The 288,358-nt window shown below is 43.8% G+C and overlaps 6 protein-coding genes, 3 long non-coding RNA genes and 1 pseudogene across 13 annotated transcripts; 4 read left to right on the top strand and 6 right to left on the bottom strand.

Annotated features, from left to right (window-relative positions):
- Positions 1 to 20,696: 20,696 nt before the first annotated feature.
- On the bottom strand, positions 20,697 to 21,717 carry LOC144333643 (cyclin-dependent kinase 8 pseudogene; annotated as a pseudogene).
- Positions 21,718 to 34,173: 12,456 nt separating this feature from the next.
- On the bottom strand, positions 34,174 to 42,000 carry IL37 (interleukin 37). Its single transcript, XM_077959015.1, has 6 exons — positions 41,875 to 42,000; positions 39,906 to 40,036; positions 39,146 to 39,208; positions 35,810 to 35,929; positions 35,273 to 35,415; positions 34,174 to 34,493 (listed from the first exon to the last, which is right to left on the bottom strand). The coding sequence occupies exons 2-6, from the start codon at positions 40,009 to 40,011 to the stop codon at positions 34,245 to 34,247; spliced, it is 681 nt and encodes a 226-aa protein (XP_077815141.1). The 5' UTR covers positions 40,012 to 40,036; positions 41,875 to 42,000; the 3' UTR covers positions 34,174 to 34,244.
- A 23,005-nt stretch (positions 42,001 to 65,005) lies between these two features.
- On the bottom strand, positions 65,006 to 77,472 carry LOC144333708 (uncharacterized). Its single transcript, XR_013402652.1, has 3 exons — positions 77,359 to 77,472; positions 68,470 to 68,561; positions 65,006 to 66,638 (listed from the first exon to the last, which is right to left on the bottom strand). It is a non-coding gene; the product is annotated as an uncharacterized LOC144333708 (long non-coding RNA).
- Positions 77,473 to 92,716: 15,244 nt separating this feature from the next.
- On the bottom strand, positions 92,717 to 104,155 carry LOC700460 (baculoviral IAP repeat-containing protein 8). The gene is given in 3 exon segments (XM_077960220.1): positions 92,717 to 92,802; positions 92,931 to 102,874; positions 103,958 to 104,155. Coding segments are annotated over 2 exon segments (1,026 nt in total). The 3' UTR covers positions 92,717 to 92,802; positions 92,931 to 102,046.
- On the bottom strand, positions 92,717 to 197,162 carry LOC106993134 (uncharacterized). Of its 2 annotated transcripts, XR_013402651.1 has the most exons (6): positions 196,636 to 197,162; positions 191,179 to 191,274; positions 119,415 to 119,572; positions 112,696 to 112,735; positions 93,422 to 94,054; positions 92,717 to 93,025 (listed from the first exon to the last, which is right to left on the bottom strand). It is a non-coding gene; the product is annotated as an uncharacterized LOC106993134 (long non-coding RNA). The 2 variants fall into 2 exon arrangements; XR_013402650.1 differs by having other exon boundaries at positions 92,717 to 94,054.
- On the top strand, positions 125,908 to 131,771 carry IL1B (interleukin 1 beta; the record flags this gene model as incomplete). The annotated part of the gene is given in 6 exon segments (NM_001042756.1): positions 125,908 to 125,954; positions 126,521 to 126,572; positions 128,556 to 128,757; positions 129,313 to 129,477; positions 130,717 to 130,847; positions 131,564 to 131,771. Coding segments are annotated over 6 exon segments (805 nt in total), but the record flags the coding sequence as incomplete, so codon positions are not given.
- On the top strand, positions 178,040 to 188,153 carry IL1A (interleukin 1 alpha). 3 transcript variants are annotated; one of them, XM_077958354.1, is made up of 8 exons: positions 178,040 to 178,137; positions 178,804 to 178,858; positions 179,818 to 179,866; positions 180,746 to 180,968; positions 182,613 to 182,783; positions 184,162 to 184,286; positions 186,805 to 186,835; positions 187,265 to 188,153. In XM_077958354.1, exons 2-8 carry the CDS (start codon positions 178,812 to 178,814, stop codon positions 187,360 to 187,362), a joined length of 744 nt encoding a protein of 247 aa, XP_077814480.1. In that variant the 5' UTR covers positions 178,040 to 178,137; positions 178,804 to 178,811; the 3' UTR covers positions 187,363 to 188,153.
- On the top strand, positions 197,159 to 223,829 carry CKAP2L (cytoskeleton associated protein 2 like). The gene is made up of 9 exons (XM_001092735.5): positions 197,159 to 197,460; positions 199,459 to 199,525; positions 201,286 to 201,337; positions 204,661 to 205,889; positions 209,442 to 209,649; positions 215,260 to 215,415; positions 218,978 to 219,041; positions 220,736 to 220,925; positions 222,647 to 223,829. The coding sequence occupies exons 1-9, from the start codon at positions 197,424 to 197,426 to the stop codon at positions 222,870 to 222,872; spliced, it is 2,229 nt and encodes a 742-aa protein (XP_001092735.5). The 5' UTR covers positions 197,159 to 197,423; the 3' UTR covers positions 222,873 to 223,829.
- On the bottom strand, positions 222,759 to 240,463 carry NT5DC4 (5'-nucleotidase domain containing 4). The gene is given in 18 exon segments (XM_077959014.1): positions 222,759 to 222,782; positions 231,785 to 231,862; positions 234,714 to 234,774; positions 235,163 to 235,214; positions 235,854 to 236,024; positions 236,165 to 236,231; positions 236,498 to 236,623; positions 237,352 to 237,384; positions 237,672 to 237,758; positions 238,009 to 238,062; positions 238,332 to 238,425; positions 238,775 to 238,832; positions 238,956 to 239,055; positions 239,057 to 239,063; positions 239,265 to 239,360; positions 239,438 to 239,560; positions 239,657 to 239,725; positions 240,390 to 240,463. Coding segments are annotated over 18 exon segments (1,374 nt in total).
- A 27,934-nt stretch (positions 240,464 to 268,397) lies between these two features.
- Positions 268,398 to 280,454, top strand: LOC144333707 (uncharacterized). 2 transcript variants are annotated; one of them, XR_013402649.1, is made up of 5 exons: positions 268,398 to 268,833; positions 269,237 to 269,974; positions 272,692 to 272,809; positions 272,918 to 272,994; positions 273,200 to 280,454. It is a non-coding gene; the product is annotated as an uncharacterized LOC144333707 (long non-coding RNA). The 2 variants fall into 2 exon arrangements; XR_013402648.1 differs by having other exon boundaries at positions 268,675 to 268,833; positions 269,702 to 269,974; positions 273,200 to 280,453.
- Positions 280,455 to 288,358: the final 7,904 nt, after the last annotated feature.

Here is a 288,358-nt window from a genome sequence, read left to right as displayed (position 1 = left end):
ACAGCCCTCTGCGGTGTTAGCACCTTAAGCTGAGTTCCTTGCACTAGGATGCTGTCACTGCCAAGTCAGTGTGGGAAGGTCCTTGACTGAAGGACTGAAGAGCTTGGTTAAGTGATTTCACCTAAGCCTCTATCTCTTGCTCCCATAAGTCAGAGCTCTTCATGGCTCCTTGCAGGCTTGACTTCAGGGTTAACCAGAAAATGAAGGTACAAGTGCCTTGTGAACTCTAAAACTCCAGACCAGTCATTCTCAAAGTGCCGTCCACCAGTCCAGCACACCAGCATCACTGGAAGCTTGTTTGAAATGCAAATCGTAAGGTCCTGCAGAGCTATGGATGAATTAGACACTCTGGGAATGGGGCCCTGCAATCTATTTCAACAGGTCCTCCAGGTGATTGTGAAGCAAGTTAAAGCCTGAGAAATTCTGTCCTATACAAAGGGATGTCAACTCAAGCTGCTCTTCAGAATCACCTATAGCACTTGTACACCTGAATCCCTGAGAATGGAGCCTCAGGACTGCTATTTCTCAAAGTCTGCCCGGTGATCCTGCGATGGGGTTTGGGGGACAGAGATCCAAGGTGCTACCAGGTGTGAGGAATTGTTAGAAGGCAAACCTGGCTGTCATCTAGGATGCTTAAAGGGTACAGATCCTAGGATTCTGCCTCCTACAGCTCAATCAGACTTTCCTAGAATGGGACTGCTGTCCAATGGCATGCCCCCTGGGTGACTCTGATGTACAGCCTGGGCTGAGAACCACCAGAGGATTACCTTCCAATGACCAAGCTGACAAACTCGCTTCAGGCTCTGAGTTTCACATTTGATTTTCTAGCCCCTGTCCTTCCATGAATCACCAGCCCCCTTCCCTCCTAACCAGGGGCACAGTCAGTGGAAGCACTAATGTGGCCTCTGCTTGGCTCAAGACAACAGGTGGAAACGTGACCATAGGTGTACAGGGCTGCCTGCCATGTATTAATAGCTACAGATTTGAAAGATCCAAGGACAAGAGACTAGAAAAAAATTTAAAACAGCCAAGCATTGGCCCAATAATGGCATTTTAGAAATCCGCCAAATATTAAGACGCTTTTTGAAAAATATCCAGAGCAATCATGTAAAAGTGCTTAATCATTAATAAAAGCTAACATTTGTTGGGTACTTCCTGTGGGTACTTCCTGGCACTAGGCTAATTATGTTTTTAGGAGTTAGCTCAAATGCTCCCTGTCATAATTATGTGAAGAGATATAAATATTAGCTCCATGGTACAGATTAAGAAGAGGTTACATAAATAAAAAGGAATGATACTCAAATTAGTAACCCGAGCCCGTGCTCTTAAACACTACGCTATTATTTGTGGACTCTTACATAGGTGGCAAAAGTCAAACACTAGATTGACTTCTGTCCACTTCCAGCCAAGATGAAGTCCAAGATTCAGATACGCCCTTTCACATTAAACAACTTAGGAATCAGACAAAATATACAAAGCATTGTTTGTTACACATTGGATAACAGACAGCACTAGATAGTGGGGTCTGAGGAAAGCAATGAAATGAGGCGAGTCTTAGAATTGCCCCGGTTTACCATGAGGCATAGTAAGGGCATAGCTGCAGCACAAGGAAAGCAGAACCCAACAGAGACTGGCGTTCACCTGAATTGAGGAAACCAAGTTGAAGATTTAGGAACACTAACACAGTTAGATATGTAGGCAAGAGTATCAGAGAGGAGACAGTTCCAGGGAAAAAGAGTTTACAGAGAGAGAGGGAAAGAGAGAGAGAGCGAGCTCCAGAGACCTGCAGAAGATTCCCCTAAAGTCACTAGCTGAGTACTGATCAGCGCATACATGTAAGGATATTACTCAATATGTGGAAAAGAACAGAAGGAATGATGTCCAAAGCTCACCCAAGGACAGAAATCATTTATGTTTCCACCAGCCAGAGTGGAACAACCTTGTAATGCATACGGAATATTCAAATGAATATTTCCTCAATAATAAGTTCAAGTTAACTGAGACTAAAGCCTGCCCGCTTTGTCTGGACCTGCCTAACAAAGCTTTGAGGGAAGCCTCAAAAGAATGAAACTGTGCCCAAGTAACCGTGTCCCAGAACAAAAGTCAAGAATATTTAAAGAGATATTAAAATATTAACAAACCCAACAAGGTTAAATTCACAATGTCTGGCATCCTATAACAAATTACTAGGCTTGAAAATTGGCAGGAAAATATTACTCATAATGAAGAGAAAAAGCAATCAATAGACACAGGCTCAGAAATTATACATGTGATAAAATTAGCAGACATTAAAGGGTTATGATTATTTTACATGTTAAAGAAGGTAGAGAAGAGCATAAGCATATTAAAGAGAGACAGGAAAGTCCCAGGGCTCACACAGGGCCAGGAGCAGTACCTGTTTTCACCAGTCAGGTGGGAAAACTTCATATTTCATGAAGCATTGGTAGAGTACACAGTGTCTTGCCTTAGTAGAGGGATCAATGCTGTTCTGTTCTCACCCAACCCATCTTAAAAGAAAACCTGAAAGGATCAAACTGTATTCAAGTAACCTAATCACATCCTAGCACACAGCTCAGCTAGTTACAGAAACACAAAATATTAATATCTAGAAACACAAAAATAATACCTAGCACCCAACAAGGTAAAATTCACAATGTCTAGCATTCAACTGAAATTTTCTAGGCCATCAAAGAAGCAGTAAAATATGACTCCTAAGGCCAGGCACAGTGGCTCATGCCTGTAATCCCAGCACTTTGGGAGGCCGAGGTGGGTGGATCACCCGGAGGTCAAGAGTTCAAGACCAGCCTGGTCAACATGATGAAACCTCATCTCTACTAAAAATATAAAAATTAGCCCAGCATGGTGGCGGGTGCCTGTATCCCAGCTACTCAAGAGGTTGAGGCAGGAGAATCACTTGAACCTGGGAGAAGGAGGTTACAGGGAGCCGAGATCGCACCATTGCACTTCAGCCTGGGCAACAAGAGCAAAACTCCATCTCAAAAAAATACATATATATGTGACCCATAAAGAGGAGATAAATCAACACTTCAAAACTGACCTAAACTTGCAAAGATACTATAATTAACAGAAAATGACAGTTTACTAACTACTCCATATGTTCAAAAAGTGAAAGGTTGAACATACTAAGTAGAGATGTATAAGATATAAGAAGACCTGAAATGAACTTTTAGAGTTGAAAACTACAACATTTAAGATAAAAATACACTGGATGGGATTAATAGTAGATTATACATTGCATAAGATAAAAAAAAATGAGCCTGAATACAGCACAGTATAAACTAGCTTAAACAAAAACACAGAGAGAAAAAATAACTTTAGAGACTTGGCTCTTATCCTCTATTTGTTTTTAAACAGAGGATAAGGGGCAGAAGAAGTGTTTGAAGAAATCATAATTTTTAAATTTTCAACTGAGATAGGAATAGCACTGGGTAGTCGCAGGAGGCTGGAAAGACCCAAACAGCAGTTAAAACAGGAAGTAGGCAAAGAAACTGCAGGATAACAGTAAACCTAAAATAAGGGAGAGAAAACAGCCAAAATGCTGATCCAGGAGACGTGTCCATGACTCTTGGGCAAATCCAAACAAAGGTGGGGGGGAGTAACTGGGAGGTCCCTATAATCCTGTCCTTTTCCAGAATACCTTATGACTATTTCACTTCCTAACTAAAGAAACGCTTATAAAACCAGAAACCAAAACTCTCTTGTGTGTGACTCATTCTTACAAGCATGCCCTTCTCTCTTAAGAGAGAGCACTTCTATTGCAAATAATGCTGCAATGAACATACGGATGCATGTATTTTTGTAATAGAATGATTTATATTTTGGGAGGTATATACCCAGTAATAGGATTGCTGGGTCAAATGGTATTTCTGGTTCTAGATCTTTGAGGAATCCCCACACGGTCTTCCACAATGGTTGAACTAATTTACATTTCTACCAACAGTGTGAAAGCATTCCTATTTCTCTGCAACCTCGCCAGCATCTGTTGTTTCTTGACTTTTTAATAATCGTCATTCTGACTAGCATGAGAGATGGTATCTCATTGAGGCTTTGATGTGCATTTCTCTAATGATCAGTGATGTTGAGCTTTTTTTTGTCATATGTTTGTTGGCTACATGAATGTCTTTTTTTGAGAAGTATCTGTTCATGTCCTTTCCCCACTTTTTAATGGGTTTTTTTTCTTGTAAATTTGTTTAAGCTCCTTGTAGACTCACAATATCAAAGACATGGGATCAACCTCAATGTCCATCAATGATAGACTGGATAAAGAAAATGCAGTACATATATACCATGGAATACTATGCAGCCATAAAAAGGAATGAGACCATGTCCTTTGAAGGGACATGGATGGAGCTGGAAGCCATGATCCTCAGCAGACTAACGCAGGAACAGAAAACCGAACACTGCATGCTCTCACTTATAAGTGGGAGCTTTACACTGAGAACACATGGACACAGAGAGGGGAACAACATACATTTGGGGCCTCTCAGGGGTGAGGTGGGGGAGAGAGAGCATTAGGAAAAACAGCTAACACATGCTGGGCTTAATACCTAGGTGATGGGTTGATAGGTGCAGCAAACCACCGTGGCACACATTTACCTGTGTAACAAACCTGCACATCCTGCACATGCACCCCAGAACTTCAAACGAAAAAGAGAGAACACTTCTCTCCTAAGTGTCTTTTGCTTTGCAATAAAAACTTTTTGCCTTTCACTTCATTCTGACTTGTCCCTGAATTCTTTCTCATGATGGTGTCAAGAACCTGGATACTGGCTGAGGCTGGGGATTCACCAGCATCCAGAGACCCTCCTGAGCCATCCAGCAATACAACTTTGACACAAACTGTGAAGTCACAGATCCAAGAAGCTCAAAGAACCCAAGCACAAGAAACACGATGAAACTACATGAAGGAACACCAGAATCAGATTGTTCAAAATCAGTGATAAAGAGTAAATCTTAAAAGCAACCAGAACAAAAGATACATTATATAAGCAGGAGTAAAGATAAGTATGACAGCAGATTTACAAATAGAAAAAAACACAAGTGCAGCAACAGAAACAAAGTATCAATGCAGAATTCTATATCTAGTGAAAATTTCCTTCAAAACAAAGGTGAAATAAAAACTTATTTTCAGGAATACAAAAGTTGAAAAAATCACTAGCATTCTTCACGGCAAGAAATGTTAAAGGAAGTCCTTTAGACAGAAAGAAAATGATATTGGGTGAATATCTGGATTCCCACAAAGAAATAAAAAGATCCAGAACAGATAACTTAATGGGCAAACATGTAATTTTCATCAACAAGTGAATGAATAAACAAATCATGGTATATCCATATGATAGACTACTACTTAGAATACAAAAGAAGAACTACTTATGCACGTGATAACATGAATGACACTCAAAATTATTCTTGAGTGAAAGACACCAGATCAAAACAAAGTACATATTGTATGATTCTGTTTATTTAAAACTCTATAAATTGCATGCTATTCTATAGTGACAGAAAGAAAATCACTGGCTGCCTGGAGACAGGAAGAGATTACAGAAATGAGAATTCCTTAGGAGGTAATGGACAAGTTCATTGCCCATCATATGTATACAGCCATAATGGTTTTACAGACACATATATATGCACACACACATAAATATAAGTTATCAAATTACAGTAAGTCCTGATTTAATGTCATTAGGTTCTTGGAAAGAACTTAAAGAAACTTGAAGCAAAACGATGTGCAATGAAACCAATTTTACCATAGGCTAATTAATATAAAGAAGAGTTAGGTTTTACAGCGTATTTCTGGTCACAAGAACATCATCAAACTTGTAAATAAAGACACAAAACACTTCTAATATTAAATATCAAAATAAATATGAGTTATACTGAATTTAAGAAAGATTAATAAAAATAAGTAAGTTCATTATTTACTGGATTTTCGGTAAGCAGTGAGTCGTGGTGGTAATAGTGGAAGTGGGTTAAGTCAAGAAATAAGTGTTTGCAAAACAAAAATTTTAAACAGCCTCTCCTACCACCACACATCAAACAAGAAAACATGGTGGGCTCGCTAAGCACTTTTGTACCACATCATATCCTATGCATTTGTATGATTATCGTAAATGTTTTATGATATTTTTTAGAGACAGGGTCTCACTCTGTTTCTCAGGCTGGAGTGCAGTGGTACAATCATAGCTCACTGCCAGTCTCAACCTCCTGGACTCAAGAGATCCTCCCACCTCAGCCTCCAGTGTAACTGGGACTACAGTTGTGTGCCACCATGCCCTTTTTTTTTTTTTTTTTTTTTTTTTTGTAGAGACAGGGGTTGTGCTTTGTTGCCCAGACTAGTCTTCAACTCCTGGGCTCACGCAATCCTCCTGCCTCAGCCTCCCAAAGTGCTGGGATTTCAGACATGAGCCAGCAGCACCTTGACTAAAAATTTTATTTCACAATAATTATAATTCATTCCTTCATTCATTTTACAACCTACTTGTTCCAGTTCAGGATCTCGGGTGACCAGAGCCTATCCTGGCAGTTCATGCACAAGTCAGGAAACAGCCCTGGACAGGACACCATCCTACTGCAGGAGGAAGTTATACACCCACACTCACTCAGACTGGGAGCATGCAATGAACCTAACGTGCACTTTGGAATGTGTGTTATATGCCCACTAGAACAGCTAAAATTTAAAAGATCGACCACACTGAGCGTGATCAGGATATGACACAACTAAATCTTTTAAGCGCTTCTGTGTAAATGGCACAGCCACTTTGGAAAATAATTTGGCAGTTTTTCAAGTCAAATATACCCAAACTGTATGATCCACTTCTCAACAATCAAACAAGAGAAACAAAAGCCATGTCTACACAAAGATGTGTACACAAATGTTCATAGCAGCGTTCATTATACTAGCCCCAAGTTGAAACAAGCCAAATGTCCATTACCAGATGACTGGAACATACAAATTGTGGTATATTGATACAATGAAACACTACTTAGTAATAAAAAAGAAAGAGCTATCAATATATGAAACAACATGGATGAATCTGAAAACAATGATGTTAAGTGAAAGCAGCCACACAAAAGTTACATACTGTATGATCACAACTACATAAAATTACAGAAAAGGCAAACTAATCTATAGACAGAAAAGCAGATTAGCGGTTATCTAGGGATGGGGCAGAAGGGAGGAGAGGACGGATTGCAAAATAGCACAAAAATATTGGAAGGATGACAAATATATTTATCATCTTGATTGTGGTGATAGTTTAATGGGTGTATATATAGATAAAACCTCATCTAATTGAATACTTTAAATATATGCATTTCATTGTGCACCAGTTATTTATCAACAAAACTATAGAATAATATATGCCTACATACATTTTAAAATATTCAAAATCTCACATAGTTATATACATAAATGCAACTGAATATGTATTTAGATGTTTTAACAAGCAGAAAGGACTGGTTAAACTCATAATAGTGGCTGTTTCTGGGAAGGGTGAAGGAGACAAGAGATGGAAAAGAGGATGAGAGCCAGAAGAGACCCTTGTAATGTTTCCTTTCTTTTATTAAAAATACACTGACAGTTAAAGCTGAGAGGTGAGAATAATATTCTCATGGTTTTTGTGACCTTAAAATTTCACAAACTAAGTGAAATGGCAGAAAGCAAAAAAATAAACGTAAATAAATGTTATATTGCCCAAAAAGAGATTTAAAATGGAGGTTAGACACATGAGGCTTACTTTCTCAAAAAAGTAGAATCTGCAGGGAAGTTTAACAACTGTAAAGAATGAAAGCTGGTAGCTTCTACCAGCCCAAAGCCTAAAATGTTCTGCTTATTATAATTCATAGGTAATACATTTTATGTTTGCAAATGAATGCAGTGATTTTAGACCTCACTTTTAGAGGTGCTAAAAATGCAAAGTACATATTCCAATTCTTCCCGATTTTCCTTCTGTTTCCATGAATGAAAAATATACATATTTGATGATTTCCAAGTTCATACAACTGATCTTTCTCTTAGCTTTCTCTTACCAAACTCCCTCCCTCATTCAGCCACCAGCCAGTCCGACTGTGCCACCTGCACAGCAGCCCTCGTACCGTCTCACGTCAGGATCCTGCCCGACCTGCGAGGAGCAGCAGCAAGAAGGAGACAGAACCTCCATGCTGAGCACCTCGGGGCTTTCTCAGAGACTCCAGAGGACCCTGATAGGGACAGAGCCTGGCCAGCAATCCATGTTGCCAGCTGTATGATTGTGGGCAGGTAAATTCTCAATTTAAAATGGGTGTAATAATAACATGTTCTTCCCAGAATGAGCTTTATGAAGATCATATGGCTGTTTGGAACTCAGAAAAGCACTGATGAGGATTCAAACAGGGGAGCCAACAGCCTATAAATAATCATTTAAGAAAGAGCATGAATATAATTACCTAGGAACAAAGGACAGAGTGGAGAGATGCCCAGGACTGAGCTGGACAAGCTGCACCCTTTAGTGGCTCAGCCCATGGACTGACAAGGAAAATGAAGGAGTTACCAAAGAAGGTGGAAGGAAGCCAGGAGAGTGGCCCTCAGCCTGCCCAGGGCAGGGCTCAGTGGGAGAGAAGATCTGTTATAAATGCTGCCAGGAGGTCGAGTCATGTTAGAATGTCCATGTGAAAACATCCACTGTGTGTATCTAAAAAGAGTGGCTGTGAAACAGGTCAGAGTCAATGGTCTCATTGTCTCAGATGTTATCTGCACACATTGTCTCACAACCAAGAAAATTAAGCAGCATGGACACAAAGGGTGAGGTTGAAGCAAAAGTTTAATAAGTGAAAGAAGAAGGCTCTCTGCAGCGAAGAGGGGAGCCTGAGTGGGTTACCACTTTGACAGCTGAATCCAAAAGCTTTTATAAGAAACTCCTCTCATCTCTGTAGCTGTTTGAGTAACTTCTCTTATCTGTAAAACTGTCTGTATAACTCTCCCTTATCTATGCAGCTGTAGGATGTCTCCAGGTAAGCATAAAGTTAGCTTCTCTTGTTTGTATAACTGGGTTTGTTTTAGGCAAGCCCCCATCCCCTCCCCGTGTAAGCTCCCATGGAGCCCACTATGTACATGTCTGAGAAGTGGAGGAAACTTTTTTCTGGGAACTCACTAATCATACAAAGAACAAGAGGCTTCTGTGCTGCTTATCTATTCAGGTGCGGCCTGAGTTTTCCCCAGGCCGCTCTATCTTTGCCTGTAGCTACGATTTTTCAGGCAGGCTGCTTCTCCAAAAACGAGCCTAAACTGTCTACCTATCAGATTTTTCCTTTTCTTCTCCCTCAGCTGGTTCCCCTCACCAAGGCTGAGCAAGTGAAAAGGAGGGCACAGGGCAAGCCAGTAGTGAGCAGCAACAAAGAACTGAGACAGCAGAAACCACTCTTCACACCTGGGTTGAAAAGGGGTAGGGAGCCAGGACCACAGCTCAGGTAAGAACAAAGGTAAAGAAATATTGTTGTTGTGTTGTTTTTAACTATGAGAAAGCATTGAGCTTTAAGTTTCTACATGAAAGATCTAGTTCAGACAGGAGCACCCAATATTCAGAAGAGAAGGACATGGTGTAAAGGTCCTGGGAAGGCTGAGAGGATTGGGACTCAGAATCCAGAGCGGAAACTGTCTGTGAACAGAAGAGGTACCTCCCCAAGTGTAACAAGAGGGAAGGAGAAGGGACAGATGCCAAGATGATTCAGCCAGAAGGTTTGGTGGTAAATGTGAGGCTGTGCCCACCTGCTGGCTTCAATTTTCTCTTTAAAATATCAGATGGAATCATTTGATGAAGGCCATGCCATGCAATGAAATAGCAATCTGAGGCATGGAACAGCTCCAGTTTAGCCTGTGTTTAGGGTAATTATGGCTCCAATCCAGGAGACAAATATGACTAGGGAAAATGAAGTCTAAGAAAAAATGGTCTCAAGTTGACTGCGAGTCTTCTGGGAAGCTGAGACCGCAGGTGGGGCTGACAGGGGAAGAGGAACCCACCTGCTGAAAAACATCAGGCTGTTGGCTGGGGGAGGGATGAGGTCTGTGTTGTAGAGATGGATAGATGCCTAAATTTGGGTAAAGGTTTCAACTCTCCCCTCTGCAGGGTGTGGAAATAAACAAAGACCACCCAAACGAGAATAAGCAGACTATTTATCCAGAGCTTGCTCTGACAAGGGAGTTGGCCACCATCACTTGCTTGGCAGAGACTCAGAAGTAGGCAGGGGAGAAAGCCTCATAGCAGACCGAAGGGAAGGCTTCATGTGTGGAGGCTGTAGATGTGGGTGAGCTGTAGATGGCTAACTAGAAATGGAGCCTCCTGTGTGATTGATTAGGGGCATGTTCGGCTTTCTCTGGTTGGTCCTACATTGGAAGAGGGAACAAAAAAATTAGGGCAGCTGTACAGTTATTAATCAAGTGTTGGCCATTTTTGACTGACTGTTACAGGAGTGACTGACTCCTTGGATTGTTTGCTAGAAATAATGGTCTTCACTTCCCGCAAGTCTGACCTTCTGGTAGTAGGCTTCCTGTGTTGGCTATTGTGGATAATGAGTAGATTTCCTGAGCTGATTCCTGCAGATTGTGGATCAAAGTTATTTTATATAAACAGTCTGGCCATTTTCCACTTACATATTCCATCTTCCAAGAGCTGGCCAAGCTGATCTCTTACCTGTCTCCCCCAGCCCCTCCACTCTGGCTGTGAAAACACAAGCCACTAGGTGAGGAATGGGGACAATTGAAGACTGAAAGCTTTTCTTTGCTAGGCTTTGCAGAGCTGAGGAAAGAGATGACAACATCCAAGTGTCTACCCTGGGCCAGTCTTAGGGCTGCAATGGTAATGCTAGAACTGTGTGAGTTTATATTTTCATTTGTCTCTCTAACTAAGGTGGAAAAAAAACCCAGAAAATTGTCTGTCTGCAGTTTCTGCAGAAGTCTAACACTGTGCTTCCCAACATTGCAGCCATTAGCCACAGGTGAGTATCAAGCACTTTAAATGAGACTGGTCCAAATTGAGATGTGCTCTGAGAATAAAACACACAGCAGATTTCAAAGACCTAGTACATGCCCTGATTTCAAGCTATATTACAAAGCTGTAGTAATCAAAACAGTATGGCACTGGAAAAAAAATAGACACATAGGTCAATGTGACAGAATAGACAGCCCAGAAATAAACCCATGCATGTATAGTCAACTAATCTTTGACAAGAGCACCAAGAATACACAATGGGCAGCACTTTGGGAGGCCAAGATGGGCAGATCACAAGGTCAGGAGATCGAGACCATCCTGGCTAACCCAGTGAAACCCCGTCTCTACTAAAAAATACAAAAAACTAGCCGGGCGAGGTGGCAGGCGCCTGTAGTCCCAGCTATTCAGGAGGCTGAGGCAGGAGAATGGCATAAACCTGGGAGGTGGAGCTTGCAGTGAGCTGAGATCCGGCCACTGCACTCCAGCCTGGGTGACAGAGCAAGACTCCGTCTCAAAAAAAAAAAAAAAAAAAAAAAGAATACACAATGGGGAAAGTCTCTTCAATAAATGGTGTTGGGAAAACTAGATATCCATATGCAAAAGAAAGAAATTAGACTCTTATGTTTCACAAAATCTAAAATTAATTCAAAGTAGAAAACGACTTACATGTAAGATCTAAAACCATAAAACTCCTAGAAGAAAACACAGGGAAAGAGCTCCTTGACACTGCCATTAGCAATAATTTTTCAGATATGACATCAAAAGTACAGGCAATGAAAGCAAAAACAAGTGAGAGTATATCAAACTAAAAGTTTCTGCACAGCATAAGCAATCAACAGAATGAAGAGACGACATATGGCATGAGAGAAAATATTTACATCTGACAAAGGGTTAATATCCAAAATATGTAAGTAATTCACACAACTCAGTAACAAAAACCAAATAACCTGACTTTTTTAAAAATGGGCAAAGGACCTGAATAGGTATTCCTCAAAAAGAAGACATACAAATGGCCAAGAGATTTTGAAAAGCTGCTTAACATAACTAATTATCAGAGAAATACACAAATCAGAACAAGATATCATCTCACACCTGTTAGAATGGCTATTATTTAAAAATGAGATAAGTGTCAACCAGATGTGGAGGAAAGGAAACCCTTGTACAGTATTCATGGGAACATAAATTAGTACAGCCATTATGGAGAACAGTATGGAGATTCCCTAACAAAATTAAAAATAGAATTACCATATGACCTAGCAATTCCACTTCAAGGAATACATTCAAATAATGTCAGTATCTCAATAAGATACTTGCACTCCTATGTTCATTGCAGCATTGTTCACGATAGCCAAGATACAGAAACAAGTTAAATGTCCATCAACAGATAAATGGATAAAGAAAATGAGGTACATATATATACAATGGAATATTATTCAGCAAAATCCTGACATTTGTGATAACCTGGATAAACCTGGAGGACATTATGCTAAGTAAAATCAAAGCCTGAAACAGAAAGACAAATACCACATAATCTCACTTACATATGAAATCTGAAAATGTTAAATTTATGGAAACAGAGTAGAATGGTAGTGGCCAGAACCTGGGAGTAGAGAAAATGAGATGCTTGTTAAATCAAATCACCACATTGAATATATATAATCTATTTGTCAATTAAATATTTTAAGAATAAAAATATCTAGTACCAAAAAAAGAATGCAAAATGTCTCAACAATGTTATATGAATTGCATTTTGAAGTGATAATATTTTGAATATTAGGTTAAATAAAATATATTTGAAAAATTAGCTTCATCTATTTCTTTCCATTTTTGTTAACGTAGCTACAAAACAAATTAAAATTACGTATGTGGCTCACATTATACTTTGATTACACTATACAGGTTAGTGACTATACAGACTAGTCTAAGAGATGTAGCAGGGTTCCAGAATGACCCAGGTTTGGCCGGGTACAGTGGCTCACACCTGTAATCCCAGCACTTCGGGAGGCTGAGGTGGGAAGAACATGAGGTCAGGAGATCGAGATCATCCTGGCTAACACGGTGAAACCCCATCTCTACTAAAAAAAAAAGATACAAAAAATAAGCTGGGCGTGGTGGCGGGTGCCTGTAGTCCCAGCTACTCAGGAGGCTGAGGCAGGAGAACGGAGTGAACCTGCGAGGCAGAGCTTGCAGTGAGCCGAGATCGTGCCACTGCACTCCAGCCTGGGCGACAGAGCGAGACACCATCTCAAAAAAAAAAAAAAAAAAAAAGACCTAGGTTTAATACAAATGAAGGGGCCAGCTGGCTTAGCCCAGCTTGTGTGGGAAATGTTGGGGAGTGGTTTAAGACAGGGCAAAGCACAACATTTTGATGCTATTGACATTTTTGGCACACAATCATTTTGTGGCCTGAAAAAAAACCCAAAACATTACATTTACAGCTTTTTAAAATTAGCTACTGGCCAGGCTCAGTGGCTCACATCTGTAATCCCAACACTCTGGAAGGCCGAGGTGGGTGGATCACCTGACGTCAGGAGTTTGAGACCAGCCTGGCCAACACAGTGAAACCCCATCTCTACTAAAAATACAAAAATTAGTTGGGTGTAATGGTGCGCACATATAGTCCCAGCTACTTGGAAGGCTGAGGCAGGAGAATTGTTTGAACCTGGGAGGCGGAGGTTGCAGTGAGCTGAGATCCTGCCATTACACTCCAGCCTGGGTGACAGAGCGAGACTCTGTCTCAAAACATAAAAATAAAAATAAAATTAGTTACCAAGTAATATGTGCAACCGACATGCTCATGGAATTGTTTGATTTCCCTCTCCCATTCTCTGATCCAACCCTGTGGGCCTCAGCTTCCTTGTTGATGACCTGGATTTCTGTTGCTGTCTGCTGATGGTTTGCTTGCCTCAAATTCTCGCTCTTTTGGACCATCCTGGTCACTTCAGACAGATGATTCCACAATACACATCTGTTATCAGTGCTGCCACAGTACACATCTGTTCTCAATGTCTAAAACCCTCCAATGGCCTCCCGTTGCCTGGAGAAAAAAATTCAAACTCTTTGACATGAGTCAGGTGCTGACAGGGGGCAGAGTACACACACAAAAGGTGCATGCTGGAGGTAATGGAAGGAAGGAGTTATTTATAAAAGTACAGGCAGGTCTAGAGGAAGCAGCAGGAGATGGTGGAGCTCCAGGTGCTGCTGACAGCGGAAATCCACAACCCTCTCTGGAGGAGGAGGAGGAGCAAGGGATGGGGAGGTGGGTGACCCGCTGAGAAAGCCGGGGGTGTGAGAGGGCCACTGACAGGAGCTGTGGCCTTCTGTGTAGGGGAATGTGGCCACTGCCAACCTGAAGGGGTGCGGGTGCACTCTAACCAAGCCCTCTTCCCTCCCTCTGACCTCCCATTGCCTGAGCCCAACCAGGAGATAGAGGATAAGAGACCACTAAGGCAGCCCATAAGGCCCGTCTTGAAGGTACAGAGTAGATGGAGACACCTGGCACCCCCACCTGAAGCTCAGAGACCCCATTTATCACCTGGATTCCTGGCCCATAACTGCACACCCACCTCTAGCCACTCCCTGCTCTGGGTTGCCCGCCTCATTCTGGCCAAGAAATCTTCCTAAAACGCAAACCCAATCACACCATTCCCCCAAGTAGAACTCTTCAGTGGTTCTGCACCATCTACACAGCAAGTCCAGCTCTGTAGTGAGACCCTAAGACTTTTTATAACTCAACTCTACTCACCTGCTTGCTCACAGAAGTTTCACGAATGCACACGTTTGGTTCATCACAAATGTCTAAGAGAGCCATCCTCAGCCCCTGCCTTCTCCTGGGTCCTGCCACAGAGAGGACCTAGCTGCTAAGGAGTCCAGAGATTGCCCTTTGGTCGCCTGTAGAACATCACGACTTAACAGCTTTGCCCTGCTGGAGTTACTGGCAGAGCTGCGCTTCCCAGGACCAGTAGAGGGCGCCATGACATAGAATGGCCACATGTTGGAGACCACATCTTGGACTTGTGGCTGCCAGAGCCCTGAGCTCAGAATAGCACCTGCAACTTTGGGAGGCTAAGGCGGGTGGATCACCTGAGGTCAGGAAGTCGAGACCAGCCTGGCCAACATGGTTGAAACCCTGTCTCTACTAAAAATACAAAAATTAATCAGGTGGGATGGCTAATTTGAAAAACTTAGCTGGGTGTGGTGGTGCACACCTGTAATCCTAGCTACTAGGAAGGCTGAAGCAGGAGAATCTCTTGAACCCGGAGGCAGAGGTTGCAGTGAACCAAGATCATGCCACTGCACTCCAGCCTAGATGACAGAGCAAGACTCGGTCTCAAAAAAAAAAAAAAAAAAAAAAAAGTCTGCATAAAAACTTATCACAGGGAACAAAAGCAAGAAACAAAGAATGGGAACTTCCTTAAGTGTCTACAAGTGCAAAATAAGAAATAATGTACATTTTGAGCTTGGTTACAACAATGTCAAGAAGCCAGTCACAAAATGGTGCAATTAACGATGAAAGGCAAAACGTTCACACAAGGGCAGAATCATTCTCTTTATGAGCTGGTGTGGAAACTCTCTGCACTAGGTATGAGAGCAAGAAAGCAAAAAGAAAAGATTTCATTTTCAAATAATAACACTAAGATTATTCAGTTAAAGTTTTCATTGCAAACTGATTTAAAAAAAAAAATGTAGCTGCGCACATATTTTTAATAGCAATAATTAGGGTCCCTGAAGGAAACTACTACAAGACACGCTAGGAGTGAAATATTCAATGAGTAAATCCAGGCTTTAAAACAAACAAATCAGAGATGATGTTTGTTTTAACCTTGTTGACATTTGTTTAATCAGAGATATGCCAGAAGCACTGCAGAAATTTGTACCCTCAGGATAGGGCTACTATAATAGAAAGAGGTGGTGGCTTTTATACCAAGTCTGTCTGAAAGCACTGAGGTTCAGGTACTTTGAGTGATTATTAAAGTTGCAGATTTGTAGTGTACAATGTTGCTTGGACATCTGAATTCCACACCAAATGACATTAAAACATAAAATTCAGCTGCTTCCATCCAATTTGTTTTCAGCTCCTTGTGAAGATGTGGATGCAGAATACCCCGCTGAATAGGGACAGGAGAATTTCACCAAGAGTTTGCAAGCTAAAGGCAGAATTGACATTTCATAACATAATACTCACCCTTACTGTTAGGAAAGCAAGAGCCTAGGAGAGCCAGATGAACACCATTTTCAAATCAAGCCCATCTTAAAACTAGCAAGACACATTCCTTGCCAGTCACGACCCATGGCCCTAAGATGTTTACAGCTAAGGAAGTGGCTTGGTAATGCCTACAAGGACAAACTTCTACAACAACAGAAAGCCCAGATGTCCCAATACCCATAACAATATATGCTTTCAAGATAATTATAGTTAAGCTTCGACGTACTTAAACACACTAAAATGTCAAGGATAGTTTTCTTTAAATCAATAGGAGAATAAATTTTTTCGTGCTGTCAGCCCACCTACACATAGGCAAAGCCTAGTTTAGTCTTTATATAGACAATATTCCTATATAGGAAAAATTTAATGATGGCATATTCCTCCACTTGCTTTCTGTGGATGCTCTACTCTGTAATGGAATAACTTTCAATAAACTATCCCAATTCACCGCACCCTGCAACTCACCTTGAATTCTTTCCTGTGTGAAATCCAAGGACCCTCTCTGCGGGTCTGGTTTGAGATCCCCTTTTCCAGAAACATCACTATGTTTAATAGATTCCCATCTTTTATTTTCTGTTCTGTTCCTTTCTGTTTTTCAATTGATTTTTATAACTTATGATGGATCTCACCCTTCAGTTAGTAAAGCACTGTCCTAGAATTGGGCTAAAAGAAAATGTAGATGATTGGCAGTGGGCTCTGGAAGACAGAGGCCTTCTCACCTGCTCCAGGGCCCGTGGAGAGAGCTGAGCTTGAGGACTACAAGAGAAGAATCCTTTTGGTTCATCCTGTCGCAAACTAAGCTTGGACTCCACCTGCGCTTCGTGGGTTAAACAGAGGACTGACTCTTGTCTTTGTTACCTCTGTTGTTATAATGAGTTAAATCACAAAGACTGGAAGGAAAGGTGCTGCTCTATGTAAGTGTTTCTTCATGATCACTCAGCAAGGACAGCCTGCTCCATGCATACCTCTGTGCCTTATGGCCCTGTGGGTCCAGGCCCAGAACCACAGCTGCTCACTGAGTACAGTCAAAAGGCACAGGCAGTCCCAGAACTAGGAACAGACTACGTCCTGCAGGTCTAAGTTCATTGTTCAGAGCTGTGAACTCTGAAAAAAGGTTAATCCTGAGTGACTAACTGGGCCTAAATTCAAATTACAGCCAAGTGGCCATTTTCTGACTAGAGGTCATACATGTATTTGGAGTTCCCAGAAAACCCTGCACGGACCAATCCGAATTCAGCAAGTGTAAACAAATCAGAACTAAGCAAGTTTGCATCCTTCATTTGCATGAGTGGAACCTGGGTGGAAACTTTCTCTCTAAAAGACAAACTCTCCTTTTGTCATTTGGAGCACACACATCTTCATTTTACACTGAAGGTTGTCTCTCCCTGGTCTGCAAACTGTTTGCTGGAATAAAGTCCCCTTTCCCTAAATTCCTTTTCAGATAACTTTAGTTCACAAAGCCCACAAATGCTCGTGTGACTCATGCTGTGGATTAGCAGGCAGAGTCTGCCATTGTTCCTAGCATGGTACCGGTAGTGGCCATGCCACAAAATACCCACAGATCGCATCAGATCATGGAACAGTGCCATTCTAACAAAATGCCTCAACACCTCAACCAAAGGAGAGGTCATCTCCTCCCAGACTTACCTATGAACATAGGTGTGCAGATGCACCTGTCATCACCTTTTCCCCCAGAGGAAGCATCACCCAGGCCACTCTCATCCTGTGCCTTTCTATAGGTTGTGACAGCTCTGCTGAGTAGCTGCAGGGACATTTTGATCTGGGAAAAGTGGAGCAGAGCCCTTTCAGATATAAAGAGACTGAGAATCAAAATGGCTGGAATTCTCTTAGGTCAGCATTGTGTTGAGAGTTACCCCTGTGTGTTCAATAAAACAACCACTGACTTGTCCTTAGCTTCCACTGCCAACATCTGTGTTCATAAGAGGCACTTAAGAAGCCGATTGGCCAAATCTACAGTAATGGGGGATAAGACCAAAGGTTAGAGACACAGCCCTTGGAAATTATTCTGTAACAGCAATCCGCTGTGCCCAGCTGGGGCAGTGCAGACAGGAAGGAAGGGACGCACCGGTCCACACACCTGCAGGCGCTCACAATCTCTCACAAAGGCCAGAATTGCTGCTTTCAAAAGGATGTCACACAAGACAAGCTAGAAAAATGAAATATTAAGACAAGCTAGAAAATGAAATAAGCTAGAAAAATGAAATATTAAGACAACAACTCGCCCCCCAAAAAAGTTTCCATTTCCAATATACTAAAAGCCTTGTCCTGTGCCTATTCTTTAACCTGGAATCCTCTTTAGAAGCTATACTCTAAAGAAATATTCGCCTCACTGCTGAGCTTATAGGGTACGCCTAATGTCCAACAATATGAAAGCCCTTCAACGAACTGCAGCACGTCCACATATAACCCACATAGAAGCTGACCTCTTTCCTCACCTTCGAGCTTCCCATGCCAAAGAGGGACCTCTTGGACCCAAATATGTCTTAGCAATATAGAAGATGCTGGAGACTTGTAGGAGAAGTGAAGAGGGTTTACAGCGTAGCCCCACAGAAAACAACTTATGATCCTGTCACTCACTTGTCCCTTTTTTCCATGCCTCAGTCTAGTCAGAAAACCACTAGATCCTAGATGGCTTCTTCTCCCTTCCCCCTCCTTTCTCTTCTCCTCTCCCTCCCTTGCTCCTCCTTCCTCCGTCCCCCACTCCTTACTTCCAACCAAAACTTGACTAGCTCCAGTCTCATCCCTCCTTATTGAAAACTATTTTACTCATCCCTCTTCCCCCAATCTTTATTCCTTACCCATATCGGACTTCACCAAAACAAAGGCCAGGATAATAAACAGGACAAACTCTCTTTCAAAAAACATTTTAATGACCATAATTTGTGATTTTGTTACAATTTGAGGAGTCCGGATCCCCAGGGAAGACTAACAAGATGTTCTCCTAACAAAGATGGGTCTCCCCTTACTAAAAACTCCTGTAATGGCTGAAAAGAGCATGAGGTTTTTCGCGCATCTTTACACATTCAATAGAACAAAATGCAGCAGTTAAAAACTATCTGTAGAAGGCTATCTTGTGACAGAAAGGCATTGGAGATATACTGTTAGTGACAAAAATAGGTTATAAATTAATTTTTCCATGCATGCCTCTATATTTATAAATACACACCCGCGCGCGCGCGCGCAAATACAGGAAGGACAGACATTAAATGTTCATAGTGCTTAAGATATTGCATAGTATAATAGTTAGGACCATGGCCCTGGAGACAGAAAACTACAGCCTCTCTTCCACTTATCAGCCATGGGACCTTGGGCAATTTAGCCGCAAAGCCCCCGTTCCTTTATCTATGTGCTAGGGTTGTTATAAGAGTTAAGTGCAATACAGAGAGCGAGAGAGAGAGTACCTAACATGTATTATGTGCTCAGTAAACGTGCATCATAGTACTCATTGTTACATATATTCCTAACTGCTTTATACATTTTTCCCTGTCCTCTAAGTTCCCTCCCCTCACCCCCACGCCTCAACAGGCCCTGGTGTGTGTTGTTCCCCTCTCTGTGTCCATGTTGAACAAAATTTTAATAGCGCTACACCAACCAGCTTTAAAATCAGGACAAAAATATTTGAATTGGATGCTGCACCTTTTTAAGGAAGTCAACATTCGTGCTTTTTTCATCTTAAAGCATGCTCATGAATCAGCAACACCAACAGGAAAAATAAAGCACTGTCTATGACAATCATTTTAGCTTGTTTGCGGAACCAAACAGGTTTACATCAATGAGAATATATTTAATTACTATCAAATAGCAGCTTTAATACCAGTCAAGTCATAGATTGAACATAAAAACAAACTTATAACTTGGAAATTAATCTTTAGGAGTTTTGAAACCTTTCTGAAAAAGCTATGTGGCTTTTTGTACCTCAGAAAAATCCAAGCAATATTCTTGGTCAAAAAACACTGATTAATGTAGAAAATGAATCAACTCACTGATAAGACACTAAAAAGAAAAGTGTACCAAAATAATCTCATTTTGAGTCTTGGTTATTTCACTGAGCTAACACATACTGTGTGTTTTCAGTACCAGTTGAACCTTGTTTCTGTGTGTGTACTATTGGTCAGATAATGTTGTTACTCTGGAAGAATTCATGACAGGAAGACAAATGCTTGCCCCTAGCACAGTCTCAGCTTCAACTGCTACAGACTGTCACTGAAAAAAAATGTATTGGTCAGTCTGAGCCATGTCAAGTTAACTATGGAAGTAGCAAATCCACAACACAAACTGTGCTAGCACTTTCTTTTCAGGTCTAACTCCAAAATAGGTACAGCCTGGAAGCCACTACCCCAATCTGTGAAAAGTGGTGGAACTTGGCTACGGAGAAGGTGTGGTTGTACAGTACGTTCTCATGGCCCATACCAGGTTCCCACGGAGAGCTGCACAGTTAGCCCTGCAGCATTCACAACAGTGCATTGACAAGATTCCGATGCAGATCAGCACCCATGTGTCTGATGTGAGTACTGTGGAGCCTGCTGAGAGGTAACTGAGTATCCCATGCTGCTCTTCGGCTGGGATGTGCTTGGTCCAGGGTTGGGATATAGGCAGTATGTGTGTTGGAACGCTGATAGTCTGAGGCCATGAAAAGTCCACCTGAGGTAGTGGTAGGAGAAACAAGCCTCACTTTCTTCTGTGTGTGACTGTTGTCTTGATTCCTGGGTGGCCAGTTCCATTCGTGTGGTTATTGCCCTGCTGCTGGTGGTGGTTCCTTTTGTCTCCTTTGTCATCAGGTTCTTCTTCCATTAAAAATTCTGATTTGGGGTAAGGGATTTGATAACCGGCAAAAATGTCTGATGTAGGAAGTGGGTCTTCTAAGAAATGGGGAATCTGTTCTGAGGTAATTCACTTTATTGGGTCCATGGTAAGAAACTTCTAAAGCAAGTGGAATGCTTTACTATCTGGTTTAACTTTGTGTTTTTCCATATACTTGATAAGGCTGCAGTTTAGTATACTTATTTCTTCTGAAATATTTCATTAATGTTGAATGTTCAGGCATCTTTTTTACATCTTCCCAATCTTTATTTGCAGGAAATCCCATTACACTGAGTATTCTGTCCAGTCAGTCATGGTGACAAGGATTACTAGTTATGATGTCCTCTTGTCGACCATGAAATACTGGTTTTGACATTAGTAATTCTTCAAACATACACCCCATAGCCCAAATATCAATAGCTTTGGTATAATGCCTTACTTAAAGCAGTAATTCAGGGGCTCGGTACCAGAATGTAACAATCACTGGATCCAAATCTGCTAATGTAAGCTAGTACAATTCTTTAAAATGTTTTGCATTATCCATTTATAATCAATTTTATTAGACCAAAAACATACTTATGTTTCTTTTCAAGGCAGCCTTTCTCTACTATGTGTGAGGCTTCCATGGGACCAGCCCTAGAAGTTTCTTAAAGGATCTATAAAACATGCCCTTAAATCGTTCTGAGTTCTTACAATTTCCCACATTACTTCGGGTGAGTTTTGCTAAACTTCCCACCACTACACACCAAGCATCATTTTTTCCTCTAGCTTCCCATACTATTTTCCTCACCATCCTTCAACCCTCCTTAACAGTTTCCTTGATGCCTGCCAAGCTCCCCCTGCCACTCAGACCCAAAGCCAAAGTCACATGTCTTAAGCCTTCATTGCTGTAGCACCTCACTCTGGTACCAAATTCTGTTCCAGTAATCTGGAACAAATCAGCCCAAAGCCTAATGGATTATTTTGCTCATAATTCTGCAATTTGAGCAGGGCTAAGCTGAGATGGTTTACTCTGTTCCACATTGCTCATCTGGGGCTGGAGGATGCAGTCCTAAATTGTTCACTCACCTGGTGACAAGTTGCTACTAGTTGTCACCTAGGAGTGCAGCCAGGGCTGTATGCAAGACCCCAGTTTATCACCGTGTGCGCCTCTTAATGGGGCAGCTTAGAATTTCTCACTGTATGATGGCTGGGTGGCAAGAACAAGTATTCCAAGGGACAGAAAGTATTAATAAAAACTGCAGTTCCTTAAGACTGGAAGAGGCTGGAAATGGTTACAACATCATTTCCACTACATTCTATTGGTCAAGCGATCACAGAGCCACCCCAGAGTCAAGTGGACCAAAGAACCACACGAATGGAACTGGCCACCCACGGAATCAAGACAGCAGTCACACACAGGGACCCCCATTGAAGAAAGTGAGGCTTGTTCCTCCTACCACTACTGCAGGTGGACTTTTCATGGCCTCAGACTATCAGCGTTCCAATACACATGCTGCCTATATCCCAACCCTGGAACAAAGAATTTGCAGTCATATTTAATCTGTCCCATCAATGAAGCTATTAGCTGATTGCTTATTGCTATCATAATTTCATATCTATCCACTCCCATTTTATTATTCCCAATGATGCAAGAGTCTCAGGTATCATTGTGCTAGAAGACACACCAGAACTCCAGGCATCCACTCACAGCTGTCAACACTGAACATCCCTGAAGCAGGTTTGTGGTCCTCACCCTCAGATTACTGAAATACCTCTCTGGGCTGTGGCATCAGTAACTTTGGCCTTTCCCATCCTCTAGCCCAAGCCTAAATTGTCTTCCTTAGCTGTGAACCTGCATGGCTGGGGAGATGAAATAGCATCATTGACTTGGCCAGGCTGTGTTTTCAACTAGAAGGATCTCCTCCTAATAGCTTTTCTAACTTTCCAAATTTTATCCTCAATACCTACTCTGAGCAACTTGCTCCAAGGTACAAGAGTAGACTTTTTCTCCCAGGAGGGCCTGCACCAGAAGTCAATGAGTTAATAGTGACGTAGACAGAGGGAGAAAATGGAGCATGAGAGTATAATACCTTGGCGCATTGTGGTAAGGTACCACTGGTACCATTTGCTCCTCTATTCCGAGGGCTGGGATGACTGATATTAAAGGCAAATAGAGAATTTGTCTTAGGAAAGTGTTTTTGGAACCCGCTGCTTTGGACTAACTTTGCTTGATGGAGATTGATGCTAAATGTCTGAATATAGCATTTCTTTAGGCGGACTTGTGGACATCACTTGAGTGCATACCATCTGAAGGTCTGTTGTGAATTTCATCAGCCTTGTGACCAATTATGTTTGTGACTGAGTGTCAGTCACCTAGATGTCTCCAAGTCCTGCAGGCTTGGGATCATCCTGCTTGTATTTTTTTTTTTGTTTTCTTTTTTGAGACAGTGTCTCACTCTGTCACTAGGCTGGAGTGCAGTGGCACGATGTTGGCTCACTGCAACCTCTGCCTCCCAGGTTCAAGCGATTCTCCTGCCTCAGCCTCCTGAGTAGCCAGGACTACAGGCACGCACCACCACGCCCAGCTAATTTTTGTATTTTTAGTAGAGACAGGGTTTCACCATGTTGGCCAGAACAGTCTTGATCTCTTGACCTTGTGATCCGCCCACCTCAATCTCTCAAAGTGCTGGGATTACAGGCATGAGCCACCGTGCCCAGACCCTGTTTGTAATTTTTAAGTAGAATTTACTTGAACCCCTATCCAACATATGGTGGAAAACCCAGTTTGCTCTACCCTATTTCCTAACACCTGAGGAGTACCTCTCGTGTCACTAATTTCTTTTCTCTCCTGACCTCTCTCATGGCTCACATATTTCAATTGTTTCCTGTGTTGGTGCCAAACTGACCCAGAACTCGCCCCAACACACACACACACACACACACACACACACACACACACACACAAAACACTATCACAAAACATTTGTATCAGCCCAGTAATTCCTCAAACCTGGCTTTAGAAACACCTGGAGGACTTTTAAACATTCTGATGCCAAGCCTGCTCCCTGGATATTTCAATATCAGCTATGCCTGAGAACCTGTCAACTAGCCCAGTGCTTCTCAAATGCCAGCGTGTGTGAGAATCACCTGGGGAGCTTGTTAAAATGCAGGTTCTGTTTCTGGTCCCTGGGTAAGGCTCTAGATTCTGCATCTCTAACAAGTTCTCAAGTGATGCTGATGCCGCTGATCCCCAGACCACACTTTGACTAGCAAGGAGCTAGCGGATATGAGGGATGACATGAGCCCAGCAAACAGTTACAACCAGACATCAGACACATCAGTGACACCGCATCAGGAACTTCTCAGAGGCCATCCTGCTCCCCCAGTTCCAGCTCCAGGGCTCCCTCTCACTTCTCATTTCCCTCGACTTCTACCCATTCCCAGGCCCTTGTCTTTCTAGGGACGCCATGGCCACTGTATATTTGTTTATTTATTTAATTTATCTTTCAGAGAGGATCTCTTTCTGTCACCCGGGCTGGAGTGCAGTGGCACAGTCATGGCTCACTGTAGCATTACCCTCCTGGGCTCCAGTGATCCTCCTACCTCAGCCTGCCAGGTAACTGGGACTACAGGTACATGCCACCACATGAGGTTAATGTTTTTGTTTTTGTTTTTGTTTTTGTTTGTAGAGGTCTTATTGTTTCCCAGGCTGATCTCAAACACCTGGCCTCAAGCAATCCTGCCACTTCAGCCTCCCAAAGCACTAGGATTACAGACATGAGTCACTACACCCTGCTGGGCTGCCATGTCTTTATTGGGCAGCTCAATCTAGTTCCCTCTGTCTCCAAACATAACCTGGTCCCACTCTAAGAGCTGTCTTGCCACACCTAAATGCACCATCGAAAGGATTTGCAGACCCCAAGGCAGTACTGTGCCCAAGGAATGCTACCTCTAGCTTCTAAAGCAGAGGTTCCCAAACTCTCTCAGTTCATGGCATCTTTAGTGTACCAGGAATTTCTTCACAGAGTACTTTAAGCCAAAATAAACACCTGACAGTTCTGTTTCTCTCTCTTTTTTTTTTTTTTTTTCCGAGATGGAGTCTCACTCTGTCACCCAGGCTGGAGTGCAGTGGCACAATTTCGGCTTACTGCAACCTCCGCCTCCCAGGTTCAAGCAATTCTCCTGCCTCAGTCTCCTGAGTAGCTGGGATTACAGGGGCATGCCACCATGCCCGGCTAATTTTTGTGTTTTTCGTAGAGACAGGTTTTCACTATGTTGGTCAGGCTGGTCTCGAACTCCTGACCTCGTGATCCGCCCACCTCGGCCTCCCAAAGTGCTGGGATTATAGGCGTGAGTCTCCACGCCTGGCCAGTTCTGCTTGTTAAGTAATTGCGTTGAAACAATTTAATGGCAATGGTTTTCATGGGCCTGACAGATGTCACTGTGTTTTCCTCAAAATATTTAAATATCCCATGACACCTCGTGAGTGTGCTGAGGTGCCCCTACAGTCCACACTTTGGGAACCACGGTTCAAAACTAATAGTTGGTATATATGTCACCTCCAAATGCCCTAGCAAGGTAATAGAAACCCATAGTGATGATTGTATGTAATGTAAATGGGGCACTGAATCTGACGGGAGAGGAGGGGATTTCAGAGAGGTGCTGTCCCACCCTTAACACCAGCTGGATCTGGCACAAACAGGCCAACATTACTCTCTGTTGTAGCCGAGAGAGTTACTTTCTAGATTCATCACCCAGTGGAAGTTCCAAAGGGTGCTGGGATTAGAATAGTATACCAGAGAAAGTAAGGGCAGAAAGATAGTTTGTCTCTTGGTAAAAACTTGTAAACATGACTCATCTAATATCAGAAAATCTAGGAGGAAAGCTTAACTATTATCAGATTGCTGTGACACCTGATGGTGCAAACTGTTTCCAGTTAGGAGTCCAATCCTATGATACAGTGATTCTCAACCTTGGCTGCACAATAAAATCACTTGGAGAGTTTTCAAAAAATACAAATGGCTGGGCTCCCACCCAGACCAGTTAGTTGAGTCAGTCTCCGAAGGCAAGATCCAGAGATCTTTATTTATTTATTTATTTATTTATTTATTTATTTATTTATTTATCTGAGACAGGGTCTTGCTCTGTCACCCAGGCTGGAGTGCAGTGGCACAATCTCGGCTCACTGTAGCCTCAGCTTCATGGGGTCAAACAATCCTCCCATCTCAGCCTCCCAAGTAGCGGGGACTACAAGCGTGCACCACACCCAGGTAATTTTTTTTCTTTGTAGAGACAGGGTCTCACCATGTTGCCCAGGCTGGTCTCAAACTCTCAAACTCCTGGGCTCAAGAGATCCTCCTGCCTCAGCCTCCAAAGTGCTGGGATTACAGGTGTAAGCCACTGCACCCAGTCTAAAAGTTTTAAATTTTGACGAGGTCCAATGTACCTATTTTTTTTGTTGTTCTTGCTTGTGCTTTTAGTATCATCTAAGAATCAACCACCAAATCCAAGGTCATAAAGATGTATGCCTGTTTTCTTCTAAGAACATTATAGTTTTAGCTCTTACATTTAAGTGCTTGAGTCATTTTGAGTTAATTTCTGTATATGGTGTGAGATAAGGGCCCAGTTGCATTCCTTCACATGTGATTATCTAGCACCATTTGTTGAAAATATGATTCTTTCCCTCATTGAATGGTCTTGGCACCTTTGCTGAAAATCAATTGATCATAGACGTATGAGATTATTTCTGGACTCTCAATTCTATTCCATGTATTTCCATCTCTCCTTATGAGGTAGGGGGTGGGACTTGACTCTGGAGGCAAGACTGGGACAATGGACCAAATTGAGGACTAACTGAAACAGGGCTTGGGTGGAAGGAGCTTTTCATAAGACATACCCACCAGTTCACCATGTCAGTTTACTGTTTCCATGGCAACACCAGGACATTAACCCCCCTTCCATGGCAATGACTCGATGACTGAAAAGTTATTATCAATTCCCTAGAAATTTCTGCATAAATTGCCCCTTAATCTGCATGTGTTAAAAATGGATATAAATGACTGCAAAACTGCCCTGACTTCAGGAGTTTGAGACCAGCCCGGCCAATACAGTGAAATCTCGTCTCCACCAAAAATACAAAAAATTAGCTAGGCATGGTGGTGTAGTTACTGTTAAAGCCCCACACTAGGCCCTTTGAAAAATATGGAGTGTGTCAGAAATGAATCCTATACAATGATGTGAGAACTGCAATACAAGATACTGCAATATAGCTGACCTCGCCAAAGCACAGGCAGGGGCAGCTCAAAGAGGAAAATGTCACTTCCAGCAAGGGATTGAGGGAGGCCTTTAGGGAAGAAGTGGCATATAAGCCAGATTTACAGGATGGGGGGGATGTAGGGAGTAGATGACAGAGAAGAGAGTGAAAGCTGGGAATCCCAGCTAAAGGCATCAGGTTTATGGAATGAGTAGGAGACAATACTGCGTGTGTTTATGTTTATGTATGTATATAATTATATAGTATAAATTGCTAATTGACAAAGTAATCTATCACATTTTACATTACCAGATTTTACATCTGTTGTTCTAAATAGACTCAGTCATCAGCCCTGTGTGTGGGCTCTTACCCACCCCCATGCACACCTGAGCTCAGACACTGATGGATGGATCAGCTGCCGATCAGGGGTGGCAATAGGGACAAGTTCTCCATTTAGAGTTCCTCCTTCTAGGCACAGCTAACGCAGCTGAATGCCTAATTCCACCCATATTCAGGTGAATCCATGGCCACCGCTGCAGCAGGTGCTGCCCACTCAGAAAGCCTCCACAAGAGAAGGCACACCCCTCTGACTGTTCCTAAGCTCCTGCCATCTTCACCCCATGAACCTTCTGCTTCTGGATGCTTCCTGCCTTGCCCTGTCATCCCCACCCTTGCACTGTCCTCACCATTGGTACAGCTGATGCCCGATGCAACAGAGATCCATGACACCCTGGGCATTGCTGATGGCCTGGGCCCCCCAGTGAGAAGGCACAGAAAAGAGGGTTATCGGTACTGTTACTAATAATCATAATGAACTTTCTGTTGATATTATCAACACTACTACTACAAATGATAATAATGGACTTTCACTGAATCCCTCTTAACTCCTCCTGTCAACCCTATGTAAAATAGGTTTTATTATTTTCCCATTTTCCTGGTGGGTGAAATGAGGTTGGAAATTTACTAACTTGTTCAGCTTTCAAAGACACCTACATGTTCCTGGCCATGTCTATGCCTCGTGATCACACCAGGGGAAGCAGGAAATCAAGGCTTTGTTGTCCAACTCTGTAGGAGAAGATTTAATCATCATGGGTGAAGAGCGGGAGAAAGAACTCGCAAGCTATAGGAGCTGGAAGGTGCTCCAAGCACCATTGTTCAAGGGTTAGGTGTGGCCAGGATGCAGTGCAGAGTTTCCCTGGTTAAAGACTGCCTCCTCTCAAAGGATCTCAACCTCACTGGCTCCTGCTCACTGTACCCACCTGAAAGGGGCAATCTTGCTGGGTGCTTCCTTCCAAAGCTTCACTTCCTTCTGCTTTTGTAGAGGGGGTTGTTGTGTTATACTGTTGCTACAATGTCAATGTGGATAAGTATGAAAAACAAAATACCTAATGGAAAGATACATAGAGTATGTACTAAACATTTTTAAGGCATACTTATAAATTTCTTAAAACACACAAAGCAAAATTATACGCTCTTCATAAATATCTACATATAAATATAAGAGCAACATCTGTTCATTTTCTCCTCTTATGTTTATATGTAGATTTCCTGGTTGGATACATCCCCGGTCATGCCTGGGCACTGCTTCTCCATCTACAGTTGGGGTTGGCCTGACTGATATCTGTCTCCCTAGAGGGTACGGTCTACACCTGAGTCTGCTCAGCCTTTCACCCTCATTGCCTGACACAGAGTAAACTGCAGAGGGCTCAGCAGTCTAGCCCACACTGTCCCACTGCATGTAAATAAGCCTCTCCCAGCTGCTGTCTTCGCTGGGTGCCTCACTGCTGGGGACAGTGCACAGCCACCAGATGTGCCACACGACGAAATTTTTCCATGGTTGAGACTCATATCATCTGGAGTAGGACATCACCTATCATGTGTGTTTAAGCCTAGACTGAAAGCTAGTACAGCGGACTGCCAATGTCCAGTCACCCAGTGTGGGCTAGTCACCCAGAAATGGCTCTGAGGCTGAAAAACATGTTACCATTTTCTAATGAAATGTATGGGGAGGAGGCAGTGTTTCTCCAAAGGGTGAACAAGAAAGAACCACTTGCATCAGAATTACTTGGGAAGTTTTTTTTTTTTTTTTTAAGGCAGCTAAATCCCTGAGCTATATCCCAAAACAGTTAAACAAGAATCTCAGGTTGTGCAATCTCTCTTTTTAGGAAGCTCCCTCAAGTGAGTCTTATAGCACAGTAGTTTTAGCACCTCAGGGGCAGTGCAAAGAACTCTGGACTAGGAGTCACAACACCTGAAAGTCTGCCACTTAAAAGCCACATGACTGTAGTAAAGTTACTTGACGTCTCTACATCTGTTTCCTCACCTATAAAATGGGCACACAAATTCTCCCTCAATTGGTGATTGTCAATCACCCAATGCATGTGAAAATTCCCTCGTGGACCAGAAATCACCAGGACCATGACAAGGTACTGAACAGTCCCCTCTGCTGTCCCTGCCCCCTTGGGGCAACTGACCTCTGATCCTGTCCTGAGCCCCTGCATGGAGCCTCTCTGATAAAGCACCTTCTGCCAGGGACTGCGGGCAAGGAACAAGGGGGTGTCCAGAGGCTCCAAGTCTCCTGATTAGTTGAACTTTAGAATGCATTTCCCTATGGAAAATTGCCAAGGAAAGGTGGGCTAAGTAAAAAATAACGATGATAACATGTTTTTGCAGTAAAAAATTGAGTAGGCTTTTGGGTGAGAGGTGGAAACCCCAACTATCATGCATTTCAGCCCTCTGGTGGAAACTGTGCTTCAGGCTCTAAATTTCAGGCTCTAGACTGACTCAGGGATGAATGTTTGGAAGCTGAAGCCAATCTGTGGTCTCTTCTCCTGTGGAGCAGGAGTCAGTACGTTTCATAGAGTGCCAGATTCTATATATCCTGCCACATGCTCTGTTGTTACAGTACAAAGAAGGCCATAGACAGCATGGCTGTGTTGGCAAATACACAAAACAGGCAACAAGCTGTATTTGGCCTTCAGGCTGCAGTTTACCAACCCCTGTACTAACACAAGGAGCTCAAAGGTGGCGGTGGTGGTGTGCTGGAGCTAGCTTATATCAGCTTGCAATAGCCAATTCTTAACATCTCTTCCAAACTCTGTGTCTGTGCCTTCATGTTGGTAGTTTGAAATTGGCCGTATGTGGAGTAGTTATGCCATGGAAATTGGCAAAAGCTGTATACCCATCTTCACCAGCCCCCTGAGAACCAGCTGATCACATCACTAGGCATGTGTCCACCAGGATGAGATTGAGGGCTGGGGTTGGTTGAGCCAGACAGTGCATGGGAATGTGGGAAGAAAATATTAGATGTCAGTTCCTATTTTATTTAGTCCTTCTAAGTTTTTAAATTCTGTGTAAGTTTCATAATGTACCAATGCCCGCATTTCAAGACATGTTCTAGACTTTGTTTAATTGATTAGGATAATTGGGATCAAAAAAATGTTGGGAGTCTACCATTCCTAAAGCTATTTATTATATCCTGTGCTGGATAGCTCATTCACGAACAGAGGGCCGAGTGAATAAGGTCTTCTCTTTCTACTCCCAAGACAGCCTTCCTCTTGTCCCCACTGCCTCACTCAGCCCCAGGACCTCGGATGGGGTAGGAGGAGTGACCAGCTGTGAAAGGAGCCTCTGGTTGGAATGTTTCCTATGGGAGTTTCTGCCACAGATTAAATGCCCTGAGATCACCTTTTGAGAGACATTAAATTTCATGAGATGAACAGTTATCACGTTGGGTATTATGAGTTGAATTATGTCCCCCAAAAAGATATGTTGAGGTCCTACCCCCCAGTAGCTGTGAATGTGACCTTACTTGGAAATAAGGTCTTTACAGATACAGATCAACTTAAGATGAAGTCATTCGAGCGAGCCCTAATTCAGTATGACTCTGTCCTTATAGGACAATCTGGACACAGAAACACAGAGGGAAGACAGCCATGTGAAAATGCGGGCAGAGACTGGAGTTTTGCTGCCACTAGCCGAGGAACTCTGGAGCTACCACAAACTGAAGGGAGGCTTGGAACAGATTCTCTGTCAGAGCTCTCAGAATGAATCAACACCTGGAGTTCAGACTTTGGCCTCCTGAGCCAGGAGACGATAAATTTCTGTTGTTTTAAACCACCCAGTTTATGGTTCTTTATGGGAGCCCTAACAAACCAATACTTTGGGATTCTCAGATGTAAGGCATAAGGGCCAAAACTTTTTCACTAAACATAAAGATCCATGATTACAATTACAGTTAGGAAAATGAAATTCAAAACCACCTGAGTTTATTTATACACTTTTTCCAAAATGCATCTACTTTGCAGGGGAACTCATATTACTATAGAAATAAGGAGAAGGCCATCATTTAAATAGAAGCCTTCCTTTCCTTTCTCCCTCCCTCTCTTTTTTTTTTTTTTTTTTTTCCTTTCTTCATTTATAAAAATCTTATGGAGTTCCTACAAGTGCCAAGCGCTGCAGTGGTTTCTTGGCACACATCACAGAGCAAAGCACTTGTGGGTCTTACATGCTAGTGGGAGACACAAACAATAAATGTAAGAAGCAAACTATATAGCGTGTTACAGTGAGAACAATAAGACTGGGTAAAGGGGAGTCGGTAATGCTGGGGTGAGAAAAGTTTCCAGCATTCAATGGCATAGCACACACGTATGTGATCACCACAACCATGCCTTTTTGTGAAGTCAGCAGTACACAGGGCCTTGTGCTTCAGTAAGGTGTTGATGCATTCGCTACCTTGGTGGAACCTCACAGGAAGCATGAGTGACCCATGCCAGAGTGACTCGCTATATGTCACCAGGTTGGAAGGGGATGGAGCAGGACCAAGCCCAGGCTGTCTGTGTCTCCATTTGGCCTGCATGTTCAGCCTCCTCAAGGCCATGGTCAGTAAGCCCCATCTTCTTTCTGCTAGTCTGTAAGGGAACCAGAGTCCTCACTGCCATGAGACAGCCCTGGCTCAGAGACTAATTTGAATAGCTGTGTCTCTGTCATGAAAATAGTTTTGGGATATTATGAAGAAGACATGCCCTTCCTCTCCAAAGTATCGGTGTCACCTAGCCACATTTTTTTCTTTTATATACATACATAATATTTCACATATTTATGGCATACATGCAAGTATTCATTACATGCACTGAATGTGTAATGATCAAGGTAGAATGTTTGGAGTATTCATCGCCTTGAATATTTACCATTTCTCTGTGTTGGGAACATCTACTAAATATACTATGTACTTTTTTGTCACTGGGCTGGTGTTGATCACCATCATCAGGATCAGAAACAGAAGCCGCTGACCTTGTCAGAGCTTCCCATGGGCGTCATCTCACTTGAGCCTCCATGCCTGGGGTGCTGTCCCTACTCCTCCTTTATGGCTAAACTTTGTCTGCCTGCCCACCACCAACACGCCTCTCTCCTGGGATTAGCTCTCCAGCTCTGCTTTGAGGAACATCACTGGCCTCATTGGATACAGTCTTGTAGGGAGTATTGATCAAGGTGTGCTGCCCTTCACTGACCAAGGAGTTCATACATGACTCAAACTAGGGCAGTCACATCATTTGTTTGGAGTCTCAATCTTTTGCTAATTGACAAAAAACATGATTGGCTCTTACCCACCTGAGTGACGGGACCAACGTTTTCTGGCTTCTGTCATTTTTGGCCTGCCAGAAATCCCTGACTTGTTCTTCAGTATGTCTTTCCATTTTGAAAGTTACTTCACATGATAGGCAGAATAATGGCACCCCAAAAACGTGCACATTCTAATCCCCACATCCTGTGAATATGTTACCTTACACAGCAAAAGGGACTTTGCATCTGTGATTAAAGTTAAGCTTCTTTGAGATGTGAGAGTATCCTGCATATTGAGGTGGGCCTGGTGTAAATTGCAAGCGTTATTATATTTGAAAGAAGAAGTCAGGAAGGTCAGAGTAAAGCAGTGTGAGAAAAACCCAAGCAGCGAAGATGGGAGTGGGCCACTAGCCAAGGAACGCAGGTGGCCTCTGGAAGCTGGAAGAGACAAGGAAATTGACTCTCCCCTAGAGCCCCCCGAAGCATTGCAATCCTGCTGATTCTTTTATTTTGGCCCAGTGAGACACATTCCAGACTGACCTCCATAATTGTAAGATAATACATTGCATTGTTTAAACCACAAAGTTGGTGGTAATTTGTTACAGCAGCACTAAGAAATGAATATACCCAATATCCTTCTAGAAAGCTCCTTTCATAGTATACTTTTTGCTTAAATAAGCTAGAAGTGATTATTATTGCTTGTAACTGAAGAGCTAAAAGTAATAAACTAATTTCCAGGCCTCCGTCCCCTATATCCACCCCCTCATTCTGTTTCCAGGCCCTGATTTCTGTTTGACCAGCCTTCCTCTCCCCCATTATGAGGATCTGAGCCCTGCTTAGTGATAGGACCATGCCCTGTTGACAGGCCTCCAAGACACTAACTGGCTGCTCACCTGGTCTCCTGGCTATCATCTGAGCCAGATTCCTTGTCTCTGTGTCTTTTCCACAGGTCAGGTCACCCTGCTCCTTATCTGGGACCCAACTACCCCTTTTCCATTATCACTTGGCTGGATCGTGACTTGCTGTTACATTTCTTTCTTGCACACTGTACCCTAGACACAGACTCAGCCACTTCTGCCCCAGGATCAATGCCCTCAGAACTTACCAAACCCCAGTGGAAGGACTAATTCTAGAGCACAGCATGCACCCAGCTGCTCCTTCCTGCTGCAAGTATCGCACTCAGACTGGCCACATCATAGCATATGACACACACGTGGATGTCTGATGGTTCAGGATAGCAGTACACAAGCAGAAGCTGGTCTCTTTCCAACCCAGAACTTTGTAATTAAACAAGCTTCTTGCTGTATTCTAAAAACACAAATCCTTAAAGTATGAATGAGAAATGAAACCCACTGACATAAAGGTTAGTGAGCAGATTTTGTGTTTTATGTAACTAGTTTGAGTTAGCAAGGAAGGCATTTGATGGGGCAGTTTCCTAATCGCTGACCTCACTGGGGCTCATTTCAGCTTTGCAAACTGGTTGAAATGAAAATTCAATGTGTTTCCTGTTCTCAAATTTATCTGTCACTCCAACAGGTTCATTACAATTGCAGGAGGTGCAGATGAACCATCCGGGGTGAGCTGCCGACTCCAGCATGTTCCGGGAGCCCACCTGAGCCCTATAAAAGATGAAGGGCCAGCGTGCTGATTCCTTTAGGGCAGCCAGCTTCATCAGTTTCTTCTTCTGTGAGGTAAAAGAGATTAATTAGACAGCGCAGGCTTTGAGAGGCAGAAAAACCCAGCACATGTGCTCATCCTCCGGGCCTTTACGCAGGAGAGGAAGAGAAGAGGGAAGGCAGATGGTCCTTGGGGAAGATGATGTGTCAGCCTTGGTACTGGTATTTAAGGGATGAGAAGCAATCATGCCTTCTTTTCCATACCCTCTTGTCCCCCAAATTAAAAATACATTGAGACAAAGAGAGAGATGTAAGAGTAGATGGACACCAAAATCTCAGCTCTATAGTTGTTAAAGTTCGTTTAGGGAATATGGCCTAGATCTATATCCAGTTGAGCTTCCTAAGATTTCTCCCCTCAAGTGAAAGGATGCTCCATGCAGGACGAAATTTGCAGAGCAGGCACACTGCCCTCCGAGTGCTCCCTCACACCCTCCTGCCCCGCAGCAGCACGCCAGGGTCCTGACCCAATTGTGCTGCTTGCCACATGGAGGGCCCCAGCAGGAGGGGAGCACCGCCCGCCCAGGGCCAGGGCCGGTGAGCCCAGGAGAGGAGAATGGGTGCTCAGTTCCTCCTTGTCTCCCTGCTGTGTGGAGTCCCTCCTTCCCTAGAAGGGGCAAGGAACCAGAGAAGAAGGTATGGGACTCTTCTGCCTGGTGCTTCCAGAAAGGTGGATGTCCCTGTAATATTGGCCAAGATAAGAATTTGCAGAAAAGCGAGAGGCATTGAGGATCTTGGCCTTTTACTTTGGAGTAGCCAAAGGCACAGGAATTTGAGCTAGAATTCTCACCTTCAACTGAAGGGATGGATGACTTTGTCCTTTATCCTTGTCACAGGAGAGACAAAACTCCCCTTTAGAGACCCCCAAGAGAATCGGACTTCCTTTCTCCGCAGAGGCTGAGCTCAAGGATGAGGCTAACGCAAAGAAGATCTCTGGAGAAAGACAGTCAGAACATGTGTGGATTCTGAGAGCAGGGAAAGGTCCCTCCTGTCTGCTGGGGTTTCAGGCCTGGTGCGCAGCCCCTCTCCCCTTGACTCTGTGGCCCACATCTCCCTCCATCACACCGGTTTAAGCTTCCTCTTCTTCCAACAACCTAAGTGTCTGCCTCCTTTTTTCCCACCCTTCCAGAAAGACTCTGGTCATCGCTACAGATCTGGTCATCGCTAGAGACCCTTCCTCTGATGCCCTAGTCCCTGGGGCCTCTCCTCCCCGCTTCCACCACCTGCTGGAGATGGGGTATGGTATAGCACGGAGCTGAGCCCACCTGGAGGGAGGCCTTACCCCTGCTGGGTGGGGACAGAAAACACAGCCAAAACCGAGAGTCACCTGGGCGTATGTAGTTTTTATCTGGAACTGCTATGAGATTCCCAGAGTCCACGACCAGTACTTTGTGATCCTGGTCATGAATGCTGAATTTCTTCGGGTTTAAGTTCTTCACCTTTGGACCTAGATCAATATCACCAGATATCAATACTTCACATCGAAAATGAAAGACTCAGTCTTCTCTTCCCCACATCCAAGGGCCCCAGCCTCAGCTCTCCACCCTGCCTGTGGGCTCAGACATCACAGCCACTGAATATTTCTTCCACTCCTGGGCTTTCTATCTCGCTGGGACAAGCAATTTAGCATTCTGTGCAAGCACATGGGTTCCAGATTTGGACAGATGGATTCAAATCCAAGCTCTGCTGTAGGACAGAGGACAAGTTACTAAATCCCTCCAAACCTCAATGTCCTCATCTGTGAAATGAGAGTAATAACAGCACCTACTTGAGAGAGGAGTTATGAGAACTAAAATGCTTACTCAAATTAAGTAGCACTTAGCCTGAGCGAAGAAAATGTCTGACATATAAAAAGGACTCTTTATAATCATTGTTTTTCTTAACTCTCTTTTTTGCACCCTCTGATTGGAGGCATCATTCCATCAGCAGTGCCTGGAGTGGGACAGATCCCTGCACTGGCCAGCCTAAGGGAGCGGTGATGGGAGAGTTGGGAGGGGTGGAGGCAGGAAGCCTCCAGGAGTCCAGCACGGTGCAAGGTTGGGCTTTAGCGGCTCCTTTGAAAAGCCACAAATCTTGCACCTTGCCCTGGAGGAAGAACTTCTAGCGGCAGGACCAGCCACAACAGTCCTCAGAGGGTTCTTAGGGCGTGGGCTCCTAGCAACTCATTTGGGCCAGGTCTGCCTAGAGTAAGGTCTTAAAAGGGAACCTCCCCTCCTGACCTCTGATTGGACAGGTGACCCTCACCTCCACAAAGAGCTCAGGCACTTGTTTGATAAAGGGCAGGGGCCCCCAGGCTGGGCCAGTGACTGTCAAGAATGGGTGGGTGGCTGGAAAATGGCAAATGTGACAATATGACAACACAGTAACCACCACACCATGGGAAGCTATAATATGGGTATCTGTGGTAGGCAATTATAATGTAGAGAATAATTCTAAGGTGCCATTCTCCCCCCATGCCATAAGCACACGGCCTCTGCCTGGGTTTCTCATTGTAGAATGTCCTCCTGGTCTCCTCATGCCTAGAGAGACGGGAGGATTCCTCCTGTAACACCGGCTCTCCTGCCACCTCCTCCCTGCAGCCCTCCTCAGCCCCCTCTGCACAGGCTGGCTTCCTCTCTGGTGCTGCAGCGCTCTGCACTCGTCAGTGGTACCTGCCTACAGGTATTGGTGTCCTTGTCTTGCTGCCCTATAGCACTGTAAGCTCCCCAGGAGCAGGCTCCCTGTCTGACTCACCTGTGATCCTTCACCTCCCACCCTGTAGTGCCCCAAGCATCGTGGACACTCTCAGCGTCTATCGAAGAGACGGCTGGCCCCAGGCAAGATCCTAAGTAACTCCCCAGTGATACGGGGTCAGATGAGATCCATGGTTCTCACCCTTGCCTTCCATCAGAATCTCCTCGGGAGCTTTTCTGGGCCCACCCCAGACAGTCTGAGTTCATGGGGCAGGTGCAGGCTGACTGAGAGTCACTGAGCTAGCTGAACTCTAAGCCTTTCCATTTCCCACACTTTAATGTGCAAGAAATCACCTGCAAACTATGGTTCAGTAGGTGGGGTGGTGCCAAGACTGCCTTTCTGATGTGCTCTCAGAGCTGTGGGTGCTGCTGGTCTGAGGACACCCTTTGAGTGGCATCGCCTAAGCCTGTGGCTCTCAACCCTGGTGCACACTGGGAATCACCTGGTGAGTGGTATTTTAAGACCATGGCTACCTGGGCCTCACACTCCTGAGATTCTCATTCACTTAGTCCAGGGTGAGACTGGAAAATGCTATTTTTAAGAAGCTACTTTTCTAGCACTATCATCTTACTTTGTACCTCTTAAGTGCTTCTTAAAGCTGTTCTTTCCTTTTGTTTCTATCACAGCCTGACATAGGATCTCAGCGTCTCACATGCAGACCAGTTCACTGTCCTCCTAATTGGTGTTCTTGCTCATGATCCTTGACCCCAAATCTTTCTCAAAGCCACTCTGAAGGTGTGAGTGGTTTTAAGGTGCTGGCAGTTGTTTTCTGTAGGGAAGTTGTACTCCAACAGCAGCAGTAACATCAGTGCCAGCGCCAGCTTTAAGGCACTAGTAATTTTCTGCAGGGCAGTAGCTCTCAGACTTTCAAGATGCATCACGACAACCTGGAAGGCTTGTTAAAGCAGCCCCCAGAGCCTCAGCCCCCTGAGTTTCTGATGCAGGAGGTCTCTGGTGGGGCCTGGGAATCTGTATTCCTAACACTTCTAGGAGCTGATGTTGCTGACGTTTGAGGACCAGACTTGGAGAACCACTTCTCCCAGATTTGAAGGACATCCCAGCCCTGACAAGGAGAAGTCATGACAAGCCCGACAGAGAGGCTTGTGCACTTGGTTCCACCTGAAGTGGACACAGTGCAGATCCAAAGCCAGCAATGGTGTAACTACAACAAAACCAAAACATCAAAGGTAACTGCAGCAGCAGCAGTGGAGCAGTGACAGCAGCCTCCCCCTACTGTGCCAGGCGCCCTTACACACCTGGTCCCATTTGTCCTCTCTGCCACTTTACCAGTGAGGCTCAGTATTCATGCATCCACCTGCACTAGAGCTGGGGCTCAGACTGAGGTCTCCTGACTCTTTCCTGAGAAGAGGAGGTGACGGGAGCCTTAAGCCTGAGTCAAGCAGACAGATGTTATAGTACCTTTAAATCTCCACATCTGTCACTGACAACCTGTGTCACCTGAACAGTGGTAATGTTAACAGTTTCCTACTGGGGTGTTGTGGTGTTCAAATGGCAGCATGAGAGGAAGGTTCAGTCTCCGAAAGCACCGCCCTGAGCCCTTAGTGGTGTGGGTGTCCCTGCACCCCCGCTGGCCACGTGGCTGTTTGTCATCAGTGTTGGGAGGGGGTCTGTGTCTCCAGTCTCTTAACTATGATCAGAAGAGGCACCTGGAAGGTTCCCAGGCACAAACTCTTCCTTGCCCTGTGCCTCTTAGCAGGTGAGCATCACCTGCCCCTCCCCGGGCTCATCTTTCCCAGAGTTCTCTCCTGATGGGATTTGCTTCCGAAAAGGAAAGACTTCAGCCCCATCCAGCACCCTTAGGTGTCCCCAGTCTACAATTCTCCCACCCTCTAAGAGGGCCCAATGGCGCCATCCCCCATCCCCACCCTCGCACCTCAGCCACCGCCATCACCTCACCCTGGGGCCTTACTTGTGTGAACAAAATTCATGGAGGGGAGGCTTGGGCCTGGTTCCAGGGGGCTTCCAGCCGGGTCTGCAGTCAGACACAGTGAGGTTAGCATATGCAATTGGGATTTTCCAAGGATTTAGGGGTATCAAGGACCATGTAATTCCCTCTTCTGTGTATGTGCTGAGAAATACTACAGCAGCATGATAGTAATGACATTAAACCATAGCTTCCCTCTTCAAAAACATAGAATAGAGATGAACTGGCTCAGGGGTTTGGCCTCTGGCATGCTACAGGCCTCTCCCTTCACACCTCAGTAGACAGTCATTGGGTCAAAAGCCTCCTCCTATTGTCCCCCAAGGGCAGCACCCAACTGCATTCCTCATGGAGTACTCAGATGCCCTGTGCCTGGGTCATTTTTTCAACCCAGCTTCAGAGAGTCGCTTCTCATCAGAGGTTTCTCTTCCACTTGGGAAGGTTGGGAGGGAAGAGATGCATTTTGAAGGATATGCAACCATCCAGTTGGCAAACAGGATGCTAAAGCCCCAAATCTGTAGGTGAGGATGATCCTTTTATCTACCACCTTATGTGCCTGGACACTGAAGCAAAGCTTCCTTTTCCCTTCCAGAATTTCTCTTGTCTAGTTATTTGTCCAGGGAAGTTTGAAAGCTCACTGACTGTGCATGGTCCGCAGGAAACAGCTGGGTCTGTGCACAGCACCTAGCAAAGTCCTGCTCTAGGAATTACACTTTGGCCCTGAGGTGGATTTCTACAAGAACCTTACCTTCTGAGTAGCACTGGGGTTCATCTTTTTCCCAGTCTTCAGAGCCCGTTTTCACTCCTGAGTTCTCCCCCACAAAGGACATTTTCAACGTTGAGTTATTACTCATCAGAAAATGGAATGAAGTCCAAGGCCTAAGGAGATAGAAAGGGGACCAGTTATGGCATCTTCTGACCCCAGGACACCTTGCTGGATGTCCCTGGTGCTGAACATACCACTGGCCTTGCTCTCTAGTTAGAAATGCTTGCTGCAACCAGAAAGGCCCCAAGGGGCCAGACCATGCTCTCCTGCCTGTCACTCCTTCAAAGCAGAATTTTCCGAACTGTGAGTCACAGTGCTAACACACAGGGTGCAGTAGCATTTTTGTGGATCTTGGCATTTTATAAAAATAAAATAAAAAAAGTTAAAAGTGCATTGCTCTAGTCTTGGGGCTGGCACACTATGGCCCTTGGCCAAATCTAGTCCCTGACTGTTTTTTTAAATAAAGTTTTATTGAAGCACAGCCATGCTCTTGTTTACATATTGTCTGTGGCTGCTCTGAGGCTACAATAGCATGGTTTAGTAGTTGAGAGATCATCTGGCCAGCAAAGCCTAAAGTACTTACCGTCTGACACCTTCTATAAAAGTTTGCTGAGTCTCTGCAGTAGCCTAATCTTTGCCTAACAAAAAGCAGTTGCTCTGCAACCTCTTTTCATGAAAACCTAAGCCACTAAAGGTCCCAGGAGGCCCAATCCCTAATATCTTAGGATAGGATTGACTCACATGACTTGCTTCATTGGGAGGGGTTGGAGGAGATATATTTATATATACAAATTCTGCACACCCTATCTCAGTTGACAAAGAGCTTTCCACAACATCAGCCCAGGCCAACATAGGACAGAAGTAGAGCAAAAATTGGTATTCCCATCTTACAGATAAAAAATCTGAAGTTAAGTGACTTGTTCAGGATCATATGACTTCTAAGATTGCAGAGATAGGCAGTTTGTGTACAAACCCAATCCTTTGAGAATGGTTTAGGAGCAAGACAAAGGGAACAAAATTGTTCATGCAAAAAAAAAAAATGACAAGGAAGGGCTTCAGGACTCAACAATAAGGACGGTGAGCAGGAGCAAGTGGGTAGAGCTGATGCGTCTTCAGGACTCAACAATAAGGACGGTGAGCAGGAGCAAGTGGGTAGAGCTGATGCGTCTTCAGGACTCAACAATAAGGACGGTGAGCAGGAGCAGGTGGGCAGAGCTGATGCGTCTTTAAGGACAGGGATATCTGCTGTTTGATTTTAACCTGTTTGTGGTTTGACAGTATCCCTGAATACATGAAGCACAACTGCCTTTGTCATGTTGGGGTAAATCAAAGGACACAAAACATTGGAGGCACTTGACTGAGAATGTGGCAGCCGGAACATCAGAGCAAGAGATGTCTGACAGAAATGCAGGTGTCCAAAGACATAAAGACACTGTGGTGCTGCTCAAGGACAGAAGGATGCTTACAGGCTGGAGGACCTGGGGTCATTCCTGGGAGGTACTCATGAAATTAAGATATTATCTGTATTAAGATAAATGCAGGGAGCTTTCACGGAACTCCCTAAAGAAGCAGTGCATCTGGCCATCTGAAATCCATCTCTTTGCACTCAAAATCTGTTCCCAAGGACCAATATTTTCTAGACTCTGAAGTCAGTCTCCTGAGCCTTCAGAGAAGGGACTAGCAGCATTTCCAGGGTTTGCGGGTTTCCTAAGCTAGTGTCTGCCTGGCCCTCCAGCAATGCCCTACTTGTTGGCGGAAGCCCTCCTGGGAGAGAGCAGGCTGCTACTGGGGCTGAGAGCAAGGTGTTCTGGGCAGGTCTCCAAGATCATATTTAGAAATTCAGATGTGCTTCCGGTGGAGATAAAAAGCAAGGGTCGAGATGGCCAGATGCTACTCTACTTCCCCATCCATGCCTGTTGGTCTTGAAAGCGAGCACAGGAGGACCACCTACCTGGGCCAGGGATCCTCGTGGTCTGTGGCTCTGTCTTGGACTCCTGGAGCTCTGTTTGCCTTCAGTTCTCAGGATCCTTTACCTGAAGGAGCTAGGTCTGGAACTCATGTGAGTGGCTATGCAAATACAACACAGTATTCCTTTAGCCAATAATAAATAGCATCCTCGGTTATCAGTCATCACTCATTTCCTGCTATTTTCCATGCCAAGGGTATAAACAAATTCCTGTGGGGGTAGTGCCACTCTGCTAAGGACTGTGCCACACCCATTCAACACATTTCAAGGCACTTGTGATAGATCAGGTGGCTTCCAGTCCAGTCCAATAACAGAGGTATAGAAAACAGAGGAGAGTGAAGAAAAGAGGGTACACAGGGTTTAGATCAGCCAACGAGCCTGGGAGGTTCAAGGAAGCCCTTGTTCTCATGATGGTTCTTTGCCCCAATCCCAGAGTTCATGCAAGTGGAGTCCCCATGTCCCAGAGAAAAATGTTCTCCTTTCATGTCCCCTTCCAGGTACACTCCGGGATGCACTGACAGTGCCCTATATCTCTTCTGTGTCCCCTCTTCTTCAAAGGTGACATGCAAAGGAACCTTCCTTGATCAAGCCCTCCAAGGACTAGCTTCCTTCTACAGCCCCTTAGCTATTTACCTGCATTTCCTTGCATTTTTCCATTGTATTTGCCCTTGTCAGTTACTATGTATGGCTATGTTTTACAACGCCACACACAGCTGGTCAGTATGAAGGGAAATCCACGTAACCAATTAAGGTAATAGCTTCTGGACCACCAGCAGCAGCATGTCAATAACACAGGAACAACAGGCCAGCACAATAGTCAACCACCATGCTCTCACTGTGCCAGGTCTGGGCTCAGCCCATTTATTTCTTTTTCTCCAGCCAAATCCTTTGATGACCCTGGGGGTAAATACCATCCTTCCTGTTTTACAGACAAAAGGCAGCGCAGTTTAAAGAGGATGTACAATTTACCCAAGATCACATCCTTAGTTACGGGAAAAACTATAACACAGGGCTTTCTGAGCATGCTGCAGCCTGATCTCTTAAACTTCACCGAAGACTGTGGTCTCATCTTGTAGCCTTTCTTCACACATGCATTTATGTAACATACAAATACAAGAATGTGTCTGACAAATTATTTTGCAAGGTACATTTCCCACCTAATGTATCTTGACTTTTCTACTCAATATGATATCTCAAACATCATTCCATTTCATCAATACTTCTCTACAATAGGATATCTAATTACTGCAAGGTATTCCACTATTTGTCTAAAGACCTGGAAAAATGTTATTCCCTTGATGGCTAGAATAAAAATCCCTGATTTGTCGGTTAAATTCCCAGTAAGGAGACACATAGCTTTAGAGAACTTCTTGATAAACCTCTTGGGATGGGATGAGATTGTGAAGGAAAAGAGGAAGTAAACATTTTAAAAAGTCAAAACAAACACTAACTTATCTTCTAAGAAGGTGGTTGGGGTAACTATGGGCACTTCTGTGGCACTGACTTCTGGAATGAATGAGGATGTGAGTGTAGGGGCAGCAGGTCCTTGCTCTCAGGACAGGGGAAGATGGAGATGCGGGGAGGGTGCCATGTTGTGGTAGTTGCAATAGAGACTTGTAGAGATTCAGCCGAGTGGTTCCGGAAAGGAAGGGAAATGAAAGAGAAGAGTTTGTCTGTAATAGGTGTTGCTACATAGTGTAGTATGGAGTATTCATAAACCTTTGCCTTTATTATCCCATATAAAACCTCAGTAAGTTCGATTATCTGTACCAATACTGATATACAAGGGACACTGTTTGTTTGTAGGAGGTTGAAGCTCGAGAGAATAAGGGGCAGCTAACTTGTATGTCACATATGGACAGATCATAGTTTAACTAATCCTCAATTTTGAACATTTGAGTTATTTTCACTTTTACGCTATTATATGTATGAGATATATATCTATATACACATATATGCATACATAATTCTGCGCTTAATATGCTTGTCCAAATCTTTGCATATATCGTTGATTACTCCACTAGGATAAATTCCTACATGTGTAAATGCTAGGCCAAAGGACATACATATTTTATTTTATATACTTTTAAAAATTTTCTATCTTACAGTGATTTTTAAGGACTCCAATTTATTGGAAAAAAAAATTCACTTTTCTAACTACTCACTGCAGAGGCAATCACCATTCAGACTTTTGACAGGTAGCTGAGTTCCCGTGTGTATGTTTCTGTGGTATGTGTGTGTTTGGGGAGATGCATGATGCATGTATGCTTTGTGTGTGTATGTTTTGTGCATATGTATTTTCATGTCATGTATAGGGTTGAGAGGTGAGGCCAGATGGACTTCCTGGGTCTAGTGGGGACTTGGGGAACTTTTCTGTCTTACAAGAGGATTGTAAAACACACCAATCATGAACTTTTCTGTCTTACAAGAGGATTGTAAAATGCACCAATCAGCAGGATTCTAAAAGTAGCCAATCACAGGGAGGATTGAAAAAAGGGCACTCTGATAGGATGGAAACAGAACATGGACGGGGCCAATAAGTGAGTAAAAGCTGGCCTCCCCAGCCAGCAGCAGCAACCCGCTGGGGTCCCCTTCCAGGTTGTGGAAGCTTCCTCCTTTTGCTCTTCACAGTAAACCTTGCTACTGCTCACTCTTTGGGTCCGTGCCATCTTCAAGAGCTGTAACACTCATTGCAAAGGTCTGCGGCTTCTTTCTTGAAGTCAGAGAGACCACAAACCCACTGGCAGGATCTATCTCTGAACACAGGTTTGTGGGCATGTTTGGTGTGTGTTGTGTGTATATATTTTGTGTGTGTGTTATGTGTTGTATGTGTTGTGGGTATGAATGATTTTATGATTTTGTGTGTGTGTTATGTGTGTGTTGGGCGGGGAGAAAGGCCTTTGGTTCCTTTGTATCCACAGCACGAGACAGGGCTCAGCATGACTAGACATTTGCAATTGATTTATTTACATGAAAGGTATCCCCTTTTGCACTTTAGGCCGAAAAAGAAAACAGTGCAGTAGAGCGATGCTCCTCCATTTGAACCAGCCTCCTGCATTCAAGGTGGCGGATGTGCTGAGACACATCCAGGAGTTGTTTTAAGAGGATTACCAGATGGCTCTGGAATCCCATCCATTCCCAAGGATACTCTTTTGATATTTCTGAACAGATTAGACCCCACTGAGAGATTCCACCTTTAAAGAAATTCAAGCGGCCACTTGCCAGCAAAGCCAGGTAAGCTGACACGAGGAGACGGACAGCACATGCTGCGAGGCATTCCCTTCATCAGACACAGCGCCTGCCCAGCGTGGGAAGCCAGCGTCCTCGTCACTTTGTGGGGCCAACGCTGCTGCTCCTTGGGTGACACTGCAAACAGCATGTGTCCCCAGGTCACTGGCCATCCTCTCTGATACCAGACATTTTGGCATTTGGGACCCTCACCTGAAGCTTCTGTCAGCTCTGGGGGAGGGGGGCCTGTTCCCCCATGCACAAGTTATTTCAATAATTTACACCCATTTTTTTGTTGTTATTTGGGCCATAGGTGTGAGTTTTAACAGAGACGAGGGAAAACTCTCAAGAGAATGTTCCAGATTCCTGGGAATCCTATGAGCCCTCCTCCACGTGACTAGGACTGCATTTTTAAAGCCTTCATTTGTGCAAAGGTCTTTGTGCTGACATAGTAATAACCCATTCCAGGGGCTTGGGCCATGGCCTCCTGTCTCGGCAGCATTTCTGGGTTAAGGGGCAGCCAGTGATTGTCCTCGATGCTTGGGGCACTACAGGGTGGGAGGTGGAGGATCACAGGTGAGTCAGACAGGGAGCCTGCTCCTGGGGAGCTCACAGTGATGTAGGGTGGTGAGACAAGGACACCAATACCTGTAGGCAGGTACCACTGACGAGTGCAGAGCGCTGCAGCACCAGAGAGGAAGCCAGCCTGTGCAGAGGAGGCTGAGGAGGGCTGCAGGGAGGAGGTGGCAGGAGAGCTGGTGTTACAGGAGGAGTCCTTCCCTCTGTCTGGGCATGAGAAGACCAGGAAGAGATTCCGCAATGAGAAACCCAGACAGAGGCCGTGTGCTTATGGCATGGGGGGAGAATGGCACCTTAGAATTATTCTCTACATTAGAATTGCCTACCACAGATACCCATATTATAGCTTCACATAGTATGTGGTTACTGTGTTACCATATTGTTTTATTTGCTATTTTCCAGCCACCCACCCACCCCTGACAGTCACTGGCCCAGCACAGGGCCTTCCACCTTCCATCAAACAAATGCCTGAGCTTCTGACTGAGGGCTAAATCACCTGCTAGTTGGGAAGGGTCCCTGTTATAATCCCTGTCTAGGCAGGCCTGGTCCAGATGAACTCCTAGGAGTTCCCAGTGGCCCTGGGAAATCCCCTGGCCACTGTTACAGCTGGTCCCGCCAGCTGGAAGAGGTTCTTCTAGGGCCAGATGCAAGCTCTGTGGCTGCTCCAAGGAGGCTCTGCAGCACTAGCTCAGCCTGTACCATGCTGGGCTCCTGGGGACTTTCTGCCTTCATCTCCTCCTTCTTCACTCCTCCATTATTGCACCCTTGGCCCAGCCCGTGGGGAATTTGTCCCATCCTAGGTATTTCTGATGACATGATGTCCCCAGTCAGAAGGTGCAGAAAAGATGTTTAATAATAACAACAATAATAAACGCTTTGTTATTTTCAATGGTCAGGCATCTTACTAAATGCTGTTCATTTAATAATATTTTTAATTCTCAAAAACCCCTATTAGGTGGGCTGTATTACAATCCTCACATCACGCATGAGAAGTCTGAGGTTTGGAAGGATTTTAAAGGTTGCTCTACGTCCCACACTAATAAGTGAGAGAGCTCAGATTTCTACCCATGTCTGTCTAACTCCAAAGCCCGACTTCTGAATCTCTCAGCAGTTTCTACTGTGACAAAGACGAAGGACAAATCCAACACTTTCCAGGGCTAAAGGCGAGTGGCTCAGGAAATAGTTTTTCTAGTGTTCTAGCTGAATGTCTGTCACTCACATTCAACCCAGAGTGGAAGGGAACCTGGGAGTCTGGTAAAACTGCTCGGTCTTCACACAAAGGGAGGAGAAAATTGTCCTTTTTTGCTTCCCACATTGTTTCCTTGGCCCAAAGGCTAGGAAGCCATGTCATTGGCACGTACTGGGGAGAGGATCTGTATGCATGTGGCTCTGTCTCTTCCCCTCTGACTGTGGGGCTGGGCATCCTGAGGATGAGTGTGTCACCTCCTGCCACTCCTTTCCTCCTGGAGGTACTCAGCACCAACTCAGATTCTATTCTCTGGAGGTCTCCACACAAGTATGGGCTAGGAATTCTCAGAATGACCCTATGCTGTGAGACTGAAACTCCCTCTCGGACAACTAATCCCACAACCTGGCTTCAGTGGAGTGAGTAATAGGGAACTCACCTGGGTATAGATCCGTGACATATTGTACAGTCCAATGTTCAAAGAATTGAAGCATTATTTGATAAGCACCAATTTGATTCCTGCCTCCTGCTTCCTGCAGCCTGCATTGTCATCAGATGCTGTCATTTCTTATGATTTGTCCCGGCATGTATAGCAGCAGGGATAGAAAGGCTAATTCTCCCCTTTAGGACTAACCATGCTCAAGGGGTTGGGTAATGCTGGGGAAACTGATCCAGCTGCAGATGCTCAATGGACACATTCAATCTGATGCCCAGAGCAGAGTCCAAGGGAGTACGGCAATGCATTGTCTTGGTAAGTATTCAGTTGGGGGAAGTGGGAGGGGTCCCACACGGGTATGAGCAAATCCCATTAGGTGGGAGGAGCGCAACGAGGAATCTGGGTAGGCGCTGGATGCTCCAGATAAGCATAGTCAGTATCTACAAGGCCCATGAACAACGACCAGGGGCCCGGTCACAGGAATGAGGATTGGAAGATTAGCAACTTTTAAGGGGCCAAGATATTAGACAGTAAGCAGGACACAGCCCAGAACAAGAAACAGTAGGGAAGTGGAAGAAATTATGTGATTTCATGTTTACTGTCAGAAGCTATGGAAGTCCGTAAAGACATGGTTGCAATCCCCATCATTAGCGCTCTGATTAACATCTTCTGAATGTCAGTCCACTCGTTTTAAGATTGCGTTTTCCCACAATGTCTGTACCTAAATGTTTGGCGTGTTTTCTACAGTTGTTAGATTTGGTGTTCTGTATCTATTCATGAGGATCCTATTGATTAAAATGTATTGGTCCTATTGATTAAATGTTTGCTCTCCTTACTGCTCTCTTTTTATTTTTTCGGTCATCTTAGTCTATCAATAATATAAGAGGTACATTAAGATCCCCCATGTAATGTAGATTTATTATTTTGATCTCAATTTTGGTATTATATATTTTTGAAGCCATGTTATTCGTGAGCCCTATGATAATCCTCACTTCATGGATGAGAACTCTGAGGTTTGGAAGATTTAGAAATTATCTATATGTCTTACACTAATAAGTGAGAAAGCTCAAATTTGCACCCAAGGCCGGGCGTAGTGGCTCACGCCTGTAATCCCAGCACTTTGGGAGGCCGAGGCGGGTGGATCACGAGGTCAGGAGAGCGAGACCACCCTAGCTAACATAGTGAAACCCTGTCTCTACGAAAAATACAAAAAAAAATTAAGCAGGTGTGGTTGCGGGTGCCTGTAGTCCCAGCTACTCAGTAGGCTGAGGCAGGAGAATGGCATGAACCCGGGAGGCGGAGCTTGCAGTGAGCTGAGATCACACCACTGCACTCCAGCCTGGGGAACAAAGCGCGAGACTCCGTCTCAAAAAAAAAAAAAAAAAAAAAAATTTGCACCCAAGTCTGACTAATTCCAGAGCCAATTCCAATTTAGAATTGTTATATCTCCCTGATGAACTGAAGCTTTTATCTTTAAGGAGACACCCTCTTTATCTCTACCAATGCTTATTGCACATTTTCAGATACAGCTGCTTTTTTTAAATTAGTTTTTGTGTGGTATATCTCTTCCCATCCTTTTTCTTTCGACCCTCTCCATTCTTACATTTTAGATGTGCCTTTTTTTTTTTTTTTTTTTTTTTTTTTTTGGAGAGAGAGCGTCTCTCTCTTGCCCAGGCTGGAGTGCAATGGCACGATCTCAGTTCACTGCAACCTCCGCCTCCCAGGTTCAAGCAATTCCCCTGCCTCAGCCTCTCAAGTAGCTGGGATTACAGGCGCCCACCACCAAGCCTAGCTAATTTGTTGTATTTTTAGTAGAGATGGGGTTTTGCCATGTTGGCCAAGCTGGTCTCGAACTCTTGACCTCAGATGATCCACCCGCCTCAGCCTCCCAAAGTGTTGGTATTACAGGCGTGAGCCACCACGCCCAGCCAATTTTGGCTGTATCTCAAAAACAGCATAGGTTCTATTTGCTTTCCTTATTCAGCTTTATAATATAAATCATTTACATCAAACATCTAAAACACCATGGATTGTAACACACAGCCATATTTTATGTATGAATTAAAAAGAGAAACACCACCAATTAGGTCCTGAGACACTCACCTTAACAATATCTCTGTGATGTGCATAAATCAATCACATCAGTTTCTCTGAACCTCAAAATTTCTTTCATCAATTCTCGAGATATGGCAGTTTCTCTGGTTTTACATTCCCAGAAGCAAAGAAAAAGTACACAGCTTCTTCAAGTCATGAGTAGCTTCTTTTTTATAGCTCTTGATGTTTGCAAAAAGGAATGGAATTCCTTCACTAATATTAAATTTTCATCCTGCTGTTCTATTTCTATGACAAGGCAGAGGGCATCTTTTTGAAGACATTTTAAACAGCAGTTAAACTCAAAACATGTGATGACAATGACACACAAAACTCAACTTATAACCAAATGAAGAGTTCCAACCAAGCTGACACAAGCTGACTGACAGAGCTTGTAATACACACAGCTTGGCATATGCCTCCCCATTTCGGAGATGTAAAAATATGAATAAATGTTTGCCCTTAAATCAATGAAACGGAGCATTTGGACTGAAAATCTATGACTGTTATAGTGTTTTCTATTCATTATTCTCATTCTGTTTCTTCTCCCCCTTCTTGCTTTCTTTTGGTTTGAATATTTTCTGTCGTTTCATTTTTCTTCCTACTAGTCTGAAACTTATGCATTTATTTTCTCTTTTTTACACTTACCTAAAATTACTCTGTAATCCATGGATCCTTAATTTATTTAAAAAACTAATGTTAATGAGTAGCTTTATTTTCCTCCCATCTAATTTAACGCCCACAGAACACCTTCACTTACCTCAATCCTCTCCCAACTTATATGCTCTTAATGTCATATATGTTAATTCCACACATTTTAAAATTTTCTAAAATAACACTATTTTATAGCATGAGCGTTCATTTACATTTTTGCATATATTTAGAACTTTCTTTGCTCTTCATTTCTTCTTCTATTTATGACCTCACCTCTGGGATCATTTTCCCTCTACTTGAAGTACATATTTCAGAACCACACTACTCAGTACGGCAGCCACTAGCCATATGTAGCTATTGAAGTTTAAACTAAGTAAAATCGAGTAATATTCAAAACTCAGTTCCTCCATCTCACTAGTCACATTTCAAGTGCTCAGCAGCCACATGTGACTAATGACTACTGTACAGCAAATATATAGGACATTTCCATCATGGCAGAGAGCTCTACAGATAGTGTTCATCCAGAGTTTCTGTTCCAGGACCAAACAGGGCTGGGCTGCTGTTTCTCGTGGCCCAATAACGAGATGCAGATGCGCTGGGGAGGAAGAGAGTTTTTATTTCTGCAACCAGTTACAGGGAGAAGGCCTGGAAATTATCACCAGACCAACTCAAAATTATGACATTTCCCAGAGCTTATGTATCTTCTAAGCTATATGTCTGTGTAAGTGTGCATTCATCTAAAGACATAAGTGATTAACCTCTTTTAGTCTATAACTAAGGTCTGAGTCCTGAAGACCTGCCTCTGGATCCTCAATAAATTTACTTAATCTAAATGGGTCCAGGTGCCGGGGTGATTACCCTTATCTTGTCCTCTGCTAAATCATGGAGGTTTAGGGAGTTCCTTCAGACACCAGTAAACATGTTTGTGGAGGTCTGGGGAGTTTCTTCATCCCCACAATAAAACTTGTTTAATACTAAATGGGTCTTGTTAAGAATTCCTTCGTGATGTTGTCATATTTTAAGTCCCAGAAAAGGCCTAGGCAAAACTCTTGATGGGCTTTTATTACCTTCCAACCTTTGTGTAAGGGCACTGGCTTTTAATATTTAACTTAACCACTTAGTACTGAAACAGTTGTTGTGGAGGTCTGCATTAGTGAGGCCTGGCCTGCCACATTTCCTTTTCTGAAGATATTATGGTAGTGATCACCTTTGTGAAAGGAAAATAAATCTTGGGGCCCCAAAATCACTAAGCCAAAGAAAAAAGTCAAGCTGGGAAGTGCGTTAAGCAAATCTGCCTCCCATTTCATTCCTAAATAACAGCTACAAGGATAAAAAAGCTGCATACCTCCCTCACAATATTGCTCACTAGGAAATTCCTTGTGGACCCCCAGATCTTTACCCTAAAAGAGTTCTGTTGAATTTCACTCTGACAATGTAAATTGATAACTTGTCCTCACAGGTACAGGACAAAGGACAGAACTCAAAGTCATCCCTCTTTGCAACTGAGACAAATGCATATCTGATTGCTTCCTCCACTCTATGTTTGTTTTATCTTAGATAAAAATGCAGATTCACTGAGCTAGAGGAATGCACAAGTGACTATTCGTCTACCCGCCTCTCATATGTAAACTGCTGACCAAAGATTCAAAAGAAGGCAACATTCGCCTCTTATCTACCCACACCTTTTATTTTATTACTTTTTTAATTTTAATTTTATTTCTTTTTGAGATGGAGTCTCGCTCTGTCATCCAGGTTGGAGTGCAGTGGCTCGATCTCGGCTCACTGCACGCTCCGCCTCCCAGGTTCATGCCATTCTCCTGCCTCAGCCTCCTGAGTAGCTGGGACTACAGGCGCCTGCCACCACGCCCAGCTAATTTTTTATATTTTTAGTAGAGACGGGGTTTCACCGTGTTAGCCAGGATGGTCTCGATCTCCTGACCTTGTGATCCACCCACCTCGGCCTCCCAAAGGGCTGGGATTACAGGCATGAGCCACTGCGCCCAGCCCCCACACCTTTTAAAAATTTATTCATCTTTCTCCAGTATCTGCCCTTTCCCGCTTAAGTATTGAAGCCCTCAAAATCACTTTTGGAGAAAGGCACAGACCTGTCTCCTGAGCATGCACGCCTAACCTTGGCAAAATAAATTTCTAAATTGATTGAGATCTATCTCAGATACTTTTTGGTTTACACCTTCTATTTGTGTTTGGCCAAAAATATTCTTCTTTCATTTTCATTCTTGAATTTCCAAGTTCATTGTTACTTGAAAGAAGCTTCAGTTTGTTCTCTGCCCAAGTTACTCCTACAAGTCACACTGTCCTGCCATTCACTTCAAGGAATTATCTAGTCTCTGTCAAAAAGCAATCTGAGAAGCTCAAGTGGAATTTTTATTTTTTTCCTAGAGAAACGGTGTTGTCAAATGGAGTATAGATAAGTAAAATGCTAATATTACACCTAGAAATATAAAAGGAAATAAGTGGGCTTTTGTGAGTGAGACCGGGAAGCCAATCATCATAAATTACATTATTTCTGTTGGAAAATGCATCTTAAGTTCCAAACTCACTCACAAATAAGCTTTTGGAAACTGAAGGGAGCCCCTGGCCTTAGTCCTCTAAGAGGGACCTACAAATATAGCAGGTAGAAAGAAGAAACTAGTATTAGGTTAGTGCAAAAGTAATTGTGGTTTTTGGCAATTACTTGTGGGCAATCTGCCCGCCTCAGCCTCCCAAAGTGCTAGTATTACAGGTGTGAGCCAGCCTGCACAGCCTGTTGCATTTTTTAAATCCTAGGATGAAATGTATACACACTGTAACAAAATAATCTAACTGTGTTAAAAATGTATAAAATAACCTCATAAAGGGAATGAGTGAGAAAGGTATGGACCTAAAGTGACTTTGGACATGAGCAAAGTCTGTAAAACTAAAGGCAAAAAGTACTGTACACAAGCTCTGTACTCTAGTTGATAAAGTTGCTTCCCATCAATTCGAGTTTACAGTTTTGAAACCATTGTACCTGTATACTGGAATCAAACAACTGAGGAAATAGATGGTGGGTGGTAGGAGCCAGGTTTCTCACTGTTAGAGTAAGAGTTTACAGACAAGCGTGGGGGGTAAAGCTAGAAGGATTTGTGTGATAATGGATTAGAACTGGAGACATCAGTATGAACTCATGTTTAGTTTAACATAGAGACAGATGGCTACAGATAGAAATATTTATAGCTCTATCTCTATACTACTTGGTATATACACATATATTTCCCTGATCAATCAACTGGGACAGCCTAGAAGCAATGACACCCCAGTAACAGTGAGCATACCTAGGGCCCAGATCTCAATTTCCAGTATTATTCTCCAGTAAAAGTGACCAGGGACCTTAGAAAAATGGCTGATTTTAGGGATGGGGAAGAAAAGATACAAGATGAGCCTAGAGCATCCTGTAGTGCCAGAAAATAAGATAGTACTTTAAAAAATGCAATGATAGGATATGTCAAAGGAACACAGGAGCCAACAGAAAGAGCTACCAATGGCCAAAGCTGAAACAATTTGCTGGAAAAAAAAAAAACATAAATGTAGCATTGTATTATAACCTACATTATAAAATAAATACCCACAAATCCATACTGATGCAAATAAATGTTTGAATAAATAAATGGGGAGACAAGATCTCCCTGCAGAAGAATTAAGCAAATTTTAAGGTTTTGTTTTTGTTTTCTTGAGGCAGCGTCCTGCTTTGTCACCCAGGCTGGAATGAAGTGGTGCAATCAAGGTTCACTGCAGCCTTGACCTCCCATGCTCAAGTGATCTTTCCACCTCAGCTTCTTGAGTAAGTAGGACTACAGGCATGCACTACCATGCCCAGCATTTTTTTTTTTTTCAGAGACGGGGTCTCACTATGTTGCCCAGGCCAGTTTTGAAATCCTGAGCTTAAGTGATCTTCCCACCTTGGCCTCCCAAAGTGATAAGATTACAGGTGTGAGCCACTGTAGCCAGCCAAAACAAAGTGGTGGGGGGGGGGGCGGGAAAGCAAGGTTCCTTATTCCTCTTCTCTCATTTACCCATGAGTTGTGGTCAGCCTAAAATCCACCGAGGTAGAATTGGGAGATGGGAGAGTCATGAGCTCTTCTCAGTATTTCAAAAAGTCAGGAAAAATTACATAGTTAGCCACAGTAAGGCCTTCTCTTCATATTGGCTTGCGTATAGGGGATAAATAAATAAAGCCTTCTCAGTTAATGTAGGATCAGGTCTCTTTGCTTTTAGGTGGACTTACCTCAAGTCTGTGCTGTGATCTGATGATCTTGTACTGAGCAGATATCACAACTGACCACTGCATGTTTGCAACACATGGTTTAAAAAATAATTCTTGCACAGTAAATACAGTTTGCTTATAAAATCTGTAAAAATTTACAGTGGTGCCAGTTAGAATGGCAATCATAAAAAAGTCAGGAAACAATAGGTGCTGGAGAGGATGTGGAGAAATAGGAACACTTTTACGCTGTTGGTGGGACTGTAAACTAGTTCAACCATTGTGGAAGACAGTGTGGCCATTCCTCAAGGATCTAGAACTAGAAATGCCATTCGACCTGGCTATCCCATTACTGGGTATATACCCAAAGGATTATAAATCATGCTGCTATAAAGACACATGCACACGTATGTTTATTGCGGCACTATTCACAATAGCAAAGACTTGGAACCAACCCAAATGTCCATCAATGATAGACTGGATTAAGAAAATGTGGCACATATACACCATGGAATACTATGCAGCCATAAAAAAGGGTGAGTTCATGTCCTTTGTAGGGACATGGATGAAGCTGGAAACCATCATTCTGAGCAACCTATCGCAAGGACAGAAAACCAAACCCCACATGTTCTCATTCATAGGTGGGAGTTGAACAATGAGAATACTTGGACACAGGGTGGGAAACATTACGCACAAGGGCCTGTCATGGGTGGAGGGAGGGGGGAGGGATAGCATTAGGAGATATACCTAATGTAAATGACGAGTTAATGGGTGCAGCACACCAACATGGCACATGTATACGTATGTAACAAGCCTGCATGTTATGCACATGTATCCTAGAACTTAAAGTATAATTTTAAAAAAAAAGAAAAAATGTACTGTGGTGTTGGAGGGATGAAAGCATAACTAAAGAGGTTCTCAATAGTGCAAAGACTGGGAACACCGATGTAGCAGAGAACTGGTTTTGAATTCTGGCTCCATCACTTCTTGCTCTGTGAATTAGCTTACCTTAACTTTTCTGATCCAGATTCCTCCTGTTATAAAGTGAGATAATATCAGCCTCCCTGGGCAGTTGTGAGAATCAGGGGTATAGCAAATAGCATAGCACCTGATGCATAGTGGATTGTCCTCCATGCAGGTGAAGTTCTGATGAGGATGACGGTGGGGATGATGATGATGATGGTGATCATTATAATGGTGATGCTGATGATGGTGATGGTGATACTAACAATGATAATGAAGATGATATGATGACGATGATGATGATGATGATAATGGTGATAGTGACAGTGACAATGATGATGGTTATGGTGATGATGACAATGAAGACTTCTCATCCACAGAGATTCTGGCTTAACTGGTTTGCGGTAAGGTCGGGCATCAGTACTATTTTAAAGCTTCCCAGATGACTCTAATGTACAATCTGGGTTGACAACCACTGTCCCAGTCCAGCAGAACTCAAACTCTTTGATCTCAGGACCCCTTTAAACTCTTAAAAATTATTGAGGACCCCAAAGAACTTTGTTTTAAACACAAAAACATATACATACCCCTTTCATTAGCCATTAGATTAATGACATTATCACATTATGTAGCCCCTAAAAAATTCCACTGGACACTAGTAAAAAAAAAAAAAATGACAGAGCAGCCTGGCCAACATGACAAAACCCCATCTCTACTTAAAAATACATAAACTAGCCAGGCATGATAGTGCACAGCTGTAATCAGCTACTCAGGAGGCTGAGGCATGAGAATTGCTTGGACCCTGGAGGCAGAGGTTGCAGTGAGCCGAGATTGCACCACTGCACATGAGCATGGATGACAGAGCAAGACTCTGTCTCAAAAAAAAAAAAAAAAAAAAAATGAGAGTGGGGGAAAAAAACCAAATAATGTCTTGTGCTGTTCTGAAAATCATTTTGGTTTCATGGACATCCTGATGCTACCTTAGACTAGTTTTCTACACCACAGTATTGCCCCCTGTGCCCCTCTTCCCCCAACACTGCATACACACCCACAGACTGTCAGTCTCCCTCACTCACATCTCTGCCACACCTAGAGGAGGAGTGATACCATTGGCTTTCAGGCAATAGAAAACAGTCAAATCCCACATAGCCTGATACTAAATGATCATTAGAAAGGGGCCAGACCAAAGGTTGCCACGGTTCTTGGTGCTTGAAATAAAACATTATAGATTTGCAAGATAAATGAATAGAATAAACAGGACTGTAAGATCTGCATGGGCAAATGAACCCTCAGGTCCTTCGTAAACAGATGAGATGCTGAGCAAAACTAATCACTTGACCAATCACACATCACCTTGATGACTGACAATGACAAGGCACACTTGGCTGACCTAATTGAGTATCAAGGGTCCAAACTGGCGGCCATTGGGAGAGATTAGTTCCACATACAAGTTCACTTGTCCCACACAATGTTATTTCAAAATATAAACTAGTTCCCAACATTAAAATCAGGACATTTCATGTAAAAACCTGGATTTCTGGCTTTTCTTGAAACAGAAGAAAATCTGGCAATACTCATGCTTTGTTTCCTCACTGGGATGAAGCAGAGTGGTAAGTGCTGCCTTCAGATGGCACTTGGGTCTCCTTTCTTACCACAGCCTACTTCTCTCAGTTGCATTATATTTAGTATTACATATGCACGGAGATAACGTTATCACTTTTGTTTAAGAAGTTAATGGATCTTAAAGGCCACTCCTTTTCTTTAAGCCATATCAGTAAGGTTAGATTCACTTCATTTATTTATAAGTCAGTCTTACTGTAACCTCTCCTATCCTATCCAGAACTTACTCTGGGATCTGAAAAGCCATGAAGCCAGGAAACCAAGAGAGTAGGCACAATGTCCATGAAATTTCTTCTGAATAAAGGCATTGCACTTGGCTAATTCTATTTTATACGCAATCCTAAAATGTTTTATCAGATTTTTCAAGTCAAAGAGGAAAATAATTAGACACAGGAAAAAACAAACTCCCAGCTTGTAAACATAAGGGGGAATCCCCCACCTCAGCCCACCTCTCCCTCCCCCAAAACACCATAACTCAGTGCAAGGAATTTTTTAAATCAAGATTAAAGACCAAATATTCCTCTATGACAAGGAACAAGGATGTCTGCTTTCACCAATGCTATTTGACATAGTGCTAGAAGTTCTAGCCACTGCAATAAGGCAAAAATTAAAATATATATATATATATATATATATATATATATATATATATATATAGATTGAAAAGGAAGAAATAAAACTGCCTGTTTGCAGACAACATGACTGTTTATATAGAAAACTCAAGGAATCTACAAGAAAAATGTAAAAACCTCCTAGAACTAATAAGTGAGTTCAATAATGTTACAAGATACACACACAAAAATTCCTTGCTTTTCTACACACTGAAAATGAACTAGTGGAATAAAAAACACAAAATCATTTACAATTGTTACCAAGAAAGTGAAATGCTTAAGCATAAATTCAACAAAACATATACAGAATCTTTAGGATGAAAATTTTTAAAAATTAATGACAGAAATTAAAGAAGGCCTAGTGCTTTGAGAGAGATGCTTATGCTCATAGATTAGAAGAATCAACTGAATAAAGACATCAGTTCTTTTTAAATTAATGTATAGGCATAATGCAATTCTTGCCAAAATCTTCATAAGGCTTTCTGTAGACATAGACAAAGTTATTTTAAAATTTACATGTAAAGGCCCTAGAATATCCAAAAAATTTTTTGAAAAAGAATAAAGTAGGAAAAATACTTTTCCTGATGCGAAGCCTTACTATATAACTGCAATAATCAAGACAAAGTGGCATTGGTGGAGGAACTGATGCATTTTTTAAAAGTAACATGATAAAGAGCCCAGAAATAGACCCCCACAAATATGTCCAATTAATTTCTGACAAAGGCAGTTCAATGGAGGAAGGATACCCTTTTCAATAAAAGGGAACTGGAGTAATTAAACATGTATAGTTTAAAAAAAAACCTAAACCTAAACATCAACCTATATAATAACAATTAATTAACAATGGATCATGGACTCCAATGTAAAACATGAAACTCTGAACTTCTAGAAAAAAATTTGGAGAAGATCTTTGGTACCTATGACATGACACAGTTCTTAGTCTTAACACTAAAAGTGTGAACTATAAGAGAAAAAATTAATAATTTGAACTTTATGAAAATCAAAATATTTGCTCTCCAAAAGACCCTGTTAAGAGGATGAAAACTAAATTACAGACTGAGAGAAAATATCTGTAAATCACATATCTGACAATGGACTTGTATATAGAATATCTAAAGAATGCTCAAAACTCAACATTAAAAAAAACTAATTAGAAAATGAGTGAACATTTTACCAAAGGGGACTTATAGATTAGCAAATAAAACACTTGAAAAGATGCTCAGCAACACTAGCCATTAGAAAAATGCAAATTAAAACCACAATAATGTATCACTACACACATGTAAGAATGGCTAAAATAAAAAAATAGTGATAACACCAATTGTTAGCAAAGATGTAGAAAAACACTCATACATTGCTGGTGGAAATGTAAAATGGCATAGCCACTGTGGAAAATTATTGGGCAGTTCCTTTTAAAACTAAAAATCAATCTACCACACAACCCAACAATTTCATTACTGGGCATATATCCCAGAGAAATGAAGATTTATGATCACACAAACATCTGTACACAAATGTTTTACGGTCACTTTATTCATAATAGCCAAAACCTGGAAACCATCCAAATGTCCTTCAATGGGCAAAGCATTAAACAAACTGTGGTATATCCATACCATGGAATACTGCTCAGCAATAATAAGGAAAGAATTACTGCTCCACACAAGTTGGATTAAACTCAAGGAAATTGTGCTGAGTGAAAAACTAAAAAGCCAGTCTCAAAAGACACAGACTTCATGATTCCATTTATATAACATTACTTAGCATAATTAATTATAGAGATGGAGAACAGAATAGTGGTTGCCAGGGATTAGAGATGGTGGAGGCGGTGAGGTGGGCTTAGGGTTTGGGGATGAAGAGGATACAGCTGTATAGCAAGAGAGAGCCTTGTGATGAGGGCACAGTTAAGTATTGTGATTGTGGTGGTTACATGAAGCTACACACGTAATAAAATTGCATAGAGCTACATACACAAATGAGTGGAAATGTAACTGGCAAAATCTGAGTAAGCTATCTGGACATTACCTGTGTTAATTTCCCAGTTTTGATAGTGTACTATAATAATGCAAGATGTTAACGTTGGAAGAAGCTGGCTGAAGGGGGCTCAGGAACTCTCTGGACATTTCTTTGTACCTTCCTGTGAATCCAAAATTATTACAAAATAAGACATTTTCTAAAGGTTAAATCATTTTAATTTTAAAATGTCCCTGTTGCTGCTGAAACTCACATCTCCATATACTGATCAAGAACAGCACTAATGGTCCCTGGCCTCCAGGAATTCATGATTCCTACTGACATTTCTTTGAAACCTTGGCCAAGTCACTTCTCTTCTCTGGTCCTCAATTTTTCATCTTCAAAATGAAGATTGAATGACAATTAAAATCTCTTGCAATTCTTGAGATGAAGGGTCCTGAAGGAACTGAAGAGGATGCCATGTAATATAAATAGGGGTTTTACTCCATCAACCAGGCAAGACAGAGGACAGACACCAAGACATGGCAACCGAGGACGCTATGTGCAAACAAAGACCATTTAGACATATGCTCTGGGCTTTGCGGCCCAACTGGTGAGACCAGTTGGTGGGGTATGAAGGAAACGGGGGCTTCCAGGAACCATGTTGAGTGGAGATAAACAGGGAGGAATGCGGAAGACATGGGGGCAGTGCCAGTCTCAGCCCAAGCCAGCTACACCCACACATGGTTATGAAAGACTGATAGGCTGCAAGGTGAACGCCGCCCTGCCCTCTCCAGTCCCCACCAGCCGGTAGGATTGGGAGTGGTCTCAACTGGCCTCAGCTGAGACCCAGGCACCGGCATACACAGGGCATCTCGTCCAGTCCCATGGCTTCAAACTGCCTATTAACTAATGCCTTCTACATTTGCCTCTTTAGTCCTTACCTTTCCCATGGAATTGAGACTTGTCTAACTGCCAACTTGACACTGTCACTTAGCATCTCTTCTTCAAATGGCCAAAGCCAACTTTCACCTCTCTGCTCCCTGCTTCCTTTCTAGTTTTCCTTCTCAGGAGCCATCCATCTTTCCACAGTCCATTAACCAGTCCTGTTGCCCCCACCTCCAAGACATATTTCAAATCTGCTCACTTCCCTCCTTGCCCTCTGCTACCACCCAGCTCCAAGCCACCATCTCTTCTCCTGTGGACCTAACAGAGTCCCCTGCCTCAACCCTGCCCAGAATAAAATGGCCCTTCTACAGTGTCAATTAGATCTTGTCATTCCCCAGCCTAAACCTCTCATTGGTCCCCATCTTAGTTAAAATTCCTTGCCCTGGTTGACAAGGCCCCATCTACTCCTCTGACCTCACGCTGTCCACTCTCAGTCTTGAACTCACCCTGCTGCATGCACAGGGCTTCCCCAGGTTCCTTCTTAGATTCCTCCGATAGCTCAGGAACTTTGCACGTGCTATGGCCTCTGCCCGGCTCCTCCCCAGATCTTCTCATGCCTAGCTGCTTCTCATCAGCACCCCTCAGAGACTTTCCCTGCCCCACCTCTACAGGTTCCACACCTGCCTCCCTCCGCCAATCACGTAACAGTGTCTTCACAGAGCGAGTCACCATCCCAGCATTTCCCCCAATTTATTTTTTGTGACTGGTCTGTTGCCTGTCTCCACCAGGAGAACATAAGCTGCATGTGAACAGGAGCCTTGTCTATCTTGTCACCCCAGTGGCTGTGACATAACCTGATATACATTAGATGATCAGTAATATGTGTTTGATGAATGAAATGCTGGTAGTCCCACTGTGTTTACTTGTCCATGTAAATATGTCTGTCGTGGTTTCCTAAGAACCTACAGCTCTTCTACCGTGACTCCTGTTCTACGGTCCTGATTTGCTGGACTGGAATCCTAAATTCCATGCTTACTCTTAGAGTCCTACCCCTGGAGGCTGAATCCTAGTCCCTAAACCCCCACCGAATGGCTAAGATCCAGTTTCCAACCAGACAGGCCTACACTGAGACCTCAGCACTGCCCTTCTGTGGTTTCATCCTTAACTCATCCTGCGGGGTCCAGCTTAAATGTCTCTTCTCCAAGGAAGGCTATCCTCCTTCTGCCCCTCAGCACCCTCCATGCCTCCTCTATGCCTCCATGCCTGCTTTCCAACCCTGCAGAGGTGGAGAAGTTGCTAATCTGCTGTGTTGACATGTGCTGGGGCGCCTTGGGCCAGGAAGCAGGCTGGTGGTGTGCTGATAGCCCGTGGCTATGCCCACATCCACGCTCACTTCCTGAGCCCTGGCGGAGTAGGCTCCCTTTCCCTTATTGCAGCACTCAGAGGAAGGACGTGCTTCTTAGGACAGATCTGACCAATCTCTCCTCGTGAGAGAAGGCCCAGCCATCCTCCTGCCCTCTTTCTTTCTCCTGCCCCTGGGTAATAAAGGCACTTGGTCAGAGCCTTCCGGAAGGAGACCCAAACATCCACCACACATTCCCAGTTCCAACCGTCATCCACATGGCTGGCTGCGCAGGTAAACGCAGAGTCTATTTCACACACCCAACCATCTAGTATTGGATGGGAGGACACTAGAGTGACACTATTCTTCTGACTTGAGCCCAACCATGGGCCCCACCCAACCCAGATACCAGAAGAGCCCGTACTGGGATGTTATTGGATGCTTGTCCAGTCATGTACAAAGTTAGCCCTTTGTTATATAGAGTTAGTAACATACAGCTTCCTCTATAGGGAACCCAAGAGGGGAGAAGAGATACGTAGTAGGATTTAACCTGCAAATCCTCTGCTGAGCACCCTGCACTGCATACAGTGGGTAGCATGTGGTTGGTGCTCAATAACTATTGACTGATGGATTGAATACAGGTAGGAGTATGACGTAATCTAAGATCCCAGGGGTGGGGAGACCATACGCTTGGTTAGGGAGACCCAAAGTAGACCATGTGGCCGGGAGAGTCCCACACAACACTCTAGTGACAGTGCAGAAAGTCACTGTGGGAAATCCAGAAGTTTTTGGAGGTTGCTATTTCATCACAGCACTGTGCAGTCCAGCCCTTCCTGCTCCACCGACTGTCGGGAAAAGCTTTCTCTTTTCTTTCTAGTCAGGCAGCTCTCGAAGTGCTCCACTCTCTCAGCTGCACCAGGTGTCCTCCATCCAGGTGTGGAGGATGCTTGCCGGCTGCTTGTCTGCTGACTCATCCTTTGGTTTCACTTGGAAAACCTACCACCAACTGACCTCTTTCCAAGCATCAGCCTCCTCATTTTCTTAATCCCTTAGGTGTGATCTCACCTCCACACAGTAGATTGCCTCAAGGCCCAATTCCAATATGAATAAAAATGATTCTTTTGTCATTTTCCAATCTTCCTTTTAAAATATTATTTTATAATTCTCTTTAAGAGGATCACCTAAGTGAAGACTATTTTTACCTAAGAAATGTTAAAATGTAAAGACATGGTTGTAATCGGGGGATTCCTGTTAAAATGGCTAGCAGACAGAAGTCAGACGACAGGCTAGAAATACGTGAAGAGTGGTTGCCTTTGAAAGGCAGAGATGGTAATGATTTTCTTCCATTTTTCCACGCTTTCCAATTCTCTATAAAGGCCTTAATATTACTTTGATAACCAGGACCTCTGATAACCTGCCCCCACTGAGTAAGTACTTAGCTGAGAAAGTCAGCTTCATGGGAACTAAAAGGAACCAGGCAATACACAGTTCCCAGTGCCAATTGTCAGGTGCGCAGGTCTGAGCTTCCCTGGGTGTGGGAGGAAAGAGAAAGAAGAGAGAAACTCCAAGATCCAAGAGATCCAGCAAGAAGACTGGAGTCTGAGGACCCAAAAGCTGAATGGCACAGTTAGCAACTAATGTGCTGAAGTTCCGTGGCCTCTGGGTCTCTTGACAACTCGGCAAAGACCCACAGAAAACTATCTCTGTACCCTACCTGTGGAAGGGGAAAGTGCTTAAGATCATTTACAGGACAGCCACCTGGACCTCGAGTGGCTTACAGTTCCTTCATCCAGAGGGTCTTCATTTAGTACATAACAGGTGCTAAGCTGGGTACTGGAGACATGACAGGGAACCCATCCGCCATGGCTCTGTTCCTGTGACATTCACATATAGGGAAAGCCGGCAAAGGGGAGGGATCGAGGAGAACTTGTTAGGCAGAGAAAATACCCAAGGGTAAGGGAGAAGCCAGCCTGTTCTGAGCACACACAGTGGTTCCATCTGGCTGGGCCTCAGTGCCAGGTTGGACTAGAGGTGGGGCTGAGGAGCTGTCACAGAGCATTCTGGACACAGATGTCACATAGTCCCTCGAGGTCAGGGTCCTTAGGCATGGCAGCATTCCTTTGAGTTTTCCCTTTTGTAATGTTCCCATTCATGACAATGTGGAAGAGGGGTCCTTGCAGAGAAGGGCTGGGTTGGGAGACCAGTTAGGAGACTAAGCTGTGAGCCAAGGAAAATGAGGAACACCTGAACACTGGGGCAGGTGCAGGGCCCAGCGAGAAGCAGATGGCTCCCTAAGGTTTTAAGTAGGTAGAATCAAGGCAGCTGGTACAGATCTTCTATTACATATAAACTGGGATAAGCCATCTGCTCCAAGACAAAAGAGTAGGCAGAAAACAAGACAAGACAGAAATGGAATTAGAACAAACCTGGGAGGAATGTGGAGTTAGGAGTAGAGAGTCCGACACTGGCTGCAATCATAAAAATGTAAAACAAACAAAAATTTGCTAGGTGTGCTTACTTAGAAATAATTAGCTGTCATATTAAGTTCACTTGTGTTATGGCTTAAATGTGTCCCCCAAAGTTCATGTGGTGTGTTGGAAGCTTGATCCCCAATGCAACAGTGTTGAGAGATAGGACCTTTAAAATGTGATTAGGTCATGAGGGTTCTGCCCTCATAAATGCATTAATACTGTTATCACGACAGTAGGTTCCTGATAAAAGGATGACCTCTGCTCCCTCCCCTAAGCCCTCTTGTGCGTGCTTTCTTGCCCTTCCACCTTCTGCTATGGGATGATGCAGCAAGAAGGCCCTCACCAGATGCAGCTCCTTGATCTTGGACTTTCCAGCCTCCAGAACTCTAAGCCAAACAAATTTCTGTTGATTATAAATTACCCAGTCTTAGGTATTCTATTATAGAAGCACAAAATGGACTAAGATAATTAGATTCTCGTTTTTTATCAGACTGTGGAAGTGAAAAATAAAAATCAAATAAATAAATTAAGAGGGCTGGGTGCAGTGGCTCACGCCTATAATCCTAGCACTTTGGGAGGCTAAGGCGGGTGGATTGCCTGAGCTCAGGAGTTTGAGACCAGCCTGGGCAACATGGTGAAACCCTGTTTCTACTAAAATACAAAAAATTAGCCAGGCATGGTGGCGTGTGCCTATAGTCCCAGCTACTTGGGAGGCTGAGGCAGGAGAATTGCTTGAACCCGGGAGGCGGAGGTTATAGTGAGCTGAGATAGTACCACTGCACTCCAATCCAGCCTAGGTGACAAAGCAAGACTCCATCTCAAAAAAAAAAAAAAAAAGAAAAGAAAAAGAAAAAGAAATTAAGAGAAGGGCAGGTATTAACCCCAAATATCCCACCATGGGGACACATTAAAGTTTGATTGGCCACTCCCCTAGTATAGTGTATGGAATGTCTTCAAGGACCCTCTGTTGTAAATACAAGGACCAGCCCTGCTGGACTTAATACATCCTGCAGGCTTTGAAATCCCTACTCTGTTGCCATCTTTCATAGGATTTGCAGACCAAATCCAAATACTTAAAATAACAACACTCACAAACATGCAAATCAGAGCAAAAAAGAAACTTCTAAAAGGCCCTGAAATTATGCTTTATGAGAGAAGACAATGGGGACCTGAGGATGGTGGAATTTTCTCTCTATGCATCTATGTTTCCAGGGCTCACTTTCTCGATAAACCTTAAATTGCTTTTAAAGTAAGGGAACAAGCAAACATTACATTGAAGAGAAATCAATTTTATAAAGAAGGGGAGATTTCCAGGGTACTTTTGCTTCCATGTTTTTCTTCCATGAATTTGTGTTTAACAGAAGATGCAGCAAAACACACAATTATTGCAAAATCAAGGAAATCCACTTCACAACATCCCTTGGTTTCCCAGGCCGGTGTCACAACTGAAAATACATATTGTGGCTAATTGTGTGTCACAAATTAGAATGACAAGGCAAGAAAAAAAAACCTCTCTGATTAACTAATAGCAGCCAACACAGACAGCCTGTGTGGCTCGACACTCCTGGTTTATAAAAGGTAGAAGAAGGAAACGGCTTCTGGACCACAACAGGAAGGGCCTCTGCTCTTAATGAATAAACAACATTTAAATTATTCTCCCCCATTTGCAAAGCATTTTCCCACTCATTATCTCATCTGACCACGTATTATTGTATCTGACCAAGAGCTTTTATACAAAATAAAGAATAAAAAATCAATATGGACCAGGCACAGTGGCTCACACCTGTAATCCCAGCACTTTGGGAGGCTGAGGCAGGTGGATTGATTGAGGTCAGGAATTTGTGACCAGTCGAGCCAACATGATGAAACCCCATCTCTACTAAAAATACAAAAAATTAGCCGGGTGCGGTGGCACACGCCTATAATACCAGCTACTCAGGAGGCTTTGCAGGAGAATTGCTTGAACCCAGGAGGTGGAGGTTGCAGTGAGCCAAGATCACGCTACTGCACTCCAGCCTGGGCAACAGAGTGAGACTCCATCTCGATAAATAAATAAATAATATGGAACTCTCTCAACACAATAATAAGACAAACCCCCAAATGTTTTAAATGGGCAAGAATATTTGAACAGACACTTCACAAGAGAAGATATGTAAATGGTCAAAAAGCATATGAAAAGATGTTCAACACCGTTAGTCATCAGGGCAAAGAAAACTAGAACCACAATGAGATGCCTCTGTACACCACTTAAATGTCCAAATTAAAGAAAACAAGTTTTAGCAAAGCTGTGGAGCAACTGAAATTCTCGTGCATTGCTGCTAGAAAAACAAAACGGCGTAACCATCACAGATAATTTTTTGGCAGTTTCTCACAAAGTTAAACATACACTTATTGATATGACAATTCCATTCCAAGAGAAATGAAAACATAAGTCCACACAAAGACTTGTACCTGGGTGTTCATGGTAGCTGTATTCATAGTTGCCAAAATCTGGAAACAAATCAAACGTCCATCAGCAATGGAATGGATACACAAATTGTGGTACACATATACAATAGAAAACTGCTCTGCGATGGAGAGAAAATAACCACTGACAAACACAAAAACATGGACAAAGCTCAAAGACGTTATGCTGAGCAAAAGACGCCGGACACAAAAGACTGTACAGTGCATGATTCCATTCATATGAAATCGCAGAAAGGGTCAACTGAAGGTGCAGAGGCAAAAAGTAGATCTGTGGTTGCCTGGGCATGGGGTGGGAGGTTGACTGCAAAGAGGCATAAGGAAATTTGGGGGTAGATGAGGGGTGATGGAAATATTCTATGACTTGATTTGTGTATTAGTTTCATAAGTTATATATGTGAACCCAACAGTGTCTGAGACAGCCCTCAGTCAATCTAGAGAGTTTATTTTGCCAAGGTTAAGGATGCACCCGTGACCCAGCCTCAGGAGGTCCTGACAACCTGTGCCCAAGGTGGTCGACGTACAGCTTGCTTTTATACATTTTAGGGAGACATAATACATCAATCAATACATGTAAGGTTTACATTGGTTCAATCTGGAAAGGTGGGGGAACTTGAAGCAGGGAGCTTCCAGGTTACAGGTAGATTATTATCAATAGAAAGGAACGTCTGGGTTGTGATAAGTGGTTATGGAGACCAAGGTTTTATCTCATAGATGAAGCCTCCAGGTAGCAAGCTTCAGACAGAATAGATTGTCAAAGTTTCCCATCAGACATAAGGTTTCTGTTAATGTTAATGCCGGTCAGCTTTTCCTGAATTCCAAAAGGGAGAAGGATATACTGGGGCATGTCCAACCTTCCCTTCCATCATGGCCTAAACTAGTCTTTTCAGGTTAACTTTGGAATGCCATTGGCCAAGAGGAGGGGTCCATTCAGATGGTTAGGGGGGCTTAGAATTTTATTTTTGGTTTACAGTGAAGACTTATCAAGCCGTGCACTTAAATAAGTATGTTGTTAAATGTAAACTATACCTAAATAAAGATTATATTAAAAGAAATTAATGCAGCTAACAGTGACCCCTGGCAAAATAAAATAGTGTATATGTACGTACATATACATGCAAAGAAATGAGTTGAAACTAGAAGGATGCCAATCAAATGATAACATGGTCACCTTGGGGTCAGAGTACATTTGGGGATGAGGGGAGCTGTAAAAGCAGACTTGGACCTTTTCTTCTCCAAGTACTGTGTCGTTTGAATTTTGGAAAGAAAAAAAAACTCAGAAGGAGGAGAAGGAGCAGGAGGAGAAGAAGATGGATCTTAAGTGATTTGCCCGGGAGCACCTTACGAAGGTGAGATTCAAGTCTAGGTCTAAGCTTTCTAATTCCGTGAGTGGGGGGTGACCCACATCCAAGAGGAAGCTCAAAAGGAAGATGTTCTCCATCACCTCTTGCTCATCCTGACAGCATGCAAAACCACATCCAATGCAGCTCAGAAAACTCCAAAATTGCCCAATTTCATTGGAAACACTTAATGCTGTGGTTTCCAATTTCAATTGTAAAGTAGATATGTATGCCATTTTTACCATTAACTTCTCAGAAATGGAGAGAGCTCTCCTTCCGCCTCCTCCCTCTCTGCTGCGGCTTTGGTGAAACGTGCACTCAGGCTCACCTGTCTCAATGATCTCCAGTAAGTACACATGAGCAGAGAGGCCTCAGCTCCGCTCTTCCTGGTCCCACCAGGGTTGATTCTTTGAGAATTCTAGAATGCCACATCCTAGGCCCCCCAAAGAAATCCTGCATCTTACCCCCGGAAATGTGAATCATAGCAAATTTCAAATCAGCTGTTGTTTAATACTCACAGACTGGGCACATCCAAAAACATGTTTTCAGTTTTACAACAGTGCCTGGTGCATATCAGCACTATTTGTGGAAGCCATAAATCGACACGGAGCTGAAACACAAACAAATGCCAAATTGCTTTTATAACACTTGATTTTCTTTCTATTTCTTTATTCAGTTTAGTTTTGTTTTGCTTAACTCTAAACTCACCAGCCAGAAGCTCCCTTGAAATGTGGGTATACAGCCACTAGGTGGCAAGAGAGAGTCTCCTGCCTGGAGGGAGGACCGCCACTCTGTCCCCGGGTCAGGCCAGGGCCACCCCGCTACCTGCAATTAGCATGGGGCTTTATGAACCACGGCTTTCTAATAAACACAGGATCTGTTTGATAGAGACTCCAAAACAGGCCTACCTAGTGATGAAAGGCTGAACTTCAGAAGAAAACCTTCATGGCAAACATCTTCAGAGATGTTCCCAACTTAAGGTTCTGAACACAGACACTTCCCCCAGAAAGCCATTGTTTCTCAGCCCCGGGAGCCTTGCTTTGCTTTGCTTACAGACTTGCTGTTCTTAACTCACACTACAGCCAAGATAACATCTGTCTCTTCTCTTACCCTCTATTTCAATATAAAGGACTCCTCACTCTTGTTGCTTCCTATATAGGCTACCCCTCCACAGGGAGAAATAGCTGATTTAACAGCAGTCAATATCCCAAATCTGGAACAGGGAGAATGGAAGCATTGAAAAATTGGCGAATTTAGGCCGGGCACGGTGGCTCACGCCTGTAATCCCAGCACTTTGGGAGGCCGACGTGGATGGATCACTTAGGAGTTCGAGTCCAAGCCTGGGCAAAAGGGTGAAACCTCATCTCTACCAAAAAAAAAAAAAAAAAATCCCAGAAATCAGCCGGGCATGGTAGTGCACACCTGTAAGTCCCAGCTACTCAGGAGGCTGCGAAGGCAAGATTGCTTGAGCCCTGACGTCGAGGCTGCAGTGAGCCGAGATCACACCACTGCACTTCAGCCTGGGCAACAGAGTGAGACCTTGTCCCAAATAAATAAATAAATTTAATTTAATTAGAGGATTTAAGGATTTTCCTACACACACCTTCTTATTTTCTCTGGCCCTTTCTGACTACTCTCCCTAACTCCCTGCTCATCTGGTCTCCCAAAACTACTCCAGAAAAAAAAAGGTTGGGGACTAAAGGAAAGCCGGTGACAGTGCCAGCATGACAGATGACAAAGCCTCTGCCTGACCAAACCTTAGGTCCCTGAACTTTCTCCGAACCCTATCTGTGGACTTACCTACAAAAACCAGTTTTAGCAAAAACCCTCCTAAGCCAGTTTATCAAGATCCCCTTACCCTCAATATCCATCTGATTTGATTCTTCATCCCCCACCAGTCCCCAGTGATGTCTGATCACCAGGCCTTTATTCAGCAAGAGTCGTTAGAGAGTTCAGCCAGGACGCCCCCTCACCCCGATATGCCCTTTTAGTAATTCTTCATCCACAGGTTCCCATCCTGTCCTAGGCTCTACATTCCCATTTACCCATGCTGCATTCGGAATTGAGCCCAGTTCTATGCTGAGGTCTCACTTCACCTCTCACCACAGTCCTGAATAAAATTGGTTTTCACGTTTAAAAACTGTCCAGCTCTGGTTGTTCCTTGACGCGGGGTAATTTTTATTCTATGTGACAGTTTGCCTTACCTCAGCCTACACCCCTCAAAGCTGCAACTCTATGTTCAAGAACCAGACAGCCTTTTCCAACAGATAGGAAGAGGCTGCCCTGGTGAAAAGGAAAAGGCTCTGGGAGGAGAGGAAGGAGAGAGCCCGAAGGCTGCCCCCTTCTCTAGACTGAGCTCTGGGATGGGTGGATGGTAAAACCCAGAAATATTTAGACATCTGAGGATGAAGAGGACTTTGTTTTGCTTCCACAGGGACCCCAAGGAAACTGCAAGCCCTCCAGAGACTAAAAACAGCAGAACAGCAAGAAGTGGCAGCAAAGGTCTGGGCAGAATCATCCTATGGGGGCACAGACACGCACAGAGTCCCCTGTGACCCCAGGAGAGTTTATAAGAAGATCCAGAGGCTGTCCTATTCCGTATCTCAGCAGAGAGAGGCCCGTGAGCCTAAAAGCTGATCATCAGGACAAGAAGGACACGAAAGGTCCTGCAGTGTGAACTACGGGGAGCAAGGCCAATCACCAGACACCAGACCGGCCAGACACAGCTCTGCAGTTCCCCAAGACCACCACAGACCCATCGCCCCTCACCAACAGCTCCAGGCTACATAGACCCCTCCACTTCCTGGATGTCCTCAAAGAAGAAAGGGGAGGCAGGAGTGGAACCCTGACTCGGTTCAGTTGAAACAAAATGACTGCACTATTGTTGAATTGCTGAAGTTTACCTGAAAGAAATGAGATTAAGTTTTCGGCCACAACGCAAAACAAGAAACGAGGCTTCAACCGAGATTAAGGTGAGTTATAGGAAAATGTGCTCCCTTGAAGGACCTGTGAAATGTGTTCGCTATGAGAAAATGACCAGAATTCACGTTCTTAGCTGTGGGACTCAGGCTGACTCCTGTTTCTGGAGCTTGCACAAAGGGCAGGGAAACCCCTGTTTCAGGCACAGTGATTTCAATGTTTAAAAGAAAACAGGTGGGCCCTGGCGATCACAGTATCATTTCATAAGTTTACATCTCTGTGAGGCAGGTAGTGTAATCCACATTTGGCAAAGGAGGAAACTGAGGCTGAGAGCAGTTAAATGGCCTCTCCAGTGGGGCCCAAATGTTGGAGAACAGAGCTTTAACTGAATCCAGCAATTCTATACTTAGAACTGACTCTCTCTTTATTATATCTCACTACTACCTTGATAGTTAAAACATTTAACTTTTTTCAATCAAAAAATAACAATAATTTAGGCATAATGACTACTATGTCATTTAATTTCTTGCTGATATTTTCAGTATTCCATGCCAGGATTAATTTCAGCTCCTAAAGAGCTAACCATGGCATCAACTCCCAACAACCATCCTCCCAGAAATGTTTTCCCCTTTCTTTTGTTCTAGAGTGGCACTGCCCTGTATGGTGACCACTTGCCACATGTGGCTATTGAGCACTTGAAACTGGCTTGTCAGAATTGAAGTGTAAAGTGTAAAACACATACCAAATTTCAAAGAAGTGGCACGTAATAAAAAATGTAAAATATCTCATTAACAACTTTTATATTGACTGTGCGTTCAAATGATAACATTTTGAATATATTGGATTAAATACATGGATGATGCTCCAACACCCACAGTCCCTTATCAAGTCTCCGCTTCACATTCTTGCACCTCTGACTTGGAAATAGCACTGGCGTCTAAGAGCCTATTAATGTCATCGATAGGTTCTTGGAAACCACAATTTTTTAAAAAATGACATATAAGAAAACGAGTAACATTGAACAAAATGACATTATTCCAGGATCTGCTGCACATTGTTTCACTTTTGGAAGTCAGTCTCCAAAAACCTATTGGTGACATTCAGTGAGAACTTGCTGTCCTTCCTGTTTGCAGGTACCTGGGCAAGTTACTTAACTTCTCTAAGCCTGGTTTATGCCCCTGCAAAGAAGGAAGGATAATAATCACCAGTACTTAGTGATGCCGTAAGGAGAAAATAAAATAATAAATATGAAATGGCTGACAGTGTCCTTGTCACACAGAAGACGTGTGATCCACAGTAGCTGCTATTGTCTGCCTCACTTCACTAGTAACGGTCCAGGGAGGCCTGTAATGTGCATGATGCAGCACATTCACATGTTGGACATGGGTGAAGGGAAAGGCCAGGCTCATCTGAATACAACAGGATGCTTGTGATGTTTTGAGGCGGAATCAAGGACTAGTTATCCACAGTACGGATCAAATGAGATAAGGCATGCGAAAGACTTTGTCAGTAGTAAAGCATTACGCAATGCAGAGACCAGTTGTGGGTGATGATGAGTCAGACCCAGCTTCCCTCCGTGCCTGGCTGAAGTCACGCCATCCGTCTTGATGCCCTTACTCATCTGTATAGAGGGAGCAACTGAGGCCCCTTCCAATACTGAAATCCTTTATTTCTGCTACTTTAGAAATATCCACATTTTTGGTAAATTCAAATGATCAAAGGATTCCATTTCCTAATGTTCAAAACCAGCCCCAGAAACATCTAAATGAATCAAACCAATAAAATATTTATTGTGTATGTTTTGATTGCTGAAACTTCTATTTTGGCAACACACACACACACACACACACACACAGAGAGAGACAGAGAGAGAGAGAGAACCCATAAGCCTTCATCTTTCCTTGGATAAAAGAACCTTCCTGTCTGGCCGTTTAAGTCATGATTAAGTAAATGATTTCCAGCTCGCCGTTTGTAGCAGTTCAGGTGGGTCCTTCCTGCGTGGCAGTGGCCCTCCTGACTTACGATTTCCTGTGTGTCAGTCTGTTACCATTGCAGCTTAAATGAGGAAACAAGAACAAAACGACCTCCGACCCCAAGAGACTATTGGAGGCAAAGGCTTCAGTCCCCAGAATCTCACACGTGGGGAGCCCGAGAGTCCAGCCCTGACCTTTTCTCCAGTAATAACACAAGAAACAACCGGCGCTGGCTTTATTTTGGATACAAAGAGCGTGCTTTTCCCTAAATCTTCCTTTAGTCAGGGCTACCCCTTCATGGACACCCCGACATCCGTGGCTCCTGCTTGAGTCCCTGCTTCCATATTCCTGCACTTCTCACTTGAAATATCCCTGGAGTCTGTTAAGCAGTCATGTTTGGAAGTTCTTGGTGTGAAGGCGGATGTGTGCATGTCCTCTCTCTCAACAGGACACAAGCTCCCCGAGATCGGACGGTACGCCTCCACGCCCCTTCCCAAGCCTCCCCAGCAGCACTGAGCATGTGAGGGGAGCTGGGGCCCAGGCCATGATGGGAAGCACTCTCTGCCTAAAGACTAGGGTGCTATACCCTCAACTGTGGGAACGAGCCCCAGCTCTGGTGTCTGCCTCGGTTCTTCCTCCTGGACAGTCAACATGAACTCCTCACCCCCTTATCCACTTTGCATAAACTGAAAATAACAAACCCAGGGCTCCTTCTGTCATAGGAAAGGGGTTTTTCGGGTTTTTTTTTTTTTTATAAGATTAAACAGAGATGATTCAACACACCCAGGATATAACACATGGGCTATGAGTCAAGGCTGGGCATTGCTCTGGTCAGCCTGGTTGTTTGGGCCCCCTTAGCAGGGCTCTCTCCTGAATCTGCCCCCTCAGCCTCCCGATCACCACGGCATGTCCAGCTATGGGTACAAGGCCAGTAAATGGGGAAGGGGGTCAAATGACATAAAGATCCCTTCCCCGTCCCAATGAAATATATTTGGATAACAGACAGCATTTTCCCCCTGTGTGTCTTGCCCAGGGCCCAGAGCCTCCACTTGTTAGAGGCAGAGAGAGAATGGAGAGCCCCTTCATTAGATGGAGGACATCACAGATGGGCAAGAAACCGCAAGCTTGCACTGAGGCCTAGCCTTGAAACAGCAGCACCTGCCGGCACCTGTGGTCTGGGGACAGGGTCACAGGATAGAGGGGCCTCCTAAGCCTTTTATCTCTATGTACTAAGTACAACCCATTTTCTCACCTCACAGAGCCAGGTCAGCGTCTGTGAGGTCCTGGTGGCAAAAGGAGAAGTGCCTGCCCGCCTGCCTGCGGTGGGGTGCTTGTGCTTGCATTCCTGGGAAGGTGTTGGTTAGCTCTGCAATAGGCCCCTCTGACCAGCTCACCCTCTACCTGCACACCTCAGACCCAGCTGCAAAGAAGATCCAAGCACTGATGGGACCCTCTGGTAGCCTGACACATGGGCAGCCCCAGATTCCTCTCTCATCTGATCTGTCATAGAGGGCTCCCCAGTTGAGAGTCCTCAAAAACACAAATCTGATTGACAAGCTGCCTCCCTGTCTGCCTTCAGCTAGTCTACCTGCTGCTGCCTTCAGGTTTCCTCCCAGCGTAGCTTGGACTCGCCTTGGATTGCCTGATATGGCAGGTGCACTGCTCTCACACCAGCCAATCATCTGCTGCTATAGAGCCTTGGATTGCCTGATATGGCAGGTGCACTGCTCTCACACCAGCCAATCATCTGCTGCTATAGAGCCTAAAATGAACCCGGAGAGCGTAGGAGCCTGGTCAGGTCACCAGCAGTCCATAGGATTTGTAGTCCTCTGATTTTCTGCCACCTCGGCCTCCACCGTCACTACCATGACCACTTTTGACCCCCACGCCCTCTGCTGGGATTTCCTATAACCACACAGCTTCCTGACCTCTTATTCCCGCTTTTGCTCTCTTCTCCAAGAGCCAGCTCAATGGCTTGTGGGTACACCCCATCCCACTCTGTAAAGGGGCACACGGTCCAAAGCCAAACCATTCCTTCCCAAAACTCTGGGACTAGAAAACCTAAAAACTGGCAAAAGTCCTTCCTTCCTCAGGGCCTCTGGGGTCTGGTCTCCTTGAAGGACCCTTCCAGGTGGCTTAGGACATGTTAAGTGGGCTCCTGCTAACCCCATGCCAGCATTCTCCCAACAGCTGATGACAGGCTACTCTGAGCCCAACTTGGGCACAAAGCAGAAAGGACAAGCAGCCTATGAGCCCCAGTGAACACCTCCAGTCGCTGTGTCTGTGTCTGTATCTTTGTGAGACGGTCATACCTAATATCTGCCACAATGATTTTCTGAGATCAACCCTGGTGTCAAGCTTCCTGAGCTGTAAGTCCCATAAACCACCAAAATGGTATGCTTGAAGAAAACTATTGATGGTAGTAGTATCTGGGCTGCAATATCTCTCTCAGCAGAGACAGAGCATTTTACTTTTCACAGTGAACTTTTTTGCACTGTTTAATTTCTTACTCTAAGCTTGCATAATTTTTTAAAACTAATAAAATGTCCTAGGAATTTCCATATTATACTATCCAATTTGCATACTCTGGGATTCCAGTTGTACCACAAAAATCCTTATTCAACTATGCTGTAATTCATATACATGTGAAATACAGCCATGATGCTTAGAACCAAGATTAATCCAAGGGGATTTCCTCACTCAGCCAGTGTGCACTCAGCGCTGTGCTGTAGGGACACTGAAGTGGCATGGGCGGCACAAGCCCCTGTCCTTGTTGAAGTAGGAAGCCTATTCAGAGAAAGTGGCTGTGTCCTAATTCTTCGGGAGGCCCCAAAAGAAAGAGTGGGGAAAGTGGAGCCACCTCAGAAGGGCAGATTTATTACTAGCACAAAAGGTCCCTGATCTAGGACACCCCCAGACATACTACTTAGATAGAGCCATCCTACTCTTCAACAGCACCTCTCTTTTGTACCTGAATTTAATTCCTTTGAAACACTATGAATGGGTATGTTATTTAGCTTGACATAATCATTTCACAATGTACACATAGATTGAAACATCACATTGTATACCGTAGACATATACGATTTTTATGTGTCAATTATGTATGCTTTAATAATGCTGAGTGGAGAAGAGTTTGAAACAACAAATTAAATTCTTAGGTTTCAAACCAACCTCCTCCTCTCCATCATTAGGTCAAACTTGGCCACCATATCCATTGCTTGGAGGGTTACTGGCCCGTGTTCCTTAATATCACATAGGATCATTTCCTTGGGGATGACTAGCCTAATATTCCAAGATTTCCTGGGGGGCTCAAGGCTCAAGACTTGGGCATTTCCTCTAAGACATGCCCACACATCTCCAAGGAAAATGCTATATGTTCTCTTTCTCTACCTTTCCACCCCACCTCCACCTGGACGATCCTTTGACTGCTGCAGTTACCGTGACTAGCTAGCTCCTCCAGTTCTCCCAGCAGAGCTGTTCAAGGAAAGTAACACTCTAGGAAGCCATTTGGCCTCCACATGCCCTCAGCTGAACTACAGGTCTGGGTAGGGAAGGCAAGATGCCCCAGAGACGTCACCCGGGGGAATGGCAGGGCAGGCATCGGAATGGGTGCCACGGCATCTCCTGGCACTCTCTCTATCCTGTAGTCCCCAAGCTTGTCCTCAGAATGTCAACCAATAATCTGGAGCTGTTTTTCCACGTAAGTGAGGCCCCGGAGGCCCCCTACCAGCCCACTAGTGCTTCTGCTCTGCCTGGATTAGGCAGAATCAGAAACCCAGCCTCAGTGCGAGTCACCCCCAACTCACTGCTAGTCATCCTTTACATAGCAGTCTTGATGATGAAAATGCCATTGTACCCCCAGAATTACATCACGCTGGGAGTGTTTTCCTAAGCACGCTATCCCTAGGGCCTCATTTCCACTCTCAAGCTCCATGCCCCATTGTCATTTAGAAAAGTTGGAAACTATCAGGAGAATAACTCAATAAGTCATTCTGCATCTCATCACTGTCAAAGGACAGGAACCCCTGGAAAAAACAAATATAGGAGAGCATGGATCTGGGAATTGAAGAAGCTGCTATAATCTTGGGCAGCCGCTACCTATGAGCATGCACCCCTTCAGATCAGGCTTGGCATAGGATGACAATACTTGCCAAGCACCATGACTGTTAATGTAATTTCTTAAGACTCTGTCTTCCTTACACTGCTCCAGGCCCTCAGGGGCCCATGACTATGCAGAAATGACCTTGGCCCTGGAGGCCTGGAGTAGGGTCATTTGCTGAGTAGGAAATGACAAGGGAAGGCAGGTGAGCCATGCCGACGCAGCCGTTCATAAGCCAGGCTCTCTCAGATGCCTTCCCTCCGCTCTCCCACTCTGCACTCCTTCATTAACCCTGCTCTCATTGAAATTCCTAGAACCACCTTAATCCTCATGCAAAAAAAAAAAAAAAAATTAGTCTGAGTCTTCATGGGTTCTTAAGACCGCATGGCTTAAACCCTGTTCAATTCCATTACCTCCTCTTCTTTGATGTTGCCTGGTGCTGTCCAGGGCCAGGCTGGTCTCCATTGGGTCCTCAGCCATCTCTGCTGGCTCCATTCGGATCTGCCCTCCAGAGTTCAATCATCCCTAGAAAGGATTAGTGTTTGCTGGTTTGCATTTATTTATTTATTTATTTATTTATTTGAGATAGGGTCTCACTCTGTCATCCAGGATGGAGTGTGGTGGCACAATTATGACTTACTGCAGCCTCAACCTCATAAGCTCAAGCAATCCTCCCACCTCAGCCTCTCAAGCAGCAGGGACTATAGGTGCACACCACCACATCTGGTTAATTTTTTTGTTTGTTTGTTTGTTTGTTTGTTTGAGACGGAGTCTGGCTCTGTCGCCCAGGCTGGAGTGCAGTGGCCCGATCTCAGCTCACTGCAAGCTCCGCCTCCCAGGTTTGTGCCATTCTCCTGCCTCAGCCTCCCGAGTAGCTGGGACTACAGGCGCCCGCCACCTCGCCCGGCTAGTTTTTTGTATTTTTTAGTAGAGACGGGGTTTCACTGTGTTAGCCAGGATGGTCTCGATCTCCTGACCTAGTGATCCACCTGTCTCGGCCTCCCAAAGGGCTGGGATTACAGGCTTGAGCCACCACGCCCGGCCTGGTTAATTTTTTTTTAATTTTTCATAGAGACAAGGTCTCCCTATATCACCCAGACTGGTCTTGAATTCCTGGGCTCAAGAGATCCTCCTGCCTTGGCCTTCCAAAGTGTTGGGATTACAGGTGTGAGCCACTGCATCCAGCCCTATTTATTTTTAATTTGGATTCCAAAGATTCCTCCAGTGGCATCTTACTTTGGAAATAAATTACAACAATAATATTTATCAAGCATTTATCAAGTCCTTACTACATGTGAAGCCCTGTAGGAAGCATCCTATGTTGTTTATCACTTATATTCCTAACAACATATTCCATAAGGTTGAGGTTCTCATTATCGTCATTTCACTGACAGAGACTTGCTCCAGTCGTAGGGTAGCATGTTCCAGGTATATCGTCCAATCAAGTTTGCTATTGTTTCCCTACTGATGTGAGTCTGTGATGTCTATCAGTTACTAAGAAATCCACATGTTCAGCCACTGCCTGGAGGGTCATCCCAAGAGTATATCAAATTAAAGTTCAGGCATATCCAAACTTTAATTCATTAACTCCTCTTACATCACTGCCCTTCCATTCCAAAGCAAACCAATATAGCTTCTCATTCCCCTGGTTTCCTTGTGGTGTTGAATAATGTAACTTCAGTGGATCAACCTAAAAGTCTCAGAATTATCCTCAACTTTGCTTCCTCAGCCCCCACGTGCATCCAGTTGGTCACTATGTCCATTCTGATTCTACTTTGAACGTATCTCAACTACCTCCCTTCCACTCTGTTCCCACCACTGCTACCTTATCTCAGGGCCTCGTCATTTCCCCCCAGCCTCCCTGTCTCCCTGCCTTGAGCCTAGACAACTCCAGTCCTTTCTCTACCACAATGCAAAACATGAACTTGCTAAAATGCAGATCTGATTTTGTCACTCAAATTTCCCTACTAGTAGGCAACTACTACCCAAGGTCCTTCCTAATCTGGTCCTTTCCTGCTTTCCCAGCCTGATCTCTCATCACCTTCCTGCAGAGACCCTGCCTGAAGGGCTTCTGCCTGACATTCCCCATCTCCCCTTGTCTACCACTCTTCCTTCAAGATTCAATGCAAGTAGTAGCTTCCCAGAAATGTGCTCCCCTTGGCCAGGCACAGCGGCTAATGCCTGTACGCTTTGGAAGGCCGAGGTTGGAGGATAGCTTAAGGCCAGGAGTTTGAGATCAGCCCAGTCAACATAGTGAAACCTCATCTCTAAAAAAGAAAAACAAAGTGTTTCCCAGCGCTCCCAGACTCAATGACTTGGCCCTCTTCTTGGTGCCATGCACATACCTCCATCAGGCATTGGTAACATTATCATCATTATCAAGTATTTTCTTCTGTCTTCCCTAAAAGTACTGTGCACTTCTTGAGATCAGAGACCATGTCTTACTCAACTTTATATTTCCAAAGCTTATCATAGTAGGATAAGCACTGCATAGTAGAATCAAATGCACAGCCCTCTTCCTTGAGGTTCACTGGCCCAGTCTCTCCTATGTTGTAAGTCAACCAGATTGTGTCCGGCTTGGCAATGACTCTGAAAGTCCTAACTCCTCTCCTCCCCTCCTCTCTATACCTGAGCTAATAGTTAAGCCTGGAGTAGATGTCAGTAGTATGCATCTCTAAGTAAGTTCAAATTATTTCTTGGGCATATCCCTTTCAGTAAATGGCTCAGTACTTCTCCACACTATACAACTCAATATTTTTGTAGAATTCAGACCATTTTGCAACAAAATTAGATATGGCCTTGAAATAGGTCAAACTACTATAGACAACAGCCTACTCTCCACAAATTGTACACCAACCAGCTTTTCCAAACAATAGTCTAAAACATGGGAAAGTTTCTTTAAAACTGTAAATTGATATTATTAACTTTTTTTTTTTTTTTTTTTGAGACAGAGTCTCACTCTGTCACCCAGGCTGGAGTGCAGTGGTGCGATTTTGGCTCACTGCAACCTCCACCTCCTGGGTTCACGCCATTCTTCTGCCTCAGCCTCCAGAGTAGCTGGGACCTGCCACCATGCTCGGCTAATTTTTTGTATTTTTAGTAGAGACGGAGTTTCACATGTTAGCCAGGTTGGTTTCGGTCTCCTGACCTTGTGATTCGCCCACCTCGGCCTCCCAGAGTGCTGGGATTACAGGCATGAGCCACCGCACCCAGTCTGATATTATTAACTCTTATTTTAATTCATTCCTGTGAGTCAGGATCAGTTGGGACAGTTTCATGAGGGATGAGTGATTTCCAACATTATGAAACAGAGAGTGCTTTGCTCCATTTATCTTCTTAGAAAACTACATTTTAATCACTCGATTTTATTTTGAAGACAAACTAGATTCATATTTATAGAGGACAGAAGAATAAGCATTTTTCCACACATCATAGATTTTACCGTCATATTCTCAGAAAGGTCTTACAAAACAAATGGCCATGCTGTTTGATTATTGCCAGAAATAGTAGCTTCAGAATAACTCTTCTAAAACCAAAGCCATCGTTTATGAAGGTATCTCCAAATATCCGATAAGCCTATAACTAAAGCTAAACCACCAACTAAAGTATTAATGAAGGAATGTAAAACGAGATTCTTCTATGCGTGAGAAAAATTCTCCAAGTGTTAGCCTCATTATCAAGAGTCTACATCAACAAAAGTCCTGTCCTCAGTTCCCTACACTGAAGGTAAATCTGTATTTGGGTAAATGATGCAGCTATAAGTCCCCAGATATAACGTCATGATAAAGTCCCACCTGAGCATGAGGGGGACCACATTCTTACATTGTTTAAAAATGGAAGATTTTGTCTTTGCACCTTTCCCTGCTGTTTTTCAGCCCCCAGGGGAAGGTTCCATGGTCCTTCACATTGCACAACCCTACTTTTGTTACGGTTCATGATCTCCTGGTTCCACTAGAAAGAAAGAATGAATGGCCCAGAGGTGGAATATGTCCATTTAAATACAGTTTACTTTCAGTCAATAGTCATTTATTAAGCGCTCACTGTGCCATGAGGAACGAGCAAATAAAAAAGAAATGACCCAACCCTTCAGGAGCTCTCAGGGTCTAGAAAAGAGGAAAGGCAGAGACAAAGCCAAAAACTGTGGCACAGATGTGATCAATAATATAATGGAAGTAGGAAAAACAAAAAGCGTAATCAAAGAAAATGGGAGTAACTCCAACTGGACATTGTCTTGGAGTAGATGGAGTGCTGAGACAGGAATTCAATAGCAGAAGATGTATGAAGTAGTTATTCCAGACAGAGAGAATGATTTGAGCTGACAGAACATGGAATTTGAATCAAGAACGGTGAGTAGTAGCCCAGAGTATGCACTGCAGTGTGGTGGAGGATAAAGATGCAAAGGTAGAGGAGAGTGTGGAGGGCTTTGAATTCCGGACTCAGCAGTTTGTGTGTCATTCTGCATGATAGCAACTTTTTATAATTTAGGCCTCCGCTAAATTTTTGTAAATGTTCTGCATAAACTTAAAACTAGTATATATTCTCTAATTCTTGGGCACATATCCAATATATGTTCATTAAATCAAACTTCTTCATTGCATTAAGTTTTTTCATTGTGTTTTGTCTGTTTGACCTTTACATAATCGAAAGAAGTAAGTTGAAATCCCTCTGCAATTATGGATTTATACATTTTTCATTAGTACCATACTAGTTCTGTTTCATTTAAATAGTTATTTGAGGCCAGGCACCGTGGCTCACGCCTATAATCCCAACAATTTGGGAAGCTAGGTGGGAGGATCACTTGAGCCCAGGATTTTGAGACCAGCCTGGTAACATGGTGAAACCCTATCTCTACAAAAAGTACAAAAATTAGCAGGGCTTGGTGGTGTGTGCCTGTGGTCCCAGCTACTCAGGAGGCTGAGGCAGGAAGATAGCTTGAGCCTCAAGAGGTAGAGGCTGCAGTGAGCCGAGATCAAGCCACTGCACTCCAGCCTGAGCAACAGAACAAGATCCCATCTCAAAATAAATAAATAAATAAATAAATAAATAAATAAATAAATGTGAATAAAATAAAACTATTTGATTAGGTATATACAAGTTTATAGTTGTGTCTTTCTGGTAAATTAAACCTTTCATCATCACAAGTTGATTCACAATAATGCTTCTTGTCTTAGAGCCTATTCTGATCAGTACTACTACAGTCACTAGAATTTTTTGATGTTGTTCATTAGTTTTCATCTTTTAATGGTGATTTAGTGTATCAATGATATTTCTGGACCTGTTTCTTCTACCTTTTTCTTTTCCACTTCTATTTGTCCTGCATTTTCTATGCTTTGATTTTCTCCTTCCAAACCTTTTCTTTTCTTTCTCTTTTTTTTTTTTTTTTTTTTGTTTTTTGTTTTGTTTTGTTTTATTTTTTGATTGAGATGTTTTTTGGTCGTTTTCTTATTCCATATTTTTCCCTTGACTGTTTCAGAAGTTATATTCTCTATTTCTATTTTTTATGGTTATCCTTAAAGTTTTTCACTGGGTAAGTAACAGTCAAAAATTAATATATTGACTGCCCCTAGAAGGATAGAAGGACCCTAGAACATTAACCTTCAAGTAATTCCTGAATCCTTTCCACATTTTAGTTTCCTAGTATTTTAATTCTGTCCTTTTCTTTATCCTCATCAACTCATTATTAATAGCATCATTGTCATTATTATCATTTATGCAGGCAGTTGTTTTTTTAAATTCACCTATAGTTTTAACAATTTCTTTGTTCACAATTCCTTTTTGCATCTCAGACCTTCCTTAGGGATTGTTTTCCTTCTTCCTAAAAATTGCATTTAAAAGTCCATTTAATGAATGCTTGTTGGTGGTAAACTCTCTCAGTTTTGTTTATTTGAAAACATTTTTATATTACCTTTGTTCCTTTTTGTTAATGTTGATATTTTGTATAAGGCAGAAATTTTCACCCTTTTCACCCTTATTCTTCAAAGATAGATTAAATACGCATTTTGAAAATACCATTTCACTGAATTGGGTTTCCACTGTTGTTGTTGAGTAGTCTGTCATTGTCATTTATTTCTAAGAAGTCTTTTTTTTTTTTTTTTTTTTTGCTGATTTTAAGATCTTCTCTTTGTCTTTGTTTAGTATTATTATTACAATTTGTTTGTAGTATATTTATTTATCCTCCCCAATGTACACTGTTTTCTCTATTGGTAAAGTCATAGTTAGCGCTGGTTCTGAAAAATTCTCAGCCATCTCTTTAAATATTGCCTTGTTCATTCTCTCTATTCTCTTCTTTCAAAATTCCAGTTAGACCAATGTTAATTCTCATTCTACCCTCCCTATCGTTTAACCTCTCTTTTATAATTCCTGTGTACTTTTGTAAATTCCCATTTACTTTTTCTCTCTATGCTGAATTCTGATTAATTTCTTCAGAACTACCTTCTGGTTCATTAATCATTTCTCAGCTATTTAACCCATTCACTAACATATGTATTTCAACAATTATATTTTTTATTTATAGATTACTTCATTTTCTTAAACCTGCCTAGTTTTATTTTTAAATTACGCCTTTCATTTCCTTAGATGTTTTCTACATGATTATATGTTATATCAACCCCTCCCTTGACTAAATGTGCAACCTTAGGCAATTGACTTTATTTCTCTGCTCCTCTGTTTCCTCATCTGTAAAATAGGAATAATTATTGTACCTCCTTCGTAGAGATATAAGATTAAATGAGTTCCTGTGTTCTTACCAGACAATGTCTTACTCTTACCAAACCAGTCTGGCTCTTTCTATCAGAGAGTGAAACATACACAGGGAAGTCAGTTACAAAATTAGAAGTGGAGGAGCAAAAAAGGGGAAGATCGTGTGACCCAGAGATCAAGAACTACAGAAAGCTGCTACTGCACCTGCAGGAGCCAAGGCTCCTCTGAGCTTCCACAGAGCCATGCAGCCACTCCAGTAGCCCCTGGTCATCTACTGGCCACTGTCCCTTTAGGAACCCTGCTCGTCTCAGTCCCATGCCTTTAACTCCACACTGTGAGAAGGCCACTTAACTGTGACTGCCACTGCTACTGCCCATTTTGCATGTGCTGCCAGAGGCACTGCCAAGAACAGAATAGCTGCCTCTTCCTTTCCACCTTTTAATCTGGTGCAAATAAAGAGGGCACAGTAGGAGGGTGAGTGTGGAGCTGAGTCGGTATCTGGCACAATGTGCAAAATTCTTAGAACCTAGCACACAGTAAGTACTAGAGGCATGTTTGCTATTGTGGCAGTTTCATTCCATATTCAGTAATTCTAACAGCTGAAGCTTTAGAGCGCCCCAACTGGTGGTTATTGTTTCTGTTTACTCTCATTCATGTCACTCATGAATTTGATTGTTGCTCTGTGTGTTTGGTGACCTTTGACTGTGAGCTTGCACATGGTTGATCTTAGTCTGTGGGAGTTGTACTCTATGGCTAAATGGAAGAACTTGCCTCCAGAGAGGATTTGTGTCTGCTTCGGGTGGAAAGGCAAGGAAATGCCAACAACCTGAAACCACTTTAATATGCTTCAAAGGCCCCAGATGGAGGCAGGCCCCTGGGTTCAGCACCCCCTCTTATCACTGGCACATCATTAAAGAGGCCCATTGATTGTAATGCTGATATAAGTGTTTTCCCTCAGAGAGGAAGACTGGCTTTGATGTGTGTTTACCTGCTGCTCACCACCTCTCCTGCTGAAGCCCACTTGGAGTGGGTAGGGAGAGGGGGACAGAAAAAGGAATTTAGGAGATCTCCTTTTCTTGCTATTCATCCAGAAACGTATTTCAAAATGAGTTTTACCGAAGCCTTATTCATTTTGAGTCAGGAAGACCCTACAGTGTCTACACTCAACCATGCTGCCAAAAGCAGTCATCTGTATTTTATGCAATAGACAAGGGAGGAACCATTAACCAATGGGGGCCAGGGGATGATGGGACCCAATCTCAGTTTTAGGTAGAAAACCAGCAATAAAGCAATCTGATTTTTTTTTTTTTTAAGATAGAGTTTCACTCTATCGCCCAGGCTGGAGTAGAGTGTTGCAACCCCAGCTCACTGAAACCTCCACCACCTGGGCACAAGCAATTAATCCACCTCATCCTCCCAAGTAGCTGGGACTACAAGCACGCACCACCACACCTAGCTAATTTATTCCTTTTTTTTTTTTTTTTTTTTGTATTTTTGGTAGAGACGAGATTTCACCATGTTGCCCAGGCTGATCTCAAACTTCTGAGATCAAGCAATCTGCTCATCTTGGCCTCCCAAAGTGCTGGCATTACAGGCATGAGCCACTGCGCCCAGCCAAGCAATCTGATTCTTAAGTTAGTTTTCTATGTCTTTTAAAAATAAGAGTACAAGAATCACCATCCCCAGAAAGGTATGTGAATGGCAATCACATTCAGATTTTCCAGAAAAGTCCAAATTTCAAGTATTTAACCTCATAGTTCTCACATATGTATCTGTCAGAACTCTAATCCTAATTTGAGCTTGAGCAGATACAATTACTGTAAATATGGTCTTCATCAAAAATGTAATACACTGGCATTCTGGCTTATTAATCAATTCCTTGTGAATCTGAGTATTGTTACTTAGACCACAAAGAATTGGATCCCTGACAGTTCAGTAGAAACAAGCACTACCTACGCAGGTAATGCCGCAGGCAAGCATTTGAACAGTGGTGTTCCCACCAAGGGCAGACACACCCCTGGCAGCCAGCCAGGCTCATTAACAACAACCCAGAGACTTGCTGAGGTCCTTCTAAGAATCTGATTTCATGAGTCACGCTCCATGGGCACACCCCAAATTTCTGTTTGTTTTGGAAAACTCAGTTACCCTTTACAAAGAATAACTCCAAAAATGATAATGAGAATAATTAAAGCTAGGTGTGCAAAAACAATTAACTTAGTACTGATGCTATCAGCGGATGTTGCCAACTAATAAATCTGTCAGTAGGCAAGTGAAGAAACGTGGCATGCTTTCAAACATAAATATAAAATGTTTAAGGAAGAAAACCTGATAGGCATAACTGCGCCCAATTGTTTTGGTTGCATTTCAAATGTCCTGGTCGCACTAATGCATATGTTTGACATGACAGGCAGCACCAGGAAGGAAAGGGAGAGGGCTTGGAAGGAGGAGGGTACAGCCCCAGGATGGGCAGCTGGAGTGAACTGGGAGACAAAGGCAGGATTTATTTCAGAGGCAGGGCCCACAGAACACTCATGGATAGGTGGGAAGGTGAGGGAACAGGCAGAAATCCAAGAAAAGGACTTAGATTTTTTTTATTTAAGCATTTGGGTAACTGGAAGAACATTTGGTAAGAACTGAGGGACTGGGGGAGGAATGGGAATATCAAGAGTTCTGTGTAGGACATGTTAAGTTGAAGGTGCTTACAGGACAGCCAGATTAAGTGTCAGGTGTGCAGTCAAAGATATGAGTCTGGAGCGGTACATCCTAAGCCGCTGCCCACACCAACACGGAACTTCCGGGCCACTCACTTGAGCTCTCCTAAATACTTTCAAAGTGTCATTATGTTAATAACCTATGAGCTTGAACACGAGACTCAAACCCCACTCCTTGACTTTTAAAGACCATTTCAAGGACTTGGCACTCCAGGGAGTCAACTAAAGATGCCTGGTCCTACCATCAACCTCCACCCCACTTTTTTTTTGTTTGTTTTGAGACAGAGTCTCGCTCTATCACCCAGGCTGGAGTGCAGTGGTGCCATCTCGGCTCACTGCAAGCTCCGCCTCCCAGATTCACGCCACTCTCCTGCCTCAGCCTCCCTAGTAACTGGACTACAGGCGCCCGCCACCACGCTTGGCTAAATTTTTTTTTTTTTTTTTTTTTTTTGTATTTTTAGTAGAGACAGGGTTTCACCATGTTAGCCAGGACGTTCCCGATCTCCTGACCTCGTGATCCACGCGTCTCAGCCCCCCAAAGTGCTAGGATTACAGGTGTGAGCCACCATGCCCAGCCCCTCCACCCCATTTTTTAAAGAAAATATTTCTACCTGTCCTAAGGCAGGGTCCTGCCCCACTCCCAGGCCCCTTTAGATCCCCAGTATTCCTCCTCCCTGAACCAAAACCCTCATCATCTTCCAGCATGGGTGGGGCCTCCATTCTTGCTTCTGGTCCCCTGATCTTCACTCCCAACTTGACCTGAGCCTCCTCTTAAGTACCAGTCACTGCTTTGTTTCTGGAATGAGAGAAAAAGACAGAGTGAGAGAGACAGTCCAGAACTCTTGCTCACTCACAGCTGGGCTGGGCATCTGGGAGGATGGCTGTGTCCATGGGAACCCGGGAAAAGCCACACCCTTGGCACCCTGGTCGCCCACCTGTTTCCCTGGCAGATTCCCCACTGCTCTCTTGCACCCTCTACCAGGGCTAACCGGCCTGCTCACTCTCCCCAGCATGTCTTCCCACGCCCACTCTCTTTAATTATTACATTCCCTTCACATAAACTGCCCTTCTCTCCCAGTCACCACATGTTCACTTCCCAACCAGCTGTCAAAGTCTGGCTCAAACTCATTCTTGAAAACGAAAAAACAAACAAACAAACAAACAAACAAACAAACAAACAAAAAGCCTATGATGGATTAAGAATACACTTCATTCCAGGAACGTGCTTATCTCCTCTAACTCTCACAACAACCACAGCAGGTAGGTGTTATCACACCCTACTCTCGGGTGAGAAAACAGGCTCAACAAGTGCAGGAGGACACAGCAAGTCAGTGACAAAGCTGAAATTCAAGCCCAAGCCTGTTGGCACCAATGTCTGTACCCTTGATCGCTACCTCATTTACCACCAAATCCAGTGGCCTCAGCCCTGGCTGCACGCTGGGATCGCCTGGTGCCCAGACCACGTCTTAGACCAGTCATGCGGAATCTCTTGGATTGGGATCCTCCACAGTACATTTTAAGAGCCCCCAGGTGAGTCCACTGTGGACCCAGACTTGAGAACCACTACCCTATACCATCTCCTTCTTCGTCTCTTCTTAGGCATCTCTCGCTCCCTCTGAACTCCAATACCACTTTGTTCAATCATCCAATCACTCATTCACTGAGTCAGTCAGTCAGGAGCTACTCACTGGTCCCCTGCCAGGTCCCAGTCACGACATGGGGCTCTGGGGACCCATGCCTCCTACTCTCATGGAGCTTGCTCTGCAGCAGAGGAAGCAGTCAGTGAGATGTAGCAAATGTGAAATGTGCACAGATAGGAAAAGCAAAACTTTAAAACTTTTAGGACAAAATACACAAGAAATCTTTGCAGCTTTGGGACAGGAAGGAACAACATTCCTTACACATGACACCAAAGGAATAAACCATAAATAAAAACCTGATCAATTTGACCTCATTTAAACGTTAAGATTTTTCATTGAGAGACACCATTAAAAATTAAAAATACATGCCACAAACTGGGGTACAATATTTACAACACTTATGTCTCACAAAGGATTAGTTTTCAGAATATATAAAGAACTCCCAGCCAGGTGCAGCAGCTCACGCTGGAATCCCAGCACTTTGGGAGGCGAGCAGATCACATGAGGTCAGGAGTTCGAGACCAGCCTGGCCAACATGGCAAAACCCCATCTCTTCTAAAAATACAAAAATTAGCCAAGCATGGTGGCAGGTGCCTGTAATCCCAGCTACTCAGAAAGCTGAGGCAGGAGAATCACTTGAGCCCAGAAAACAGAAGTTGCAGTGAGCTGAGATCATGTCACTGTAAGCCTCAGTGACAGAGTAAGACTGTCAAAAAAACAAAAACGAAAACAAAAACTCATACAAATAAATAAGAAAAAAACCCAGCAGGAAAAAATATGTACATTTCATAAAAGAATAAATACTTTCTCTCAGTTTTCTAACCTCGATTTTTTCAGAGTAAATACAAATGGCTAGGAAACATGTTTTAAATGCTCAACCTCATTAAAAATTATAGAAGTGAAAATTAAGCCACAATAAGATACCATTTTATACCAAATAGAGTGTCAACACTTTACAAGTCTGACCTCACCAAGTGTTACCAGAAGTGTGCACTGATGTGGCAACTGAGATACTGATGGTGGGTGTGTAAATCCGTACTACAAACAATTGCAATAAAATGTAATCAATATACAATAGGTGGAGCAGGAGGTGACCTATAACCATATAGCAGGTGGGGCAGGAAAAAGCCTATGAAAGCTGACACCTAAGAGATAAGTTCCACTTCCCCAGCTGAAGGGAGGGAGGGTGTTCCAGGTAGAGGAAGGATAAGCATGACATATTCAAGGCCAGTGAAAGCAACATGCAACAGCCAAGTCAGGAGAACCTGAAATTGTGTCAAAGAGCTTGGATGCAAAGAGCCATGGGAGACTATTGGGGGTTTTAAGCAGGGACATAGCATTCATTCATGCATGCAGTAAAAGGTCACTGGCACCTGCCATGGGCCAGGGCTTGGGCTCTATCTACATGATTGCATCTGTTTTGGAAATATCACCCTGGCTGTGAGATGAAGAACACGTGGGAGGGTCACACAACTTGAAGCAGAGAGACTGTTGAGGAGCTAAGCTGTTTTTGTGTGGACTGTGACAATCACAGAGGCAGAGGATATAAATGCACAGAGACACAAGGCATGTGGGAGGCAGAAGGAATCAAATATGATGAGTGATCAGATGTGGGGTTAGAGTGGTGAGTGAGAAGACAGACTCAAGGTGACACGCCCAGGTATCTGGGTGGATGGTAAGACATTCATGGACTAGGAATCGAGGAGGAGGGTGGAGAATGGACAATACATGCAGTTTGGAAGGGGCAGACAAAAGAAGATTGTACAGGAGACTGAGAGAGGAATAGACAAAGGAATCCCAGTGCAGTATTACAGAAACTGGGGTGGAAGGGGGTTGTAGTTCAAGAAGGAAAGAAAATTGTCAAATAGTATGAAATGCTGCAGAGAAAGTCATGGATTTTTTTTAAGCTGAGAATTATTCATTGACTATGGGAATAAGAATAACTTTTATGAAAGTTTTGGTTAAGTAGTAGGAAGAAGCTGATGAGTGGGAGGAGAAGGAAGTGAAGGCACTCTTTCAAGAGAAATAAAGCAGAAGGTGAGGAGAACACTAGGGAAGGAGGTACTGCCTTCACCATTTTGTTTTGCTGTAGATAAGCAAGACTTGAGTGGGTCTGGTGAGGAGAAACAAGTAGAGTACAAAGTTAAAGGAGAGACAGACAGAGATAGAGACAGGGACAGAGAGAGAGACAGAGACAGAGCACAAAAAAGCAAGGTCCCTGAGAACACGGGCTTTCTGTTTAAACCCCAGCCAGATGTATTGCAATTCAATTCCAGTACTAACCACCCAGAGTTAGTGTAGACTCTACAAGTTAAAGAGCATGGTCCCCAATAAGACTGCTCCTACTTCAGATGCCAGGCACACTTCAGGGGTCCCCAAGCCACTCACATTTTTTGAATGACTGCCATAAGCTCAAAAATTCCCACAGTTCTCTCAGATTCAATAACTGGGTATAACAACTCAGAACTCAGGAAAATGCTATCATTATTATTACAATTTTATTATATAGGATATAGATCAGAAGGACCAGGCCAAATGAGGAGGCACATAGAGAGAGGACTAGTAAAAAACACAGAGCTTCTGTGTCCTCCCTTCAAGGAATCAGGATGCACCACCTCCCAGCACATCAAGGGCTCACCAACCAAGAAGTTCCTCTGAGCTTCAATGTCCAGAGATTTTGGGTGGGATTCATTACATGGGTATGATTAATTAAATCATTGGCCATGTACTTGAACTCAATCTCCAGGGTCCCTCTCCTCCCTAGAGGTCTGGAGGGTTGGCTAATATCATGTAGCTCAAAGCCCCAACTCTAATTACCTGCTTGGTCTTTTCAGGGACCAGACACCATGCTGAAGCTATCTGCAGGCCCTGCCGTGAGTTAGCTCATTAACATAAAAAAGGCACTTCTATTACTCAGAAAATTCCAACAGTTTTAGAAGCTCCATATCAGGAACCTGGAACATAGACCAGACAAATTATTTTCTTTTTTTTTTTTTTTTTTGAGACAGGGTCTTGCTGTGTTGCCCAGGCTGGAGTGCAGCAACAAATCACAGCTCAATGCAGCTTTCAACTTCCCAGGCTCATGTGACCCTTCCACCTCAACCTTCCAAGTATCTGGGACCACAGATAATGGAATTATCCTGATTTTTACACTTTTTTTTTTTTTTTTTTTTTTTTGGTAGGGATGGGATCGCCCTGTGTTGCCAAGGTTGGTCTCAAACTTCTGGGTTCAAGCAATCATTCTACCTTGGCCTCTGTGATGGTTAATATTGAGTGTCAACTTGAGTGGATTGAAGGATACAAAGTATTGTTTTTGGGTGTGTCTGTGAGGGTGTCGCCAAAGGAGATTAATATTTGAGTCAGTGGACTGGGAAAGACCCACCCTCAATCCAGGTGAGCACAATCTAATCAGCTGCCAGTGAGGCCAGAATAAAAGGAGGCAGAAGAATATGGAAACACTAGACTGGCTTAGTCTTCCAGCCTACATCTTTCTCTCATGCTGGATGCTTCCTGCCCTCAAACATCAGACTCCAAGTTCTTCAGCTTTTGGACTCTTGGACCTTCAACCACAGATTGAAGACTGCACTGTTGGCTTCCCTACTTTTGAGGTTTTGGGACTCAGACTGGCTTCCTTGCTCCTCAGCTTGCAGACGGCCTATTGTGGGACTTTACCTTGTGATCATGTGAGTCAATATTTCTTAATAAACTCATATATATATGTGTGTGTGTGTGTATATATATGTATAGATATGTATTAGTATATATATGTGTATATCTATGTGTGTATATATATGTATATGTATTAGTCAGGATTCTCAAGAGGGATAGAACCAATAGGATATATATATATTGGATAGAACCAATAGGACATATGTATATACAACCAATATATCCTATTGGTTCTATCCCTCTTGAGAATCCTGACTACTACAGCCTCCCAAAATGCTGAGATTACAGGAGTGAGCCACAGCCACCATGCCCAGCCCCAAATTCATAATTATACAACAATGGGTCCAGAGATCAGGGCCTGGGTAGGATGCAGCAATAAGACAACAGATGGTGGATGGGGACACATGTTGGAAGTGTGGCAGGACATGGCCGAGGGAGCTCATAGGATGGTGTCTATTTTCATGGCTGAGTGTGAGGAACAGTGTGCGGTCCAGATTGTAGGTCAGTGGTGAGTTTTTGAAATTGTTGCTGTAAACCCCAAAATTCTGACCCAGGTCTCAGTTAATTTAGAAAGTTTATTTTGCCAAGGTTGAGGACACCCACCCATGACAGAGCTTCAGGAGGTCCTGACCATATGTACCCAATGTGGTCAGAGCACAGCTTGGTTTTATATATTTTAGGGAGACATGAGTCATCAATCAATATATGTCAGATGTAGACTGGTTCTGCCTAGAAAGGCAAGACAACTTGAAGCAGGGAGGGGGCTTCCAGGTCACAGGTAGGTGAGAGACAAAACAGTTGCATTCTTTTGAGTTTCTGATTAGCCTTTCCAAAGGAGGCAATCAGATGTGCATTTATCTCAGTGAGCAGAGGGATGACTTTGAATAGAAAGGCAGATTTGCCCTAAGAAGTTCCAAGCTTGACTTTCCCAGCTTAGTGATTTGGAGGCCCCAAGATTTTTTATTTCCCTTTCACATTTCCCCTCTTTTCTTTTTTAAAATATTTTAGAGAAAGCATTTTAGAAGAAAATAAGTCTCTGGTCATCTGATTGCTCAAGGCTAGGATGGTTTATTCCTAGACGGGTAGGTTCTGAGTTATTAGGAAAGTTCATTTTTAGCAGGTTGTGAAGTTTCATGTCCTATGAAGAGAAAATAGGGGAAGGAAGGGAGAACAACAACAACAAACAAAAGAACAATCTGTAAAATTGATATAGGCCACATTCCTCTGAAGTCTATGTATCAGTAGGCAGATATGAAAGTGGCTTACGTATGTAAATAGGTTGCCATTATTTTCTTCTGAAGATTAAGTTGTCTAGCTTCAGTCTGCAGGGCTTTACAAAAGCACAGCTTAGTTTTCAGTGACTCCAAATTAGGAAAAGTGGAGGTGGAAAAGAAGAAAAAAAATTGAAAACATTATTTTGAAGACTTACAGCCAAGAAAAATTAGAATTCAGTCCAAACTGTAAAAAATAATAAAAATTGAAAAACATTAGGCAAGACTAGAATCTACCAACAAGTGTACTACAGTTTTTTGAAATACATTTTTTCTCTCCCCAGTTTCCCATTTTTACTAGACAAATCATGATAAGACTGATTTGCTGTATTATACTTGATCTGTTTATTTGTATACAGTGCAGCAAGAATAAACATTTTTCATGGACTTTTAATTTGGCTTTGATGTAACTTTTTCTATAGAAGGAATCTCAGGTAAGACTTTTGTAAATCTGAGCCCAACCATGGATTTGTACTATCAAAATACCTATGAGTTGGGTGAATTCCTGTCCTCTTGAGGTTCCAGGATAAACTTTGGACTCCTGGGCCTGTCAGAGTGACATTCTTTAATTACCACAGATCAGGAACCCTGTACAGGGACTGGGTAGACAAGGTATGAAGCTAGTTTTCCCAAGGGGCTTTTATTGGCTCCGTAAGTCAAGTTTGATTCCTTAAAGTAAAGACAGCATTCCAGTCAAAGCCTTGGTAAAATAACCAGTTTGCCCAACTGTGTTCTGTTACAAATGAAAACAGATTCTTATTGTACTTATGTAAATAATTATATTGCCATAAGTTAAGAATACCCACAAATTGTTTCCAAATTCTAGAGAAATCAGATAGAGAGAAACAAACATGCTCCAAATTGTGTTCACAGGAGTATACTTAATTGTTGAAAGCTGTCAATAGCTCAAAAGAAAAATTTCCTTGACTCTGAAAAACAAAACAAAAGATCATCAACATTTTAAGAAAAAAGGTCAAAAAGATTACTTCAGCATTCTGTTAGTTCCATCCATGAAGTTACTTCCTGTTCTGCTTGATATTCATGAATATTTCAGCACTCCATGAATCCTGAAAGTTTTTCCTCTATTCTGATGTCACAGTTTCCAAAGTTATCAGAAGCCTGCATTCAAGAGCACCCGTTAGAGTTTTATAGCTGATTATAAAACCACCTTTTCTAAAGAGGACCAAAGCAAAACAACAATTGTCCAAGGATGACAAAAAGTTTTAGGGCAACTATCGTCAAAGACACACTTGACAAGGAAATTTGTTACCTCCATGGCACACAATAATTTACCATAACAATTATAATTATTACTGATAATGTACACCAAGTCATATCAGAATTATAGGAGTTTCCCATAATGTTAGAACACATACCAATAACATATTTATACAAATACAGCCCAAACAAAACCAAATACTATTTCATATTTGACAATGGTTCCTGTAAAATCTTTATAGCAAATAAGCCACATTATGTTATTTTTTTTCTTTTTTGGACTTTAGGGAACCTCGTATCTTAAAGGATTCATTAGGTCAGAAAAACACATAATTTATAGTTTGATTTTGGAAAGTTTGTCAAATATCAAGGGTTTAAAACACTTGTTGAAAGATCATTGTAAAATAAGTCATTCATTTGATCAAAGTGATAACTAAAGAATTTTCAAAAAAAAAAAAAAAGTGAAAGCCTTCATTCTTTCAGAGAGACTTAATTTTCCAAATAATAAGCCCTTAAAAAAACAGCATGAAGCCAATTAAATTTGTTTTTCAAAACTATATTAACAATCTATGAAATTTTTATCTTGACCATAGCTATAACTTTCAGAAGCCTTTTATAACCTCTATAACCTTTATTAAGGAGTAGGTTAATGCTTCAAGAAAACCTTGTTAATCTGGCCGGGCACGGTGGCTCAAGCCTGTAATCCCAGCACTTTGGGAGGCCGAGACAGGCGGATCACGAGGTCAGGAGATCGAGACCAGCCTGGCTAACATGGTGAAACCCCGTCTCTACTAAAAATACAAAAAACTAGCCGGGCGAGGTGGCGGGCGCCTGTAGTCCCAGCTATTTGGGAGGCTGAGGCAGGAGAATGGCGTAAACCTGGGAGGCAGAGCTTGTAGTGAGCTGAGATCCGGCCACTGCACTCCAGCCTGGGTGACAGAGAGAGACTCTGTCTCAAAAAAAGAAAAAAAAAAAAGAAGAAAACCTTGTTAATCTGATACAGGGGTCCATATGCTGATCTTGCATCAGTGTGCCTTTGACATTAATGATTATGATTAATTTATAGAGAAATCGAACTTATTTTATCTCTCAAAATTGGCCCTTACAATCTCACACACCCACCTCTTCCAATATAGTCCCTGGGCTTGAGTTGAATAGCTTTAATTTCTGGCTCTGTGTTTCAAGAATGCAGTTTATTTTGATTGGCATCTTCTACCAGTCCTGAAGATGAGCCTTTAATTGCTGTCAGTGTTTAAGATTTAGCAGGACTGGTCCTTTTAAGACCCAGGAGTCAAGCCTTATAACTCAATGTCACAAGAACTTTAAAAGCACATACATAAAGATACATGAATGTAATAATCATAATTTTTTTAAAAAAATTAGTAATTTCAGTGTTTTCTAAGCAAACCAAAACTTAATAATAATGGCATAGAAATTATTTCAATAAAACATAAAATCTGTTAAGCCAGTTACCAAAAGGCAAAAGAAAAGACCTTCTGCAATGCACAGAATACTATGTTGGAAGAAAATACTTCCTTTAGACCTTTAAGAAAACATTGTTAGCATCAGGACACAACAAACAGAATCTGAGGGGAAAAAAACGTATATGAGCTGAAGGAAGTTGAAGGAGGGCATTACTATTTCCCACCCTTTTAGAGGGGAGAGAAAACCAAAAGCAGCAAGATGCAATAAAAACTGAGCTTTAGGTTAAAAAAACTTCTTAAGTCTCTTATAATTTACTAAGAGTGAATCTACCCCTTAAGAAAATTTCATCATTCTAACCAATTTTTTAGTGTATAAGTAGTTTTTTAACATCAAACTCAATCTCTAGAAAGACCATTATAATTTCCCTTTAATTATAGACAACTTGATCATGTAAAAGTTTTTTAAAATAAATCCTCTTATTGTGACTTACACAGACTATTTGTAACATGCGTGGACTTTCTGGTTTGTCCTGAACATCTCTTTCTTTCGTTCTTTTCTTTTTCTTTTTTTTCTTTTCTTTTTTTTTTTTTTAATTATACTTTACATTCTGGGATACATGTGAAGATTGTGCAGGGTTATTACACAGGTGTACATGTGCCATGGTGGTTTGCTGCACCCATTAACCTGTCATCTATATTAGGTATTTTTCCTAATGCTATCCCTCCCCTTGCCCTTCACCCCTTGACAGGCCCTGGTGTGTGACATTTCCCTCCCCAAGTCCATGTGTTCTCATTGTTCAACTCCCATTTACGAGTGAGAACATGTGGTGTTTGGTTTTCTGTTCCTGTGTTAGTTTGCTGAGAATGATGGCTTCCAGCTTCATCCATGTCCCTGCAAAGGACATGAACTCATTCTTCTTTATGGCTGCATAGTATTCCATGGTGTATATGTGCCACATTTTCTTTACCCAGTCTATCATTGGTAGGCATTTGGGTTGGTTCCAAGTCTTTCCTATTGTGAATAGTGCTGCAATAAACATATGTGTGCATGTGTCTTTATAGTAGAATGATTTATAATCCTTTGGGTATATACCCAGTAATGGGATTGCTGGGGCAAATGGTATTTCTGGTTCCAAATCCTTGAGGAATTGCCACACTCTCTTCAACAATGGTTGAACTAATTTACACTCCCACCAACAGTGTAAAAGCATTCCTATTTCTCCACATCCTCTCCAGCATCTGTTGTTTCCTGACTGTTTAATGATTGCCATTCTAACTGGCATGAGATGGTATCTCATTGTGGTTTGATTTGCATTTCTCTAATGACCAGGGATGATGAGCATTTTTTCATATGTTTGTTGGCCACATAAATGTCTTCTTTTGAGAAGTGTCTGTTCATATCTTTTGCCCACTTTTTGACGGGGTTGTTTGTTTTTTTCTTGTAAATTTGTTTAAATTCCTTGTAGATTCTGGATATTAGCCCTTTATCAGATGGATAGATTGCAAAAATTTTCTCCTATTCTGTAGGTTGCCTGTTCACTCTGACGATAGTTTCTTTTGCTGTGCAGAAGCTCTTTAGTTTAATTAGATCCCATTTGTCAACTGGCTTTTGTTGCAGTTGCTTTTGGTGTTTTAATCATGAAGTCTTTGCTCATGCCTATGTCCTCAATGGTATTGCCTAGGATTTCTTCTAGGGTTTTTATGGTTTTAGGTCTTATGTTTAAATCCTTTTTTTTTTTTTTTTGAGACGGAGTCTTTGTTTGTTGCCCAGGCTGGAGTGCAGTGGCATGATCTCCGCTCACTGCAAGCTCCATCTCCCAAGTTCATGCCATTCTCCTGCCTCAGCCTCCCGAGTAGCTGGGACTACAGGTGCCCACCACCGCACATGGCTAATTTTTTATATTTTTTAGTAGAGACGGTGTTTCACCATGTTAGCCAGGATGGTCTTGATCTCCTGACCTCGTGATCCACCTGCCTCAGCCTCCCAAAGTGCTGGGATTACAGGCATGAGCCACTGCGCCTGGCCATGTTTAAATCTTTAATCCATCTTGAGTTAATTCTTGTATAAGTTGTAAGGAAGGAGTCCAGTTTCAGTTTTCTGCATATGGCTAGCCAGTTTTCCCAACATCATTTATTAAATAGGGAATTATTTCCCCATTGCTTATTTTTGTTAGGTTTGTCAAAGATCAGATGGTTGTAGATGTGTGGTGTAATATCTGAGGCCTCTGTTCTGTTCCTTTGGTCTATATATCTGTTTTGGTACCAGTAGCATGCTGTTTTGTTTACTGCAGCTTTGTAGTATAGTTTGAAGTCAGGTAGCATGATGCCTCCAGCTTTGTTCTTTTTGCTTAGGATTGTCTTGGCTATATGGGCTCTTTTTTGGTTCCATATGAAATTTAAAGTAGTTTTTTCTAATTCTGTGAAGAAAGTCAATGGTAGCTTGATGGGGATAGCATTGAATCTATAAATTACTTTGGGCAGTATGGCCATTTTCACAATATTGATTCTTCCTATCCATGAGCATGGAATGTTTTTCCGTTTGTTTCCTCTCTTATTTCTTTGAGCAGTGGTTTGCAGTTCTCCTTGAAGAGGTCTTTCACATCTGTTGTAAGTTGCATTCCTAGGTATTTTATTCTCTTTGTAGCAATTGTGAATGGGAGTTCACTCGTGATTTGGCTCTCTGTTTGTCTATTATTGGTGTATAGGAATGCCTCTAATTTTTGCACATTGATTTTGTATCCTGAGACTTTGCTGAAGTTGCTTATCAGCTTAAGGAGTTTTGGCGCTGAGATGATGGGGTTTTCTAAATACACAATCATGCATCTGCAGAGACAATTTGACTTCCTCTCTTCCTATTTGAATACCCTTTATTTCTTTCTCTTGCCTGATGGCCCTGGCCAGAACTTCCAATACTATGTTGAATAGGAGTAGTGAGAGAGGACATCCTTGTCTTGTGCCAGTTCTCAAGGGGAGTGCTTTCAGCTTTTGCTCATTCAGTATGATATTGGCTGTGGGTTTTTCACAAATAGCTTTGAACATCCCTTTCTTATCCAGTCACTTTATTCTAGGACAAAATTTATCATACAAGATTCTTTCTTTCCTAAAATTATTTCTCTTTAAGCTTTCTTACCAAAAAATACCACTTTATTTCTATAATTTTCTTTATATTTCCCTTATTTTCTCATTCCTTTTACCTTGTTTTATACATAACTTTTCAATATATTTTGAATTAGATAAAAATTATTCACCTTTTTAAAAGGACACTTTTTTTTTTTTTTTTTTTTAGAAAGAATGGTTTCATACAATATGTTTTTCTTGGAAAATACCCGAACAATGAAATACTTATTATTTAATTTAACTTTATTTTCTCAATTATGACGAGTTTGTCCACAAATATTTATCCCATTACATTTACCTAATTATTTTATTTTAACTGTTTACCTAGATTATTTATGAAAACTGTGATAGCCATCATTTAAAGTTATGAAACTGCCATAACTGAGACAGCAAAAAAGATCTGAGCTAGCTGACTCCATCTTGCTTCTAGCCTCCAAACTGTCCTTGTTCATTCCTGGGCGTAGGCTGAACTAACTTTGGGGTGAACTTAGTTATAGTTTAGCTTTGAAACAAAGATTATAACAGTCCTTTTCCAAAACAAACCTCCTTCCTGCCTTTGGACTAGACTGCGTAAAGCCATAAGGTTAGAAGTTATGGTAATTTTACTAAATAATGCAAGATGTAGCTATTTTCATTAAACCAATATTAATTTCTTATTTATTAAAGATTAAACAAGCAAAGATCATTCTGTTTTGGGCTGGGTTTATAGTTTTGTAACCCCTATGCCAAATTTTGACATCTTATGGTATTTCACAGGGATAGGTATAAAATTGCTTGATTAATAAATCCAAACAAAAATGTATGCTGGCAATTATTTTTTTTCAGGGCAGTCATTACTTAATTTTTAAAACTCTTATTTAAATTTGCAATATTTTAAATCAACATCACTTAAAGTAGTAATCAACAGAGGTTAGGAGAACATAACAATACTCTTTCTCTTAGAAAATAACAGCAAAAATATAATTTTTTACAGTTTTTCTCCCAAAGTTTTCTCTGCAGTAACATGCCTTACTCACCTTTACAATAGGTTTGTTGTGAGAATCATGTAATGTAAACACTGGGCATTCTATGAAACATTTTTAAACTTCTAGTTTACACCCTACTGACTCTTATTCAAGTGTTTTTAAAAATATACTTTAAAAACTGGCCAGGCGCAGTGGCTCACACCTGTAATCCCAGCACTTTGGGAGGCCAAGGCAGGTAGATCACAAGGTCAGGAGTTTGAGACCAGCCTAGCCAACATAGTGAAACCCCATCTCTACTAAAACTACAAAAATTAGTTGGGCGTGGTGGCGTGTGCCTGTAGTCCCAGTTACTCAGGAGGCTGAGGCAGGAGAATCACTTGAGCCCAGGAGGCAGAGGTTGTGGTGAGCTGAGTTTGTGCCACTGCACTCCAGCCTGGACAACAGAGCAAGACTCTTTCTTTCTCTCTCTCTCTCTCTCTCTGTCTCTCTCTCTCTCTCTCTCTGTCTCTCTCTCTATATATATATATAATGTATTTATTTATTTATTTAAAAAACTGTTCTTCTTTTCTTTCCAATACTTTTATAATTTCCAAGAGATTTTAAGGATCTTGAGAGAACATTTATTACGGAAATATCTACTACTATTACTAGTCAAGAAAGCAAACTTAGGTAAAGGAAAGACTTAATAGTTTGCCTTATATACATCTTAATCACCCTAATGGTAAAAACTCACATGAAACTTTAAGATACAAGGTGATATGAGAATCTCAACATGGAAGCTATCACTATAACTACAAGCAGTGTACAAACATGCTTCTACTTTTACCTACATAAGCTGACAGATGTTTAAACTACTGGGTTAACAAAGATCTTTTAGTAAAGTGACTTAGGCAAGCTTAAACTAGCAAGGATTAAGGATGAACCCTTACTAATTAATTGGAAGATCTGTGACATACTGTATATTTCATTTTACAAAATCAGAAATACTTATTTTGAAACAAGACAAGACGACATGGTCTACCTGTCAAAAAACCACCACTCAGAAATATTTTTCATCCACAACGCAGGAAAAACATAAAATCTTTTAAATTTCACATTGGCACCAAAAAGGTCAACTGCTCAGCCTTCTTGGATTAGAAAAACTAAAGCTGAGTGTTCAGTAGTTTTGCAGGCATTTGAACTTGTCTAAGCTTTTAAATCAGTAAAATGCTTTCTAATAATTCTGATTATACTTCTAAAGAATTCAAAAGGGGCCGGGTGCAGTGGCTCACGCCTGAAATCCCAGCACTTTGGGAGGTCAGGAATTACAGACTAATCTGGTCAACATGGTGAAACCCCATCTCTACTGAAAATACAAAAATTAGCCAGGCATGGTGACAGGTGCCTGTAGTCCCAGCTACACAGGAGGCATGGGAGGCTGAGGCAGGAGAATCACTTGAACCTGGAAGGCAGAGGTTGCAGTGAGCCGAGTTCATAAAACTACCCTCCAGCCTAGGTGACAAGAGTGAAACTCCATTTAAAAAGAAAAAAAAAAAAATTCAAACAAAACAAAATGAAAAAAATACAAAGTGAAAGGCCCCCTACAAAAGCCCCTCTGAGGCCCATTCCCCCACCCCCTCAAATGAAACCACATTTAACAATTTGGTGCATATCTTTCCAAACCTTTTGTTCTACACATATAAAAAACATACATGCTTTGATTTGGCTCAGACTGTACATAGTATTTTCCTGCTTGCATTTTACACTTAATATATCTTTGACATCTTTGCATGTCAGTGCATGTTGGCTCAATGATATTCTATCATTAAATGCCCTTCCAAAAATGGCAAAATCACTTTAAAAATCATTCACACAAGTACATATTTACAATTTTAAAAGAAAACGGGCAGAATCCCAAAACACAACACCAACAAACCTCTAAAAATAATCTCTATCTTTCCACTAGCATGGAACAATTTATTCCTTTTTCACACAAAACGAATTATGTGATTGGAAAGATTAACTCTAATCTCCACATTTATATACAGAATGTTCTATTCATTAAGCCTATCTGAAAAGAATAAAAAATTCAGATGATTAATTCACTTACACTTAGAAATTAAGTCAATGTACTGTGAATACACATTGTGATCAGTTATAATATGATGCTTCTTAGTCTAGGGTTTCAATTAAATAACAGTAAAAACAATTCAGCAAATAAGGCAGCTAATAACTGAAAAATCCAGAAATTCAGAGATTATATTGCCAACTAAAACACTGCCATTTACGTTTTTTTTCCTACTTGGTAGCAAATGCTAATGGAATTCAATCCTGATTACTTAAAGTCAGTTCACATCACACATTTAATCAGGGTAATAAGACCATAACATGCCTACTATAGCATTAGATTAAGACATAAAATTTTTTTGCTTGAACGTAATGACGGCGTACCACATGGGACATTTGTCAACCGCTTCAGCACATTGTTTACGAGTGACTGGATGTCCACAAGGAATAAAAATGACAGGAATATTTCTATCCATACAGATTTTGCAAAGCTTCTCCTCTTGCAGGCGCCTTAGCTGCTCTTCAGTACTAATCTCTTTCTGCAATGAAGTCTGACTTGATTCATCTTGTGTACTATCTTTCTGAGCCTTCACTGGATCTGCAACCAGAAACTCAAGTGATTTATAGTTGCTCCCAGATGTCTGAATTTTTTCCTCCATTATTTTCTTAATGTCCTTGAAACTGAACCCCATTCATATAGCTTCTCGTACCATAGGATTATGGAAGATGGTATCAATTTTTCTAGTTAGTGATGGTGTTTTTCCAACAGTTCTTACCAGACACTCCTCAAGTGAATAGGATAAATGAATATTGTTTATATATTCTCATGTCTTCTGTTCTAGCAGATATTTATACCATGGATGCCATTTAGCATGTTGTTCCCAAGGGTCTTCGCTGGGCTTCCAATCAGTTACCCGCCCTCCACAGTGAAAGCACTTTACTTTATCACCTTCACCTAAAGCATAAAATCCAGCTCTTGCAAGCTGCTCCTTGTTCACTGAATATATCCACATCCCAAAAGTAATGATCCATACTTCATAATCTGCCACGTATGGATGGATGGATGGATGGATGGATTTCTTGGAGGATTTGTTGAATTCGGGAAATTCCACGCCAGGACAGCTGGCCCAAACTACCCGCGACAATCTGCTTGCTACAAGGGGAGGGTCCTAGAGAGTGTGCGGCCCGAGCCCCTATCTGGAAATGCCAACCTGGCTCTGCAGCCGGGCCCCAGCCACTGGGGTCTCGCATCCCTCCATTAGCGCCTTGCCAGCTTGGGGTGCTGCCAAGGTCCTGCCAAGGTCCTGCCAAGGTCCTGCCACTTCCCCAAGCCAGAAGCGGGCAGCAAGAAATAACGAAGCCCTTGTACCACCTCCCACCCCACCAACCCTCACCCCATCCTACCTCCACCTCGGCTGTAACCCAGAACCTGCTGGCAATTCTTAAGGCATTTCTAATAATTTTAAAGCTAGCTTATTTATTAAAGATTTTACTTAAGTTACATAAACTTGAAAAAGTATTTGACTTGTCTTTTCCTTTTTCCTGATAAAGTATTTGATTCAAGTGCTTTTATTGCCTTAAGCCAATTAATTAGAGCTCCTCTGTATATTTTCAGTAGTGAAAAATTGTGTACACAACACATAAATACATAGACGTATTACGCATGCCAATAGAAGTACATCTTATAGATTCATAAAGACTTTTTTTTTTTTCCTACCTTAGAGTTTTAAGTTCTTGATAACTTGGTTCACTACTTTGGCAGTTGTCAGCTAAATAGCCCTAAATCTGCATATTAAAGTAAGGGAGGATCCCACCCCTCATATTGCCTTATGCTCAATTTCTGCCTCCAAAGAAAGAAGTAAAACCTAAAAGGCAGAAATGAAATCCACAGGCAGACAGCCCGGTGCCGCACCCTGGGCCTGGTAGTTAAAGATCGACCCCTGACGTAACTGGTTCTGTTATCTATAGATTACAGACATTGTATAGGAATGCACTGTGAAAATCCCTATCTTGCTTTGTTCTGATCTAATTACCAGGGCATGCAGCCCCCAGTCATGTACCCTCTGCTTGCTCAATCACGACCCTTTCATGTGCACCCCCTTAGAGTTGTGAGCCCTTAAAAGGGACAGGAATTGCTCACTCTGAGAGCTCGGCTCTTGAGACTGAAGTCTTGCTGATGCCCCCGGCCGAATAAACCCCTTCCTTCTGTAACTCGGTGTCTGAGGAGTTTTGTCTGCCGCTTGTCCTGCTACATTTCTTGATTCCCCGACCCGGAAGCGAGGCAATTGGCGGAAGGTGAGGCAGCTCCTTAGGTGGCTTAAACCTGCCCTGAGGAACATCCCTGCAGGGGACTCCGACCAGCCCGAGCAACGCGGATCCTGAGAGCTCTCCCAGGTAGGCATTTGTCCCAGTGGGACGCCTCGCCAGAGCAGTGTGAGGCAGACCCCCATGGAGGATCAATGCAGTGGCTGAGCACGGGGAAGGAAAGGGCACTTGGAGTCTGGACTTCTAAAACTTGGTAAGACTAGTCTTTGAAACTTGCCCACTCCATTTGAGTGGAAGAGTGGCCTGATCGCCCATGGTGTGCCTTTATCGGCACTTTGGTTTTGGTTTTGATTTGGTTTGAATTGCTTGACAGGACCAGTCTTGGGAACTTGCCCATTCCATTTGAGTGGAAGTGTGGCCTGATCACCCATGGTGTGCCTTTATCGGCACTTTGGTTTTGGTTTTGACTTGGTTTGAATTGCTTGACAGGATTGGTCTTGGGAACTTGCCTACTTCATTTGAGTGGAAACGTGGCCTGATCACCCACAGTGTGCCTGTACCGGCACTTTGGTTTTTGTTTTTGACTTAACTTGGATTGCTTGATACTTTGGTTTTGGTTTTGGATACTTGGATTTCTGGATACTCTGATTTTGGTTTTGATTTTGGTTTGGTGTAAACTACAAAAGTGTGTGTGTGCCCTTTTTACCCATTCTTTGCTTTGTGGTGTGTGTGTGGTGTAAGCGTGGTGTTTTGTCTAGAGGAAACATGGGTGAGGCACAAAGTAAGCCCACCGCACTAGGAAATATGTTGAAAATTTCGTTGAACTATGTTGAAAATTTTCAAAAACAAAAGGATTTAAGGGAGACTATGGAGTACTATGACACCAGGAAAACTTAAAACTTTGTGTGAGATAGACTGGCCAGCATTAGAGGTAGGTTGGCCATTAGAAGGGAGCGTGGACAGGTCCCTTGTTTCAAAGGTATGGCACAAGGTAACCTGTAAGCCAGGGAACCCAGACCAGCTTGTTTTAGATCCCCTGCCCACAACATATGGTGGTTGAGAGAACAGCAGCATAAGCAGCTGGCAGAGGCAAGGAAAGACCAGCAGAGAGAGAGAAAGGAAAGAGACAGAGAGGAAAAGAGGCAAAGAGAGAGAGAGAGGAAGAGACGGAGAGGAAGAGACAGACACAAAGGGAGTCGAGAGAGAGAGAGAGAAAGACAGAGGCAGAGAGAGAGAGGAAGAGACAGAGGCAAAAGGAAAGTCAAAGAGAGAGAGACAAAGTCAAAGAGAGAAAGAAAGAGATATACAAGTAGTTAAGAAAAAATAAAAGGTGTACCCTGTTCCTTTAAAAGCCATCATACCAATTCTAATTTGGACACAAAACAAGGTCTTATTAATAGCAAAAGATAATTAAAATCCCAAACTTACAAGGTGTTCAACAAAAGTAAAGTTTGCTAAAAGTTAACAGTGTAACGTGTATTGTAGTAACTTCTAATCTTGTGGCCTTAGACAGTAGTCCACAGACATTTAAAAAAAAAAAAAAATGGTTCGCTTTGGAAAAGAATGGTTATCATCTTCGAAAAAAAAGAAAAAAAGGCGGGGGCGGAATTTATATAAAAAGAGTGTTATCTCAAGCCTGTAATCCCAGCACTTTGGGAGGCCGAGACGGGCAGATCATGAGGTCAGGAGATCGAGACCATCCGGGCTAACACAGTGAAACCCCGTCTCTACTAAAAATACAAAAAATTAGCCAGGCGTGGTGGCGGGCGCCTATAGTCCCAGCTACTCGGGAGGCTGAGGCAGGAGAATGGCGTAAATCCAGGAGGCGGAGCTTGCAGTGAGCTGAGATCCGGCCACTGTACTCCAGCCTGGGTGACAGAGCGAGACCCTGTCTCAAAAAAAAAAAAAGAGTGTTATATGGTAAATTCTTGTCCTGAAATAAATTAGCTGGTTGTTTAAATAAAGAAATGTTTGTAATAAGTCAGAAAGTTAAGGCATGTAAAAAAAATTGCCTGTAAAAGTCGTGAAAAAAAAAAAAGGTTATAAAAAGTGTGTTAAAAAAAGAATTTATGCAAAAAATGCTGTATAATTTAAAAGTAACTAGGCCTCCTGAGTGTAAAACTATTGAAAAGGAAAAAAAAACAGTTTATTTGCAAGGTGTACGAGAAAAGCAAAATATACCTTTGGTAAAAGGATTATAAGCAGGCATAAGAATGTACATTTCTACCTACATTAAAAAGTTAAAAATTATTGTTTTGAAGGTTTAAGCAAGTTTTAAAACATTAATTGTAAAGAACATTCTGTGTATAAACATATTAGCTAAAGTTAAAGAAGTATCATCCAGTTTTTCTGTGAACTGGAGATTAAAGTAAAAGCATAACAGGTTTTTCCTAAAGCACCAACCTGCTCTTTAGCAAAAATTATAAAAGGTTAAAAAGAGTCTACAAAATCTTACCTTATGGTCAAACATTAAAAATTAAATAAATATGTCTACAAGGTTTTATTAAAATTAGGTTTAACATTAATAACACACTAATATAAAGATAACATTTAACTTATCTGGTATAAAAAATCATACGAGAAGCATTGCTAAATGTAAAATGGTATTTGGCTTTCTTTGGTTTAAAAACTAATAAAAATAGGTGCTAAAGGAAATTTCTCAGTAAAAAGGCACTAAGGACTATAAAGTCCCCACATTAAAGTCCCCACATTTAAACTCACACACACACAAAAAAACTAAAAGTCTTTTAGCACATGTGCCACCCCTAGAATTTCCAGTAAACCAGCACCAGCCTGAAGATCACGTTCTCATCAAAAGGTGGAAAGAAGAAAAACTTGAGCCAGCCTGGGAAGGACCCTACCTTGTGCTGCTAACCAGGACTGCTGTTCGTACAGCAAAAAAAGGATGGACTCATCACACCGGAGTCAAGAAAGCTCCACCCTCTCCAGAGTCGTGGGCCATAGTCCCAGGGGAAAACCCTACTAAACTAAAGCTAAGAAAAATTTAACTCTTTTAATCTATTCTATTACTCTTTCTTCTTTCTTCATTCTGTTGCTGACCATCTAGTTATTAATATAACCAAGTCAATTTCCAAGTCAAAGACAGCTTTCTACTTCAGAAAAGTACTTCTGTCCCTCCTGACTCTCTTCAGACTAGGCATTAGTGAACTAGGACCATTTAATCCGGGGACGTTTCGATAAAGACCCCAGTGCCAATCAGGAGTGTTGCCCCCCCGATGTAGAGCTTTCATGCCATAGTTGGTCCAACGTTCTGTGGACCACTAAAGAGTAAGGATGGACTGCCCCAACTGGTTTTTGTAATTTCCCTAAAACCATACATTCATTTTACTAGAAGACCATAAAAGTTAAAGACTTAAAACAAACTTTAGCAATTAAGAGAGGATACCAAGATGCAAATGCCTGGTTAAAATGGATCAAATATTCTAACTGCACATTAAACAAAAGCAATTGTTATGCTTGTGCACATGGCAGGCCAGAGGCCCAGATTGTCCCCCTTCCACTAATGTGGTCCTCCAGTCAACCAGGTGTAGGCTGCATGATAGCTCTTTTCCAGGACTCTACGGCCTGGAGTAATAAGTCATGCCAAGCTCTCTCTGCTATATCCCAAAGTCCCTGCGGGTCAGCCCCCAAGGGCCATCCAGCTTCCGTCTCCCAACATTAAGTTCACTTCATGTCTCTCACAGCAGGGAGGAAACTTAGCATTCCTTGGAGACCTGAAAGGATGCAGTGAGCTTAAGAATTTTCAAGAGCTTATCAATCAGTCAGCCCTTGTTCATCCCTGAGCGGATGTGTGGTGGTATTGTGGTGGACCTTTACTGGACACTCTGCTGAATAACTGGAGTGGCACTTGTACTTTAGTCCAATTGACTATCCCTTTCACCCTGGCATTTCATCAACCAGAAGGGAAAAAAAATAATTAGACATCATAAAGTGAGAGAAGCCCCTTATGGGTCTTTCGACTCTCATGTCTATTTAGGCACAATTGGAGTCCCACGAGGAATACCAGATCAATTTAAAGCTTGAAATCAAATAGCTGTAGGATTTGAGTCAATATTTTAGTAGGTGACAGTTAATAAAAATGTAGATTAGATAAACTACATCTATTACAACCAACAGCAACGAGCTTTTCATGAGTTAAAAGAAAATCTCATGTCAGCCCCCGCCCTGAGGCTACCTGACCTGACAAAACTCTTTACACTCTATGTGTCGGAAAGAGAAAAACTGGCAGCTGGAGTTTTAACCCAGCTGTGGGGCCTGGCCAAGGCCAGTGGCCTATCTCTCAAAACAGCTAGACAGGGTTTCCAAAGGCTGGCCCCCAGGTCTAAGGGCCCTAGCAGCAAAGGCCCTGTTAGCACAAGAAGCAGATAAACTAACCCTTAGGCAAAACCTGAATATAAAGGCCCCCCATGCTGTGGTAACTTTAATAAATACCAAAGGACATCATTGGTTAACAAATGCTAGATTAACCAAGTGCCAAAGCTTGCTATGTGAAAATCCCCAGATAACCATTGAAGTTTGCAACACCCTAAACCCCACCACCTTGCTCCTGGTATCAGGGAGCTCAGTTGAACATAACTGTGTAGAGGTGTTGGACTCAGTTTATTCTAGTGGGCCCAACTTCCGAGACCATCCTTAAACATTAGTAGACTGCGGGCGGTACGTGGACGGGAGCAGCTTCACCAGCCCCTGCAAAGTGACTCTGAAGAAGATGACAAGCTCTGCTCCAGTCACACCCGGAAGCTGACTGGTCCATGCATGGCTGAAGCATGTGGAAACTCATCACGGGACTCATTTTCCTTAAAATTTGGACTTGTACAGTAAGGACTTCAACTGACCTTCCTCAGACTGAGGGCTGTTCCCAGTGTATACATCAAGTCACTGAGGTAGGACAAAAGGTTGCTATGGTCCTATTATTTTACTGTTATTATAAGTGTACTGGAACTCTAAAAAGAACTTGTTTGTATAATGTTATTCTATACAAGGTACGTAGCCCAGGAAATGACCAACCGGATGTGTGTTATGACCCATCTGAGCCTCCCATGACCACAGTTCTTAAAATAAGATTAAGGACTGAGGACTGGTGGGAGCTCATAAATGATACGAGTAAAGTGTTAGCCGAAACAGAAAAAAAAAAAAAAAAAAAAAAAAAAAGGATGCCCAAACAAGTCACCTTAAAATTTGATACCTGTGCTGTCATTAATAGTAATAAGTTAGGAATAAGATGTGGTTCTCTTAATTAGAAAAGAGGCTATATGGCAGAAAATAAGTACATCTGTCATAAATTAGGACTGTGTGGAAATAAATGTAAATACTGGTCTTGTGTCATTTAGGCCACTTGGATAAAAGAAAACAAAAATGATGAAAATGATCCAGTCCACCTTCAGAAAGGAAAAAATGGCCCTTCCCATACTAAGGGACAATGTAACCCCTTAGAGCTAGTAATAACTAATACGCTTGATCCTGGCTGGAAAAAAGAGGAGTGTGTGACCTTAGGAATTGACGGGGCCAGACTGGATCCTCGAGTAAATATCTTGGTTCGAGGAGAAGTTTACAAACACTCTCCTGAGCCAGTGTTTCAAACTTTCTATGATGAACTAAATGTACCAGTACCAGAAATTCCAGGAAAAACAAGAAATTTGTTTTTGCAATTAGCCGAGCATGTAGCTCAGTCTCTCAATGTCACTTCATGTTATGTATGTGGAGGAACTGTAATGGGAGATCAATGGCCATGGGAAGCCCGAGAATTAGTGCCTACAGACCCAGTTCCTGATGAATTCTCAGCTCAAAAGAATCACCTTGATAATTTCTGGGTCCTAAAAGCCTCAATTATTGGACAATATTGCATAGCTAGAGAAGGAATTCACTCACCCCGTAGGACGACTTAGTTGTCTGGGACAGAAACTGTATAATGGTACCACAAAAACAGTCACTTGGTGGAGTTCAAATCAAACAGAGAGGAATCCATTTAGCAAATTCCCAAAGTTGCAAACCATGTGGACCCACCCGGAGTCCCACCGGGACTGGACAGCCCCAACTGGATTGTATTGCATATGTGGGCATAGAGCTTATGCCAAATTACCTGACCAGTGGGCAGGTAGTTGTGTTATTGGCACTATTAAGCCATCTTTCTTTCTACTGCCCATAAAAACAGGTGAACTCCTGGGCTTCCCTGTCTATGCTTCCCATGAAAAGAGAAGCATAGCTATAGGAAATTGGAAAGATGATAAATGGCCCCCTGAGAGAATCATACAATATTATGGGCCTGCTACTTGGACACAAGATAGCTCATGGGGATACTGGACCCCCACTTACATGATCAACCAAATCATACGGTTACAAGCTGTCTTAGAAATAATCACTAATAAAACCAGCAGAGCCTTGACTATTCTGGCTCGGCAAGAAACTCAGATGAGAAATGCTATCTATCAAAATAGATTGGCTCTTGACTACTTGCTAGCAGCTGAAGGAGGGGTCTGTGGAAAATTTAACCCTAGTAATTGCTGTCTACACATAGATAATCAAGGGCAAGTAGTGGAAGACATAGGTAGAGATATGACAAAACTGGCACATGTGCCCGTGCAAGTGTGGCATGGGTTTGATCCTGGGGCCATGTTTGGAAAATGGTTCCCAGCGTTAGGGGGATTTAAAACTCTTAAAATATGAATTATAATAATAATGGGAACCTGCTTACTGCTCCCTTGTTTGATACCTGTACTTCTGCGAATGATAAAAAGCTTCATCACTACCTTAGTTCACCAAAATGCCTCAGCACAAATGTACTATATAAATCGCTATCAATCTATCTTGCAAGAAGACATGGATAGTGAAAATGAAAGTGAGAACTCCCACTAATAAAATGAGTGAGAGTCTCAAAAGGGGGGAATAAGGCAGGAGACCACCCCTCATATTGTCTTATGCTGAATTTCTGCCTCCAAAGACAGAAGAAGTAAAAACTAAAAGGCAGAAATGAAATCCACAGGCAGACAGCCCAGCGCCGCACCCTGGGCCTGGTAGTTAAAGATTGACCCCTGACGTAACTGGTTCTGTTATCTATAGATTACAGACATTGTATAGGAATGCACTGTGAAAATCCCTATCTTGTTTTGTTCCAATCTAATTGCCAGTGCATGCAGCCCCCAATCACATACCTCCTGCTTATTCAATCAATCATGACCCTTTCATGTGCACCCCCTTAGAGTTGTGAGCCCTTAAAAGGGACAGGAATTGCTCACTCGGAGAGCTTGGCTCCTGAGACTGAAGTCTTGCTGATGCACCTGGCCGAATAAACCCCTCCCTTCTATAACTCGGTGCCTGAGGAGTTTTGTCTGCCACTTGTCCTGCTACAAGAGGAAACAACTCTTGGACGAAAATTCAGATAGCGAAATATACATCTCAAGGTACAGAGAGAAAAAGTCTGAGGGAGACTAAGGATGCATGCCAAATCAACCATAAAATTATAGAAATCTACCATAGGATTGTATCAGGAGACCAATTTTATTTACATTGAGACTACCTATCTTTTAACTGGATCTCTGAGCTCTGGGCAGAGCCCACCCTGAATCCTGGTCTCCAAAAAGGGAAAATTATTACAAGGCTAGACCATGTGATGCTTTTACAGTGCACTTAAAAAAAAGCTATTTTTTTTAAAGACATTTTTACATGTCTAAACTACAGTCTTCCTTGAAAACCCAAGAGTAGCTTCTGTTGCAATAGCTAGTCAAAAATATAATAGTCAAAAAAATCAGGTAACACAATACAAACGCAAGCAGTTTAAGAGCTGAAATGAACTTGTCTGTTTACACTCTAGGGATTCCACAAGGAAAAATAGAAGTTTCTCCCCAAAAGGGAGCCTGGCACCTTCTCCATTTTCTTTAAGGAACCCCAGGCTATTATAAACTATTTTAGGTCTCTCATTCAGCAGACGGTGCAAGAGAAAGGAGAGACAGCAGAAGTAAATGAAGAAAACAGAATCCAGTCAACTGAGAAGAAAAAAACTTTTGCTCATAAAACAGACAAGTTCCTAGGAGAGAAAAAAAAAACATGAAGGTATTTTAAATACAAACATGCACATAGACACGTACACACTTCTTGGATGTTAGCTTTTAATTAAGCTGACTTTTAACCATTGAGGTCCTTTAAAAAAAATCTTTTAAAAGCTTATTACCATATTTCAGCTAGGACAAATTGCTGCTACTTCAGAAGTATGAAGTATCAAACCAGAAAAGGCTTGATTCAGGAACCAAACCCAGCCTGTCGTGGTAGAAAAAAAAGCAGAACCTTAGCTATGGAACTGCAGCATGGGAGACAGCCATTGCTCTTTCAGTTCGGCCTGGCTAGCAAATGGTGGCCTTGTTATGTAAATGAAGCCCCTTTAGTGGTCAAAATAAAAAATCTTTGCCCCGTTTTCCCCTCAACCACACCACCTTTGTGTGTGTGGGAGGGTGGGAATTTAGCCACTTCAGAGGCCTCATTCCCCACAATTTGGAACTTCCCTTTGGATTTGATCAAGTCAGACAGAGTAGGTCAAACTCAATGGGAAAAAGACTGAAACAACAATAAAAACAGAAACAAATAAACAAACAGTTAAGCAAAACAAATGATCGCACAACTTATATGATTACTGAGTACTCTAATGGTAAGGAGAAATTAAGACCAGCTGGTTGTTAAACTTTAGCCAAGACAAAACCCCAATTCAGCTACTTACCTAGGGATGGGTCTCAGGCTGAAGACTGCTCACTACCATTCTAGGAGCAAGAAAAAAAATTTGAACTCGTCTTCCCTGCTGGGAGTGAGCTCAAACCACTTAAAGGAGTTACCTGTCTTCCATCATCATGGAAGCAGGAAATCTTGCCTTCCTTGCTGGAAGCAAGTAAAACTCAAAAAAAAAAAAAAAAAAACAAAACAAAACACACACACACGCACAGGGAGTCGTACAGCAAAATAAACTTTTGATCTTGACCAAATTTGGGAAGATCAGGAATTCTCTAGAGGAGATGCTTTCAGACCTCAGCAAATTGTCCTATTGGTTTGAGCCATAAAGTTAGCTCATGCTGGTACCAAACACCAATAGGAGATTTGTCAAAGGTAAGGGGCATCTCCACTCAGAATCCCTTCGTGGTTACCCAAATGTGAACCTTGAAAATCTGAGACAGGTCTCAGTTAATTTAGAAAGTTTATTTTGCCACGGTTGAGGACACCCACCCATGACAGAGCATCAGGAGGTCCTGACCACATGTGCCCAAGGTAGTCAGAGCATGGCTTGGTTTTATACATTTTAGGGAGACATAAGACATCAATCAATATGTGTAAGGCAGAAAACTCAAGCAGTTCCCAGCTTGACTTTTCCCTTTAACTTAGTGATTTGGAGGCCCTAAGATTTATTTTCCTTCTACATCACTGTGGGCAGCAGACTAGAAAAGCTTTGTAGGACTGGTGGGCAGTGTGAGAGCACAGTGGGTGGTAGTGGTCCTGGGCCCATGGTGGCAACCACCTGTGAGGCTGAGTAAACTCATTTCCCAACCTCCTCTAGCAGCCCCAGTGGAGATACAGAGGAAGCAGACTAGCGATACAACCCAGCCTTAAGTTTTGTCTGTTGAGTGTAATGGAATAAAAATGGGAAGGGTGCTGAGAAGACCAGCAAGGAAATGGTTGAAGAGACGGGGCACAGAAATTAAGCTGGATCAAAAAGGACGGAAAAGCAGAAAGGGCCGATAGAGAGAGGGGATGTCTATGGGTTCGCCGTCCTAAAAAGGACAAATCACTGGTGCTTTGAGAAGAGAGAGAGTGAGAAAGCAGGAAGGCTGGAGGCTGTCATCCAAGAGGTGGACATCTGTAAACGTGAGTCTAAGAGTCACCAGACCATGGGGGTGGCCAAAGGGAGTGCCTCTTCTCACCTCCTACTCGTAATTCCTTGTACTCAAGACAATAAGTTCCTGGAAAAGAAGTACCCATATTTAATTCATGTGTGTCTTCCTAGCAGTACTAAAAATATTATATGAAAGGTATCAAACCTTTGAGAATGTGTGATGCTAAATTGTTAAGGATGCTGGAAAACTCAGGACGTTCCTGAGCCTGAGCCTGTGGTGAGCCCAATGCGGGTCTCCATTTGGACAAAGGCCTCAGGGAACTGATGAGATCTAGGGACAGGGATGCATGCCTGAGCAGTATTCCCGATCCCCACTGCAGCTCAGGCCAGCTGACTGCTTTATGAGTAAACGTTACCAGGGAACACTTTGCAGTAGTCACACACATGCCCACCTGTGACCACTGATCCCTGTAGGGTGACCACTGACATCAGAGATTCGATGGCAGCAATAAAGACAAAGCCATCCTCATTAGGAAGGAAAGGAAGGAGGAGGGAGGAGAGCAAAGGAATCTTTCCTGCTTGTCAACCACGTCCATCTCTGTTAGGTGATTTCCCATGCGTGACTTTGTTTATCTTTATAATTACTCTGAGAGTTAGGTCTTGATGTCCACATTTTGAACATGAGGACATCCAGCCAGGAAGTTGAGTAACCTCTGGGGATATAGCTGAGAGGGCAAAGCTATATCCAAGCCCCTCTTTGTTTTTTCTGGCTTATCCACTGAGTGACCCCTGGAATCCACCAGCCCATTTGTGGAGTGCATACTATAGGTAAGATGGCACAGGAGGAGTGGAAGTGGGCGATTTTGTCACAGCTCTCCAGGAACTTACACACTGGTGAGGAGGGCCAGGTATGTTCCTGACCAGTCACAGTCAAAGCAACCTCCTACTAATCAAGGAGGCTTGGTACCTAGGGAATGCTATGTTGAAAGGTTCTTTTCTGGGTTTTAAAATGACAGGTCTATTTCCTTGTTCTTAAGATTGCTTTTTTCTGACTAGAACTTAAAAGACATTTTCAGGAAAATTTCCCTTTCTTGGCACAAAGTAAGCTTGAAATGAATCTCCAGGTGGCCTTGATACTTTAAAATATTGCCTCCTATAAAATCAACCTTTAGAAGAAGGAAGTCAAAGAATATGCTAGATTTCACAGAGGCTAATTCCGTGAAATCCAGTTGTCTACAGGACAATGTTGTCAAAGAAAAAAATGATTTGGCCAGGCGCAGTGGCTCACGCCTGTAATCCCAGCACTTTGGGAGGCTGAGGTGGGCGGATCACCTGAGGTCAGGAGTTCAAGACTAGCCTGTCCAACATGGTAAAAACCCCGTCTCTACTAAAAATACAAAAAAAAAAAATTAGCCAGGTATGGTGGTGGGCACCTGTAATCCCAGCTACACACGATGATGAGGCAGGAGAATCACTTGAACCCAGGAGGAGGAAGTTGCAGTGAGCCAAGTTCAAGCCACTGCACCCTAGCCTGGGCAACAGAGCAAGACTTCATCTCAAAAAAAAAAAATCAATGATATCTTTAAATTCATGGTAAGGAAGATTTTATTCAGAACCAGCACAGAAGATATAGGAACCACTGCAATGGGACTTTGCGGCAGGGGAGAGAGATTGGCCACAACTACATACACAGCACGGGCAAGAACATATTCATAGCCAGGAAGCAGAGCAAGGGTCAGTCGATGTGAAATTACTAAGAGGAAACATGAAAAAAAAGGGAGTTTCTGCCTAAACCCACCTAACAGGATCCTTGCTGAAGACAGGACAGGGTGATTGGACACAACCTTGGGGATGGTGGAGGATGGAGAATCCAGTGAGGTTTTAAGGGTGATCAGATATTGAAGATAGAAGATTCTTGCTAAAAAAGGATTTTACAAGAAAGTGCACAAATGTGCCTGGGAGAAGGTTCAGGAGCCTGACTAAAATTTGGTCAAGCAGAGAATATCTGCCAAGGTAAGAGCTAAGTCCTCTGGCACATAATAGATGCTAAGCCAGCAAGGGTGACATGTGCTCAGAGAAAGCACTGAGGGCTTATTTCCTTTCCCCCCAATCTCCACTCAGTGAAGTCTAGTCCCCTTGTCAATGCAGCCATTGGTAAGAATGCAATCAGGCAGAGTCCCATCTCCTAGTGACAGGACTGACTAAGTTCTGCTGAAGAGAAGACCTGGGGCTGACACTGAGATTGCAGAGTCCTGGGTTTCACCAAGAGTGCAGTGTAGTGCCGTGCCCTCTCTCCATCTGAATGCCCATGCGGGCAGGAACAACTGCAGCTAGAAGTCCAGCACTTACGCTGGGGTCTGAGACCTGCCTGATCTGCTAACTAGTCTTGTCCCTCGGCTATAAACTGACCTTGGTAGCTGGCCAGAGAGATGAGCAAGAGATCTCTGACATCTTTAAGTCCCCGTGGAGTAGGATTCTGTTGGGGAAGGTCATTCTCTTGACTGAGCAGCAATTTCAGAAGGAAGTCTCATGCAGAAGTGAGAGAAGGTAGGGGATCCTGCCTAGTCAATTAGAGCAAAACAATCCACCGGGCGGGACCCAGGGATGTGATCCTCCCATCCAAAGGCACTCGACTAAATGACTCTAAAATACTTTCCAGGGTTCACGTTCCTTGAAGAATGGGGAGTAAAACTAAGACAGGAGCCAGCAAGTGAGGACTTGGAAGGAGATGGCTCATTCAATCAGCCTCCACTCAACAATTTTAATCATCCACACTGGCATGGGGACACAATATGAATAAGTTGACAGGGGCCTACTCTGATTAAGCAATGGGCTACTGCAGAGACCTGTCAGTCAAGAGTGGACAGGAGATGATTTCAGACAGTGAGAACAAAATTAACAAGAGTCATGTGCTAAAAGGTGGCTGGAACTAGGGAGGAGTTTAAGACTAGAGCGGTCTGGGGAGTTGTTTATTTTTCTTTTGTTTTTAAGACAGGGTCTTGTTTGGGCACGGTGGCTCACGCCTGTAGTCCCAGCACTTTGGAAGGCTGAGGTGGAAAGATCTCTTGAGCCCAGGAGTTTGAGGCCACTCTGGGCAACATAGCAAGACACCGTCTCTACAAAACAATGTGCAGGTTGAGGTTGCAGTGAGCAGAAACACACTGTTGCACTCTAGCCTGGGTGACAGAGCAAGACCCTGTCTCAAAAAAAAAAAAAATACAGAGTCTTGCTGTGTCATGCAGGCTGGAGTGCAATGGTGCAATCATGGCTCATTGTAGCCTGGAACTCCTGAGCTCAAGCGATTCTCCTACCTTGGCCTACCAACGTGCTAGGACTACAGGTGTGAGCCACCACACCTGGCCTCAGGAGAGATCTTAATAATGAAAGATTGCCTTGCATCCCTTAGGGGCAGGATTGACACATCCAAGATCAGGCAGAAAGCCTGCGCTGAGTGGGGTGAGCAAAGAGAAAAGCTGAGAGCTGGGAAGAGGGAGATGCAGTGCCAGCTAGGATAGGGCCTTTTAGGCTATGGGAGGCTCTCAGAGGAGACCGCACCTGAACTAACCCATGACATTGCAGTAGGGGCCTGTTGAAGTCATGGACTTCTACCTAAAAGCCAGAGAAATGGGAGGAGCCTTTCCTCTGAGGAGGGACTCTAGTCCATAGGCATCTTGCCACCAAAGACATGGACAGGCCCTGGGGGAAGATGGTGGTAGCCCAGCTGGAGGAAAACCATTTGCCACCTGAACTAGCCCAGGGTGAGCCATCCAGGCACTCAGGGTGCACACCCATGTGTGCACACACAGAATCACACTCCTTCATATTATTCCTCAATTCAGGGGCCTCAACACCCATTTTTTATTTTTGGTTTTGTTTTTTGCATGTTTACATTTTATTTATTTATTATTTTGTGACAGGGTACCACTCTGTTGCCCAGGCTGGAGCATAGTGCAGGGGTGCAATCATTATTGGATTGATGCAAAACTAATCACGGTTTTTGTCATTAAAAGTTTTGCCATTACTTTTAATGGCAAAAACCACAATTACTTTTGCACCAACCTAATAGCTCACTGCAGCCTCAAAATTCCTGGTCTCAAGGAATCCTCCTGCCTCAGCTTCCTGAATAGCTGGGACTACAGGCACATGCAATCCCACCTGGCTAATTTTTTTTTAAATTTTTTTGCAAAGATAGAAGTTCATTTTGTTGTCCAGGCTGGTTTCAAACTCTTGTCTTTGTGCCTCCCTCTGCTCCGTTCAAGACCTTCTGGATGCCCAGCTAATGAAGACTTCCAGGGAGAAGAAAGGTAAACATAGGTCCCTGAACAAGGGACCAGGGTTTATCAACCACAAACAGCATGCCCAGCTTCCACTGGCAGTCCTACAGGTTGCATTTGCCCCGAGTGTGTGTGGAAGGCCTCTCCCTAGCAGTTGGTTTATACATCCGCCACAGCATAGCATATTCTCTTAAATTGCGGACATTTGCAAAAACTCCTTGAGGACAACTATCGTATCTTGTGTACTTTTGTTTCCCTTCCTCTGTGTACATGCGGGTGCACACACACACACACCCCCCGCCCCAGACTGAATGCCTGGTGTGCTGAATGGATGAATGGCTAATGGAAGTCATTCTAAAAGCTACTTTCCTTGGCATACCATCACCTTTGATTTCATCTTTCTGGAACTCCTATGTTCCCAGATGAATTTGGAAAGCCCTCAGAAAACATTTCAAAATTGCTATATAGGAGAAATGGGAGTGTCTCTCTAGAAATTTACCTGCCACAGGTATTTCTGGTAAGACACAGGAAAGATGGTACCACCCATTCCTGGTTGGAGTGTCAATGCCTGTCACCTTCCTGTCCCATAAAACTTTACTAAAGGCACAGAATTCCCATGGAAGCAGGTGGACACCATTCTGCTTCCAGCCAGCCAGGGGAGCAAGGTGTGCCTTTGTGGCAGGAACTGCGCTTCTCTGCTTTCCCACTTTGAGGCCTCTGGGGCCGGCCTGCTGCCTCCTCATTGACAAGGCTGCTTACTGAGCAGTTCATTCTGAGCTGGACGTGGTGCTTCTGGTGAGTCTCTACTTGCATTTAACCCAAAGATATTCTTTCCTAAGGAAATGCTTTCCTGTCGGGGGAGGTTAGCTCCAGCTGGAAGTCATGAGGGATGGCATGATGGCCCTCATCCATTTGATTGGATGATATTTGCAGAGCACCACCATGAGCCAGTCATGGAGATGAGCAGTATATGCCAGCCTTGAAGCGGGCGCATTAACAGCAAGGGAGACAAGCAAACAAAACACAATGAGGGAGGTTTCCTGAGGATGCTCAAGACTCACACAGCACAGAGGAAGAGTATCCACCACCCAGCTTGGGACAGGACTTGTCATAGAGAGGGTGAAGCATGAGCTGAGTCTTGAAAGACTAGAAATTAGCTAAACTACAAGGAGGAGAAGGAGTTTCCTGTCAAGAAGAACAGGTTATACAAAAGCACAGAGACTAGAAAGAATATCACATTCAAAGAACTGCAAATAGTCTGGAAAGGTTGTCACGTGGGGTAGGAGAGGAGGGCAGGGGATTCCAGGTGGGCTCAGCTTGCCACACTCAGGAGCTTGAACTTACCCACAAAGGAGGCGGGCAACCAGTAATGGGTTTTGTGCAAGGGCTTCATGTCACGAGATTTGCTTTTTGGAGATACTTCTGTGGCTGATGTGTGAGGAAGGGATGGATGAAGTTTCCATGGCAATCAGGAAAACCAATTAGCAGATGATTCAAATGGCCTAGGGGAAAAGGGAGGAGGACTTGAACTACTGTGCAGTAGTAGAAATGGAGAGAAATAACAGATCCCAGGCACTCAAGGAGCACTCAAACTGAGCCCTTCAAAGAACCTATGGTAGGTGATAGTTGGATAGAGTGTGAGTCCTGGGGTAGCATTGTCTGGGAAAATACTTTCTGGTTGAAACAGGGAAGTGGGTCAGCAGAAATGGAGGGCTTCTACTTTTTACTTTAAATACTTTTATAATATTTGGAACTTTGAAAATGAGCAGATATATTAGCAAAAAGCCTAAAAGGGATATTTCTGAAATCCCTACTAGTTCTAACATACAACTTTCAGCTTGCACACACCATCAATTACCTTTGATAGCACCTTTTTGGAACTATCATCCCAAATAACCTATTTTGTAAAAACCTATTTTGAAAAACGGGCCTTGTACAATAGCCTCATAGATGCTTCGTGGTAGATTTTCTAACATTCTAATGTCAGGGAGTGAAAGGAATCCTGTTAGAAGTTGGTAAATTCTGTAATTTCTATTCATGGTATTAAAGTTTTGCCTTCACACAAAAGTTTAACACCTTTACACAATCAGACTTCCTCATTTTACATTGCTCAGTGATTAGAGGAAATCAGCCACCCAGAGCCTGGATCTTAGACTTGACCAAGGCACCCAACAAATCCTGAGTGGCCTTGCTAAGAACTTCTTCTCCCAGAAGACAGAAAATTCAGTTCCAGCCAAGAAGGGGGAAGCAGTTGAAGAAGTGAAATTAACAAAGTCCTGGAAGGAAATGACCAAATCATCTTCGATTGTGTAATAACCAGAGAGTAGAATACAGACATTTTGGGAGAGAAGCATTTTATCATAGCTTTTAGAAGAGAAGTATTTTTCAGCATCATAAACACACAATTCCAAGCATAGATACCTTCAAGGGATTGTTTTTGACAGTTATGGCAAAGTCGTAAAGAAGAATAAAAGGACAAAGGAAATCCTCCAGCAACAAAGCTGCCACTTGTAGATGAGAAAGTGAACAGGAATAAGGAAGAAGCTCAGAAAAGGGAAGAGCGATCACTAAAAATGCTGATTTGGAAAGTCCCAGTGCTACCCTGAGAGGAGAAACAAATTCACACAGCACGTCACCGCCAGAAGAAGAAAGGAGGGAAGATAGGGGAACAGAGAGTATCCCAATCCTAAAAGGACAATGTGGAAACACTTAGGGGCAGAGGTGAATCTGCCAGGCCAATGTAGTTTAGAATGTCATTCGATCACTGAGAATGAAAAAGGAGTCTGCCGATGGGCACTGTGTGGACAGGAGGAGACGGGGCAATAAACATTTGTAACAATTAAAAGTGAGAAATAAAGATCTAGTTTGGGTTCAATTAGCCCATATTTGAGACATAGTTCCACCATTTACTGTTTGTGTGGTCTTAAATAAGTTATTGTCTCAATCTCAGTTTTTGCATAGGTCAAATGGTTCAATATTATCTACTTTAAAGGTCATTATGAAGAGTTAATAAGATAATGAGGAAAAAAGGTACCTGGCACTTAGTAGGTGCTCAATAAAGGATGGCTTTTTTTTAAGTATTGCTTCTAAATTTGTATGTAAGAAAAAAATGATATAATACAATGATATAAGACAGGGGCTCGCAGGACAAGTCCAGCCACACCCATTCATTTATATATTATCTGACTGCTTTTCTGAAACAATGCAAGGTTGAGTAGTTGTACCTGAAACATTTATTATCTGGCCCTTTACAGAAAATGTTTCCAGACACTGGATAAGTGGTACCAGAGCCCCCTCTGTTTGTGGTCCCCTCTCTTATACCCATTAGGTGTGAGAAAAGACATAGAGTAGGAAAGCCCTGCCATCCATCTTATCCACACAGGGGCTTTTTCGATGGATCCAAAGGAAAGACAAGGTCTTATTGGCCTCCCAGAACTGGCATAACAACTCAGACATCAGGGAAAAGTCATTGGAGACCACATAGCTCACCAGCCCCAGCCACCTGCTCATATATCTAAGCCCTCCTTGTTCTAGACCAGGGAGGAGAATGGAATGTCTGTTGGACTCTGCATGTCCCCAGTCTGAGAACCTGGATCCAAGAGGGAGAAGAGGCCCATTGGAGATGATGCCATAAAAGGAAGTGGATGCAATATGCTAAAAATCATAGTGCCTATACCCAAAAAATCCCAGAAGCAGAAGGGAAAGGAGAGAAATATCCACAGAGACAGGTGTGGGTACACACAACACGTTTCATACTTTAAGATCCCAGAGGGATTTATGGAAATGATAAAAGAAAATGAGACTCATAAGAACAATGTTGGAAGCCAGTGCCAAGAATGAGATGGGGCTTGGGGAAAATGGTGGGGGCAGATTGTTTAGTTCCGTTCTAAACAAGAGGGTGAACAAGGAATGAACAGCTCACTGCAAAGAATAGACACCACTACATGTACACACGATTATATAGTAACTAACCCATGATTATTTTGCTTGTCTTCTTGTTCAAAATGATCGAAGACCAATGAGATGAGATCAACCTTGATAACTGGCTGGGAAGCCCATGATGAGACACAAGATGGTACCAGGGCACTTGCTGCTTTGAATAAATGTCAGTCCCCTGTCTTGGAAGAATGACCTGCCAGGGTAAAAAGGAACTTGCAGCTGAGAAAGGCTTTAGTGACTCAAGAGTTGAATAATTCCCCAAAAGCTGGAGCATCCTGGCATTTCCAGCTCCCCATCTCTGCTTGTTCCACTTCCATGAGGCTACATCACCATCTACATCATCATCACTCTTCCACTCCCTCCCTTAGTGCCAATTATGTCTATAGCGAGATATTTTCTGCCCATTGGGGATCAGAAGGAAGTGCTGTGGCCTGAGCGGTCTCCTTGGGAAGACAGGATCTGATACACACATTGCACAACCTGTCTGTTTGACATAAGAGGTTTCACTTCCTGAGATGGATGGGATGATAGCAGGTTTGGGTCCAGCTTACAGGGCCAGGATGAGACATGGCAGAACTGTGGAGACTGTTACGTCAGGGGGCATTGCCCCGTGGCTCCAAAATTTCCCTTGAGTGAAAGCATCAGGGGCTCATGCAACCTGGATACTAGTGCTGCTTCAACCACACTGTGACATTGGATGAGTCACTTCATCCCTCCTAGCCTTGATTTCTTCATCTGCTGTTCACATTCAAATAGCTATTCATGTCTTCATCTCTGTGGTCCCACTAGATCCCACCGGACAATCATTAGGGCTCCCCTCAGCTGGCAGATTCTGAGGTCCTAGATGCTACAATTGGAAGATGGAGAAGTAGAAGCTCAAGGTTTCTGACCTGTATCCCAAGTCCCAGAAGTAGAATGGACTAACTCAGAGTTGATGCTCTGGTCCCTTGCATATCTCCCTTCCTGTCACTGGCTTTGATCCTCCTTTGCTCAGCTTATAATCACATCAACAGACCAAGGACATCTCTGTGTTCTGTCAGGAGAGTCCACAGAGCCACCAGCCCTCCAGACCCTGCTGGTTGCTGCATAAAGACTTGAGGAAGGATTTGAGGCTGCCGTGATCGTGCAATGAATGCATGAGTGCACCACTGCACTCCAGCCTGGGGAAAAAGCTAGATCCTGTCTAGGAGAGAGAGAGAGAGAGAGAAAGAGAAAGAGAGAGAGAGAAGGGAGGGAGAGACAGAGAAAAAGAGAGAGAGGGAGGGAGGGAGAAAGAAGGAGAGAGAGAAAAGAAAAGAAAAGAAAAAAGAAAGAAGAAAGAAAGAAAGAAAGAAAGAGAAGAAAGAAAGAGAGAGAAGAAAGAAAGAAAGAAAGAAAGAAAGAAAGAAAGAAAGAAAGAAAGAAAGAAAGAAAGAAAGAAAGAAAAGAAAGAAAGAAAGAAAGAAAGAAAAAGAGACTCTGAGAAAGGTGGTAGTTCCTACAACGGGGGAACCAGTGGTTAATTTGCAAAGTGGATCCTGTGGTGGCAAAACAGAGGCGTCCCCTAGGCCACCCAGACAGGGTCTTTAGCTATCTGCAGGACCAGATACCAAATTTCATTAGGGCTCAGTGTTAGGAATGGATTATTGCTTATCGAATTCACAGGAAACTAACATGTTGAACAGCTTTTAGATTTCCTGTGGAAAATATAACTTTCTAAAGATGGAGTTCTTGTGACTGCCTCCTGATATCAAGATACTGGGAGCCAAATTAAAACTCAGAAGGCTGCTTGGTGAGCAAGTCCATGAAATGCTCTTTGTCCCACAGTAGAGCCTATTTCCCTCGTGCCTCAAATACTTGCACAGGGGCTCACTCCCTTGGATAAAGCAGAGCAAGCACGATACCTGGCACATACTAATTTGAATAAAAATGCTGTCAAATTCCCATTCACCCATTCAAGCAGCAAACTCTACCACCTGAATGTACCTGCCAGGCACTGTGCTAGACTTGGCTCAAAAAGATTTCATAGCTTCCCGGAGCAGCCAGAACGGGGAGCAAGGTTTCAATTCAGTGCTGTAAGTGCTATAAGAAGTGTTACAGGCCGGGCGCAGTGGCTCATGCCTGTAACCCCAACACTTTGGGAGACCGAAGCGGGCAGATCACAAGGTCAGGAGATCGAGACCATCCTGGCTAACATGGTGAAACCCCGTCTCTACTAAAAATACGAAAAATTAGCTGGGTGTGGTGGTGGGTGCCCGTAGTCCCAGCTGCTGGGGAGGCTGAGGCAGGAGAATGGCGTGAACCCAGGAGGCCGAGCTTGCAGTGAGCCAAGATCACGCCACTCCACTCCAGCATGGGTGACAGAGTGAGACTCTGTCTCAGAAAAAAAAGAAAAAAAGAAAAAAAAGAAGTGTTACAATGCAGACCTGTCAAGGAGGAAAAGGAGGGTGTTCCTAGACTCCAGGCACTGTTCATAACCTGGACTCTCATTCATTCTACAAATGGAAGGCTCCCCTGGGCAGTACCCTGGAGCAGGCACTTAGCTGGTGTCTCGGTTAAAGAGAAACTGATAACTCTTGGTATTACCAAGAGATAGAGTCTCAGATGGATATCCTTACAGAAACAATATTCCACTTTTCAGAGTTCACCAAAAAATCATTTTAGGCAGAGATCATCTGGCACTGATCAGGTTGGCTAGGGTAACAGCACCTGGTCTTGCAGGGTTGTGTGAGCTTATCTCCAGGGTTGCCCCAACTCTATCAGGAGCCTGAACCCTTCATACTGTATGTTCCCTGCCCCATCCAAGAAAGGTCAAGTGTCTCCCCAGAGGCTCCTGCAATTGACAGAGAGCTCCTGAGGCAGAGAACAGCACCCAAGGTAGAGACCCCTACCCTCAATCCAGACAGGGAGGGCTACTGCCCCTTCATTGTACCCATTTATCCATCTCTAAGTGGGAACATTCCTAAACTTAAGTACAAAGAAGTGAATGAAGAAAAGTATTTGCATGGATAAATCTGTGTGTCTTCCACTTTGTCCCAGATGTCCTAAATTTAAACATTCTTCTAACCTAGGAAAATCCAGTATTTTAATGTGGACATCAACTGCACAATGGCTGTCAGAAAAACAATGCGTATTTGCATAGTGATACATTTGCAAAATGTGTCATAGTTTGCTCCTTGCCCTTCCACGAACCAGAGAATTATTTCAGTTTATTAGTCCCCTCCCCTAGTAGCTTCCACCAATACTCTTTTCTTTTCCCCTTTCCTTTAACTTGATTGTGAAATCAGGTATTCAACAGAGAAATTTCTCAGACCCCTACTTCTGCTTTTGAAAGCCATAAAACAGCGAGGGAGAAACTGGCAGACAGCAAACCTCTTCGAGGCAGAAGGCACAACAGACTGCTCTGGGATCCTCCTCAGCAATCTTCATTGCTCAAGTATGACTTTAATTCTTCCTTACAACTAGGTGCTAAGGGAGTCTCTCTGTCTCTCTCCCTCTTTGTGTGTATCTCTTTCTCTCTCTCTCTCTCCCCACCCCCCCATCCTCCCTCTTTTCCTCCCTCCCTCTCTGCCTCCCTCTCTCAGCTTTTTGCAGAAATGCCAGGTGTAATATAATGCTTATGACTGGGGAAATATTCTGGGAATGAATACTGCTTATCTAGCAGCTGACACCCTAAAGGTTAGCGTCGAAACCTCTGCTCCAGCTCTCCTAGCAAATACATTGCTAGCTGGGGTTTGGTTTAGTAAATGCTTTTCTCTACACCCAAAGGACTTCTCTTTCACACATTCATTCATTCACTCAGAGATCACTTATTTGCATGCCTGCCACGTACTGGATGCTGAGAGAAATCACACGTGAATGTAGCCGTCATGGGGAAGTCACTCATTTTCTCCTTTTTACACAGGTGTCTGAAGTAGCCATGGCAGAAGTACCTGAACTCGCCAGTGAAATGATGGCTTACTACAGGTCAGTGGGGACACTGAGACAAGTCACATGAGCAGGGCTCCTCTTTCAAGAGTAGAGTGTTATCTGTGCTTGGAGACAATATTTTCCCCCTAAATTGCCTCTTTCAGTGGCAAACAGGGTTCCAAGTAAACCTGGTTGAAACACTACTTTCCCATTATAAGTCCCTCCAGCCTTGGGGCCTGGAGGCTATCCAGAAGTGTTGTTGCAAGGGCCTCCTGCACAGGCAAATGGGGAGAAAAGATTCCAAGCTGACAATACAAGGAACCCCTTTGCAAAGTGTGGCTTGGAGGGAGAAGGAGAGCTCAGATTTTAGCTGACTCTGCTGGGCTAGAGGTTAGGCCTCAAGATCCAACAGGGAGCCCCCAGGGTGCCCACCTGCCAGGCCTAGAATCTGCCTTCTAGACTGTTCTGCGCATATCACTGTGGAACTTGCCAGGTGTTTTCAGGCAGCTTTGAGAGACAGGCTGTTTGCAGTTTCTTATGAACAGTCAAGTCTTGTACACAGGGAAGGAAAAATAAACCTGTTTAGAAGATATAATTGAGACATGTCCCTGTTTTTATTACAGCGGCAACGAGGATGACTTGTTCTTTGACGTCGATGGCCCTAAACAGATGAAGGTAAGACTGTGGGTTTAGCTCCCAACCCAACGAAGGGCTCTAACACAGGGAAAGCTCAAAGAAAAGAGTGCTGAGCCACTTTGATGCCATGGCATTTTGTTTTAGAACAACTTTAACCTCTTCCAGTGAGACACAGGACGCACCACTTGCTGACCTGGCCACCTGGTCACCGCATCATCATAGTCACTCACTAACAGTGGTGGTGGTGGCCACACTTGGTGGTGACAGGGAAGGAGTAGTGTTAAGGCTTCCCATTTCGTAGTAGGAAGACAGCCAAGTCTTCAACACAAATTTGATTCTCCTTTTAGGAGATGGGTTCAGCCTATGCCAATCACTTGAGTTAAACTCTGAAATCAAGAGATGATCTTGAGAACTAACATATGTCTACCCCTTTTGAGTAGAATAGTTTTTTGCTCCATGGGGTGAAGCTTATAGCAACAAGACATAGATGATGTAAACAAAAAGATTAATTGAGACTTGAAAGAAAACCATTCACTTGCTGTATGACCTTGACAAGTCATTTTACCCTCTTTGGACCTCATCTGAAAAATAAAGGGCTGAGCTGGATGATCTCTGAGATGCCAGCATCCAACCTTCAGTTCTGAAATATTTTCAGTTGTAGCTAAGGGCATTTGGGCAGCAAATGAGCATTTTTCAGACTCATCCTTACAGAGAGCCATGTTATATTCCTGCCGTCCCTTCTGTTTTATATGATGCTCGGTAACCTTTCTAGGTGGCCCAGCCATCAGCCTATATAGGGCAGTTGTGCAGGTTAGGAGGCAGCCACTTTTCTCTGGCTTTATTTTATTCCAGTTTGTGACAGCCTCCCCTAGCCTCATAATCCAGTCCTCAGTCTTGTTAAAAACACATTTCTTTAAAAGTCCTAAGACTGGCATAACTGGTTGGCTCCAGCTGTAGGAGGAGCCCATTGGCTTGTCTGCCTGGCCTTTGCCCCCATTGCCTTTTCCAGCAGCTTGGCTCTGCTCCAGGCAGGAAATTCTCTCCTGCTCACTTCCATTTGTGCACTTAGAGGTCTCTTTAACTGTCTTTCAAGCCTCAGGCATTATCATGCCTTGAGGCAACCTCAGTTAAGACTTAATACTGAGCTTCTCTGAATAAGAGGAAAGTGGTAATATTTCACAAAAAGTAACTACTCTTACAGGATTTGCAGAATGCCTATGAGACAGTGTTATGAAAAAGAAAAAAAAGGAATGGCGTAGAAAAACTGAATACTTGCTGAGTGAGCATAGGTGAATGGAAAATGTGATGGTCATCAGCATGATAAAGCAAATCATAGTGTCACAGCATTAGGGATACAAAAAGATATAGAAAAGGTACACATGTATGGTGTAGGTGGGGCATGTACAAAAAAGATGAACAAGGTAGAAATGGGATTTATTCTAAAAGAATAGCCTGTAAGGTGAGAGAAAGCTCACATTCTAGTCCTGAGTCTGCCTCTAACCTGCCATGTGCTCTTGAGTACACCCTTAACCTCCTTGAGCTTCAGAGAGGGATCATCTTTTTATTTTATTTTATTATTTTTATTTTATTTTATTTTATTTTATGACACGGAGTCTCACTCTGTTGCCCAGGCTGGAGGGCAATGGTACAATCTCGGCTTACTGCAAACTCCGCCTCCCAAGTTCAAGCGATTCTCGTGCCTCAGTCTCTTGAATAGTTGGGATTACAGGTGTGCCCCACCACACCCAGCTAATTTTTGTATTTTTAGTAGAGAAGGGGTTTCACCATGTTGGCCAGGCTGGTTTTGAACTCCTGACCTCAAATGATTCGCCCACCTTGGCCTCCCAAAGTGCTTGGATTATAGGCATGAGCCACCACGCCTGGCCCAGAGAGGGATGATCTTCAGAAGCTCAGGATTCTTTCAATCCCCTTCCTCCTCTCTGAGCTTTGTCCTCTCTGATGTCAAAGCACGGTTCCTGGCAGGACCACCTCACCAGGTTCCCTCCCTCACTCTCTCTGCAGTGCTCCTTCCAGGATCTAGACCTCTGCCCTCTGGATGGCGGCATCCAGCTACAAATCTCCCACGAGCACTACAACGAGGGCTTCCGGCAGGCCGTGTCAGTTGTTGTAGCCATGGAGAAGCTAAGGAAGATGCTGGTTCCCTGCCCACAGATCTTCCAGGACAATGACCTGAGCACCTTGATTCCCTTCATCTTTGAAGAAGGTACTTAGCCAAGAGCAGGCAGTAGATCTCCACTTGTGTCCTCTTGGAAGTCATCATGCACCAGCCAACTCAATTCCCCCAGAGCCGAAGCCTTTTAAAGGTAGAAGGCCCAGCAGGGAGAAAAAACAAAGAAGGCTGGAAACCAAAGCAATCATCTATTTAGTGGAAACTATTATTAAAGAAGATCTTGATTGCTACTGACATTTGCAACTCCCTCACTCTTTCTCAGGGGCCTTTCACTTACATTGTCACCACGATGTTCAGATGTTGGTAACCTCCCTGTGGGCTAGTGGTATGACCATCACCATTTTACCTGAGTAGCTCTGTTGCTCGTCCACAGTGAGCAGTAAAAGAGCTGAAGCTGGAACCCATGTCTAATAGTGTCAGGTCCAGTGTTCTTAGTCACCCCACTCCCGGCTTCGTCCTCACCGGTGTTGTCATCAGACTTTGACTGTATATGCTCAGGTGTCCTCCAAGAAATCAATTCTGCTGCCTCACCTCACGAGGCCTGCCCTTCTGATTTTATACCTAAACAACATGTGCTCCACATTTCAGAACCTGTCTTCCTCGACACACGCAATAACGACGCTTGTGTGCATGATGCACCTGTACGATCACTGCACTGCACACTCCGGGATGCACAGCTCAAAAGCTTGGTGATGTCTGGTCCATATGAACTGAAAGCTCTCCACCTCCAGGGACAGGATCTGGAGCAACAAGGTAAATGGAAACATCCTGGTTTCCCTGCCTGGCCTCCTGGCAGCTTGCTAATTCTCCATGTTTTAAACAAAGTAGAAAGTGAATTTAAGGCAAATGATCAACACAAGTGAAAAGAAACATTAAAAAAGAATATACAAACTTTGGTCCTAGAAATGGCACATTTGATTGCACTGGCCAGTGCATTTGTCAACAGGAGTGTGACCCTGAGAAATTAGACGGCTCAAGCACTCCCAGGACCATGTCCACCCAAGTCTCTTGGGCATAGTGCAATGTCAATTCTTCCACAATATGGTGTCATTTGATGGACAAGGCCTAACTGCCTGTGGGTTCTCTCTTCCTGTTGTTGAGGCTGAAACAAGAGTGCTGGAGCGATAATGTGTCCATCCCCCTCCCCAGCCTTGCCCCCTTGCCCCAACATCCGTCCCACCCAATGCCAGGTGGTTCCTTGTAGGGAAATTTTACTGCCCAGCAGGAACTTATATCTCTCCGCTATAACTGGCAAATGTTTCAAGTGCGGTGAGCCCATCATGAGCTGTGGTGATCTTCCTGGCATCGTGCCACAGTAGCCAAAGCCTGTGCACAGAGGTGTGGGCAACTAAGGCTGCTGACCTTGAAAGGCAGCCTCACTCAGGGCGAAGCTATTTGCTCTCAGCCAGGCCAAGAAAATCCTGTTTCTTCGGAATCGGGTAGTAAGAGTGATCCCAGGGCCTCCAACTGACACTGCTGTGACTGAGGAAGATCAAAATGAGTGTCTCTCTTTGGAGCCACTTTCCCAGCTCAGCCTCTCCTCTCCCAGTTTCTTCCCACGGGCTACTCTCTGTTCCTGAAACAGTTCTGGTGCCTGATTTCCGGCAGAAGTACAGCTTCACCTCTTTCCTTGCCTTCCACATTGATCAAGTCGTACTGCTCCTGTGGATGCGCACATTGCCAGCCAGTGACACAATGGCTTCCTTCCTTCCTTCCTTCAGCATTTAAGACGCAGACCCTCTTTCATTCTCCATTTCCACTTCTATGAGGCTCTGAGAAACCCTCAGGCCTTTGAGGGGAAACCCTAAATCAATGAAATGACCCTGCTATTGTCTGTGAGAAGTCAAGTTATCCTGTCTCTTAGGCCAAGGAACCTCACTGTGGGTTCCCACAGAGGATACCAAATTACATGTGTCCTACTCATGGGGCCCAGGGGTTGGGCTGACCCTGCACTGCTGTGTCCCTAACCACAAGACCCCCTTCTTTCTTCAGTGGTGTTCTCCATGTCCTTTGTACAAGGAGAAGAAAGTAATGACAAAATACCTGTGGCCTTGGGCCTCAAGGCAAAGAATCTGTACCTGTCCTGTGTGTTGAAAGATGATAAGCCCACGCTACAGCTGGAGGTAAGTGAATGCTATGGAATGAAGCCCTTCTCAGTCTCCAGCTATCACTTATAACCACCTTCTATCACTCACAACCACCTTCTCCCCGCCCCCATCCCTAGGAAAAGCTGGGAACAGGTCTATTTGACAATGTTGCATTAATGTAAATAAATTTAACATAATTTTTAAGTGCATGCAACTTTCAATCCTGCTGCAGAAAATTAAATCATTTTTCTGATGTTATCGTATCCTACCATAGTTATGACCCCAACAAATTATATATTGTCAGGGCTGCTCTCATTTGATAGACACTTTGGGAAATAAATGACTTAAAGGATCCCATTGTCACATCCTCTCCACTCCCAAAATCACCACCACTATCACCTCCAGCTTTCCCAGCAAAAGCTACATTTCCAAGTTGATGTCATTCTAGGACCATAGGGAAAAATACAGTAAAAAGCCCCTGGAAAATAGGTACTTCAAGAAGCTCTAGCCTAATTTTCACTTAAAAAAAAAATTCACCTACATTATGCTCCTCAGCATTTGGCACTAAGCTTTAGAAAAGAAGAAGAGCTCTTTTAGTAACCACACAGAAAGTTGGGGGCCCAGTTCTAACTCAGGAGTCCTGATCCTGTGACCCGCTCATCAGTTTCCTCTCTGGCCAACCCAAAGAACATCTTTCCCATGGCATCTTTGTCCCTTGCCTCACAAAAATTCTTCTTTCTCTTTTGCTGCAGAGTGTAGATCCCAAAAACTACCCAAAGAAGAAGATGGAAAAGCGATTTGTCTTCAACAAGATAGAAATCAATAACAAGCTGGAATTCGAGTCTGCCCAATTCCCCAACTGGTACATCAGCACCTCTCAAGCGGAAAACATGCCCGTCTTCCTGGGAGGGACCAGAGGTGGCCAGGATATAACTGACTTCACCATGCAATTTGTGTCTTGAGGGCTGTACCCAGAAGGTCCTGTGCTGAATGTCGACTCAATCCATAGGACGGGCAGAAAGGGAACAGAAAGCTTTTGAGTGTGGCTAGAGCCTGGACTTCCCTGTTGTCTACACCAGTGCCCAACTGCCTGCCTTAGGATAGTGCTAAGAAGATCTCCTGTCCATCAGCCAGGACAGTCAGCTCCCTCCTTTCAGGGCCAATCCTCAGCCCCTTTGTTGAGCCAGGCCTCTCTTACCTCTCCCACTCACTTAAGCCCACCTGACAGAAACCATGGCCACATGTGGTTCTAAGAAACCCTCTGTTCTTTGCTCCCACATTCTGATGAGCAACTGCTTCCCTATTTATTTATTTGTTTATTTTATTGATTGTTCTATTTAATTTATTCAAGGGGGGCAAGAAATAGCAGTGTCTGTAATAGAGCCCAGTTTTTATAGCTATTCAATTCAACCGGGACTGGTGAGCTCTCTTTAAATCAAGTCCTTTACTTAAGACTGCAAATATATAAGCTTAGATTATTTAAATGGGAATATTTATAAATGAGCAAATATGACCATACTATTCAATGGTTCTGAAATAAACTTCACTGTTAAAAAAAAAAAAAAAAAAAAAGGTCTTTCCTGATCATTGACTTGTCTTGGATTTGACCCTGAACAGTAAAGATAAACAGGGCTGTGAGAGTTCTTGGGGGACTAGAAGCCCACTCCCTATTGCTGAGTGCTGCAAAGTACCTAGAAACATCCTTGGCCACCGAAGACTATCCTCCTCACCCATCCCCTTTATTTCTGGTGTTCAACAAAAGGATATTCAGTGCACATCTGGAACAGGATCAGCTGAAGCGCTGCAGGGAGTCAGGATTGGTAGTAACAGCTACCAGTGATTTCTCTGTCAATGCACCAAACATCTGTTGAGCAAGGGCTATGTACTAGGAGCTGGGAGTGCAGAGACAAGAAGGGTAACAAGTTCCTCCTCAGGAGAGGCAGATAGGTACAAGCAACAACAAGGCAACATGACAAGTAGAGTAAGATAAAATACAAAAGGAGTATCCAGGAAGGAGTGAGGAGAGTGACATAAGAATCTTGCCATCTTGCCTAAAGGGATAAACAGAAAATTTCCCCACATGGGCCGGGCAAAGTGGCTTACGCCTGTAATCCCAGCACTTTGGGTGGCAGAGGCAGGAAGATCGCTTGAGCCCAGGAGTTCAAGACCAGCCTGGACAACATAGTAAGACCCCCATCTCTACAAAAAAATAAATAAAACAATCTGCTAGGCATGCTGGCATGCACCTGTAGTCCTAGCTAGTTGGGAAGCTGACACTAGAGGATTGCTTGAGCCCAGAAGTTCAAGATTGCAGTGAGCTATGATCATACCACTGCACTCCAGCCTGGGTGACAGAGTGAGACCCCATCTCTAAAAAATGTTTCCAGATAGAAAAGAAAAGAAAACAAAAGGCCCTCAGGTAGAAGAACCAGCATGAACAAGGACATGGGGGTATAAGAATGAATGATGGAAAAAGTACACTTTCCGAATTGTAGGAATCACCAGAAGCAAAGTCAAAGCACAAAATGAGCCAGGGGAAAAGTATTTGCAACTCACATCCTAGGTAAGGAGACAATTTGCTTCCCATGTAAAGAACTGCCTCAAAACATTAGGAAAAAAAGAACAAAACTCCAGCAAAACAAGAGGCAAGGGATCTTCACAGTCTGTTCACAGAAAAGAAAATACTATTTGATCTTGGGCAGAGTAAAACAATTTGATCTTGGGCAGAAAAAAAACAACGCTTAACATTGTAATAAGAAAGTCAAATTAAAAGCACTTTGAGATACTAGTATTTTCCCATCAGATTGACAAAGATCAAAAGTTTAACAAGAGACCTTGTTGGTTAAACTGCCAGGAAATCCCCGCTGTTAAATATTACATGTGGGACTATAAATTGATATGACCCTTACAGAACAAAATTTGCTAACTATGAAAATCACAAGTGCACTTCCCCTTTGATCCAGCAATTTCACTCCTGGAGATTTATCCTACAGATGGACATAACCCATGTGAAATGAAAAACGATCAAAATTATTCATTGCACATGATTTGTAATAGGAAAAATTGGAAGTAACCCAAGTGTCTATCAACAAGAGACTGGCTAAATGAAGTAAAAGATATAGAATATTAGACAGCTATAGAAAAGAATGAGAAAGCACTCTGGTATTGTTTGGATCTGTGTCCCAGCCCAAATCTCATGTGAAATTGTAATCTCCGATGTTGGAGGCAGGGCCTAGTGTGGGGTGATTGGACCACAGGCGTGGAGTTCTTATGAATGGTTTAACACTATCCCTTTGGTCCTGTTCTCATGATAGAGTTCTCCCAAGATCTGGTTGTTTAAAAGTATGTGGCATCCTTTCTCTCTCTCTCTCTCTCTCTCTCTCTCTCTCTCTCTCTCTCTCTCTCAGTCCTGCTCCTGCCATGTAAGACACCCACTCCCGTTTTGCCTTCTGCATGAGTAAAAGCTTCCGAAGGCCTCCCCAGAAGCAGATGCTGCCATGCTTCCTATGGAACAGCCTGTGAAGCTGTGAGCCAATTAAACTTCTTTTCTTTATAAATTACCCAGTCTCAGGTATTTCCTCATAGCAGTGCAAGGACTGACTAATACACGCTGTCTGCACGAATATGAAATCCTCTCCAAGACATGCTGATAGCTGAAAAAGAACAAGATGCAGACCGTATTTATGATATACTAACTCTGATGTAACAAAAGGGAGGGGAAGAAGGGCAATACATTCTACTGTGTGTGTATTTTATTTTTTTTAATTCTGGAAGATACATAAAAAATGAATAAAGTAGTTGTCAGAGGCTGAGGAATAAGATATATAGGGACAGGTGTGGGAGCAAGACACTTTTATGAACACATTTTATACAGTTTGGGAGGTTTTTTTTGTTTTTTCTTTTCTTTTTTTTTTTTTTTTTTTTTTTTTTTTTTTTTTTTTTTTGAGACAAGGTCTCGCTGTCACCCAGGCTGGAGAGCAGTGGTACAGTCATGGCTCACTGCAGCCTCAAAACTCCCACGCTCAAGCAATCCTCCTACCTTAGCCTCCTGAGCAGCTGGGACTACAAGCATATGATACTATATTAGTCCATTCTCACACTGCTATAAAGAATGACCTGAGACTGGGTAATTTACGAAGAAAAGAGGTCTAACCGATTCACAGTTCTATAGGCTGTATAGGAAGCATGGCTGGAAGGCTTCAGGAAACTTACAATCATGGCAGAAGACAAAGGGGAAACACGCACGTCTTCCTGTGGCGGAGCAGGAGAGAGAGAGAGAGTGAAGGGGAAGGTGCTACACACTTTAAAACAAACAGGTCTTGTGAGAACTCACTCACTATCATGAGAACAGCAAGAGAGAAACCACCCCCATGATCCAATCACCTCCCACCAGGACCCTCCCTCAACATTGAGAATTAAAATTCAACACGAGATTTGAGTTGGGTCACAGAGCCAGACCATATCATCCGCCATGCCCAGCTAATTTTGCTTTTTAACTTTTTGTAAACACAGGGTCTCACTATGTTGCCCAGGCCGGTCTTGAACTCCTGGGCTCAAGTGATCCTCCCGCCTCAGCCTCCCAAATTGCTAGGATTACAGGCATGAGGAGCCATGCCTGGTCTACAATTTGACTTTTCAATCATGTAAATATATTATTCAGAAATAAAATAATAATTTTTAAAGATTTTATCCAAGAAAAAAATATCTGAAATGAAAGACAACTGTTGAGTTGAGGGAGCTGCTAGTCCTCAGCAGCTCAACCTCAATATCCTCCTTCTTTGTCTGTAGGGACAGGCTGTGGTTTATCCTATAGGCGTGGGCTGGAGTCAGCAAGCACCTGGGCTGGCAGAAGATAAAAGATGCAAAGGTGAGGGAAAGCAAACGTGGCCTGGAAGACAGACTTGGGGGGTGGGTGGCTGCTACCACACCCTGGTCAGAGGTAGAGGGGTAAGTCAGCGTGTCTTCTGCACAGACCTCTTCCCCACCTCCTTCTTCATTTCCCATACAGCCTTGCTGAGTTACTCACAAACATCTGATTCAACCGGAAGCTGGCGTGAGGATGACCTAAAGGACTGGTGTGATGCCTGGCCGGGGCTGTGGGCCATAGTCATAGCCCAGAGCCTCCTCCTAGCTTTTAGCACATCTCACCCACATCCTGGGTCCTTAATTAGCAATATGGAGGCAAGCCAAGTGATAAGATTGCATCCCTGGGAAGTCCAGAAGCACTCCTTTTCTCATTTGTATAAGCATAATGATTTGCTTACATAAATAATCATGAAAATTCAGGCCGGGCGCAGTGGTTCGCGCCTGTAATCCCAGCACTAGGGAGACCGAGGTGGGCAGATCACAAGGTCAGGAGATCGAGACCATCCTGGCTAACACGGTGAAACCCTGTCTCTACTAAAAATACAAAAAAATTAGCTGGGCATGGTGGCGGGCACCTGTAGTCCCAGCTACTCGGGAGGCTGAGGCAGGAGAATGGTGTGAACCCAGGAGGTGGAGCTTGCAGTGAGCCGAGATCAGGCCACTGCACTCCAGCCTGGGCAACAGAGCGTGACTCCGTCTCAAAAAAAGAAAAAAAAAGAAAATTCAAATCCCTCTCAGAAAGCAGGTCATAAAACCATGAAATGCAGCATGTGGGCCAGAATCACAGGGAAAGGTAGGTCTTGGAGGGGAAAGGATGGCAGGGAGGAAGAAAGCAGGGTGCCAGGGACCCTGGGTTGCTGTCCAAGTCAGGCAGCTCACTGTATTTGAGAACATTTCACTTTCTGGTAAACGGGGCAGTTGGAGATAGAAGGGTTGGATGAATGCCAACAGTGAACACAGCTGAGATCAGTGCTGTGCCTGCAGTCCAGGCTGGAGTAGAAATCCTGGGCCCATCTTACCTCTGACCTCATTTCCTCCTCTGTAATAATGCGAGGGTGGGGGAAAGTTCTGGTTATCAGCCCTAGCATTCCATGGTTCATTTCCTCATCAGTGATGGAAAATCACCAAGCAAGAGAACAGGATGGAGAATAACTGGATGGGTGCAATCGGAGGTGCTATTTCAGATGAGGTGGCCAGGGAAGGCCCTCTGAAAAGGTAGCTTGAGCAGGTGCCTGAATGTAGAGAAGCTACCAATGATGCAAAGATCTGGGGTACAGCATGCCAAAGAGAGGTAATGCGAGTGCAAAGGCCCCGAGGTTGGACGTGGGCTTAGCACAAATGTGGCATGGCAAGAAGGCCGGTGTGGCTGAAGCAGCCTGAGCAACAGGTGGAGGGGCTGAGAGGACAGAGGGGCAGGAAAGAGCCAGGCCTGGGTAGGAGAGGTGTCAACTTGGTGTATGATGCAAAGCCCTTGAAGGTTCTCAAACACAAAAGGGATGATCTAATATATGGTTTTAAAAATGCCACTCTTGCTATGAAAAATTGACCCTGGGGGAAGGAGGAGTAGAAATGTCAAAAGTGGAAGCAGACCAATCAGGAGGCCAGGACAATGGACTGTGCAGGAGAGACTGACATCTTAGACTTGGGAAATAGGAGAGAAGATGGTGAGGATTATATTCTGGGGATAAAGGCAACAGAACTAGCTGATGGCGTCAACGTAGGAGATGAGGGAAAGAAAGAAATCAAGGGGCATTCATAGGTTTAAGGGTTGACTAACTGAGGATATTTAACAGAAATGGAGAAGTCTAGGAAAGGGGCAAGTATTGTGGGGGCAGGGGTCAAAAGTTATGTATTTTGGCCAAGTTAATTAATATTTGAGATAAGATGTCAAATAGTCAATTGAATACAAAATCTGAATCTTAGCCTGAGCAGGTCTCACACCTGTAATCCCAGCACTTTGGGAGGCTGAGGCGGGTGGATCACTTGAAGCCAGGAGTTTGTGATGAGCCTAAGCAATAGAGCAAGACCCCGTCTCTACAAAAAAAAAAAAAAAAAAAAAAAAAAGCCAGCCAGGCATAGTGGCACATGCCTGTAGTCCCAGCTACTCAGGAAGCTGAGGCAGGAGGATCACTTGAGCCCATGGTTCAAGGTTGCAGTGAGCTATAATCACATCACTCAACACTACACTCCAGCCTGGATGACAGAGAAAGACCTCATTTATTAAAATAAAATTTTAAAAAATTAATTAAAAACAAATCCAAATCTTTCCTGAGATTCATATTCAGGAGTAACTGTCATGTAGAAGGTATATAATGCCCTGGGTCCATGAAACCACTTAATGAATGCCACTGGAAAAGACAAAATAGCTAAAAACTGAGCACTGGGCACACCAGCACAGTGAGGTTGGAAGGAAGAAATGGAGCTAACAAAGGAGACAAAAGAGGAGTAGCCAGTGAGAAGAGACAAACATCTGGAGAGAGGAGAGAGCAAGAAAAGGTGGGTGAAGGAGAATGTGGTCCACCAGGCTCAACAATGCTGAGCAGTTGAGTAAGTGAGGACCTGGCCATTGAATTTGGCAAGAAAGAGGATGTCAGTGGCCCTAAAACAAAAGCGAAGAAGAGCTTGAGGATGGAAGGCTGACTGGAGTGAACTAAGAAGAGAATGAAAGGCGGAGACAAGGAGACAAGGAGCACTGAGGCTCCCTTAAGTAGTTTTGCTGTAAAATAAAAGTGCGTGTAGAGACGGGGCAGGGGGACAGAGAAATGCAGGGGTAGCTGGAGGGAGCCATGGAATCAAAAGAGGGTTTTTATGTTTAAGATGGTAGTTGTCACATAGCACACTAGTAAGTTCATATGAATCACAACGTAGGTGAGAGAGATCACTAATGCAGGAGTCAAATCCTTGCAAAGCCTCCAGAGGAGGTGATGAAGGGAAGTGATGGACATCATTCAGATGCAAGTAGGTTAGCAATTCCTAGGACAGAAACAGGAGGTAACTCCTTTCTGATTGCTCCTGTTTTCTGAATGAGATAGCACATAAAGTCCACTCAGCCATATTAGTTCTTGAGGTCCTTGTGGCTGTCACACCTGTACAGACTGGGCTCTCCTCTCCAGCTCTTCCTCTCAGACTAAGCTGAGCTGCACCCACATCCTCTTGGGGCCATCCTCTGCCACACTCCACATATTGCCATGGTTTGCTTGCAACCCCTGGAAGGTCCTACTGACTGCTCCTAGAAGAGTCTGGGCAGCATCTCTCCCTTACTCATTATCACATGGTGCTGTAAGCAGTGGTCACACACTTTAGCTAGTGGGACGAGCCATCACAGGCAGTAAACGCAAAAGACTGCTCAGATTTTAAAGCACCCATTAATCAGTAGAATGAGTTTAGAATTGTAGTCATCAGCACACATTTAAAAAAAACAAAAACAGGAACTAAAAAAATTAGTTGAGTAGAATAAAGCAATAAAAGATATTAACTACAAACCAGATAGGAGGTGCAAAATTGTACCTACATAAATCAGGTGGAAAAAGTTGAAAGCAGTTAAGATAAAATAGGTAAGCATGACATTTAAAAGGTATTCATGGGACTTGGTTACGAAACCAACTCACAACTAAAAAGTCTTAGGGCCTTTCGCTGACTTAGGAGCCTGATCCCAACTCTGAGAATGACTCAGTGTGTTACCCTGTGGCTAGTGTAGACCAATGACCCTGTCTCAGATTCACTAGCCAACAGCCCAAATCAAGTACTTAGAAACTTTGACTCAGAAACCTCAGTGCCAGAATCTTTGACCTAGGAACCACCTGTAGTGGTTAATCTGCAATTTGCACCCCTTAGTTCAGTGGCTTTACAACACTAGGGGAAAAAAAAGAAAGGCATAGAGCTGATGACCTAAAGGAAACCCACTGCAGCAACACTTTTGCGTTAAGTTTACAAATAAGTGTTGTTTTAGAATCCCCCAGGTAATGCCTTTGTTATTTAATGTGTCTGAGACAATGCTGCACATTAAAGAATATAAAATATTACTTTGTAATCCCAATTTGAAATGTGTAATTGATATTAGACTTCTATTTTAATTTGAAATGTCTAAAACAATGTGGTTAAGTTTGTAAAAAGAGTGTGAATTTTGAGTCTGATTTACTACATTTTTTTAAATTTTCTTTTTTTGGAGTTTTAGGGATTGCTTAGGTGGCTAGAAAGATTTTATTCATCTGATTTTTAAGTCCGCCTTGGTAGGCATTTGTAGTGTTTGAAAGAATCTGATATATTAAATTTGTAGTTTAAAATATTTAAGGGAACTCAATTAACTATGCTAGAAAAGAGAGTTAAGTATTTAGGAGGATTTACTATGGTGTGAAAGTTGTCAAAATCAAAATGGAGACACTAATGTTAAGAAAACCCTGATAAACGGAGCCAGGAAAGGCCATGAAGAAAGAGTTCTCATGCTTGTATCCCTGATCATGAAAAAGACTCTGCAAAAAACAAAACCTTGCACAAAGGCCATTGCAACCTTACACAAAAAATACTGCTTTAAGCACATGTGCCCAGCAACTGGCTGTCCAACCTCAGACTGGCAATATCTTTGTTATTGATCTTAGTAGCCCAGCATAACTATTTCAAAACAGTGATGTAATGCTCATTTTTTTCTTTTGAAAACCTTCATCTTCCTGTGAAAACCTTTGTCTTCTTTACTTACCCTGAATATGCACAGAGTTTACTATGGAGTGCATATTCCTATTGCAATGCTCTATTCCCAAAGAAACATCATTTTCTTTTAGAGAGTCTCTCTCTGTGATTTAGGTTGGTGACGTAATGCAATGACATAACTGAGCATTAATTCAAAGAGAAGTGGCATTTCTGTTATATTAAAAAGAGGCCTTATAAATAGAATAGTAAGATTTGTTAGTTGAACTTAAAGCATTAAGAAAATTTAGGGGCCAAGCATGGTGGTTCACACCTCTAATCCCAGCACATTGGGAGGCTAAGACAGGAGGATCGCTTGAGCCCAGGAGCTCAAGACCAATCTGGTCAACACAGACCTCATCTTTACTAAAAATAAAAAATCGGCCAGGTGCAGTGGCTCATGCCTGTAATCCCAGCACTTTGGGAGGCTGAGGCTGGAGGATCTCTTGAGGTCAGGAGTTCGAGACCAGTCTGGCCAACATGATGAAACCCCATCTCTACTAAAAATACAAAAAGATTAGCTGGGTGTGGTGGTGGGTGACAGCAATCCCAGCTACTCGGGAGGCTGACGGCAGAGGAATCACTTGAACCCAGCAGGCGGAGGTTGCAGTTAGCTGAGATAGTCCCACTGCACTCCAGCCTGGGCGACTCAGCAAGACTCTATCTCAAAAATAGTCAGGTGTGGTAATGTGTCCAGAATTGGTGAGTTCTTGGTCTCACTGACTTCAAGAATGAAGCCGCGGACCCTCGCCATGAGTGTTACAGTTCTTAAAGATGGTGTGTCCGGAGTTTGTTCCTTCAGACGTTCAGATGTGTCTGGAGCTTCTTCCTTCTGGTGGGTTCGTGGTCTCGCTGTCAGGAGTGAAGCTGCAGACCTTCGTGGTGAGTGTTATAGCTCTTAAAGGCAGCGCGTCTGGAGTTGTCTGTTCTTCCTGGTAGGTTTGTGGTCTCATTGCCTTCAAGAGTGAAGCTACAGATGTTTGCAGTGAGTGTTACAGCTCATAAAGGCAAGGTGCACCCGAAGAGTGAGCATCAGCAAAACTTATTGCAAAGAGGGAAAGAACAAACCCTCCAGCAGCTTGACACTACTGGTGCGGGCAGCCTGCTTTTACTCCCTTATCTGATCCCACCCACATCCTGCCGATTGGTCCATTTTACAGAGAGCTGATTGGTCCGTTTTGACAGAGTGCTGATTGGTGCGTTTACAATCCCTGAGCTAGACACAGAGTGCTAGACAGAAAAGTTCTCCAAGTCCCCACTAGGTTAGCTAGATACAGAGTACCGATTGGTGTATTTACAAACCCTGAGCTAGACACAAAGTACTGATTGGTATATTTACAAACCCTGAGCTAGACACAGAGCACTGATTGGTGTATACAACCCTCCCGCTAGACACAAAAGTTCTCCAAGTCCCCATCCAGCTCAGGAGCCCAGGTGGCTTCACCTAGTGTATCCTGCAGCAGGGCTGCAGGCAGAGCTGCCCGCCAGTCCCCAGCCGTGCCTGCACTCCTCAGCCCTTGGGCAGTCGAGGGGACCAGGCGACATGGAGCAGGGGGCGGCGCCCGTCAGAGAGGCTGTGGCCGCGCGGGAGCCCACTGTGGTGGGGGAGCTCAGACATGGCGGGCTGCAAGTCCCCAGCCCTGCCCCGCGGGGAGGCAGCTAAACCCAACGAGAATTTGAGTGCAGCACCGGGGGGCAGGCACTGCTGGGGGACCCAGCGCAACCTCCGCAGCTGTTGGCCCAGGTGCTAAGCCCCTCACTGCCCTGGGCTGGTGGCACCGGCCGGCCGCTCAGTGTGTGTGGCCCTCCGAGCCTGCGCATGCGGGAACTCGCGCTGGCCCTCGAGCGACGCGCGCAGCTCCGCTTCCACCCGTGCCTCTCCTTCCACACCTCCCCACAAGCAGAGGGAGGTGGCTCCAGCCTCAGCCAGCCCAGAGAGGGGCTCCCACGGTGCCGTGGCAGGCTGAAGGGCTCCTAAAGCGCCACCAGAGTGGACGCAGAGGCCGAGGAGGCACTGAGAGTGAGGGCTGCTAGCACATTGTCACCTCTCAGTAGCACACACCTGTGGTCCCAGCTACTTGGGAGGCTGAGGGGGGAGGAACATCTGAGCCCAGGAGGTCAAGGCTGCAGTGAGCCAAGTACATACTACTGCATTCCAGCAGGGGCTATAAAGTGAGACCCTGTCTCAAAAAAAAAAAAAAAAAAGTTTTTGAATTTATAATTATAATAAATTTAATTATATAAATTTAAGATCAAGTAACTGTAAATATTCTTTCTGTGCACATAAGTTCTTCTTGTATTGACCTCACAGAAGCTGGCCATTCTTCAAGTCAGAAGGCCTGAGAGAGGAGTCGCCCAGGTGGTCTTGACAGGGCTGTGCAGCCAGCCATCCCCAACAGGTTGACAATCCTTGTGTACTTCATCCTTGTTGGTTCTTCTGTATCCCTGACAACGAGCAACTGCGATGCCCATCTCAGCACTGAGTCCCAGTCAGGAAGATATCCGTCCACCCACCACATGCTCACACACACACACATTCACACACGCACACACGTTCTGGCACCGAAAAAAAAAAAAGCAGTTTAAAACAAATCTGATCCTTTATTTCCACAAACTCCATGAAAATTGTACATAGCTCAAGCAACATTTCTTAATATTCTCTTTTTCTCTCATATCCATTTTCCTTACTGCTGTCTCCACTTTTCTCTTCCAAATTCCCTGTTAAAATCCCTGCCCCAGAGAACTTTCATTCAATTTTGTGGAATGGAGGCTGCTTTGATTTAAATTTTTTTAAAAAAATCCCCTACCCCATGTCCCTGATCCCTACTTTTTCTTCCCTCCCTCTCGAGACAGGGTCTTGTGTCTTCCAGGCTGGAGTGCAGTGGCATGATCATGGCTCACTGCAGCCTCAACCTCCTGGGCTCAAGCAATTCTCTTGCCTCAGCCTCCCCAGTAGCTGGGAATACAGGCATGTGCTACCATGCCTGGCTAATTTTTTTTCTTTTTATTTTGTAGAGACAGGGTTTCGCCAGGTTGCCTAGGCTGGTCTAGAACCCCTGGGCTCAAGTGATCCTCTTGCCTCTGCTTCCCAAAGTGCTGGGATTACAAGTGTGAGACACTGCGCTCAGCCTGGATCCCTGCGTTTTTACAGATTTAGCATCACAAAAGTCTAAACAATTGGACTGGCTAAAGCAGAACTGTCCTATGAGAGCAGGCATAAGAGGGTAAAGGCTAAAACACTGTGTTAAAAATTATCCAAATGTGGGGAAAAGGCAAAGACAGTAGGTGTGCATTTTTGGTGTCTAAGCTGCCTGCCCAAGGGGCATCTGATGCTCTCAGGCAGGAGTCCACAAATTTTTTTTTGTAAAAGGTCAGATAGTAAATCTTTTCAGCCTGAAGAGCATGAGGTCTCTGTCACAAATACTCAACCACCATTACAACATGAAAGCAGCCAATAGATAACACATGACAAATGAGTGTGTCTGTGTTCCAGTATATCTTGATTACAAAAACAGGCAAGAGGCCAGAGCTGACCCATGGGCCATAGTTTGCTGACCCCTTCTGTAAAGGAAAGTATTTTTGCTTGATTTGCTATTTACCATTGATTGAAGACAAGGCTCTGTAGAGTTACTCATTAACTTGCAGAAGATTGATGAGTAGCAAGATCAATATTCGCTAGAATATAAAATTATTTCTGTTCAGTAGAAAAGGTAAACCCAACTGTTATATTATTGCCCTGCTTTGTATCTAACTTTGCTTCATTTTTTTTAACAAATTAATATTGTTGCCCTAAACTATGCTTCTTTTTAAAAAAATAATTTTTTAAATAAATTTGAGACAGGGTCTCACTATGTTGCCCAGGCTGGTCTTGAACTCCTGGCCTCAAGTGATCCTCCCACCTTAGCCTACTGCATAGCTGGGATTACAGGCACAAACTAGTGCATGCAGCTGACTTTGCTTCTCATCCCAGCACTTTTTATTCCACTGATTATATGTATATGTATATCTGCATCTCCTTCTCTTTCTCTCTCTCTCTATATATATGGAAATATATATCTCAGTCTCTCCTATCCTCCTTTGATCATTTTTGCTATCCTGTCGACTCCCCCAACAATGAGTGTGATGTTGTAAAATATTTATTTGTTCATCTCGTTTCCTGACATACAGCTTTTAAAAACCCTTGGAATCTCTGGAGTGATAAGAGTGTCTTTTGCATGCTAATAGATGACTAGTGGCTGACAGCCCCAATGTAGTAGCTTCATGATGGGGTTTGTCACAGGAAAGACCAAGGCAGGATTGGAGACTTGGGACCGTTAGCCCCACTCCCCAACCACTGCGGAGTGGAGGGCCTGAAGGTTGTGTCAGTCACCAATTGCCAATGGTTCGGTCAATCATGTGTACGTAATAAAGCCATCCTTAAAACCCCAAAAAGGACAAAGTTTGGAAGGGCTCCCAGATAGCTGGACACATGAATGTTCCTGGAGGATGGTGCCCCAGAGGGGCATGGAAGCTCCACGCCCCTTCTCACATGCCTCGCTCTGCACGTCTCTTCATCCTGTGTTCATCTATATCCTTTGTAATATCTTTTAGAATAAACTGGTAAACCTAAGTGTTCCCCTGAGTTCTGTGAGCTGCTCTAGCAAATTCACGGAACCCGAGGGAAGCAATCACAGGAACCCAGATTTATAGGCCATCAGTCAGAGGCATAGGTGACAACCTACCACTTGTAACTGGCATCTGAAGTGGGAGGCAGTCTTGTGAGACTGAGCCTTCAACCTGTGGGATCCAACACTAACTCCAGGTAGATAGTGTCAGAGTGAATTAGGACACCCAGCTGGTGTTGGCTGCTGGAGGACTGCTGGTAGGAGAAATCCCCATGCATTTTGGTGACTAGAGGTCACAGAAGAACTCAGTGTTGAGGTGTTGTGAGAGTACAGTAGGGAAAACTGCATTTGGTTTTTTCCTTTTACAATGAGTTAAAATTTTTTTTTGTTTTTTGTTTGTTTGTTTGTTTTTGAGATGGAGTCTCGCTCTGTCGCCCAGGCTCTAGAGTGCAGTGGTACAATCTCGGCTCACTGCAAGCTCCGCCTCCTAGGTTCCCACCATTCTCCTGCCTCAGCCTCCCAAGTAGCTGGGACTACAGGTGCCCGCTACCACGCCCAGCTAATTTTTTTTGTATTTTTAGTAGAGACGGGGTTTCACCGTGTTAGTCAGGATGGTCTAGAACTCCTGACCTCGTGATCCGCCCGCCTCAGCCTCCCAAAGTGCTGGGATTAGAGGCATGAGCCATTGCGCCCGGCCACAACGAGTTATATTTTTAACACAAGTCTACTGTATATTAGGAAAAGGGTTACATTTTTTAATGTCTTGAAAGTTGCACGTTGACAATTTCCATGTCAATCACTTTTTTTCCTGTCCCTTTGGAAACAAAATCACTTGGGTATCCATGAACCAGGCTGCAACCCATTCCCCAGGCCTTGGAAGCTTTGAGGCCCTTCTGCCAGGCCTGATCCCTCTGAATACCAGGCCTCCTGGAGTTAAAAAATAGACTTGAGGCTAGGCCTTGTGGCTCACACCTGTCATCCCAGGACGTTGGGAGGCCGAAGCGGGCAGATCACAAGGTCAGGAGTTCGAGACCAGCCTGGCCAACATGGTGAAACCCTGTCTCTACCAAATATACCAAAAAAAAAAAAATTAGCCGGGCGTGATGGTACACTCCTGTAGTCCAGCTACTCAGGAGGCTGAGGCAAGAGAATTGCTTGAACCTGGGAGGCGGAGGTTGCAATGAGTCAAGATCGCGCCACTGCACTCCAGCCTGGGCGACAGAGTGAGACTCTGACTCAGGGGAATTAAAAAAAAAAAAAATAGACTTGAACAATGAGGCTCCACTGGATGGATTTAAGGGAAGTACAGGAAGCAGGACCTGCTGGTGCAATGCCACACTCCACCTGTCCAGACTTGGACCTCACCGAGGGAGGTCTGTTGGGACAGGGAGAGGCCCTCTGCCTCCACCCCCTCCTCTACTCCCTAAACCCTGAGTCATGCTGAATGTAATAAACCTGGAACAGAAGGGTTCAATTTGGCAATAGGTATCTGAAGGACTCCAGGTGCTTCTCCCTTGATTCAAAATTTAACTTATAAAAAATAATTATAAGAAAATTCTACTTAAAAGAAATAATCAGGGAGGTACAATAAATTGTACATTTCTTTTTTTTTTTTTTTTTTTTTTTTTGAGATGGAGTCTCACTCTGTTGCCCACGCCGGAGTGCAGTAGTGTGATCTCAGCTTACTGCAACCTCTGCCTCCTAGGTTCAAGTGATTTTCCTGCCTCCGCCTCCCAAGTAGCTGCGATTACAGGCATGTGCCACCACACCCAGCTTACTTTTGTATTTTTAGTAAAGACGGGGATTCACCATGTTGGCCAGGCTGGTCACTCCTGACCTCAGGTGATCCACCTGCCTCAGCCTCCCAAAGTGTTGGGATTACAGGCATGAGCCACTAAGCCCAGCCACTGTACATATTTTGTGGGTATTTACTAGAACATTATTGAAAATAGTTTTAAAAAATTGAAATAAACTGGGGACTGGTTAAATAATTTGGGGTACAACCACATGATGGAATACTATACAGCCATTAAAAATTACATTGAGGCCAGGTGTGGTGGCTCATGCCTGTAATCTTAGCACTTTGGGAGGCCAAAGTGGGAGGATTGCTTGGGCCCAGGAGCTCAAGACCAGCTTGGGCAATGTGGCAAAACCTTGTCTCTAAAAAAAAAAAAAAAAAATAGCTGGGTGTGGAGGCACACACCTCTAGTCCCAGCTACTCAGAGCTACTCCCAGCTACTCAGAGGCACACACCTCTAGAGTCCCAGCTACTCCAGACCCAAGATTGGGTCACTGCACTCCAGGCTAGGCAATAAAGCAAGACCCTGTCTCAAAAAAAAAATTACATTGAAGACTATCTTATGGTACGGATAAATACTCATTTTACAGTGATAGATGCAAATTAAAGCAAATTACAAAATATAAAGTTTAATTCCAACTTCCATACTACATATATTATGTATATATTAATATATGTATATATTATGTATGTATATATAAATATAACCATATATGTTCTATATACAGATATTATATATTTACATATACATACACACATATGTAATATCTAACCTCTAGAGAGCAGAAAGAGATTAGACTGATAATGAAGATAGGATACAACTCCAGTCTAGCTCAACCTAGGGGACTGGTTTTAAAGCCTCAGGAGAGAGAAGCTGGGACTAGAAAGCAAGGCAGCTATTTGTAAGCATCTTTGTGTTTCATGCTATTTGGGTGGGAAACAACAGCACAACTTTTGAAAGCCCCTTTCCACTCACCCCACAAACTGCGGAACAGCTTTAGGACCCTCAGAGTTCAAGAAGGCCATTTGCAGAGGAGAAGTAAAAACATGTATGAACTCGACCCTGAACTCATAGACTGCGCCATGAGAGAAATTCCCAAAACCGCAGGAGAGGCCCTGGAGGAAGGCAGAGACCCTGCATCAGCAAGTCCAGGCAAAAGCCTGCATTCCATAAATGCTCATCTCTCTGGCTGGTGAGGTCCAAGGACATTTGATCTCAGTATTAAGTCTCATGAGAGAGGTCACAAACCCAGCACCTTGACCACAAAAGGAAATAAACTCTGGCTTGAGAGGTTAGAGAGGAGCAGGGCAAGGGGAGGTTCAAGAAAGTTTTCATGGATGAGATGAAATTTAAGCAAGGCGCTGGAAAACGAGAATTTCAACCAATAGACCTATGGTAGGTCAGAAAGCAAAGGTAAGGAGGGGGCAAGTGCAAGGCGCAACGTCAGATATGACCAGGGTGTAGTGGGGCATGGCTGATGGAGAAGAAGATTAGACTGGAGTTTGGGAATGCCACAGTATTGAGGTTGGATTTAATCCTATGGGTGACAAAGCCAACTGGTCAACCCCCAACCCAATGGCGACATGGCTCCAAAATAGCGGGTATTTGATAAAATGACTACTTTTACTCTACTATTCCCTCCCTCTTAAGAAGAAAAACAAAGTGCAGGCTCAGAGAAGGGCAGTGGCTTGTCCCAATCACACTATGACTTGACCACAAAACAAGAACGAAACGTCACACCCAAAAATGCTGCCTCCACCTCCCTTTCTTGCTTTCCGCCCTGCTAGACTGCACACTATCTCAAGAGTGACCTACAACATCAGTGCTTCAGCTTCTCCCCAAAACAGTGCCAAATATTAGCCATACGTCACTGTAGTAAGAGATTGAGCCAGGGAGGTCAATATAGTAAGAGCCCTGAACTGGGAATCCCAGCTTTGATGCAGATATGCTGATTGACTCTGTGACCATTCCCTTCACTTGTCCATTCTCTTTTTCCCCACCTGTAAAATGAAGTCCTTTCCAGTTATAAAAACAGATGACGCTATTGTCCTGTTTTGTATCTAATCTTGCTGTGTTATTAAAAAAAAAAAAAAATAAGGCTCTGTACATTCATCTTGGCCAATTCCCTTCTTATCTCTACTTCCCACATCCCCTTTTCCTAGAGAAAACCAGCCTTGTCCTCTGGACCCCTCTCTTAAGAAAGCGCTTTGCCTCCCTGGTTATTTAGGTGATGAGAAGTGTCCTAGAGAACAGCCCTGGAATGCGCTGGAGGCAACAAAAAAGCAAGTGAAATAGACAGTTACAATGACGACAATAATAACAACCAACACCTTAAATTCTTTTTTAGTACACTGACAGAAATCTTCTAACTAAAGAGAAAGAAATAAAAATAATTAAAATCTCCCGCAATGCCCACACAGTCCTTGAAGAGCTGCATGTGTGCAGCACTTGGTTATTTTTACATACTTCATATTTTAGCCTTCAGAGCGGCTCACGGGGGTGGATTTAACTTTTAGTCCAGCTCGTGGCACAGTGCTCAGCACAAGTTTAATAAATGTTCTGTGAGTAAATGAAGCTATTTTTAGATGAGGAAATCGAGGCTCAAGGAGAACAAGCAATGTAATGTTCCCATCATGTTCAGCCATCTGGCTTTCATACCACTGAATGCAGTAGTCCTCGGTGCCCTGCACTTGACCCTCTTCTGTTTTTCGGATGGGTTCTTCTAATCCCGCTCTGACTCACCACGCCACCTCTCCTGGGTATGATGTCTACATTTTAAAACAAACCGTGTGGAAATAACAACATTAGTCTGCTTGCCGCTCCCCGCAAAAAAGTGCCTGTTTATAACAGAAACTTCTCAGGCTGGTAGGGGAATTTTATTCCCCCATTTATGGTAGAAAGGACCTAACCTTGGACCTCACACCACAGCTATTCACATGGGGGAATGAAGAATAACATGGGAAGCAGCATATGACTCTCCCGGGCCCAGTACAGACGAGTTACTCCCAGGCTGTCCTTTAACCATCAACCCCCATCCACAGAAAATGAGCTTTGGAATGTCCACTTGGGGTAGGGCTCCCCAGAACCGTGGACATTCCTCACCTACTCCTTGAAGTGGCAGGTCGGGTTTAGCACACAGTCTGTAGAAAGTCTACACACATGGCAGTCATCTCTATCTATTGTGACAAATGACTGGAACTCAAGCATACAATACACCCCCTGGTTCTTCTTTTTTGACAATGACATCAGGAACATTTGTATCTGCCATCCCAGGGAAAGGTAAAGAGAGACAGGCCTTTAAACGTAACATTGGTGGAGGCTCAGGTCTGAAAAATGAATTATTTCACTTACAGCTGTTTTATTTTTCCTGCCAATAAAAACAGAGACTGAGTTGGCAAATGAGAGCCTGGGACGCGTGCGGGGAAATTCTGGTTCTGCTGCTGCTACTGCTACTGCTACTGACTAATCGCTCTGAATTCACTTTGTCTCCACCAGAACTCTGCCCCTACTTCCTTGGGAATTCCCCAGCACAGGAAGTTTGCAATCGCTTGATACCTTGCTGTTTCTAAGACTGGAAATGGAATATTTGTGGAACTTCCTTTGCCAGAGGAAATGGTGACCTTTAAACTTTCATCGAAAGAGAAGGAAGTGGGTGCTATACTATGGTTCCCTCTGTCAGCACTGTCTAGCAAGGCTAAGAATCATCCTTGGAGTGACCTCAGCAGAGTCCCTGAGAGACAGTTGGGCAGTGGCTCTACAGCTGTCCTGGGCCTAAGCCCCATTTGCCCTCTTCCCAACCCACCTTCCACTCTCAAGGGGCCTAGGATTCTATTTTCTAAAACCAGGAATGAAAAAGATTCAACAAGAACCTCGCAGTCCCTACCTGAGTGTGCTTCCCAAGCCTGTCCTAGGGCTGTCCCTCCAACCCCCAGCTCATCAGCCTTGTGGCCTCCCTGTGTGAGGAAGGCACTTTCTTCCTGGCCGCCAAAAAAAATCCTCCCTGGACTTCAGGCTGCTCCTCATCAGCTGATGCCCTCCAGGTTCATACCTCCCAAAGTTCTCTTCCTGGCTCCAGGCCCTGGAATCCCTGTATTCAGCAACTCATCCTTGACTCCCTTCTTCTTTCCCCTCCCTTCTCTTCCCTGCCGGGAAGGCCCATTCATGAGTGATGCCAGACATATCCCCATTGACCTCCACACCATCCTGCATTGAGTGGGAGCATCTCTTTTATCTCTGCAAGTCCTCTCCATTACCCACGGTCTGGCAAGCTCTCCTCCTGAGAAGTTTCCCGAAGCAGATGCTGCACAGAAGCAGGAAAGGAGAAAAGGAAGAAAAAAGGGAGGGGAAGCTACTTTTTACTGAATGCCACATGTAAACAATATATTGGGTCATCTGAACTTACTGAAGTACAAACCAGAAACGGCATTATTTTTTTTCTAGTAAACTGCCTTCAAACATGCTCTGTCAGACCGCCCTGACATCTCAGGTCACTGCAGAACTTTCTGGTAAATAACTTGCATATATGAACAGTCTCAGAGCCCAGAAAAAAAAAAAAAACAGCTATGCACTCTTGTACCTAATTCTGTACTTTCCCCCAAAAGCCATTAAAATATCATAACATTAAAGGGATATTTAAATACACGAATCCACAAGGATGGGGAAAACAAATGAGAAGACAGCAAGAGTGAGGGAAAAGGGGATACATTTCTTTGATCAGTCAGGCAATTCCCTGGCATTCACATCACCGAGTTCATATTTGCAGTAGCAATTCAAGAGTTCTGAGCCTCACACAGGAGTATCTTTAAGAAAAAAATTGTTTGAAGGCCGGAAAGCGGTTGGGCAAATGGTGGCTGATCCTAAATAAGCAGTGGAGAAGTTGAGGACCAATCAGTATCTAGTACCTTTGGGAGTGGGATCACAGGGATGGTAAAATAAAAAAGATTGCATGAAAGCTGGTTAAGAAATAGAAACACTCGGGCCGGGCGCGGTGGCTCACGCCTGTAATCCCAGCACTTTGGGAGGCCAAGGCAGGCGGATCACGAGGTCAGGAGATCGAGACCATCCTGGCTAACACGGTAAAACCCCGTCTCTACTAAAACTACAAAAAAAAATTAGCCGGGCGTGTTGGCGGGTGCCTGTAGTCCCAGCTACTTGGGAGGCTGAGGCAGGAGAATTGCTTGAACCCGGGAGGTGGAGCTTGCAGTGATCCGAGATCATGCCACTGTACTCCAGCCTGGGCAACAGACAGAGCAAGAATCTGTCTCAAAAAAAAAAAAAAGAAAGAAATATAAACACTCCCCCACTCCCCCCAAAGATACATTCTGTATGTTTCCATTTATATAAAATTCTAGAAAATGTAAACTAGGCCAGGAGTCATGACTCACATCTGTAATTCCAACAATTTGGGAGGCCAAGGAGGGAGGATTGCTTGAGGTGAGGAGTTCGAGAACAGCCTGAGAAATGTAACAAGACCCCATTTCTATTTAAAAAAAAATTTTTTTAAGCCAGTTGTGGTGGTGTACACCTGTAGTCCCAGCTACCCAGGAGGCTGAAGTGGGAGGACCACTTGAAACTAGTTCAAGGCTGCAATGAGCTATGATCGTACCACTGCACTCCATCTGGGCAACAGAGTGAGACCTTGTCAAAAAAAAAAAAAAAAAAAAAAAACCACAAAATGTAAACTAATCTATAGTGACAGAAAACAGATGGTTGTTTGCTTGGCAATGAAGGAAGGGAGCAGAAGGAATTATGAAGAAGCTTGAGGTAACTTAGGAGGTATATTAGTCCCTTCTCACACTGCTATAAAGAGCTACCTGAGACTGGGCAATTTATGAAGAAAAGAGATTTAACTGACTCACAGTTCTGCAGGCTGTACAGGAGGCATGGTTAGGGAGGACTCAGGAAACACATCATGGCAGAAGGGCAAAGAGTAGGCAAGCACATCTTCACATGGCAGCAGGAAAGAGAGTGAGCAAAGGGGAGCTCATGAGAATTCATTCACTATCTCGAGAACAGCAAGGGGGAAGTGCACCCCCACAATTCAATCACCTCCCACAAAGACCCTCCCCCAGCATTGGGGATTACAATTCAACACGAGATTTCGGTGGGGATACAGAGCCAAACTGTGTCAGGAGGTGATAAATATATTCATTATCTTGATTGTGGTGATATTTTCACAGGGTTATATCAAAGTATAAGTTGCACAATTTAAATATGTGCTCTGTTTATTGTATGTCTATTTTAAATCAATAAAGCTGTTCTTTAAAAATTTTTTTTGAGACAGGGTTTTGCTCTGTCTCCCAGGCTGAGGTATAGTGGTGTAATCACAGTTCACTGCAGCCTTGACCTCCTGGGCTCAATAAAGCTATTCTTTTAAAATGCTGGCAGAGCTGTGAGAAAATTCTCATTTGTTGCTAGCTGATTCAGTCTTTTTGGAGAACAGCATGACAATTATTTAATTTCTGGGTAATCATAAAATGATATTAATGGGGGAAAAATAAATGGTTAGATTTTCAGGTCATCTTTCCCATACTAGCAGAAGACAGAGAGTTAAGGTAGGAGATTACTAAAAACAAGATGATCATTGAAAAGATTCAGCATGATATTGAAAATTCCAGCCCTTCTCCCTCACATTACATACAGAAGACTGGTAGCCAGGCCTTTATCCTCCAGGCAGGAGATCAAAAGAGCCTCTCCCAGGGAATCAGGCCTATACTAATATTAGGGGCTCCCAAACTCATTGGTCTTGCCAGCACATCAAACAATGACACTCACAGCCAACAAGCCTCACTCATGTATTCAGAGTTTCCAATCAGCTTTCCAGTTGCCCACGCTCAAAAATCTAATATTACTAAACATCTACAGAAAGTTTCTAGCAAGATAGAGATCAAAACAAAACAACCCACAAAAGCAGAGAGGGGAAAAAAGACTTGGCAAAGAGAAGAAAACTTTTTTAAAAAGTCAGATGCAGTAGTTCACACCTGTAATCCCAACACTTTGGGAGGCTGAGGCAGGAGGATTGCTTGAGCCCAGGAGTTCAAGACCATCGTGGGCAACATAGCAAGACCTCATCTTTATTAACAATTTAAAAGTTAGTGGCCGGGCACAGTGGCTCATGCCTGTAATCCTAGCACTTTGGGAGGCCAAGGTAGGCAGATCACAAGGTCAGGAGTTCAAGACCAGCCTGGCCAACATGGTGAAACCCCGTCTCTACAAAAATGCAAAAATTAGCTGGGCATGGTGGTGTGTTCCTGTAATCCCAGCTACTCAGGAGGCTGAGGCAGGAGAATTGCTTGAACTGGGACCCAGGAGGCAGAGGTTGCAGTGAGCCGAGATCGCGCCACTCTACTCCAGACCGGGCTACAGAGTGAGACTCCGCCTCAAAAAAAAAAAAAAAAAAAAATTAGCTGGGTATGCTGACACATGCCTGTGGTCCCAGCTACTTGGGAGGCTGAAGCAAGAGAATAGTTGAGCTCAGAGATCAAGGCTGCAGTGATCCATGATCACACCACTGTACTCCAGCCCGAGTGACAGAGTAAGATATTGCTTTGAAAATAAAAATGTGAAAACTAACTATTATTAATATCTCCAGAGTAATGAGATAGTAGAACTGTCAACTGAAGACAAAATACTATGGGGGAAAATGTGAGGAAGAGAGAGGTGTATTCAAAGTAAAAAATACATAGCAAAAGAAATGAAATTCAATAAAAGAGAGGAGATAAGGTTAAGCAAGTCTCTTGGAAAGTAAAGCGAAAGGATAAATATTTAGAAAATGAGGTAAAGTCAATAGGAATATCAGAGGACAGATCTAAGAGACTCGGGACTGAAAACAGACCAGAGAAAGACACAAGAAAAAGGAAGTAATTAATAAAGTTTGCAGAACTTGAAGAACACATGTTTTTCCAGATTAAATGGCCCACTGAATGCCTAACATAATGAATGAAGGACCTACATCATGAAATTTCAGAACACTGGGGATATAGAGGCAATCCTACAACATTCCAGACAGAAGACAACAGTCAAATAGAAAAAAATCAGACATTTGAATGGTGTCAGACTTCTCAGCAGCAATATTGGAAACCAGAAGAAAATGGAGCAATGTCTTATAAATCAGGAAGGAAAATTAATTCCAACTTAGAATTTTATACCCAGCTGAACCATCTACCAAATGTCAGGATAGGATAAAGATATTGTCAGATATGCAAGTTTCTAAAGAAAATGTTTCTTCCTACACATCTCTTTCCAAGAGGCCACTGAAGGGAATGAAACAAACAAACAAAAAAACCTCAAGAAACAAGAAGAAAGATCCAAGACAGGAATGAGGTGAAGGCAATCCTGATGGTGAAGGGAGATCCCAGGATGAAAGTAGGCACAGCAACAAGGAGCCACCAGTCCAACTTGCAGCGGGTCAGAGAGCACTAAGAATTTTTTTTTCGTAAGATAAAAAGAAACTGCCTAATACATCTGAATGTCTTAAGAGGAGATTTAAATAATTAGTGAAAAGTTTGGAGTGAAATTAATGATAATCAGAGGTGGATTTACTGTAAAGTTAATCAAACTTAAGTTTCAGAACACTTCATCTGCAAGAGTCCTTTGCAAGACCCTATACCTAATTTTGTGTTTACAATTTTATATTTGTTTTCTTAAAGAAGACCACCAATATAAACTATATCCAGTCTTCATGAAAAGTACATAGGAAACCGTGCAAATAAGGGGGAAAAAGACAAAGAAAAATACCTAGTTTACTAATGGTTCAGTTCTGAATAGCATATATTCATAATAATACAAGCACTGATTACTAGTCTAAGAAAATGAAGATATAATTGCATTAGGAAGACCAGGAGGTAGGAAATGTGGATGTGTGTGGTATAGACTAGGGCAGGACAAAGAACCTAAATCCTCATTTTCCAAACATAATTGTTAATATGTAAAACTCAAAATTCAAGAAGTAACAGTAAAAGCAGTCATTAAGAAACAAGTATTAAACACCAGGTAGGAAACGAGAGATGGGGGAAGAGGGCAAGAATCTGATTATTTCTTGTAATAAATTTTAACTATTTGACTGTTTACACGTAGAACGTGGATCTTTTTTAAAAAACACAAAATAATACTATTATTTTTTAACTGGATTTTTGAAAAAGAAGATAAAAGTCAGTCTCATTTTAGTAATTAAAACTCATTCCAGGTTAGTCCACCCAAAACTTATATTGAAAAATTAAAACTTTGGGAGGCCAGGGCAGGCGGATCACCTGAGGTCGGGAGTTCAAGACCAGCCTGACCAACATGGAGAAACCCCATCTCTACTAAAAATACAAAATTAGCTGGGCATTGCGCACACCTGTAATCCCAGCTACTCGGGAGGCTGAGGCAGGAGAATCGCTTGAACCCAGGAGGCGGAGGTTGCAGTGTGCTGCAATCACACCAGTGCACTCCAGCCTGGGCAACAAGAGTGAAACTCCATCTCAAAAAAAAAAAATTAAAACCTCTGTAAGATGAGTTTGCAGATGTTCATTATGCTCATTTTTTAACTTGTATGTTTAGAAAATGTCATGATGAGAATTGAGGTTGGGGGATGAGAAAAAAAGAAAAACATCAACTGCACATCCCATTCAATTTTCAGCCCGACCCACAGCTCTGGGGAAGGGCAGCAGGTCCATCCTTCACTCCTTCTTCACCTCTTTCCCCTCCTTCTGCCTCTTCCTCTCTAAGTTTGAGCCCAAGAAGAGGCACTGGAAAATGGAAAAGTCTTTTGTACGTGGTACTTGCCAGGGAAGCTGCCATGGAGACCTGACCCCGCTATGGGACGGGAATGCCCAGCTGAGGCCTCGTGCCCATGCTAGGATAGACTCGTCCAGACGTGTCAGGTTCTGACAGAGCAAGCAGCAGGAAGTCATGTATGAGTATAAACTGATCTGTATGCAAGGGTGGGGAGAACATGCAGAGGACTGGGACGTGAGAAAACAGCACAGTACGTTCCTTTAGCAGGTGTCTCTGCCCAGCCATGGGAGGTCACAGAGAAAGAGGCTTGGAGGTGTTATTTTCACTGTGAGATGTGAGTGTAAAAAAGTGCCCGAGACACAGTGAGTACCAGGGAGATGCCCTCTTGCCTACCCGAATACAGAATGACCACAGGCCTTAAAACACACACATGGGTCCTCAGAGGAGAGACAGGCCTCTAGAGTGGACACCAGCATTCTCCCCTGGTCAGCGGCAGCAGGGCGAGTGCTGGGGCCCTCATGAAGCTCCACAGGCAGTGAGCTCTCAGCAACAGCAGGAACAGTGCCCTGGAGACTGTAGCTGCAAGACCGATTTTCATGTAAGAAGGCCTCTGAGGACTCTGAGATACGCCAGACTGAGACTAGCAGGCAACTCCAAGATCTTGGTCAGAAGGGAACAGGAACTAGGGAAATTGGAATTATTGTTACTACAATTCCTTTACCTCTGCAGTCATAAGGTCCAGAGAGTCTCTCTTATTGTTTTTTTAAAGACAGAGTCTCACTCTGTCGCCTAGTCTAGAGTGCACTGGTGTGATCATGGTTCAGTACAGTCTTGACCTCCCAGGCTCAAGTGATCCTCCCGCCTCAGCCTCTCAAGCGGCTGGAACAGCAGTTGCATGCTACCAGGACCAGGCCTGGCTTTTTTGTTTTTGTTTTTTTTTTCTTCAGTAGAGACTGGGTCTCTCTATATTGCCCAGGCTAGTCTTGAACTCCTGGGCTCAAGTGATCCTCTGGCCTCAGCCTCCCAAAGGGTTGGGATTACAGGCATGAGACACTGCACCCAGCCAGTATAGTCTTTTAACAGCTTTATTGAGGTATGGCTAACATTGAAAAAACTACACACATTTAAAGTATGCAATTTGATAATTTTGACAAATGTATATACCAGTGAAACTATCACTACAGTCAAAATAATGAACATATCCATCACTCCCAAGTTTCCTCACGCCCCTTGGTAACCCCTCTCTCCCGACTCCCTGCCCCCTAACATCAAATACTGATGCATTCTGTCTCCACAGACTCATTTACATTTTCTAGAATTTTACATAAATAAAATGATATAGTATATACTCCTTCATGTATGGCTTCTTTCAGCCCAATTATGTCCAGATTCATGCTTATAGTTGTGCGTATCCTCAGCCCATCTCTTTGTCTTGCTGAGTAGGATACCATTGCATAGACAGACCACAGCTTGCTCATCCATTCACTCTTGACAACGTTGAATTGTCTCCGTTTTTAGCAATGACAAATAAGGTTGCTATGTACATTCCCGTATAGACATTTGTATAAGCACAGGTTTTCATTTCTCTTGGGTAAAGACCTAGCAGTGGAAGGGCTGAGTCACATGGTAAATATATGTCTAACTTTTTAAGAAACTGTCAAACTGTTTCCCAAAGGGATTGTACCATTTTACATCCCCACCAGCAGTGTATGAAAATTTCCGTGCTTCCACATCCTCACCAGTATATGGTGTGGTCAGTCTTTTTAATTTTGGACATGCTAATAAGTGCAAAATGAGGCCCAGAGAGTCTCAAGTTACATTTGTGTCATTTTTGGCCTCCAAAACAGGTGTCAACCATAGAGAAAATACTTGTTCCTTGAATGATCAGTCATTTACAAGTGGAATTCATTACAAACCGGTAATTCTACTGGGTTAAACTATGCCTTAGTGTCAACAGGCACATACACATACAGAGAGACAGGAAGGCACAGAGACAAGGCAGGGCATTGATAAGGAGGTGACTTGGGCTCTAGCTCTGGCCTATCACCTAGTAAAATATTAGTTAAGTAGCCATGAGTAACTCACTTAACTTACCATGGGCTCCATTTTCTTGTCTGTAAAATAGGAACATTGAAACAGCAAATCTTCCAAGGTTTGTGGATAATCAGAATTACAAAGATCAGTGACATTTCTAGGACAGAAACATATTTCCAAGCATTTTATGGAGTATATCAGACAAAAAGTAAAGGAAACTGAATATTTTTGAGGTTTTTTTTTTTTTTTTTACCAAGAAATTCACATTTTGTTAAATTTTCAGAACTACCTCCTGAGAAAGGTGTAGCTGCACCCATTTAGAATGATAGAAAACATCAATCTGTCTGACTCCAAAGCCAAGTTCTTGCTACAACAAGAAATGAAACAACTGGATCCCTACTGATGCAGAGACCTGGGCCCCACAAATGTGAATTCTGTTCCCCTACCGAACAGAGTTACGGTTCCATAATACAGTACTCCCTCACTTTCCCACAGTTTCACATTCCACAGTTTCAGCTACCCGCAGTCAACTGCAATCCGAAAATATTAATGAAAAATTCTAAAAATAAACAATTCAGAAGTTTTAAATTGCGCTCCATTCTGAGTAGTGTGATAAAATCTTGTGCCACCATCCCACCTGTCGAGCTTATCATTAGTCATTGACATCGTCTGCTCCTGACATCCAACCATTGACATCATCATGACTTTATGACCCACGATCGCCAAAGCAGATGACCCTCCTTCTGACATATCATCAGGCCAATATCAGCCTAACACTGCATCACAATGCCCCCATCAGTCACCTCATTTCATCTCATCAAGAAGGCAATGGATCAACTCACATCAACACAAGAAGAAGGGTGGCTATAGAACAATAAGATAATTTTGGGGCAGGTATGATGGCTCACGCTTGTAATCCCAATACTTTGGGAGGCCAAGGCAGGAGGATTGCTTGGACCCAGGCATTCAAAACCAGCCTGGGAAACATAGTGAGACCTCTTCTCTCTACAAAAAAATAAACAAAATTATCCAGATACAGTAGTGCATGCCTGTGGTCCCAGCTATTCCGGGGACTAAAGTGGGAGGATCACTTGGTCCCAGGAGGTCGAGGCAGCAGTAAACTGTGATCACGCCACTGCACTCCAGCCTGGGTGATAAAGTGAGACCCTGTCTCAAAAAAAAAAGGTAATTTTGAGAAAGAGACCACATTCATATAACTTTTATTACAGTATATTGTTAGAATTGTTCTATTTCATTATTACTTATTGCTGTTAATTTCTTTCTTTGACTAATTTTTTTTTTTTTTTTTTGAGTCGGAGTTTTCCTGCCCAGGTGGGAGTGCGATGGCATGATCTCAGCTCACTGCAACTTCTGCCTCCCAGGTTCAAGCGATTCTCCTGCCTCAGCCTCCCGAGTAGCTGGGATTACAGCTGCCTGCCACCATGCTCGGCTATTTTTGTATTTTTAGTAGAGGCAGGGTTTCTCCATGTTGGTCACGCTGGTCTCGAACTCCCAACCTCAGGTGATCCACCCGCCTCGGCCTCCTAAAGTGCTGGGATTATAGGCTTGAGCCACCGCGCCCAGACTCTTTGCCTAATTTATAAATTAAACATTGCCATAAACATGTATGAATGTATAGGAAAATCATAGATATATAGGGTTGGATACTATCCACAGTTTCAGGCATTCACTGAGGGGCTTGGAACATGCCCTCCTTAGATGAGGGGGGACTACTGTCATCTCCTCAATCATCCTTGATTCAATCCTCAACACAAATGGTTTGGCCAGGTCTTGCCTCTGGAGACAAAATTGCCAAGGATTTAGAGGGGAAAAAAATGTGGTTCACTGAGAAAGTCACCTCTGCTCCACTGGACAGCAATTTAAAACCCAGACCACGACAAGCAGAAAGGCCACCCCCCACTCTCCTTCACTCCTAGAATATTCAGGAGTCAATCATATTTCAGGACCACCAGGGGCAGACTGGGGAAAACTGAGCTGCTTGAGGAAAGCAATCAGCTCCACAAGGGGCTTAAGAAACAAGCTCTGGGAGGAGCGGCTGGAGAAGACTTGGGGACATAAGAAATGCCAACCAATTTCTAAGGGCTCCCTCGTGGTGTCAGACCTGTGCATCTTCAAGGGCATAAACAGATGAGATAAGCAGATGAGACTCACAGAGGACCTCAAAATATTGGCTCCCCAGAAGGGAGAACATTCTAGTAACAGAGCTGTCCAGCTGCAGAGTGGACTGCTTCACAAAGCGACGGGTGCCCTGCCTCTTGAATCACCATCTTCATAGGAATGCAGTAGAAGGTACTTAACTTCTGCCCTGAGGAAAAGGTTAGACTAGGGAAACAGCTCCAAAATTTTTTAAAAGGAAGCAACATAGCCATCTACTGGGAGTTTTCTAAAGCCTTTGTTTAACGAAACTAAAGAGCTGGGACAGGAAATGCCAAATTAAATTAACAGAGACTTGCTTTAAGACAATGCAAGTGGATGGTAATGAAGGAATGAGTCCTAGGCCCTGGATCAACCGTATTAAGCAATGCAGAGCATAGAGCCAATTCTGTTCACTAGATTTGCTTAGAAAGGGCCAGATGAGAAGGACTTTTGTAAAGGCACCTACTACCCAAAGAGCTGCCAAGGTGTCCAATGGAGCCCAGAGAGAATATGCTAACAATAAAAAGTTGAACATCCTCAATAAAAAAGGGTAAAAGTAATTAACAGAAAATTACTGAAAGCTTTTTTGAAACCAAAGGTAGTCAGCATTGGTAAAAGTCCACAAAAGTGGACACTTTTATATAATGTTGGCAGGAGGGTAAAAAGACATAATCTTTTTGGAGGACAATTTGGCAATAGAGTACCAAAAACCTTACAATTGAAGAGAACTTTGGGCTGAGTGCAGTGGCTCACACCTGTAATGCCAACACTTTGAGAGGCCAAGGTGGCAGGATTGTTGGAGCCCAGAAGTTCGAGACCAGCCTGGGGTAACACAGTAAGACCTCGACTCTATGAAAAATATGAAATGTTAGCTGGGCATGGTGACATGTGCCTGTGGTCCCAACTCCTCGAGAGACTGAGGCAGGAGTATCACTTGAGCCTGGGAGGTCAAGGCTGCTGTGAGCCATGTTCATGCCACTGTTCTCCAGTCTGAGTGACAAAATGAGACCCTGTCTCACAAAAAAAAAAAAAAAAAAAAAAGGATTGAGAGAGAGAGAGAGGGAGAGAAAGAAAAAAAGAAAGAAAGAGAGAAGAGAGAAAGAGAGAAAGAGAAAGGAAAAAGGAAAAGGAAAGGAAAAAAAGAAAAGGACAAAGAAAAGACCTTTGAACCCTGAATTTCACTTTTAGAAATTCATCTTAAGGAAATTCATTCCAAAGAAATTTATCCCCAGGATTATCTAAATATTTGCTTTTATTTTCTTCTAGTAATTTTATGGTTTAACTTTATTATATTTAAGCCTTTAATTTATTTGGAATTTATTTTGGTATGAGGAAGATGTGACCTTTTTTTCTTTTACTTTAAAAAAAAATGTATTACGATTATTATTTTAGAGACAAGGTCTTGCTCTGTCACCCCGGCTAGAGTGCAGTGGTGTGAGCATAGCTCAGTAAAGCCTTGAACTCCTGGCCTCAAGCCATTCTCCCTCGTCAGCCTAGGAGTAGCTGGGACCACAGGCATGTACCACCATGCCCAACTAATTTTTTTTATTTTTTATTTTTTATTTTTTGAGACGGAGTCTCGCTCTGTCGCCCAGGCTGGAGTGCAGTGGCCGGATCTCAGCTCACTGCAAGCTCCGCCTCCCGGATTCACACCATTCTCCTGCCTCAGCCTCCTGAGTAGCTGGGACTACAGGCGCCCGCCACCTCGCCCGGCTAGTTTTTTGTATTTTTTTAGTAGAGACGGGGTTTCACCGGGTTAGCCAGGATGGTCTGGATCTCCTGACCTCGTGATCCGCCCGTCTCGGCCTCCCAAAGTGCTGGGAAACTAATTTTTTTTATTTTTTGTAGAGACAGAGTCTTCCTTGTTGCCCAGTCTTGCTGTATTGTCTCAAACTCCTGAGCTCAAGCGATCCTGCCGCCTCAGCCTCCCAAAGCACTGGGATTACAGGCGTGAGCCTCTGTGCCCAGCTGCCTTTTTATTTTTTCATTTTTCAAATGCTTTGTTGGTTCCAAAATACCATTTATTGACCCACGCTTTCCCCCTCTGGTTTTAAATACTGGAAGTTTGACTTTGAAATGTAACCCGCTGCCTTATTCAGGCTACATTCGAGGAAATCTGAGACCAAGAGTCTGAAGGCTCAGTTTCCTTCCTCAAACCCAGGAGATGGTAAATGTGTCACTTCCACCCTTTCTATCTATTTCTCAGAACTCCTTCTTTCCAAACTCAGCCATGCCCCTGGCTCAGGTCTATAGAAATTCCCAGGGTCCACAGACAAAGCAGAACTCACTTATGGGGAAATTGGGGAAATACCTATCTATTCAGTTAAGCCTGCCCCATATGGTGACTCAGATCGTCTAAAGCCCAAAGCATCATTTTCCACCCCAAAACCATTTCCTCCTCCAGACTTCTCTATTTCTATGGTCCAGACTCAAGACCTTGATATTACCCTACAGTCCTCCTTCTGTTGTTCTCCTGCACACCCAGATGGCCCTCCCTCCCCAGATCCATTCTCCCACCCTCCCTCCCATCAGTTTGGTGGGCCCATCACCGTTTCCCCTGGCCCAGGCTCTCCCTTCATGCGCTTGGAGCAGACTGATCTCCTAGCCTTCACTCACTTCATGTGGTAATCTGCTGTGTTCATCACTGTCAGGATCTTCTGCGTCCCCTCACTGCTCTGCTGAAAATACTCTAGTGGTTCATCATTGCTCATTAATGAAAGCCTAGATATTAAATGTAGAAGGCCCAGCACAATTTGCCCCTACACCACCTACCTCTCTAATCTTTTCTCCTTATTCTGACAGATAGACTGTCTGTCTGTCATTTATATATTTTTTTTACTGCACTCTTCTACTTTACGGATTTTTTAAACATTGCTTTCAAGTACGGAATAAAGAATTTTATTTATTTGAGACTGGGTCTCACTCTGTTGCCCAGGTCAGAATGCAATGGTGCAATCATATCTCACTGTAACCTCAAATTCCTGGGCTCAAGCCATCCTCCTGCCTCAGCCTCCTGAGTAGCTATGACTGCAGGTGTACATCACCACATCTGGCTAATGGAATAAAATATTACAATGCCTAATCTTAATTTTCAAAATGTTAAATTACATTGTACCTAATACCCATGCATTTACTTTTTTCAGTGGTTCAACAGCCCTCACTTTGGCAAAGGTCCCAGGCCCAAGGTAAGGCCTTGCTTTTTCCAAACTCATCTTTGAAAGACGTAAGTGCCTGTAAGTTGTACCACGTTAGGTTCTAGGAATTTTTCATAGAAGACTTTATCAGACTATTTTCCTCTAAGTTGAGAAAGAGCTGGGGGCAGAATACAGCACTGAATGATTGAAGAGGATGCACTGAAATCAGGCCAGAGGTTGCTGGAAGGAGCAATGAGGAACACCAGCAGCAATAAGGAGCCGGTGATGATTTTGGCTTCACAGGGAGGTGTGTACCACACCGATTTTATCTCTACGTGGATGAACCACAGCTGTCAGCTCCCTTGTCTCCGGGACATCACACTCTCCACATTCCCTCCCACCTTCTGGCTTCTGCTTCCCAGGGGCCCTCATCTGCCCCGTCCTGGGTGAACACCGGTGAGTCAACTGCTGGGCGTGCCTTCCCGCTCTGCACACCCTCCCTGGCCACCCTACCCACTCCCACAGCTCGCACTGCAGACAAGCCGCATCTCTAGCTCCAGCCCATCTGCCTCTTCTGAGCTCTAAATTCATGCAGGTGAAATCCTGCCGGTGTTGCCTCAGAGGCCCATCGTACTTCTCAAGCATTTTCCCCTCAGAACGCATATCCAGAAGATGCATCTCTTAAGCACATCCCCGTGGCTCTCACCTGGATGACTGCATTCGCCTTCTCCCACATTTGCCCCCTCCTTTGGAATTTATATAGATTGTTTTAAAACACAAATCCAATGTGCTTGCTCTCCTGCACCTCAAAACTGCCTTCAGGATAAACCACTGCCCTTAACATGTTCACAGGTTGCCCATGGCCTGGCCCTGCCCATCTCTTCAGCCTCATCTCATGTCCCTTGCCCCTCGCTCTCTGGGCTTCTGCCTCCCGGGCCCTCCTTTAGGTTCTCTAACACACCATAGTCCTTCTAGTGTTGGGGCCTCTGCACGTGCTGTTCCCATTGCCTGAGACATGAATCCCTCTCCCTATCTCTACCTGCACCTTCATCTGATTAATCCCTACCCTTCCTATCCATGATGTTGCTTTCTCAGGGACTCTTTCTGACTTTTTAAACTAATCAGGTTCTCCCCGGTACATATCTTCATAGCACCTTGTATTACTCCTTTCTTAATGACCACCTGCTATAGACTGAATGTCTGTGTCCCTCCAAAATTCCTATGTTAAAAATTAGTCCCAAATGTGATAATATTTGGAGGAGGGCTCTTTGGGAGGCAGAGCCCTCATGAATGGGATTAGTAGCCTTATAAAAGAGACCCCTGAGGGATCCCTTGTCCCCTCCACCATGTAAGGATGCAACAAGAAGGTATGGTCTATGATACAAAAAGCAGACCCTTGCCAGGTGCCCAATATGCTGGCACTTGAACTTCCCAGCCTCCAGAACTGTGAGAAATAAATTTCTATTGTTCATAAACCATCGAGTCTATGGTATTTTGTTATAGCAGCACAAACAGACTGATGTGCCACCCAACCATGATTATACGTGTAATTTATGGTTTCTCTGCTAGTAGGGATGCCCCATGGGGTTAGGAACCATGCTTTTCTTATTTCCCACATAGTCTTTAGGTCCAAGCATGTTCCTGAATCAAAATGCCTCATCTTTTATGAATGAAGGAGTGAGTGAATGAATTAATGAATGAACTGATAACCCTCAATAATTATTCCAGCCTTTTATACCTACTATTGACAAGCTTGCACTCTACTCCAAATTTATTGGGCTTTAACTCTATTTTTGGCCAGCCACATTTGATATTCCCTGCAGCAAGTCTATGCTTTCCATCCTATGTCAAGGAAGGACATGGACTAGTACAGCCAAGAAAGGTCTAAATTCCATGGGTGGGAGAGAGAGACTAAATCTGAAAGGAAGAATAGATTGAGCAAAGGTGTAGAGATTGGGGAAGGCTGGACATTTGGAGAGAAAGAAAAGGAAACTGACACTAAACCGAACAGTCTCACAAACACAATTTCATTTCATCCTTCCAAAACCCTGTGAAGTAAGAATTACTACCCCAGGGCTAAGCTCAGTGGCCCACACCTTTAATCCCAGCACTTTGAGAGGCCAAGGCGGGTGGATCACCTGAGGTCAGGAGTTCAAGACCAACCTGATCAACATGGTGAAACCTCATATCTACTAAAAATACAAAAATAGCCGGGTGTGGTGGTGCATGCCTGTAATCCCAGCTACTTAGGAGGCTAAGGCAGGAGAATCACTTGAACCTGGGAGGTGGAGGTTGCTGTGAGCCGAGATCGTGCCACTGCACTCCAGCCTGGGCGACAGCGAGACTCCATCTCAAAAAACAAAACAAAACCAAAACAAAACAAAGCAAAAAACAAGAATTACTATCCCAGTTTTTCAGATGAGGCAATGGAAGCTCTAAAAAGTTAAGTAGGAGAAACAGATATGAAATGTATGTCTTACACTTTTCCTCATTCTATTTTCTCAGCCTGGAATGTCCATTCTCCCTCCACTACGCAAATCTCCTCTTCAAATTAACACATAGCAAAGTCTAAGAAGCCATCCCTGTATTCAATCTGTTAGCCTCACTTGCTCGCTCTCCATCCCTCTGCTTCCTCTCTAACACTTCTTTATTCTGCTGGCACCACAGTCATCTCCACCTGCCTTCCTCACAAGTTAAAAGCTTGTTAAGGGCAAGTGGTGATCTTTGCCACCTCTTTCCCCAAGGCTTTTAACACAAAGCCTCATGCATGACAGAGCTGTAAAACAGGTTACCAAGCTGGCTCCAGGCAGGTTTGCAGGGAACTGTGCTCTACAGAAATACCTCCTCCCCGCAGGCCCTGGGTCCTGTTCCTGAGTCATGAGTCCTGTTCTCTCATCCTGCTTGTTCTCTCTTGGGGAGCTACAGTACCTTTGAGCAACCTTGCAGGAGATACAATGGCTTATTAGAGGCAGCACAAAGACCCCGTGGAGGGAAGAGTACAGAAAGGGAAAGCGATAATCATGTATATTTTTAGATGTTCATTTTCTTAACAAAATGCTCCAAAACTTGTCCAGACTTTCAAACTCAAAAACCTAAGCCTCCTTTTCTTGAGGATCATCAAAGTCCCCGATGGTCCTTCAGGTATGTCAAGCTTCCTAGAAAATAAAGCTAAGTCATAATCACTTAACACACATGGCTAAATGGCCATTTCCTTCTAATTTATCAGCAATTGTTATATATTTCTATACTAGAAAAGAAAAATTTCTATTTATACTCAGAGTGATACGTTAAATTTGCCATTGAAGTAAAGCAGAAAGAGTGTAGCATGTATGTATTTGTAACTCGACTGTGTATGAGACAAAGATCTATTTAGGAGAATGTGTCTAGCATGGGTCCTGAGTAACCGAACACAATCTATCATGAGCATAGAGGTGCCATGAAGTAAAACATGGTATGTTCAGGGTAGTCATGAAATACTGAATGAACAGGGGCTGGAAGAACCCCAGTAGTTAGCCAGTCCAATCTCCTCCTTTCATAGATAAGGAAGCCCCAGAGACACCTGGGAATTGCCAGAGGTCACATAGCTCATTAGGATCAGAGCCAGGATGAGGATCCAAGCCTCTTGCCTCTCCAGCCACATTGTATGCCACACCTGCCCCTCCCAGTCCTACACCACAATTGCCCTAACCGGTGTCCCTTCCCCCCTGCAGCCAGGAGTTCACACCAAAAGGAGGAAGGAGAGAACTGTGCACTGGCGTAGGACTTCACTATTCACTGTTTGCAATGGATAAAAAGCCTTGTATCAGATTGAATGCTTATATTTATGTTTATGAAAAATGCTTTGAAAAACTGTAAAGCACCATATAAATGTTAGATTAGTAATACGTTTATTACATGATTTGTATCTGGGATATTAATTCAACAGTACCAACATTATTATTGGTCATTTTATTTTCACAGCTAATTTATCTTTAATCTGGAATCCAAATTTGGCCAACATGAAAGCATCTGATTAGTTTCTGGGTTTGTCTTATTGGAAACTTCATCTCTCAGAGAGTAGAGAATATGACAGAGGAATGCTAATCTAAACATATTTCTGTCCAAGAATAAAATGATTTGTGAAAGAGGAATTTGAGATAAAGTGAATGTCATCTTGGAGTTTATGATAAAGAAGGGAAGGCGAGTCATATATAGGATTAGTCAGAATAGACTAGGTTATATTACTGTAACAAATAAATTCCAAAATCTCAGTGACTTACTACATCTAATACAGGTCATTCTATTCTCATGCATTTGCAACCACACCTAATTCATTTGTAGCACATTCTCTAGAACACGTGACTTCCAAAGTTGCTGCATCAGGGCAAGTTTATGTGACACAGGCATACACTGGCCCTTGATTGCATCAGCCAAGACACGTAACACATCATCTATCACTTCCTCTCAGAGTTCAATGGCCAGAAAAAAACGCATGTCCCCAGCTTAAACTGCAAGGGAGACCAGGAAAAGAAGACAGACATTAACAGAGTAATCTCTCAAATGAGCAGGTATTTGGTGAGCACTGTCTACCACATGTATGTTCTCTAGATTTCAGGAAAGCAAATATCAAAAAAAAGTTTGAGTGTCCTAATTGTCTAAAACCAAATCTATATATGCCTTGAATAAAAGAAAGACCGAAAGAAAAGACAATGGAGTCATAAGAATGATCATCTCTAGTTATTAAATTGCAGATTTTCCTTTGTTCTTTATATTTTTATATTTCCTCAGCGAAATTTAAAGAACATGTTTTAGAATCTGAAAAAAGTAACACAAGCTATTCTTGGAAGTTGAAACACAAGTTTAGACCAGAGATAACCTTGACTCCACTAAAGAAAATGACCCAAAAGGAAAGGGAATTTCTTTAAAATGCGCTTTTGATGAGATAACCAGAATTAGTCAGAAGAAAAGTGACAGACGGGCACAGACATGACTGCTTCCACACCGGAAGCTCTCTGAGGAACTCTGATTTTTAAAGGGCATCCATGAAGAGGGAAAGGAGGACAGGTCTCCAAAAAGAAGAGAAAGAGGAGGCAATCCTGTTCATCACTGTATTAGGCCATACTTGTGCTGCCATAAAGAAATACCTAAGACTGAGTAATTTACAAGGAAAAGAAGTTTATTTTGGCTTATGGTTTTGCAGGCTGTACAAAAAGTATGACACCACCATCTGTGTCTGGTGAGGGCCTCACGAAGCTTCCAATCATGGCAGAAGGCAAAGACGGCCAGGCATGTCATGTGGTGAGAGCAGGAGCAAGACAGTGAGGGAAGAGGTACCACACACTTCTAAACAACAAGGTCTTGTGAGAACTCAGTCCCTATTGAGAGGACAGCACTGAGCTATTCACAAGGCATCTGTCCCCATGATCCAAACATTTCCCAGCAGGCCTCACCTTCAACACTGGGGATTACATTTCAATGTGAGATTTGGAGGGGCAAACATCCAAACTTTATTATTCCACCCTTGGCTCCCTAAATCTCAGTGCTTCTCACATTGCAAAATAAAATCGTGCCTTCCCAATAATCCCCCCAACTTTTAACTCATTCCAGCCCCAACCCAAAAGTCCCAAAGTCCAAAGTCTCATCTGGGATTCAAGTCAAGTTCCTTCCACCTATGAGGCTGTAAAGTCAAAAACAAATTATTTACTTCCAAGATTCAAAAGTGATACAGGCATTGTGTAAACATTCCTATTCCAGAAGGGAGAAATTGGTCAAAATGTTACCAGGATTGGGTCCCAATCCAGAACCAAGAGAAGGCTCTGGACCTTGTACAAGAAAGAATTCCTGGCGAGTCCATACAGTAAAGTAAAAGCAATTGTATTAAGAAAGTAACAGAATAAAGAATGCCTACTCCATAGGCAGAACAGCAGCTTGGGCTGCTGGACTAAGGATACTTAATAGTTATTTCTTAATTATACATTAAACAAGGGGTGAATTATTCACAAGTTTTCTGGGAACGAGGTAGGCAATCCCCCAAGCTGAGGGTTCCTCCTCTTGTTAGTCCACATGGGGTACATTTTAGATGTTGCCATGCCATCTGTAAACTGTCATGGTGCTGAGACAGGCACAGACATGACTGTTTGGATCATGGTGGAAGTGTCTTCTGGCATGCTAATGCATTATAATTAGCATATAATGAGCAGTGAGGACAATCAGAGGTCACTCTCATTGCCATCTGTATTAGTCTGTTCTCACACTGCTGTAAAGAACTGCCCAAGACTGGGTAATTTATAAAGAAAAAGGGTTTAATTGACTCACAGTTCTGCATAGCTGGGGAAGCCTCAGGAAACTTACAATCGTGGCAGAAAGGAAAGCAAGTACCGTCTTCCTAAGGCTGCAGGAGAGAGTGAGCATGTGTGTAGGAGGAACTTCCAAACACTTATAAAACCATCAGATCTTATGAGAACTCACTCAGTATCACGAGAACAGCATAGGGGAAATTGACTCCATAATCCATCACCTCCCACCAGGTCCTGCCCTCAACATGTGGGGATTATGGGAATTATAATTTGAGATGAGATTTGGTTGGGGACACAGAGCCAAACCATATCACCATTTTGGCTGTGTGGGTTTGGGCCAACTTCTTTACTGCAACCTGTTTTATCGGCAAGGTCTTCGCTACCTGTATCTTGTGCCAACCTCCTATCTCCTCCTATGACTTAGAATTCCTAACCTCCTAGGAATGCAGCTCAGTAGGTCTCAGTCTTATTTTACCCAGCCCCTATATAAGATGGAATTGTTCTGGTTCAAACAGCTCTGACAAAAAAAAAAAAGCAACAGGTCCCACACAAGTCTGAAATTGAGCAGGGAAGACATTAAGCCTTACAGCTGCAACATAATCTTTGATTCCATGTCCTGCAAGCTGGTTCAACAGGTAGGCTCCCAAGGTCATAGACAGCCCTGCCTCTGCGGCTTCCCTGGGAGTAGCCCATGTGGCTGATCTCATGGGTGGGAGTTGAGTGTATGCAGCTCTTCTAGGCTCAGGGTGCCAGCTGCCAGTGCATCTACCATTCTGGGATCTGGAGGGCAGCAGCCCTATTCCCACAGCATCACTAGGCAGTGCCCCAGTGGGGACTGTGTGTGAGGACTCCAACCCCACATTTTCCCTTGGCATTGCCCTAGTAGAGGTTCTCTGCAAGGGCTCTGCCCCTGTATCATGCTTCTGCCTGGGAACCTAGGGTTTCTAACACATCCTCTGAAATCTAGGCGGAAGTGCCCAGGCTCCCTCAATCTTGCATTCTGCGTGCCTGCAGGCTTAACACGACATGGAAACCACTAAGGCTTATGGCTTGTGCCCTCTGGAGTGGTGGCCCAAGCTGTATCTTGGCCCCTTTGAGCCAAGGCTAGAGTCAGAGCAGAGTGGCCAGGATGCGGGCAGCAGTGTCCCAAAGCTGTGCATAGCAGTGTGGCCATGGCCTGGCCCATAAAACCTCTGGGCCTAGTGCACCAAACTTCTGCACCTGTGATGGGAAGGGCTGTTTCACAGATCTCTGAAATGCCCTCAAGGCCTTTTTCCCATTGTCTCGAATATTAGCACTTGGCTCCCTTTTAGTCATGCTAATCTCTCTAGCAACGATTGCTCTGCAGCCTACTTGGATTCTTTCTCTGCCACAAGGCCAGGCTGCAAATTTTCCAAATTTTTAGACTCTACTTCCATTTTAAATATAGGTTCCAACTTTAAGTCATTTCTTTAACCCTGAGCATAGGCTGTTAGAAGCAGACAGGCCATATCCTGGCTTAGAAATTTCTAAGTAGGCCGGGGGCGGTGGCTCACTCCTGTAACCCCAGCACTTTGGCAGGCTGAGGCGGGTGGATCACAAGGTCAGGAGATCGAGACCATCCTGGCTAACACGGTGAAACCCCGACTCTACTAAAATACTAAAAAATTAGCCGGGCGTGGTGGCAGGTGCCTGTGGTCCCAGCTGCTCAGGAGGCTGAGGCAGGAGAATGGCATGAACCCAGGAGGCGGAGCTTGCAGTGAGCCGAGATGGCGCCACTGCACTCCAGCCTGGGTGACACAGTGAGACTCTGTCTCAAAAAAAAAAAAAAAAAAGAAAATTTCTAAGCAACACTTTGCTGCTGAGAGGTTTCTTCTACTAGATACTCTAAGTCATCACTCTTACGTTCAAACTTCCACAGATCCCCAGGACACAAACACAATGCACCCAATTTCTTCACTGAGTTATAGCAAGGGTGACCTTTGCCCCAGTTCCCAATAAGTTCCCCACTTCCATCGGAGACTTTGTCACCCTGGACTTCACTGGCCATATCACTATCAGCATTTTGGTCACAACCATTTAACCAGTCTCTAAGAAGTTCCATACTTTCCCTCATCTTCTTGTTTTCTTCTGAGCCCTTTAAATTCTTCCAATTTTTGCCCGTTACACAGTTCCAAAGTTGACTCCACATGTTTAGATATCTTTATAGCTATGCCCCACTCTTCAGTACCAATTTTCTGTATTAAGCCATTCTTTTTTTTCTTTCTTTCTTCTTTTTTTTTTTGAGACAGAGTCTCACTCTGTCACCCAGGTTGGAGTGCAGTGGCGTGATCTTGGCTCACTGCAAGCTCCGCTTCCCGGGTTCATGCCATTCTTCTGCCTTAGCGTCCCGAGTAGCTGGGACTATAGGCGCCCACCACCACGCCTGGCTAATTTTTTGTATTTTTAGTAGAGATGGGGTTTCACCATGTTAGCCAGGATGGTCTTGATCTCCTGATCTTGTGACCCACCCACCTCAGCCTCCTAAAATGTTGGGTTTACAGGCGTGAGCCACCACTCCCAGCCTGTATTAAGCCATTCTTATGTTGCTATAAAGAAATATCTGAGGCTGGGTAATTTATATGGAAATAAAGTTTATTTGGGCTCACAGTACTGCAGGCTGTACAAGCATGGCACCGACATCTGCTCAGCTTTTGGCGAGGGCTTAGGAAGCTTCCAGTCATGGCAGAGAGTGAAGGGGAGCAGGGATGTCACATGTCGAAAGCAGTAACAAGACAGCAAAGGGGGAGTGCCACACACTTTTAAACAACCATATCTCAGGAGAACTCATTCACTATTGAGAGGACAGTACCAAGCTATTCATGATGGATCTGCCCCCATGATCCAAACACCTCCCACCAGGCCCTACCTCCAACACTGGGGATTACATTTCAACATGAGATTTGGAGGGAACAAATACCCAGACTACATCAATCACCCGTCTCCAGAGAAAAGGAAAAGGGAATTTAGAAACAGAAAAAACTGCATCCATCAGGGAACAGATGAGCTAAGGTGAAGAGGTAATTGCAGCTAAATAGAAATTTGCTGACTGAACGTGAAGCGCTCCCTTCCTGCTATGGACTTCAGATTTTAGCCCACTTGAATTGCTCCATATCCTCCAAGCCATGGCCATCCCTTGACTCTCTGGGTTCCCAAGCACTTGCTGCCTTCATCACACAGTTTGAGTTAAGGCGGAAAGACTGGTTTCCACGTACACTTTGTGGAAGCTTTCTCATTTCTCTATATAATCTCTGTCTTTTGTCTACTGCTTTAAAATCTAGAAATTGTTTACAAACACGAAGGTGATCCTTTAAAAGCTCAAAGTTGATTGTGTCACCAATATATACCACTCTTAATGGCTTCCTGTTAAACTTTGAGTAAACGCTTTATGGAGCCTACATAAGGCCATGACTGTCTGGCTCTTATGTTCCTCCTCATCCTCATCTCACCAATTCACCCTCCACTCCTGTACCCCTCACTCCTTCCCCCTTCTCTCTCTGAGCTCCAGACTCAATGACCTACTTCCACTCTTTTTGACCCCCAGGGACTTATCTCAGCCTGGAATTTTCCCTCTTCGCTCTCCACTGAACTGTACACTCCCAGTCTAAGACATGTGCTTCTGTCACACACCCTTACTGTACCTATCTCAGTTTATAACTATCTACTCATTTAGAAAAGTATCGATGAAGGTCTTCACTGTCAGCTTTCAGTATAGCAGGAATCATAGCTGATTTTACTTAACAGGGTTTCATTCTTTGTAACTTTTTTTTTTTTTTGAGATGGAGACTCACTCTTGCCCAGGCTGGAGTGCTATGGCGTGATCTCGGCTCACCGTAACCTCCGCCTCCTGGGTTCAAGTGATTCTCCTGCTTCAGCCTCCCGAGTAGCTGGGATTACAGATGCCTGTCACCACACCCAACTAATTTTTTGTATTTTTCGTAGAGATGGGGTTTCATCATGTTAGCCAAGCTGGTCTCGAACTCCTGACCTCAGGCGATCCACCCACCTCGGCCTGCCAAAGTGCTGGGATTACAGGCATGAGCCACCGCGCCCAGCCATTCCTTTTTCACTTATGGGTGAGAAGCCATTAGAGATTATTTCTTCTTTTTTTTAATCTCTCTTCACTGACACACCAGGGTCACTAAGTAGTAGGATACTGTGAACTAGAATTCAAGAAATTGAGTTTTAATTTTACCTCCCACTGTCATATGAATTCTCCATGTGACCTTGGGCCATACTTCCCCTGTACCCTGTTTCCTCTTTTATAAAAGTAAGAATTTAAACTAGATGGTCTCCGACATGCATCCTTCTCTAACATATTCTGGGACCTTCAACAGACTAAGATAAAGCAGAATAATTAAAACTTAATTTAAAAGAACACAGGAAAGGAAGCGGCTACATTAAGGAAGAGACACATCCTCATGGTTGAAGAAGCATATGCCCTGGTGTCTGGATCCCATTTAGGAAACATGGTAACTTTGCAATCTTGGGCAAATTGCTTAATTTCTCTGGACCTTGACTTCCTCTTCTGTAAGATGTGATAAGAACATCTACCTCACAGGTCTGATGAGAGGATTAAGTGAAATAATGTATTATAATCCCTTGAACCTGGTAGGCTGTTAGGTTAAGTCCTTTCCTCCTTCACTGTAGCTATAATGGAATTTAAAAACACATTATAACTAGAGCATGAGTTGCGACTAAAGGCTCAATTGTCTCTGCGTGTGTTGGCTTATGCATGCTTAATTCCTCTGAAAAGCTTTTATACCACGTGAAAGGAAATAATTGCATTTCCCTGAAAATTCACAGGAAAAAGTTACATTTTTCTCTTCATTCAAGTGATTCTGTCAGAGCCAACCACATGCAACAATTTTAAAGTTGCTTCCAAATAGGTTTACAGATATTTCCTGTCTTTATGGAACAACGGCAAGACCATGACTGAAGTTCACATCCAGATTCCACCACTAACCATATACCCAATTACTTCAGTCACCTTCATTCAGGTCTTATATATCACAGAATAAAATCAGATTTCATCAGAGGAGGTGAAGAGAGGGAGAGGAGGTATTTCAATCCCTTCCCCCATCCCCTGTTTTTTGTTGTTGTTTTTTTTTAACAAGGATCCTAGAGTTACTGAATGATAGCATGTTCAAGGGGAAAAGACCCTAAGGATGATCTTTTTCAGTCAACACTTGGTGTTGGTGGTGATAAGAGACTCGAGCATCTTTATGCAGTAGAAAGAGAAGACTGGACTCGAAATCAGAAGCTTGACTTCAAGCACTGGTTTCATCAGTCTTGTGGTCTTGGGTTGGTCACTTCACCTATTCAAGGATCCTCAGCTATGAAAGAGGACAGTGTCAGCTAACTCTTGTAGGTGCAGTGAGGAGGCAGCGAGATAGTGCAGGTAAACTAGAAAACAATTGCCACATGAAAGGCATCACAGTGGTTCTTTAGACTCATAAGCTCCAATCTTATAAAACATACCCAGTCACCTACCAACATAGAACATCTCACCTTGCATATCTGATTTTGTGGATCATGGGAAAAAACTGCTGATTCCTAGCAAAACCCATGGCATAGAATAAGTGCACAATAATTTTTTTTTCTTCCTAAATGATTTAGATGACAGTGACTCATTAAGGGTTTCTTGAGGCCTCCTCAGAGTCGAGAGGTGAGTGCCTGAAGCCACCCAACGTCCCTGTCACAGGATGGCTCCCAACACACACACACCACAGGCCTGCCCAGTATGTTCCACTATCCCTTCCCTAGAAGAGGTAACTTTTGTTCACAGTCCCAGAAAAGCAGGCTCCCCAAAACAATGCAAGGACCCACCTCTCTCTGAACCTCACCCACCCTAGTTTTCCTTTAAAAATCAATTGACAAGACAATCATGTGAAGGAAAATGTTGGGTGATATTCTAACCCAAGTTCGCTGCTTCTCAACCAAGTTCTCCTTAAGAAATTCAACAACCACATTTGGGGAATTCTCTACAACAGAGGAGTGAGGATGGGACCAGGATGGGTATTGCCTATGTGGGTGGAACCAGGGTTTTTTCCTGGATTACCAAAGAGATGGTATGCATTGCTCCCAGAAGCTAAATATCTTCAGGCTTTCAATGGTGGCCTTCACCTGAAAATGTTATCCCTGTTGAAGCTTTCGAGCCAATATTTTCATAAGAACTATATTTTCTTTGGTGAACTAAGGCATTATAATGATGACTATACAGGTTCTTGAGTGACTGAAGCCATCATTAGCATTGTTATTATTTTTGTTTAGTTGCATCTCCATAGCAGCTCACATTCACAATGTGCTTTGCAATTGTTCCTTAGCAATAGCCCTCACAAGATTCTCAGGAGGAGAGGGGGTAATCAGGATTAACATTTCTGTGTTGCCTAAGGAGGAACCAAGGTAAGCAGAAATGTAGCCAGTTGGCTGACATCACTGTTCCTTCAGGATTTATCCTTAGACACCCAAGCTTCTACCCTAGTCTGGTGCTACACTTACATTGCTTACATCCAAGTGTGGTTATTTCTGTGGCTCTTGTTATAACTATTATAGCACCAGGTACATGACCAGGAGAATTAGACTGGCATTAAATCAGAAAAAGAGATTTTGCACCTGAAATAGACCTTATGACATCTAACCAATCCTATTATTTATAATTAAACAGGAACAGAGGGAATACTTTATCCAACTCACACAAGCCGCTTTCCTCCCAGATCCACACTTTTTTGCTTTTCTATACCATGTTTTAGTGCCTTGCCTCTTTTTTTTTTCTCTCCCTCTTCTACCTTGTTCTTCCATCCATTTCCTTTGTTTGTTTGTTTGTTTATTTTTTTTTTAGAGATGGGGGCTTCACTACGTTGCCCACACTGGACTCGAACTCTGAGCCTCAAGTGATCGTCCTGCCTCAGCCTCCTGAACAGCTGGCACTACAGGGGCATGCCACCACACCTAGTTCATTTCCTTTATTTAAAATATTTATGGCTTAAACTCCACCTGGGAACATCCATTTGCTAAGAGTCTGGTGTTCTGCCACCTGAACTAGGCTGGCCACGGGAATTATAAAAGCTGAGAAATTCTTTAATAATAGTAACCAGGCAACACCATTGAAGTCTCAGATGTAAAAATCCATGCCTTCCTTTCTCCCAATCTCCATTCCCAAACTTAGCCACTGGCTTCTGGCTGAGGCCTTAGGCATACCTCTAGGGGCTTTCACACACCTTCTTCTACAGAAGACACACCTTGGGCGTATCCTACAGAAGACCAGGCTTCTCTCGGGTCCTCGGTAGAGGGCTACTTTACTGTAACAGGGTCAGGGTGGAGAGTTCTGTCCCGAAGCTCTGTCCCCTCTCCAGGAAATGTGTTGACAATATTCAGAGGAGTAAGAGGGTCAAGACTTCTTTGTGGTCAAATATCACTTTTCTCTTCTCTACCCTGACCTAACCAGGAGCTTGTCACCCCATACTCTGAAGTGATTTATGCCTTAATCAAGCAAACTTCCCTCTTCAGAAAAGATGGCTCATTTTCCCTCAAAAGTTGCCAGAAGCTGCCAAGTATTCTGCCAATTCACATTCAACCTGGAGCACAACCAACAGATTCAGCCGGAACACAACTCCAGCTACTATTAGAACTATTATTATTCATGAATTCCTCTCCAAATCTAGCCCCTTGGCTTCTGATTTCAGGATTTCTCCCTTCCTCCTAGAAACTTGATAAGTTTCCTGCACTTCCCTTTTTCTAAGACTACACGTTTGTCATCTTATAAAGCAAAGCAGTGAATAAAGGAACCAAGTCAATAACTTCTGGAATATCTGCAAACAACAATAATATCAGCTATGCCATCTTTCATTATTTTAGCCAGTATCAAGTTGAATGAACGTAGAAAAATACAAAACTGAATTCTTCCCTGTAAATTCCCCGTTTTGACGACGTACTTGTAGCCACGCCTACTTAAGACAATTACAAAAGGCGAAGAAGACTGACTCAGGCTTAAGCTGCCAGCCAGAGAGGGAGTCATTTCATTGGCGTTTGAGTCAGCAAAGGTATTGTCCTCACATCTCTGGCTATTAAAGTATTTTCTGTTGTTGTTTTTCTCTTTGGCTGTTTTCTCTCACATTGCCTTCTCTAAAGCTACAGCCTCTCCTTTCTTTTCTTGTCCCTCCCCGGTTTGGTATGTGACCTAGAATTACAGTCAGATTTTAGAAAATTATTCTCTCATTTTTCTGATAAGGACCGATTCGTTTTACTGAGAGATGGCAGAATTAGCTTCCTGTGAGGGCATGGGGTGAATACAACTGAGGCTTCTCATGGGAGGGAATCTCTACTACCCAAAATTATTGGGAGAAAATTGAACATTTCCAAGTCTGTCTCTCCCTTACCTCTGTGTAAGGGAAACACCTTATTCTTGTGGTGTTTCTGTAACCTCTTCAAACTTTCATTGATTGAATGCCTGTTCTGTGCAATACATTAGGTTGGGCACATAAGGAATAACAATATAAATAAAACATTCTAAAAGAAGTTTACGATCTAATAAAGGAGACAGGTACATAGCAAACTAATTCAAAGGAGCTAGCAGATGGAGAAAATGCTGAATGTGGACTAAGTCATTCAACAAAGTTTTCAAGAAGCACAAAGAGGAGGGGCTCCCCTCACAGGTATCCGGGTTAGAGGCTGGCTGAGCTGACCGTGGCTGGTGTTCTCTGTTGCAGAAGTCAAGATGGCCAAAGTTCCGGACATGTTTGAAGACCTGAAGAACTGTTACAGGTAAGGAATAAGATTTATCTCTTGTGATTTAATGAAGGTTTCAAGGCTCACCAGAATCCAGCTAGGCGTAACAGTGACCAGCATGGGGCCAGGCCGGCAGAGGCTGGAGGAATGTGTACTAGTTCTGAAGTCAGAGCAGGTTCAGAGAAGACCCAGAAAGACTAAGCATTCAGCATGTTAAACTGAGATTACATTGGCAGGGAGACCGCCATTTTAGAAAAGTTATTTTTGAGGTCTGCTGAGTCCTACATGAATTTCAGCATCAACTCAGACACAGCCTCTGTTGAGATCACATACCCTGATATAAGAATGGGTTTTACTGGTCCATTCTCAGGAAAACTTGGTCTCCTTCAGGAATAGGAAATGACTCCACAGCAAGCTGGGCATGTGAACGCAGATACGCAGGCAAATCTCACTCATATGTAGAAGAAAGGTAAATGAACACAAAGATAAAATTACAGAACATATTAAACTAACATGATGTTTCCATTATCAGTAGTCAATACTAATGCAAACTAGGCTGTCAAAATTTTGCCTGGATATTTTACTAAGTATAAATTATGAAATCTGTTTTAGTGAATACATGAAAGCAATGTGTAACATATAATCTATTTGGTTAAAATAAAAATGAAGTGCTTCAAAACCTTTCTTTTCTCTTAAGGAGCTTAACATTCTTCCCTGAACTTCAATTAAAGCTCTTTAATTTGTTAGCCAGGTCTAATTTTTATAGATAAAGCACAGGTAAAGCTCAAAGCCTCTCTTGATGACTACTAATTCCATATTAGTAAGGTATGAATTACTCTACCTATGTGTATGTGTAGAAGTCCTTAAATTTCAAAGATGACAGTAATGGCCGTGTGTATGTGTGTGACCCACAACTACCGTGGTCATTAAAACACGTTGGCCAGAGACCAAAGTGAAATAACAAACAATTACATTCTCATCATCTTATTTGGCAGTGAAAATGAAGAAGACAGTTCCTCCATTGACCATCTGTCTCTGAATCAGGTAAGCAAATGACTGTAATTCTCATGGGGCTGCTATTCTTACACAGTAGTTTCTTCATCAAAAGAGAACAGCAATGACTTGAATCTTAAATGCTTTTGTTTTACCCTCACTAGACGTCCAGAGACCTGTCTTTCATTGTAAGAGAGACCAGCTGCCTTATAAAGTTGATGTGCATTGGCTTCTCCCAGAACAGAGCAGAATTATCCCAAATCCCTGAGAACTGGAGTCTCCTGGGGCAGGCTTCATCAGGATGTTAGTTATGCCATCCTGAGACAGGCCCCGCAGACCGCTTCACCAGGGGTCTGTCTCCTAACATGATGTGTTGTGGTTGCCCTCTCTGACACCAGCATCAGAGGTTAGAGAAAGTCTCCAAACATGAAGCTGGGGGAGAGGAAGCAAGCCAATTGAAAGTGAGAAATCTACAGCCACTCACCAAGCTGTGTCATTGTGTTTGGAGACCACAAATAGACAGTATAAGTACTGCCTGGTATGTCTTTGGTACTGGCTTTAAAAGCTGTCCCCAAAGGAGTATTTCTAAAATATTTTGAGCATTGTTAAGTAGATTTTTAGCCTCCTGAGAGGGAAGTAATTGGAAAGCTACCACTCACTACAATCATTGTTAACCTATTTAGTTACAGCATCTCATTTTTGAGCATGCAAATATATGAAAAAGTCTTCCTAAAAAATCATCTTTTTACCTTGGAAGGAGAAAGGAAGGTGAGACAAAAGGGAGAGAGGGAGGGAAGCCTAATGAAACATGAGTTACCTAAGACCAGAATGGAGATCCTCCTCACTACATCTGTTGAATACAGCACTACTGAAAGGACTTTCATTCCCTGACCACGAACAGCCTCTCAGTTTCTGTTTTCCTTCCTCTAGAAATCCTTCTATGATGTAAGCTATGGCCCACTCCATGAAGGCTGCATGGATCAGTCTGTGTCTCTGAGTATCTCTGAAATCTCTAAAACATCCAAGCTGACCTTCAAGCAGAGCATGGTGGTAGTATCAACCAATGGGAAGGTTCTGAAGAAAAGACGGTTGAGTTTAAGCCAGTCCATCACTGATAATAACCTGGAGGCCATCGCCAACGACTCAGAGGAAGGTAAGGGGTCAAGCACAATAATATCTTTGTTTCACAGTTATAAGTAAGTAGGGACAATAGAATTTAGGGGAAAATTAAACCTGGAGTCAGAATAACAAGAAGACAACCAAGCATTAGTCTGGTAACTACATAGAAAGAAAATTAATTTTTATCCTTCTCCAGGAGGGAGAGATGAGCAGTGGCCTGAATTGAGAATACTTGCTCACAGTCATTATTTCTTGGCCATACTGTAAAGGTCATGCGACTTTTAGCCTTTCAGGAGAAAGCAGTAACAAGACCACTTACAAGCTATGTTCCTCTCATACTAACTATGCCTCCTTGGGCACGTTACATAATCTTTCGGTGATTCAGTTTCCTCCACTGTAAAATGGAAATAATCAGAATCCCCCACTCATTGGATTGTTGTAAAGATTAAGAGTCTCAGGCTTTACAGACTGAGCTAGCTGGGCCCCCCTGACTGTTATAAAGATTAAATGAGTCAACATTCCCTAACTTCTGGACTAGAATAATGTCTGGTACATAGTAAGAACCCAATAAATGTTAGCTATTATTATTATTACTATTACTACTACCTATATGAATACTACCAGCAATATTAATTTATTAATGACTGATTATGTCTAAACCTCACAAGAATCCTACTTTCTCATTTTACATAAAAGGAAACTAAGCTCATTGAGATAGGTAAACTGCCCAACGGCACACATCTGTAAGTGGGAGAGCCTCAAATCTAATACAGTTCTACCTGAGTATAAAAATCATGGTTTCTCCTCCATGCCTTTACTGTACAAGCCTCCACATGAACTAGAAACCCAGTATTCCTGTTTTTAAGATAATACCTAAGCAATAACATGTGTTTACCTAGAAGGTTTTAAAATGTAACAATATATAAGAAAATAAAAATCACTCATATTGCCAGTGAGAGTTTACTACTACCAGCGCTATGGTATGTTTCCTTAAAGTCTTTGCTATACACATACCTACATGTGAACAAATATGCCTAACATTATCAAGACCACACTATTTACAACTTTATATCCAGCTTTTCTTACTTAGCAATGTATTGAGGACATTTTAGAGTGCCCATTTTTCACCATTATAAGCAATGCAACAATGAACATCTGTATAAACATTCATTTCTCTCACCCTTTATTTCCTTAGAATATATTCCTAGAAGTAGAATTTCCCAGAGCCATGAAGATTTGTGACGCTATTGATATGTGCCACTTTGCAGAAATGTGGTGGATCTGCACTCTCAGTGACATATATAATTATTTTTAAGGCGTTCATTTTTTTCTCAGAGTGCATTCATTTGAACACATAGATAGGAAATACTGGTAGTCTTCCTGGTCAGTTAGAAACACCCACACAATGAGAAAGTTGTGCAAATAGTCTTTTTAAAAACAATGAAACTATTGCCTGAGGAATTGAAGTTTTAAAAGAAGCACGTAAGTAACAACAAGGATAATCCTAGAAAACCAATTCTACTGCTGACTGGGTGATTTCACTTCTCTTTGCTTCCTCATTTGGATTAGAATATTCCTGAGATCCCCTCCAGAACTATCTTCCCTGCTTGTACTAGAGTGTGTATATCATCTGTGTTTGTACATAGACATTAATCTACACTTGTGATCATGGTTTTAGAAATCATCAAGCCCAGGTCGGCACCTTTTAGCTTCCTAAGCAATATGACATACCACTTTATAAGGATCATCAAACACGAATTCATCCTGAATGACACCCTCAATCAAACTATAATTCGAGCCAATGATCAGTACCTCACGGCTGCTGCAATACATAATCTGGATGAAGCAGGTATATTAAAATGGTACCAGACATTTCTGTCATCCTCCCCTCCTTTCATTTACTTATTTATTTATTTCAATCTTTCTGCTTGCAAAAAAACATACCTCTTCAGAGTTCTGGGTTGCACCATTCTTCTAGAATAGCTTGAAGTACAGTGCTCCCATAAAAATCCCAAGCCAGGGCAGAAGGTTCAACTAAATCTGGAAGTTGCACAAGAGAGAAGTGTCCTATATTTGAGAGTAAAGGGTTGTGCACAAAGCTTGCTGATGTACTACCTCTTTGGTTCTTTCAGACATTCTTACCCTCAATTTTAAAACTTAGAAAACTCACTGTCAGACATATTAAATGACTTACTCAGATTTACCCAGAAGCCAATGAAGAACAATCACTCTCCTTTAAAAAGTCTGTTGATGAAACTCACAAGTAACACCAAACTAGGAAGGTCTTTATTATCTCTGGTAACACATTTGTAAGGCAAAACCACCAATAAGCTACAAATATGGCTTAAAGGATGAAGTTTAGTGTCCAAAAACTTTTATCACACACATCTAATTTTCATGGCGGACATGTTTTAGTTTCAACAGTATACATATTTTCAAAGGTCCGGAGAGGCAATTTTGCAATAAACAAGCAAGACATTTTCTGATTGGATGCACTTCAGCTAACATGCTTTCAACTCTGCATTTACAAATTATTTTGTGTCTATTTCCTACTTAATATTATTTCTGCAATTTTCCCAATATTGACATCATATGTGTATTTGCCATTTTTAATGTCACTAGATAATTCAATCATGTTGCTCTGTTGGTCCCTTGGGTTTACTCTAAATAGCTTGGTTGCAAATATCTTTGTATATATTATTGTTTTTTCTCCTATGTGGTAATCTCTTTGAGCATATCCCAAAGTGGAATGCCTAGATCAACGGGCATAATTTGACAGCTCTTATTAAACGTTATTCTGTAAGTAAAAACTGAACTACTTTTCAGTATCATTAGCAACATATGAGTGTATCAGCTTCCTAAACCCCTCCATTTTAGGTCGTTATGAACTCATGATCTAACAAATTACAGGGTCTATCCCACTAACAAAATTATAAGAGATTCAACACTTATTCAGCCCCCAAGGATTCATTCAATGTAGAAAATTCTAAGAACATTAACCAAGTATTTACCTGCTTGGTGAGTGTGGAAGACATTGTGAAGGATACAAAGATGTATAGAATTCCATTCCTGACTTCCAGGTATTGACACCATAGGTGGGGACCTAACTATACACACATACATACACACACACACACACACACACCATGCACACACAATCTACATCAACACTTGATTTTATACAAATGCAATGAATTCACTTTATTTTTGGCTCTTCTCTTCACCAGTGAAATTTGACATGGGTGCTTATACGTCATCAAAGGATGATACTAAAGTTCCTGTGATTCTAAGAATCTCAAAAACTCAATTGTATGTGAGTGCCCAAGATGAAGACCAACCGGTGCTGCTGAAGGTCAGTTGTCCCTTTGTCTCCCACTTACCCTCATTTACATCTCATATGTTTGTAAATAAGCCCAATAGGCAGACACCTCTAACAAGGTGACACCGTCCTCTTTTCTTCCTACCACAGCCCCCACCTGCCCACCCCACTCCCATCGATTCCAGAGGCATGCCTAGGCAGGATCTGGAGAAAATATAATAGAGGTGGCAAAAGTAAATAAGAAGAAAATTACCTTCTTCTTTCTTTTTCCTTTCACTGCCTGACCTTATTCACCTCCCACTCCAGGGCATCCATTTATTCCATTGATCTTTACTGACATCTATTATCTGACCTACACAATACTAGACCTTAGGGCAATATGGCCTGCCTCCAAGAAACTCAAATAAGCCAACTGAGATCAGAGAGGATTAATCACCTGCCAATGGGCACAAAGCAAAAAGTTGGGAACCAAGTCCCAAAATGGGGCCTGCTGCTTCCAGTGCCCCTCTCTCTGCATTGATGTCAGCATTATCCTTCATCCCAGCCCTATCTCCACTACCACTTCCCCCCTCAAACACATACACACACACACAATAGCCTTAGATGTTTTCTCCACTGATAAGTAGGTGACTCAATTTGTAAGTGTGTAATCCAAGACCTTCTATTCCCAACTAGAACTTATGTGCCTGCCTGTGCTTTTCTGGATCAAGTGATGCCCACAGAGTAGGGTAGCAGCTTCATTCATGAACTCATTCAACAAGCATTATTCATTGAGAGCCTTCTATTTTTCAGGCATAGTGCCAACAGCTGTGTAGACAGTGGTGCATCAAAGCCTCTAGTCTCATAGAACTTAGTCTTCTGGAGGATACGGAAAACAGACAATTCAAACAACCAACAAAAGAGCAAGACACTGCAAAAAAAAAAAAAAATGAATAGGGTGCTAAGATAGAGAAAAGTGGGAGAGTGCTATTTAGACAAAGTGGTAAAAACAAATCCCCTTGTGAGATGAGAGCTGCCGACAGGAGGGGGTGGGTCATGGTTGTGGGTTTGGGGGTAGGACATTCAGAGAAGTGTGAACACACCCAAGCCCTACAACTTCAAGATGGTAAAGGACAGCTCCAAGGATCAGAAGAAGCACTCTTGGGGCCGGGCGCGGTGGCTCAAGCCTGTAATCCCAGCACTTTGGGAGGCCGAGACGGGCAGATCACGAGGTCAGGAGATCGAGACCATCCTGGCTAACACAATGAAACCCCGTCTCCACTAAAAATACAAAAATATTAGCCGGGCGTGGTGGCGGCGCCTGTAGTCCCAGCTACTCGGGAGGCTGAGGCAGGAGAATGGCGGGAACCCGGGAGGCAGAGCTTGCAGTGAGCCGAGATCGCGCCACTGCACTCCAGCCTGGGCGACAGAGCGAGACTCCGCCTCAAAAAAAAAAAAAAAAAAAAGAAGAAGCACTCTTGGAACTGGGGCATTTTGAGAAGGAGAAAAAATATGCAGAGACTAGAGCTTGCATTTGGATTTCATTTGAGGTACAATGAAAAGCCATTAATGGGTTTCAGACAGTGCAATGCCCTGACCTCACTTATACTTCCTAAAATAGAAAACAGATCAGAAGGAAGGCAATAGAGAAAGCAGAAAGTCCAATGAGGAGGTTTAACGGCAGTCATGGGGGTGGGGTAAGGAAAAGAAGTGGAAAGAAATAGGCAGAATTGGGTTATATTTTGGAGATAGAACCAACAGAAGGAAGAGGAGAAATACCATTTACGAGAAGGGAAAAAGTAGGAGAGGAATAGGTTTGGGAAATAAATCCTGCTGACACTGGAAACCCCAAGGAAGCCTCAAAAGTATGTTTACTTGCTTTAGATTTTAAAGAGTAGGAAAGAAGCATCTCAACTTGGAATTTGAAATCTATTTTTCCATAAAAGCATTGTTAAATTCTACTCATACTCACAAGAAAAGTACACTCTGAAGAGAGTATATTGAAAGAGTTTAGTTACTGATATACTTAGGAATTTTGTGTGTGCGTGTGTGTGTGTGTGTGTGTGTGTGTGTGTGTGTGTGTGTGTGTGTTTAACCTTCAATTGTTGACTTAAATACTGAGATAAATGTCATCTAAATGCTAAATTGATCTCCCAAAGGTATCATTTGTTCATTTGGAGATCAAAATGTTGAGGGGGCTTAGAATCACCAGTGCTCAGATTTGATGCAAAATGCCTTAGGCCTATGTTGAAGGCAGGACAGAAACAATGTTTCCCTCCTACTTGCCTGGATACAGTGAGATACTAGTGTCCCCAGTAATCTTCATAACTAATTTAGATCTCTCTCTAATCAACTAAGGAAATCAACTCTCATTAATAGACTGGGCCACACATCTACTAGGCACGTAATAAATGCTTGTTGAATGAACAAATGAATGAAGAGCCTATAGCATCATGTTACAGCCATAGTCCTAAAGTGCTGTTTCTCATGAAGGCCAAATGCCAAGGGATTGAGCTTCAGTCCTTTTTCTAACATCTTGCTCTCTAACAGAATTCTCTTCTTTTCTTCATAGGAGATGCCTGAGATACCCAAAACCATCACAGGTAGTGAGACCAACTTCCTCTTCTTCTGGGAAACTCATGGCACTAAGAACTACTTCATATCAGTTGCCCATCCAAACTTGTTTATTGCCACAAAGCATGACAATTGGGTGTGCTTGGCAAAGGGGCTACCCTCTATCACTGACTTTCAGATACTGGAAAACCAGGCTTAGGTCTGGAGTCTGCTCACTTGTGCAGTGTTGACAGTTCATATGTACCATGTATATGAAAAAGCTAAATCCTTTACTGTAGTCATTTGCTGTGCGTGTACTGAGCCTTGTAATTCTAAATGAATGTTTACACTCTTTGTAAGAGAGGAGCAATGTCTAGTGGAACCAACACTAATATATAATGTTGTTTGTTATTTAAAGAACACCCTATATTTTGCATAGTACCAATCATTTTAATTATTATTCTTCATAACAATCTTAGGAGGACCAGAGCTACTGACTACGGCTACCAAAAAGACTCTACCCATATTACAGATGGGCAAATTAAGGCATAAGAAAACTAAGAAATATGCACAATAGCAGTTGAAATAAGAAGCCACGGACCTAGTATTTCATTTCAACTGTTTGCTTCTACTTTTAAGTTGCTAATGAACTCTTACTCAAATAGCATAAGTTTCTGGGACCTCGGTTTTATCATTTTCAAAATGGAGTGAATAATACCTAAGCCTTCCTGCCGCAACAGTTTTTTATGCTAATCAGGGAGGTCATTTTGGTAAAATACTTCTTGAACCTGAGCCTCAAGATGAAGGCAAAGCACGAAATGTTATTTTTAAATTATTATTTATATATGTATTTATAAATATATTTAAGATAATGATAACATATTATATTTATGGGAGCCCCTTCATCCTCTGAGCGTGACCAGGCATCTTCCAGAATAGCAGACAGTGCTTTCTGGGATGAGTAAGTTTGATTTCATTAATACAGGGCATTTTGGTCCAAGTTGTACTTATCCCATAGCCAGGAAACTCTGCATTCTAGTACTTGGGAGACCTGTAATTATATAATAAATGTATATTAATTACTTTGAGCTGATAATTGGTCCAATCTTTGACTCTTTTGCAATTAAATTTGCCTGGGCGTTCTTGTTTCATTCAATTCCACCTGCAATCAAGTCCTACAAGCTAAAATTAGATGAACTCAACTTTGACAACCATGAGACCACTGTTATCAAAACTTTCTTTTCTGGAATGTAATCAACGTTTCTTCTAGGTTATAAAAATTGTGATCAGACCATATGTTACATTATTATCAACAATAGTGATTGATAGATTATTATCAGTCATAACTGAATAAAGCTTGCAACAAAATTCTCTGACTCACAGTTGTTCATTGTCTTAATCATTATTTTACTGCATGGTAATTAGGAACAAAAGGTAAACGTTTACATAAATAATTGCATTTAGTGTTACTTTATAAAACCAAACCAAGATTTTATATTTTTTCTCCTCTTTGTTAGCTGCCAGTATGCATAAATGGCATTAAGAATGATAATATTTCCGAGTTCACTTAAAGCTCACATTACACAAACACAAAACATGTGTCCCTATCTTTATACAAACTTACACATATAGGGATACATTAAAAACAACTAATAGGCCAGGCAAGGTGGCTCAGATCTCAGTCCCAGCACTTTGGGAGGCCAAGGCAGGAGGATCACTTGAGGTCAGGAGTTCAAGACCAGCCTAGGCAACATAGTGAGACCTCATCTCTACAAAACAAAAATAAAAAATAAAAAAATTAGCTGGACGTGGTAGTGAGCACCTCGTTCCAGCTACTTGGGAGGTTTGAGGTGGGAGGATCACTTGAGCCTGGGAGATGGAGGCTGCAGTGAGCTGTGTTCACACCACTGCACCCCAACCTGGGCGACAGAGTGAGACCCAGTCTCAAAAGATAGATAAATTTTTTTAAATGTTAAAAACATATAAAAGAGAATTTTAAAAGAACAACGAATAGATCCAAGCATGGATGCAAGATATATTTAGTTGGAAAATCAAGGTTAATATCAAGGGATCTTGGAAATGGGTGTGGTAGATTTGGGTAAGGGGTAGTCTAAGATGACCCTGTTTCTTGGTACTGGAGACTGGATGAGTGGCAGCGTCTTAACCACGTTTTTGGTAGAAATATGGAGGTCTTCTCCATTCCAGGACGAATGATGAGTAAAATTTTAGGCATGTACTTTGAGCTACTAGAGGACACTCAATTGCAGATGTACAATGGGGAGATGATAACGTATCTGGAACTCAGAAAAATAACTGTATATAGATATGGAAGACATTAGTAGGTATGTAGTAGATAAAATCCTACAAGTGATGTCAAAGGGAGAAGAGAAGTATATGGTGAACACTGTTGGTTGTCCATGCAATTGCCATCTCTCCTTCTTCCTTACTGACAGAACCCTGATTTCATTGAGAAGTCAACATGCCTTTCCCCAAAGGATGAATCCAATTGATTTAAGATTATGTTCATTCTATTCTTATATGACTAAGTCATGTTGACTTAATCCTATCAAATGAGATGTCGATCTGGAAACAACTTCTGGAAAAGATTTTCTACTTGCTAAAATAAAGAGCCATATAGATGGTCCTTTATCTTCCTTCTTCCTTGAATGAGACACGTTCTATGAGGAAGTGAAGCTCGGAACTGTGGTCTCCAACTTGCAACAACTGGGAAGTCAGAGCGACACAATGAAGAATGCAGAGTGGAAGGAGAAAAACAGCCAGCATCTCTGACAACATTGTTACACCGAGAACCTACCTCCAGATTTTAAGAAAACAAGAAATGCTACTGGTATTAAGCCATTTTTACTGGGTTTGCTATGAGGTGCAGTCAAATCTAGCTTAACTGATACAGAGCGCCACAGAGACCTGGTCTCTCATTTATCTCACCCTGTTCTTTCTAGCAGCCATGACTTTCCTAGGGTTTCCTTACCCCAAGTCTGGCTAGAGCAAGACTAAGTAAGACTTGATTTCTTACTCTCCTTTGGTTTTAAGAATATTAAAGATTTTAATATTAATATATTTTAAGAAATAAGGAAATACAAAACACTGAGCAAGCAACACAAATTCAAGACATCTTAAAAAGTATAATAGCTGCTCAGTCTCTGATTAACAGTGAAACATTGAATCATTGTAGAAATGGCCTTGGAGTGTTATTCTCCCAGGCCAGCTATCCATATGGTCTGCCCCACCTCCATCATTGCCTAAACAGTAAGAGTCACCATGGTGAGACTCAACAGTCTTAGCACAGAACTTGTTAGAGTCTATTTCTTTTCTTACGGTCCTATATATCAGGTTCCAAATCAATGACAGTAAAGCCAAATCCCTGCCTTTAAACCCAAGGCACAGAGCCAAAAGCCAAAAGATATTTCCCTAACCTTCCTCCCACTGAGGAGACTCTTCTGACATTTAAAAACACCTACCCTTGAAATTTGGGGGGTGATGGAATTGTTGAGATAGTAATAATTGTTGTGGTGGATATAAAATATGCTCGTGTATCTGTATCTCTGAATGACTTATTTATAAGTTTAATGGTTATATACATTTCTGACTTTAAAAAATGAATGTATGATTATATGACAATATAACAATTTACAAAAAATGTATTATCCTACAACACCTCATTGAACTATATATAAAATAAATTATACCTCAGTAACAAGGGATTTTTTTAATTTACAAGGAAAAAAATCTTTATTCCATTTATTGCTTTGTGTATCGAGCTCTGGTCTTTTTTTTTTTTTTTTGTACCCTCTCTCAACCCTAGGCATGAGATGTTCATTTATCCTAAATGCTCTATAGAGTAATTTACCTTTCTTATGGATATATTGTTTGCGTTTCCCTGTCATTGGCCCTCACTGGCCAAGAACACCTTTGCTCCTCCTTCTCAAAAACTTATCCTTTACCAATTTTTTTTTATCAGAGTGGCTGACAGACAAACAAAGGGTGTCATGCAACCTTATAAGCAAAGAGGCTAAGCTCTGGAGGGTAAAATGAGGTCTGGCTCAAAAGTATACATCCCTGGGCCTCACCTCTGGAGATTCAGTCAGTTTGGGTAGAACTTGAGCATCTTAAATTTGTTAAGCTCCGAAAGTAACTCTCATGTTTATCATTGGTTAAGAAACACTGCATGAAGAGAGTCCCAGATTAAGGGTGGTTTTATCATAGTGTTAATAATGGCTTCCCTTTGGGCAAGTCAATCCAGGGTGAGAAGAGATGAGAACACACAAGTTGCATCAATTCAGCAGAGGCCTTCTCACAGCCACAGGGACACCAGCAAATCTCATTTGGAAATAAGGTATTCAACAGCACAAGTACTCCCATTTTATATACTCACTTATACTTGCGTAGAAACTGAGGGGCCTGCCAAGCAGGTGCTTGCCTTTGGAGTCACTCTTCCAAAGGTCTGGAGTGCTTTGCCCAATTGAGAGGCCTATGGAATAAGAAAAACATGAGTGGATGTTCCCTGTCTTATCTTCTCAACTCTCCACATTCTAAAAAACAACTTTGGCTCCTCGCATGACAAGAGCCTTGATTTTCAGAGGAACTCTCCCTTCTCATCTCCACCAAGAAGTAGAGCTAATTTCCTTCCACAGAGCTCCTATTCACTATTTCATGGATGGTGAAGTCACTTCTTTGTCATGTGAGGAGAAACGCTGTTACTTCTTTTAAAAACAGAAAGGAGAGGGTTTACGGAGATTACGGACAGGTATTCTTGATATGAATGTATTGCATCAATTTAGAAGATTATTCAACAGATGTTTTGTACATACATATAATAAAATGCTGCAATCCCAAGGTCTCAGCCTGGGATCACTAAGAACAACTCATGCTGCAGACCTCATTACCACTTTTGATGGGATTACCTGAGTGGCATTGGCAGGTATATCTCTATTGTGGCAGTGAGTGGATTGTGGCTTAAAGTCATTAAGCATTTGGATCAGATAGATAATTCCTCTTGTTCTGATCCATATCAAGAGTTTTCTTGAAGTTGTTCTGTGTTTTTGTTTTTGTCTGTAGAGACAGGGTTTCAATATGTTGCCCAGACTGTTCTCAAACTCCCACCTTGGCCTCCCAAAGTACTGGAATTACAATTGTGAGCCCCTGCACCTGGCCTTCACCAAAGGAAGTTCTTATTACAGATTTCCTGCATATTTGCCTTCAGGAAGAGGATGCACTGGTTAGAGGTGTGAATGTCAGGTCCCTTCTGCCATTCTAACCCTGTTATAAAGTAAAATTGGCTCTCCAGCTTATCATTTAGTCTCTTTGAATCTAGAATACTGTAGAATTTGGAATCAAGACTGGATTCAAATCTCATTTACTTTGTGATTTGGGCTAGTCTCTTAATCTCTCAATGTCAGTTTCCTTACTTGTAAAAATGGAGATAGTAATGATTAACACATCAAAGGTTTGTAATATCAAATGAGATAAAATACAGAAAGAGCTTAGCACAGCACCATGGATTTAGAGTGTTTGATGCATTCATTATTTTACTTAAGAGTAGCTATTATCGTTTTTACTTAGTGAAGGTATCCCTGAGAATCTAATCCACGATCAGGATACCAATTAAATCAAGTTCCTGAATCCACACTGAGGATTGGCTCAAGCAATCCTCCCACGTGGGTGAAGGTAAATATTCTACAAACCATCAGGTAAAGTCACTTGATCAGTCAGTCAGCCATCCTTGGTGACTTCATTTTCTTTTCTGGGAGGGTGGGAGGTGTGGTTTATAGAGATGGGGTCTCTCTCTGTTTCCCAGGCTGGTCTCAAATGCCTGGCTTCAAGCAATCCTCCCACCTTGGCTTCCCAAAGTGCTGGGATTACAAGCATGAACCACCATACCCAGCCTGTATTTTGATTTTTACCATTGCATTTAGCAAAGTCTCTAGTGATATTGTGGTAGACAAGGCAGAGACAGATGGGCTATAAGAGCTAGTAGTATTATTGAATGGGCTTGTGGCTACTTATACATAGTGTGGTTACTGTATTGAAAGGATCTTTAAAAGGAGAAAGCCCTATTCATTCAAAAGACATTAATTTAGTTTCTCTTTGGTGCCAAAAACAATGAATATAGTGGCCTACCCTCAGTTTACAGACTAGCAGGGAGAAAGATAAGCATAAGCAAGCTAATCACAATCCTTGAGAAAGGGATGTTTTGTCTGAGACTGAAGGATGATTAAGAGTCAACAAAGAGACCAGCCTGGCCAACATGGTGAAACCTCGTCTCTACTAAAAATACAAAAAAAAAAAAAAAAATTAGCTGGGCGTGGTGGCAGGTGCCTGTAATCCCAGCTACTTGGGAGGCTGAGGCACTAGAATCACTTGAACACAGGAGGTGGAAGTTGCAGTGAGCTGAGATCACACCACTGCATTCCAGCCTGGGAAATAGAGTGAAGCTCCATCTAAAAAAAAAAAAAGTAAGAAGATAACTCGCCCAATTTAAAAATAGGTAAAGACTCTGAAGAGAGATATACAAATGGCCAGTAAACACATAAAAAGATGCTCAACATCATTAGTCATCAAGGAAATACAAATAAAAACCACAATGTGACACCGCTTCACACCCACTAGGATGGTTATAATTTAAAAGATGGACAATAACAAATGTTGTTGAGGATGTGAAGAAACTGGAACTTTCATACACTGCTGGTAGGAATGTAAAATGCTGCAGCTGCTTTGGGAAACAGTCTGGCAGTTCCCCAAATGGTTAAAGATAGAACTATCGTATGACACAGTAATTCCTCTCATTAGGTATATACCCATGAGTATTGAAAACATATGTCTACACAAAAACGTATACATGAAAGTTCATAGCAGCATTATTCATAATAGCCAAAAAGTTGAAAGAACCTAGATGTCCATCAACTGATGAATGGTAAATAAAATACTGTATATCTGCACAATGGAATACCCAGTCATAAAAAGGAATGAAGTACTGACACATGCTATGTGGATTAACGTTGAAAACAGTATACTAAGCGAAAGTGAAACTGACCCAGTAGTCCCATAGACTATTCTTTCGCATAAACATAGAAATTGATCCTTCTGGTCTTAAAGCTTCAAGCTTATATTTGTTTTGTTTGAGTTCCTTTCTGGGGAAAAGACCTTCAGGCCTTTCAAAAAAAGTATCAAAGAACTGAAACTCACCAGATCACCACATCCAGGCAATGAGACTTAGGACCCTTCATTCATCAGGATTGCTTCCTTGCCCCTCCCTGGTTCCTGTTTTCTTATGCATTGTTACATTTCTTCCCTGCTATCTAAATCCCTGGTTTTAGGTTAGGGAGATGGATTTGAGATTGAGCTCCCATCTCCTGGGCTGCAGCACCCACTTAAAGCCTTCTTCCCTGGTAATACTTGTCATCTCAGTGATTGGCTTTCTGTGCGGTGAGCAGCAGGACCTAGACCAAACCCATGATATATTGGTAACAAAAGAAGCCCATCAGAAACCACAAATTGCATAATTTAATATATATGAAATGTCTAGAAGGCAAATCTATAGAGATGGAAAGTAGATTCGTGGTTTCTAGAGGCTGAGAGAAGGGGAGAATGGGGAGTGACTGCTAATCAGTATAGGGTTTCTTCAGGGGGTGATGAATATGTTAGAAAATTGAATTGTATGCTGTAAGTGGGAGAATTGTACGGCACGTGAATATCTCAGTAAGGCTGTTAGAGTAAAAATAATAATTAACTAAGAGAAATGAAAAAGAAAGTTTGGATTCCCAGACAGAGAGGAGTATGGAAAGGGAAAAACAATGTGTCTGGATGACAGTTAGCAAGGGGAGAGAAGTGTGGGCTAAGGCTAAGGGAGGTGGCTAAGGCTGAGGGAGTAAAAGCCCAAGCCCTCCAGGTGCTTATAGGTCATTAGCCTGAGAGCAATGGGAAACCTTTAAAGCCACCAGGATTGTCCTGGTGTGGTGGCTCACACCTGTAATCCAAACACTTTAGGAGATGGAGGCAGGTGGATTGCTTGAGCCAGGAGTTCGAGACCAGCCTGGGGCAACATGGCAAAACCCCATCTCTACAAAAAATACAAAAATTACCCCGATGGGTGGCTGAGGTGGGAGGATCACTTAAGCCAGAGAGTTGGGGGCTGCAGTGAGCTCAGATCATGCCACTGCACTCCAGCCAGGCAATGGAGCCAGACTCCTCTAAAAAATATATAAAAATAAAAAATAAAATAAAAAATAAAAAACACCAGGATCATGGAGAGCTACAGAGGATACTTTGATGAATTAGTTGAGAATTTTATTTATTTATTTATTTATTTATTTATTTGGAGACAGGGTCTTGCTCTGCCTCCCACGCTGGAGTGCAGTGGCATGACCATAGTTCACTGCAGCCTTGAACTTTTAGGCTCAAGTGATCCTCCCACCTCAGCCTCCTGAGTAGAAGGGACTTCAGGTGTGTGCCACCATGCCTGGTTAATTTTTGTATTTTTCTTTTTTAGAAATGGGGTCTTGCTATGTTGCCCAGTCTGGTCTCAAACTCCTGGGCTCAAGCAATCCTCCTGCCTCAGCTTCACAAAGTGCTGGGATTGATTACAGGCATGAGTCACCACCATGCTTGGTAGAGTTGAGAATTTTTAAACCTGCCTAGCTATTTTCCCACATTTTGTGTCCTACAAGATAGACCTTCAAATACCCAAAGGATGGAGAAAAGGAGGCAGAACTGGCCTATGTTACTCCAAAGGACTAGGACCAATGAGCGAGGAAGCTCATTTGAGTTCATTTTAAGTTTCCTAATAAGCAGGGGTCTCCAATAACAGGACAGGTAAGGCAGCTCACCAACACCAGCAGTATTCCTGCAAAGGTGCAGTACCTACATGGAGTCCGTGGAATACTCCAGCACTGGGTGGGAGATTAGGCAAGGTGACTTCTAAAACTGAGATGCATTCAATCACCTACATTCTACAAAGACCAAAACAGAACCGTCTTCACTTTTCTGAAACTCGGTGAAAGAGTCCCTTTCTCAGTCATTAACAGAAACAATGATCGGGTTTCCTATTTCAAACATTTTATACACTATTGAAAATATCAAAATGCATGAATCCAGAAACCCTGGCTCTCCTCCAAACTCCCTATTTAGGGCTAAAGAGAAGGGCTGCTGCGTGGCCGCAGCTCACCCAACTGGTGAGCTGAACCTGGCCAACAGGTACCCACGTACGACTGCCCCTCTGTCCACCACCTCTCCAGCATCCATGAAAGACGCACCTTGACACACAAGGAGCCAAAAGCATCTTCCAGCCCTCTTCAAGAAACTGGAGAATAGATGAAACAGGACAAACTTCAAAAGAAAAAAAAAAATTAGGATTAAAACAAGGGGAATGAAGTGTGCCTAGGGACTCAGGGCAACTAGGCCTCCCATCCACCGTCCCTTTATGCGTTAGCCTTATGGCCTTCTAGTCAGCTGATGAGGCGAAATCGAAAATATACCTTGAACAAGAGATCATCCTGAGAGGAGTAAGGCAGTTTCTCAAAAAATTTAAAATAGAATTGCCATTTGATCCAATACCACTTCTTGGTATACACCCAAAAGAATGAAAAGGAGAGTCTCAAAGAATTATTTGTACATTCATGTTCATATCATTATTCACAATAGCCACAAAGTGGAAGCAACTCAGGCGTCCGGAGAGGGACGGACCAAGAAGCAAAATGTGGCATGTCCACACAACGGAATGCTATTCCCCCTTAAAAGGAAATTCCGACACATGCTACACATGCATGAACCTTGAAAACTTTATGCTAAGTGAAACAAGTCAGCCACAGAACAAATACTGCATGATTCTACTTACCTGGCACCTACAGTTGTCAAATCCACAGAGACAGAAACTAGAACGGTGATTGCCTGGGGCTGGAGGAGGGAGGAGGGCGGAGTAAGTGATGGGGACAGGGTTTCAGTTGGGGAAGACGAAAAAGTTCTGGAAAGGACAGTAGTGATGGTTGTCCCACAATGTGAAGGTACTTAATACCACTGAACTGCACATTTTTGGAAAATGTAACACTTTAAAATGGTTAAAATGGTATATATGATGTTATGTATATTTTACCTCAATTAAAGGAGCCACCCTGCAGTACTAAAATTAGGAGCCTTTAGATGCATAAGACCCACATGTCCTCTTTATAATACTATTTTTTCATAGCTTCCTGTGAGTCTGAGACTCTGAGACGAAGGAATCCCAGCAGCCTGGGAAGACCGCCCTGCCTCTCCGCTCAGGGACTCCCGGAGCGCCAACCCCAGCTGGATGCAACGTAACCGCCCCACTAACCGCCAGCCTGGCTGAGATCCCTAGGAGGGCCCCACGCCCACTCAGAGGCGGACTCAGAGGCGGGCGGTGCCGCGCCCCGAGGAAGCCGCCCTCAATGCCGAGATGCACTGCACGTTCTTCCAATCAAAGGGCCCCAAGTCAGGCTCTCAAGGCCAGAGCCAACCGCAAAGAGGCTATTGCCTGTTGTCCCGCCCTCCCGTGATGACGACTAGCGAGTTTCAAACCCGCAGGAGCCAATGAGGACGCGCGGAGGCGCGGCACGCCGGTCTTGGCTACGGGCGCGGCGTTTGAAGAAAAACTGTCACTGAAGAGTCATGGTGGGGCCCGGGCCTACCGCCGCTGCAGCTGTAGGTGAGTATGACCGCGAATGAGTCCTCGTTATTCTCGGGCGTTGGAACATGGCCAGGGTAGTAGGAGGCCACCGAGTGAGTTCTTCCCGCGGAAGGTGCCCGTCCGCTCGCCTGCCTAAGTTTCCCTCGGGCGTTTTCCATCCCGGAAGCGCATACGAGACCCCCGGCCACGGCCCCCAGGTAGACGTCTGGGCCCGGGGCGGCGGAGGCTGTGCGCAGGCCCAGATACCTCACGGGCACCTTTCTAGAAAGCCCTGCAGCAGCCTTGCAAAGACATGTCATTGTCGCAACGTTCTGGATAAAGAAACAGGCCCCTTGGTCGGGCCTTCACCAGCAGCGGGAAGCAGCGCGCTGTTTTGATCCACATTTGGCTCCAGGCAGAGCCGGGTATGGTCCTCTGTGCCAGGAGGCGGGGTCTGGCTTGAGCCCGGGTCTCCTGCCTTGGGTGGAGCTCTCACTCCACACCTCTCAGCCTGCCGTGGCTAGAAGTTGATGGGTTAAATCTGCACCCAGGGCTAAGGCTTCTGTGATCCCTAATCTCTTAGATGTGCTTGGAGCCCTTTCCTACCTTTCAAAATACTCCTGCACATATGCCACGTTCTCCAAGATACGCACCGTTGTTTTGTTTCTTCCATTATTTCTGTTGATGCCTACGAGGTCCTAGGCACTTTACATAACAAGCTTTAAAGATGGGCATTTCTGTCTGCCTTATAGGCTCAGCAGCAGCAAAGTTTGCTAATTTGCTAGAAGTCACGGAGGTGGGACTCCCAACCCCCTATGTCAGCCCCTACGCTCTACACTACCTGGCAAACTGTCTCTAAGGATACAGTGAGCATCAGCAAAACAGGGCAACTCCGTTGAGATGAGGTTAAGAGTCGTTTGGCACCCCTGTCGTCTTTTTTTCTTCCATCACGTCATTGTTTTAATTTTAACCTTTTTCCAACCACCTACTCCCCTCATTTATGCCCCACCTCTGAACTCGCATACTTCTTTTTCTCTCTTATGGCCCTTAGATTTTACCTTATACTGTAATTATTGCTGTGCTTATTTTATCTCCACTGCTAGTTTGAAAGTTGTTGAAGGCAGAAATCATTGACTTGTCATCCCCTCACAAATGGCTTGTGTAGAAAGTCACCATAGTATAGATGTCTGCCATGAGCAGACCTGGCATATTTTATCCTTAATACCAACAAAGGAAGCCATATAAGGGTTTGTGGGTAAAAATCATCATCCCTGTTAAAAGACATCAGACCAGGCCTGGCTCACCAGCTCAGGTGGGCCAGTAACAGAAGTTCTTCAAAACATAGACTGTTATAGCTGTGAACAGTGGCTGTGAGCTCCAGGGTTAGATAAGCCTGTTTTCAAGTCCTGGAATTGCCACATATTAGCTGGGTAACTTTGGGCGTGACATTTACCCTCTCTGGATTTCAGATTGCAAAAACTCATTGGATTGTTTTGTGGATTGAAAGAAATAATATAAATTTAGGCCGAGTGCTTTGACTCACGCCTGTAATCCTAGCACTTTGGGAGGCCAAAGCAGGAGGATCACTTGAGCTCAGGAATTTGACGCCACCCCTGGCAATATAGTGAGATCCTGTCTTTACAAAAAAAGATTTTTAAAATTACCCAGCGTGGTGGTACACACCTGTATTCCCAGCTGCTCAGGAGACTGAGGTGGGAGGATTGCTAGAACCTGGGAGATCAAGGCAACAGTGACCTGTGGTTGTGCCACTGTACTCCAGCCTCAGTGACAGAGGAAGACCCTGTCTCAAAAAAAAAAAAAAAAGTAAGTTTAAAGAGCTTAGTGTAGGCCTGGCATATAAATGATATTGTTGATGTTGATATTAACTTGAAGGCAAATTTATAGGACTAGGGATTTTGTAACATTATGTCGCAAAGCCAAAATCACTAGAGAAAAGTGTCATCTTTTAGAATATTAATGAACTGGTTAAAATCTTGAACTGAAGTTATGTCGTTTGTTTGCTTGCCTGTGTTGCAGAAGAGCGACAGAGAAAACTTCAGGAGTACCTTGCAGCCAAGGGAAAACTGAGGAGCCAAAACACCAAGTGAGTTTATCTGTCCACAGTTATGCAAGTTTTGTTGCCTTCTTTGTACTAGCAATTTAAAGCCTTTTTGAAACATGTCCCTTTTGCTTAGAGTCTACTCAGACTGCATTGGGATTCTATGATAACGCAAAAAGAGCATTTCAGTCCAGGCATGACCAAACCCCCTGGGCAGTGCTTAGTCCATTGGCAAAGCTTTATGCGTTGTTACTGTGTGAATCTCCAAAGGAAGGAGGGAAGGGTCAGTATTACCTATCATGCTGGAAGCTTTGGCAGTTTCTGCGTTTTTTTTCTTGGGGAAGTTGATTCTCATGAAGGCAGTTTTTGGTCAAGAACTTGAATGAAAAAAAGAAAAAAAGAACTCGAATGACCATGCTTCTGGCATTTCTTGCTAAGGCAGGAGAGCCAGTTACAATCAATCCTCCATAGCAGAGTGATATCCTCCAGCCTAGTGGTGCTCTCGGGTCATTCTCTTAGCATTTACTGTTGAGATAGACAGAACATAACCACTTCATTTTTATCCTTTGTAGATTCTTACCATCTTTGTGGTGTTATATGTCCTTCTTTCTTAGCACTAATTAATTTTTTCCCCATTTGAGTTGCTAAATATTTTTTTGAAAATTAATTTTTACAAAGTTAGCTTTCACCCTTTATTTTATCTTGGGTGTTTACTCACCTCTATTTCCTTGATTAAATGAACCTAATTCATTTATTCAACAAATATTTATTTAGTACCTACCATGTCTCAGTTACTTCTGATGCTAGAGATAAGGTGCTTAACAAGACAGACATTCCTGCCCTCCCAGGGCTTATGTTCTAGATGGGAGAGGCAAACATCAAACAAGTCATAATCAAAGTCCTTGTTAGTCTAACAGTTGTTTTTGGTCCATGCAGATTGATTCCTTCTAAATTCTCTGTTTTCCTATCCTTTTTCTGCATTTCCTATCTCACTAGCTAGATTTCATGTGTGTCTTGCTTTTTTTTTTCTTTTTGGTATCACTTTTCCCCTTGAAAATTAGAAAAGATAGTATTTGAAGATACTTAAAACAAGGAAATTTTTTTTTTTTTTGAGATAGAGTCTCGCTCTGTCGCCCAGGCTGGAGTATAGTGGCGCAACCTCGGCTCACTGCAAGCTCCGCCTCCCGGGTTCACGCCATTCTCCTGCCTCAGCCTCCTGAGTAGCTGGGGACTACAGGTGTGCGCCACCATGCCCAGCTAATTTTTTTTGTATTTTTAGTAGAGATGGGGTTTCACTGTGTTAGCCAGGATGGTCTCTATCTCCTGATCTCGTGATCCGCCTACCTTGGCCTCTCGAAGTGCTGGGATTACAGGCGTGAGCCACCATGCCCAGCTGGAAATTTTTTAAAGAAGCAGTTAATGGTTTCATTTGGCATTGTATCTTCAGTGTCTGGCACATTGCAGTGCTCCAGGAATGATGTTTGAATGAGTAACACTATACAAATATGAAGGAAACACATATATCTCATTAATATTGTGAGAACGCTAGATTTGTGCATAGACAGTCTTTGTAAGGATCATAAGGCAAAAAAAAAGTAGGAGCAGTTGGTGATCTCCAAGGGGGAGGATACAGAACTAAAGAAATGATGATAAGGAGACTTTATTGAATCTAATTTTGAATTATTTTGCCATTACAGAAATTCTAATTATTTAAAATTCTAATCATAATTTTTAATCACTGTACTTCCCAAGCTTAGCTTGGCATCCTTCTGTGCTGAGGATTAATTTTAATTTGTCTTTTATAGGCCTTATCTGAAATCCAAGAATAATTGCCTGAATCCACCACCTTCTAAATCTGTAAGTAGAAATTAGTCTTTTTAAAAATATGCATTCATAGGTATGATTAGTAATAAAAATAATAAAGATGTTAGCAACCTAAAGAACATGTATTTCAAAGATATTTCTTTTAGATATAAAAACAGTTTGGTTTAATAAGAGACAATCATTTTTTGAAAAGTATGACATACTACAGTTTAGTTTTATTAACCAAAAAAAATCTCAAGTGAACTTTAGTCCTCTTGATAGCTAACATTTATTGAATACTTACTGTGTGCCTGATACTTTTCTGACTTGCGTTACCTCACTGAGTCCTCACAATCTTATGAGGCTGCTATTAGTGGCCCCACTTTACAGATGAGCAAACTAAGTTACAGAAAGGTTAAATAGGTCGCATAGCTATTAAGTGACAAAGCTGAGAGCCTGTGATCTTAACCACTTTGGTATGCTGCCATGAAGTTAAATAGCTCAGTAGTCATTAAAAGAACATTTGCATTGAACCTTCCGAGCCACTTAAGTATATGCTTCCTAATCAATTTAATTTAGCTACATTAGATAGAATGGTAAAGGATCCTTAACTTAAAGTTTAAATGGAAGAAATCAGCCCTCTGAAAGAGACACAGATTCTTCATCTGCAATAAAAATCTCACCTTTAGTTTTTAAAAGCATAGTTTTTATCTGTGTTCTGAAATGTAACTCAAATAGTGCTTCCTGAAGTGAAACATTCTCATTGGTGAGAATTTTAATAAGTTTTAATGATTCATTCACCAAATGACCTCAGTCATATTTGTCATATGCATATGCATATATAGACATATATATGTTGTGTATATACATGACATCATTAGACACTGTGAAGGACAGCAAAATGTATATAAGGCAAAATTTATGCACAATGATTTAACGTTTGGGAAGCACTGGGTTACACTTTTACTTTATGTAGCTTGAACCAGTGTAGCATGCAAGTCTTAAAGAAAAATCCACTGGAAAGGGCCCTCAGTCAGAGTTCCCTGAGGCATCTCTGGAAGTTGAAAGTACTGATTTCAGCACATCAACTCTTAAATGAAAATGATACCTACCTTATCTGCTTTACACAGTTGTAAAAGTAAAAAATGAACTCAGGAAGGGAATTACAGAATTTAGGAGAAACTGAAAGCACGATGTAAATAATAGTCATCATTGCAGTTATATAATGCTTGACAATTTATATAACACTTTCCACATATGACAGCAACTAACACCCAGACACTTTGTATACATTACCTCACTCAGAACAACCCTGTAAGGAAGTAGACCATATGCTTTAATGTCCAAACCAGGACACTTTTGAGAGTAAAAAGCAGTACTCTTTGACCAACAGGCATAAATCAAAACTATCTTGTGAAAACCAGGATATATGGCATCCTTTCTAGATAATAGATACTATTATTATTATCAGTTTTATTGTGAATCTAAACCTGCTCTAAAGTTAATTTTAAAAAGTAATGAAGTACTGATGCATACTACAACATGGGTAAATCTTGAAAACATGCCAAGTGAAAGAAGCCAGACAGAAAAGGCCACATATTACATGATTCCATTTATATGACACATCTAAAATAGGCAAATCTGTAGACATACAGAGACAGAAAGTAGACTAGCAGTTGCCAAGGACTGCAGGAAGCAGAAAATGGGGAGTGACCGCCAACAAGTAAACCAAGTTTCTTTCTGGGGTGATGAATATGTTCTGGAATTAGACAGTGGTGATTGCTGCATAATAGTGTGACTGTACTAAAATCCACAGAATTGTGCACTTATTAAAATGGTGAATGTTATGGTTTGTGGATTATATCAATTTGTTTTTAATATAAAAGAAAGCAACTAAAATTAACACACATTTGGAAGCTTTCATGCCAGCATCCCTCCACCTCTTCAGTAAGCAATGATGGAGGGATCCAAGGTGTATATAAATGTTGGTGCTCAAAGATTAATCCAGATATAGGCATTGTGGGTATACCATCCATCTCTCTGCCTCCCACTCACAACTCTCCCCCGTTTCACCCCTAAAAACAACACGCACACCACTGTCATCCGGAGTAGACATCTCTTTGCCCTTAATGCCAAATGGTTCTGGTTAGATATCCTTTACATACTCGCCAGGTTTATATAGTGATTCTTCACAATATATGTCAAATCAAAAATAGAGCAGTAACTCTAGCATTCCCATATCTTACCCTGGAAACATTCCATAAATCTCTGTGAAATTCTCCTTTCTGAGTAATTGCTTTCATGATAGATGCTCAGGAATTCATAGTGGCTTGCCCAGTTACTTACCATATGAATTCTAAACTCCCCTAGTTTTCAGAGTTCTCTGTAATCTAGCCCTACCTTCTCATCCAGAAATAAATCACATGACTAAACATTTGTTTATTATTAACATAGACTCTAACCTTAAAACCCTGTCCTGGCTGATTTTACACATGTGACTACTAAGATGTTACATGTTTATTGAGAGCTGTGGCAGCATATCTCAGCCTTCACATCATCTGCCACCTATCTCCTTGTCACCAATCTCCAGGGATGAGACAGAGGTTCTTGAGTGATACTGTGATGTTTACAAAGGCAGTAGTTTAAAAAACATATAATGTGACTATACAAAGTACTAGGAGAGGTTTGTTGGGAGGTCCCCTAACATAAGTTCATTATGTATATATTTTTTCAGGGTCCTTTGGAGGGCACTTAGGATATAATAGGCATTCAACAACTACTGTTTGAGGCAGATTCATTTTTTAAAGAGCAAGTTTTTTATATTCACTACATCTCTGCTTAATTCTGTCAAGCTAAAAGATTCTAATATATTTCTGATAGGAACTCAAGTTATAAAAACTACCTATTAGGACAAGTACGGTGGCTCATGCCTGTTATCCCAGCACTCTGGGAGGCCAAGGTGGGTGGATTACTTGAGTTCAAGATTTCACGACCAACCTGGCCAACATGGTGAAACCCCATCTTTACTAAAAATACAAAAAAGTAGCCGGGTGTAATGACACGCGCCTGTAGTCCAGCCACTTGCGAGGCTGAGGTGGGAGAATTGCTTCAACACAGGAGGCAGAGGTTGCAGTGAGCCAAGATTGCATCACTGCACACCAGCCTGGATGACAGAGCAAGACCCTGTCTCAAAAAAAAAACAAAACACAAAAACTGTCTATTAGTCATTCTTTACTTTCTGAGAATTCAGCTTTCTTAGGTGAAAATCTAAAAATGATTAATTTTTTTAGCATGTGTTAAACAGTTATTTTTATTATTTTAAAAACAGTAGGATATTGTTAGGAATTTTTTAATATATACTTTCTTTGTTTTTTCAGACTATTAAACCCAAAAATGATGTTACCAACCATGTTGTTTTGCCTGTCAAACCTAAAAGATCCACCAGCATTAAACTCCAACCCAGACCACCTAATACTACAGGGTCCCAGAAGCCGAAGTTGGAGCCACCAAAACTTTTGGGCAAAAGGCTGACTTCAGAATATGCTTCTTCTAATCCATACTCTAAGCCTTCTAGCAAGAGTTTTCAACAGCGTGAAGCTGGATCATCCACAACAGGAGAACTGTCAAGAAAACCCGTGGGGTCACTTAGTATAGAACAATTGAAAACTACAAAGCAGCAGTTAACAAATCAAGGAAATGCTAAATGTACAGACTCTGTGAATAATACCCATGTTGAAAACGAATCTTTGGATAATTTTCTAAAAGAAACAAACAAAGAGAACTTGCCCCATATCTTAACAGAACCTGAGAGGAAGCCAGATCCTAATTTATGTACCACAAGTAAGCCAAAGACTAACTTTTCTAATGAAACCAAGAACAGTTTGGTTCCTAAACAAGCCTTGGGCAAAAGTTCAGTTAATAGTGCTGTTCTGAAAGAGAGAGTTAATAAACAATTTGTTGGAGAAACACAAAGCAGGACTTTCCCAGTAAAATCACAGCAACTCTCTAGAGGAGCAGATCTTGCAAGACCAGGAGTAAAACCCTCAAGAACGGTTCCCTCTCACTTTATTCAGACCCTTAGTAAAGTTCAGTCATCAAAGAAACTGGTGGTCAAGAACATCAAAGATGTAAAGGTTAATAGGGGTAAATATGAAAGACCAAATGAAACTAAGTTACAGTCATACCCTGTTATTGAACAGAGAATGAAACATACCAAACCCAGAACATACCCCAATTTGCTTCAGGGTGAATATAACAACAGACATCCAGACATCAAGCAAGATCGGAAGTCCACCCAACCTTGTTGTATACCTCAGACATCATGCGTACTGCAAAAACCGAAAGCCATAAGCCAGAGGCCTAATCTGACAGTTGGCAGATTTGATTCAGCCATTCCAAGCACCCCTAGTATAAGACCAAATGGAACCAGTTGTAATAAACGTAACAATAATGACTTTCAACAAAAAGCACGGACTTTGAAAAAGGCTGTTGTTCCCCAGAACCATTTTCTGAACAAGACCGCTCCCAAAAAAGCTGATGTCACAACCGTAAATGAGACCCGAACAAACCCAAATATTAAAAAGAAGGCAACAGCAGAGGATCGAAGGTACTTTGCTTTAATTCTAAACTTTTGCAACTTAAGATAATTAGGAAAATTGACCATCAAGAAGACTTGGTCAGGAAATAGGCCATAAATAATGGCTCCTAAGTAATTTTTAACTACAGTCTGAAAAAAGATTTGAAGCAAATATATTAAGACTTGACAGGGCTAGGTGGTACATATGTTATAAATCATTTTCTGTAATTGTATGCTTTAAATAGTTTTTTTTTTTTAAGAAATTGAAACAGAATGGATGAGTAAGAAGTAGGGGGTGCAGATGTAGACATGTTCAAGAAGTGCTCTGCTAGGCTGAACAGCAATAGAACAGATAAGAGTTCACATAGCTAGGAAGTGAGAAGATGGTAGTCTCTTGTCAAGCAAACCAATGGTTAAGTTCAGAAAAGTTATCAGGGAAGAACCAGAAACTTCCATGAGTCTGAGTGGGCCAAGTTATGGCAAGTAAGCTCAGAGAGGAGCAGTCAGTTCAAATACAGGGTTCAGATGGTGGAAGTCAAATCTCGGGCCAGGCACGCTGGCTCATGCCTATAGTCCCAGCACTTTGGGAGGCCGAGGCGAGCGGATCACCCGAGGTCGAGAGTTCGAGACCAGCCTAACCAACATGGAGAACCCCTGTTTTTACTAAAAATACAAAATTAGCTGGGCGTGGTGGCACATGCCTGTAATCCCAGTTACTCAGGAGGCTGAGGCAGGAGAATTGCTTGAACCCGGGAGGCGAAGGTTGCGGTGAGCCGAGATCACGCCATTGCACTCCAGCCTGGGCAACAAGAGCAAAACTCTGTCTCAGAAAAAAAGAAAAAATCAAGATTTCAGGTTGGTTAATATTAACATACACATTGATTGAAACTGAGCCAGTGAATTTTTCACACTTTCTACCCAGGAGAAGCATATACGTATACCTGCTTGTCAGAAATGTCCTTATTTTGTACTTCAAGCAGGTATGCATATATGCTTCGTACAGCTCTGAACACCACCACCAAGCCCCTTGCCCTCCTGAAGAGACAGTAAGTAAACAACTTAATTCAGGGTGATGTGATCAAGAGAGTAGAGCTGGAATGGCTGCTTTAGATAGAAGGATCAGTAGAGGTACTTTCAACAGCAACGTCTGAGCTGAGACCTAACTCTGAGGAGAGGCTGGTGACAAGAAGAAGGACAATCCTGAGCAGAAAGAGAAGTGAGTGCAGAGACCTTGAGGTGGTGAACAAGGAAGTCAGGGTCCCAGCCCTGGAGCTCACAGTCTACGTCAGACAACAGAGGATTGGTCATAAGACTGTGTTGCATGTTGAACATGTTTGATTACAAAAGAGAAGGAGTCTGGAAAGGGAGAGATTCATTGACTCATTCTGCAGGTGTTTCTTCGGCACCTACAATGTGCCAGGCGCTAGGAGACACAGTGATGAGCACACAGTCAGTCAGTCTTTACCCTTCTGGAGCTAATTGATATATATAGAAAGTACTAGAGAAACAAAACTGGTATTGAGGTCCTAGGAGTAAGTTGCCTTTAGAAAGGGAAAGTTCCCTCTTCATTTATGATTAGAAGGAAGGCTAAGGAGATAGGAAAAATGCTAGGAACATGGAGGAAGCACATGCCAGATGTCTCAACTTCTATCATCAAGTAGGTGGTTGGAGTGAAGGCAAGGGGCAGTATTTGGGGCTGAAATAATAAACATTGCATGGATTTTGCTCTGGAGTCAGAAATGAGAGTTAGTAGCATTCATTCATTCAAAAATTAGTTACTGGCATTCTGGAAAAAACAAAACTATAAAGACAAAAAATAGATCAGTGATATTCAGGAGCTGGAGATTAGGGGTGAGACTGACTACCAAGGAGGATAAGGGAATTATTGACGGTGTTACAGCTCTCTTAGAGCTTGATAATAGACTTACCTGACTTCCGGCATTTGTCAAAACTCAGAATTGCACACTGAAAGGTGAATGTTACTGTGTGTTATTAAATAGCTGTGTGTGCTAGACACTGTGCTAGGAACTGGACTGCCAAAGTTTCTGCCTTCATAGAGCTCACACTCCAGTGGAGGAGACAGAAAACCAGCACATTGACTAGATAAGACACGGTAATTGCAGGTAATTGCCTCTCCATGGAGGTGTCATTTGAGCGGAGGACTGAAGATGCAAGACCTTAAGGCAGGAATAAGTCTGGATCAAGAAACTTCAAGGAGGCAGGGTGCAGTGGCTCATGTCTGTAATCTCAGCGCTTTGGAAGGCCGAGGTGGTCGGATCACTTGAGGTCAGGAGTTCGAGACCAGCCTAGCCAACATTGTGAAACCCCACCTCTACTAAAAATACAAAAATTAGCCAGGTGTGGTGGCACGCACCTGTCGTTGCAGCTACTCAGGAGGCTGAGGCACAAGAATCACTTGAACCCAGGAGGTGGAGGTAGCAGTGACGGGAGAGCATGTCACTTCACTCTAGCCTGGGCAACAGAGCAAAACTGTGTCTCAAAAACAAAAAAAGAAACTGCAAGGATACCTGAGCTCCTAGAGGGGGTGAGTGACAGACTAGTGTGGAGAGGTAGGCAGGAGCCAGATTACACTGTGCCTTTCAGCCATGGAAAATATGTTGAATTTTATTCCAAGAGCCATGGAAAGTCCTTGGCAGTGACACAGCCTGGGGTGCTATTTACCAAAGTAAGAAAAATTTGGAACAGATGCAGAGATGAAAATCGAGAACTTTGTTTAGGACAGTATTAGATTTGAAATGCCTGTCAGACATCAAAAGATATCAACTAGGCAGTGGGTTTTACAAAGTTTGGGGATCCAGGGAGATATCTGGGCTGAAATGTACACTTGAAAGTCATTATTAATATGTAGTTTTAATTTAAAGAAACTGGAGTGCCTACATCCAAACATGAGGTCTATATGTCTTGGTGCCCCTACCCCCAAAAAGCAATCTGTGACCTGCTTAGAAGCTGGAGTGGAAAATGTGAACAGTGGGGGACAGCAAGATTGAGGACTTGGCACTATCAGAGCCAGCTACTTAAGAGCCCTGAAATTACAGGTCTAGCTTATGAAGGAGTCATGTCTGGTCAAGAGAGGGCTAAGGAACCAGGTTAAGTGGGTCACTTCCCACACCAAGACCTTACTGAGGGTAGAATGCAGGCTTGTTAGGTTTGGGTTGAGTGACAGTTTATGGTGAGAGAAATGAAGTGCTGAGTTAGTCATCTCAAAAGAACAGGGATGTCTTAGGAAAGCAAGTGTCAAGTAGCACAAGTGAAAACTTTCAAAGAATAATAATAATCACAAATTCTATTTGAAGTCTGAAGTGCTGGCCACGTGTGATCTAGGAATCTTGGTGTCTGCCTTCTCATGGGTGGGTGCAACCCAGTGCTGCCATTACCCATTACTTTTTTCTCTTGCATCAATGTCTGCATCTATTTTTATTAATTGTTTTTTAATTCCATTCTCCTAATTTTGTCTGTAGTTGAAAGTAATTATACTCTATCTATACGTATCATATACTTTAGCAGCTTGACTGTGTTTAAAAATAAATAAATAAAACCACTCTCCCTTTAATTGAATTTCAGGAAACAACTAGAAGAATGGCAGAAATCTAAGGGAAAAATCTATAAACGGCCCCCTATGGAAATTAAAACAAAAAGAAAAGTAATAAAGGAAATGAATATTTCATTCTGGAAGAGCATTGAAAAAGAAGAGGAGGAAAAGAAAGCACAACTCGAACTGTCCAGTAAAATTAACAACACTCTGACAGAATGTCTGAACCTCATCGAAGGGGTGAGTGAAGAAGATAAATTCCTCCAGCTTTGGCCCAAAGTCTTAGAATTTTTGAACATTTTTCTTAAATATAGTATAGGAGAGATAGCCTTCATCTAAGCAGAAACTTAGCTACTCTTTTAAATATGGAGTAATAATAATAGCAATAATAATAATGACATGCCCATAAACGGTGGCTTTTGTATGTCTGCGCTTTTATAAACACTTAGCTAAGATTATCTCACATGATTATAACCACTGTTACTATGATCCCTTTACAAACGAAACTAAGGCACAAAGAAGTTGGAAAACTAATCCAAATAAACTGGCTCCAAAAGGAACTTTGCTTCTTTGGGTATCAGGTTCTGAAGAGTACACATTTAACATTGAAACTGAAGTCAGAAGGCAAGTTTATATGTAAAGTTGGAGTATTCTAAATACTGTGGGTAGCTATAAGTAGTATTTAAACTTTATCGTGGATTCTGCAGATAAGGATAAAATAGATGGTAGGCAAAGAGTATGATGGTAGGCAAAGGAAAAATATATTAAAAAATATATTAATAAAAAATGATGGAATAAACTTCTATACTAAGATCCTTGCCTAAAGCAAGACTCATTCGGTCCTTTGGCTGGTAATGTTGAACATCAGCCAAAACAAGGAAAAGTTCAGTTTAAATCTACTCCAGGCAACATTTTCACAACGGCCAGTTAAATATTAACTATTTCTCCTTGTGGAGTTAAACTTGAGTTCTTTTTCTTTTCCTCTTTTGTTTTTGTTGTATTATTTAAAAACATGAGTACCTTTTTATTATCATTTCAAACAATACAGATAAATGATCAGCCCTCTTCCTCTATAACATGCATATTTAGGCATCCCAGACTTCTCTCTGGAGGTGACCACCATTGTTTTCATGCATGTCCATGCAGTATAGGTGTGGAGAGAAAGGAAGTATTATATTTTTGCGAGTTGGAATTCTTTTATTCACTTTTTTATGTACTTTGGTTGTTTTTTCTTGTGTTTTCCTAGTACCAATGTTATGCTGATTTAGGCAGATGAGTTGAGTGTTTTCCTTTTTGTCCTGTACACTGAAAATAGTTTGTATGACACAAGAATTATTTTTATTTTTTGAAGGTTTGATAAAAACTTGCCCATAAAAATCATCTGGACCGTGTTTCTTTGGAGGATAATTTTGTATATATCCTCTCAGTTTATTTATTATGGGGTCATTGCTCTATTTAGGGTTCATATATCTTGAGTCAACTTGAGTAATGTTGTGACTTTTTAAAAATTAGACTTGCCAAAGATTTTTTCTCATTAATCTTTTTAAAAGACCTCAGGTTTTATTGATTATTTTTTCTCTTGCATCAATGTCTGCATCTATTTTTATATTTATTGCTCTTTTCCTAGCTTTTTAATTGAAACCTTAGATCATTTAAAAGTGAGAATTTCTTTTTTTTTATAAATACGTTCAATGCTATAGCAGATTTGCCTCTGAATTTTACTTTGGTCATATTATGTGTCAGGGTGAAGTCTGAAAAAAAAACCACAGAAATAATGTAATTGGTTACACAGTATCTTATGTGGGTTCTCTAGAGGTGAACCCTAAGAGGAGAATCTGTGTGAAAGTAGTTTATTCGGAAGACACTCCAGGGAAAACTGGGAGGGGAGTGAAGTTGGAGGATCAGAAAAGCGAGTCCATGGAGGGTGACTGGCACAGCCCCACAGGGATGCTCTGGAGACAGTGTCACTCACATCTCTCCGAGTCATCCTGATCAGAGGCTTGGGAGCTCCAGTGTTAAAGCTTCCATTGTCATTTATTCATGGCTACCTCTGGCGGACAAGAATTCTCAAGGCACTTCCCACTCTCTGGTCACATACAAGGGAGCACAGATGCCGGCTGTGAAAGCACACAGTGAGCGCTCAAAATGCTGAAGGGATCAGAAGGGGTGCAGGTGCTACACACAGGTCTGACAGCGAAAAGGAACCTGAGGTAACAGTGGTGATAACTGCAGGAAGCAGCTAGTACCCACTGGGTCTAGGGGAACAAAGAGAGGTTAGGGTATCAAAACCAAGAAGCAGGAGAGACAAACCCTGGTAGAAATGGGACTCCCAACTGTAAGGAAGGCATACTACCCAGCAGGTGCTGGAGGAGAGGCCCTGCAAGGCTGGGGCTCAGATTTTGAGGAAAAGATGCTCTCCATTTGGTGCTCCTGCCTCTGAAGCTGCACAGGGAGGTGGGCTCTGAGTGGGGAATGGGAGAGAAAAAGATGGAGGCTAGGACCAACTGTTGCTGCCAGGGCGAGGGACCATTGCTGGGGTAAGGAAAGCAAATAGGACGAAGCAAGTGTCTTCCTTCTCCATCCCTGCAGCCTCCCTCTCGTGCCCCCTAGTGGCAGAGCTGAGCAGGGAGCTGGTGTCCAGCAGAAAGTGGTTTACAAGAGTTTCAACCCAAGCATCACAACGCAGAGGATGGGGTTTGGGGCTGACACACAGAAGCTTCCTAACTGACATATCTTCTCATTGTTCATTTCTAAATAGCTTGAGATTCCCATTTTGAGTTCTTTAACCCAAAAAATATCTTAGAAGAATATCTTTTAATTTCCAGATTTGTAGATTTTTTTCCTGGTGTTAATTTCTAATTATATTGCATTGTAGCTGGTGAATGTGGCCTATGTGTACTCTACTTGATGGATTTTGTTGAAATTTTCTTTGTGGTCTTAATATCTGATCATTCTTGGTAAATATTCCAAAAATGTTTGAAAAGAATGTATATCCTATTTTGTTTATTTGATCCATTGCTTTCTGAAAGAAATAGGCGAAAGTCTCTCCCTGGCACTGTGATTAGTCATTGACAATTTCTCTTCATATGTCTGTCCATTTTTACTTTCTGTTTTTCAGTTATGTTGTTAGGTACAGAAAGATTCATGATTTGCTTTGATTTCTTTTGTCTGATTAATTTTGCCACACCTGCTTTTTGTTGTTAGAATATGTCTGGTAGTTCTTTTTCCATCCCTTTCCTTTAAACCTTCATGCGTTGACTTATTTTAGGTATGTCTCATATAAATGCACACAGGTACATTTTTTAAACAAATCTGAAACTCTCTGCTTTTAAAAAGCAAATTTAGTTCATATGCATTTATTATGATGACTTGTATGTTTAAACTTATGCCTGCCATTTTGTTTTGTAATTCAGCTTACATGAATTCTTTTTTTCCTCATTTCTGTGTTTGATCTAGTTTTATTTCATAAGGAAAATAATACACTGAAATGAAAATAAAGTGGTAGATGTAAGCTCAAACATGATTTGCAGAATATATATCATATTCTTCTTGCAGTTCCTTTTTTGGTTTGTTTTTTTTAAGAGACAGGGTTTCACTCTGTTGCCTAGATTGGAGTGCAGTGATGCCATCATAGCTCACTGCAACTTTGAACTCCTGGGTGGACCCAAGCGATCCTCCACCTCAGCCTCCTGAGCAACTAGGACTGCAGGTACACACTACTACACCCATTATTGTTTACATTTTTTTTGTAGACACAGGGTCTCACTGTGTTGCCCAGGCTGGTCTCAAATTCCTAGCCTCAAGCAGTCCGCTGCCTCAGCCTCCCAGAGTGCTGGGATTACAGGTGTGAACCACCCACTGCGCCTGGCCTGCAGTTACTTTTGTTTCTAGTTTTTCTTGTGAGTTCTAAAGTTTACTCACTAGTAAATTTATGATTTTTGAATGGCAAATGTTTTGAGTCTATTCTCGTGAAACTGTTATTTTGCCTTCATGCTGGAATCATAGTTTGGCTGGGGGAAATTTCTTAATTTCAGCTTGTTTTCCCTGGAAAAATTTAAATGACTGCTTCATTTTCTTTCTTGCGTCTGGAGTTGTTGATTTGTTAATGTCTCATTTCAGTCTGATTCTCATTCCTTTATAGATAATCCTTTTCTTCTCCCTCTCTGGAAGCTTTTATGATTTTCTTTTTATCTTTGATTTTCTAAGTTTTTATATTTTTTTCTCCCATTCATCCTGCTTAACTCTCTGAGAGCCTTTCAATCTGAACAACTGTTTCTTTGTTCATTCCTTGAAAGTTTTCTCCTACAACCACTTTGTGTGTTTATCTTTGTTCCTTCTAGAAACTCTCTTAGATGGATATTAGAATTATTGAGTAATGGATATATCCTTCAGAATTCTAAATTTTGTTTTCATACTGTTCGTTGTTCTGTTGCACTGGTTTCTAGGAGGATTTCACAGCTGAGTTTTCAGCTCACAGATGTATTCTTCAGCGGTGCCCATGCAATTGTTCTGCCCTTCTATTGGTTATTTTTCCTAACAGCCCATTCTAGTTTCAGGATAGCAATACTGTCTCATCACTCTGAAGATATTGACTGTGATACTCATAAAAGTATTCCTCTTTGCTCCAGTGTTCATTCTTGTTTGTTGAGTTTTATGCTTCTTTCATGTAGTGTTGGTTTTCTCAAATGTTAGTGATTCTCAGTTGTGAACTTAACCTTTGCGTCTCCCCCATTTCAATAGCAGTAGATGGTGCTGCTTGGCTGAGTGTGCCAGTACCTGGATTTCTGGGCGTGGTAGTGCTCCCCATTCCTCTGGGTCCGTATCACTGTCCTGCTTGCAGCACAAGCCAGAAGGGAACCAAACCAGTGAATCCATTTCAAAGTTTCTTTTTGTGGGGTTTAGCCCTGTTTCATAAACCCCTGCATAAATCCCTGACACATACACATATATACCCCTATGACCTTTGCATGCCTGTGTCATTCTTTACATTGCTATTAGTCCTACGGAAATTCTGATCACTACTCAGTGTTCTCATTATTATAAATATGGAATATTATGAATATATAAGAAATGTTTATGATTTGTTTTGTTTTTGTACCATGTAAAAATGAACATATTTCTTACCTTCAGCTATGATAAACATTTTCTACTTGGTCTTATGTAACTCTTAAAATTTAACGATGAGGAAGCCAGGCACAGTGGCTCATGCCTGTGGTCTCAGCTACTTGAGAGGCTAAGGTGGGAGGATTGCTTGATCCCAGGAGGTAGAGGTTGCAGCGCATTGTGATTGTACCACTGCACTTCAGCCTGCGCAGCAGAGTGAGACCTCGTCTCAAAAAAAAAGAAAAAAAATGTGGCCAGGTGTGGTGGCTCATGCCTGTAATCCCAGCACTTTGAGAGGCCAAGGCAGGCGGATCACGAGGTCAGGAGATCGAGACCATCCTGGCTAACACAGTGAAACCCCATTTCTACTAAAAATACAAACAATTAGCCGAGCATGTGGTGGCACGTGCCTGTAGTCCCAGCTACTCGGGAGGCTGAGGCCGGAGACTTGCTTGAACCCAGGAGGTGGAGGTTGCAGTGAGCTGAGATCATGCCACTGCACTCCAGCCTGGCGATAGAGCGAGACCCCGTCTCAAAAAAAAAGTCTCAAATCATTAAAATGGATAATTAAAACAGGTGCATTTTATTACATGTACATTATACCTCAGTAAAATTGACATTTTTTTATAGTTCAAAAATATTAGTGATCAAACCAATTTCTACATACCTGCTATAATAAATATTAGGAGATGTGAGACTAACAGTGAAATGGTAATAATGACCTCTGGATATTTTGGTTTTTTTCAGGGTGTACCTTCTAATGAAATACTTAACATATTGTCCAGCATTCCTGAAGCTGAAAAATTCGCTAAATTCTGGATCTGCAAAGCAAAGTTGTTGGCAAGTAAAGGCACCTTTGATGTTATCGGGCTATATGAAGAGGCCATTAAAAATGGGGCAACAGTGAGTATCTGTCTTGGGTGGGTAACTTCTTAAAATTCTCTTTCATGTGAGTTCTCTGTTGTTGTTTATAATATGGTGGTTAGAAGGTTGCAACATCAGTATCCAACACTTATAAAGTAATACCTTACCATAAAGAACCTAAAAATATATTAAACCCAATACATCAACATCCTTAAATCAGTAATTCAGAGCCATTGCATAAATAACTTTTAATTCGAAAATTTAGAAAAAAAACACTATATAATTATTGTTTACAAAAACCGCATCAAATAGCTTTATAATGCTTTTCATTAAAATGTCATTTTCCATGTCATATTCCATATTCTGTGGTACCTTTTTCCATAATGGTTCAAAATCAGAATTGTACATGCACATAGTTTAAGCAGTCAAGTAGTTTGATAAGTTTCGTTCAATAAGGCCTCTGTCTTCCTTCCCTGCCATTTCCCCCTTCCCAGAGCAAACTGATTATTTTTATATTAACCTCTATAGTTTCAGAAAACATGTTTCTGTTTCTTGATTTTTCAGTTTTAGGTATGATTTATGGAATTCCAGCTATGCAGAATGAAGATTTAGCCCTCTTTCACACGTACATACACAGATCCCCCAGTGCGCACAAATACACACCCCTATTTACCATCCTTACAGACCTTTGCCATTCCTCATACTTTCATTAGAGTCATGGAAATTCTGGTCACTATTTAGCATTCACATTGTTAATGAATATATAAGAAATATATGAGTATGTTGAGCCATGTAGTATATACTGTGATTACTTTGCCTTTCAAGCAAAACTTTCTACTCTTCCTGGAGTTACTGTCTTGTTTTGCCTTTGCTTAGTTTTCTGAGTATTTATATATAATTAAGTCACAAACTCTCTCTAATTGTCTAAGTTCCTCAATACTTTGAAAACATCAGATATTCTACTGATTTCTTTTTCTTAGAGACCTTTCTCCTAGACCCTTCTGGCTTATTCCAGACTGAACAAGTTGCACTTTACTGCCATCTTCACCAGCTGTCTTTCTGGGATCTCTTTACCATCACCTTTAGATTCCCTTTACATCCTTCTTAAGTTGGGTGGATCCCTTGTTTTTTAGAACCCGTATCAGTTTTCTTCTTTCTGCATTGTCTGTTTTTTCTCTGGTGTTTTTCATTTCTTTCTCTCTCGCTGGTATTGTTTGTTTGTTCTATTTTGCTTTGTTCTCTATTCATTAAACGCTTTACACAGATGCTGGTGAAACTGGGCTCTTTGCATATATATAAGGTGGGTCTGAAAAAGCTTATTTAAAGCTCTAGACACGTGGATGGGGCTTCACCACAGGGTGATCTGGCTGAGTTGATTAGTTAGAAAACCCTCAATATCAGTATCTTTATGTCTTTACTCTTAAGCTGGACAAGTTCTCTGGAGAAGTATGTTCCAATCTCCTTCCTGGGAGCTAGAAACCAGACTGCCAGTGCTGTGGGAGAGAAGAGAGCAGGGAGTCTCAACGCTCAACATGGAAACTTCCGCTTATCTCCTTTTCTGAGAAAGCACCCTATCCCAATCTTGCATGATATCCCTCAGAGACTTGGAGAATACATCCCCAGTTTTCTGTTAGGATGAAGGGAGTTAGACACAGTTACCAGGCTGCATAGAGTTTAGGGGTGCTTGGTGGATTTGGAGGTCTGACTGCTTTTTGAACAGATGTTAAAGAGTCCTCCTAATTTGGGCCCTACCACACATTCCTAAGCTGTTCTGCCAGCTCAGGAATGTTTCTCAGCCACACTGCCAGCTTGGGATTTGGCTCTCTCAAGTCGATCAAATTGTTTACTTCTCTTCTGCATTGAAGCTTCCAAAACCTTATCGCCATTTATTCTTTCCTATGTTTTGTGGTTATTGCCTCTTTTTAATCCCTTTATTATCCTTTCAGTCGCTTTTCAAGAGAAATTAAAAATAAAGGTATATTTAATCCACCATCTTTAACCAGAAGGCTATACAAATGTAAAATACACTTGATGAATGTTTTATGGAATTCACTCTTTGCAATATATTCTATGCGTTTATTCCCATTCATTTAGCTGAAATCATAATTATCTTTTGGATTTTGAAAAAAATCTATGGAAAGCTTTCCTTTTATGCTTTATTGTCAGTTTATATCTATTTGATACAGAGTCCCAGGTAAGGAAGACAAACCTCCAACTATAATGTTCTTGTGGGAAAGTACAACTTCTGCTTCATGGCATAGTTTACATACTTGAAAAATGAAGCCTATCTCAGATAATTTTATCAGAAAATTACTTTTCCATAAAAGTTTTTTATTTTTTTTCAAGTATGTTAACAAATAAAAGAAGAAAGAAAGGAAAAGCTGGAGAAAATTACCTAAAATGCCTACAAAGATTGTATCTTGGCCGGGCACAGTGACTCATCCCTGTAATCTCAGCACTTTGGGAGGCCGAGGCAGGCGGATCACCTGAGGTCAGGAGTTCGAGACCAGCCTGGGCAACATGGCGAAACCCCATCTCTACTAAAAATAGAAAAATTAGCCAGATGGTGTGGTGCATGCCTGTAATTCCCAGCTATTCGGGAGGCTGAGGCAGGAGAATCACTTGAACCCTGGAAGTAGAGTTTGTGGTGAGCTGATACCACACCACTGCCCTCCAGCTTGGGTGACAGAGACTCCCTTTCATAAAAAATTGTATTTGGGGCTGGGTACAGTGGCTCACGCCTATAAGTAATCCCAGCACTTTGGGAGGCCAAGGCAGGCGGATCACGAGGTCAGGAGATCAAGACCATCCTGGCTAACATGGTGAAACCCCGTTTCTACTAAAAATACAAAAAATTAGCCGGGTGTGGTGGTGGGCACCTGTAGTCCCAGCTACTCAGGAGACTGAAGCAGGAGAATGGCGCCCAGGAGGCGGAGCTTGCAGTGAACCGAGATCGCGCCACTGCACTCCAGCCTGGGTGACAGAGCAAGACTCCGTCTCAAAAAAAAAAAATTGTATTTGGTCAATGGAATTATAGGTGATTTCATTTGTTAAGCTTAACCTATTGTTCAATTTTTCTACAATATATATATATGACTTTTATGATAAAGGGAGAATCGCTTGAACCCGGGAGGTGGAGGTTGCAGTGAGCTGAGATCACACCACTGTACTCCAGCCTGGGACACAGCGAGACTTGTCTCAAGAAAATAAATAAATATATATATAATGCATTTTCTGTATGGCTAGCTTTACATCATTGGGCGAGAATCTTTATGTGGGAATACATATTACATATTTGATGTGTTATACAAATCAATAGGAAAATAGAATTCGATGTAAACAAATTACATTGTGGACAACTTTAAATACATCTGTTGATTAAGTCAAGTGTGCCAACACTTAATCAAAATTTTCTGTGTTTCTTTATTTTTCTCATGAAGCTATAAAACTGTCAAGCTAGACAAAAGACTTATAGTTAGACGAGATTTTAAAAGGAAACATTTTTATTATAAAACATTTATTTGATGTTAAAATTCCTAAGCACATTTTTTCCATGAATGTTTTTAAGATTTTGTATGTTTTCTTTCTTCCTTCCTTCCAGCCAATACAAGAGTTGCGGGAAGTTGTTCTTAATATTTTGCAAGACTCAAACAGAACCACAGAAGGTACTATTATTTTTGTATTTAAATTCATCTTCTCTAGCTGTACCAGTAAAAGTCATCCAGGACATATAGGAAAAAGAAGAAAAGAATTATCCCCTGAAATGCTTCTCACTTCTTGGTTTCCATGACCTGGCCCTTTCAGCCATTGTCATCAGCTGTTTTATTTGTGTGATTACAAGTAAATACACTGCTCAACACTGAACAAAGGTGGTTTCCACCAGAACAGCCTAGACTGGAGTGTCCTACTTCCCTGGAATCCTAGATGGGAGAAGACAAACAGCTCTTTACTGGAAGAGACTGAGGCACAAAGGAGAAATGCCTTAAGTTACGTGTTTAATCATAATAAACCCACCAACATACTCATCTAAATTTGTGTTATCCCTTTAAAAATAGCTATCTCAGGAATCTCGTCAGTTAGTTGACCATTACTGTCAGTGGTTATAACCTTTAGAAGACTTCTATGAGAAATATATTGTGCCAAACACAAGTGACATTATAATTGCTTATGATATTTGTTGTATGAATGAAAAGAAAAAACAAGCTGTCCTTAGAAAATAAATTAGATTCTTGTTATCTTAGAAGGTGACAAATCTTTGTCCTTTAATAGTAGATTTTGCCTGCATACAGTAGCTCACGCCTGTAATCCTAGCACTTTGGGAGACCAAGGCGGGTGGATCACCTAGGTCAGGAGTTCGAGACCAGCCTGACCAACATGGTGAAACCTTGTCTTTACTTTAAAAAAAAAATATATATATATATATAGATATGAAAATTAGCCGGTTGTAGTGGTGCGTGCCTGTAATCCCAGCTACTCAGGAGGCTGAGGCAGGAGAATCACTTGAACCCAGGAAGTAAGAGTTTGGAGTGAGCCAAGATCACACCACTATACTCCAGCCTGGGCCACAAGAGCAAAACTCCATCTCAAAAAAAAAAGAGTAGATTTAACTGGGGAACAATCCAGTCGTGTAGCTAAGTAACCCACTACATGTGGGAAGAAGGACCTAAAATAGATATACTTAATAGTAGATTCTTTGGGAATGAGACTACAATTCAGATATTTGGTTAAAACATGACTGTTCTTAAAAGGAATAAAAAGAGAAGACAGGAATCCATGCCTTTGTTGCACCCTCTTGACCTCACTTAGGGTGTCAGCCTGTAGCCACGGTGTGCCTGGCACAGTCTGATTTCCTTCCTTTCATTTTCATGATTGTGTTTGGGCTACCATGAAAGCTTAATGCAAGACAGTTTTTACCCACTGTCCAAGGCAGTAACCATGTGGTCATCCTGGGTAGGAATGGGATTGGGAGGTTGTGTGGGTTAACCTTAATAAGTCAAGAAAATTGATCCAAGTTGTGGTGTAAGGGTAGAAGGCCAGTGATTAGTCCCTAAGAGAGTTCTCTTGAGAGTGAATAGGAGACTGGGGATGTGTTCAGAGTCTTGAAAGGGTGTCAAGAATCTACCTACAGCTGTCTGCAGGGCTGGCTAGGAGGGTAGCCTGATATAGCAGGACATTGCTACAGGGCTTAACATGAAAAAACAAGTTATAAGTCACACTTCAAATCAATCACTATTCAGTATGTGGAGCCCATGAAGATCACTGGGAAATCATTGCATGTATGTATTTTTCATGTTATTGATTTTTAGCTGAAGTATTAAGTTGCTAAATCTTAACTTCCTTCATGATCTTACATACACAGGAATTACTTCTGATTCTTTAGTTACTGAAACTAATATAACATCAGTGGAAGAGCTGGCCAAGAAGATGGAATCTGTGAAGTCTTGTCTTTCTCCAAAAGAGAGGGAACAAGTCACGGCGACACCCCAAATAGCCAAGGGAGAACAGCATAATTATCCTGGTATCAAATTACAGATTGGTCCAATCCCTAGGTAAGCAGACTCTAAAGCAGGCTTTGTGTTCACAGACTTAATTCTGGTCCAAGTCTCAGTTTTTCCTTCATAGATCTAGAGTAACAGCAGCTTATAGATACTTCTGCTTCATATGAGGTTCAAATGGCTTAATCCATCTTTGGCATTCAGGAAAGAACTGAGAATGAGGGGAGGTTGGAACCATTGACAGGAAGGTCTGTGTCTTTTCTTTGCACACACCATCCCCCTTTCACCACCCTAATGAGACCTGACCTGCAGTAAGGAAGGTGCTGCCAGAGTCAGGAGGGGTATTAGAATGCATTCACCCCTGCCCTCCTAAGGTCTCTCCTACCTTTTCACTCTCATTTGTCCTGCACTTGCAGATCCTATCTGCCTTTCTTGCAAGTCCTGACACAGTTGGGTAGGGTTGGGGCGATAAGATGGGGCACAAAGTCCCAAGCAGGAGCAAACTCTGTAGCTGTGGGAGGAAAGGGACAGTGAATACCCCTTTAAGAACAGGGAGAGCAGTGGAGTATGTACCAGTCAGAGACTGCTCATAAAGTCAGAAGCATTTTATTTTGTAACAAGTATAAATTTAAGGCAGAATGCATAGTAATTTAAGGAGTCATGTCAGGGCGTCAGTGTCATTTTCTAAACTGTGAGTGTAGCACCACTCTTCTCTGATCATGATCTGGAAAGAATTCCAAACAAGGGCATCAAGACAACCGTTCTGTGTTTTAGTTCCCTGGAAAGCACAGCTGAGCCTCTTCCAATCCTAAACTCTCTGAGACATACCATTTTCCCACTACAGGAAAAAGAGCTGGGCATGGTGGCTCACACCTGTAATCCTGTCACTTTGGTAGGCCAAGGCAGGAGGATTGCTTGAGCCTAGGAGTTCAAGACTGCCCTGGGCAGCACAGGGAGACCCCAACTCTTTGAAAAATAAAAATTAGCCAGGCATGGTGGCACGTGTCTGTGCTCCCACTTGCTTGAAAGGCTGAGGTGGGCAGATCCCTTGATCCTAGGAGGTTGAGGCTGCAATGAGCTGTGATTGCACCACTGGACTCTAGCCTGGGCAACAGAGTGACCCTGTCTTTAAAAAAAAAAAAAGAAAAGAAAAAAAAAGCTAGAAAGAATCTTGGAATTCATTAATTCAACCAAATTTGATATTAGGCCCCATTTCCTTAAAACCTATCACCTGTTTTGAGAACTTACAGAATAAACACCAACTGCCAAATATTTGCAAAATATTTTATTATTCAAATAAAAGCCACACTTCATACCTAATAAATCCTTATGCTTACACCATCCAAGAACAGATGGACACCACCCAATACATTCTGGAAATCAGGGAAAAGCCTTTTTTTTGAGACTGGGGTCTTGCCATGTTGCCCAGACTGAAATACAATGGTGTGATCATAGCTCACTGCAGCCTTGACTTTCTGGGCTCAAGCAATCCTCCCACTTCACCCTCCTGAGTAGCTGGGATTACAGGCATGTGCCACCATGCCCAGCTAATTTTTGTATTTTTTGGTAGAGATGGTGTCTTACTAGGTTGCCCAGGCTGGTCTTGAACTCCTGGAAAAAGCCATCTTCAGATGAAAGCTGCTCTAGACATATCTCTTGCATCGCCCTGTGTTAAAATGTCTTCCCTGTTTTTATTATGGAATAAGAAACAAAAAATAATAAAGAGACTTGTTTTAAATGATAAGGTTTTTAATGCATCTCTTGCTATCTCTCAGAATAAATGGGATGCCAGAAGTGCAAGACATGAAACTTATCACTCCTGTACGGCGTTCGTCAAGGATTGAGCGAGCAGTGTCCCGCTACCCAGAAATGCTGCAGGAACACGATTTAGTAGTGGCTTCTCTTGATGAACTGTTAGAAATGGAAGAAACAAAATGTTTTATATTCCGTAGAAATGAGGCTTTGCCTGTAACGTTGGGGTTTCAAACCCCTGAATCATAATTTCTTGATGCTTTTTTTAAAAAGGTGTTTCAGAACCTCCATAAGACAAGAAGTATTCTTGTCCAAGTGACCTGGAAAAAAGTGTGTAATAGAGAGGCATCGTGGATGCAGATTATGGACTCTCAGGACTTAAGTAATTAACTGGGCTTACTCTCAAATGTTATCTCCCCATGGGAAAATCTTTGCTTTATGTGTTTAAGACTGTAGTTTGCCAGTTTTACAGTATACATAAATTTCAAACTTTTGAATACCCTACAACTATGATAAAAATTTATACTTTATTGATCTACTTTAATCCCAACATAGTTTTTTATATCAGAAGGTTGGTCCCACAATATAATGGGACTTTTCTTTCTGCATCCACCTTAGCAGAGGGCAAGTCCTTTCATCGTGGAAGATCTGAACTTTGACGCTAGCTTGACAGGCTGAATGGACCTTGACTGATGGCCAAGTCAAAACCCCTCATTTTACAGATGAGCTTATGCTAGCTGTGCTTTGCTCCGAGATCATAAATTTATGTGTGATCTTTGACTTCCATCACAGTATCCTTGTAAATGAGAGATAATTCTTGTTTTTCCTGTGCCAGGTCTCAGATGAAACACAATCCTGAATGGGCATGGTCATCTAGCTTTTATATCCAAATCTAGTTTTGCATTTGTTACTCAAACACTTCAAATAACAAAAGAGGGGCAGGGGAGAGGGGTGGGGAGTGGACACTTGCTTCTTCAGTTCCTTGCTCAGCTAGGGGATAGCTGGCCTGGGAAGGCAGTGCAAGCCCCAGAGACTGTTGTAGGTTGCTTTTTCTTCCTCCTGGGCAACTATTCATGGAAAGGTTTTACCTTAGTCATTATGTAAATATAATGTGTAGAAAAACCTAGTCAACACATTTTATATTTTAGCTTTCTTAATATTTAAGTATTATCTTAAAACAACATTAAATTTCTATTAGTTCCTGCTTGTTTATCTTATTTATTATAGAAAACCGTCATGGCTTTGCATAGAGAATTAGGAGTTTGTCTAAGGATACACCAGTTGGCTGTCCCAAGAAACCTCACCAGGAGCATTCATTACCAAGGAGAATGGACTTTGATCAAAGGTCTGTGAGCCTCATCCAGAAACTAGATTTTTTTAAGGGAAGCAGATCTATTTCTGAAAGTCAGATTTATAATAAAGCTAAAAAAAACTGAGCTGTAAACCTGTAATACCAGCAGACTTTCAATAAGAGATAGACTCTTACAACTCAATTGTAGAAAAACAAATAATTAAAAATTGGAAAGGACCTCAACAGACATTTCTCCAAAGAAGACATAAAAAGTGGCCAATAGGTATAGATATGAAAAGGAGTTCAGCATCATTAATTTTAAGAATAATGTAAATTAAAACCACTGTGAGCTATCACCTCACATCTGTAAGAATGACTATTAACAAGACATGAGATAAATGTTGATGAGATTGTGGAGAAAAGAGAACCTAGTACACTTGGTGGGCATGTAGATTGGTGCAGCCGTTACGGAAAACAGTATAGAGGCTCCTAAAGAAATTAAAAATAGAACTGTTACCTGACCCTCTTCCAGTAGGTATGTACCCAAACAAGGTGAAATCAGCGGCTGGGTGAGGTGACTCATGCCTGTAATCCCAGCGCTTTGGGGTGGGTGAATCACCTGAGATCAGGAGACCGAGACCAACTTGACCAACATGGTGAAGCCCTGTCTCTACTAAAAATACAAAAATTAGCCGGGCATGGTGACGGGCACCTGTAATCTCAGCTACTCAGGAGGCTGAGGCAGGAGAATCACTTGAACTCGGGAGGTGGAGGTTGCAGTGAGCCAAAATCACATCACTACAGCCTGTGTTACAGAGCAAGACTCCGTCTCAAAAAAAAAAAGATTAAATCATCACTTCATAAAGATATCTGCACTCCCATGTTTGTGGCAGTGTTATTCTCGATAGCCAAGATGTGGAAACAACCTAAATGCCCATCAATGGACAAATAAAGAAAAGAAAATATGGCATATGCATGCCATGGAATAGTATTCATCCTTGGAAAAGAGGGAGTTCTTGCCGTTTGCCACAACATAGATGGACCTGGAGAACATGCTAAGTGAAATAAGCCAGACACAAGGAGAAATACTGCATGATCTCATATGTGGAATATTTAATTTTTTTAAAAAAAGGAGCTCAAGTACACAAACAGTGCTTACCATAGATTGGAGAAGAGGAAATGGGGAGATGTAGGCCAAGGATACAAAATAGCAGATAAGACGAACAAGCCTAGAGATAGGGCTAAAGTTAATACAATTGTATTAGGATTTTTGTTAAGTAAGTAGATTTTAGCTGCTCTTATCACATGAAAAACTGTGAGATGATAATGTTAATCTGCTTCACTCTAGCAACCATTTTACTATCTATGTGTATCCCATAACATCATGTTGTAAATCTTAAATATACCTAATAAAATAAAATTGTCACCAAAATGCAGGAATTAGAGTTCACTTTACCTGTGAAGCCAAATAATGCTCAGAGGCTGCTTAGAGATCAGAGTCTGAACATGGACTTAGAGAAATCAAATATTGAAAATCACCAGGCTTAGAGAGTCTGAAGCGAGTCCTGTGTTAGGAATATTCTTGCCTCACATCTCAAACACTGTCCTGAGTCCGTCGACCAGGTCCTCATGATTGATCCTGCACTGCCATCCATTGCTTGTGCACTTACTTTTTTTCTGGCTTCTAGAATGGTCCATCTTTGCCACCTAAATCCCTCCCCTGACCCCAGGCCTAGGAGTCTTGTCTCTTTAAGGTGGTTTTATGTCTCCTCAAAACCATTGTCTTTACATTAAAGATTAGTTCTGAAAAGAGCAGTTTTATTTTCTTTATTGCTAGTTCCTTGCAGGATGTCTCACAGTATTACCCTGGGTCCCAACAATAACAGTGTAGGTTGAACTGTTGGTGTCTAATAATGTATAAGTTTCAAAATGGCAAGTTGGAGGTTTTGAACAGCCTCGTCGGACTATAGAGTCTTCCAGACACAAAAGGATGTGGAAATGATTGTGGATGGTACAGCAGCTACAGAAAACTGCACCCTAATTCTGGGGCTCTTTGTAGATACTCAGTAACCCTCTTGTTTAGTAAATAGCTGCTCCTAGACATAGGGAGCAAGAAGGAGGGAGAGTGGAAAGGAAAGAAGGTGGGCCCGTAATGATTTGGGAAGGAGATTGATAGGGAATTGTAGTGGAAATACGGGCCTTTGCAGAAATCAGCCTAACGTTGTTCAGGGATGGCTTTTTAGAGGAGGTGAGTGTAAAGCAAGTTTTAAAGAAAGAAAGGTGGGGGGATTATATATGGTATCTCTGTGCAGAATGACCATGAACCAGAAGACAGAGGAGAAGCACGATGGTTCACATTTATTAGTGCTCACTATGCCAGGCACTCGACTGAGTCTTTTACCTACTGTAAAATACTGTTCCTGAGGCTGGGCATGGTACCTCATGCCTGTAATCCCAGCACTTTGAGAAGTCGAGGCGGGTGAATCATCTGACATCAGGAGTTTGAGACCAGCCTGGCCAACCCATCTACTAAAAATACAGGCGTTAGCCAAGTGTGGTGGTCGTGCCTGTAATCCCAGCTATTCAGGAGGCTGAGGCAGAACTGCTTGAACCTGGGAGACGGAGATTGCAGTGAGCCAAGATCGTGCCACTGCATCCCAGCCTGGACAACAGAGCAAGACTCAGTCTCAAAAAAAAAAAAAAAAAAAAGTTCTTGCCTGCTGGCATGTACTCCCTCTTCTAATAAAAGCACCCCAATCTGGGTGCGGTGGCTCACACCCAGCACTTTGGGAGACCGAGGTGAGCAGATCACTTGAGGCCAAGAGTTCAAGACCAGCCTGGCCAATGTAGTGAAACCCTGTCTTTACTAAAAATACAAAATTAGCCAGGTGTGGTAGAGTGCGCCTGTAGTCCCAGCTATTTGGGAGGCTGAGGCAGCAGAATCACTTGAACCCGGGAAACAAAGGGTGCAGTGAGCCAAGATCACACCACTGCATTCCAGCCTAGGCGACAGAACAAGACTCTGTCTCATAAAAAAATGCACCCCAATTTCCCTACTACCACCTCTTTCCTGCTGACAATCTACGTGGTTTAAGAAGAATGGGCTCAACCCCAGTATAAGCGTGTGACCGAGGCCTGGCAAAGTCAAACTTGGCATTTCCCTGGCCAGTGGCATTGATTGGAGGATGGGGTAGTGTCTCACAACCAGTGAGGCATCAGTTCCCAGACTTTCATTAGATACTTCCTGGTAGAGTAGCTGAAAAGATAGAAACCTGGAGTTTGGGGACAGCCATCTTATAACTTCGTGGACAAAACCTGCTAGAGAATAGTACCAACACGGAATAAACTTGAGAGTTGGAGAGAGCAAGCTATGTCCAATGCCTGATTTGACTCCCTGGTTAATGCTATGCCTGGAGCTGGGCTAACCCTGGACTTTTTAGTTATATGAGCCAATAAATTCTCTCTTTTCTCAAACTAATTTCATTAGGTTTCCTTCAGTTGCTAAAGAAAAAATCCTGACTAATGTACACACACACACACACTCTCTCTCTCTCTCTCTCTCTCTCTCTCTCTCTCTCTCTCTCTCTCTCTCTCATAATAGCATAGAAAACCCTTATTTAGTGCTTACTCTGGCCAAGCTCCGTATCCGTTATCTCACTATATCCTTACAATAGCTTTATGACATGGTTATGGAAACAGAGTAGTTAATAAATGTCAGTCCTGCAATTTCAAAATCAGGGCTGTCTGGCTTCAGGTCCGGAACTTTTAACTCCTATCTCATTTAAAGTAAGGAAATGAGGAGTAGGGTGATGATAAGGAAACAACACATCTGAGCAAGATAAATGATTGAACTGTTCCCAGTTTACCAAGCAGGAATCACTGTGACAGCCAAAGTACTGTCATTTATTCTACAAATAAATGATCACATTTTTACCACTAGTTCACTACCCCAGAGATGCTACTTCTGTTCTCTTCATTTCCTGACTGCTCAAGACGATGCCAGAATGAGATGTCAATTCAGCTGCTGTCACTAGTCCCAAATGGAAATGCGTCTCTCTCACATCAGCCATCCGAGTGACAGCCCAATGCTAATCTAATGCCAAGTCCAGACTATGTCTGTCTTGTGACTCCACCATCCCTCGGAGGCAGCCTCGTCCATGTGGCCAAAGAAGGCTCCCAACCAACTTCGCTCTCCAGCCAGCTGGAAGGGGGAAGAGAGGAAGGGGAAGGCACACCCCTCCTAAGGTCACAGATTGGAAGTTGGACCATTACTTCTGTCCAGAATTTAGGGGCCAGAACTTGGTCACATGTCCCCACCCATCTAAAGAAGCAGGGAAATGTGTATCAGATGGCCACATGCCCAGCTAAAAATTCTTCCAGAAATGGGAGATGACTGTCAGTGTCTGCACACAGTCTTGGAAGCAATGGTGTGCTTCTGTCTCTAAGGTATAGATAAAACAGGAGTGCAGAGGTGACATCAGGTTTAAAAAAAAAAAAAAAAAAAACTCCCCAAATAGAAGGATCTGTCCTACCTCCTACCGAGACACATTCCTGAGAGTTTAGAAGCAGCATTCTAATCCAAAGCCCTATGTCCTTTCTCCACTTTCTCTTGTCTCATATTATTTGCCTCGCCCCTTTCCCTGCAGTTCTACAAGAGTAATAATAAACTGGGTGACATGCGTCATTCAATAAAATACTGTAGATGCCAGAGACACAACGGTGAGCCAAAAGGACATTACCTTTTGAAGCTGAGAGTCCAGTGGGGACACATGTTAATCTAAGAACCACAAATGCAAGTCTCCAAGGCCTGCGAAATAGAGGCCTATGAGCGAGGGACTAAAGAGAAACTGGTCTAGTCAGGGAGGTTAGCTGAGGGGAGAGCAGATGTAACAGGGAGAAGAGGCAGAATGGGCCAGGCATAGGAAAAGCACAGGAAAGGCCCTTTGGCCACCTCTCTCCTGCCCCTGCCCCTCCCTCTCTCCTCTCCCTCGCTAGGATCCCCTAAGGCATTTCTGCCAGATTGTTTATCCCTCAGTCCTTTTCTGTTTCCTCTCTACCCTGGGTAGGAATTCGAAGATTTGATTTTTGTAGTATTAGCTACTACAGTGTATTTCAGGACCTTTCTGGAAAAGTATGGGCTCTAGGGTCTGAGCAGTTTTTCTGATAAATACTGTCCTTTAGCCCTTGAGTAAGAATCAAGTGTTTAAAGACACAGGCCAGTGAGACGCGGTATCCACCTGGAGAACCTGCCCCTCCAGGCTCTGGGACCTGAAAGTCAATCCAGGGAAAGGAAGAAAAGGCCTTAGCAGTGTCAAACCTGGAAGCTTCTGAAATGCAAAGAAGATGTTTAAAAAAAAAAAAAAAAAAAAAAGATGCCAGACTTGGTGGCTCACGCCTGTGATTCCCTACACATTGAGAGGCCAAGGCAGGCGAATCACTTGAGGTCAGGAGTTTGAGACCAGCCTGGCCAACATGGTGAAACCCCGTCTCTACTAAAAATACAAAAATTAGCCAGGTGTGGTGGAGTGTGCCTGTAATCCCAACTACTCAGAGGCTGAGGCAGAAGAATTGCTTGAACCCAGGAGGTGGAGCTGAGATCGTGCCACTGCACTCCAGCCTGGGCGACAGAATGAGACACTGTCTCAAAAAAATAAAAGTAAACTCTCCGATTCCATGGCCCGTTGTCCCTTATTTATCCTCAGGCATCCAAGTGTTGCCATTGTTTATCCACAGAAAATGAAGCTAATGAAATGTATCCTCAGACCTGTTCCTTCAAGGGTTCGCTTTGTCATTTCAAACATACAGATTCAACCTAGGTCTCCCTAGAATGCCAGATGATACCACTAACAGACAAAAAGTGAACTGTAGGAGTAAATTGAAATCAGTGACATCAGAACAATGATGCTTCAGCACTTTAATACCACAGAGAAGCTTCTAACACACTCGAGAGTGAAGTTTTAAAATCGTGAGTATGACTTTTTATGTGTTTCAATGCGTATATACAAACTCAAAGACATTTGGGCACTCTCATTTAACATCTTTCGTAGTGACCCAGATGAAAAAGCAGTTAGTCAGGCAATACAGATCCAATCAGGTTTTATTGTTCTTACTAGTAACAGAATCAGAAGTGCACAGAAATACCTATTTTTTAAAAGAAATATTTAGAAATAAAATTGGATATGATACATCATCCGTTCAAGAGAAGTAGGTAAAATAATTTCACTTGTGCACACATTTCCAAACATCTCAAAGACTGCCAGGGATGCCTTGTAGGTTAAGAGCAATACTCCCTCCTCCCTAGAAGAAGTGTTTGCAGGCTCCAAATCTGCTACATTTAGGAGATTTCAATACAGTTGCTTTTTCCTTCTTCTATACTTCTGTTGTCTGAAAAATATCTCAAGTAGAAGATGACCCGTGATGCTGGCCCATGTCTGGGACCCCGTCAGCCTCGATGCAACTCTCCTGGTCCTCATTTCTCTCTTTGCCCTCACCCTTATAAGAAACACAGAAAGTGACTATGGATATTTTCTTCCCAAGCTCACACAGTGACTCCCAACCAGGGGTAGATAATGTGTCAAAATGCCATAGGCTGGATCCTGATGGGGTGAGGATATAGAGGGATCAAACCACAGGCTTCCCCAGCAAGCCACTGTTGCTGACAGGAGTGTGTCCATCTCTCTGCTGGGCTAGGATAGAAAAATAGTTGCCAACCACTGATTAAAGCCTGTGAACACACATGAGTTTTGAGCTTCTCCTACGCAGGAACGAAGTAACTTACACTTTGTTTTCTAAACTGCTCAGCACACGGGAGGTGCTCAGTAAACACTGGTTGAAAGAATGAATGCTGTGCCTGGTACAACACAGCCAAATGGGACCTATAGGATGCACATCTTTTAATGTGAGCCCCCAGAAAGCCAAGGGAGGAACAGGAGCCTTTATGCAGGGTTTTAGGGGTACAGAACCCAACGAGGAACCCAGGCATCCACTCCTGTCTCAGCTCAGAGGCGGGTCAGACCCCATAAAGTGTCAAAAGGATCTGAAGCTAGAGCTGCTAGTCGTTGATGTTAACAAAGCGTGTCTGGGGAGGAAGCCTCGGTGTGGCAGAGGGCGTGTCCTGCAACCTTCCCTGGAGGGAATGGTATGTATGGATTGGCCGACAGCAGTCTGTAGGGTAGGGGTGCAGGGTCCAACAGTGCACAAAGCACTGCTGAGCAGAACCTGTCGCCCTTTTGGATCCAACGCCGCTTTTTTTTTTTTTGAGACAGTCTTGTCCTGTTGCCCAGGCTGGAGTGCAGTGGTGCAATCTCAGCTCACCGCAACCTCCGCCTCCTGGGTTCAAGTGATTCTCCTGCCTCAGCCTCCCAGGTATCTGGGACTACAGACTCCCACCACCATGCCCAGCTAATTTTTGTATTTTTAGTAGAGACAGATTTTTACCATGTTGGCCAGGCTGGTCTCGACCTTCTGCCCCTCAGGCGATCCGCCTGCCTCAGCCTCCCAAAGTGCTGGGATTACAGGCGTGAAACACCACACCTGGCCCCAATATCCCAGTTTAAAAACAAATATTTAACTTCTACTTTTCCATCCTGAATTGAAATTCGTCGATACAATTATCATCTCTATAATAATTTAAAATATCAATATAATACCCTAACTATAACAAAGGAGAAATAAAAAGAAAAGCATTTTACAATAAAATAATATGTATTTTTACATAAATAATCAGGAATGACTATGCTTGCATACGAAAACAAGCCCACAAGGCCCCCCCACCAATTGCCTCATGCGCCCTGAGGTTGATACAACCCCACTGGGAACCACTGCTCCAAGCCCTCTGTGGCCACAGAGCTCCTCGGCCACAGCCACTCACCCTCTGGCTGCAGGAGAGGAGGCGGGAGGCAGGGTCCAGACTGGCCCGTTCTTGCTCCACAACTGACTTATGTGGCATCTGTAGGGATCAATGCAAGTGGAGGTGGAGCACTCCGTCCCAGGTACGGCCTTCCAGGATTCCTCAGCTATGCACAGGCTCCCCTGCTCACAGCGGCCAGCTTCCCGCCCAACAACGTTGCTGCGGAGGAAGGCGCCTCGGAAGGTCAGCAGGGGCATGAAGGTTCTGGTAGCCAGACTTCACTTCCTCAAAAATCCCAGGCCAAGGCCAGGCGCGGTGGCTCATGCATGTAATCCCAGCACTTTGGGAGGCCGAGGCAGGTGGATTGCTTGAGCCCAGGGGTTCAAGACCAGCCTGGGCAACATGGTGAAACCCTGTCTCTATAAAAACGTAAAAATTAGCCGGGCATGGTGGTGCACGCCTGTAATCCCAGCTACTTGGGAGGCTGAGGCACAATAATTGCTTGAACCCAGGAGGTGGAAGTTGCACTGAGCAGAGATTGTACAACTGCACTCCAGCCTGGGCAACAGAGCGAGACTCGGTCTCAAAAAAAAAAAAAAAAAAAAAAAATCCCAAGCCAGGAAGATTGACAAGGTCAAATTTCTTTAAATGTTTTGCCTTGTCACTTTTGGGGAGGGGGAGCCAGTGTGTTCTTCACCTGTCTGGTCTCTACTTTAACAATAATATCTACCAGCACAGATGGCTGTGCCTGGACCCCCAGCTTTGCCCACAGGAGCTCTCCGGTCCAGCCCATCTAAGAGCCCAGAGATGAGATGAGGCCACCCGGTGAAAACCAGTTCCCCCAAGCGTGTGGCAGCACAGTGCAGGGGACAGAGTGTGACCCTTGGAGCTTGACAGGCTCACATCCCAGCTGTGTGGTCCACTAGCTTTGTGACAGCAAGTCACTTAGGTTCTCTGTGCTTCCTCGTCAATGATAAAATGAGGAAGATAAAACCTACTTTGCTGAGTTATATTGAGTATTAAGCAGAATCGATGAAAAGCACCCAGCCCAGTGCAGGAAGCACAGCAGACACTCAATAAATGGTTTTTCCCCTCTCAAACATCTGGAGGGCAGCCAAGGGCAGCAGGGAAAGCAGGCGGCAGGGAACCTCAAAGGTCTAGCTTCAAGTCCAGATCCTAAACTGCAGGCTGTACATCTTATCAAATGGAAATGATGATACCAACTTGGGAGGACTGACACGTGCAGGTTCCAGGGAAGCCCTGCGCTGGCCAGTCTCATGACTCCTGCTAACCCTTGCCCAGTGCCATCATAGCCATCTCTGCCACCCTGTTCTTAACCCGGAAGCATCCTCCAGTCTCCCAGAGGAAAACCAGCCAGAGTGTTTACTGTAACATCGGCTGCCTCCTCCACCCCCTTGGAAGTCACTGTATGTTTACTGAGGATAGGAGTACTGTGCCTTCCTCCTTGCAACTGATACCTTTCTACCAAGGAAATGATGAGATAGTGTGGTCTCAATCTAAAGCAGAAGTTAAGGTTGGGCACGAGGAAGAATATCCCTGCTGAGGCATCTTATCTGTATAAACCTAACTCTTCCCATGCATCTGTTAAGACAGGGACAGTTATCTGCAAGGCTGTGACCCCACTGAGTCTGAAGGTGGGAGATTGAGGCTGGTGACCTTGCAAGCTCCTAGCAAGGCTGGGGACCAGTGGGTCCTTCTAGGGCAGACGTTCAGGGACAGCCATGGAGATTCCACAGAGACCCACCAACTCCGGGGCCACCCGAAACAGTGAGCTGAGCAGGTAGTACAGGAAGTTGAGGCAGGTGGCAGTGTAGAGGTCAGCGTAGCGCATCAGCCGGCTGGAGAAGAGTGTCTGGCGGAAACCGCAGCGGAACAGGCTGCCCACGGTGCTGTAGCACAGGTCCAGCTCCCGGGTGACCCTCTGGCCAGAGGGGCAACACACTGAATTGAAATCCCAGCCCACCTAAGCCTGCCCTCGCCTACTCCCTTTCTGGGCAACCCTGGCCTCTCTGGGCCTCTCACCGGGGGACATTGAGGCCTATGCCCCTCTGTAGGGAAGGAGCAGCATGTTGTAGACTTTTGGAGGTGGGGCTTTTGGAGGTGGGGCAGCTCCCCTCTTTGCCACAGGCCCCACTCCAGCTTTCCATCACAGTTACCTGCCTGGCCCCGGAGATGGACCACCCAGGACTAAACCCGCAGCTTAATTTACCTTCTGAGTCCAACAGAGGACTTGGCAATGGCGACACCCCCAGCCCCGCTCCTACTCTCCTGGCAGGCCCCACCCCGCCACCAGGCCCTGTTTCCTTGTCTGCTTTTAGAGCCTAGAGAATGGTCCCAACATTTACTCCCAGGATGACCCCTCTCTGAGCCTCAGTTTCCTCATCTGTAAAATAAAGGTGACAATCCCAGCTCCGTCCACCTCTTAAGGCTGTGGGGAAGATCAAACGACTGTGCTTTGTAAAAGGCTCTGCAAAGACCCTTTGTGATCGGCCCCAGCTGCGCTTAGGATGACCGAGTGACCTGATTCCCTCCATCTGGCCGGCCCATGGGCACCTCCAGCTTTTTGGTGGCCGGTCAGTAATGCCATGAGGGAACACTGTCTTTTCTTCTCTTTCCCCAGGACCCTGGGCTCAGTGGCCCTAAATCACATTTCCTATCAGAACTGGCTAGTGGGTCAATAAGGGCCCAGCCAGCACGCAGGCATTTCCTAGGCAGGGTGATAGGCGAGGACTGCGGGACTGCCCTTTGGAATGTCGGCCAGCAGAGGGCGCTAGCTGACAAGGCAGGTGGAGCCCAGGTGCGGTTGAGGAGAATCCGGTAACTGGGCCTTTGGCACCAAGGACAAAACCAGCAGGCAAGCAGTCGGGAAGCGAACTCGGCTCCACTCCCCCTGGGCCTGTGCTTTCCTCCCTCACCACCCAGCTCTCACCTGGATCTCTCTCTTGGTAAAGCTGATGACTTGCAGCTCACAACTGCTCCCATCCATGTGCCTGGTACAAAAATAGCCAGGTGACCCAGGGGAGACACAGAGCCTCCGAGTGCCAGGACAGTCTCATTAGACCCCAGCAGGGGTAGGGTGGGAGGACACCGTGCGGGCATCCAGTGGGGGTGCCGGGCTGGGGGTGTGCACACGAGCGAGGGCAAGTCCCTGAGTGCTGGACAGGTTCGGAAGAAGGGCCTAGAGGTCACAGAGTGTGGGCAGTCCCAAGGGGGTGAGAGGGGTCCCCACATCCAGTTTGCTAGGGAAGCTTAGCCTGAAACACATCTTGTTGTTCTGATAACCTTGGCCAGGACCTCGCTGCCAGGAAGGGATGTGAGCCACTGCCCCTCCATCCCTCTCCCTGTCCCATCCCACCCCCAGAAAGGCCAGGGTCTCACTGGTTTGGGTCTGCCAGGTGCGTGACCAGCCTCTTCAGCTCCTCCATCCTCTCTGAAAAGCCGCCAGGGGTCAGTGGGGGTGAGTGATGGCCCGTGTCACCCACTGACCCTGCCTGCCTGTGTCTGCCGTGGTCCAGCCAAGGACTTGCACTCCCCCAGCTGTGTACATAACACCCCTGGCCCCTTACATCAGGTGAGACTCTGCCCAGACCGAAGCAGGGACAGCGTAGGCCCCGTAGGCCCCATGGGACAGGGGAGAGAGTCAGGCGACCTTCCTGAGGTCACATGGCAATGACTCAAACCTAAAGCCTCAGCTCTCAGGACAAACCCCAAATTGTGTGGGCTCACACGACTCCCTGCCCTGGAGGATGACTTCAAGTCATTCCTGGTTTGGAGGGTGTGTGCCTTCCACTCACTGAACCTCCTCGGGGTGGGTGGGGAGGGTGGGGTCAGGTGCAGGAGGAAGGTGCCACCTGCAGTTTTGCCCCTACTGGCTGTGTGACTTGGGGCAGGCCGCTTAGCCTCCCTGGGTCTCTGTTTCCTTGTCTGTTTCCTCCCCCAGAAACAACAGAGCGGCCAGGATTCCTGGTCACAACTGCTAACTTCCCACGGGCAAAAGGGGAAGGCAGTGCTGGGGCCTCTGCACAGGCGGCCAGTACCCCTCTGACTGTTCACAACACCAACAGCTCACCCTCCTCCCGGGCCCAGATGTCCAGCTCCCAGGACAGCTCAGGAACCACCAGGCAAGTCTGCCAGCCCTGCCGCTTCTTGGACTTCAGAATGTCCCCAAAAATGTGGTCCCCAATATACAGGATGCCCTTCCCCCGAACCCCAAGCAGCTCACACACCATGTCCGATGAGCCTGCCCCACCAAGGGAGGACAGGCACCCGTTTGCCCTTCTTGCCTTGGGGCAGGTGACTTGGGTCTGGCGAGGGGCCTGGGTTCTTAGCTGAGGGAGGGAGGGTTCCCAAGGAGTGATGGGGCATGGTGGCAGCTGGTACCTCCAGAGTAGAGAGCACAATGCTGGTGCGACCCTGTGTAGGTGCCCACGCGGAGCTTTCCTGAGTCCTGGAGGGGCAGAGGGGTGCCCTGGAGCCAGAAGAACCACATCTTTGGTCTCTAGCTAGGGAGGGTCTCAGGGAGCTGGGAGTGGCAGAGGTAATCATGGGGGTGTGGGAGGAAGGAGGCAGCAGAGGGCGCTGAAGGAGGCCTCAGGTTCCCTGCCTCCAGGGACAGACAGGCCAGCAAAGCTGCCAGCCGCAAAGGCAGGTCAAGTCTACGGGGCAGGCAGGCTGCCCTCTCTAACCATGGTCCATGGGTGCAGGTCGACTGACCTCTGCACCTGCCATTACCGTGTTGACCTGCCTCAGGACCACCCCCTCTGCAAAGAGGCGGGGCTTCTGCGTGTCCACCACTATCGGGTCGAAGTAGGACCTCCAGGGCCTGACCGAGGCCTCAGCCTGTTGGGGGTGCACACGAGCCGCACACGCACAGCCTGGTAAATCTGACCTTGCCACAGCCGGTCACCCACCACAGGCTGCCCTCTCCCCACCAACCTCCCAGCTGGATGAGACCTCTCCAGCCCCTGGGAACCAGGTCTCGCTGCCCAGCATCCCCAGCCAAGCTGGGCAGTAGAAAGTGCTCAAAAGGAACTTGTGGAGGTGGGTGTCGAACATCATGTGCACCCTCAGGCCAGCCTCCAGATCTCCTCACAGCACAGACCCAGGGACAGGTGGCACCAGCATGGCTACCAAGTTAGGGCCCTGCTGCCTGCCCAGTGACACCTGGTCATTCCCAGTGACCAGGCCCTGTCACATTCCCAGCACCCCTCCCTTTGACCTGCCATGCCCTCATCTCACCCCCTTTCCGCCGCCCCTCCCCACAGAGCTGACTGCCTCCTATCCCCCGCAAAGGCTCCTCCCATGGCCTGGCTGAGGTCACCAGCCTCCTACCCACTGGGGAGCTTCCACTCATGAGAAATGACCACTCACACACTCAGGTCTTCCTCAAAGGGAGGCTGGACGTGGGAGAGACCCACGTCTCTCCCTGGCGCCCTGGCCCTTTGCACAGCCCACCCCAGCCATGCGCGCAACACTCCAATACTCACCTCACTGATGCTGAACAGGTAGGTCATGATGGCCCTTTACACAGCCCACCCCAGCCATGCGCGCAACACTCCAATACTCACCTCACTGATGCTGAACGGGTAGGTCATGATGGCCTGGCAAGGACAAGGCAGGGTCAGGGCACCAAACTTGGGCCACCGCCTGCCTCTGCCCTCACCCACCATCCCCCTGGCACACTGGTGGCCACAGGAGCAAGATGGTGAGAAAGTTGCTCATTCCCCTGAGGCCTTGAAAGGCCAAGAAATGGAGCCCAGGAGACCAGCCCAGTGGTGGGGGTAGGAGGGTCTTTGCTCCCCGCCCCACCCCTCCCTGTTGCTTGCAATGCCTCCGTGTCTCCTGGGGCCAGGAAGGAGGCGGAGGGCCCACCCCTCCATACACATACTCAATCGGTGTAGTTGTAGCTGCTGTTGGTGGCCAGAAACACTTTCCCAACCTCCTTCATCTTCCCCAGCGGGATGGGGAGGCGTGGCTGGAGCAGAGATAGAGGGACTTGCAGGGGTGGGACTCCCAGAGCCACCCTGGGATCCCCTCCTCAGGTCTCAGCCTTCTGGGAGCCCACCCCAACCCAGGCAGGTAGGCACCAGGCCCCATAAAATGACCCCCAGCACCTGGGGAGCAGAGCTCAGCCTAAACCTCAAAGAAAGCCAGGGAAGGGTTGCGGGGGGCAGCCCTGCTGCTTCAGGGGTGATGGCCATGGCCCTGGGTCTGTGGCCACTCACATCCTTCTCCACATATTTCTCCAAGTCCTCCAGGGTCTTCTCCTTGAGACAGCCCTGCAGGAGGGAGCAAAGGGCCGTGTGTGTGTGTGTGTGTGTGTGTGTGTGTGTGTGTGTGTGTGTGTGTGTGTGTGTGTGTTTGTGTACCCACCCACATGTCTGTGTCCAAGATGAGGAGAGTGGGTGGCTCTGGGAAGCCCAGACCAGACCTCAGTCCTCAGTGGGAAGTGGATGGAAAATCTACGGGGACTGGAGGCCCGAAGGCTGCCCAGGAGAATCAAGAGCAGACAGGTCAGGGGTCCGGGGGTCCTGGACCACTCACTCACCGACTGGTGGACATTATTTATGGCATCAGTCACATCCTGGAAGGGGCTTCGGAAGGACATGAAGAGGTTCCCATGCTGATAACCGGTGTCACAGCTGGGGCAGGCCAAGAGGGGACAGGGGACGTCAATAAGGGGACCTGACGTGACCTCCAACCCTGAGTCCCACACCAGAGTGACCCCACCAGCCACACTGAGGCCTTCACTGGGCTTATGTCCCAGCCATCCTGGGAGGGGCATCACCCAGGGCTAAGGGTCACCCCTTGGGGGCAGCACCGGTGACAGGGTTGGGGGCCACCTTGCAGTAAAGGCCTTCCCACTGAGCCTTCTGGAGCCCTTCCAGTCCCTCAGGGAACCCTTGGGGGGCCCCCACTTTGGGATTTGGTCCCTGAGCAGTGACTGTGTCCTACTGGTCGCCCCAGGGCTGGACAGGGCATGAGACGCACTTGGTGTAACGGGAGCAGCCGGAGGAGAAGTCCACCAGGCAGGCACAGAGGTAGGTTTCTGGGGCAGACGGGCCGGTCGGTTGTCAGGCCAGGGAGCCAGGCAGTTCCCCACCAGGCCAGACCTGGAACCCTCAGCTCCGGACCTCGGGACCACCTCCCGTGCCCCCAACCCTCCACCCACCAGGCAGGTTGAAGAGTGCATTGAGGATGTGGAAGCACTGCAGGTCATCCCTCTGAATGAACTTGTTGGGGTAGAAGCTCCAGATCTCTGCCCTGAGAAGGAGGTAGGCTGGGGGCAGCCAGTGCCCCCTCCCCAGTGCCTCCTGGAGGCCTGTCCAGGCTCTGGCCATCCCTTCCAATCCCCACCCATCCCTTCTGTGCTGAGCCTCCCCCGTGGGCCTGTGTCCTTCCTCCCTCCCTCTGTCCTCCCCCACAGTGGGCAGTCCTCCCCTCCTGGCCCGCCACTCTCCCGGCACCCTTTGTCCCTTACTCTGAGAGAAAGGTGAAGCCATGGGCACCCAGCAGCACATTCCCGTGGGCATCCACCTTCAGCAGGTTCCCATAGAGCGCACTGAACAACAGCCCCCTGGGGACGGGGGTCGGGGGGACTGTGGGTGGGAGTACCAAGGCCGGGTGGCCTCCCGCCTGTCCTGAGTCACACACCTGGTGGGGAAGGTGGGGTTGTAGGTGTAGCGCAGGATCTCATGTGGGTATCCGATGCACGCTAGGAGCTCCAGCAGCAGCTGGAAGGCCAGGGCCTCGTAGGCTGGGGACTTGTAGGCTGCAGAGGCCCAGACAGAGTCAGGGGGTTGGTACCTGGCCGCCCAACCCCTGCTCCCTCCACTCCCAATACGCTCTGTTCCAGCCCTCTCTACCAGCCAGAGTGTATGGTCCATGTCGAAGCCAAAGCAACGAATCTTCCCCAGTGCCAGGCTGCGGTTGACAAAAATCCTGGGGAGAGAGAGGAGGATGTTGGCATCAGCCCCCCAGCCCCTCAGAATCCAAGACTCAAGGACGGAGTGGGCGGAAACCCAGCAGAGGAGGGCAGAGCATTCCCTGCAGCTGCAGAAAGGATGGAGGAAGTGGGTCAGGCCAAGCCGGGGCCCTGCCTGGACCCATGTGTGTCCGAAGGCAAGTGCGAGTGTGCGTGTAAGCGTGTGTGAGCATGTGTGCAAGCGTGCATCTGAGTGCGTGCGGGTCATCAGCAGTTTGCTGTCCCGCCGTGCAGGCGTGTTACAGGCATCCGACCCTGTAAGAAAGTATGTGCAGTTGTTGGTGTGAGGGCTGTCACCTTCTGACATGGGACTCCCCTGTCCAAATTCAGAGATGATGTGTTTGTCACAATTGGATAGCACGTGTCACTGTATCCGTGGTGAAGGGGAGAGATCTTTGCGGAGGGAAGGCAGTGAAGGGGACCTCCTGCCGGAGTGTGTGTGGTCAGTTCCCGGATGGGCTGCTGCAGCTATGGAAGCGTGTCCCTTGTGAGTGCAAGTGCTCGTCTGCATTTTGGGAGTCCCCATCGCTGTGTATTTAAAGGAGTCCCTGTGTGCTGCTGTGGCGTGTGGGGCGTTTATGGGCCGACACCCCTGGCCCCCACCCCAGGTGCCCATCTCACCGCTGGTGCCAGTTCTGCTTCGGGCCTTGAGGGGAGTCCAGTCCCTCAGGCTCTCCCCGGTCCACACTGGCCATTGTCACCCAGAGTCAGGAGGAGACAAGGATCCCTTCCTCAGCCTCCTGCACACTATCAGTGGGGCCCAGCCACTCTCCCTCAGCAGTTTCAGGCACTGCTGACCCAGGTGGCCCCACCTTGTGCTCCCGTCTCCCCCCAACCCCTTTGAGGGAGGAGTCAGTCAGGACAGGCTCTGGTATCTCATCCTTTTCTCTAGAGCAAATCAGCAAGGATCTGGGAAAAGCAACTCATGTCCACTGTGCCCTCCCCATTCCTAGGGCTTATGTATCCATGGACCTCAACCGCCTAGAGAGTAGCAGAGAACCCAGAATGAGGCAAACGTCGGGATACAAAGGCAGGAGGCTCTGTACCGTACTGATGATAAAAGAAAGAACTCAGTACTCTCGCTTTATGCACAATTCTAACACATTTGGTTATCAAATTTCCCAGCTCAAGGCCATTTAGGCAAGACATTGCTAGAAGCATGCCAAGGGCTATAAGAATTGCGAAAATAACTGGGATCTCAGAATGGGGGGTGAGGGAAAGTACAAAAGGAAGTGTCAAAAAGCAGAGCCACTGGGGCCATTTAGTGTAGAGCTCTAAATACTCCCTGAGGGCCTGTGCCACTGGCTCCACAAGGAAGCACGTGACTTCCGTTTGGAGCTAGTGACCTGGATCATCCAGAAAGACTTAACTGAAGTGACAGGCCGTCTTTTAAAAGAAAGACAAGCCAGGGCACGGTAGCTCACGCCTGTAATCCCAGCACTTTGGGAGGCCAAGGCGGGTGGATACGTGATTAGAAGATCAAGACCAGCCTGGCCAAGATGGTGAAATCCCATCTCTACTAAAAATACGAAAAAAAAAAAAAAAAATTTAGCCAGGTGCGGTGGCAGACGCCTATAATCCCAGTCTCTCAGGAGGCTGAGGCAGGAGAATTGCTTGAACCCGGGGGTCGAAGGTTGCAGTGAGCCAAGATTGCTGCACTCCAGCCTGGGCAACAAAGTGAGATCCCATCAAAAAAAAAGAGGAGGGGGGAGAAAGGAAAGGAAAGGAGAGGAGAGGAGAGGAAAGGAGAGGAGAGGAGAGGAGAGGAGAGGCGAGGCGAGGCAAGGCAAGGCAGAAGAGAGAGAGAAAGAAAAGAAAAGAAAAGAGAAAAGGAAGGAAGGAAGGAAGGAAAGAAGGAAGAAAGGAAGGAAGGAAGGAAGGAAGGAAGGAAGGAAGGAAGGAAGGACGGACGGAAGGAAGGAAGGAAGGAAGGAAGGAAGGAAGGAAGGAAAGGTCCGGGCACAGTGGCTCACACCTGTAATCCCAGCACTTTGGGAGGCCAAGGCAGGTGGATTACTAGGTCAGGAGTTTGAGACCAGCCTGGCCAGCACAGTGAAACCCCATCTCTACTAAAAATACAAAGATTAGCCAGCCACGGTGGCACATGCCTGTAATCCCAGCTACTCAGGAGGCTGAGGTGGGAGAATCGCTTGAACCCAGGAAGCAGAGCTTGCAGTGATCCAAGACCATGCCACTGTACTCCAGCCTGGGCGACAAAGCAAGACTCCGTCTCAAAAAACAAAAGACAAGTTTACAGTCAGTTTCAGCACTTTCTCTCCAAAATGACTAAACTAAATGAAGGTGGCACTCTTAAAAAAATAAAAGTTATCGCTCCTTCCTTGACAAAGCCAGATGAGCAAGCACAGCTGTGCGCTGCAGAGCCATGTTTTGCCCAACAACAGACTGCATATGCCACTTAGTCCCGTAAGATGACAAGGAACTGAACAACTCCTATGGCCTAGTGACCTCATCACCATCATAATGCAAAGTATCACTCACATGTTTGTGGTGATGCTGGCTAGGAGAAATAGGCTGTACCCTGCCGCCGAGGTGTGTAGTAGGCTGTACCACCTAGGTTTGTGTAAGTGCACTCTATGACAACGCACAATGGTGAAATCGACTAACAACACGTTTTTCAGAACATATCCCTGTGGTCAAGCCCCACATGACTGCATTAGGATGGTGAGGCAAGGATATGGAGGCTGTAGGATATGTGTTTCCTCATTGGATGGAGGGATGAAGGATGGATGGAGAGATGGGTGGATGCACAAATCAGTGAATGGACAGACAGACAGTTGGGTGGGTAGAGTCATGGATAGACGGACTGATGGTTAGCAGGCTATATACAGCAGCCTTCACGGAAGGTGTCAGGCGAGAACTGAGCTTCAGAAATCAGGAGGCTGTCTGGAGTCCCTTCCACCCATTACTCCATGCGCTCTGCTCATCTCATGGGAGCCCTTTAAGCCCCTTTTCCACATTGCCTGGTTCCTCTCTAGGTCAGAAAAGAGAAGGAGGCGTAATATCTGGTTAGGAGAAGTCTCTAGGAGTTGCTCAGCCCTTCCACTGGGAGGCATCATGGCAGCTGTACAAAACCTGCCTTTCCTATAGCTGAACTTAGGCTCTATCTTGAAGTCTCTGCACCTGAGGGCGATGAAGCCATCCAGCAACGTTCAGGTATGATTCGTCATTTCAGTGGCTTCTCGGGTCCCTTCTCCAGGTACCTCTTCTGGGGCTGACTCAACAACGTGGGACTTACCCCCAGCCACACTGGTAATTGGGAAGGGTTTCGCTTCCTGGAGGGTCCTAGGTCCACACATTGCTGTCTGTTGAGGTAGCCGCATCCCTGTTGAGTCTTTGGCTGGCATGGTCTCTGCTACCATCTTTGGCGTGGTCTCTGCTACCATCTTAGGATATGGCTGCTTGTCCAGACCACAGAATCCTTAGGCTAACCGTATGTACAGTCAGGGAGGACTGAAGGCTGCCACAGTCCCCACTTGATCCTGATCCCTGAGCCAATGCTAAGCCATCCCTGTGAGGCTTGATGCACTGGGAACCTCTTCAAGAAAATACTTGCCACCAAAACAATAAGCCAATGGCTGCCCTGTTTCTACTGTGTGCCAAGCCTCCTAACAGCCCCACGTGACAGGCTAACTGTTCACTGGATTCATGAAGGATCAAACTGAGGCACAGAAGGGTTAAGCAACTCGCCTACACTTACCAGGCTGATAAATGGCAGCGTGGGACTGAGCCCAGGCAGCCGGGTGCCATCATCTGTATTCTTAATCAGTAGGCAAAACCGCCTCTGCCCATGGCCCCTCACAAAAGTCCCTTGACTTTTCAATGTCATTAAAGACAAAGAAAGGCGGAGGAAATGTTCCAGATTACAGAAGGCTAAAGAGCCACGGTGAATGAACGCAATATTCAAGCCTACACAGAATCCTCTACTGCAGGCACATATAGTGCCAAGGACATGATGGGTCAACAAATAAGATTGCAGTGTGGGTGGTGGGTTCGATGAAAGTCCTGTCTCAATGTAAACCTATGAAGTGGATGACTATACCATGGTAACGTAAGAAAATATCCCTATTCCTGGGAAATATTCATTAAAGAATTTAGGATAAAGCTCATGATGAGTGTAACTTACCTTCAAGTGGTTCAGGAAAAATAATTGTATACACATACAGACAGACGAACACAGACATGCATACATACACATAGGTACATACATACACATACATACACACACATACCTACGTACATACATACCCATGTGTGTTCATATAGAACAGGGGACAACAAAGCAAACAGAGTAAAATGTTAGCAACAGGTACATCTTGGTAAAGGCTGTAAGGATATTCTCTGTACTATTTTTTACTTTTACAACTTTTCATAAACTCAAAATTACTTACAAATTTCAAAATGTCTCAAAAAGATGGTCTATGTTCCAAGACCCCTTTTCCAGCCTCCTTATTGCTGTCCTGGAGTTCTTCCCCTCTTCCTCCCACCTTCTTCTGAGCCCCCAGCTTGGCAGCTCTCCTTTATTACAGGGAGGTGGAAACAGGACCAACCCAGCCAGCATTCTTCTTGATTCTTCTACCTAGACTGTATCCATTTAAAAAGTGTTGCCCGCCACGGTGACTCACGTCTATAATCCCAGTGAGTCAGGAGGCCAAGGCAGGAGAATCAGTAGAGGCCAGAAGCTCAAGACCAGCCTGGACAACATAATAAGACCCATTTCTTTAAAAATGTCAAAAAAAATTAGCCATGGTGGCACATATCTGCAGTCCCAGCTATTCAGGAGGCTGAGTGGGGAGGATCACTTGTGCCTAGGAGGTGGAGGCTGCAGTGAGCCATGATCGCACCACTGCACTCCAGTCAGGGCAACAGAGTGAGACCCACTCTCTTAAAAAAGAAAACAAAAAGGGTCAAGGCCCAGCAGGCTTTGCTCACCACTACTGCCTGCACTCAAAGAGGTCACCAGAACCGGGGTGCATGGTGGGGCAGGGACCAAGTGCAGGGCGTGGCTGTCTCCCCTCACCTTCTGTAAGAGGTAAAATTCCAGATCCCCCCAGCGCATCCACCACAGCTTTAAGCAGTGTGGAACCTGTGACCAGGGGATGGGGCAACGTCCACTCTCCTGAGCTTGGAGAAACCATCTTCAGGTGACCAGAAACCTCCTTCCAGACAGGGCCTTCCTCACACAGGTGCAGCTGGTACAGGGGGATTGACGCAGAGACCCAACCAGGACGCCAGGGAGTCTTTTGAACAGAGGAGAGTCTCCGACGAGGTGTTAAAGAAAATGTAGGATTTTTATTAGTTTAGAAGAGAAAGGAATTTCACACAGCCAGCAAGGAGCCAAGTGCTGGGAGGCAGAAAGAAAATGAACCACAGGGGATAGCAAAGGATGGGACTTGCCCTGAGGGCAATGGCCTTCGAGCCCTGCTAGAGTCCCCAGGTGTCTGCTCCCCTCTGATATGGCCACACTGCTAAAAGCCATGTTCTAGGGTGGCTGGGGAGGGGCTTTGACCAGTCTCTGACCAAAGGTTGGTCTCCACTGGCTGGACGGGTCTGAGAATGAGTCAGAGACGTGGGGCACCATGGCCCAGATTCAATTCTGCCTCACCCAGGGCAAATGCTGGCCCCTTTTTCTGTTCGGGGTCATGGAGGGGGAGATTTGGGGTGAGAGATTAGGAAATTTCCAAAAGCCTGTCTCTCCTTCCATCAAAACAATGAACATTGCCAGGAGTTTGTGATGTGTGTGATCTGTGAGTGGGGGATGTATATGAGTGTGGGTGTGTGTGCACACGTGAGGAGGTGCACGCATGTGCATGAGTGTGGGTGTCAGCGTGTGTGATTGCCTGCATGCATGTGTGAGCGTGGGTGGGTGGGTAACAGGGTGCACCTATGTGACCTGGGGTGGGGGGTATGTTGGGACCAGGGCTGGGCAGAGGGCATGCCAAACACTGACCCTGAGCTCGGGCTGGAGGCCTTGGAGCCTGCAGTTTCAGGGATAGGTGGAAAGGAGGTGAGGACAGGAAGGTCACTACATAGCCCAGAGAAAGCAGGGGAGACCAGGAGCCAAGGGTTCCCCCAAGTGCCATCAGTGCAAGGTTCTTGAGACTCCTCTTTAATGTGAAACCGACTCCTGAGGGGGCGAAGCCTTATTTACTCCTAAATTGGAACACCAAGGGGGTCCTCATCTTAGCAGCTGTGCAGTCCTGACAGGTCGCGTCTCCCCAGGGAAGCGTCTGAGAATGGTGGAGGTGGAGGGCGCCGGAGGCTCAGGAGACAGCTGTGTCCTCTCCTGGAGGAACATGTCAGGGAGAGTGCTGGAGGCCTCCTAGTCCAGCAGCAGAGGGCAGGAAGCTGCAGGAGAGCCCTGAGGCAAGATCTGGGGTGAAAGGAAGGGCATCCAAGGCCACGGCAAACCTGCTCAGCTCCCACTGAGGTTCAGCCAGGGGAGGCTGAGAGCCAAAGCTGGGGCAGCTCTCCCATAGAGAGCCACGGGCCCCCTCCCTGCAACCTTCAGAGTCGGAAGGGGCGAGTATCTACACAGCAGGATGTGGGCAAGATGAGGAGGGGCCAGGGCAGAGTTCAGAGGCAAAGGGAAGCTGGTGGGAGCCTGAGATCCGTGTATTCCAGGCATCTCCTATTCATAAATCATCCTAGTCAGACAACATACATTGATTACGCATCTGCCTCCCACCACGCCCGCGCTGGAAGCTGGGTTCAAAACTATGAGTAAGATGTGTCACTTGTCCTTTAGGGAGTTCACAGTACAGGAGGAGGCAGACAACACGTGTTACTAGGAAACAGTGAAAAGATGAGCCCGTGTCCTTGAGCACCCAGGGGGATAAGGAAGAGCTTTCCGGAGAAGGAAGCCTTAAAGGATAAGCCACCAGGCAAGGGCAGGTGGAGCCGCACTCATGCAAGGGTGTCCACGAATGGTTCTGAGCGACAGCCCGGCCAGTGGGCAGGAATCGCACGCAGACAGGCCTGGCTGGAGGGGGGCACACATGACTGGGAATGCAGCAGAATGGCATGAGGGGTGAGTAGGGCACGCCGCAGTGGCTCTCCAGGGACTTTATCTTGTAGGCGACAGATCATATGTGGAAAGTGGCAAGAGGAAGAGTGACCTGGTCCCCTGTGCAAGAAGGGTCAATCTCCCTGGCCCCGGATCGAGGGGCAGAGGTCAGTTTGGAGACGGCTGCAGTGAGTAGGGCAAGGAATGCTGAGCCTGAATCAGACCTCGGTGGGTGTGATGCTAGGAGGGGAGAGGTTGGAGAAAATTTGGGAGAAAACCCCCTTTGGCTTGCAGAGTGATTTGTGATGAAGGAGAGGAAGCCTTAAGGATAGAGTCCATTTGTCTGTGGATGAAGTCTGGGCTGGGATGAGGTTTATAAGTTTGGATGGGAAGGGGTGCCAGAAACTGGGAAGCTGTCCAGGGCTCAAGTTCAAGCAATCATCCTCCAGAGGGGACTGTCACAATGTTGTAAGGAGAAGAATTCATCAAGCCAGAGTTCTGGGAGCAGTAGTGGGCACACGGAAGGGGTGTGGAGGGGAGGGAGATGCCACTCACGTGGGACTCGAGAGAAGTGACACTGAGAGGGCAAGTTCGGCTCCTACTAGAATGTTCCATTACAGACATGGGGCTTTGGGCATAAAATATGGAAGCAGGACATCAACAGGAGAGTTGTATTTCACCAAAAACCTGGCCTTTGTAGGCGAACGAGGTGAAGGCAGTTCCAGGAGAAGCTGATGCCCACTCTCTTTTGAAAAATGAACAGGAGCCCCCTAGGCAGACCACAAGAAGAATTCTTAGCAGAGCAACAGTGGGTGTGAAAGGGAGAAGGGCTGTGACCCGCCCACCACCAGTACCAGGGACCCGTGGGAGATGGGAGAGGAGAGCAAGGCCAGATCGGGAAGGCTCCTGTGTTCCACTAAAGAGATTGACCTTGATCCTGTAGATGGTGGGGAGCCAGGCAGCATCTTGAGCGCGATGAGGGTGTGCTCCACCCGATTTCTAAAGCTGCCTCTGGTGGCAGCTCAAGGAGGCACTGGAAGCTCAGATAAAGCAGAGCTGCTGAGAAGTCACTGCAGTCGCCCAGGAAGGCACTGTTGAGAGCCTGAATTAATGGGAAATAGAGAAGGGAGGACAGGCCAGAGACCCACTACGTTAATCAGGACTTGAGAACTGATGAACCGTCGGGGATCTTGGTGAGGGAAGAAGCTTAGATTCTAAGGAGCTAGAGGAGTATGGAGTCACCCACCCAGAGATGCCAGAAGGAAGGGGGCTTGTCAGGAGGGTGAACGGCCCCATTCATGAGCTGGGGAGGCCTGGGCTGAGGCACAGTTGGGAGTTCCAGGTCTACAATTCCTAAGCTGAACCCCTTAGGGCCAGATATATTCGGATTCTATATTTTCTTTTCTTTCTTTCTTTTTTTTTTTTTTTTGAGACGGGGTTTTGCTCTTGTTGCCCAGGTTGGAGTGCAATGGCATGATCACAGCTCACTGCAACCTCCGCCTCCCTGGTTCAAGCACTTCTCCTGCCTCAACCTCCCAAGTAGCTGGGATTACAGGTGCCCGCCACCATGCTTGGCTAATTTTTTTGTATTTTTAGTAGAAACGGGGTTTCATCATGTTGGTTAGGCTGGTCTCGAACTCCTGACCTCAGGTCATCTGCCTGCCTTGGCCTTCCAAAGTGCTGGGATTACAGGCATGAACCACCACACTCAACCTCAATATTTTCCTTTTAAGATAAAAGGTTTTTTTAGAGACGGGAGTCTCACTATGTTGCTTAGGCTGGTCCGGAACTTCTGGACTCAAGCAATACACTGGTCGCAGCCTCTAGCCGGGATTGCAGGCACAAGCCACCATGCCCAGCTAGATTTAATATTTTCTGGAGGTAAGAAGGTAAAACATAATTCCCTCTATATATGCATGGTCACACCCTTGCTGGGATCTGGGGTAGCAGCCCAGAGTCAAACACGTTGACATTCCTGCAGCCAACATATGAATATTCATTCACACGAAGTGGCTACACAGGGACAGCAAATAACCTCCTATCAGGGCCTATCAAGGTTTTCCACCAAATGAGTTTGGAAAATCCCCTAGATTTTTGGACCTAGGGATCAAGGATGAGAGATGTTGCATCAGCATCTATGGCAGCTAAAGATCCAGCATGAGGACCCTTGGAGAGGGACAGAAAGAGAGGCAAGAACAGAGCCCCAGGAACAACCAGGTGGGATGGAGACAGGAGAGGACCCAGCAGAGGAGGCTGAGAGGAAGCAGGCAGAGGAGGGGAAGAGGAGGAGGAGAAAGGCTGACCTAAGCCCCTGGAGCAGGCACAGTGCTGCAGAAAGGCAGAGGGAGAGAAGGCCCAAATGCCCCCTGCACTATTCATTAGGTCAGGGGAGGCCTCGGCCGGCCAGTGGGATGTCAGTGGTGAGATAGGGCAGGAGTCAGGAGGGAGAGGAGGGTGCAGAAGTGGGAACAGCCTGTGAAAGGCACCCCTTGCATGAGTCTTAGCCAAGAACGAAATGAATCAGGGCAGTAGCCAGACTGATGAGCAAGAAACCCGGCAGGGTTGCAGGACTGGAGTCTCAATGAGCAGCAAATAGGCCACAGGAAGGAAAGTGGGTTAAAAGACAATGGCGTGGGACAGGCGCGGTGGCTTACACCTATAATCCCAGCACTTTGGGAGGCTGAGGCAGGCAGATCACTTGAGGTCAGGAGTTTGAGACCAGCCTGGCCAACATGGTGAAAACCTGACTACCAAAAATGGTTTGGTGGCACACGCCTGTAGTCCCAGCTATTCAGGAGGCTGAGGCAGAAGAATCGCTTGAACCCAGGTGGTGGAGGTTGCAGTGAGCCGAGATACTGCCACTGCACTCCAGCCTGGGTGACAGAGTGAGACATCATCCCAAACAAATAAGCAAAAAAAGACAAAGGTGTGTGTCCACCAAAAGACGTATGCAAAATGCCATGTTATCTTTATCCATCATCGCTGCACACTGAAAACAAGCCAGATAGCCAACAGTTCCAGAATGGGTAAATAAATGGTGAAGTGTTGACCCAGTAGAATCAGCAATGAAGAAAAACCAACCATGCTACTCACAATAACATGGGTGAATCTCACAGACCCAATAGTGGGCATAGGAATTCATGTACATCACTGTGTGTACCTCCTACTTGAATTTAAAACCATTAAAGATGATAAAATGTAAGGCTTCAGATGTGGAGCAGCCTGGGAGATGACAAGGTCCAAGGTGTCACCAGCAGTTCACACAGGTTATTGTAAAACAGCTATGGAAGACTATTTTTGAAAGTGGATGGTGCTGTACTATTTTTTCACAGACTCTGTCCTATGAGGCTGCCAGTCCCAGCTGTCCCTTCTCCACCTGTCCCCAGTTCTGCTCCCTGACTCCTTTGCAGCTTCCCCCGTGGACACCGGACCCTGAACTCTCACTCACTCGCACACTCACACTCAGACACGCACAGCACACCGCACAGCACCCCACACAGCACACGGCACACCGTCACAAGGGCCAGACCTGGATGAAGATGTGAGTGGAACAGCACGTGGGGAAGCAGACCAGGAGGTCTATACTGAAGGCTTTGCTATTGAGTCAAGCTGGCTGTGCCAAGCTCCTTCTCCCCTTGGGATGAGCTCCTTCCCAGGCGGCTCTTCCAGCTGTCACGCCAGCTTGACTTCTGAGAATTCTCCCTCTCCCTCTGTCCACACACCAGTCACTCCAGAGCCTGAACGCATGTGACACGGGACATACGGGGAAGGCCGTAGGAAACAATGAATGGTAGCTGCCTGCAACCGCAGCTATTGTTCATTAATGAATTAATGAATTCTCATCATCCCAAAACTGTTAAAATGTTCCCAAGTCTTCATTTTCTCTTCAATAAGGTATGTCTGAATTTATTTATTTATTTATTTATTTATTTATTTATTTATTTATTTTGAGACGGGGTCTCGCTCTGTCGCCCAAGCTGGAGTGCAGTGGCCGGATCTCAGCTCACTGCAAGCTCCGCCGCCCGAGTTTACACCATTCTTCTGCCTCAGCCTCCCGAGTAGCTGGGACTACAGGCACCTGCCACCTCGCCCGGCTAGTTTTTTGTATTTTTTAGTAGAGACGGGGTTTCACCGTGTTAGCCAGGATGGTCTTGATCTCCTGACCTCGTGATCCGCCCGTCTCGGCCTCCCAAAGTGCTGGGATTACAGGCTTGAGCCACCGCGCCCGGCCTATTTATTTATTTTGAGTCAGAGTCTCGCTCTGTCGCCCAGACCGTAGTGCAGTGGCACGATCTCGGCTCACTGCCACCTCTGCCTCCTGGGTTCAAGCGATTCTCCTGCCTTAGCCTTCCGAGTAACTGAGATTACAGGTGCATGCCACCACACCCAGCTAATGTTTGTATTTTTTAGCAGAGACAGGGTTTCACCATGTTGGCCAGGCTGGTCTCGAACTCCTTACCTCAAGTGATCCACCCCCGCCTTGACCTCCCAAAGTGCTGGGATTATAGGCAGGAGCCACTGTGTCTGGGCGTCTGAATTGATTCTTAAAGAAAATAGGTTGGAGAGGCCTGAGAGTGGCAGCTCTGTCGGAGTGACAGTTCACAGAAGTTTCAAATTCACACTCAGCAGGCAGAAGCAGTGCCTGTGTGTGAGAAGCTGAGAGTTCCCTTGGAGGGCGGCTCCTGGGGGGTTCCAGGCAGCACAAGCTAAGCCCTGTGCGGAGATTCTAGGTCGGCAGGAGGGTGACCTAATTAAACACACAAGCTTGTTCTTAGACAAGGAGCCGCAGTTAAGGCCCCTGGGTAACCACGGCACAGAGGCACAGCCCTAGAGGTGACCGGAATAATTCTCATTTTTAAGTAGCAGCCACTTTTTTTTTTTTTTAATTATAAAAGTAGTACACAGTCATCGTAGAATGTTTAGAAAATATAGAAAGTACAGGATAGGAAATGCTATCTACTGGAAATAACCACTGTTTTTGCTTATTTCCTTCCTGGTCTTCTTTTTATACATATTTACATATTTGATGACTGAGGGGAAATGCTTATTCACAAGTGTAAGTGAAAAACTATATAAAATTATAAACTGCACAATCCCAAATTTGTTCTGCAAATTAGGATGGTCATACATCCACAGTTCTGTGTCCTGTTTATTTCATTCAATATTCAAGATCAACATCTCCTTTAAGTCATTAAATATTCAGCAACCTGATTTTTAATGGCTTCATAACGTCCATCATATAGAATAGTGTATACACTCTTGCCCTGTAATGGGGCATTTAAGTGGCTTCCAATTTTTCAAATAACTCTTTCATGAACCTCCCTGTATATCTTTAATTATTATCTTGAGCTAGATTTCTAGAAGTGAAAACTCTTGTTTTGCATTGCCAGATGGCTTCCTGAAAATCCCCAGCCATTGGTACTTCCACGTAATATAGAAAGTATAGAAAAGTGACTAAGTATGGGACATCTTGGTTCCTGTAATAACGACCTGAGGTTCCTTTTTTTTTTTTTTTTTTTTGAGACAGAGTTTTGCTCTCATTGCCCAGGCTGGAGTGCAATGGTGCAATCTCAGCTCACTGTAACTCCCACCTCCTAGGTTCAAGCAATTTTCCTGCCTCAGCCCCCCCAAGTAGCTGGGATCACAGGCATGCACCACCACGCCTGGCTAATTTTGTATTTTTAGTAGAGATGGGGCTTCACCATGTTGGTCAGGCTGGTCTCAAACTCCTGACCTCAGGTGATCCACCTGCCTTGGTCTCCCAAAGGACTGTGATTACAGTTCAGCTTCTTTATCAACTAACAGCCGATCCAGATCAAATAGAGCACACTGCAAGCAAGGAACCAGGTCCTCAGAGCTGTCTGGTGCTTTGTGACTGAGCACAGCCAACACTGTCTCCTAGCAGGAGTCACCTTTCACCAGGTTAGGCTGCTGTAACCAACAACTCCGCAATTTTAGGCGATTACAGCAAGCACGGTTTATTTCTCACGCACATTATTCATAACATGTGGGTCAACTGTGGCTTTATTCCATGTCTTCTTAGTCTGAGACCCAAGCTAAAGGAACAGCCCAGCTCCTACCTCCATCCTCATGGTCACAGACAAAGACATAAAGCAGAAGTCCACAATGGCCCTTAAAGCTTTGACTTGGACTTGGCGTGTACAACTCCCACCCTCTTCCAAGCCTAAAGCTGAAGAAGCAAGGGAATACACTCCTCCCACGGGAAGGTGCTCCAGGTCCCGTGGCTTGGGGTGATACAGACAGATCCTGTTACAGAGTGGACAGAAGAGAACTGGGAACAAGCATACAATCTGCCACAGTTATGAGCAGTCGGAAATGATGCTTAGTGTTCATCATCACTAAATCTGACATCAGGAGTGTCTGGCACCCAGAATCCCACCTCATACTGGAAAATCCCATGTCCTAGAAGCCTTCTCCAATGGCTGATGAGAAGGATCACCTAGGTTTGACTTTTGTGCCAATAAAAGGAAAAAAATAAAATATATATGTGTTGTGTCTGTTTATTTATAAGTAGCTCCACGTAAAATAGTGAAGGTATGCTGTTAAATTTTTAAAAGGCAAAAGTAAAATTATATGTATGACAGGCTACCATTTATTTATTTATTTATTGTTTATTTGTTTGTTTGTTTTTGTGAGACAGAGTCTCACTCTGTCGCGCAGGCTGGAGTGCAGTGACGCGATCTCGGCTCACTACAACCTCTACCTCGTGGGTTCAAGCGATTCTCCTGCCTCAGCCTCCCGAGTAGCTGGGATTACAGGCACCTGCCACCATGCACAACTAATTTTTGTATTTTTAGTAGAGACGGGGTTTCACCATGTTGGCCAAGCTGGACTTGAACTCTTGATCTCAAATGTTCCACCCACCTCAGCCTACTGAAGTGCTGAGATTATAGGCGTGAGCAACTGTGTCCAGCCTGTCATTTACTTTTTAATGGGGGAGAATATATATACATTTCTGTTTATATACACATAAAACATTTCCCAAAAAATCAATAACAAGCTGGTGACAGTGGCTATTTTAGGAACACGAACTAAGGGACTGAACGTGGGGAGGGAGGCTTGGTTTTCACGGTATACTCTTCTTATAACTTGGATTTTTTTCTTTTGTTTAGATTATCTTTTCAGAAATTTTTTCTCATTACAAATTTTAAAAATTGTCCTTTCTCATGCACATCACATATCTCTCTGTCTATGCTTCCTTCATTGCTCCCACATTGGGAAATGCCCTGAATTCCGGGTCCTACAGCCTGAGAAAGCAGAGTTTTCAGAAAGCACTAGAAAACCCAAGAAGAACAAATACCAAGAGCTACAAAGCCAAAAAAGAGCTCATGCTCCAACAGGCCAACCCACTTCCTGAGGTTGTGCAGACCACACTCCCTCGCCACCGGCCTGATAAGCCCCTTTGAGTAAGGTGAGATCTACAGATAGGGCTGAACTCTTTCGTGAGTCAGGAGTCTTGCTCCAGTGAAGGAGGTGGAGAGCGGGGAAGGAAAGGAAGAGACAGACAGAGAGCAGCAACACGTGCAAAGGAAGCCAGGACTGGATGAGATGTAGGCCAGTGGTGCCCCCAAGATCAGAGATGCTACAGATGGGGCTGTCTACTATACCATCGGCTGCCGAGACCTCTCCTCTGTCTTCTTCACATGCCCACTCCTGCTCCAAACCTCCCATATAGCACATGCTTGCTGCGAACAGCTCCCTTTGCAGAAATCTCAAGGGCTGACATTTTTACCATCTGGAGGCGTGGAACCAGGACAGCACCCACAGGAACAGGAGCTAAAGTCAGAGATAACATGAGGGCATGCTATCTAGGGAAATGGTGGAAATTCTGAGGAGTACTTTAGATTTCTAAAAGGCATTGAATTTGGAGTGCAAGCCAGGCTTATATCTAAATAAGCCTAGAGCCCACAGTGGTCACTGGGTGTCATAAGCAATAGTTGTGAATATAGAATGTTCTTGCATGAGTGGTGGCGACGTTGGTCTGCATCACTCATCATCTGCTGTGAATTTTTTTCAGGGGAAGCTCACATCCTTGGAGGCCTTCGGCTCACCCTAGAAAGATACAAAATGCCCTGGAGAAATGCTGTAATCACAGCATATTTGCACATTTGCACGTTTGCACAGGACGCTGTGCCAGTCACTGATCTGAAACACTTTGCTTGCTTACCTGTTTGAACTGTTGGTGCAAGAGCCACATGCAGATGGACTAGCACGGGCTCCTGGGCTCCCTGAGTCAGTTCCACAGAACCTGAGATCAACAAGGGGTTACTCGAGTTACATGGAACAAACAGAAGACATAATTAAATACACTTAGGGAACACTGGAGTAAACAGGAGTGGTGATTACAGGAATTCTCAGAGCTGTGATGCTTTGATATGCATAATGAGCCCCCAAGAAGGAAATACAATAGAGAGTGTATCTTATATTCCTTTGACTGTGGAATCTTTCAGAACAGCATCCCAGCCAGGGTTCCAAGGAACGTATTTTGGAAGCCTCAAGTAATTCCAAGGTCAGCAGGCAACAATCAGGCAAGCCTACTGAAAACAGAACTTTTGGGAATGAAAATGGGGATACTGTGACTTGGCTTTTACATCCCAACCAGTGCGAGTTTCCATCTGGAAATACTTTTGCCAGGCCTGCCACAACCCGAGACCCTCCACATCATGCAGATTTGGTTTAGCCAAAGGTACCATGGAAGTCTATACCCCAACCCATTAACTGTAGAGACTGCAGAGGAGTGGGATTAGGGTGACTGAGGGCAAACATTCACATCCTACTTTATACACTCCTATTTTATTTTATTTGTTTAAATAACGAGCATGTATTTCTTTTTAAATTTCTATATATGTAGTAGATGTGGCCCTTCAGGAAGACGCCAAGAGATCACGGAGCTTATCTTTCTTGTTCCATAGCGTACCCACAGTATCTACAGAGACGGGCACATAGTAGGTGCACTCTCAACGCTTATTGAATGAATCAAGCTGTGAAAGGGTGAAGACGGGATAAGAGGGAAGAAGGCAGAGACTGAAAAACATACTCAAGGACAAGGAAAAAATGAGTTCAAACTTTAAAAAATGAGACTGAGTGCGGTGGCTTAGGCCTGTAATCCTAGCACTTTTTTACTTTTTAATGAGGGAGAATACATATACATTTCTGTTTATATACACATAAAACATTTCCCAAAAAATCAATAACAAGCTGGACGCTGAGAAGGGCGGATTACCTGTGGCCAGGAGTTCAAGACCAGCTTGGTCAGCATGGCAAAACCCCATCTCTACTAAAAATACAATAACAACAACAATAAAAATTAGCTGGGCGTGGTGGTGCACGCCTGTAATCCCAGCTACTCAGGAGGCTGAGGCAGGAGAATCACTTGAACCCAGGAGGTGGAGGCTGCAGTGAGCCAAGATCACGCCATTAAATGCCAGCCTGGGCAACATGAGTGAAACTTCATCTCAAAAAAAAAAAAAAAAAAAAGGAAAAGAAAAAGAAGAAAAAACAACTTTTAAAAATGAACTTAAAGGCTGGGAGCGGTGACTCACGCCTGTAATCCCAGCACTTTGGGAGGACGAGGCGGGTTGATCACCTGAGGTCAGGAGTTCGAGGCCCGCCTGGTCAACATGGTGAAATCACACATGGTAAAACTACAAAACTTAGCTGGGCATGGTGGCACATACCTGTAGTCCCAACTACTGGGGAGGCTGAGGCAGGAGACTCACTTGAACCCGGCAGGCAGAGGCTGCAGTGAGCCGAGATTGTACCACTGCATCCCAGCCTGGGTGACAGAGCAAGATTCCATCTCAAAAAAATAAATAAATAAAATGAACTTAAAAATTCTCTATAGAGTTTCAAAGTGATTAATTAAAAAGTAATAATACTGAAAGACAATGCCAAGAGACTGATTAGAGAAGCCACGAACTAGTAGAAAACATTTGCAAAAGACATATCTGACAAAAGCACTATTATCCAGATTATACAAAGAACTCTTAGCCAGGCATCATAGCTCATTCCTGTAATCCCAGCACTTCGAGAGGCTGAGGTGGGTGGACTGCTTGAGACTAGGGGTTCAATACCAACCTGGCCAACATAGTGAGACCCCATCTCTACAAAACAAAATAAAAAGTTCCAGCTATTCAGGAGGCTGAGGCAGAAGGATCGCTTGAGCCCAGGAGGTTGAGTCTGCAGTGAGCCATGACTGTACCACTGCACTCTAGCCTGGGCAATGAAGTGAAACCCCGTCCCCTTAGCCCCCCACAAAAAAACCACCTAAAATGCAACAACTAGAAAACAAACAACTCAATTTAAAAATAGGCAAAAGGCTGGGTGCAGTCATTCACACCTGTAGTCCCAGCACTTAGGGAGGCCAAGGTAGGAACATCACTTTGAGGCCAGGAGTTCAAGACCAGGCCCAGCAACATAGCGAGACCCCCTTCTCTACAATTAATAATAATAACTACTATTATTATCCAGGAACAGTGGCATGTACCTGTAATCCCAACTACTCAAGAGGCTGAAGCAGGAGTATCACTTGAGCCCAGGAGTTTAAGGTTGCAGTGAGCTACAATTGTGCCACGGCACTCCAGCCTAAGTGACACAGCAAGATCCTATCTCTAAAAAAGTAAAAAATAACTTTTTTAAAGGGGCAAAAAAGCTTAACAGACACCTCACCAAACAGGATACCCAGATGGTAAGTAAGCATATGAGAAGATGTTCAACATTATATATCATTAGGAAATTGTAAATTAAAACAATAATGAGGTACCACCACATGCCTATTAGGATGTCCAGAATCCAAAACACTGACAACACCAAATAATGGTGGAAATATGGAGCAGCAGGAACTCTCATTCATTTTTGGTGGGGAATACAAAATGGTACAGCCACTTCGGGAGACAAATTGCCAGTTTCTTGCAAAGCTAAACATATTCTTACCATATGTTTCGGTAGTCACATTACTTGATACTTGCTCAAATGAATTTAAAATTTATGTCCACAGAAAAATCTGCACAGAGAGGCCAAGCATGGTGGCTCACACCTGCAATCCCAGCACTTTGGGTGGCCAAGGCTGGAGGATTGCTTGAGTCCAGGAGTTTGAGACCAGCCTGAGCAACATAGAGAAACCACATATCTAAAAAAAATTTTTTAATTAACCAGGCATGGGGACATATGCCTGTAGTCCCAGCTACTTGGGACGCTGAGGTGAGAGGATCGCTTGAGCCCAGCAGGTCAAGGCTGCAGTGAGCAATGACTGTGCCTCCGCTCTCCAGCCTGGGCAACGGAGTGAGACCCTGTCTAAAAGAAAAAAAAAAAAAAACCCTGCACACAGAAGTTTACAGCAGATTTAGTCCTAATTGCCAAAACCTAGAGGCAACTAGGATGTCCTACAACAGGTGAATGGATAAATAAACTGTGATACATCGAGACAACAGAATATTACTGCTAAAAAGAAATTAGCTATCAAGCCATGGAAGACAGGGAAGAAACTTCAATGCATATTACTAAGTGAAACAAGCCAGGCGAAAAAGGTACATACAGTAGGATTCCACCTACACGACATTCTCAAAAGGAAAAACTATGGAGACAGCAGAAAGGTCAGTGGTTACCAAGGGTTGGGGGAAGGCAGAGGATGAGCAGGCAGAGCACAGAGGATTTTGAGGACAGTGAAACTATTCTGCATGATCCTATAATGGTGGATACATGTAATTGCACATTTGTCAATACCCATGGAACGTACAGCACCAGGAGCGACCTCCAGTGTAAACTGTGGACTCTGGGTGATGGGGGTGAGTCAGTGCAGGTGCATCGATCGTAACAGTTTGGTGGGGGATGTCCACGGTGTGGGAGGTTGTGCATGTGTCGGGAGAGGTGGATGGGAACTCTCTGCACCTTCTGCTCAGTTTTGCTGTGAAACCAAAACTGCTTTAAAAGATAAAGTTTATTAATTTAAAAACAGCAACGATTGGCGGGGCGCGGTGGCTCACATCTGCAATCCCAGCATTTTGGGAGGCCGAGGTGGGAGGATCATGAAGTCAGGAGTTGGAGGCCAGCCTGGCCAACATGGTGAAACCCGTCTCTACTAAAAAGACAAAAATTAGCTGGGCATGGTGGTGTGCACCTGTAATCCCAGCTACTCAGGAGGCTGGAGCAGGAGAATCACTTGAACTTGGGAGGCGGGGGTTGTGGTGAGCCGAGATCGCACCATTGCACTCCAGCCTGGGTGACAGAACAAGACTCCCTCTCAAAAAAGAAAAAGAAAAAAAAAAAAAGCAATGATGTTTGAAAAATGTGAGCGAAATAATAGGATGAAATAAAATATGTTTGTAAGTATGGGTTACTATTTCCTAGCTCTGTTCACTGAAAGGGGCTAGAAACAGTGACACCCCAGTACCTATGAGCACACTTAGCATCCAAATACCATTCTCCAGTAATAAGAATCAGGGATCCCTGGAGAAGTCGTTGATTCCAGGGTTAAGAAAGAGAAAATGCAAATAAACCTGGAGCATCTTGTGCTACCAGGAAGAAAGGAAGTACTAAAAGAAATAAAAAATAAAGGCTGGGTGCGGTGGCTCACGTCTGTAATCCCAGCACTTTGGGGGGCCGAGGCAGGCGGATCACCTGAGGTCAGGAGTTTGAGATCAGCCTGGCCAACATGGCAAAACCCTGTCTCTACTAAAAACACAAAAATTAGCTGGGCCCAGTGGCGAGCACCTGTAATCCCAGCTACTCGGCAGGCTGAGGCAGGAGAATCACTTGAACCCGGGAGGCGAAGGTTGCAGTGAGCCGAGATTGCACCATTGCACTCCAGCCTGGGTGACAGAGCAAGACTCCATCTCAAAAAGAAAAAAAAAAAATAAGAAAAGATGGGGGCGTATTAAAAAAACACAAGAACCACTTGAAAGAGCTCTCCAAGTTTTCAAAACTGAAACAATATGAGTAGCAAAAATGAATAACAATAGTATTGACTTACTACCCAAGGAATGAAATAAATGTCCACAAATTCATATTGATGTAAATAAATGACTTAATAAATAAACAGGGCAGAAAGGATAGCTCTTCCTTACAGAAGAACTCCAATTAATAAGTGTAGAAATAATGAGGGAAATGGTAAAATCACCATTAAAATTCCACAGCAATAACTAAAAGCCCACGCTTTGTTTAATTCTCTGCTGTCTCCATCTAGAAATTCCTAATAATTTATTTAAAAGGGATTCTGAATTTTCGCTTTGTGCTAAGACCTACAAATTATGTACCTGGCCCAGTCTGTAACAAGATCCACATAAGAATGCTAAAATTAGTGGGTAGAAGTGAGGTAGGAGGCAGAACTTGACTCCAGACGAGATTCAAGACTGGCCGAAACAGAGAAGAGGCACCAAAAATATCCATCAGACTCACCCACCAGCGCCATGACAGTTTACCATTGCCACAATATCTGGAAGTTATGACTCCTTTTCTAGAAATTTCTAAATAACACATCACTTAATTTGCATATAAAGTACAGGCTGGTCATGGTGGCTCACGCCTGTAATCCCAGCACTCTGGGAGGCCGAGGCCGGTGGATCACTTGAGGTCAGGAGTTCAAGATCAGCCTGGCCAACATGGTGAAATCCTGTCTCCTCTAAAAACATAAAAAATCAGCCGGGCGTGGTGGCACATGCCTGTAGTCCCAGCTACTCAGGAGGCTGAGGCAAGAGAATCGCCTGAACCAGGGAGACAGAGGTTGCAGTGAGCTGAGATCGCTCCACTGCACTCCAGCCTGGGCAACAAAGCGAGACCCTGACTCAAAATAATAATAATAATAATAGTAATAAATAATAAAGTACGTATAAGTATGACCGCAGAACTGCCCCGAGCTGCTGCTCTGGACACATTGCCTATGGGCAGCCCTGCTCCAGAAGAAGCAGTTCCTCTGCTACTGCTCTTCGCTACCGCATCAATAAAAGTTGCTGTCTAACACCACTGGCTCACTCTTGAATTCTTTCCTGAGCAAAGCCAAAAACCCCCTCTGGCCAATCTCCAATTTGGAGGCTCACTTGCCCTTCATCAGAAGCTTAAGAAAAATCAGGATATTTCAGTAGTTTCAAAGTACCTCCCCCAAAATACTTGTTAAATGGAAAATAGAAACTTTACAGTGGAGTAACCAGACAGACACTGTCTTAGCCAAGCAATCAGAGTTAATATCATGTACCCTGACATAGTGCACTGGTAGAAAAGCACATTACTTCTGCATTATTCTCCCCCTAAATCCGTAACCTTCATATAATCATGAGAAAACATTAAATGGACTTCAGTTGAGGAACATTCTACAAAATACCCAACCATTACTGTTAAAAACTGTCCAGGTCATGAAAAACAAGAAAAGACTGAGAAACTGTGACAGATGGGAGATTCAGAGGATATCACAACTAAATCAAAACAGGATCCTAGATTGGATCCTGGACAGAAAAAGGACATTAGGTGGAAAACAGGGAAACCCAACTGAAATCTACATATTAATTAACTCTGCTTAGTCAATGTTACCTTTCTGACCAAAAGTCATTGTATCATGATTCTGGAGGACAGTGGGGGAAGCTGAAAGAAGGATTTAAGGGAACTCTCTGTACTATCTTTGTAACTCTTTGGGTCATAAATTATTTCAAAATTTAAAAAAATTAAGCAATTATAATTCAGAAAGCAGTGATGAAATATACCATAAGCAAAACCAAAAGCAGGTGACTCTGTGGGAAGAGGAACTTAAACTCATATCACAGACAAGAGTGAATCTCCTTAATACATAAAGAGTTTCTAGAAAAACATCAATAACCCAATAAGAGAAAAATGAGCAAATAATTCAAAGAAAAGAAAAACAACTGACTCTTAAACATATAAGATCATCAAACTCTCTCATAAAATAACTGCAAATTAACACTACAGATAATTTTCACCTATCGCATTGGCAAAAATCCAACTAGTTGATAACATTCTCTGTTGGTGAGTCTGTGGAGAAAGAGGAACTTTCAAACATTCTTTGTGGGAATGTAAACGGATACAACCACTTCTGAAAGGCAATCTGACAGCATCTGTCAAAATAAGATAAATCAGCCAGGCGTGGTGGCTCATGCCTATAATCCCAGCACTCTGGGTGGCAGAGGCAGGAGGATCATTTGAACTCAAGAGTTTGAGACCAGCCCAGGCAACAGAGCAATACCCCATCTCTACAAAAAAACGTTTAAAATTAGTTGGCTGTGATGTAGTCCTAACTACTTGGGAAGCTGAGGTGGGAGGATTGCTTGGGCCCAGGAGTTTGAGGCCATAGTGAGCCATGATAGTATCACCACACTCCAGCCTGGGCAATATAGCAAGATCCTGACTCTAAAAAAAAAATATATCAATCCTTTGACCCATTCCACTTTTACACTTAGGATTGATTTGTACAAATCCAAAATGCCCACATATATAAGGCTGCTCATGGTAACACTGCTTATAACAGTAAAGTAAGTAGCATATATCCATCAATAGAAGGCTGGTTAAATAAAGTTAAGGCCCCACAGTAATGCAATACTTTATGCACATACAACTATGAAAAATGAGGGTTCCAGGGACTGGGGGGCGAGGGAAACAGGGAGATGTTGGTCAAAGGCTACAAAGTTTCAGCTATTCAAGATGAACAAGTCCTAGAGATCTGCTGTACAGCATGGCACATATAGTTAACAATACTGTATTGCATACTTAAAATTGTGTTAAGAGGATAGAGTTCATATTAAATGTTCTTATCACACCCATAAAAAAAGAGGAAGAGAGAGAAAACTTTTAGATTTGATGGTTACGTTTATGGCTTTGTTATGGTGACAGTTTCATGGGTGTATGTTTATTTTCAACTCATCAAGATGTATAAACTGAATATGTACAGCTTTTTGGCATGTCAATCATACCTTAATTAAAAAAAAAAAAGAATGAGGAAGCTTTCTATCTACTAGTAAGGAAAGAACTCCAAGATTTACCAACAACTCTGGGGGGAAAAGGTTGTAGAACAAATAGTATCTACATTCTGTGTAAAAAAAAAAAAAGGGGGGAGTAACAACAAGAAAAAAACAAATAACCCCATTAAAAAGTAGGCAAGAGACATGAACAAACACTTCTCCAACGAAGACATACACACAGAGCCAACAAACATGTGAAAAAATGCTCCACACCAATAATATCATCAGAAAATTGGGAATCTAAACCATAATGAGACACCATCTCACACCAGTCAGAATGGCTATTACTACAAAGTCAAAAAAAAAGCTGAATGAGGCTGTGGAGAAAACAAAACATTTAGACACTGTTAGTGGGCATGTAAATTAGTTAAATCACTGTGGAAAGTAATTTTGAGATTTCTCAAAGATCTTAAAGCAGAGCTACCAATCAGCCCAGCAGTCCCATTACTGGGTTTATACCCAAAGGAAAACAAATAGTTCTACCAAAAGACTCATGTACTTGTATGTTCATCACAATGCTATTCACAATAGCAAAGTCATGTATTGGTGCTCATCTATGGATTAAACAAAGAAACTGTGGTACCTCTACTTTATGGAATACTATGCAGCCGTAAAAAAGAGCAAAACACATTCTTTACAGCAACATGGATACAGTTGGAGGACTTCTAAGTGAATTAATGCAGGAACAGGAAACCAATACCACATGTCCTCACTTGTAAATGAGAGTTAAACATTGGATATACATGGACACAAAAATGTCAACCATAGGCACTGGGGACTACTAGAGAGGGGAGGGAGGGACAAAGGGAAGGAGGAGGAGAAGGGTTGAAAAACTAACTATTGGGTACTAAGCTCACTACCTGAGTGACCGGATCAATTGTACCCTAAACCTCAGCATCACGCAATATATCCAGGTAACAAACATGCACATATACCTCCTGAATCTAAAATAAAAGTTGAAATTATTTATTTAAAAAAACAGGAATAAGAATCTATATTTGAAGTTTCTTCCGTTTGCATAAAGAAACTGGAGGAATATGTAAGAAACTAAAAACAGGATTTCAGAGGACAGAGAAGGTGGTAGGAACTAGAGACAGGAAATAAGAGAAAGAGATAAATTGTTCACAATACATTGGTCCTTATTTCTGAATTGTGAGCCATGGAAGTATATTACCTATTCAAAAAAATTTAAAACTTCAGGGAAATAAGTAATCATATGAAGAAAGGGTGATTACAACCAAAACTAAAATTATACCCTGAGCACAACAGTCATTCCTTAAAATAAAAAATATTTTTAAAAAATGTGTATTGACAACACAAAAAGCATGCCTAAGGCCCAAACATTTCAAAATAATCTGTCATATAAACACAGCAAACCTGAATCACCAAACTATGAGAACAGTATACATTTTATTTTTATTCCTGTTATGTACCTTGAAAAAAAGTACTTTTTTTGTTTGTTTGTTTTTAGATGGAGTCTCACTCTGTCACCCAGGCTGGAGTGCAGTGGCGCCATCTCAGCTCACTGCAACCTTCGCCTCCTGGGTTCAAGCAATTCTCCCACCTCAGCCTCCCAAGTAGCTGGGATTACAGGCACCTGCCACCACATCTGGCTAATTTTTTGCATTTTTAGTAGAGATGGGGCTTCACCATGTTAGCCAGGCTGGTCTCAAACTCCTGACCTCAAGTGATCCGCCCACCTTGGCCTCCCAAAGTGCTGGGATTACAAGCGTGAGCCCCCGTGCCCAGCCAAAAAAAGTACTTTTACTTGTCTGTTTGTTAGGTAGAAGGAAGGAAATAAAGGGAGGGAGAGAAGCGACAAAGAGAGGGAGGGAGGGAGGGATGGCCAACGAGATAGCCCATTGGTGGGAATGAAAAATAACGCATTATTTTTGTGGGGCAATTTTGCAGGATCTACCAACATTTTTAGCACACATGCCCTTTGATCCAGAAATCCCTTTTCTGAGAATTTACCTATATTCCCACAGCTATGTAAAAGATAATTAATGCAGCACAAAAACATAGGTAATGTGGCATAGTTTGCAGAGCAAAAATCTGGAAGTTACCAAAATGTTCATCAAGAGAGAACTGGTTAAATTATGGAATATCCTAAAATGAAACCTTCTGAAGAATGAGGTTGATGCTCCTGTACTGAATTGGAAAGATGGATGTGATATTAGCAAGTGAAAAAAAAAAGGTTGCAGTTTTGTAGACAGTGTGATTCTATTTGTGTGGAGATAACATGTCTTGGAGGATCCACCAGCATCTGCTAACAATGGGTAACTCTGAGAAGCAAGACTGGGAAACAGGGTGGGAAAGCCAATTGGAAAACATTCACTTTTTTGAATGAATTAGTTTACTATGTGCATTCCTTACTTTTTTGCCTTTTATTGTGGTGAAATATACACAACATAAACTGTGCCACTTTTTAACCCTTTATTTATTTATTTATTTATTTATTTTGTGAGATGGAGTCTCGCTCTGTTGCCCAGGCTGGAGTGCAGTGGCACAATCTCAGCTCACTGCAAGCTCCGCCTCCCAGGTTCATGCCATTCTCCTGCCTCAGCCTCCTGAGTAGCTGGGACTACAGGTGCCCGCCACCATGTCCAGCTAATTTTTGTATTTTTAGAAGAGACAGGGTTTCACCGTGTTAGCCAGGATGGTCTCCATCTCCTGACCTCATGATCCACCCACCTCAGCCTCCCTAAGTGCTGGGATTATAGGCGTGAGCCACCGCGCCTGGCCTTAACTATTTTTAAGTGTACGGTTCAGTGGCATTAAGTACATTCACATGGCTGTGCAACCGTCATCACCATCCGTCTCCAGAACATCTCATCTTCCCACACTGAAACTGTACCCATTAGACACTAACTCATTTCCCCTGCCCCTCAGGCTCTGGTTGCCACTATTCAGTATTCTTTCTCTATGAATTTTCCTATGTACTTTATGTAAATAGAATCATACAGGATTTTTCCTTTTGTGTCTGGCTGATTTCACTTAGTGTAATTGTTTTCAAGGTTCACCCATGTTATAGCATGTATCAGAATTCCCTTCCCGTTTTTTTTTTTTTTTTTTTGAGATGGAGTTTCCCTCTTTTTGCCCAGGCTGGAGTACAGTGACACAATCTCAGCTCACTGCAACCTCCGCCTCCCCGGTTCCAGTGATTAGCTGGGATTACAGGTACCCACCACTATGCCCAGCTAATTTTCGTATCTTTTAGTAGAGACTGGGTTTCACCATGTTGGCTAGGCTGGTCTCGAACTCTTGACCTCAGGTGATCCACCCACCTCAGCCTCCCAAAGTGCTGGAATTACAGGCATGAGCCACCACGCCCAGCCAACTTCCTTTCTTTTTAAGGCTGCATGATATTCCATTGTATGACTACAACACATTTTGCTTATTTATTCTCCTGTTGATAAACACTTGGGTTGTTTTCACTTTTTGACCCTCGTGAATAATGCTGCTATGAGCATGGGTGTATAGCTATCTCTCTGTTTGAATCCCTATTTTCAATTCTTTGAGGTATAGACCTAAACGAGGAATTGTTGGATCATATGTTGATTCTATGTTTAACTTTTTGGGAACTGTCATACTGTCTTCCACAGAGGCTATATACCATGTTATATTCCCAGTCAGGCTCACCTCTGTAATCTCAGCACTTTGGAACGATGAGGTGGGAGGATCGCATGTGCCCAGGAGTTCAAGGCTTCAGTGTGCTATGAAAGCTCCGCTGCACTCAGCCTGGGCCACGGTGAGACCTTGTCTCTAAAAAACATTAAAAATTAAAATTAAAATGCATTCCCCCAGCAATGCACAAGGATTCCAATGTCTCCACTTCTAAAACTGCATTGTATTTTTTAAATCTCACTCTTTTGACTTCAATAAGTTCTCTAATTTGTACCTCTCATTAACATTATGTTTATATTACAAATTCTGAGAGAGCAGGGATCTTCGAAGGGTGGATGGTCAGGAGTTTGAGACCATCCTGGCCAACATGGTGAAAACTTGTCTATACTAAAATTACAAAACTTAGCCGGGCGTGGCGGCGCACCCTGTAATCCCAGCTACTGGGGAGGCTGAGGAAAGAGAATCACTTGAGCCCGGGAGGCAAAGGCTGCAGTGAGCTGAGATCGCACCACTGCACTCCAGCCTGGGTGACAGAGCGAGACTCCGTCTCAAAAAAAAAAAAAAAAAAAACCATCCTGGCGTGGTGGTAGGTGCCTGTAATCCCAGCTACTTGGGAGGCTGAGGCAGGAAAATCACTTGAACCCAGAAAGTGGAGGTTGCAGTGAGCTGAGAGGGAGCCACTGCACTCCAGCCTGGGCGACCACAGAGCAAGACTCCATCTCAATCAATCAATAAAATAGATAAATAGATAAATAAATAAATGCATTAACCATTTGTTTAAAATCAGTGGAGACCTTCCAGGAGGAGGAAAGAACCAGTAAACCCTCAAAGCTTAGGTGTCTTCTGAACATGACAGCCTGGGGACAGCTGCCCATGCCCAACCCATGGCCATGCTCCCCTCACATTCACAACGGGTCCTAGTCCCTGTCAGGGCAGGCATTGAGAGGTGATGATGTGGGGTCTACTGAAGGCCTCACGGGCATTCCAGAGTCCAGAACACGGTTTCATTTGAAAACTTCTGGGTGAACAAAACCCAGCACCCACCTCCCACACCCACCCCTCCCCTACTAGGGTCTAAAGAGTTCAGAAAGGGCCCAGCATGGGGCTGACCTGAAGCCGGGTGGATTTCCAATGACAGCTGGGCCAGACTGCTTGTTAAATAGAACACTGTGGGCCAGGTGTGGTGGCTCATGCCTGTGATCCCAGCATCTAGGGAGGCCGAGGTGGCGGATCACGTGAGGTCAGGAGTTCGAGACCAGCGTGACGAACATAGCGAAACCCCGTCTCTACTAAAAATACAAAAATTAGCTGGGCGTGGTGGCGTGTGCCTGTAATCCCAGCTACTCCGGAGGCTGAGGCAGGAGAATTGCTTGAACCTGGGAGACAGAGCTTGCAGAGAGCCGAGATTGCACCATTGCCTCCAGCCTGGGCAACAGAGGGAGACTCCGTCTCAAAAAATAAAAAAATAAAAAAAATTAGGACACCCTGTTTGCCCTTTTTGGTCACATGAGTCTTCCAGAGCATGAGCAATTCTCTCCTGGGACCGCCTCATTTGTTTACCTACTATCAATTTTATCGCCAGATTTGCTCTCACTCTATGCCGCAACTACAGATGCACAGCGATGCGCACCTCGGAGGCTGCTCTGTGCTCCTGCCTCGTTTCCATGGAGACATGGCTGGGGGCTTTGGGGACAGGGAGGTGTGTGTAGGGGCTGCCTGGGGAGCACAGGGAGGAGCAGGGGTGCTGGCACTCCACTTCTTTCCCACCCCCTCCAGCCTTACTTCTGGGTCATTCTTTCCCTCGCCCACTTTGACCCATTCTCCAGACAGCAGGAGAGACCTGGTATGAACAAGAGAATTGGTGTTTAGAAAAATCAAACACCTTGCTTAAGGCGGCTCACTAGTAAGTGGGAAACCAGTCCTCAAATTCAGATTTTCTGATTTGTTTTTCGTCTTCTGGAGCCAACAGGCCAGTGTCTCATCCTCTTACTGCTTGGTCTTTGTTGGGTCTTAGTTATGAACAAACCCAAATGACAGTGCCTGGATTTTAATGGGGTCACAATGTAAATATTTTCATTTTCTCGAGGGATCCAAAGATCCTGTATTAACCCAGGCTGGTAAAATAGCTAGCGCTAAGTAGGGAGAACTTTCTGGAACTCTCAAATTGCAGCATCTTGGTGTTCAGTAGCTGAGTCATCAAGCCCAGGTCCATGCACTCATTCCTTCCTTAGCACCCCTGCCCACTCTGCCAGTGACTCATCCTCCCACACCTTCGCTCTTCTCTCCTGTGCCCGTTTGCTCCCCACCCAGCTTTGCCACACCAGGGCTCTCCTGCCTGCCTTCAGGGTGATGAGAGGCAGAAGTCACAGGACTGGGGAGAACCTGACCCCAATTAGGATGAAATGGTTCCAGCATCGCAGTGAGGCATCTCATTGAGGTGAGACAGGGCTTTGGAGGGAGAGTGAAGGTGTCCTTGGGTTGGGGGATGCAGAGCTTTAGCTGGCTCTGGTTGCAGCTCCCAGGTGAGCATGGAAGTGAGGGAGGTATGGGATGGGTCAAGGGGACCTCTGCCTAAAAGGAAGTCAGGATGGTTGAGGGGCTGGAAGGACGGCATAGGAGGAGCGTAGATCACGAAGGACCAAGGCAGGAGAAGCTGGGCAGAAATGGGCCCTGAGGAGCGGGGAGGGAGTTGCTGTTGTTACTGTTGCCGCCTGGCTGCCGAAGCCAGAGGTCAAGTTCAGGCATGCTGGTTTCTAAGGAGATGAGCTCATGAGCTCTGACGCTCACTCTGCAGGAGCCTCCAGCATGAGTCAGCATCAGCGAGGTTTCTCTGGTTCTAGCCTCACTCCTCGCAGCAGTCGAAGTCCAGGAGACAGGGTGTGGTTGTTCCAGACAGAGTCACATGCCCTGGCAACCTGGCGGGGGAGGGATGCTTCCCCTGAGGAGGCACCTGACCTGAACAGGTGACACCCTGGAAGGAGATGCGGCTGCTGCATCCAGGAAACGGAGTAAATGCTGGGAGGTGAGATGACTAAAAATCATCCAGTCCAATAGTGAAAAGACTGGCCTTTGAATCTATCCCTAAACATGAGGATTTGAATTGCTCAGTGGCTTTAAAAATATCTAAAAGATACTGTGTCAAATTGCCAAATAACTCCCAGGCACTTCCTCTGCCTTAGCCATTTCTGGGGCTCTCATCAGGTCTGTAGCTCCAGGTAATGGTCCAGCTGCTGATCCTTGTGGAATGAGACATGTGAAGCTCTGTGTATGAGTTACTGTTTGGGTTGTGACATTTCTCACTGTAGATTTACTGCCAAGCCTCACTCCCAGGTTCTACAGCCACCCACAAGACATACGGAGACTTCTCTGGAAGCAGGCCCTGGGAGGCCCACCCAGCCCACTGTGACTTCACACCCAGGAGTGTTAAAGGCTAGAATTCTCCTCCAGATGGACTAAGCAACGTCCCAACTTAACACAGACGAGTAATACATATGCATCAGGGTGCAGTACTGTTTTGGTCACTAAACGTTGACAACAACCTAACGTCAATCAGGGGAAGATGTACTAAATAAACCATGGTGAGTCGTCTAGCACGCTTCCAGGAAAAAAAAAAAGAAGAAGAAGAAATCATGGTTCATTCACTGTTCAGCCATCTAAGAGAATAAGGTAGCACTCTGTTTGTATGAAAATGGAATGATCCCCGATCTATGCTGTTCAAAGCAAGGTGCCAAACATTGGGCAGAGCACAACATCCCTTGTGTAAAAACTGCACACATATTTTAGGCCCTCTCACATGTATATGTGGCAGGAACAAAATTATTAAAGCGGAAGCATTCAGTTTCCCCACCACCCCCTAAGGAATCAAGGAACTCCACAAGGCAGTAAAAAAAGCAGACGGTAGGATGCAGAGTCAAAGAGAGAGGGAGTACCTGAGAGAAAGAGAAAGGAAGACACTTGGGGGGTCAGAGAAAAAAAAACAGTGTTTTTAAGAAGCTTTGCAGGGTGGTATTGTAGAAGGCAATTTTCATTCTTTTGAGCCATCCAGCATCTGATCCTCTGTCTGTTAAAGGAACCCCGTCTTTAGAAGGCAGAATTCCCTTCACAGTAGAAGCTGAAAATGCCAGAGACTCACGTCCTCAGTTTTCCTTGCAGGGAGGGTTGGGACTGGTCACTCCACCAATCAAATCCTGGGCAACATGGCGAGAAGCCTTCTCTACAATAAAATACAAAAATTAGCTGGGCGTGGTGGTGTGTGCCTGTGGCCCCAGCTACTTGGGAGGCTGAGGTTGGAGGATTGCCTGAGCCTGGGAGGTTGAGGCTACAGTGAGCAGAGACCCTGTCTCAAAAAAAGAAAGAAAAAGAAATTAGTGACATGAAGCACTCTGTAAAACCCACGCAGTCCATGAGGTGGCAGTGGTGGCAATACCTCCAGTCTCCTGGGTGGCAGTTGGAGCGGTCCACGCAGCCAGCAACCCGGACCCAGAGTGGGTGTCATGGTGTTGCAAGCTGCAGCCACCAGTGCCTATGTCTGTGGTCACGTTCTAACCAGACCAACTCTGCCGCGTGATTCTGGGGGTTGGTCTCGTCTGCAGAGCCACCTAGCTGTGAGTTATCCAGAGATTCTATGAGCACCAGTATTGTCTAACAGAAAACAATGATTTCTGTTGCTTACAGCTGCAAATCCTGAGACACATATATGTGTGTTGTGCGCCTCTGTCCTTAGCACTTTCCAGGGATTCTTTTTTTTTTTTTATTTGAGACGGAGTCTTGCTCTGTCGCCCAGGCCGGAGTGCAGTGGCGCGATCTCGGCTCACTGCAAGTTCCGCCTCCTAGGTTCACGCCAATTCTGCTGTCTCAGCCTCCCCAGCGGCTGGGACTACAGGTGCCCGCCACCACGCCCAGCTAATTTTTTTTTTTTTTTTTTTTTTTTTTTTTTTTTTTTTTTGAGACGGAGTCTTGCTCTGCCACCCAGGCTGGAGTGCAGTGGCCGGATCTCAGCTCACTGCAAGCTCCGCCTCCCGGGTTCACGCCATTCTCCTGCCTCAGCCTCCCGAGTAGCTGGGACTACAGGCGCCTGCCACCTCGCCCGGCTAGTTTTTTGTAGTTTTTAGTAGAGACGGGGTTTCACAGTGTCAGCCAGGATGGTCTCGATCTCCTGACCTCGTGATCCGCCCGTCTCGGCCTCCCAAAGTGCTGGGATTACAGGCTTGAGCCACCGCGCCCGGCCAATTTTTTGTATTTTTTAGTAGAGACGGGGTTTCACCGTGTTAGTCAGGATGGTCTCTCCTGACCTTGTGATCCGCCCGTCTCGGCCTCCCAAAGTGCTGGGATTACAGGTGTGAGCCACTGCGCCCGGCCTCCAGGGATCTTAAGTAAAGAACTAGACTAGTTCAAACATGAGGTCAGATTTGTATTTCTTTTACACAGTCACTGTGCTAAGGCAAGAGCATGGACACCCGGTTTTATTGGGGTGACATCAAACGTGCATATCACACATTGTGAATGTTAGGAAAGATACTCACGGATCTGTTCACAGTGGCTGTCCCTGAGAAATGAGAATGCCATGGGGAGGAGGAATTTTTCTTCTCATTTTACATTTTTCCATTACGGTTTGAATTTTTTTTTTTTTACCATATTCATGTATTATCTTTAAATTTTTTAAGTTTAAAATAATTATTTTTAAAAGAAAAGGAATACGTCTACAAATATATCAGAATGTGTACATGAGAGAAAAGATAAAGTAATGTATGCATTCTGGCAAAAGACAGAGCCTTTGGAAGAAGCAGGTGGTGAGGAACTGGTAGTCTGCTAACGTCAGCTGAGAATCTTAATTTGGTGGGCTGTCAGTACTGCAGACTTTTTTTTAAGTTTCTATTTGGCATATCTTTTCTTTTTTTAAGAGACGGGGTCTCACTCTGTTGCCCAGGCTGGAGTGCAGTGGCAGGGTCAAAGTTCACTGCAGCCTCAATCTCCTGGACTCAAATGATTCTCCTACCTCAGCCTCCCAAGTAGCTGGGACTACAGGTGCATACCGCTAGACCTGGGTAATTTTTAAAACTGTTTTTAGGAACAGCATCTTGCTGTGTTGTCCAGGCAGGTCTCAAAGTCCTAGCCTCAAGCCATCCTCCCGCCTTAGCTTCCTGAGTTGCTGGCATTACAGGCATGAGCCACCTTGCCTGACCTGGTTTGAAAACATAAATAGAAGAGGAGGTTTTGAATGAAAATTTGATATGTCAGTTATATTTGTTTGTGTGTGTGTGTGTGTGTGCACATGAGGTCTCACTATGTTGCCCAGGATCTAGGACGTGAATTCCTGTTCTCAAGCAATCCTCCTGCCTCAACCTCCAGAGTAACTGAAACTACAGACGCCAGAGTAACTGCAACTACAGGCTCCAGAGTAACTGGGACTACAGGTATGCAGCAGTGCACCCAGCTACAATTACTTGTGTGTGTAGGCTTGGGGGTATTTCTGAATGAATGATGGAAGAGTATGACCACCGTTGTTGTCCATTTATATTCAGGACCCCAGAGAAAATGAGACAGCCTCTGTCAGACTCCTCACACCCTCTGTGCCAGCATCAAAGGAGACCAGGTCCAGGTGAGGGGGTGAAGGAGCCTTCCTCTGCCTGCTCTCCCTGAAGGTCCTGGGCAGGCTCAGGAAAGAAGGGTGACACCATGCTCACCTTCATCACTCTGAGGCGGGTCAACCGCCTAGCTCAGGGCATCTTCATCAGGGGGGCACAGGGGTGTGGGCTGGCCGCTGGCTTCATTTTGTTTTTGGAATTTGATGTTCATCCCCACAGGCAAACAGATGAGTAACGTCATGAAAAGCAGACTCAAGGACGGAACACCCACGATGGCTGTCGGCAGATCCACTTTCCACCTCCAGACGATGGCTCTGGCAAGTGCCCCACCCCCACAGTGCAGTCAGAGCCCACCAACAGCAGAATCCTAGCGCTCTGGCCCGACCCTACTCTTCTCTGACAGTGGGGAGAAGGGCCAGTGGGGACCCTGGCCTTTGCTCTCAACTCACTCCCTCTTCACTCTAGGGCAGGAGCCATGAACTCAGTCCCCACCTGTCTTGATCACTGGGCCTGGGGTGAAAGGCAGGGTGGCCCAGGGAGCAGAGGGCATGGAAAGTCGTGTGTGGAAACATACCCTGACTGTAAAAAAAACGAGCAGTCAAGAGCGAAAGGTCACAGTGAGTGAGTTCCTGCTCCAGCCTGCTCCTGGTTCTTAGGTGCCAGAATGAGAAGATGGGTTCTGGGCTGAGGGCAAAATAAATATTTGTTATGTAGGAAACTTACGACTGCAGAGGCTGGCCGGGCATGGTGGCTCATGCTTATAATCCTAGCACTTTCAGAGGGTGAGCTGGCAAGATCACTTAAGCCCATAAGTCTGAGACCAGCCTGGGCAACATGGTGAGTCACCATCTCTATAAAAAATACAAAAGTTAGCCAGACATGGTGTTGGGTGCCTGTGGTCCCAGCTACCCGGGAGGCTAAGGCGGGAGGATTGCTTCAGCCAGGGAGGCAGAGGTTGCAGTGAGCTGAGATTGCACCACTGCACTCCAGCCTGGGCGACAGAGAGACCCTGTCTCAAAAACTGTTACTGAGGGCCTGAGGGGAAAAAAATTTTTTTTTAAAGACTACAGAGGCTTTTTGATGAGAAGATTCTCACAAAAACTACAAAGATTAATACCAGTTGCAGCTGGGTTAAAGAAAAATGAATGAGGATGATTAATCGTAATAACAACCTGTATGTGTTTGTTGTAACCTCCTGGTTTACAGAGAACTTTCCTTTAAACTAATACAGTTGATCTTCACAGCATCGTTCAAGGCAGGGAACATATTTTATCCAGGCTCAAGGTCATGCTGTAAAATTGTGCATCAATTCAGAAAAGCACTTTAAAGATCTAATTCATTGACTAATACTGTTTGACACTGTTAGGTAGAATTGGCTGTAGCATTGAAATTAACTAAAGCATATTGAGATCTTTGTGATATCCATAGAGCCATCTTTGAAGTCTCCATGTTGAGTGGCAGGGCCAGGCTCAGACGTTGTCTTTTCCTTCTCAGCCCTCCCCCTGTCCGTGTATAACCCATGCCCAAGCTGTCCCTTAGCTTATATATTTGTCTGTAGAACCAAGAGTTTGTGATTGGCCAGTATTTGCTTTTCAAAAACTTTTTTCTAGATTTACTTTTATTGTAATAAAACTTTTATTAGAAAAAGCACCTAAATGTATGGATCACATCAAATAATCTCTGAGTTGGCCATGTCCAGGGAAAACCAGCCTGTAGACCCCAAGTGGACAGCAGAACCCTGGCATGAGGGCAGTCAGTGCTCCTCCAGAAGGCCAGCACAGGGTCTGGGGGCAGTGGAGAATGGCCCCCAAAATGGGAAATAATGCATATCCAACCTGCCTCCCAGGGATGCTGGAGAAATATTGCATTGTCAGCGGGAGAACCACTTTGCCCTGGGTAGACATGCGCTGCTACCATATTTGTAGGAATGTTACCATTGTTATTTTAATGGATGGCTTCTCTTCTTTCTGCCAGGCACTTTGAGTCTCTCTGGAGGGTCCAAGGCTCATGGAAACATGAAACACTGTGTGCAGATGAACACCATGAGTTAAAGGTATAGAAAGCTGGCAGGTAGGCGGGGCATGGTGGTTCACACCCGTAATCCCAGCCATTTGGGAGGCCAAGGTGGGAGGATTGCTTGAGCTCAGGAGTTTGAGACCAGCCTGGGCAACATAGTAAGACCCCATCTCTTAAAAAAAAAATTAAAAATTAGTAGGGCGTGCTGGTGTGCGCCTGTAGTCCCAATTACTTGGAAGCTGAGGTAGGTGGACTTGAGCCGAGCCTTAGTAACAGAGCAAGACCTTGTCTTAAAAAAAAAAAAAATGCTGGCAGGTGGCTCCTCAGAAAAGTCTCAGGGTATCTGTTGCCAGCTTACTGGGGAGCCCTGCCCACACAAAACTCGTAGCCAAAGCCATTCTGTCGCTGAGAGATAACTTGGCCTTGTCTCCTCCCGCCTTCACGGCCCCGTCCCTGCTCGGAAGCCCCGCTCCACTGCAGTCACGGTCGTCATTACACTGGAGCTGAAGCTGGTTCTGCCCCTCCAGCTGTCTGTGAGCTGCAAGGAGGCCGGGACTGTGCTTCAGGCTGTGGAGGGAAGTGAGAGAATGGGAGAAGCCACCTGTGGGGAGCGGGAAGGCTTGGGGCCTGGGTTCCTGCTGCTCAGCCAAGGAACACCTGTAGGTTTCTGAACCTCTTTTTCCATCTGTAAAATGGGGGAAATAAGCCCTGCCTACCTCATCGGGCTTAAAGCTGCACTGTCCACTATGGGAAGCACTAACCACCATGGCTAACAAGCCCGGGAGGTGTGGCTAGTCCCAATTCACATGTGCTCTAAGTGGAAAATATGCACCAGATTTCAAGGCTGGTACCAAAAACTGATATCAAGTCCCTCAATAAGTTTTATGTTCCTTGTGTGTTGAAATAATATTTTTGATATATTCGGTAAAAGCACCTATTATTAAAATTAATTCCGGCCAGGCGCGGTGGCTCACTCCTGTAATCCTAACACTTTGGGAGACCAAGGGAGGCGGATCACCTGAAGTCAGGAGTTAAAGACCAGCCTGACCAACATGGTGAAACCCCGTCTCTACTAAAAATGCAAAATTAGCCGGGCGTGGTGGCGCATGCTTGTGATCCCAGCTACTCAGGAGGCTGAGGCAGGATAATCGCTTGAACCCGGGAGGCGGAGATTGCGGTGAGCCGAGATGGCACCATTACACTCCAGCCTGGGCAACAAGAGCGAAACTCCATCTCAAATAATAATAATAATTAATTCCTTCTGTTTGTTGTTGTTGTTGTTGTTTTTGAGACGGGGTCTCACTCTGTTGCCCAGGCTGGAGTGCAATGACATGATCACAGCTCATTGCAACCTCTGCCTCCTGGACTCAAGCGATCCTCCCACCTCAGCCTCCTGAGTAGCTAGGACTAAAGGCATGCCACTGTACCCAGCTAATTTTTCTGTAGAAATGGGGTCTCTCTATATTGTCCAGGCTGGTCTCAAACTCCTGGGCTCAAGCAATCCTCCCGCCTCAGCCTCCAAAAGTGCTAGGATTACAGGCATGAGCCACCTCACCCAGCCTGCCTGTTTCTTTTTAAAATGAGACTTCTAGAGAAATTGCAGTTACATATGAGCTCATATTATGTTTCTACTGGACAGTACTGGTACAGCAATGAGCTGCTTAGATGGATGGAGTTATTAGAACCCCATTTCTTCTGTTCTCTTCCCCTTGAATCTTGCAGAATGTAGCACAGGCAAAAGCAGGGCTTGAAAAATCCCTATCCAAAATAAAAGTCTTGGATTTTTCATCTGAAAGAGTCAGGTACTCCAGCTACCTCCACTTCCCACCCCTCAATGCAGATAAACAAAGTGAGCCCTGGAGTAAACTGAATGATATCCCTTAAAGATCGACCAGCAAGAACAGCATTTTCCAAGTAGTTTGGGAACTTTTCTGTCCAAGCAGCGACTCCAAATATCTTTTTGTAATTAGCTTTTACTTTGATAAAACCGCTTTTGCTTCTGTCGCTCGCAGGTTCTTTCTCCTTTCAGGTCTGCCCTCATTTTCTCCAGCGACCTAATAATAGAGCAGTTCTGGGTTCCCCGTCCATACAAAGGGCCCTGGGGTTGGCAGAATTGAGTTAAAGTGGACAGGAAAGCACCAGAACCAAGGGATGTCCCTCTTCTGGGCTTCAGCTGGCTCAGCTCTAAGATGTGCCCATTTACCTCCTTATCTTGTGTTTGTTCTAGGGCAAAGGTCCAATGAAAGAAGAGACATGCGTGTAAGTCTTTTGTGGGTAAATCATTTGTCAGAAAATTGTGACTATTGGCCGGGTGCGGTGGCTCACACCTGTAATCCCAGCACTTTGGGAGGCTGAGGTGGGCAGATCACCTGAGGTCAGGAGTTCAAGACCAGCCTGGCCAACATGGTGAAACCCTGTGTCTACTAAAAATACAAAAATTAGTAGGGCGTGGTGGCACAGGTCTGTAATCCAGCTACTCAGGAGGCTGAGGCAGGAGAATCACTTGAATCCAGGAGGTGGAGGTTGCAGTGAGCCAAGATCGTGGCATTGCACTCTAGCCTGGGCAACAGAGTGAGACTCCGTCTCAAATTTAAAAACAACAACAGCAAAAAGAAAAACACTTGTGACGATGAATGGGTAAGAAGAATGAGCAAACGTTTTGGCACAAAATTCTCAAGGGGCTTGCCAACCTTCGACAGCAGGAGCTTTGAATGACAGGCTTTTGAGAGTCTGAGATCATCCAAGCCCCATTTTACAGATGATAAAACCAAGGCCGCAGAAGAGGAGGGGAAGGGCCTGGTCCAAAGACCAGAAACCAAGATTGCAGAGGCCTAGGGAATGCAGTTTGTACCCAGTTAGTACTCCACACATCTTTGCTTTAAAATTTTCAAATAACATTCTTTTGTTATCACAATGCAGTATCTTTTAGAAATTTTTGAAAATACAGAAAAAATAGTCCATAATCCCCCCAACCAGAGATCATCCTATCAACTGTTTGGGCATCTTGTCCTTTTTCTACTTATGTGAACATAGCTGTATGTTTTTATTTTACAAAAATATGATATGACTACAATATTTTATTATTTGTTTTCTCCTCTCTGAATAAATAATAAACAGTTTTCCAAGGCAAATAATCCTTTTATACTATTATTACATGAAGGACTACAAGGAATTGTATTGAATGAATGTGTAAGTGACCACTGGTTATTGGGCATTTGGATTTTCTCCAGTCTTTCTCTATTATAACAGTGCTACAGTGAGCATTCTTGTAGGGTTTTTCTTTTTTTGCACACTTTCATGATTATTTTCTTTTCTTTTTTTTTTTTTTTTTTTCTTTTTCTGAGACGGAGTCTCCCTCTGTCACCCAGGCTGGAGTGCAGTGGCCCAATCTCAGCTCACTGCAAGCTCCACCTCCCGGGTTCACACCATTCTCCTGCCTCACCCTCCCGAGTAGCTGGGACTATAGGCACCCGCCACCACGCCTGGCCGATTTTTTTGTATTTTTAGTAGAGACGGGTTTCACCGTGTTAGCCAGGAGGGTCTGGATCTCCTGACCTCGTGATCCACCCGCCTCAGCCTCCCAAAGTGCTGAGATTACAGGCTTGAGCCACCGCGCTATTTATGATTTTGACAACTGCTTTCCAAAATGTTGTAACTTTCCGCCCCTCCAGCGATACATGAGGGTACCCATTTCTTCAGCCCTCCCTAATACAGTTGGGGTTCTATCATTTTCTTCGTCTTTGCCAGTTTAGTAGGTAAAACTTCCCTTTCTCTGCTTACTGCAGGAAACCGAACCTTGTTCATGGGTTACTGACCATACCTTAGTTTTTAATAACCTTCCTTGTCATACCTTTTCTTTGTCCATTTTTTCTTCTGAAGTCTATTGTCTTCTTATTTCCATGAGCCCTTTGCATAGTAAGGATATTAATTTCTTGTCTCACATGCCGCAGTTCTTATTAGTCTTTTATATTGTCTGTGTAGTTTTGTTTGTGATCATTGAGTTAAACCTCTGAGTACCTCCTTTACGTTTGTGCTTTGTATGGTTAGGAAAGTCCTTACAGCATAAGGATAAACTTATCTGTGTTTTCTTCTAAACCTTATTATGGATCTTATGAATGATTCCACTTACTAAAATTTAGTTTCTACCTAACTTGAAATTATTTAAGTTGTGGTATGATTCAGAATCTAACTTTGTTTTCCTCTCCCAAATGGCTAGCCAATTGTTCCCACCATCCCATGTATCCCAAGACCTCACCACAGTGACACTGTGGTGACGTTTTGGGCTGGATAATTCTTTGTTGTGGGAGGCTGTTCTTGCACCGTAGGATGTTTAGCAGCGCCTCTGGCCTCTGTCAGATTCCAGTTGCAGCCTCTCAGTTGTGACAACCAAAAACATCTCCAGACATTGCTAAGTGCTCCCAGGGAGACAAAACCACCCACAGCTGAGAACCTTTCCTTTTCCCAGTAATTTAAAATATACTTTTACCACACAGTAAATTCCCATATATCATATATCCCTGGGTCTATTTCAGGCCTTTCTATTCTGTTCCAATGAGTTGACGTCTGTTCCTGGACTAGTAGCATCAAACTATTTGCATTATTGCGGTTTTGTATTAACTTTTAAACCAGTTTATGTTCTTGCTCTCCCCACCTCTTTCTTTCTTAATCCACTATAGAGGACAGTTAATCTTTTTGAGCTATCAGGTGAGAATGAAACAAGACAGACCCATGCAGAATCTGGGGCAAGGGAGAGCCCCACCTTGGAGCCAGGGAGTTGCACACTGGGTGGAGCCAGCAGGCCCATAGCTGCCTGAGGCTGATAGGAGAAAGGGCGCCTGATAGGACCTGGAAGCCTATCTCCAGGGTCATCTGGTAAACCTGGTGGGAAGGAGCTACGGAAAACAAAAACAGGAAGTGGGGCAGTATTTTGAGCTGCTGGTATTACTAAGTCAGGATGGAGAAAGAATGGGGATGGGAGGACAGGATCTTTGTGATTATTTACAGGGTATCTAGGCTTCCATTGTTTCAAGAGTAGTTAAATAAAGCCCACTAGGGAATTAACCGTTCAAGCCTCGGTTATGTCTAATGGGCATGACTGACGGTACACTCCCTCAGGACAGGGAATTTAGGTCCCCCCTCACATCTGGAAGGGACCTCTTCCAGCAACTACTGGGATGTATAGCTCAGGGCGGACTCTCCGAGGAGCCCACAGCGAGGGCTGCCAGCATTTCAGTTCCGTCTTCTCAGAAGGGCCTAGCCTTGGTTACCAAGTTGTTTCCCCCATGCCAGGGGCTGGAGCTTTGTCTCTGCCCATCCAACAGCTCAGAGAGAAGTAGTGACTGGTATCCCAGGGGTACCCGTTAGGATGGTTTCAGTTTCAAGAAACAAAAAGCACAACTCAAGTTGGCTTAAACAATAAAAGAAAGGTATAGGCCCACATCACAGAAAAGTCCTCCGGAAGGCTTCATCCAACAGCTCAGTGATGTTGCCAGGACCCATTGCTTTCCTCGGCTCCATGCTGTTTTCCCCATGGGAGTGGTATCCTGGGTATAGGCCTGGACTCCTGTGTTCTCCAGAGGAACACCTGGGGCTGCATGCTCTCCTTTTAAAAGCAGCAGAGCCGGGCGCGGTGGCTCACGCCTGTAATCCCAGCACTCTGGGAGGCCGAGGCGGGCAGACCATGAGGTCAGGAGATGGAGACCATCCTGGCTAACATGGTGAAACCCCGTCTCTACTAAAAATACAAAAAAATTAGCCAGGTGTGGTGGTGGGTGCCTGTAATTCCAGCTACTCTGGAGGCTAAGGCAGGAGAATGGCGTGAACCTGGGAGGTGGAGCTTGCAGTGAGCCGAGATTGCACCACTGCACTCCAGCCTGGGTGACAGAGAGAGTCTCCATCTCAAAAAAAAAAAAAAAAAAGCAGCAGAAAGATCTTTGCTCCAAAATCCCAGCAAAAGTCCTGAGATTGAGATTCACCCTGAATGGACTAGAGTTGTTCACATGCCCATCCCAGAAGATAGAATTGGCACGCCTTGATGGGCTTAGAGCTGGAATCACTGAAGTCCCCACTGGAAGTCTGAGCCTGCTGGGAAGGGGAAAGGGAAGAGGAACAGATGCCAGGATATCCACAAGTGTGCACTGCATCGTACTTCCCAAAGGGACACAAAAGGAGGCAGTCTCCAAATACTGGTGTCATTCGAGAAGCTTTGCTTCCTACGTCTTCAACAGGCTCCTAATATCATCTGCCTCTGTCAGGCAAAGCCAGGTTCTTGCTGCATGTGCTGGTCAGTCCCTTAATGAAGCGCACACACAAAGCTCTAAGTGACAGGGTTCCTGTGACAAGCGTTTTTTCTGGGAAATAGTTGTAGCTATTACAGCAAAAAGTGGCCCGATGAAGCAAGCTGGTCTGCCAGAGTCACTGCCTTCCTAAGATGCTTGGCTGCCCCTGGGTGACAGGAGGGCTGCTCAGGAGGAAGCCAGCAATGAAGCAAGCCCTAGCCTAGCCTAGCACCAGCCCAGTGGGTTTGCAAAGTCAATGCCTGGAACAGCCTCTGCTGCTCTCCAGAACGTGTTTCTCAACACATGTCCCAGCAGTTTTGTGTCACCATAAAGTAGATCAGTGGCTCCTACCCGTGACATCTGCTCTGCTTGGCATAAAGTTCTGCAAGGTGGGGTGGGGGCCATCAGGATAGAAGATGAGCCCTGTCTTTCACAGAGGCAGGGGGCAAACCAAGGCTTGGCCTGTTACGGTACCAGCATGCCTCGAGATTCCCTCAGCAGTCAGGGTAGACCAAGCTGCTACAGGCAATGGGTTACACTGGGACAGCCAGCATTGCACGCCAGGCACTCAGAAAATGGCAGCAATATCAATGTCATTATAATGATGCTTGCAACTCAGACTGTTTTGTTTTGTTTTGTTTGTTTGTTTGTTTGTTTTGAGACAGGGTTCCACCCTGTCACCCAGGCTGGAGTGCAGTGGTGTGATCTCGGCTCACTGCAACCTCAAACTCCTGGGCTCAAGTAGTTCTCCCTCCTCACTTCCCAAGTAACTGGGACTATAGCTATGCCTGCGCCACCAGGCTGGACTATCAGACTGTTTTATTTCTTTGTTTATTTATTTTATTTTTTGAGACTGAGTTTTTGTTCAGGGTGGAGTGCGATGGTGCAGTCTCAGCTCACCACAACCTCCGCCTCCCGGGTTCAAGCAATTCTGCCTAGCCTCCCAAGTAGCTAGGATTACAAGCGCCCACCACCATGCCCAGCTGATTGTTGTATTTTCAGGAGAGACGGAGTTTATCATGTTGACCTGGCCTCAAACTCCTGACCTCAGGTGATCCGCCCACCTCGGCCTCCCAAAGTGCTGGGATTACAGACGTGAATCACCGCACCCGGCCTATCAGACTGTTTTAAATCCAACACTTCACCTTAGGAGATCTCACCAAGAGTACAAGGCTCCAGCAATAAAACCCTGGAAATGTGTAACAGAGGCATTCCTACAAAGCCCCAAATCACCTCCCTTGTGCTTTATTTTCCTTCTCCTTCAATCACCTGCTCATTTTTTTATTGACTTTGAAGACCCTAGAAGCACAGCTCACAGGATCCGTAGCAGGGACTCTCTTCTCTGAGCACCCGTAGAATCTCAGTCTCTTTGGTATCCAGATCTTCTGCCGGCTGCGTGCTTTTCAGGAGGAGCTATTGCCAAAGCACACACCAAAATGGTTTCAATGGTCCTTAAATAATTTTCCATGCACTCAGATTCTCCTTGGGAGCAGCAATCCAATTGGCATCTAGTAGTCTCATTTATCTCAGATTTGGAAATGCTCCCACCTTACTGGTTGGAAGTTTTCTCTGTGTGGGCACCTGGTAACCTGTGTCCGCTTTGCTTTCACTTTCCCCACCACTGTAATGACACATTCCCTAATGTTCTGGCCATGTGACTTTGGATTGCCTTCTTTACCTCTACAATGCCTTAGTCCTCTCGTCTGTAAGATCAAACTGCCAGATTGAGTTATTGCAAAGAGTAAATAAGTGACAGCACATGAGTGTTAAATTAAGGCAGGCCAGGGGAGGCGGCTCATGCCTGTAATCCCAGCACTTTGGGAGGCTGAGGAGGGGGATCACCTGAGGTCTGGAGCTCGAGACCAGCCTGGCCAACATGGTGAAACCCCATCTCTACTAAAAATACAAAATGTAGCCAGGTGCGGTGGTGCACTTGCACCACCCCAGCTACTCGGGAGGCGGAGGCAGGATAATTGCTTGAACCTGGGAGGCGGACGTTGCAGCGAGCCAACATCACACCACTGCACTACAGCCTGGGTGACAAGAGTGAAACTCTGTCTCAAAAAAAAAAAAAAATAAACAAAAAATTAATTAAGGCAAGTTATGACTAATTTCGTGCCACCCTAATTACTGTCCGATTTCCATTGACCAATACCATCTAAAAATGACATAACACGAGAAATCTAAATTATATCTATTCCATAATCACATATTTAATTACAAATTAAATATGCACTTTAAGCAAAGACTAGAATGGAACATGGAAAAATAACAAGAGTAGACTGAGATTCGCAGGTAGGTGATTTATAATGTACTATTTCTATAACGGGAAAAGTAAACTCCAAAGAATTGTATTGGTTAGAATTAAAATTTTGAAATGCATTAAATATACATATTTTGTGATATCCATGAATGATAAAAACATATTCCCTTCAGCATCTACCTCAGCTAGAGCTCTGATATCTATTATTACATAACCATCTGTCTCAAAACTTAGTGGTTTAAAACCAGCAATTTATTTTGCCTACATTTGGAGGATCAGAAGGGCTCAGTTTGGCTGCTCTTCTCGGCTCACGTGGCATGAGTTGGAGTGTTTCAGCTGGGGCTGTAGAATCACCTTCCAAGACTGCTTGCTCACACAGCTGGCAGGCTGGGGCTGGCTGTTGGCTCACAGCTCTGCCAAGGATGTTGGCTGGGGAGAGAAGAGGAAAGAGATCTTGATTCCTCTCCATGAATCTGCTTGGACTACCTCACAACACAGCAGTCTCAGGGTAGTCAGCCTTCTTTTATGGAAGCTACTTTTCCCCAGGGCAAGTGTTCCAAGACACAGGAAGTGGAAGCTGCCAGACTCTTAAGACCTGAACCTGGAAACTGGCAGTCGCTTCTACCAAATTCTATGAATCACAGCAGTTAGAGCCCATCTCGTTTTAAGGAGAGGGGACATAGACCCTACCTCTGTGGGAAGAGTGTCAAAGAAACTGGCCATTCTTAAATTGTCACAGTTAGCCAGGCACCGTGGCACACGTGTAGCCTCAGCTACTTGGGAGGCTGAAATGGGAGGGTCGCTTGAGCCCAGGAGTTGGAGTCTGCAGTAAGCTGTGATTACACCACTGCACTCCAGCCTGGACAACACAGTGAGACCCCCATCTCTTTAAAAAATTTTTTAGTTGTCACAGTTATCCTTTTCTTTTCTCCTTTTTTTTTTAGATGGAGTCTGGCTCTGTCCCCCAACCTGGAGTGCAATGGTGTGATCTCAGCTCACTGCTACCTCTGCCTCTCAGGTTCAGCCTCCCAAGTAACTGGGATTACAGGCACCCACCACCACACCCGGCGAATTTTTGTATTTTTAGTAGAGATGGGGTTTCATCATATTGGCTAGGCTGTTCTCCAACTCCTGACCTCAAGGGATCCACCCGCCTCAGACTCCCAAATTGCTGGGATTACAGGCGTGAGCCACCGTGCCTGGCCAGTTATCCTTTTCTTGTGGCAGTCTTGCCGGCTGGTGCCACAGACAGGCCATTGCCAGCATTTCTTGCCTTACATACTTCTTTATGTGCTTTCTCCCGTGTTCCTATTACTCCTTCCTAACTCCTGGTCCTTGACCCTTCTCCCATACCTGGTGATACTCTTCTCCAGCTACAGGTTCAGAAGCTCCACTACGTTCCAGTGACTTCATGCAGCTCAAGAGCTTTGGAATCTGCAGACCTGGGTTAGAACCAACTCTTTTTTTTTTTTTTTTTTTTTTTTGAGACGGAGTCTCGCTCTGTCGCCCAGGCTAGCCGGATCTCAGCTCACTGCAAGCTCCGCCTCCCAGGTTCACGCCATTCTCCCGCCTCAGCCTCCCGAGTAGCTGGGACTACGACTTCGCCCGGCTAGTTTTTTGTATTTTTTAGTGGAGACGGGGTTTCACCGTGTTAGCCAGGATGGTCTCGATCTCCTGACCTCGTGATCCACCCGTCTCGGCCTCCCAAAGTGCTGGGATAGAACCAACTCTTTTAATTATTTGCTGTGTCCCTGGAAAAGTTGCTTAGTATCTGACGCTTAGTTTCTTTGCCTGAAATGAGGCTACCTCACAGGATTGTTGGGAGAATTTAGAAATAATGTATTTGGCAAAAACTTTTAAGTCTGACAATACCAAGTGTTGGTAAAGGCATAGAACTGAAACTTACACACGGCTAATGAGAGTTTAAACTGGTTCCATTTTCAGACCTATTTGGCAATATCTGATAAGATTATAAATGAACACATACTATAGTACAGTATATACTATATATGCATATAATATATACTAGGTTTTTGGTATTTTTTTTTTTTAACAGGGTCTGGCTCTATCATCCAAGCTGGAGTGCAGTGGTGCCATCTCGGCTCACTGCAACCTCCGCCTCCCAGGCTCAAGACATCCTCCCACCTCAGCCTCCCCAAGTAGCTGGGACTACAGGCATGCACCACCACACCTGGCTAATTTTATGTATTTTTTGTAGAGACAGGGTTTCGCCACGTTGCTCAGACTGGTCTTGAACTTGTGAGCTGAAGTAATCTGCCTGCCATAGCCTCCCAAAGTGCCGGGATTACAGGCATGAGCCACTGCGCCCAGCCTGACTGTATTATATTACAATATAATACAACAATTCTACTTCTAGATTTAGGTTTTAGAGAAACTCTGACACAGGTGGCCAAGGAACCCCATATAAGAATGCTAAGGAAAGTACTCTTTAATTGGAATTAAAAGAATCTCACTACAATGCTAAGCAAAAACAAGTAAATTGTACAACAGTACATGTAGTGTGAGATCATTTACCTGTGGCTTAAAACGTGCAAAACAGTGTCATATTTTATTTAGTTATGTATATAACTAATACATATTTTATATATAACTATACATAATATACATTTTATATTATATATTTAGCTACATATATGTGTGTGACAAAAATAAAAAGAAATAATAAACACCAAATTCAGTCAAAACCAATCTAAGCCCTGGAATTTTTTTTTTTTTTTTTTTTTTTTTTTTGAGATAGAATTTCGATCTTGTTGCCCAGGTTGGAGTGCAATGGCCCGATCCTGGCTCACTGCAACCTCCGCTTCCCGGGTTCAAGAGATTCTTGTGCCTCAGCCTCCCAAGTATCCGGGATTACAGGCAAGCACCACCACGCCTGGCTCATTTTTTTGTATTTTTAGTAGAGACAGCGTTTCACCATGTTGACTAGGCTGGTCTTGAACTCCTAACCTCAAATGATCCATCTGCCTCGGCCTCCCAAAGTGCTAGGAGTACAGACATAAGCCACCGCACCTAGCCTGGCCTAGCTCTGGAATCTTAAGCTGTGTGGTGGGAACCAGACTGTTCATGATTTTATTCTTCTTTTTTTTTTGAGATGGAGTTTTGCTTTGTCGCCCAGGCTGGAGGGCAGTGGCGTGATCTTGGCTCACTGCAACCTCCGCCTCCTGGGTTCAAGCAATTCTTCCGCCTCAGCCTCTACAGTAGCTGGGATTACAGGCATCTGCCACCACGCCCAGCTAATTTTTGTATTTTTTAGTAGAGATGGGGTTTCACCATGTTAGCCAGGCTGGTCTGGAACCCCTGACCTCAGGTGCTCCACCTGTCTCGGCCTCCCAAAGTGCTAGAATTACAGGCATGAGCCACCACACCCGGTCATTATTCTTTATGCCTTTTCTATGTCTGAAATATTTCACAACTTTTACAAGTTTTAAAGACCTACTTTATATTAAGCATGTGGCACAATGCTGGGACTGTGGCCAAGGTTCAAGGCACAGTAGCAACTGTTGTCATTTCTACTCAGACCACCCCTTGTCACTTCCGCAGCTTCAGAATCCTCTCCTTCATTCCATCCTTAAGATAGAAAAAGTCGTTTCCATTTTTAAAACAGCTCAAATGAGCTTGTGACTAAAGTCATGAAAAGCACTCTAAATCTGGTTACCTGGATCGGACCAGCTGAGTTAAATTGGATTTTGAGAACAGTCACTCTTTTTTTTGAAGGTGAGCAATCCAATCTATAAATATGCCATGTGGTCAAACACTAACGATGGACAGATTTTTGAAAGTGCTGATTTGAAAGCAAGGCATGCCAGTCTTCCTGGTTCAATCCCTTCATTTCTGTCCAATGGATTGAAACAAGGTGCACTAGTTTACCCCGTGTGACCAATTTCGGCTGTCTGTTTCAAGTTTCTCAACTCTGCAAGCATATTGGAATGTCCAAGAGAGCTTTCGAAGATCTCAATGCTCAGGCTACAACTATACCAATCAAATCACAATGCCCTGGGATGGGACCCAGGTCTAAGTCCCCGCAGGTAAGTCCAATGCACAGTTATGTTAGTCCATTTTGCATTGCTATAAAGGAATACCTGAGGCTGGGTAATTTATAAAGAAGAGAGGTTTATTTGGATCACAGTTCTGCAGGCTCTACAAACATGGCACCAGCATCTGCTCGGCTTCTAGTGAGGCTGCAGGAAGCTTTCACTCATAGGGGAAGGCAAAAGGGAACAGACAAGTCACACGATGAGAAAGGGAGCAAGAGAGAGAGCAGGGGGTCCCGGATCCTTTTTGTGTGTTTGTTTTAATTTTTGTAGAGATTAGTTCTCATTATATTGCCCAGGCTGGTCTCAAACTCCTGGGCTTGAGCGATCCTCCTGCCTCAGCCTCTTAAAAGGCTGAAATTGCAGGTATGAGCCACCATACCAAGCCCCCATATTCTCTCTCTTTTTTTTTTTTTTTTTGAGATGGAGTTTCCCTCTTGTTGCCCAGGCTGGAGAGCAATGGCACAATCTCAGCTCACCACAACCTCTGCCTCCTGGATTCAAGCAATTCTCCTGCCTCAGTCTCCCAAGTAGCTGGGATTAAAGGCACACGCCACCATGCCAGGCTAATTTTGTATTTTTAATAGAGATGGGGTTTCTCCATGTTGATCAGGCCGGTCTCAAACTCCTGACCTCAGATGATTCACCTGCCTCAGCCTCCCAAAGTGCTGGGATTACAGGTGTCAGTCACTGCACCTGGCCTTTTTTTGTTTTTGTTTTTTTTAAGACAGAGTCTCGCTCTGTCACCCAAGCTAGAGTGCAGTGGCGC

This window comes from Macaca mulatta, chromosome 13, assembly GCF_049350105.2.
Source record: "Macaca mulatta isolate MMU2019108-1 chromosome 13, T2T-MMU8v2.0, whole genome shotgun sequence".
In the NCBI taxonomy this organism is placed as follows: Eukaryota; Metazoa; Chordata; class Mammalia; order Primates; family Cercopithecidae; genus Macaca; species Macaca mulatta.
This window is presented reverse-complemented; position numbering and strand designations above follow the sequence as displayed.

What these genes read in the sequence shown, in the direction of transcription:
- IL37 (XM_077959015.1), bottom strand. Translation starts at nt 40,011, where the DNA reads ATGAGTAATAACTCAACGTTGAAAATGTCCTTTGTGGGGGAGAACTCA. An exon ending in ACCCCAGTGCTACTCAGAAG is followed by an intron (nt 39,209 to 39,905) that starts GTAAGGTTCTTG and finishes GTCTGACTGCAG; the next exon opens with ACCCGGCTGGAAGCCCCCTG. An exon ending in ATCCATCCCTTCAGTTGAAG is followed by an intron (nt 34,494 to 35,272) that starts GTGAGAATTCTA and finishes TTTACCTCACAG; the next exon opens with AAGAAGAAACTGATGAAGCT.
- IL1A (XM_028831458.2), top strand. Translation starts at nt 178,812, where the DNA reads ATGGCCAAAGTTCCGGACATGTTTGAAGACCTGAAGAACTGTTACAG. An exon ending in CGCCAACGACTCAGAGGAAG is followed by an intron (nt 180,969 to 182,612) that starts GTAAGGGGTCAA and finishes TCATGGTTTTAG; the next exon opens with AAATCATCAAGCCCAGGTCG. An exon ending in ACCAACCGGTGCTGCTGAAG is followed by an intron (nt 184,287 to 186,804) that starts GTCAGTTGTCCC and finishes TTTTCTTCATAG; the next exon opens with GAGATGCCTGAGATACCCAA.
- CKAP2L (XM_001092735.5), top strand. Translation starts at nt 197,424, where the DNA reads ATGGTGGGGCCCGGGCCTACCGCCGCTGCAGCTGTAG. An exon ending in TACCGCCGCTGCAGCTGTAG is followed by an intron (nt 197,461 to 199,458) that starts GTGAGTATGACC and finishes CCTGTGTTGCAG; the next exon opens with AAGAGCGACAGAGAAAACTT. An exon ending in CAGATTGGTCCAATCCCTAG is followed by an intron (nt 220,926 to 222,646) that starts GTAAGCAGACTC and finishes GCTATCTCTCAG; the next exon opens with AATAAATGGGATGCCAGAAG.